General features: G+C 41.3%; 18 protein-coding genes and 1 long non-coding RNA gene across 22 annotated transcripts; 15 read left to right on the forward strand and 4 right to left on the reverse strand.

Moving 5' to 3' along the window:
- The first annotated feature begins 1,888 nt into the window (after window positions 1-1,888).
- On the forward strand, window positions 1,889-2,829 carry LOC147304140 (lactose-binding lectin l-2-like). Its single transcript, XM_086279355.1, has 2 exons — window positions 1,889-2,005; window positions 2,347-2,829. The coding sequence occupies exons 1-2, from the start codon at window positions 1,918-1,920 to the stop codon at window positions 2,778-2,780; spliced, it is 522 nt and encodes a 173-aa protein (XP_086135481.1). The 5' UTR covers window positions 1,889-1,917; the 3' UTR covers window positions 2,781-2,829.
- Window positions 2,830-19,451: 16,622 nt separating this feature from the next.
- On the forward strand, window positions 19,452-20,679 carry LOC147304141 (lactose-binding lectin l-2-like). The gene is made up of 2 exons (XM_086279700.1): window positions 19,452-19,854; window positions 20,193-20,679. Exons 1-2 carry the CDS (start codon window positions 19,767-19,769, stop codon window positions 20,624-20,626), a joined length of 522 nt encoding a protein of 173 aa, XP_086135826.1. The 5' UTR covers window positions 19,452-19,766; the 3' UTR covers window positions 20,627-20,679.
- A 1,098-nt stretch (window positions 20,680-21,777) lies between these two features.
- LOC147304142 (lactose-binding lectin l-2-like) lies at window positions 21,778-35,373 on the forward strand. The gene is made up of 2 exons (XM_086279496.1): window positions 21,778-21,810; window positions 34,885-35,373. The coding sequence occupies exons 1-2, from the start codon at window positions 21,778-21,780 to the stop codon at window positions 35,371-35,373; spliced, it is 522 nt and encodes a 173-aa protein (XP_086135622.1).
- Window positions 35,374-60,459: 25,086 nt separating this feature from the next.
- LOC147304143 (lactose-binding lectin l-2-like) lies at window positions 60,460-62,229 on the forward strand. The gene has a single exon (XM_086280320.1). It carries the CDS (start codon window positions 61,426-61,428, stop codon window positions 61,888-61,890), a length of 465 nt encoding a protein of 154 aa, XP_086136446.1. The 5' UTR covers window positions 60,460-61,425; the 3' UTR covers window positions 61,891-62,229.
- A 14,818-nt stretch (window positions 62,230-77,047) lies between these two features.
- LOC147304144 (lactose-binding lectin l-2-like) lies at window positions 77,048-79,548 on the forward strand. Of its 2 annotated transcripts, none has more exons than XM_086280407.1 (2): window positions 77,048-77,250; window positions 77,631-79,548. In XM_086280407.1, the coding sequence occupies exons 1-2, from the start codon at window positions 77,163-77,165 to the stop codon at window positions 78,077-78,079; spliced, it is 537 nt and encodes a 178-aa protein (XP_086136533.1). In that variant the 5' UTR covers window positions 77,048-77,162; the 3' UTR covers window positions 78,080-79,548. The 2 variants fall into 2 exon arrangements, with proteins under 2 accessions (XP_086136533.1, XP_086136534.1); XM_086280408.1 differs by having other exon boundaries at window positions 77,646-79,548.
- Window positions 79,250-86,163, forward strand: LOC147304145 (uncharacterized). Its single transcript, XM_086279497.1, has 3 exons — window positions 79,250-79,294; window positions 84,827-85,264; window positions 85,501-86,163. The coding sequence occupies exons 1-3, from the start codon at window positions 79,250-79,252 to the stop codon at window positions 86,161-86,163; spliced, it is 1,146 nt and encodes a 381-aa protein (XP_086135623.1).
- A 101-nt stretch (window positions 86,164-86,264) lies between these two features.
- LOC147304146 (uncharacterized) lies at window positions 86,265-88,452 on the reverse strand. Of its 2 annotated transcripts, XM_086280601.1 has the most exons (3): window positions 88,135-88,452; window positions 87,850-87,977; window positions 86,265-87,600 (listed from the first exon to the last, which is right to left on the reverse strand). In XM_086280601.1, the coding sequence occupies exons 1-3, from the start codon at window positions 88,367-88,369 to the stop codon at window positions 86,425-86,427; spliced, it is 1,539 nt and encodes a 512-aa protein (XP_086136727.1). In that variant the 5' UTR covers window positions 88,370-88,452; the 3' UTR covers window positions 86,265-86,424. The 2 variants fall into 2 exon arrangements, with proteins under 2 accessions (XP_086136727.1, XP_086136726.1); XM_086280600.1 differs by lacking the exon at window positions 88,135-88,452 and having other exon boundaries at window positions 86,265-87,686; window positions 87,837-88,124.
- Window positions 88,453-90,126: 1,674 nt separating this feature from the next.
- LOC147304147 (galactose-specific lectin nattectin-like) lies at window positions 90,127-91,314 on the forward strand. Its single transcript, XM_086279498.1, has 2 exons — window positions 90,127-90,336; window positions 90,998-91,314. The coding sequence occupies exons 1-2, from the start codon at window positions 90,249-90,251 to the stop codon at window positions 91,312-91,314; spliced, it is 405 nt and encodes a 134-aa protein (XP_086135624.1). The 5' UTR covers window positions 90,127-90,248.
- Window positions 91,315-93,781: 2,467 nt separating this feature from the next.
- LOC147304148 (lactose-binding lectin l-2-like) lies at window positions 93,782-95,237 on the forward strand. Its single transcript, XM_086280602.1, has 2 exons — window positions 93,782-93,870; window positions 94,279-95,237. Exons 1-2 carry the CDS (start codon window positions 93,783-93,785, stop codon window positions 94,710-94,712), a joined length of 522 nt encoding a protein of 173 aa, XP_086136728.1. The 5' UTR covers window position 93,782; the 3' UTR covers window positions 94,713-95,237.
- Window positions 95,238-98,907: 3,670 nt separating this feature from the next.
- Window positions 98,908-100,179, forward strand: LOC147304149 (lactose-binding lectin l-2-like). Its single transcript, XM_086280216.1, has 2 exons — window positions 98,908-99,117; window positions 99,752-100,179. Exons 1-2 carry the CDS (start codon window positions 99,030-99,032, stop codon window positions 100,177-100,179), a joined length of 516 nt encoding a protein of 171 aa, XP_086136342.1. The 5' UTR covers window positions 98,908-99,029.
- Window positions 100,180-105,267: 5,088 nt separating this feature from the next.
- On the forward strand, window positions 105,268-112,132 carry cdca7l (cell division cycle associated 7 like). The gene is made up of 10 exons (XM_086281083.1): window positions 105,268-105,513; window positions 107,076-107,219; window positions 107,310-107,410; window positions 107,567-107,792; window positions 107,935-108,000; window positions 108,913-109,095; window positions 109,460-109,615; window positions 109,755-109,904; window positions 110,774-110,910; window positions 111,630-112,132. The coding sequence occupies exons 1-10, from the start codon at window positions 105,466-105,468 to the stop codon at window positions 111,649-111,651; spliced, it is 1,233 nt and encodes a 410-aa protein (XP_086137209.1). The 5' UTR covers window positions 105,268-105,465; the 3' UTR covers window positions 111,652-112,132.
- Window positions 112,133-113,487: 1,355 nt separating this feature from the next.
- On the reverse strand, window positions 113,488-115,095 carry LOC147304151 (uncharacterized). The gene is made up of 3 exons (XR_015127021.1): window positions 114,640-115,095; window positions 114,372-114,456; window positions 113,488-114,278 (listed from the first exon to the last, which is right to left on the reverse strand). It is a non-coding gene; the product is annotated as an uncharacterized LOC147304151 (long non-coding RNA).
- A 1,537-nt stretch (window positions 115,096-116,632) lies between these two features.
- On the reverse strand, window positions 116,633-125,329 carry sp4 (sp4 transcription factor). Its single transcript, XM_086280416.1, has 7 exons — window positions 124,577-125,329; window positions 124,223-124,293; window positions 122,876-123,226; window positions 121,590-122,784; window positions 120,704-120,902; window positions 119,427-119,626; window positions 116,633-119,131 (listed from the first exon to the last, which is right to left on the reverse strand). Exons 1-7 carry the CDS (start codon window positions 124,581-124,583, stop codon window positions 118,860-118,862), a joined length of 2,295 nt encoding a protein of 764 aa, XP_086136542.1. The 5' UTR covers window positions 124,584-125,329; the 3' UTR covers window positions 116,633-118,859.
- Window positions 125,330-130,864: 5,535 nt separating this feature from the next.
- On the forward strand, window positions 130,865-152,184 carry sp8a (sp8 transcription factor a). 2 transcript variants are annotated; one of them, XM_086279572.1, is made up of 5 exons: window positions 130,865-131,020; window positions 140,741-140,846; window positions 145,609-146,123; window positions 148,320-149,209; window positions 149,719-152,184. In XM_086279572.1, the coding sequence occupies exons 4-5, from the start codon at window positions 149,189-149,191 to the stop codon at window positions 150,916-150,918; spliced, it is 1,221 nt and encodes a 406-aa protein (XP_086135698.1). In that variant the 5' UTR covers window positions 130,865-131,020; window positions 140,741-140,846; window positions 145,609-146,123; window positions 148,320-149,188; the 3' UTR covers window positions 150,919-152,184. The 2 variants fall into 2 exon arrangements, with proteins under 2 accessions (XP_086135698.1, XP_086135699.1); XM_086279573.1 differs by lacking the exon at window positions 130,865-131,020 and having other exon boundaries at window positions 140,750-140,846; window positions 145,612-146,123.
- itgb8 (integrin, beta 8) lies at window positions 152,047-171,625 on the reverse strand. The gene is made up of 16 exons (XM_086279571.1): window positions 171,022-171,625; window positions 170,012-170,097; window positions 166,053-166,224; window positions 165,175-165,281; window positions 164,600-164,739; window positions 164,196-164,361; window positions 161,658-161,816; window positions 161,443-161,538; window positions 161,176-161,268; window positions 160,001-160,141; window positions 158,287-158,701; window positions 157,939-158,161; window positions 157,713-157,816; window positions 155,935-156,057; window positions 154,778-154,944; window positions 152,047-153,685 (listed from the first exon to the last, which is right to left on the reverse strand). The coding sequence occupies exons 1-16, from the start codon at window positions 171,113-171,115 to the stop codon at window positions 153,560-153,562; spliced, it is 2,412 nt and encodes an 803-aa protein (XP_086135697.1). The 5' UTR covers window positions 171,116-171,625; the 3' UTR covers window positions 152,047-153,559.
- Window positions 171,626-196,505: 24,880 nt separating this feature from the next.
- tmem196 (transmembrane protein 196) lies at window positions 196,506-202,843 on the forward strand. Its single transcript, XM_086280136.1, has 5 exons — window positions 196,506-196,982; window positions 199,151-199,207; window positions 200,828-200,963; window positions 201,936-202,054; window positions 202,136-202,843. The coding sequence occupies exons 1-5, from the start codon at window positions 196,818-196,820 to the stop codon at window positions 202,205-202,207; spliced, it is 549 nt and encodes a 182-aa protein (XP_086136262.1). The 5' UTR covers window positions 196,506-196,817; the 3' UTR covers window positions 202,208-202,843.
- A 3,283-nt stretch (window positions 202,844-206,126) lies between these two features.
- polr1f (RNA polymerase I subunit F) lies at window positions 206,127-209,932 on the forward strand. Its single transcript, XM_086280950.1, has 4 exons — window positions 206,127-206,455; window positions 207,778-207,919; window positions 208,154-208,362; window positions 208,576-209,932. Exons 1-4 carry the CDS (start codon window positions 206,154-206,156, stop codon window positions 209,063-209,065), a joined length of 1,143 nt encoding a protein of 380 aa, XP_086137076.1. The 5' UTR covers window positions 206,127-206,153; the 3' UTR covers window positions 209,066-209,932.
- An 11,990-nt stretch (window positions 209,933-221,922) lies between these two features.
- Window positions 221,923-223,093, forward strand: LOC147304157 (protein Fer3-like). The gene has a single exon (XM_086280720.1). It carries the CDS (start codon window positions 222,391-222,393, stop codon window positions 222,838-222,840), a length of 450 nt encoding a protein of 149 aa, XP_086136846.1. The 5' UTR covers window positions 221,923-222,390; the 3' UTR covers window positions 222,841-223,093.
- Window positions 223,094-224,940: 1,847 nt separating this feature from the next.
- twist1a (twist family bHLH transcription factor 1a) lies at window positions 224,941-226,644 on the forward strand. Its single transcript, XM_086279713.1, has 2 exons — window positions 224,941-225,741; window positions 226,175-226,644. Exon 1 carries the CDS (start codon window positions 225,166-225,168, stop codon window positions 225,712-225,714), a length of 549 nt encoding a protein of 182 aa, XP_086135839.1. The 5' UTR covers window positions 224,941-225,165; the 3' UTR covers window positions 225,715-225,741; window positions 226,175-226,644.
- Window positions 226,645-241,871: the final 15,227 nt, after the last annotated feature.

Genomic DNA, 241,871 nt, shown 5'->3' on the forward strand with positions numbered 1-241,871 from the left:
AGGTGTTCCAATCACTTCCATGGCCACAGGTGTATAAAATCAAGCACCTCGGCATGCAGACTGCTTCTACAAACATTTGTGGAAAAAAATATCTCACTCTCAGAAGCTCAGTGAATTCCAGTGTGATACCGTAACAGGATGCAACCCGTGCAACAAGTCCAGTCATCAAGTTATCTTGCTGCCAAATGTTCCACAGTCAGCTATTAGTGGTATTATAAAAAAGTGGACGTGATTGGGAATGACAGCAACTCAGCCACAAAGTGGTAACAGTCCCGGTCTCCCTTCAGGGTTTCCACAGATTCCAAATAATTACCAAACGTTCATGTGAAATAAAGGCTGCTCACCACTCCATATCCACAGGTCCTCCAAGCAAAACCTGAGCACAGGGAGAAGCAGGTTAGACAATGGATTATGGCGCGAAACAAAAACTGCAAATCTCATAATTCAAAAGAGGACATATTGAAGGATTTGTAATGATGTAGTATTATTGATGCCTATACTGTCAGCAGCCAAGATCTATTGCAAACTATCAAAAGATGGATTCAGGGTTACCTGATCCAGCGCTAACTATAAACTTTATCAAAAATGAAAATTTAAGCCTAATTTTAAAAGTAGAGTGGGTGTCTGTCTCCCAAATCCAAACCGGAAGCTGGTTTCACAGAAGAGGGGCCTGCCTCCCTTTCTATTTTATACATCCTAGAAACCACAAGTAAACCAGCAGCCTGACTGCAACATGCTCTCTTGGGGTGATACTACAGTACTATGGTAATAAGCATACAACAATAAAAATGTAAAAAAACCCAAAAAACTTCACAGTTCAATTTGCTGTGAACTTAATGAGTTTAAAAAAATAAACTGTGGCATGTGTGAAAGCTTGTGCAAATGTTTAGATAAAATCTCAGAATTCTGTAAGTTCCTTAATGTGGTATTTGACAACTATTTAAGACTTGTAGCTAATAAATCTCATGGCTTTTGCCAGCTAGAATGACATCTTTTGCTTTTGCTTTCTGTGGAGTTATGTGTGCAGGTCCAAATACTATTCATCCTTATCTGATGAAATAAGATAATTTCATCAGATAAGTCGAGGTGGATATCTGTAAATACCAGGACTTTGTTCTTAGTCTATTTTTATGTTTTGTTTTTTAGTTTATGATAGACTGCTTTTATTGTATCATGAAAGTTCTAGTAACTTTAGCATGTATTTTTGATGGTCAGTGTGAGCAGCTAGGGAAATGGCCTGACTGAGATATGAAAATGTGTGTGTGTGTGTGTGTGTGTGTGTGTGTGCGTGCGTGCGTGTGTGTGTGTGTGTACGTTGCCCTCACCGTTGTCAGTGTCTGCATTTGGGTCCTCATGTTGTAATTCTTCATAGAAACTAAAAAGCATAATGACATAATAGTGCTGACATTAAAACCAAAGTGAGAAAACAACACATTTATTAATAAATATGTCTTAATAGTTTGTTATTTTCTTATTTACTTTAAATTGTCCTGCCAAAATGAAAGCGATGATCCTTCTGTGTGGAAGGACTTTGTTCTCTTTATGTTAGATTAACTCATCTGTTTTACTTTACTGTTTCCTTTCGTAGCTCTCACCTGTCCTGTTTAATTGTTCATGACCTTGATAAGGCTTTTTACCATGCAATAAATATATAACTACATAAAATAAAGAGTCACATTCTCCTGAATGTGCCAAGAGGAAACTGTTCAACAGTTAAACAATCATGAATTTCTTTGGAATTAGATTTTTTCAGGCTTATATTTAATGTTATTGTTTATGGTGGAGAGTTTTGGTCTATCTGACCAATGATATCACACCAGCAGTAAAAACACCCACTCAGGCAGCTATAAAAGAAACCATCCTGTACAAAGAAGCTGCAGCAGCTCCTCATCATACTGTGAGACTTAAAGCTTCAACATGATCTTGCTCCTCTTCTTGTTTGGTCTGGCTCTGGGTGCTCCTTCTGAGTCTCCCTCTGATGACAATGAAGTGAAGCAACAACCTGGTAACCGTCTCATTTTCTAGCTCTTATTTTCCCTTATTTACTTTTACCTTTATTTGTGGTTATTATGTTAACAAAAGATCATTTTATGTGGATATTTGTTATCTCATGCTCCTCTTCTTTGGAACTGTGAATGAGGGAAAAGCTTTTGCTGAATGCATTTGACCAGTGGCATTATTTCAACTGTGCAGCCATGATTCTCTGCAGCGCTTAAATTAAAGCAGTTACTTGTTTCAATACCAGCAGAGCATTTTCACCTCTGTTTCTGTGACTCTGAGAAAAAAATCTCCTTTTCTCAACTTTTTAACAGTTTCATCCAGCCCTGAATTCTGTTTTCCTTTCAGGTGAACGGAAATTTAAACTGCAACGTGGAGCCTGTCCCATGTTCTGGTGGAGCTTCAATGACCGCTGCTACAAATATGTCGCCACCCGCATGACCTGGGCTGATGCAGAGGTCTACTGTTTGTCACAGGGAGCCAACCTGGTGTCCATCCGCAATACAGAGGAACAGAGTTTTGTGAAAAACCTGATCCAGAACTTTGACCACGCAGAGGGACTCACCTGGATTGGACTCAGTGACAAGCATAAAGAAGGCACCTGGATGTGGTCCGATGGTTGTCCACTGCGTTTTGTCTACTGGAGTCCAGCACAACCAGATAATGAGGGAGGAAATGAACACTGTGTTCACACCAATGTAGTATCAGATAAGAAATGGAATGACTACACGTGTGCTACCAATTTACCTTATGTTTGTGCAACACGCATTACCTGTCCTTAGAAGCACCGAACCTTCTGTTCCTGCTAGTACAATGCTACAATAAAGATGTGAATGCACACTGTAATCTGTCTTTTGTGTGTCTGTGCAAAAGTCATTAAATTTCACTCACCTTGATTTTCATGAATACAGAATCATCCACTGGTAGCTCTGATGGTGGATCACAGGGAATATTTACTCATTGTTTTAATCTCACAGCCAGTGTTGGGGACTAACGGAATACATGTACCGCCGTTACACATTTAAAATACAAAATATGAGTAACTGTATTCCGCTACAGTTACCGTTTATATGGGTTGGTACTTTACTTTGTTGAAATAAATGGATTACATAGCGGTCTTTTCCTGTTTCATATGTTAGGCTATGCCCTCTCTATTTTTGGTAATTCCACGCTGGTGTAAAACCAGACAAAACACACATTAAGAGGTAGTAATACCTGTGTCTCAATCTAACGGTCCACGTCACCCCTATTTGCAGCCCATATAATGACGCGAAGAAGTGTTTTAAAAAATTATTTAGTTGGGACTAACGCGTTATTAAGTAACGTGTTACAGTAACTACGTTATTATTGTGGTAACGAGCACGGTAACTAGTTATTATGCCAAAACCAGGAACGCGTTACTCGTTACTGGGATTTAAATATGCTCGTTATTCGTTACTTCGTGTGGTGGCTATCGCGGAGCTTCCACAGATTCAATAACATTAGCAAGTGGTGGAAGCCAGCAGGTGGAGGATGGAAAAGGGAGGCAAGAGGAGAGACCCGAAGCAGCCGCCGGTCTGAGTATCAGGTGAACTGAACTTCAGGTAAGAAGTTATGACCTGCAGTGTATCTGAGTCACATATAAACCAAGTTTAGGTGGAGTTTATTTTCGTTATGCTGACTTTTTCGTACTGAGTACTAGCTAGCATGACGGGGTTTCTATTAGTGATGGGTCGTTCGCGAACGAAATGGCTCTTAGAGCCGGCTCTTTGACGTGAACGACGCGAGCCGGCTCCTTATCGCGAGCCGTCAGGTGGGGTTTTTTTTTTTTTTTCTTTCTCTCAGCCTCTCTCTCTCGCACTTTTTTCCCGCTTCACTCTGCACGCGAGCCTTGTGCTTTACGCTGGGCAGAGAGGGGAGGGGCGGTAGTTACACTCAGTAGCACAGGAACAGAGCCAGAGAGAGAGAAAGAGAGGCAGGGACAACAACATTAGAAAGGTATAGTAATCATCCACAACTATTTTCGGTTGCAGATGATAAAGGATTGAGAAAGTTTATTCATGCAGGTCCATATGACAGAGAATATGCATGTTCTTTTAGTTTTCATATTATAATTTATATTTAATTGTGTTGTGGTTTGCAGTGTTTTGTGTTCTTTTCACTTTAAATTTGTGAAAGGAAAAAGCTGAAAATTTAAATAGTTAAAACTTGAAATGTGAATAGTTGATTTTTGTATTATATGATTTATTTATTAAATTTTATGTGGAGTGAATAAATAAAAGTATATTTACGGTGGCCCCTAGAGACAAAGCACATACAAACTTCAAATCACGTACGAACTCTGAAGCATGTACAAACTCCAAAACACGTAAAAACACGTACAAACTCCAAAACACGTAAAAACTCCAAAACACGTAAAAACACGTACAAACTCCGAAGCACGTAAAAACTCAGAAGCATATAAAAACTCAGAAGCACATAAAAACTCAAAACACGTACAAAAGACAACAGAAGTGCTCCAGGATGCTGGGCACAGTGTTGAGCCTTTGTTATCTTGTGGCTACACAAGCCAGCAAGTACCAACGACCGGATTTGGTGTGTGGTAATAACAGGTAAATGAACTTTTTTTTAAAATTATTTGAATATATATATATGAGTGCCTGTGTATAAATACACAAACAATACACGCATGCTTTCAATTGTGTGATTTAAGTGATCTAGTAGCTCTGCTTTGGAAGTTCAGTTCATGCTAGAAATGTGTTTTGGAGTTTATACGTGTTTTGTCTCTAGGGGCCACCGCATATATTTATATATAAACATATATAAATAAAACCACTTGTTTTTACGTTAGTAATTCCTTTTGTGCATAATTTTATATTATTGTTAATAATAAATTAATTAAAGCAACAAAACAACCTGAAGAGCCGGTTCGGAGCCGAAAGAGCCGGCTCTTTTTAGTGAGCCGAACCGAAAGAGCCGGATCTCTAAAAAGAGCCGGAAATCCCATCACTAGTTTCTATACAGCTGGGTGGGTGCTATGTTACTGATGTTGAACTTTATATTGTTCATAGGTTAATTATTAGAGTTTACAACCGTCCCGTAAAAAACAGAATCGTCTCGTATTCAGAGAAAATATTACGGGTTTCGTATTGAGGTGAAAAGGAACATTTTGTCCCGGACTTCAGCTACAATGAAAAAGACACAACGCTGGAGTTATTCTGTCTTTGCTGCACAGCTGCCTCTTCTTCTCTCATTCTCTCCCCCTCCCTCTCCTGTTTCTACTTCAATCATGAAACTGATCAATGATCAGCTGATCGGCTCTCTTGTTTGTTTATCGTCCACTTTGCGCCAGAAAGAGGAAACCAGCGGATGTCGTGCTAAACAACAGCAGCACGTTTAAGCTTAATCAGCTGTTGTTAGAATTTATTTAATATTACTTTCTACTATCAGCTGATGTTTGCTGGAGCCACAGCTGTAAAGCTGCTGGTCATGATATGGTTTGGTTATCTGGTGAGAGGGAAACATGAAGATGAAACCAGGAGATGTCCTTACTGAATCATCAGAGCTGAACAGGTGATGGAGAAACAGGTTTACCTTTTAGGTGACATGAACGAGTTGAAGGGAAGTTATGAACTGTTTCTGAGAGACAAATAACACCAGGATCCTTTTTTTTACTTAGCTGACAGCTGGTAACTGTGCAGGGGCGGGTCTAGCAAAGTGTTGCCAGGGGGCCAGGTAGGACATTAACAGGGAAAGGGGGGCACAAAGAAATACTTTTCTTTCTTATTCTCATTTAAAATGTCTAGCTTTTAAAAAAATAATTATCTGAGTCTTACAACAAACGATTGATAGATTGATGCATATATACCATCAGAACAGTGTACATCACTGTCACAACAGCGTTTGTTTTCATTCAAAGGCTTTATGATTTTTCCTATAATGGTGGGCCAGTTTCTAGTCAAAATGCCCGGGACGATTTTTTTTTTTTTGTCCCAGTCCAGCCCTGTAAGCAGCTCATCTGCAGTCTGGTGTTACCTACATCTTCCTATTCGGAAGGCAGAATTTCCGAGTTCTGAGTACAATCGAAAGCACCACGACTGCAGTTTTTGTGTTGGATGTAAAAAGCAGGCTAGAATCATGTGGCGGTCAACGACGGTCCAGGCGTGGGATTTGTCTTGTGGAAATGTGCACATTATTTTTTTCCTTTCTATTGGTAGGTGGCACAGTGCACTTGTGGCAAGTAAGCAAGCTAGAAGACTGGCAAACTTGCTGGGTATCCAGGAAGCAACACATTAACAAGAGAATTCTGAGTAAAACCAAAGTTACTTTCCCTAGTAACTAGTTACTCTGAAAGTAATGAGTAACTTGAAGTAACTGAGTTACTTTTGATAGAAGTAACTAGTAATGTAACTAAGTTACTAATTTAAAGTAACTTACCCAACACTGTCAGCTACGAGCGCGACACAGAACCCGACTATTAGCCAGAGGTCCCTTTACTACGGTTCAGTGCCGCAGACTTGTTTTATATACGTGCAGAATAGTTTTTTTTACAAGATCGCTGCAAAAAGTGCAGCCTTACCTAATGTCCACCCTACTGTGACTCATTTTATATTAAGATTTAAAAATCTAGTTGGTGTTGGTATGGCGAGTAGCCTTTAGTAATAGTAATAAATCACACAGCAATAGTACATTCATGTAGTTGTAAAAAGCATCCAAAGTATTCAGAATACGTTACTCTCGTTGAGTAACGTGACAAAATACGTTACAAACTACATTTTGGGGCATGTATTCTGTAATCTGTAGTGGAATACATTTTAAAAGTAACCCAACACTGCTCACAACTAACGTTAATATATTTTTAAATGACCTACAGCAGACCAGACGAAGTTTGCATGAACATGCTTTTCAGCATCACCTTTATTAACTGCTTTTCTTCCACACGTGGCTGCAGCTCTGCAGCTTCCAGCCACTCACATCATCATCAACAACAACAGCAGACAGAGCACAGATTTTAAGCCGGCGAAGCGTGATTGCAGATGCCGTGCAGGTGCTTCCATCATCCCTGCAGCGCCACCACAGACCACACCCTGCCACAATATTGAAGCAGGAGTAAAAAACACCCAACATCTATACTGAACTTTTTTTGTTTAATTGTTTTGCTGAAAAAGCCTTTTTAAAATAAAATACAATCAAATAAATTACCAAAGAAACCAGCTCCTGGTACAGCTACAGCGACTGCTGCTATATGCACAATGCCATAGCTATGACCTGGGCTGATGCAGAGCCACACCGTGTGTCAGAGGGAACCAACCTTGTGTCAACCCACAGTCTTGGAGAGGCATAATTTTATCAAAACCTTGAGTAAGACCTGAAAGTGGTTAAAATGTCTTCACCAGGATCGGACTCAGTGACATCATCATCATCATCATTGTTTATTTATATAGCACTTTAGAAACACACAAGGCTGACCAAAGTGCTGAACAATAGAAACATAATAGATACCATAAGAATAATAAATACGATAAAATAATAAACATAGCGAAAACAATAAAATACAAGTCAGTCAACCACTGAGTCAAAAGCCAGTGAATAAAAATGCGTTTTCAATCTGGATTTAAAAACCAGAACTGATGTCGATTGCCTAATGTGAAGAGGAAGATTATTCCAAAGCTTAGGACATTCACAAAGAAGGCAGATGGATGTGGTCTGATGTGGGTCTCAAATCAGCTTTGAATTTTGGGGTTAAGGAGAGCCAAACAACGCTGAAGGAAAGGAGAACTGTGCACGTGGAATGAGCTTGAGTGTTCAAAAACAATTTCCTTTTTATGTGCAACTCGCACTGTTTGTCGTTAGGAATTTAGAAGAAAAGATGTCTGATATAACTTACTAACTATGAACTATATACTATATATAAACTGGTTAAAGCACATTAAGACTGCACAGTAAAGATTCATGTTGTTATGATATCATGATCCATGATCAGATGTCATTTTTGTTTACATGTGTGGCTCCTTCCATTAGAGCAGGTGTGTGCAGCTCTCTCCTCTCTGCTCCAGCTGAAAGCCACCTCGGCCCTCGCGCTGCCTCCTCTCAAAGTTCTTATTATTAGGAATGTAAGAAATTTCAATTTTTATAGGTAACTGGAAAAATACCTTTGACTTTCCTCTGTGAAGCACAGAAAAAATTTAGATTCGATAGACTTGGAGGAAAGGTCATTTGAAGATTGAAGTGCTAATATTTAACACCCACGAATACTGAGTCTGTTTGATGATATTGTTGTCGTGTCTTGACTTGCAACACCCTTTTGAATATCAGATGCACGATTTACATTGCGTAATATGTTAGATATTGTTCAATATTGTAAATCTTCCTTGACCCATTAAGACATTTCATTCTGATGTCATCTAACTCCTGGGCTTATGTTGTGTTGATTTTATATCAGGTGAAGCACTTTGTGATTTGTATCTTGAAAAACAATAAATAAATTTATTTTACTTGCATATTTGCTTAACATTGCTGTGCTGAGGACTGAGAACAGTGCCTTTATGGTGAAATGCTGTCCGCTATTTCCACAACTTAAAGCTGCATAGTTTAGTCTTTGATTCCAAGCCTCCCCCACCCCATCAAATAGTAAACTGCACTTTGTTCACTGCTGTGATGCAATACAACATATTTACGCAGTAAAACAAACACAGCTTTCTGGAACATGTTGAAATTTAACAAATGTCAAAAGAACAAGGAAAAGTCCTATTGTTAGTTATGTGAGATTTTTGTGGAAATATTGGTGTATGGGTGAGTTCAAAGGGGTTTTGTTGTTTTCTCAACAGCCCCCAGAATGGATATATCTGTATGCCGAACAGTTAGTTTGCTAACTGGTGACTTGTCTGTAGCAGCATTTTAGCTTGTATTTAAATCAATAATTAGCTAAATGTTAAACAGTAAATTAAAATTTCTACATCAAAAGCGTATAGTCTAGGATATTTAAAGCTTTCTTTTAATCTGAATGTTCATTTATGTTCAATTAAAGTAAAGAATACACTGTAAAAAACAATCGATAGATCTAACCAGTAAATTTGTAACAATTTGCATTGATTTTGTTTAGGCAAATTTTATTACATAGTTTTAGTAAATAGTCCCTTATATTAGAGGCTATAAAATACTAAAATAAATAAGGTGAAGTCTACCCAATACTTCTCAGTACATTACATAACTAATTACTGATAGAAACTGAATCATTCTAACTTCCAAGATTCCAAGATGGCGGCGCGTGAACAACGTGAGGCTCAGTGTCTCTCCAGAATCTGCTATTTAGCGTTTTTTTTTATCTACTTTTAACCGGATTATTCGTCCAGAATTGCTGTGCGTTGCTGACCTACAGCAGACAAGACCTTCTGGACATCTGGACTCACAACTCCAACAGTTTTATCGCCGATCTCCGACTCATCCCAGAGATCTCCAGAACACCGGAGGCTGCCCACTCTCCCCGGCTGGGCGGAAGTGCACGCAGACGGCGCCGAGATCGTAAACAAAGGCGAGGTAGGCGCGGAGGGCTACGGGCTAAGCTAAAGCTAACACCACACCGGCTGCCTTTACCCAGTATTTTTCTCGCCAATGTCCGTTCTCTGGCAAACAAAATGGATGAGATACGGCTCTCCATCACTAACAACAGACGGATTATGGACTCAAATGTCATGTTTTTCACCGAAACATGGTTGAACAACAGCTGCCCGGACAATGCTATCGAGTTAGCAGGACGCCACACACACCGAGCCGACAGGCTAGCAGATGACTCCGGCAAGACCAGAGGTGGAGGTTTGTGCATTTATATGAACAATGCTTGGTGCATGAACTCCACTACTACTGAGAGTCACTGCTCACCTAATGCGGAGTTTTTAATGGTCAAATGCAGACCTTATTATCTCCCCAGAGAACTCACTTCGATCATACTCACTGCCGTGTATATACCCCCCGACGTTAATGCTCGGTTGGCCATGAAAGAACTTTCTGCAGCCATTAACAAACACCAGAATAAACACCCCGAGGCTGCTTTTATTGTTGCTGGCGACTTCAACCACACCAACTTAAAGACAGTCCTCCCCAGATTCCACCAACATGTCTCCTGCCACACCAGAGGAGACAAGACTTTAGACCATGTGTATTCCAACCTGGCTGGAGCCTACAAAGCCACACCCCTCCCCCACATTGGACAATCGGACCATCTCTCCCTGTTCCTCACACCTAGGTATTCACCACTCATCCAACGTGTGAAACCTGCTGTGAGGACAATTAAAGTGTGGCCAGAGGGGACAGACGCAGTGCTCCAGGACAGATTTAAAAACACAGACTGGAATATGTTCACCCACACAGACCTGGACCAGTACGCCTCATCTGTACTGGATTACATCTCCGAAACCACAGACAGTGTCACCACCCAGAAACGGATCACCATGTACCCCAACCAGAAGCCTTGGATGAACCGGGATGTTCGTCTCCTCCTGAAGGCCCGCAACACCGCCTTTAGGTCAGGAGATGCACACGCCTACAGTACAGCCAGGGCTAATCTAAAGAAGGGCATCAAAAAAGCCAAACACCATTACAAAAAGAAGGTAGAAGAACACTTCTCCAACTCCAACCCCTGACGCATGTGGCAAGGACTCCAGACCATTACAGACTACAGGACCACCAAACCCTCCCCCGCATCCTCTGATGTCTCCTTCCTCAACGAGCTCAACAACTTTTATGCTCGTTTTGAGCGAGGGAACCCCACAACCACAACCAAAGCAGACGTGACGCCAGACCACCAACCTCTGCCTCTCTCCCCCACCGATGTAGGAGCGGTGCTGAGCAGGATCAATGTCCACAAGGCTGCAGGCCCTGATGGCATCCCCGGGCGTGTTCTCAGAGCGTGTTCTGGGGAGCTTGCAGGAGTGCTCACAGACATATTCAATCTGTCCTTGGCCCACGCTGTGGTACCGGCCTGCTTCAAATCCACCTCCATCGTCCCGATACCCAAAAACTCCAACCCATCTTGCCTCAGTAATTACCGCCCAGTAGCACTCACCCCCATCATCACTAAGTGCTTAGAGCAGCTGGTCCTAGCACACTTCAAATCCTGTCTCCCCCCCACCCTGGACCCCCACCAATTCGCATACCGCCAGAACAGGCCAACATGTCCGGCTGGATAACCGCTGCTCATCTACAATCACGATGAACACTGGTGTACCACAAGGCTGTGTGATGAGCCCTTTCCTCTACTCCCTCTTCACCCACGACTGCAGACCTGCTGATGGTTCCAACACCATCATTAAGTTTGCAGATGACACCACGGTGATTGGCCTCATCAGTGACAACGATGAGGCCGCCTACAGGGAGGAGGTGGATCGTCTGGCTGAGTGGTGCGACAGAAACAACCTGCTGCTTAACACCGAGAAGACCAAGGAGCTCATCGTGGACTACAGGAGGAATGCTGACCCACATCCACCCATCCACATTAAGGGGATGGCTGTGGAGCGTGTGAGCAGCTTCAAGTTCCTGGGAATCCACATCTCCGAGGATCTCACCTGGACGACCAACTGCTCCAAGCTGGTCAAGAAGGCTCACCAGCGCCTCTTCTTCTTGAGGACTCTGAGGAAGAACCACCTGTCCTCAGACATCCTGGTGAACTTCTATTTCACCATCGAGAGCATCCTGACCAACTGTAAAACAGTCTGGTACGGGAACTGCTCTGCCTCGGACTAGAGTAAAAAGTACTCATAGCCATCTCATAGACATTTATTTATTATTATATTATATTATATTATATTATATTATATTATATTATTTAGACTCTTTTCTTCAGTTACAAAGTTGTTGCTTCGCTTCATTGTCATCAGCTGGAGACTCGAGAGGAACACCCAGAGACGGGCCGAATAAAAAGAGGAGCAAGATCATGTTGAAGTTTTTTGAAGCCAGACTGACCAACATGGGCACCACATGGATTTACTACAAGAAAGACCACGACTCATTGCCCCGCACATGGATCCTGGAATGCCTAGAACTATACAAGATCAACAGGACCCTAAGAGCCTTCATCAGGAATCTGATATTCAGTTTCAAGTAAATAATAAATATAGCAATTTCCTTATGTGTTAACAGTATTTGAAAATTAGTCTACAAGCCTTAACACACACACAACTGTAACAATGGCTACTGAAAGTACACAGCAAATCCAGCATGTCCAAATTAACACTGTCGGATTTGATTTCAACACTATTAAAGTGTCTATATGGGTCCACACCAGAGAGTATTAATTTAACTCTTTTTGGAGAGTTGGTACGTTAACTCTGATTCAGTGTTAAACACCAAATCTGTCTGGAGTTGATAATTTAACACTTGGTGTTAAGAGTTTATATATTAACTCTCAAAGAGTATTTTAGTTTAACTACGTAAGAGTTATCTTCTAATTCATTCTAAAAAGCGGGAATTTTACTGTTCTTAACTTCTAGAAATTTCTTTTGGAAATAAACATTTACTAAAAAGACGCAATGGTTTTTGAAAAACATTTATTCTGAACTGTGCACCACAATTTCAAAACATTTTCTGAAAGATGTATACATGTTCTCACTTTCATTAGAATTTTGTTTATCAAAAGGTCTGACATGGTAAATGCAAATAACAGCATTCTCATCACTTATTTCTTCAATACAATATGCATGTCCTTCATTCATCCCTTTGTGGAACTTCAACGCACTTCTGCTCTCCCCCATATTCCATCTTCACAAGCATATCCTGTGCGGAGATTGAATAGAAATTAGTTGACACTAATTAATGGCACAAATAATCCAGTAAACAATTGCAGCACAGTTAAAAAAAAAAAAAAAAAAAAAAAAAGAATCCTCTTTGAGCCATTACTTGTGTAAAGTATTTTCCCAAAAGACAAGGACACAGGCAACAGGTAATACTGAACTAAATGTAAAACCTCAACCTTTTTCATTTTTACCTAAACCGTGTGCACAAAACTCTGGAGGGATCTATGCTAACGTAGAATCGAGTCAGGACGTCAGCTACTGCTGTTTGCTCGTTTGTTTTTTTTTTTTTATGGGCGATCGTTTTCAGGCTTCAAGTAGCACCATTATACCAACATTTCACATTCTAGACATTGTTTTAGGTGTGTTTGACTGAAAATTCACATGCAAGCTTTTTTTTAAGGCTGCGGTATTTGCCCGCAAACAATACCTTTCAGCTAGCTAAAACAGAATGTTATGCTATCACCGAGCAACATGGCTAATGCCTTTCACACAGCTTTGTCTCAACTCCAAAGAGCCACAGAAGTAAAAGCTCATAATAATAATTGAAACAATCTTTGAAAAAACGACTTACCAAGCATGGCAAACAACTCAAATATGTAGAGCAAAATGTTCTGAAACGGCTTCACTTCAGCTTCGATTGGAGCCGTGCTGGGGGCGGAGTCTGTGAATTTACTCTATTGGTGTCATAGCCCCTGTAGGAGTTCAGAGTTAAGAGGTCAAGAGTTAATGTTTCCATTTTAACGCCTCCAGATTTGACAGAGAAACACTCATTTTTAACACTCGATTTTAACTACTATCATTTTACACCTCAGAGTTACATTAAAAGAATGTGATTCTGCTTAGAGTAAAATTAACTCTACTTTTGCAAGAAGACTATTAACACCAAAACATTTAACACTTTTGAATTTGCTGTGTAGCTGCTGAAACTGGCTTGTGTTGATTTACTCCATTACAGAATTGGAGTTTAGGTTGATCCTCATCACGTCAACTGGCTAAAAAACATGGCTACATCTTAATTGTGCGTATGTGTGTTTTAATGTCTGTGTCATGCACGAGTTGATATTTAAAATCACAACTGATATGTACACAGCCTTGTCTCGTCTTGGTGAACCAGCTAATGTTAGCCGTCTTTAGTTAAATATATCTGTATGCCGAACAGTCACTTTGCTAACTGGTGACTTGTCTGTAGCAGCATTTTAGCTTGGATTGAAATCAATAATTAGCTAAATGTTAAACAGTAAATTAAAATTACATCAAAAGCATGTAGTCTCTGAGGAGACCCTGAGGAGTAATTACAATTTATATCCTGTTAATCTGATCATCCTGTGCTCTAAACACATTCTTACTTCAAACTGGGAAGTATAAATGACAACAAAGAGTAAGTGTGTTTTTAGAAGTGAGTGATTTCATGCACAGATGATAACTGTGTGCTCCTTTTTATTTTTATGTGCAGCTCTTTATCATAACTCTACAGCAGATCTAACAGAACTCAGCTGGAACATCTGAAAAAGTGCATTTTAATGCAAACGTTAGAAACATGTGCACTTGGAGTGTTTAGACTTCAAACATCAACATTAATACAAATCCATTATTTATAAAAAGGCTTCAGCATGTAACAAAAACACAACTGCTCTGCTTTGAACAGAGTGAGCAGAGACATGTGCTTCGCTGGTGTTTCCATCTTGTACACGTAACACCTATAATTATACCTTCAGTTACACTCAATACATCTTTTTCCTATGACTGTCTCACTCAGGTGAAAATTAAAGTAAACAAATTGTGAAAACGTGAGATAGAAAATAACATGGAATCAAATCTGCTCTGGTTCTGAGTGAATTATGTACTTTAAATGCATTTATTGTGTGTGTAATACAGCTCCTACTTTACATGTAAAACACAAAAGGGAAATTCAGTAATTGGCCTCCAATTAGTTATTAATTATTATTACATTAGTTATTAATTTAATTGATAACATTTTGGAAAGAGTAATAAGAGTAATATAATATTACAACTAAGTAGCAGCCGCCATTGTTCGAAACTGGAATTGGCTGGGCTGCGCTCTGAATTCTGGGATATGGTGGGCCATGAAGGACACACCTGACCTATCCTTCAAATTTGGGGAAATAAAGGCCGCATTTATTGGCCGCATTTGGAGCAGCCTTTAAATTGGGACAACCGTGACAGAAGCCACATCTCTTATTTAGACTGGCTGAAGTCTTTGGTGCTTTCTGGTTAGAGTCACTGCATAAATACTTTATTGTTAGTTTGATTGTATTTTATTTTAAAACAACTTTATCACCAAAACAATGACAAAGAAAATTTAGCACCGATGTTCAATGTTTCTTTCCTCCTTCCTCATTATATTAACATTAGCTGTGAGATTAAAACAATGAGTAAATATTCCCTGTGATCCACCATCAGAGCTACCAGTGGATGATTCTGTATTCATGAAAATCAAGGTGAGTGAAATTTAATGACTTTTGCACAGACACACAAAAGACAGGTTACAGTGTGCATTCACATCTTTATTGTAGCATTGTACTAGCAGGAACAGAAGGTTCAGTGCTTCTAAGGACAGGTAATGCGTGTTGCACAAACATAAGGTAAATTGGTAGCACACGTGTAGTCATTCCATTTCTTATCTGATACTACATTGGTGTGAACACAGTGTTCATTTCCTCCCTGATTATTAGGTTGTGTTGGACTCCAATAGACAAAACGCAGTGGACAACCATTGGACCACATCCAGGTGCCTTCTTTATGTTTGTCACTGAGTCCAATCCAGGTGAGTCCCTCTGCGTGGTCAAAGTTCTGGATCAGGTTTTTCACAAAACTCTGTTCCTCTGTATTGTGGATGGACACCAGGTTGGCTCCCTGTGACAAACAGTAGACCTCTGCATCAGCCCAGGCCATGCGGGTGGCGACATATTTGTAGCAGCGGTCATTGAAGCTCCACCAGAACATGGGACAGGCTCCACGTTGCAGTTTAAATTTCCGTTCACCTGAAAGGAAAACAGAGTTCAGGGCTGGATGAAACTGTTAAAAAGTTGAAGAGATTTTTTTTCTCAGAGTCACAGAAACAGAGGTGAAAATGCTCTGCACATTTGAAATAATGCCACTGGTCAAATGCATTTGGCAAAAGCTTTTCCCTCATTCACAGTTCCAAAGAAGAGGAGCATAAGTCTTTGTGACTCTTTATTTTATGTAGTTATATATTTATTGCATGGTAAAAAGCCTTATCAAGGTCATGAGTAATTAAACAGGACAGGTCAGAGCTACGAAAGGAAAAGTAAAACAGATGAGTTAATCTAACATAAAGAGAACAACTTTCCTCCACACAAAAGGATCATCTCTTTCATGTTGGCAGGACAAATAAGTAAATAAACTATTAGGACATTAAAACGTGTTTGTTTTTTGTTGGCTTGCATATTTTTCATTATTTTATATTCATAGTTTGAGCACCCTAGATTATTACGATTTATTTCTTTTCTTTTAAAATTAACTTCTTTGTAACTCAACTGAGGAAAATTTGTTCTCTTTTCTGCTTGCTGTCCTCGGTTTTAGGGCTTCTCCACTACTAATTATTACATTGTCAAACTCAGTTTTGTCCTTATCATGTGATCCGGTCATTTATCTTATCCATTTTTTCTCACTGTGCTTTAAATATCAGCATTATTCTGTCATTATGCTTTTCAGTCTCTGTGAAGAATTACAACATGAGGACCCAAATGCAGACACCGAGCAAGAATGAGCAACAAAACAAGAGGCCTTATTATGGCTGATTTATAAAAACATACAAAACTCAGCAGACAGAAAGCACCAGAATCCAAAGTAGGCTGGTAATACACACACACACACACACACACACACACACACACACACACACACACACACACACACACACACACACACAGCAAAATCTCCAGTGTTAAATTAACACTTTTGACAGTGTTATATGTTTAAAAGTAACCTAGTCAGTTTTGAAGATTAACAATGGCTAACACTGAGCAGTGCTGATTTTCTAACACTGGAATATTTCTAACATTTTGAGTTATTTTCCAGTGTTAGAAAATCAGCACTGCTCAGTGTTAGCCATTGTTAATCTTCAAAACTGACTAGGTTACTTTTAAACATATAACACTGTCAAAAGTGTTAATTTAACACTCAACAGTGTTGTATTTAACACTCAGAGGTGTGGACCCATATAGACACTCTCCAGTGTGAACACTTAACACTAGATATTTTGCTGCACACACACACACACACACACACACACACACACACACACACACACACACACAGCTGAGAAAACAGGTAAAACTGATCAGTGAGACAGAAGAACATAAAACCAATAAAATATAATTGCACAAGTTAAAACTTGCTGAACTCTGGCACTTTCACATTTTAGTGTTTTCTTTGTCTGAGCAATTGCCACTTTATCATGTCATTAAAACATCTTATCAACAAGAAGATAATAAAAATTATACCAGGAAATCAAACTCTGTGTTTCTGTAAACAACGATTAAAAAACTCCTCTAAAGTCTACACTCACTGTTATAAAAAAAACATTTATGTTGGGATTTTCAGATTCTTTTATGTTGTATCATTTGGGATATTTACAGTGTATTTCCCTTCCTGCCCTAAAATATAACAGTTTTTTAATTGCATTTCTGACAGTGAGAAAGGATATTTAGAAGTGCATTTTTGTCCTTTAATAACCTCCCAGTGGTTTGGATAGACAGAGGTCTTTAGTGACTCTAAGAAGACCTTCTATTATTGATTGATTCATTCACTAAATACCCCAAAATATTTGCTTGTCTTACACATATGACATCCCATTCTTAAGCTAAAGGGTTTAATATAATAAAAGCCCGACTTACAGTCTCTGCTCTAATTCATCCCAAAGGTATTCTGTCTGATTGAGGTCAGGAGTTTGTGCAGGCCAAATAAATTCTTCAACAAATTTGCTCATCAGTGCCTTTATGGGCCTTTCTTTGTGCAGCGGTGCAAAGTCATATTGGAACAAGAAGAGGCTGTTCCCAAACAGTTCACACAAAGTTGGAAACATGAAATTGTCCAAAATATCTTGGTATGCTGAAGCATTAAAAGTTCCTTTCACTGGAACTAAGGGGCCAAGCTTAGCTCCTAAAAAACAACCCCACACCATAATCCTCCCTCCACCAAACTTTACACCTGATTGCAGCTGCTCAATTCCATGACACTCTCTATGTACTGTCCTTGAGCTAATGTGAATTACTGTAGGTCATAACTTCTTACCTGAATGATGAATAATGACTCCAAGCAGGCCTGCTACAATTTCTTTTTTTTTGTTTCTTTTTTTATTTTCTTCTTTATAACAGTGAGCATAGAGTTGAGGGGTTTTTTTTCTCACAAAGTCTGATTTCCTGGTATCATTTTGATTATCATAATGTTGATAAGATGTTTTAATGACATGATAAAGGGACAATTGCTCCGACAAAGAAAAATAAAGAAGAAGAAAATCCCAACATAAAGTCTATAAATTTTACACCTGTGAATATAGTCTTGGATTTTAATGACCCCAAACAGGCCTGCCACAGTTCATTGTGTTTTGTGTTCACTGTTATAAAAAAACAGTTGAAAGGTTTTTTTTTTTTATCTTTGTTTACAGAAACGCTCACAAAGTTTGATTTCCTGGTACCATTTTCATTATCATCTTGTTGATAATATGTTTTAATGACATGATAAAGCAAAAATTGCTCAGACAAAGAAAGCGCTAACATGTGAAAGTGCCAGAGTTTAACAAGTTTTAAGTTCTGGGATTATTTTTTATTATTGCCACGTGACCAAGTGAGACTGTCACAGCCAGTGTGCCCATGTGCGCTATATGAAAGCATTTGTTTAGTATCTCTTGTAAATGAAACTAGCAACCACCCTTTAGAACCCCTGAGACATATATTTTAGTTTTATTTAGTTTTATGTTCTTCTGTCTTACTGATCAGTTTTACCTGTTTTCTCAGCTCTGTGTGTGTGTGTGTGTGTGTGTGTGTGTGTGTGTGTGTGTGTGTGTGTGTGTGTGTGTGTGTGTGTGTGTATTACCCGCCTACTTTGGATTCTGGTGCTTTCTGTCTGCTAAGTTTTGTATGTTTTTATAAATCAGCCATAATAAGGCCTCTTGTTTTGTCGCTCATTCTTGCTCGGTGTCTGCATTTGGGTCCTCATGTTGTAATTCTTCACAGAGACTGAAAAGCATAATGACAGAATAATGCTGATATTTAATTAAAGCACAGTGAGAAAAAATGGATAAGATAAATGACCGGATCACATGATAAGGAAGAAAAACTAAGTTTGGCAATGTAATAATTAGTAGTGGAGAAGCCCTAAAACCGAGGACAGCAAGCAGAAAAGAGAACAAATTTTCCTCAGTTGAGTTACAAAGAAGTTAATTTTAAAAGAAAAGAAATAAATCGTAATAATCTAGGGTGCTCAAACTATGAACATAAAAGAATGAAAAATATGCAAGCCAACAAAAAACAAACACATTTACTAATAAACAAGTTTTAATGTCTTAATAGTTTATTTACTTATTTGTCCTGCCAAAATGAAAGAGATGATCCTTCTGTGTGGAAGGACTTTGTTCTCTTTATGTTAGATTAACTCATCTGTTTTACTTTACTGTTTCCTTTCGTAGCTCTCACCTGTCCTGTTTAATTGTTCATGACCTTGATAAGGCTTTTTACCATGCAATAAATATATAACTACATAAAATAAAGAGTCACATTCTCCTGAATGTGCCAAGAGGAAATGACTGTTCAACAGTTAAACAATCATGAATTTCTTTGGAATTTGATTTTTTCAGGCTTATATTTAATGTTATAGTTTATGGTGGAGAGTTTTGGTCTATTTGACCAATGATATCACACCAGCAGTAAAAACACCCACTCAGGCAGCTATAAAAGAAACCATCCTGTACAAAGAAGCTGCAGCAGCTCCTCATCATACTGTGAGACTTAAAGCTTCAACATGATCTTGCTCCTCTTCTTGTTTGGTCTGGCTCTGGGTGCTCCTTCTGAGTCTCCCTCTGATGACAATGAAGTGAAGCAACAACCTGGTAACCGTCTCATTTTCTAGCTCTTATTTTCCCTTATTTACTTTTACCTTTATTTGTGGTTATTATGTTAGCAAAAGATCATTTTATGTGGATATTTGTTACCTTATGCTCCTCTTCTTTGGAACTGTGAATGAGGGAAAAGCTTTTGCTGAATGCATTTGACCAGTGGCATTATTTCAACTGTGCAGCCATGATTCTCTGCAGCGCTTAAATTAAAGCAGTTACTTGTTTCAATACCAGCAGAGCATTTTCACCTCTGTTTCTGTGACTCTGAGAAAAAAAAATCTCTTCAACTTTTTAACAGTTTCATCCAGCCCTGAATTCTGTTTTCCTTTCAGGTGAACGGAAATTTAAACTGCAACGTGGAGCCTGTCCCATGTTCTGGTGGAGCTTCAATGACCGCTGCTACAAATATGTCGCCACCCACATGACCTGGGCTGATGCAGAGGTCTACTGTTTGTCACAGGGAGCCAACCTGGTGTCCATCCGCAATACAGAGGAACAGAGTTTTGTGAAAAACCTGATCCAGAACTTTGACCACGCAGAGGGACTCACCTGGATTGGACTCAGTGACAAACATAAAGAAGGCACCTGGATGTGGTCCGATGGTTGTCCACTGCGTTTTGTCTACTGGAGTCCAACACAACCTAATAATCAGGGAGGAAATGAACACTGTGTTCACACCAATGTAGTATCAGATAAGAAATGGAATGACTACACGTGTGCTACCAATTTACCTTATGTTTGTGCAACACGCATTACCTGTCCTTAGAAGCACTGAACCTTCTGTTCCTGCTAGTACAATGCTACAATAAAGATGTGAATGCACACTGTAACCTGTCTTTTGTGTGTCTGTGCAAAAGTCATTAAATTTCACTCACCTTGATTTTCATGAATACAGAATCATCCACTGGTAGCTCTGATGGTGGATCACAGGGAATATTTACTCATTGTTTTAATCTCACAGCTAATGTTAATATAATGAGGAAGGAGGAAAGAAACACCCAATATCTATATTAAACTTTTTTTTAAATTGTTTTGCTGATAAAGCCTTATTAAAATAAAATACAGTCAAACTAACAATAAATTACTTATACAGTGACTCTAACCAGAAAACACCAAAGAAAGAGTTCAGCCAGTCTAAATAAGAGATGTTGCTTTTGTCACAGTCCTGGGTCAGTGGCCCAATGTTACTACTATTATCATTAAGTGTCATCTTGGTTTATTACTACCAGTGCTTTGGCTTCAGTTTTGTATTTTGAGCTCTCCAGTTCTTCTTGGGTTGTGACTTATAGGTCTTAGGTTTTGGTTCACATGCTTCCTCTGTTCCTTGTCTAGTCTGTGGCTGTGTCTCAGTTCAGGGGCTGCATTCTTCGGAGGCCGCATTTGAAGGCTGATTACATCACAGTGACGTGACAGAGGTTGTCCAAATTCGAAGGCTGCTCCAAATGCGGCCAACAAATGCATCCCCCTTTTCCCCAGATTTGAAGGATAGGTCAGGTGTATCCTTCATGGCCCAACCTATCCCAGAATTCATAGCGCAGCCCAGCCAATTCCAGTTTCCAACAATGGAAGCAACAACTTAGTTGTCTTATTACTTGTATTACTCTTTTCAATACTTAATGAAATTAAGTAATTAAATTATAATAAATTATTATTATTATTATTATTATTATTATTATTGGAGTTTAAAATATTACTCTTTCTGGGTCACAAAATAAAATTTTAACATGTTTTCAGGAAAAATGTAGCCTATCTGCTCGGTTTATCCAGACATCACATATTTGCAAAAGTGGTCTGACGTTTGGCTTTTTTCAGTGTTTTACATAGATGGTTTTGGTATACTCTCATCTTTTCCCTTTCACCTCTCCTTCCTTTCCCTCCTTTCCCTTCATTTCCATCTTGCCCTTTTTCCTTACCACAATGGCTGACTGTTTTGTGACCCAGTTGTTCATGGTAGCACATTGGATTATTGATTAAAAGTATTGACATAATCATCACCTCTTGTTTCTGAAACGAAGTTCTGGGATAAAACTAAACTTCCCTGAATAAGTGAGGGTTAACAAATTAAATCAATCAGTATTATTAAGTAGATTAACAATTATCTACTCACAAACACAAGTTAGAATGATTCAGTTTCTATCAGTAATTAGTTATGTAATGTACTGAGAAGTATTGGGTAGACTTCACCTTATTTATTTTAGTATTTTATAGCCTCTAATATCGAACCTCTAGCAGCAGCATTTAGACAGGCTACAACAATTAAGGGCATAAAATGTAAGAACATAGAACATAAAATCAGTCTCTATGCGGATGATGTGTTGCTTTTTCTGCAAAACACACAAACCAACCTCTCTGAGGTAATTACTTTAATAAACTGGTTTTCAAGAGTTTCAGATTATTCAATTAACTGGCCAAAATCTACAGTTCTCCCCATTAACTGCTCCTTCCATAATTCTTCCTCTGCCCCACTGCAATCCGGAAATATTAAATATTTAGGTATTAATGTCTCTCCTAAGCTTTCAGACTTAACTAAACTAAACCACATCCCACTTCTAAAGAAAGTAGAAGGCGATCTGACTAGATGGAAATCTTTACCCATATCACTCATGGGAAGGGTCGCCACTATAAAAATGATGATCTTGCCAAAAATAAATTACTTATTTTTGATGATCCCTAACAAACCATCACAAGATTGGTTCAGATCTCTGGATTCATATATTTCCAAATTCCTTTGGAAAGATAAACCCCCGCGTATTAGCTTAAAAACGCTACAAAGAACCAAGGATAGAGGAGGATTAGATCTGCCTAATTTTCACCAATACTTCTTAGCCAACAGGCTTCAGTTCATCTCAGAATGGTTAAAACATACCTTCTTAGTTGAGCCCTGGCTAGATGTTGAACAGGCACTATGCAAGGATCTAGAGATTTCAGACCTACCATTTATTAGCTCAAACATCAAAAGACATGAATGCTTTAAAAGTATCAACATCAGCTTTTCTCTAACAGCATGGTGGGAGTTTCTAAAAATAACGGAGTCTTCATTAATCCCATGCAAACGTACACCTATCTGGAATAACCCTGACATATTACAAAACAATAATATGATTAATTTCCCAGAATGGAGTTGTAAAGGAATTAAATACTTAGAACATATATTAGAGGGAACAGAATTTATTCCATTTGACAGACTAGTTGAACAATATGGGATCAACAAGACAAGGTTTTTAGAATATCAACAAATTAAATCCATAGTAAAAAAGAAATTTAACCTCAGTCAAGTTGAATTACAAACACCACTAAGTGCGGCACATTTTCTTACTCTTAAATCCCCCAAATTATTATCTAAAATATACAGAACACTTTCTAAATTAGATGAATCAATATCCCTTCCTACTGCAAAGTGGGAAGCAGATTTATCAGTCAACCTAGACCAAAACTTCTGGTCTCAGATTTGCTTAAAAACTTTTAAATTAATTAAAAATCCCAGTCTGCAATTAATACAATACAAAATACTTCATAGAGTGCACTATACAGGTCATCGGATGTTTAAGATGGGCTTTACATCTTCCAACAACTGCTCACACTGTCAAGGCAATACACCAGACAATTACATCCACGCTCTTTGGTTCTGTCCACCAGTGCAAAAGTTTTGGCGCGAGATATGTGAAGACTTATCAAAATGTCTGAAATGTAACATTCCAACTTCCCCCTTAGTGTGTTTGTTGGGCAGCTTAGATAATGTCACTTCAGAAAACAATATAGCCCATATGATCTTCACTGCCCTATGCATAGCCAAGAAAACAGTCCTCATGAACTGGAAAAATAAAAATAATCTTAATTCTAACCAATATAGAAATTATCTATTAGATTACATTAGTCTTGACACAGCCTCTGCCACCACATCAGATCAATTGCTCTGGGCCCCTTTTATCAGCTCCATCACCTAGTGGGGGTGGGGGGTCATAGTTTGGTCCCGCCTTCACTGTTGTGATTGGTGAGGGGGTAGGGACAGGCTTAGGGCGTCGGGGGGTTCCCCGGAGGCATCTTCCTTGGGGGGCTCAACCCGGGGTAGCGGTCACGTCCGGTTGAGGGCTCTGTTGGCTCTCAGGTGACTGTTTCCTCGCGGCTGCGTGCAGCGGGGCTAGGGGAGGGTCTGTGCTGACGGACGTGGGTTACTGACCTGGCAACCTGGCTGCCCCTGGGTGGGTCCGGGATGGGCGTGAGGTTCTGGGGGTGCTCCATCTCTGGGCGGGGGCCCGGGCCGGGCCTCGGGGGCTCGGGTCCTGGTTGGTGTGTTGCCGGGGTTGTGGGCGGGTGGGTGCATGGGGGCCCGGCCCTGGAGCAGGGTGCCGCCGGTGCATCGAGCCGCCTGGGGGGCTCTTCAACTGGTGGGGGGGATGGTCACATCTGGCAGGAGCTTTCTTCTCTCAGGAACTCTCTGCAGGAGGGGGAGATACAGGAGAGGTGGAGGAAGATCTCAGCCTGGGCGTTTACCGTCTTATGTAGTCTGGAAGATGTGTGGTTGGTGGGGTGGGTGCAGTTTTCTCTGTGGTGGGGTTGGGTGGACTGTCCAGGGCTCTGTGGAGCCGGGGGGCGCTACTGCACTGGGCCCCGGTCTGATGGGCCTGGGCCCCCCTTCCCTGGCGGGTCGCGGAGGGTGGGAGTGCCTACTGGGGTCAGCGGGGGAGCTGGCCCCAGGGAGGGGTTACCTGCCCCTCCCTTCCTTCCCTCCCCATCTCCAGCTGCCTCCCTCTTCCCGCTCCTCCACAACCACCCACACATGCAGGGCCTTGGAGTGGGGGTATGTCACCAGGGTGCAGAGGAGGCTACCCCCCCCCCTGTCCCCTTCTGGCTGCCTCTGCCTCAATTTTATCCCACAACTTAGACATTCACATTATTCACACTCTCATTACACATACATATAGGATCTTGGGGGTGGGCACAATCACGGAGTCCAAATCACCATCAGGGTGTATACCTCACCCCTGACGTCGTTGCCCACCTCTCAATTTTAAATACACTTAGTCATTGAGGGCTAGCAGGAGGGACCATGCGCTTACCTGCTGCTCCTTGGCAGGTAGCTCCATGCCCTCCTGGGTTTTAATTGCACCTTAGAACACATATGCATCAACACTACAATGAGCGGGTGGAGGGAGGTTTGGAGTCTTCTCCCACCCCCATTCTCTGCGGCCTGCTGGAGCGGGGGGGCTAGTAGGAGGAGTTGGCCGTCCGACTGCGGTCTGGGGTGTGGGGCCTCCCTGCTGCTGCGGAGTCGGGGTGGTCTGCCTCTCCCCACCGCAGGGAAAAGGGTAACACCACCTGGGTCTGGGTGCAATTCCCCCCTCCAGGGGCAAGGGTACCTAGACCCGGTTTGTAGAGTACGCTTGGGGAGTGTGATTGTGTGTACAGCGTCTCTTTATGTCTGTCTCCACGTTGGTTGAGTGTGGAGTGAGTGCATATGAGAGCATGAGGGTGGGAATGGATGTTTGTGTCTGTGTGTGCCTGTATGTCTGTGTCTATATGTCAGGTTGGGTATCAGACGCCACCTCTCTGGGGACACCTCAGGCCCTCCAAGGTTTGGAGGCCTATCTCCACCCACCACCACTTCCCCTGCCGGTGGCGGACTCCCTCAGGTGTCGGTGTGTTGGTGGTTCTTTGTGTCTGGGGGTGGGCGTCCGGGTACACACCGGCTCACTCCTTGGCGGCCGCTTGTCGGGGCCTGGGGCCTGGGGCTCGCTCGGGCCCCTTTGGAGGTGGGGTGCCCCCGGCCTCTCGGCCTAGGGCTCGGTCACTCAGGCGCAGCTGGGGGCCGGCGGAGCTCACGGGCGCGTCACTGCAACCCCCCCTGGCTTCTGCTCCGCGGCTGCTGAGTGAGCCCTCATCTGGGACTCTCCTCAGCTCTTACTGGAACAGTGGCGCGGCTGCCCCTCTGTTGGTCTTCCATGGTCTCTTGTGTTCTGGGGGCCTCTGGATGTCTGGAGTTTTGATCTCCTCCATACCCGCTTCACACCCTGGAGGATGGGGCTGTGGCCCCCCCACACTCCCTAGCAGATCATTACATGGAGAAACCTTTGGAATGCAAGCATGCTGATCCACACAGGTATGCACACATGGGTATTCACAGACGCGGACTAAAGCTTTCTTGGCTGCTGCCTCAAAGCACACTGTGCGCTGTCTATCTTGCGTGCTGCACAATATCGTTTATTACTTAGTAAATACTGATATCTATGACTAGCTAGTTTATTGTGATGGTGCTTTGTTTTCTCTATTATTATGTTGCTCTTTGTTGTTTGCTGTCTCCTCTGTTTGTTTGTTTGTTTGTTTGTTTGTTTTTTCTCCATACAGGTGACCCAGGAGTTTTTTTTTTTTTTGTCTCTCTTCCCCCCCCTTCTCACCGTCTCTTCTCCCCTTGGGTTTTCTTTCTTTCTCTCCCCCTCTCTCTCTCATTCATTCCCCCTGTCCTATTTATTAAAAAAAAAAAAAAAAAAAAAAAAAAAAAAAAAAAAAAAAAATGACAAAGGATGAACTGAAGCTCTGCCATCACGTAATGTCGCATACTGCTGTTTCTGATGTCATTTAAAAAAAAAAAAAAAAAAAAAAAAAAAAAAAAAAAAAAAAGAGAAGTATTGGGTAGACTTCACCTTATTTGTTTTAGTATTTCATAGCTTTTAATATAAGGAACTATTTACTAAAACTATGTAATAAAATTTGCCTAAACAAAATCTATGCAAATTGTTAAAAATTTACTGGTTAGATTCTATCGATTGTTTTTCACAGTGTATTCTTTACTTTAATTGAACATAAATGAACATTCAGATTAGAAGAAAGCTTTAAATATCCTAACTTTAAAAAAAGTGACAAAAGGAAGAAAAAAACATTACAACTTCATATGTATTAATCTTACAACTATGATGACAGCCTTGATTTTTATTGTCTCTAAACAGGTCTGCCACAATCAGGGCATTCATATTCTCATGTTCTTTGTTACATAACACATTGTTTCACATTGTTGCACATTGTTTCATATTGTTTCACGTTGTTGCACATTGTTTCGTATTCATTTACTGGAAAGGATTGTAAACTTCTATATCATCTTCCTGACATTTGATGATGTGTGTGGTTTTTTTTTTTTTATAATATAATCAAACCATTTCTGATAAACCATGAAGTTCTGCTGAAACGGCCAGAGCTCAACAAGTATCAGTAAACAGCAAAATAATTTTGCTTTGCGATGTCTTTGAGTTGTTTATGGTCTTTAATAAAAAAAATCATGTGTCCTGAATGGATTTTGTATAAAAGACTTTAAACGCAAACGTGATTTGGTCCCTTTATTTTATGTTTATTCAATTCAGTGCTTCTCTGTCTGTTTTCCACTCACTCGTGTTTAGTTATGATTTTCAGTCTGTGTCATCCATGCTGTGTTTTTCTGGTTTTACTCTTTAGCTTGAGCTCTGTCTCTCTGTGTTAATCCTTTAAAAGACCGGCAAGGTACCCAGCGTCTCTCTCTCTCTCTCTTTGTTCTACCCCCAATGCGAGGGAGTAACAGCTCAAGCTGACTTAATTTAGGTGATTCATGGCCAAGGTCACAACAAATAGACCTTGGGGGACATGAGTGCCTAGGTTGGCTGAGCATTTGACCTTGACCTTCATTGTTAACACCCATGCTTCCAAAAGTTGACCTTGAAGGAAATGTCAAGATGTTAGACTAAAATTCAAATTCAAATTCAAATTTTTATTTGTCACGTACACAGTCATACACAGTACGATATGTAGTGAAATGCTTGGACAACTGCTCGTGACCTAAAGAAACCAAAAAAGGAAAAGGCTATGAATAAGATAGGAAATAAATATGAAAAATTAAAAAGGGTAAATTTAACTAGGAAGGAATAAAATATAAATTAAGGTTAAAAATGAAATAACTGTACAACACAAATTAGAATGAAGGGTAAATTTAACTGGGAAGAATAAGATAAAATATATAAATTAAAGTTGAAAATAAAATAACTGTACAACAAAATACACAATATAGAACTATATAAGAATGTATGAAGAAATCTAAATCTAAATAAATATATACACAATAACAGCAGCTGTACAAGTATTAACCGGAAATGAAGAATATAGTCAGAATCAGAATCAGAATCAGAATGGGTTTATTGCCAGATGTTGAGGTTTACAACATTAGGAATTTGCTGCGGTGCTTCAGTGCAAACAATAAGAATTAAAGTGCTATGTAGAAAGAAAGATATGTGCATGAGATATACATTAGATATATACATGAGAATAAGAATTAAGAGTGCTACGTAGAAGGATATATACATGAGTGCAGGTGGTGATCAGTGCCAGACATGAAATGATGCAGTGACACAGCGTAGGGTCATGTGTGAGTGGCGGGGACAGTCATGTGGTTATTGTTCATGTGTCCAACAGCAGAGGGGAAGAAACTGTTCTTATGGCGAGAGGTTCTGGTGCGAATGGACCGGAGCCTCCTGCCTGAGGGGAGCAGGTCAAACAGACTGTGTCCAGGGTGGGAAGGGTCAGCTGAGATCCGGGCTGCACGCCGCAGTGTCCTGGAGGTGTACAGGTCCTGCAGAGATGGGAGTCTGCAGCCAATCACCTTCTCAGCAGAGCGCACAACACGCTGCAGTCTCTGTTTGTCCCTGACAGTGGCTCCAGCGTACCACACGGTGATGGAGGAGGTGAGGATGGACTCGATGATTGCGGTGTAGAATTGCATCATCGTCCGTGTTGGCAGGTTGAATTTCTTCAGCTGCCTCAGGAAGTACATCCTCTGCTGGGCTTTCTTGATGACGGAGGTGATGGTGGGCTCCCACTTCAGGTCCTGGGTGATGGTGGTACCCAGGAAGCGGAATGAGTCCACAGAGGTGATGGGGGTGTCAGTCAGGATGATGGGGGGGAGTGGGGCTGTGTGCTTCCTGAAGTCCACAATAATCTCCACTGTCTTCTGGGCATTCAGCACCAGGTTGTTGTGGCTGCACCAGGACACCAGACGTTCAACCTCTCTCCTGTAGGCAGACTCGTCCCCGTCCGAGATGAGTCCAATAACGGTGGTGTCATCTGCAAACTTGATTAGCTTGACAGACTGGTGGGTGGAGGTGCAGCAGTTGGTGTACAGGGAGAAGAGCAGAGGAGAAAGAACACAGCCCTGAGGGGAGCCGGTGCTGATGGTCCGGGAGTCCGAGACATTCTTCCCCAGCCTCACGTGCTGCTTCCTGTCCGTCAGGAAGTCAGTGATCCACCGGCAGATGGGATCAGGCACATTCATCTGGGAAAGCTTGTCTCGGAGATGGTCTGGAAGGATGGTGTTGAAGGCAGAGCTGAAGTCCACAAACAGGATCCTGGCGTAGGTTCCTGGGGAGTCCAGATGCTGCAGGATGAAGTGTAGGGCCATGTTGATGGCGTCGTCTACAGACCTGTTGGCTCTATATGCAAACTGCAGGGGGTCCAGGAGGGGGGCCGTGAGGGTCTTGAGATGGGAGAGAACTAGGCGCTCAAATGACTTCATGACCACAGATGTCAGAGCCACGGGTCTGTAGTCATTTAGTCCAGTGATCCTAGGTTTCTTGGGGACAGGGATTATGGTAGAGGACTTGAAGCAGGCAGGCACATGACATGCCTGCAGTGAGGAGTTGAAGATGCCAGAAAACACTGGGGCCAGCTCGTTTGCACAGTGTCTGAGGGTGGCAGGAGACACACCGTCTGGGCCGGGAGCTTTCCGAGCATTCAGATTCTTAAACTGCTTCCTCACATCTGCTTCATGAATATGAAGAGTTGTGGTCGGAGGAGGTGGTGTGAAATCCTCTTTTGTGTGGGGTGAGGGGGCGGGTGTTGTAGGTGGACAGTTTGAAGGTGGTGATGGCTCTATGGAGGGGGGAGAGGTGGGGGAATGAGTGTCCAAAGTGCCTCTATTGTTGGGGTCGTTGGAGGTGTGAAGGCTGCCTGATGGCTCGTCAAAACGACAGTAGAAGTCGTTAAGGGTGTTGGCCAAGAGCAAGTCGTCAGTGGAGTGGGGGGTTTTAGGCTTGTAGTTTGTAATATTCCTAAAACCTTTCCACACAGAGGCCGAGTCATTCTCTGATATCTGCTGCTGCATCTTCTCAGAGTGCTGATGTTTGGCAATGTCCACTTCCTTAGTGAACTTGTACTTGGCCTCTCTGTAGCAGTCCCTGTCTCCGCTTCTGAACGCCTTACTCTTTTCCAGCCACAGCTTTTTGAGTTTAGGGGTAAACCAGGGTTTGTCATTGTTATAACTCACCCTGGTGCGTGATGGCACGATGCTGTCCTCACAGAAGTGGATATAGGAGGTGACAGTGTCCGTAAACTCGTCCAAGCTGTTAGAAGCAGCCTTCAAAGTGTCCCAGTCTGTGGTCTCCAAACACGTGCGAAGCTCCTCCACAGCCTCGTTGCTCCACAGTTTTTTGGTCCTCACGACAGGTTTGGAGAGCTTCAGCCTCTGTCTGTACGCGGGGATTAGGTGGATCATGACGTGATCAGAAAGTCCGAGTGAAGCGCGCGGCACCGCGCGATAGGCCCCGCTGATCGTGCTGTAGCAGTGATCCAATGTCCTCTCCTCTCTGGTCGGGCATTTAATATACTGTTTGTATTTCGGAAGCTCATGGCTCAGATTGGCTTTGTTAAAGTCCCCAAGAGCAATGATGAGAGAGTCCGGGTATGTCCGCTCCGTGTGGAGAATCTGCTCTGCGAGTGCGCACTGAGCTGCTCGCGCATCCGCGTCTGGCGGGATGTAAACAGCGGCCAGGATGAATGAAGCAAACTCCCGCGGAGAATAAAACGGTTTGCAGTGAATGAAAAGATATTCCAGAGAGGGAGAGCAGTGCTGAGCAATCACTGTTACATCTGTGCACCAGCCACTGTTGATGTAGAAGCAGACGCCTCCACCTTTGGTTTTACCGGAGAGAGCGGCCTGCCGGTCCGCGCGCAGCAGATGGAAGCCCTCCAGCTTGAGCGCGCAGTCCGGGATGTCCTCACTGAGCCACGACTCCGTAAAACATAAGACACAGGAGGAGGCAAAGTCTCTGTTCATGCTTCTCATCAGGGCCAGTTCGTCTATCTTGTTCCAGAGTGAGCGTACATTAGAGAGGAAGATCCCAGGAAGGGCCGTTCTCAGTCCGCGTTTCCTCAAACGCACGAGTACGCCGGCTCGCTTACCTCTCTTTCGACGTCTCACTTTCCTGATCAGAGTCAGCAGTAAATCTGCCGCAGATGCGACAAATATTGGAAATAAATCCACAGGCGTTGTAGTCCTGCAGTTAAGGAGCTCTACTCTGGTGTAAGAATATCCAGAGGAGTTCCCAGACACAGAAGAAATGCACAAAAACAAGACAAAAGTAACGCACTGAAGCACCAGGGCATCCATACGCGGCGCCATCTTGGTAACGATCGCTGGTAAAGTGACCAGTGTTGTGCAAAACCAAAGTCCAGAAAGTCCAGTGTGTGTGTAAGAACCATATGTGTGGGTCAGTACTGTGTGGTGGTGTGATTGAGAGACCGTATCGCCTGCGGGAAGAAGCTCCTCCTCAGTCTCTCTGTGTTGGTCTTCAGGGAGCAGAATCGCTTTCCTGACCTCAGCAGAGAGAACAGTCTGTTGTTGGGATGGCTGAGGTCCTTCACGATCTTCCTGGCCTTGGTCCAGCACCGCCTGCTGTAGATTGAGTGCAGGTCAGGGAGCTCGGAGCGGATGGTGCGCTCAGCTGACCGCACAACCCTCTCTAGAGCTCGTCTGTCCTGCATGGTGCTGTTCCCGAACCAGGTTAAGATGTTTCCCGCCAGGATGCTCTCTATGGTGCACGAGTAAAAGTTCCTGAGCACCTTGGAGGGCAGTTGGAAGTCTCTCAAGCGTCTGAGGTGGTAGAGACGCTGTCGGGCCTTTTTCACCACAGTGTTGATGTGACAGGACCATGACAGGTCCTGCGTGATGTGAACTCCGAGGTATTTGAAGCTGTCCACTCTCTCCACTGGGCACTCGTTGATGACGGGGGTCTGGTAGTTCCTCTCCTGCTTAGTGCTGAAGTCCACTATCAGCTCCTTTGTCTTACTGACGTTTAGAAGGAGGTTGTTCCTCTGGCACCAGTTCTCCAGATTCCTAATCTCCTTCAGGTAGGCCGTCTCGTTGTTATCAGAGATCAGGCCCACCACGACGGTGTCGTCAGCAAACTTGAAGATGGTGGTGGAGCTGGTAGTGACTAATGCCACTCTCCAGTGACATGCGGCGAGTGCTACGCTGTGGGCTCTTGCTGAATGAAGCTAGGACAGCCACTGATGTTTCTTCATTAGTAACATGTCTGTGAAGGTTTTCAGTCATCCAGGTCATCGTAGTCAAAGGAGCTTGCAAAGAAAAGCGTCTGGACTTCTTTAAGTTGCTTGAAGACGTTTCACCTCTCATCCGAGAAGCTTCTTCAGTTCTAAGGTCAAATGGTGGAGAGTCCCAGATATAACCTAGTGGGAGTGTCCCCTCACAGAGGGACAAAAGGACCCCCTGATGATCCTCTAATCGCCTGAGCCAAGGTGTGAAACTGGGTGTGGGTCCCAATCAGCCAGAGTTTCGGGTGTGTTCATTGTGAAACCTGGCCAAGGTGTGAAACTGGGTGTGGGTCCCAATCAGCCAGAGTTTCGGGTGTGTTCATTGTGAAACCTGGCCCCACCTTATCATGCGAATTCCTGAGATCAGATGGCCCAGGATGTGAGTGGGCGTTAAGGCGTCTGGGAAGGGATCTCAAAACTGGATTATAGATGGCAGAGAGTTGGTGTCGTAAACCCCCGCATCTGTTCAAAGATGGTCGCTCACAGTGGACATAGATGGCTTCTTTCACTCCTCTTTCAAACCATCTGTCCTCTCTGTCCAAAATGTGAACATTGGCATCCTCGAAAGATCCTTCACTGCACACATTAACGCTGTGGATAAAAACATCAAGTTCACCAGGGAAGACACAAAGGACAACTGTTTGCCTTTCCTGGACTGAGCTGTGCACATTGAAGAGAACGGCAAACTCAACATCGAAGTTTACCGGAAGCCCACACACACGGACCAGTACCTCCTCTTTGACTCCCATCACCCTTTGGAACACAAACTTGGAGTAATTAGGACCCTACACCACCGGGCAGAACATGTTCCCTCTAAGCCTGAAGGAAAAAAGAAGGAACACACACATGTAAAGGAAGCACTCAAAACGTGCGGCTATCCTAAATGGGCGTTCTTAAAGTCAGCAAAGAGGCACAGAAAAGAAGACCAGACACCAGCGAGGGAGGATAAGAAGGACAGACGCAACAACATTGTCATCCCCTATGTAGCCGGTGTATCAGAAAAACTCAGGAGAGTTTTCTCCAAGCATGACATCCCGGTGCATTTCAGACCCAGCAACACGCTCAGACAAAAACTGGTTCACCCGAAAGACAAAACGCCAAAACACAAACTTAACAACGTGGTGTATGCTGTACAGTGCAGCGAGGAATGCTCAGACCTCTACATTGGAGAGACCAAACAGCCACTTCACAAGCACATGGCACAACACAGAAGAGCCACCTCCACAGGACAAGACTCAGCAGTCCATCTGCATCTTAAGGATAAAGGACACTCTTTCGAGGATGCCAATGTTCACATTTTGGACAGAGAGGACAGATGGTTTGAAAGAGGAGTGAAAGAAGCCATCTATGTCCACTGTGAGCGACCATCTTTGAACAGAGGCGGGGGTTTACGACACCAACTCTCTGCCATCTATAATCCAGTTTTGAGATCCCTTCCCAGACGCCTTAACGCCCACTCACATCCTGGGCCATCTGACCTCAGGAATTCGCATGATAAGGTGGGGCCAGGTTTCACAATGAACTCACCCGAAACTCTGGCTGATTGGGACCCACACCCCGTTTCACACCTTGGCTCAGGTGATTAGAGGATCATCAGGGGGTCCTTTTGTCCCTCTGTGGGGGGTTACTGCCACTAGGTTATATCTGGGACTCTCCACCATTTGACCTTAGAACTGAAGAAGCTTCTCGGATGAGAGGTGAAACGTCTTCATTAGTAACAGTTTTCTTGCGTCCACATTTTGGCAAATCCAACACTGAACCAGTTTCACGAAACTTAGCAAGCAGTTTGCTGACTGTAGCATGGGAGATGGGTGGTCTCGTAGGGTGTCTTGCATTGAAATCTGCTGCAATGACCCGGTTACTGCGTTCACCAGATATCAACATGTTATGGGGAAATGTTTTTATGCTTTGCTTCATAATAATAGTGTTCATATTTTACACTGTGCAGCCCAGCTTCTAAACAGTAAACTGTAAGCCATATAAGCCATATGATAAGACCACATGAGATTAACACACAAAGCTGAGTTTTGCAGAAGTTGACTCACAAACAGCACCCACACACGAACATGAAAAACAGGAACTGCTATGCTTGTTAAATAAAGGAAACGCCTGCGACTCAGTGTGAGTCTCTCTGAGTCTTCACCCGTGCACGTTAACTGTCAAAGTGTCTGAGTGTCATTTCTTCACCTGAGCGTTTGATAATTGTTTAATCCCGAACACAACACAAATTCGATCCGCTCCTCACGTGTTAACCTCTTCGACATGTCAATGGCTGTGAACAAAGAGAAACTTGTAAATAACTCATGAAATAATAAAGTTACGTTGAAACCAAGCACACCATTGTTTTTCTTGTGACATTACCAATAAGTTTGATGTGTCACATGGCCCTCTTCCTATTGAAAAAACAAAAGTTGTATCCAAGATGGCCGACTTCTAAATGGCCACCATGGTCACCACCCATCTTGAGGAGTTTGCCCCCTCACATATACTAATGTGCCACAAACAGGACTTTAATATCACCAACCATTCCCATTTTATTACGGTGTATCCATATAAATGGCCCACCCATGTATTTTAATACCCAATATTATGAGCATGCTTTTTGAACATGAATTTCACAATTCATCAAAGGACATTATGATTTTTGTAATTCTAATATTTTTGAAGGTGCCTATTAACATTTAGTTTGTTCTGGATTTAAAAAAAAATCATAATCCTGTTCCTCGTCTTCTTTCTGTGTTTCCTTCAGCTGACCATGGAGCTAAACTACTACGTGGAAACTGTCCTACATTCTGGTACAGCTTCAATGGCCGCTGCTACAAATATGTTTCTGCAAGCATGGCCTGGGCTGATGCAGAGCTCCACTGTGTGTCACAGGGAGCCAACCTGGCATCTATCCACAGTTTGGAGGAACATCAGTTTGTGAAAGTCCTGATCAGCAACTTTGACCCCACTGAAGGATACACCTGGATTGGACTCACAGATCTCCATAAAGAAGGAGGCTGGATGTGGTCTGATGGTACTCCAGTGGATTTCACCTATTGGACTTCAAATCAGCCAGAGAACATGGGAGGAAATGAACACTGTGTTCATAAAAACTTTGGTATGAAGTGGATTGACAGTCGATGTTCTGAAAGTTTTCCCTTTGTCTGTGCAACTCGCTGTTCTCAGTAACTGAGATTCTTACATATTAAAGAACTAGTAACAGATCATGATCAATTAGAATGGTTACACATTTTGTGATTACTTACATATTCAGTAACTAGGTGTGTTGAAATTAATGAAATTAACAGTAACTCTGGGTGTACATAGCCTGTCATGTAACATGCAAACAAATTTGTATGTGTAAAAAATTACACCTGTTCTAACCTACATCTGTACTAGAGATGGACCGATCCGATATTACGTATCGGTATCGGTCCGATACTGACCTAAATTACTGGATCGGATATCGGAGAAAAATAAAAAATGTAATCCGATCCATTAAATATCACGAAAGCACCTCACAAAACTTGCAACACTCCGTAACTCACCTCAGAACGTTAGCACGTCGGAGCAGTATGCATCACGTGATAGAGCGGCTGTGGCATGCGGGACCTGTCGGTGGTCTGGATAGCATGTGGAGCTTCGCTAGCAACCCGGCATTTCATCTCCGCTAAAGTTATCCCCGAGAGAAGTAAAGCAAGTGTGTAAGTCCATCTCTGAATGTTTGTAAAGCATTCCTGCGTTAAGCTTAACAAGCGACTGCCTCTCGCTCTCCGACTGCTACTTCAATCGTGAAACTGCTTAAATGATCAGCTGATCGGCTTTTCTGTCGCGAGTCCGTCTCTCTTGTTTGTTTTTGGTCCACTTTGCGCCAGAAAGAGGAAACCAGCGGTTGAACAACACCAGCGTGTTTAAGTTTGATAAGCTGTTGTTAGAATTTATTTAATATTACTTTCTACTCCAGGATCTTTTTCTACGTAGCTGATGGCTGGTAACTGTGCAGGGGCGGATCTAGCAAAGTTTAGCCAGGGGGGCCGATAGGGCATTAACTGGAAAAGGGGGCACAAAGACATACTTTTCTTTCTTATTCTCATTTAAAACGTCTAGCTTTTAATAAATAATTATCTGACACCCAAAGTTTTAATTTGATGTAAAATGAATAGAAGTCAATTACTGTATATAGTGACTATTAAGTCTAATATATATACCCTAGTAAGCTATAGTACTTTTTCCTTTGGGAAGGTACCATCTGTGCAGTCTGCAATTTTGTTGAAGAAAGATGTTGAATCTATTTAATATTTCTTGAAAAATAATTGATTTCTGTGCATTTTTTTTCACACTGCATCAAATTAAGGTTGATTACGTCGATTAAGCATCATGAGGTGGAGTGTGAGGGGTGGTTCCCTATTTTTTATTTATTTATTTTTGTTGTTGCTGGGAGTTGGAACCCTATTAGTTAGGTTGCTTAATATTTATGCTAAGTACTCTTTAAAATACCAGAATAGGGAGGATGGTGTAGGTCTAAGTTTATTAGATTGATCAGTATTGCTGAACTATGAAATATTTTTTTTGTATACAGGTATAACAGAATAGCTTTAGTGTAGTTGTTGTTTTAAACTTGAGTATGAACTTATACAAAATGCAGCAAGATATTTAAAAAAAACAGTTTTGTTGATTAAAAGAAACGATATCGGATTCATATCGGTATCGGCAGATATCCAAATTTATGATATCGGTATCGGTATCGGACATAAAAAAGTGGTATCGTGCCATCTCTATTCTGTACAAAGATGACCAAGGCTGCTCTTGGTTAACTTAAAAAGGAAGAGTATGAAGATATTTCAGTTGAGCTGATTCCAATAAAATGAACTCTGTTAACAAGTGGATCTTTGTGTGTTTGTGTAAGGGAGTGATCAGTGGTTGTTTTGACAGGGGTGCAGCAATATGATATCCTGATAAGTGCTATTAATAACTACTGATCAGTACTACTACAATTTGTAGTCATGATAATTAATCCTTTAAAATAGCAGAGAACATTTATTGTCTCACTTCCAGGGATGTTAAACACGCAGAAAGGGTAAACAGTCAAAATCAACATTTTAAGCCATATGATAATGATAATGCTATTGAGAAAACTCTACTTATTGGCAGCTCTAGAGGTCACTTATTATTATCCACATTATAAAAAAATCTGAGCTATAAACTCTAGTTTAGTTGTCTAGTTGTGGCTGCGTTGTGGTCACTAAGGACAGGGCTGAGCTTGATGAACCTGCTTCTAGGAAAAGGAACCAAAAAAGAGCTGGTTGATGTGATGATGCCCATCTCCTCTTTTTGATGTCAAATTCTGTAATGGAGAGGAAACTAAAAGGAGCCTAGAAGCCTACATGGTTGCAACAGTGTTTTGTCACTGTTATAAAAGTATTGTTCTTAAAGCTTAAAGCAAGTGCATTTGGCCAATGATATCACAGCAGCAATGCAAGCAGCCTTTCTGAAAGCTATAGAGCCTACACTGAAAAAAAGGCCATGTTGGATTTACTTGATTCAATAATGGACATTTGTTGCACACAAATGTTTTGCTTTGGCAGAAAATTAAACAACCGAGTTAAATCAACACAACTTTTTCATATTCAATAATCCTGTGCATTTTGTGTTTCTAAAACGCGATTGAAACATGTTCAGATGAAGTAAGTTGAGCTCTTGGAATGTTTTAATCCTTCACAATTTTGTCATTTTATTTCAACACTATTTAATAACTTTTACCCCAATAATACTTGGTCACTTAAATACTACATGTTGTCTTCATATTACATAATGTTCAACAAAGTCTAGATCCTGGTTACCATAAAAGTTGAATGGATTTACAATGACTACCATCCTCCGGGTTGCAGGAGGGCTGGGAAATAACCCTGAAATGATAGGTTACAAGGCAGGGTACACCCTGGACACCTCACCAGTCTATCACATAGAAACAAACAACCATTTACACTCACAGGTAATTTAGAATCAGTTAACCCTAACTCTAATAACTGCATGATGTTTAACTGTGGGAGGAAACCAGAATACCCAGAGAGAAGCCACTGCAAACTAGCCAGAATGTGGATTTGAACCCAGGACCTTCTTACTGTGAAGCAACAGCACTAACCACCATGCCAACAATCTAGGAAACACAGGAAAGCTATGATTTCCTGTGTTTGATGCAGAATTTTTTTGTTTTTGTCCTTAACAGGTTAATCCACAATAAATAGCAATAGCATGCACGTGGTGTGTGTGTAGTTCTCTGCCTCTTATAACTCCACTGATTTTCCTGCAGTTTGAAATCTTGTGCGATCTTGTGAATTTCATGAGTTCAGCAACTAACCACTCTTACTAGATTGTATCAGGTCGTCTCAACAAGAACAAATTAAGTTTTTGAATTCCATGCAAATCCTACATGATTTAATTACGTTCATAGAAACATGAAATTGTTGTGTTCAAATTACAAGTTAGACTTTTTTAATGTAACAACCACCCAATTTACTTTTTTTGGTATACCAAAAAAAGTAGAGGTGGCTGCTCGACTTGACAGAGATGGATGCCTTCCTGAAACCACGATCTAAAGAGCGCGAGTCTGAAACCCGTGCAGTGTCACGGGATTTAACATTGCTATATTATTGACTTACTTCACTTGAACATGATATGAACAATTTAATCTAGCCTCTCTGCATATCATGTAGTTTCTACACTATATAGTTACACTTAACTTTAAAGCATGAGGCAATTGTGTTAAATACACGCAAGATGCTTATGTAAATCCAAGAGCTGGCCAATCCCTTTTTTTCAGTGTAAAGAACTCAAATATAATCTTCTTTCAGTGTTTGGTTTGGCTTCTTGAGATGAACTTGAACTTTCCCTGTTTCTTCAAATGCACTTAAGAAACAAGCTGAGTCAATGAAAGAGAGTCAAATAAGGCAGAGTAAATAATTTGTTTATTTATTTATTTATTCCTCAATAACTCAATCATGATGTCATGAGTCACTTGGACATTGTGGACATCCACGGTGACCACTTCATGCATAATGCACCTTATATGTGCATGTATATGTGTATACTGTATATATGTATTTTTAGTAAGTATAGTGTATGTGTGTTTGTACATCTGTGTGTGCATGTACATGTATATACTTGTTGATACTTATAGATAGCTATTTCTCATATAGTAATAGTAGTAGTAGAATAGTTTTATTTATTACTTGCATATTTCCACAAACCTATATCCATAACTCACTCTGGGGTTATGTGTGTACATAGAATCTCAGCTACTGTTGAATACATTATATTGTCTTATTTATTTTGTATTTCTTGACCTTATATTCTGGTATACTCTTTGTATTCTTCTGTTATCTGTACCTGAGCGCTGGCAAAGCACAAATTTATGATCAATAAAGTTTTCTTTTCTTTTCTTATCTTATTTAATGTCTTAATTGCTTATACAATAGGAACTGACATAATAAATAAAACAATGTGTGGGGCAACAGGAAGAGACCTACATTATCTTATTTGAAAATATTAACGAAGAAAAATTTTACACTCTGTTTTCTTTTCGTGAATCATTATAGGATATTACAAAAAAATAATCTAATTCTATTCCTTTAGCATTTTAGGTGTAAATTATTATAATATTTAATACAATTATTATTAAAGAATTATATTATACATGTATTCAATGTGCTTAAAGCATACAATCTGCAAAGACCAAAGGCATAACGTCCTGCAGGCCCACAGGTTAAGGTGGTTCCATCAATTATGGCAGGTTGTTCAGCAAAGCAGGCCCAGACTACCAACACCATGTTGGACTGTGGGTATAATGTTCTTTCTATGAAATGCTGGGTTAGTTTTATCCCAGTTTTATTTGCTTTTTCTGGAGGCTCAGTGGTTTATAAAACAAAATCCTCCCTTCTAGTTTCTCTTCATTGTTTCGAGTTGATCAGTCCCTTTAAAACATTACAAAAATTGTGATGTACTTTTTAGAAGTGCTGGATTTTAATGTATATGGTGCAAGTTCCATTACAGAGGCTACATGCATGTCTTACACACACCCTTCAACATACACCACTGGATATATTCGCTATCTGAGTTTGCAGTAACAAAATCTTTTTTGTTGAAGCTTCTTGAAGTCTCACAGGAGATCGTAGAGAGGTGTTTGTAAACGGTTTTGTAAGCACGACCTGAGACAATTCTATGTAATCAGGACAAGTGTCATAATTTCTGGCTATAATAAAAACTACAGTTGTTCTTGAACTGATATTCAGATGCAGACACAAAGGTCACACTCGTGAAACTTCAGTCATTGCACACAATAACTCATTTTTATATAGCATTTCCCACACAAAGGCAATTCAAAGCATTTTACAGAATACAATAAAACAATTAAAGGTAACATCAAAGGAGCCCTTTTAAGTCAATCTGTAATTTGACAGAACGTAATTGTAAAAAACACATTATGTTGTGACTTCCATCCACACATAAAGCCGCTGCCAGTTGAGTTGTTTTTTGTTTGTTTGAAAATTTTGCAAAAGAAACCCATTCACCCAACCTCCCTGTCATATACGCCAGTGTCAGGTAAATAACATGCGACCACACCCCCATGCAACCACCTGAGGTGCCGGAAAATCTGAACACCTGTGTCACCATAACAAATACAAAAAAACATACATATTCACTTTGGCTCTTACATAGTACAAGCTGTTTTTTTTTTAATAATAATGATAATAATAATAATGATAAATGTTATTTATAAAGTGCCTTTCAGGACACCGAAGGACACTTTACAATAGGATAAAACACATGACAAACACATTGAGGGCGATTGTGGCTCAAGAGTTGGGAGTTTGTCTTGTAACTCGGAAGGTTGCCGGTTTGAGCCCCGGCTTGGACACTCTCGGTCGTTGTGTCCTTGGGCAAGACACTTCACCTACTGGTGATGGCCAGGGCTGATGGCTAAATATGGCAGCCTTGCTTCTTGCACAGGGCAGCTGTGGCTACAACTGTAGCTTGTCTCCAGTGTGTGAATTTGAGAGTGAATGAATAGTGGAGTTGTAAAGCGCTTTATAAATGCAATCCATTATTATTATAGAAAAATGACAAAACGAAGAACAATTAAACAAAAGAACAAGATAAAATGAGTGTTTCTAAGTTTTTCTAAATGTAGTTGTTTTAGTCTCTTTGCACTGGCTCCCAGTCTGTTTTACAAGAGCTTTATTGGCATTTCTCCATTTGGGATCTGCCCAAAGAAACACAATCACCATACTCAGTAACTACTTTCAAGATGTAATTTTATGGGAGAACCTTTCCTCAGTTTCCCTTTGAATGTCCTCATCACTTTTTTGTACACTCATTTGTTTTTATCTGTTTTTATTGCCTTTGACAACATTTTATCTGTCTTCCTTTAAACTTGATGATTTTATGACATGATTAACGGTTGGGTTTGCTGCCCTTGTGAATTACTTTTTAGCACTGACCTGGAAAAGTGCTTAATAAACATTATTTAGACTATTTTATGTTCACTTACAAAAACACACAGTGGCCAGCTTTTGTATGTCTATCTATAAAACATGCCTGTTTTATTAGAAATAGCATAGGACTACAGAGGAGTCGAAAGTTTCTACTAATATTTGAAAGGAATTTATATTTATGGATCGTGAAGCTGACAGTGTGTCTCAAAATCTCAAGTGTACATGTGATGTGATCTGTTTAGCAGTTGATATGTACACTGCGATTAATGATCTGAGAACAAATAGGCCTTGAAGTTTCTCAAAATTTTCAGGTTCAGGAACTGTGGAATTGAACTTCAAAACTTGTGTGTAACTCCACAGTTTTTGATATAGACACTCATACAGAGGCCATGTTGTCTTTTTTATTGTTAACCATGAAATTAGTTTACTAATTGTCATCACTAAAGAAATACTTCCTCCTTTTAATTGCCAGTTGCCGTTTATTTTTATCCAAACACACATAATGCACCTTTCTGATTAACTACGATGTGTTTATACAAACAGATAAAAACATATTATTACACTTTAACATGTACAAGCCAGAAGGCTTAAATATTTGTTGCTGAAGGCAGAAAAGCAGCAGGTCGGGGAGATGATGGTCACAAGTTTTATTTGCTGTTAAATTCTGAAATGAAGGGAAACCATTCGGATGCTCTATTGAGCGTCTCATAGGCCTTTATTGCCTAAGTCTATTTAAATGGTGAAACACAAAAGTCACAATTCATGTTTGATATTTTATTTATCAGTTGTTCCATAGAAAGTGTTTTTCTCTTTCACTAAAATTGAATTTTGACAGATTCTTACTGCAGCACAAACCTCTTATAGCATGTTTAAAAACAACAAATTAAACAAAATGAATATATTTGAAATACAATATTACTACCTTAAAGTAAATCCTGCCCATAGAGTGAGATGCCTTGATGGGGGTTTGCTATCTCAGAGTTTGCACTTGGTGACCTCCAAGTCAACCATCAACAGTCATCTCTGTGTCAGGGTTCCTGGGTCGGTGACCCAGTATTTTCAGTTCACGTTCACTGTTTATCTTCTGCCTGTTCCACTTCCTGTTTTATTGTGTTAGCCTTGGTCCATGTGCATTATGTTCCGTCCTCTTCCCGTTTATCATTAGTTCATTATGTTCAGCTGTGTACTCACCAGGTTCTAATCTCTCATCACTCAGCCTGTGTATTTATGTCCCTCAGTTCAACCAGTCCAATGTCTTGTCATTGATGTTATTGTGGTGTTGTCTCTCCGTCTGTATGTTCAGTTAGTCAGTGCTTCAGTCAGTCGTCCAGCCAGCCATTTTCTCCCTTTGTTCTGTTCATCCACTCCTTATAATAAATCGTCACCTACCTGCGAGTCCTGCGTTTGGGTTCCTTCTTCCTCGCCTCCACCCAACCGCTGACAGAATGACAAGACCCGTGCCACGAAGACACGTTTGGAACCCAGCGGACTCGGACCTCTACGAGCGGCAGGAGGTAGCGCTCTCCTTGTGGGCGGAAAAGCTCAAGGAGAGACAGCGGCTCTTCGCGGAGCGAGAGCACGTCTTCGAGGGCACTCGCTTGGCTCTGGGCGGGCCTCGGAGACGCCGCGTTCCCCCACCTGCTGCCTCACCTGTACCGGAGCATTTGCCGTGGAGAGTGGACGTTCCACGCCGCGCTTCGGCCACTCCCTCTCTCGCCACTCCGCTCCTCGCTCCCACACCCGCCGCCTCATCCGCCGGACCTCCACCATCGCCGCGGCACAACGGCTACGCCTCCCACCTCGGCTCAACGGAGGCTACCGCGCCAGAGGCTCTGCTGTTTTCCCCGGCCGCTTCCGCTTCCCAGAGAAAGCGGCGCACACGCCGCCATAGAACAGACTACTTTCAGCCACTCCCGATGGTGAGCTCCAGTGACTGTTTTTCGCACTCACCATCTGATTATTCACTTAAAACGCACAATAAACCCATCTCTCATTCATGGGATGTTTCCCTCCTGGAGGATTCTGTGGACTGGGAAGATTTGTTCTGCTCTGCTCCCCCAAAGACTGTAAATAGTGGTGGCAGAGAAATCAGAACAATCTCCAATAAACCTGCCAGTAACACACACACCGTCACTATTTCCACACCCAGTATTCAGCCATTTCCCACCAGCACAGGGGCCCAGTCTACGCCCACACCAGTGCCAGCTCCCAGGAGGAGGGCAGCTGCGACCCGGTCTACCTCCACACCTGCTTCTGTTTCTCAGGTGGGGGTGACTGGTGTCCAGCCACCTTCCGTGCCCGTCCCAGCGCCCAGGTTGAGGGCAACCAGAACCCAGCTTGACCTCCCTGGAGGCTTGGAGGAGCTAACCGGTCCACCTGCTACTTCACCACTTCATCCACCTCCTGACCCAGCCTTTCACGCCCTCGCACTATCCCTAGTTAGATTAGCTGAACTGTCCCCTGCCCAGGCACCAGCCTTACGAGCCCAAGCCGTAATTTTATCTCCGTCACTAGCTCAATCTGTAGCTCAGCCAGCAGCCACGCCTGCCTCCGTTCCTCCCTTAGCATCTCCACTCCAGTCAGTTCCCTCACCTGCTGTTCAGCTTTCCCCCCAGTCAGTTCCCTCACCTCCTGTAGCTCAGTCCCCTCCTGTCCTCCAGTCACCTCCTGTAGCTCAGTCTCCACCTGTCCTCCACTCTTCTGTAGTCCAGTCTGCCGCCCAGTGCCCTGTAGTCCAGTCGCCTCCTGTTTCCCAGTCACCTGTCCACCATCCCGTCCAGTTCCCGGACCTGCAGCCACAGCACCCAGAGCCAGCTGTGAGCCTTCCTGCTTCTCAGCCAGGGGTTTCTGCACCCGCTGGCCCGGCCGCTCCTCAGCCAGGGGTTTCTGCACCCGCTGGCCCGGCCGCTCCTCAGCCAGGGGTTTCTGCACCCGCTGGCCCGGCCGCTCCTCAGCCAGGGGTTTCTGCACCCGCTGGCCCGGCCGCTCCTCAGCCAGGGGTTTCTGCACCCGCTGGCCCGGCCGCTCCTCAGCCAGGGGTTTCCGCACCCGCTGGCCCTGCCTGTCTCCAGCCAGAGGCCTCCGCGCCTACTGGCCCTGCCTGTCTCCAGCCAGAGGCCTCCGCGCCTACTGGCCCTGCCTGTCTCCAGCCAGAGGCCTCCGCGCCTACTGGCCCTGCCTGTCTCCAGCCTCCGCGCCTACTGGCCCTGCCTGTCTCCAGCCTCCGCGCCTACTGGCCCTGCCTGTCTCCAGCCTCCGCGCCTACTGGCCCTGCCTGTCTCCAGCCTCCGCGCCTACTGGCCCTGCCTGTCTCCAGCCTCCGCGCCTACTGGCCCTGCCTGTCTCCAGCCTCCGCGCCTACTGGCCCTGCCTGTCTCCAGCCTCCGCGCCTACTGGCCCTGCCTGTCTCCAGCCTCCGCGCCTACTGGCCCTGCCTGTCTCCAGCCTCCGCGCCTACTGGCCCTGCCTGTCTCCAGCCTCCGCGCCTACTGGCCCTGCCTGTCTCCAGCCTCGTTTGGGTCTGGAGCTGAACGGCCATTTTCTAGACCGCTGGCTAGGCCACTGGCCGGGCGCCATCGCCGTCGTGGGCGGCCCACAGACCCTCTTCGCCTGAGTGGCCGCCGTCGCCTTCCGCACGGCCGGCCCCCGGACCAGTGCTGTCGCCGTTGCCGTCCGCACGGTCGGCCCCCTGAACTGTCTCGTCTCGGCCACGGGCCGCGTGGACGCCCACCTGAACTGTCTCGTCTCGGCCACGGGGGCGCCCACCTGAACTGTCTTGGTGTGGACTCCGTCCCTCCGTCCTGGGCCCCCTCCGCCCACCCTGTTCTGGTTTTTTTTTCTTTCTCTTTTGGCCGTCGGGTGCCGGCCTTTGGAGGGGGGGTACTGTCAGGGTTCCTGGGTCGGTGACCCAGTATTTTCAGTTCACGTTCACTGTTTATCTTCTGCCTGTTCCACTTCCTGTTTTATTGTGTTAGCCTTGGTCCATGTGCATTATGTTCCGTCCTCTTCCCGTTTATCATTAGTTCATTATGTTCAGCTGTGTACTCACCAGGTTCTAATCTCTCATCACTCAGCCTGTGTATTTATGTCCCTCAGTTCAACCAGTCCAATGTCTTGTCATTGATGTTATTGTGGTGTTGTCTCTCCGTCTGTATGTTCAGTTAGTCAGTGCTTCAGTCAGTCGTCCAGCCAGCCATTTTCTCCCTTTGTTCTGTTCATCCACTCCTTATAATAAATCGTCACCTACCTGCGAGTCCTGCGTTTGGGTTCCTTCTTCCTCGCCTCCACCCAACCGCTGACACTCTGCTACGTTTCTTTTCAGTTTTTTTTTTAATTGACACTAAGCTGGCCTGCTATAATCAGTTTATTTCTGTGCTGTTATAAAAACGAAAACAGTGTAGAGAGTTTTTTGCCTCATGTACTGGAAAAGCTCAGATACTTTTATTTCCCCTTACTGGTATACATGTTCGATGTTTTTCTGATAAGAAATTATATTTTTATAATATAATAAAAATATAATTGTCTGACTTTTATTGAGCATCAAGCAAATTTATTTGGCCTCCTATGATGTTCTCTGACCTTTATCTAGACAATGACCAATGATATCTCAGTGATCAGTGAAAACAACCTCTCAGGCAGCTATAAAAGAAAGCAGCCCAAATCTCTGCAGAGACCTGAACATCCTGTAGGAAGAAGCTTCAGCAGTGTAGTTTAGCACTAAGCTCTGTGAGCCCTTAATTTAGTAAGGCATATATATATATATATATATATATATATATATGAACTGTCATATAAAAGCAATACAATAGTCATTTTTAGTGACACAGACATGTAAACACAAATCTGAATTATTCACAGTTGTAACTATTTAGTTTTTGTCAGAAGGGCTGGTCAGTTTGAATTGTGCTAGTGGAAAAAGGGGTAAAAGTGAAAGTTTTTGACAAACGCATTTGACTGATTCCATCATGCTCACTGTTCAGAAACACTTTCAGAGGCATAGAAAAGAAGGAAACCTGCCATTTGGTCTCAAATTTAGGATCTCGGCAGTACAGATCAGTTTAGTTTCTATCACTGATAAAATTCATGATCTTGTTCCTCTTCTTGTTCCTGTCTTCTTCATAAAACCAGCGATTCAAGTAACTGTCCCCCATTCTGGTGGTACTTCAACAACCGTTGCTATAAGTATGTAGCTGCACCAATGAGCTGGGCTAATGCAGAGTTCCAACCTGGTGTCCATCCAACCTGGTGTCCATCCACACCAGCGATGAAGAGAGTTTTGTCAGATCCCTGATCGGGAACTCTGACCCTACTCAGGCACCCACCTGGATTGGACTCAGTGACATCCACATGGAGGGCAGATGGATGTGGTCTGATGGCTCTGTGGTACGCTTTTTTAACTGGCTTGCAGGCGAGCCAAACAACCTGGAAAAAAACGAACACTGTGTGCAAAACAACTTTGGTCCTGTTAAGAAGTGGAATGACGAACCATGCTCTCGTGGTTATCCCTCTGTTTGTGTAAAACGCAATGCTTGTGCTTAGAAACTAAGACACTAATTCAACATTAGACAGTTAACCTGATGTTATGTTGGCATGTAGCGTCCCTCCACAATAAAATTTAGCAATGTTAATATTGATATATCCTAATGAATATGTTTGTTAATTAAACATATTAAAAGTACAGAATTGCAAGGCTGGAGTAATGAAATTTAAGGACTCTGTAATACTATATTAAACAGGTGTTTTCATAATGCATTTGTTTGTTTGTTTGTTTTTCTGGATAACTTTAAATCAATAAAATGAAAGTGTTGCACAGCAATAGCCAGTTACCATCTCCTTTATTTCATGATTATTATCTTGGTTTCTTTCTTATTTAAATGCAAGAAGAATTCTTTCAAATAAGGAGCTCTAGGACTTCCTGGTGTTTTAAGGGGCCAGAGTAGAACAGAACAGCAAATCAGTGCAAAGAGGATATAAGAGCCAGTGTCTCTAACACAGCCTGCTGTCAAAATATGATCAAAGTAACCAGTGCATGACAGAGTGGTCAGAATCCAAACACACATCTTTGTCTGCACAATCAGCTCAATGAGACTTTAATGGACTGGACTGGTACTTTTTTAACACCTTTCTACTCAGTTGAGCTCTCAAAGTACTTTCTACTCCAAAGCTTCAAATACAGCAGCAACTTTGTAATGTGATTTATTTTTGCTGTGACAGCAGAATACTACTACAAGTGTGCTGCGTATGTTTTTTAGGGTTCAGCCATGTAGAAGAGCACTCCTGAGAGGAAAAGATGTTTGTGGTTTGAATTTTCACAGCTGGAATGTAAGTACCTGTTATTTACTTTGTGGCCACTTGAGGGCAGCAGAAAAAAAGTCAGTGTGATGCTGCTGATGTCAGATGATTGATTAACAGGTGACTTATCAATACTTTAAGATGCATTATGATGAGTTGTTTTAAGCATGTGTGCATGACAAATAACATGTTAGATACTCTGTACTAGTCATAAATCTGTTAAATAGTAGTGGCATATTATCTTGGAATAATTTATATGTTGAAATTAAAAAAAAAAAAATCTAACTTCACATGTTACAATTTATGTGATACAGGTGATTGAAAGGCTGTGTGTTCATCTTTAAGATCCTGATCCCACCTGGGCAGTGCAGATCAGTCCTGTCAGTGACAGAAAGCATGATCTTGTTCATCTTCTGTTTAGTCTGGCTCTAGCTGCTTTGTCTATGTGAGAGACAGGAAGTGAGATACAGCTTGGTGAAGGTTCTGGTTCTGATACAACTTCAGTGTCTGCTCGGCACTCTGGTGCTTGTCTAACCACAGCCATGACCAGGGCTAATTCAGATGTTGTTAAGGATAACAATATTGAGAAGAAATGAAATGAAGCCATGTGTTCTGATGTTTCCTTTTATTTGTGGACCCAACATAGTGCTAGAAACAAAGATACCTGCATATTCAATAATCTGTTTTCTTGTGACATGCTCACATCCATGGCCCTCCACATTAGATCCCAGTGTACATTTTTATGTTTCTGTGAACTGTTTCTGTTACTTCTTATTTACACCACCAAGTCTGTGTCCTCTTTCCTCCGTCCATAAGATACACCTAACACCTTTTTGACATGTTTTCTTTCCACTGAAGTCTCTCCAATAGGGGGCACACAATCACTGCATTCAACTAAATAATGATTCTAGACATCTGAGATTTATGTAACCAGATGTAAACTTGAATGTTTGACTTTTAAAATATTAAACAATTTGATAATATATGTTTAAATCTGTTTGTGTTTAGGTGTAAAAATAAAACTGAAACTTTTTTGGGGGAATATTCTTTTATAAATTTTAGTATCTTGCTTGTCAAATAAGTGCAAAGAGTAATTGAAAAAGTCTTAAAGTTTTATTTTGTCATATACAGGTAACAATGGCACATTATTACTGGCAATGAAATTTTTAGGTTCAGAGCCCTCTCAAACTTGCACATAAGGCAGCATTTATAAAGTAAACTATAAAAATAAGGAAACATATATCAATAAGAAAGAGTAGAATAAATACATGTACAGTGTGTACAGTAATTGTGCCTTCCTCATAAAATGGTGTCTGTAGAGGTCCTGGATGGCTGGCATTTCAAATATTTACTCCTTATGCTTTTGAAGTAGAATTTTTAATTTATTATTTAACATTTAGGTAAACAGTGATTTACATTTGAGCTAAAATGCAGCTACAGGTCACAAGTTAGCAAAACTAACTGTTTGCAAATATCATATCAATTGTCATACAAAGGCCCTGTATTAGTCCTTTTAAATATTAACTTGTACATGACCGAGACATGAAAACACACACCTCAGTGAATTTTTCAGGGATTTAACAATTAAGATGTAACCATGTTTTGTAGCCAGTTGAGGGCAGCAGCAGATTAAGTGAGTGTGACGACGATCAACCTGCTCTTAAACGCTGTAATGGAGGAAATCAACACAAGCATATTTTGCTTTACGAACCATCGTTAAAGTTCTGGATTTTTTTAACAAAACACACAGTGTGTGTGTGTGTTTTTTTGTAGACTGTTCTTCTAACTCTTAACAGACTGCTAACATGTAAGCAAAAGGCTATATTTGTTATTTATTTGTAGTAAACTGAAATAAAAACACATTACTAAAAAAATCTATTCTAAGATTCACGTGACACATGACTGTTAAGTTAGGTAGAACTTCAAGGGACATGAAGTTCTTTGCTGACCTGTTTATTATCTTTGTAGCTGTGCAAAAGCAAAAGCTTTATTCAATTTCATATTATGACAACTACGACAACCACTCTGAAGTTTATAAACAAAAACAAGACACTGGGTGTCAATTTAGGGATCTACAGTTCTCAGCTAACACTCTTTGACTCTGAAAGTGAGTCAAAGGAGTGAGTCTGACTCATGAAGTTCAAGTACACTTCTAGTTTAACATTTGCGAACAGCAGCGCAGCACTGACCTGTTCTTCTGCTGACTGTGTCAATGTGACTCGTAAACTGAGACAAATTATCTCCAGGAACAGCTGAACAATAGAAGACAATAAATAATCACTACAAGCACATCTGTTCAGCTGTTTGCAGACACCAGAGAGTGACTTGTATTAGCATGTGTACATCATGAAATCTGTTGCTTTAGTACTTATAGTTAGTCAGCTTGTTTGGCCAACCAGTTAATGTTAGGTAGCTATATCTGAGTTTATGATTCCACTGGCTGTAGCTCAGGCAGTAGAGCAGGTCATCCAGTGATCAGAAGGTTGGTGGTTCGATCCCTGGCTCCTCCAGTATGTCAAGTATCCTTAGGTAAGACACTAACCCCGAGTTGCTCTCTGATGCATCCATCAGAATATGAATGTGTGTGAATGTAGTTAGAAAGCACTATGTGCATGTTGTATAGAGTGCTTTGAGTACTCCGGACAGTAGAAAAGCACTATATAAGAATCAGTCTTTTTACCATTCACTACTACTACTTTCACACTTCCAAACTAATGACTGGCTACATGCTTGAACATTATCGGTCTTTAATGTGGCTGCTATTTTATCAAATTAAGTAAACTGGCCTGTCTGAGCTACCATAGGACGAGATGCAGGGTACACCCTGGACAGATTGCCAGTCTGACAAAGGACATGTTATTAGCAGTACAAGAATAAAGATTTTACCATTAATAGAAAATTTAGCATTAGCTGCACTAGGTAGTTAGTTATAGGTGCAAAAACTCCATGTGCTGAGAGGTAGGAGGGAATTAACATGTTATTAACATTCAGCCTGGTCTTATTGAGCAACAATGCAAACAGCTCTCCCAGTCCCCACAGACTATGAAGTTTTTAAAGTGTGGAAGCAAGAGATTATTAACAACCAGGTCAAATTTATGGGAAACTGCATGAGCTGGCAGGGACCATCTGAATGCCCTCCCCGGCTTTCTTAAGACTGACAATGAGTAAATAAATAAACAATAAATAATAAACAAACGATTTGTGAAATTTGTTACGTAGATTTCTTACCAGGAATTTTACTAATAACATATGGATTGCAAAATTTTAAAATGCAGTAAATTATCTGCTGTGAACCACTTGTTGTTGTGGATTAAACAAACAAACAAAAACCCCCAATATAAATACTGGACATTTCTTGTAAATCACTGCAGTAATTTTAAGACCAAAAGGAACTTTTACACACAGGTAAGAGAGTCCAGAGCATCACAGCAGATTCTTTAAATCCATTCGAACAGCTCCAACTCCCCACAGAAAGCCATCCACTTCCACACCTCGGCCCAAATATCACTGTCTGTGCCCTGCTATGATTTAAACACTTTTGCAAGAAATTGACAGAAGGTCATGACACTGTTATGAAAAAAAAAATCTTCTTTGTACTTTAGGACTAGAGATGGACCGATCCGATATTACGTATCGGTATCGGTCCGATACTGACCTAAATTACTGGATCGGATATCGGAGAAAAATAAAAAATGTAATCCGATCCATTAAATATCACGAAAGCACCTCACAAAACTTGCAACACGCCGTAACTCACCTCAGAACGTTAGCACGTCGGAGCAGTATGCATCACGTGATAGAGCGGCTGTGGCATGCGGGACCTGTCGGTGGTCTGGATAGCATGTGGAGCTTCGCTAGCAACCCGGCATTTCATCTCCGACAAAGTTATCCCCGAGAGAAGTAAAGCAAGTGTGTAAGTCCATCTCTGAATGTTTGTAAAGCATGCCTGCGTTAAGCTTAACGAGCGACTGCCTCTCGCTCTCCGGCTGCTACTTCAATCATGAAACTGCTTAATGATCAGCTGATCGGCTTTTCTGTCGCGAGTCCGTGTCTCTTGTTTGCTTTTGGCCCACTTTGCACCAGAAAGAGGAAACCAGCGGCTGAACAACAGCAGCACGTTTAAGCTTGATAAGCTGTTGTTAGAATTTATTTAATATTACTTTCTACTCGAGGATCTTTTTCTACGTAGCTGACGCTGGTAACTGTGCAGGGGCGGATCTAGCAAAGTTTAGCCAGGGGGGCCGATAGGGCATTAACTGGAAAAGGGGGCACAAAGACATACTTTTCTTTCTTATTCTCATTTAAAATGTCTAGCTTTTAATAAATAATTATCTGACACCCAAAGTTTTAATTTGATGTAAAATGAATAGAAGTCAATTACTGTATATAGTGACTATTAAGTCTAATATATATACCCTAGTAAGCTATAGTACTTTTTCCTTTGGGAAGGTACCATCTGTGCAGTCTGCAATTTTGATGAAGAAAGATGTTGAATCTATTTAATATTTCTTGAAAAATAATTGATTTCTGTGCATTTTTTTTCACACTGCATCAAATTAAGGTTGATTACGTCGATTAAGCATCATGAGGTGGAGGGTGAGGGGTGGTTCCCTATTTTTTATTTATTTATTTTTGTTGTTGCTGGGAGTTGGAACCCTATTAGTTAGGTTGCTTAATATTTACGCTAAGTACTCTTTAAAATACCAGAATAGGGAGGAAGGTGTAGGTTTAAGTTTATTAGATTGATCAGTATTGCTGAACTATGAAATATTTTTTTTTGCATACAGGTATAACAGAATAGCTTTAGTGTAGTTGTTGTTTTAAACTTGAGTATGAACTTATACAAAATGCAGCAAGATATTTTAAAAAAAACAGTTTTGTTGATTAAAACACACTATATCGGATTCATATCGGTATCAGCAGATATCCAAATTTATGATATCGGTATCGGTATCGGACATAAAAAAGTGGTATCGTGCCATCTCTATTTAGGACAACATTACATTTTTTCAGTGCTTTATCATTTTAGTGCTTGTTGTTCAGCTAACGCCATCATTTCCATTACATTTAAACTATCTTCACAGCTAGTGACAAAATAAAGACCTTCACTCTACATATAGGAAGCAACTGCCATCTCTACCTGTCTGTGAAACTTTCTCAGTAAATGGCATTGGTGTGTTTTGTCCTTTAATAAAATTAATAAAAGAAGATTTATTTCTGATTGCAATCCAGAGTATACTAATAAAACTGGTCTTAAGATATCGGCAAACTTTGTGACATCATGTTGAATTTATAATAAAGTGTAACTTAAAAATAAGGATTAGGGTTAGGGCAGCCCTGGCATCGATTCTGTTGATAATTTTTATGGACAGAATTTCTGGGCACAGCCAAGTGGCCGACACTTTCACTTGGGTCTCAGACTCTCATCTCTGCTTTTCATGGATGATGTGCTTTTGTTGGATTCATCAGGTGATGGCCTCCAACTCGCACTGGAACGGTTTGCAGCCAAGTGTGAACCAGTGGAAATGAGAATCAGCACCTCCAAATCTTAGGCCATGGTTCTCAATCGGAAAAGGGTAGAGTGCTGTTGTCCTCTAGCCCTGTAAACCCTGTGTTAGAGAATAAAATTAGTATTAATGTCATGTTAAGTGGGTCCAACTCTTGGCTCCGCCTGGAGCCTGCATCCACACCACAATTACCTAGAAACCAAAATCAGTGAGTAAATACAAACTTCAGACTTGCAAACAACTGTAGGGTCACAGGAGTAATAAGGCATCCAACACCACAGACACAAGTGTGCCATGTGCAGTTTATTACAAATCATTAAAAACACTACTGTTGCCATAATTTCCCCAAATCATGGATCATCCCATCTGTTTAATCAAAACTACTGTAACCAGTGACTTTTCTTAAGTAATGTCACTCACTTGTTTTCACACTATGAGCTCAACAGTGATATGATAATGAGCCCAACACTAAGATGTTCTGTAATCACTACACAACTTGCTTCATTTCACTCATGTCTGCCTGTGTGATGCTGAATCCTCCACAAAGACCCTCAGAAAAAAAAACACATTAGCAGCGAAGCGTCCGGAGGTCAGGTCTGGATCAACAGATTCCAGAGGTGCTGCTGTAAATCATGTGGTCAGCCCTCCTTTTCTGTGAAAGGAGTGATACTGATTTTAACACAGTATGTGTTAAAATGTGTATTCAATGTACATTGAATACACATTTTCCCACTGTACTGTGTTACTATAACCAACAAGCAGCCAGTAAAACACAGTTTCCTCCACACAAAATCAGTAACACAGAAAAGTGGCAGCTAAAGGGTCAAGTCGGCAAGGCCCGCCCACACTCATGTGGACTTCCAGTCTCTGCCGTCCTCCTGCTCCTGCAAAACAAGCAAACAAAAACACATACATCCACATTTTTTTCACTGTTTGGGGTGGATTAGGCATTAGAAGTGACTTTAATCACACTTGCTCCACATCATCAGTCCAGTCACAGTCCATTCATATGCATTAATACCAATGACATGCATTTGTACCAATCATTGCTGACAGTGGAAAACCGCGCACTAATTTAAGTATCTACTGACAGCAATATTACGTCATTCCAAAAATAAAAACAATTCTTATTGCTTTTGAAATGGATTGAATCGCTACAATCCTTTTAAACACAGGACTTACCATCTATTATGGTAGATGTACTTCTCCTAAGCCATTGTAATCTGGAGAAGCTCACCTTGTATTTGCTCTCAGTAAAGTATTTTATAGCACTTTTACTCCCAATCTTGCAGGCCTGCTTTTAAATCATCAACACACAAAATATCACCCCCAGAGGGGCAGGTTTTTTCCTAAGTGCACTGTTGCAAAAAAACAAAACATATTAGGCGTTGTTCAGGACATTTCTAAATATATATGAAAAAATAAACCTGTGTTTCTCTTACAAAAAGAAAACAACCCTAACCTAACTGGCAGAATCAGCCTGGTACTAAAACAAAAAAACCCAAAATCTGCCAGAAATCACAGGAAAAGTTTTGCTTTCTGGTGACACAACATGCTGCAGGGATTAGAGCCTGCCATGCAGTGCTGCAGTCACTGCTTCTGTTCATGTTCCCCACATCATATTTACTGGTTGCCCACAAGTGCTCCAGAATATCACACAATTCTGGAAAGTCTGGGGCCAACCAACATAGATCCACCTGCTAAATACACCGAGAAAACTTCATGGCAGTGTTTCATCACTGGAATGTGAATTTCCTGTGCTTTTTACACTCATTTTTCATTTTCACAGACCCAATCATTTCATTTAGCTTTTCACCCTTTGTTTGTTTTTTTCTCCAAAAGTAAACGTGCAACATGTCATCATGTATTTCACAAAACAAGTTTGTTTTTATGTAATCAGAGGTGTTTATCTGGGTGCAAGCTTCACCCATACATCAGAAACAGGAAACTCATTTCAACCCTCTGCTACATCTTATTCACTTGTTTTATAATCCAGTCATCTTTCCCTGATCTAGTAACAATCAACTAATTTGCATATCAGCTGATAACCCACTAAGCTGGCAGGACCACAGAAATGCATGTTCAAAATATTATCACAAAAGAGAATTTCCTTCATACAGTAAATTACTTATGCTGCACCAATCAAGCAGAAAGCATCTCACAATTCACTGTTAACAACCAAATTTGTTGTCTGATCACTGGTTGGTCATACCAAATCTCTCTTTTTTTCCCCTTTCACAAAAGTTAAACTGTTGTCCTGCAATCTTGAGACACTCAACATTTGATAACAAGTGTCTGTTAAATTTACACTGTTTTAACACTGATGAGAGATGACAAGCTGATCTTCATTGCATGTGTGTGTGTGTTAGTAGGCAGGTTCAATGGAGGTGTGTGCAGTGGAGCTGCATATTCAGCAGGGCATGTCCTTAAAGCTGCACTTCCTTCACATTTCTCTGTTTATGTGTGTTTGTGTGCGTTTCATTTTTACCTTTGTTGCGACTCTTTCTCAACCTCCACAAGACAGACGGCCACAGTTTTCCAACCCAATTTTCACATTAACAACAACAGATTTCATTTTTCCTCCATGCTCTCTTCCCACTTCTCACAGCTTCTGTCTCTCTGCCACATCTGTAGCAGTTCACGGTTGTGGCGTGTCAGGGGCCCAGTGGGCTGTTCTTCTTCAGCTTTTCCTTATGTCTTTCACTCTTTTCAGTCTCTTCCTTTGCCATTTCAACTCCCAGTATGGCAAATATGAAACTCAGACAGTCTTCTCAAGTCCATTCATACACTGTGATGTCGCTGGTGAACCTCTCGGCTTGTGATTGGGAGCACATGCTTCCATCGACGATTGCATTTGTACATGCTGCTGAACCCTTCAAGGTTTAAGGTAGTGACCGAAAGAACAAGATTGTGGAAACAAGCGGCGGAAAAAAGCTTCGTCTGAAGGGTGGCTGGCCTCTCCCTTAGAGATAGAGTGAGAAGTTAAGCCATCCGAGAGGGGCTCAGAGTAGAGCCGCCAGTTGAGGTGATTCGGGCATCTGACAAGGATGCCTCCTGGGTGCCTCCTGGGTGAGGTGTTCCAGGCATGCGCAACCAGGAGGAAGCTCCGGGGCAGACCCAGAACACGCTGGAGAGATTATATCTCTTGGCTGGCCTGGGAACGCCTTGGTGTTCCCCCGGATAAGCTGGAGGTGGCTGGTGTTGTGAAATCAGTTTTACCCCGGTTCTTTTTATTCCTCGAGCATCCAGAGATGGCACCGGACTCAGTAGTCATTTTCACAAAATCTTTATTCATCTTCATTTACTCTTCTTCATTTATCTTTACTCTTCTTCATTTATCTTTACTCTTCTTCATTTATCCTTACTCTTCTTCATTTATCCTCATTTATGCATGCACTTCTAGAAGGGAAGACGAGGCCGGTGTCCCTCTCCAAAATCTTCACTCCTTTGTCTGTGAAACACAGTTTTATAGAAGGACCCCATCATAAAACCCCCTACGGTGTGCTGCAAACTCTGTGTCTGTGTCTATGTGCACGAGCACATGAATGCCTACATGTGCGCGTTCCCGCATGCCTATATGAGTGCTCGTGTGTGACTGTGTGCACATGAGTGAGTGTGCGTGTGGATGTGTGTGCGTGACAGTTAAAACACTGTGGGTGTAGGTAACTCCCTAGAGGTCATAAAAACCCCTCTCACTACCAGACCACAGGTATCCAGTTACAATATTGAGACACCCCCACCCCCATCCTCTGGGGAATTTCCACTCAGCATTAACTCTTCTCTGTTTTACTTTCACAGCTCAAGTGGGGGAGGGGTACAATCTACTCCTAAGTTCACGACAGAGTCAGCCTTTATTATATTGAGGGCAGTGTCAGTGTCTCTACAACAGTTCTACATTCTATGATAACACATTTCTAAACTCTAAATCAGCTAAATATTCTACACTGGGGAGAGGGAGGTCTGGGGTTCTCTTCTTAGGCTTCCCCATGCCTGGCCCCACATAAGAGGATGGATAGTAAAAAAAAAATGTAATTCTCTATTAACACCAGTGACTGTGGTGTTTGTAAAAGCATGTTTGTTTTTTGTTTTTAAATCTAAAAACTTCATGAACTCGTTAAAATGGAATTAAAAGATCCTTTAACACTTGAAGCTACTGTAGGTCATGCTCTCCTTCTGCACTCCCGAGCTGCCAGCCTCTCTCACCTTTTCTCTTTGTTCATGTTTGATTGTAGGAATGGAGTCCGCTGTGCAGGTCACCAAATACTGACACAAGTACCTGCACTTTGCTGTACTGTAATTTATTGTATCATAAAAGTCCTTCTTGGCAAAATGAAACATTTAGATTAGATGTTAAAACGTGAGCTCTCCACTCCCTTTTTTCATAACAGGAAACCTGCATAAAATTGGATCAATTATGGAAGGCCTACTTAGAGTAACTAAAGAACTCTCTATACAGTAGTTTCTACAAACCACTTGAAGGCTGTAAAAAGATAGATGTGCACTTACAGTTGTCAGTTTCCACTGTTAGAAATGTTATCAGGAAACTTCAGTAAAGAGATATGGTGGAAGCTCAGATGAACAAAGCTTTAAGACGATCACACAAACCTCTCACGAGTGCCAAATATCTGCAGGACAGTGTAGCTGACACAGCAGTGGTAATGATCTGCTTTCAGATTAGTCTGGTTACTGCAGGGGTTTTATTTTGGATGCTTTACAATTGTAATAGACACAAGGGTGAAGTGAAGTAAATCTACTAAACCAAAGGTGTTAATAGTTTATCTATTTTGTCATTTACTCCAATCAGACCTGCCACAGCAGTCACATAGCTCAAGAGAGGATCCTCTTGATTGTGTGGAGTTCATTCTGTCTTTGTGTAATGGAGCAACTCAGGAGTTTTTACCTGTTAGAGCACTGACCTGTCCTGTTTGATTAGTCATTCTGCTGATAACGCCTTTATGGTGCAATACATACAAATCACACAGCAAAAAAAACAAACAACATTTGTTCCTGTTTTTGGAATTTGATCTTTTTTTCTGGTTTGTGTTTAGTTTGAAAACTCCCTCTCAGACAGCTATAGAAGAAAGCAGCTCCAACTCTGTGCAGGAATCCCGTACAAAGAAGCTTCAGCAGCTCTTCATCAAAGGTTGAGACTTAAAGCTCCAACATGATCTTGCTCCTCTTCTTGTTCAGTCTGGCTCTGGGTGCTTCTTCTGAGTCTCCTTCTAATGCAAGTGAATTGGAGCTACAACTTGGTAACCGTCCTGTATTCTGACTCTTCCCTCCCTTCTTGTATTTTAACTTTATTTTGTGTGTGTGTGTGTGTGTGTGTGTGTGTGTGTGTGTGTGTGTGTGTGTGTGTGTGTGTGTGTGTGTGTGTGTGTGTGTGTTTTAATTATTTTAATCAAATTTTAATCAAACACTCCAAGATTTTCTGCTTGTTGTGTTTCAGCAGTCAGTGATATGAAATTCTTCGTGTTGGGTTGTAACATAGAATTTTTTCCCCATGTCAGATGGGTTCTACCGTAGAGTTATGATAAAGACTGCTTATAAACACAATAAGAGCAGCTTACTTCTCTGCATGTTTTAACTCTCACAGTGTCAACTGTGCAGACATGCTTATCTGATATTCTTCAGTGTCACGGTTCACTGAGGACTTTCACGCAGGACCCTTCAACTTGAGATAAACACAGTGGTATTTATTACACATTTCACCAGGTTTACGTACAGACAGTGCGGGGAATAGTGCTATATACAAGGTGACAGGGGTATGGGCTCCAGGGGATCCAAGGTCGGGATGAAAGGGGGAAAACACTCGCTCCTCTTCGGTCACTCACAATAAGGAATCCTCTCAGGGTAAACAGGGACGGATCCAGGCAATCCGAGCCACACAACGGGTGCGTGGGCTGAGGGTGTGAATCCACAGTGAGTTCCGCACCAGCAAGAGAGAGAGATAAAGAAGAACTAGAGACAATAATGCTACTGATCAGCTACCTGCTGATCCACCAGGCCGTGACATTCAGAGGGTACATCAAAGAAAGAATGTCAGTCACACAGTCAGTCAAACAGTTATTATTTGTATTTCATCAAGTTTTGACTGCTGTGTCTTCTTCAGATGACCACAGAGCAAAACTACTGCGTGGAAGCTGTCCCCTGTTCTGGTACAGCTTCAATGGCCGCTGCTACAAATATGTGGCCACACACATGAGCTGGGCTGATGCAGAGCTCTACTGTGTGTCACAGCGAGCCAACCTGGTGTCTATCCACAGCCAGGAGGAAGAGGAGTTTGTTAAATCATTAATTAAGAACTTTGGCCATGCTGAGGGATGGACCTGGATTGGACTGAGTGACATCCATAAAGAAAGCAGCATGGGTGTGCAGTGAGTTTTTTATACTGGCATGCTGGGCAACCAGACAACGGTGGAACAAATGAACACTGTGTTCACACTAAAGTGTTTGATGCAATTTAGCCTCTGTTTCTGCAACACAGATAACCTACCCTTAGATACTTAAATGTACATTAAACCTCCACTGTTTATGCTATTTCTTTTTTTTGTGTGTTGTGTGAAATTTTCAAAACTCCACTAATCTTGATTTTCATAAAGCACTGGCAGCAAATTTATGGAAGGGAAGACTGGAGTTCCATCAGTTCCTTCTTTGCTGTTTCACATTTCATATCTTTACCTTTTCCATTTCCTTTCTGCCCACTGCCCTCTTTCCTGGAAAACTCCCTACCTCCACAGTTATGTATTCTGGACCAGCTGCCTTTCCACTAGCTGCCCTCACTCCCTCCTTACTAACCCTCTGCATTTCCTGATGTCTTCATGTCTCTCTCATTTTCTTCATTCACAAGCTCCTCAAAGTATTCCTCCCATCACTCTCTTAACTTGTTAGTAACTGCAAAGAAGTTTAGTACAAAGAAGCTTCAGCAGCTCCTCATCACACTTTGAGACTTGAAGCTTCAACATGATCTTGCTCCTCTTCTTGTTCGGTCTGACTCTGGATGCTCCTTCTGAGTCTCCTTCTGATGACACTGAAGTGATGCTATGATGGTGTCTGTCCCATACTCTGGCCACTCTACTTTTTCTTTATTTCTGTGTTTTTTGTCTAAAAATGATTTAGTTAAACACTCCAAGAACCCTTCTCTCCCATGTCTCTGATGTTTTTGTTGGATTTTGAAATGCAGCAAAAACATTTCAAAGTCATGCCAGATGGGTTCTGCTACACCACAGAGTTATGATGAAGACCTGCTCACTAATGAAAGAGCAGTTTACTCTTTGCATGTTAACATTCATCTTTATGGACAGACTGATCTTTTGTTATCAATAAAACATCCCAGATTGACAGAACAGGGTTTTCAGAGGACATGTTGATACTTCAGATTAAGTGGATGTAATGTGATAACTAATACATAACTTCTCACAAAATGAGACTGTACAGATAGTACCTGTTATATCAAGGCCCTGTGCTATTCACACAGTGACACAGAATAACAAACACATGTATAAATTTTTCAGAGTACTAACAGTGAACCTTTGTATTGGTTAGCTGAGTTCAGCAGAAGATGGAGACATTGTTACGATGAGCCTTTTCTGTCTAAACCACCACATGACAGTTTCAGTATTTTAATGAAAGTTATGTTGTTGTTGTTGTTTCAAAAGAAATCGCGAATTTCACAAGCAGACATTATGAAGGTCTTGTACTTCTAATATTGTTATTATATAATCACGTTCCTCAAAGGCCATCTCCAGGTGGACCTGGTTTCCTGTTTTCACTTATGTCCATCTTCTATGTAGTTCTGTATGAGTAAAGGGGTTTTTTGATTGTTTTTTGCCAAATTGATATGAAGAATCCCTTTTTGAAGCATATACGAAAAGGCAGACTGTTACTTTGTGGCACGTTCAGGATCTCAGAGCTACTTCGAGCAGCTAAACTTTGTGACTCTGACAAAAAGCATGATCCTGTTTCTCTTCTTGTTTCTGTTTTCTTTAGATAACCAGACAGTGAAACTACTGCGTGGAAACTGTCCCATGTTCTGGTACAGTTTCAATGGCCGCTGCTACAAATATGTGGCCACACAAATGACCTGGGCTGATGCAGAGCTCTACTGTGTGTCTGAGAAAGCCAACCTGGTGTCCATCTACAGTGAGGAGGAAGAGGAGTTTGTTAAATCTTTGATTAAGAACTTTGACCATGCTGAGGGACGCACCTGGATTGGACTGAGTGACCTCCATAAAGAAGGCAGATGGATGTGGTCTGATGGTTCTGCAGTGAGTTTTGTCCACTGGCATGCAATACAACCAGACAACGAAGGAGGAGCTGAACACTGTGGTCACATGAACTATGATACAAAGTGGAATGATGTACCGTGTTCTAGAAATCATACCTCTGTTTGTGCTACTCGTGTAGCTTGCCCATAGCAACTGAGAACCTTACATATTCAAAGTGTCATGGTCTGGCTGGCAGACCGTGGGGGGTGTGGGGAAGGAGGACCCAGGCGCGGTGGTCTATGTACAAGCAGTGCGTTTATTTACAGTGTATGAAACTAAACAACAATAAATCCCCGTGCTTTCCCCATATCGGTATCGGCAGATATCCAAATTTATGATATCGGTATCGGTATCGGACATAAAAAAGTGGTATCGTGCCATCTCTAATCTGTACAAAGATGACCAAGGCTGCTCTTGGTTAACTTAAAAAGGAAGAGTATGAAGATATTTCAGTTGAGCTGATTCCAATAAAATGAACTCTGTTAACAAGTGGATCTTTGTGTGTTTGTGTAAGGGAGTGATCAGTGGTTGTTTTGACAGGGGTGCAGCAATATGATATCCTGATAAGTGCTATTAATAACTACTGATCAGTACTACTACAATTTGTAGTCATGATAATTAATCCTTTTAAATAGCAGAGAACTTTTATTGTCTCACTTCCAGGGATGTTAAACACGCAGAAAGGGTAAACAGTCAAAATCAACATTTTAAGCCATATGATAATGATAATGCTATTGAGAAAACTCTACTTATTGGCAGCTCTAGAGGTCACTTATTATTATCCACATTATAAAAAAATCTGAGCTATAAACTCTAGTTTAGTTGTCTAGTTGTGGCTGCGTTGTGGTCACTAAGGACAGGGCTGAGCTTGATGAACCTGCTTCTAGGAAAAGGAACCAAAAAAGAGCTGGTTGATGTGATGACGCCCATCTCCTCTTTTTGATGTCAAATTCTGTAATGGAGAGGAAACTAAAAGGAGCCTAGAAGCCTACATGGTTGCAACAGTGTTTTGTCACTGTTATAAAAGTATTGTTCTTAAAGCAACATAGTTAAAAACCTGTATATAAAAAGTTTACAGTGTAAGATGATGATTATGATTCTTATTACTTCCCATTCTGATGCTGGGTTTAAATTCACCAAGTTATCTTGACAATGTCTACATGGCTAAATATACACAGGTGCCGCCATATGATTGGCTGATTATTTGTCTTAATGAGAAGTTGAACAGCTGACCCTAATACAATCCAATACAATCTAAAATGTCAAAAAAGAGCAATAACTTCCCCCTCCCATCCAATCAGATTTTACTTTGTCACTTCTTGATTCAAAAGGAACATTTTATTCTGTCAAAATATTACAGAAAATAAATTTGCTTATAGTTTTATCACATGTCACAGGAAGCTTATATTTCTGATACTGAATGCAGGTGGTAGATTCAGGGACACAACAAGTGCATTTGGCCAATGATATCACAGCAGCAATGCAAGCAGCCTTTCTGAAAGCTATAGAGCCTACACTGAAAAAAAGGCCATGTTGGATTTACTTGATTCAATAATGGACATTTGTTGCACACAAATGTTTTGCTTTGGCAGAAAATTAAACAACCGAGTTAAATCAACACAACTTTTTCATATTCAATAATCCTGTGCATTTTGTGTTTCTAAAACGCGATTGAAACATGTTCAGATGAAGTAAGTTGAGCTCTTGGAATGTTTTAATCCTTCACAATTTTGTCATTTTATTTCAACACTATTTAATAACTTTTACCCCAATAATACTTGGTCACTTAAATACTACATGTTGTCTTCATATTACATAATGTTCAACAAAGTCTAGATCCTGGTTACCATAAAAGTTGAATGGATTTACAATGACTACCATCCTCCGGGTTGCAGGAGGGCTGGGAAATAACCCTGAAATGATAGGTTACAGGTACACCCTGGACACCTCACCAGTCTATCACATAGAAACAAACAACCATTTACACTTACATTCACGGGTAATTTAGAATCAGTTAACCCTAACTCTAATAACTGCATGATGTTTAACTGTGGGAGGAAACCAGAATACCCAGAGAGAAGCCACTGCAAACTAGCCAGAATGTGGATTTGAACCCAGGACCTTCTTACTGTGAAGCAACAGCACTAACCACCATGCCAACAATCTAGGAAACACAGGAAAGCTATGATTTCCTGTGTTTGATGCAGAATTTTTTTGTTTTTGTCCTTAACAGGTTAATCCACAATAAATAGCAATAGCATGCACGTGGTGTGTGTGTAGTTCTCTGCCTCTTATAACTCCACTGATTTTCCTGCAGTTTGAAATCTTGTGCGATCTTGTGAATTTCATGAGTTCAGCAACTAACCACTCTTACTAGATTGTATCAGGTCGTCTCAACAAGAACAAATTAAGTTTTTGAATTCCATGCAAATCCTACATGATTTAATTACGTTCATAGAAACATGAAATTGTTGTGTTCAAATTACAAGTTAGACTTTTTTAATGTAACAACCACCCAATTTACTTTTTTTGGTATACCAAAAAAAGTAGAGGTGGCTGCTCGACTTGACAGAGATGGATGCCTTCCTGAAACCACGATCTAAAGAGCGCGAGTCTGAAACCCGTGCAGTGTCACGGGATTTAACATTGCTATATTATTGACTTACTTCACTTGAACATGATATGAACAATTTAATCTAGCCTCTCTGCATATCATGTAGTTTCTACACTATATAGTTACACTTAACTTTAAAGCATGAGGCAATTGTGTTAAATACACGCAAGATGCTTATGTAAATCCAAGAGCTGGCCAATCCCTTTTTTTCAGTGTAAAGAACTCAAATATAATCTTCTTTCAGTGTTTGGTTTGGCTTCTTGAGATGAACTTGAACTTTCCCTGTTTCTTCAAATGCACTTAAGAAACAAGCTGAGTCAATGAAAGAGAGTCAAATAAGGCAGAGTAAATAATTTGTTTATTTATTTATTTATTCCTCAATAACTCAATCATGATGTCATGAGTCACTTGGACATTGTGGACATCCACGGTGACCACTTCATGCATAATGCACCTTATATGTGCATGTATATGTGTATACTGTATATATGTATTTTTAGTAAGTATAGTGTATGTGTGTTTGTACATCTGTGTGTGCATGTACATGTATATACTTGTTGATACTTATAGATAGCTATTTCTCATATAGTAATAGTAGTAGTAGAATAGTTTTATTTATTACTTGCATATTTCCACAAACCTATATCCATAACTCACTCTGGGGTTATGTGTGTACATAGAATCTCAGCTACTGTTGAATACATTATATTGTCTTATTTATTTTGTATTTCTTGACCTGCAGGCCCACAGGTTAAGGTGGTTCCATCAATTATGGCAGGTTGTTCAGCAAAGCAGGCCCAGACTACCAACACCATGTTGGACTGTGGGTATAATGTTCTTTCTATGAAATGCTGGGTTAGTTTTATCCCAGTTTTATTTGCTTTTTCTGGAGGCTCAGTGGTTTATAAAACAAAATCCTCCCTTCTAGTTTCTCTTCATTGTTTCGAGTTGATCAGTCCCTTTAAAACATTACAAAAATTGTGATGTACTTTTTAGAAGTGCTGGATTTTAATGTATATGGTGCAAGTTCCATTACAGAGGCTACATGCATGTCTTACACACACCCTTCAACATACACCACTGGATATATTCGCTATCTGAGTTTGCAGTAACAAAATCTTTTTTGTTGAAGCTTCTTGAAGTCTCACAGGAGATCGTAGAGAGGTGTTTGTAAAAGGTTTTGTAAGCACGACCTGAGACAATTCTATGTAATCAGGACAAGTGTCATAATTTCTGGCTATAATAAAAACTACAGTTGTTCTTGAACTGATATTCAGATGCAGACACAAAGGTCACACTCGTGAAACTTCAGTCATTGCACACAATAACTCATTTTTATATAGCATTTCCCACACAAAGGCAATTCAAAGCATTTTACAGAATACAATAAAACAATTAAAGGTAACATCAAAGGAGCCCTTTTAAGTCAATCTGTAATTTGACAGAACGTAATTGTAAAAAACACATTATGTTGTGACTTCCATCCACACATAAAGCCGCTGCCAGTTGAGTTGTTTTTTGTTTGTTTGAAAATTTTGCAAAAGAAACCCATTCACCCAACCTCCCTGTCATATACGCCAGTGTCAGGTAAATAACATGTGACCACACCCCCATGCAACCACCTGAGGTGCAGGAAAATCTGAACACCTGTGTCACCATAACAAATACAAAAAAACATACATATTCACTTTGGCTCTTACATAGTACAAGCTGGTTTTTTTTAAATAATAATGATAATAATAATAATGATAAATGTTATTTATAAAGTGCCTTTCAGGACACCGAAGGACACTTTACAATAGGATAAAACACATGACAAACACATTGAGGGCGATTGTGGCTCAAGAGTTGGGAGTTTGTCTTGTAACTCGGAAGGTTGCCGGTTTGAGCCCCGGCTTGGACACTCTCGGTCGTTGTGTCCTTGGGCAAGACACTTCACCTACTGGTGATGGCCAGGGCTGATGGCTAAATATGGCAGCCTTGCTTCTTGCACAGGGCAGCTGTGGCTACAACTGTAGCTTGTCTCCAGTGTGTGAATTTGAGAGTGAATGAATAGTGGAGTTGTAAAGCGCTTTATAAATGCAATCCATTATTATTATAGAAAAATGACAAAACGAAGAACAATTAAACAAAAGAACAAGATAAAATGAGTGTTTCTAAGTTTTTCTAAATGTAGTTGTTTTAGTCTCTTTGCACTGGCTCCCAGTCTGTTTTACAAGAGCTTTATTGGCATTTCTCCATTTGGGATCTGCCCAAAGAAACACAATCACCATACTCAGTAACTACTTTCAAGATGTAATTTTATGGGAGAACCTTTCCTCAGTTTCCCTTTGAATGTCCTCATCACTTTTTTGTACACTCATTTGTTTTTATCTGTTTTTATTGCCTTTGACAACATTTTATCTGTCTTCCTTTAAACTTGATGATTTTATGACATGATTAACGGTTGGGTTTGCTGCCCTTGTGAATTACGTTTTAGCACTGACCTGGAAAAGTGCTTAATAAACATTATTTAGACTATTTTATGTTCACTTACAAAAACACACAGTGGCCAGCTTTTGTATGTCTATCTATAAAACATGCCTGTTTTATTAGAAATAGCATAGGACTACAGAGGAGTCGAAAGTTTCTACTAATATTTGAAAGGAATTTATATTTATGGATCGTGAAGCTGACAGTGTGTCTCAAAATCTCAAGTGTACATGTGATGTGATCTGTTTAGCAGTTGATATGTACACTGCGATTAATGATCTGAGAACAAATAGGCCTTGAAGTTTCTCAAAATTTTCAGGTTCAGGAACTGTGGAATTGAACTTCAAAACTTGTGTGTAACTCCACAGTTTTTGATATAGACACTCATACAGAGGCCATGTTGTCTTTTTTATTGTTAACCATGAAATTAGTTTACTAATTGTCATCACTAAAGAAATACTTCCTCCTTTTAATTGCCAGTTGCCGTTTATTTTTATCCAAACACACATAATGCACCTTTCTGATTAACTACGATGTGTTTATACAAACAGATAAAAACATATTATTACACTTTAACATGTACAAGCCAGAAGGCTTAAATATTTGTTGCTGAAGGCAGAAAAGCAGCAGGTCGGGGAGATGATGGTCACAAGTTTTATTTGCTGTTAAATTCTGAAATGAAGGGAAACCATTCGGATGCTCTATTGAGCGTCTCATAGGCCTTTATTGCCTAAGTCTATTTAAATTTATGTGATACTCATGGGTGATTGAAAGGCTGTGTGTTCATCTTTAAGATCCAGACCCCACCTGGGCAGTGCAGATCAGTCCTGTCAGTGACAGAAAGCATGATCTTGTTCATCTTCTGTTTAGTCTGGCTCTAGCTGCTTTGTCTATGTGAGAGACAGGAAGTGAGATACAGCTTGGTGAAGGTTCTGGTTCTGATACAGCTTCAGTGTCTGCTCAGCACTCTGGTGCTTGTCTAACCACAGCCATGACCAGGGCTAATTCAGATGTTGTTAAGGATAACAATATTGAGAAGAAATGAAATGAAGCCATGTGTTCTGATGTTTCCTTTTATTTGTGGACCCAACATAGTGCTAGAAACAAAGATACCTGCATATGCAATAATCTGTTCACCTGTGACATGCTCACATCCATGGTCCTCCACATTAGATCCCAGTGTACATTTTTATGTTTCTGTGAACTGTTTCTGTTACTTCCTATTTACACCACCAAGTCTGTGTCCTCTTTCCTCTGTCCATAAGATACACCAAACACCTTTTTGACATGTTTTCTTTCCACTGAAGTCTCTCCAATAGGGGGCACACAATCGCTGCATTCAACTAAATAATGATTCTAGACATCTGAGATTTATGTAACCAGATGTAAACTTGAATGTTTGATTTTTAAAATATTAAACAATTTGATACTATATGTTTAAATCTGTTTGTGTTTAGGTGTAAAATGCGTGTATAGTAATTGTGCATTCCTCATACAATAGTGTCTGTAGAGGTCCTGGATGGCTGGCATTTCAAATATTTACTCCTTATACTTTTGAAGTAGAATTTTTAATTTATTATTCAAAATTATGTAAACAGTGATTTAAATTTGAGCTAAAGTGCAGCTACACACAGGTCACAAGTTAGCAAAACTAACTGTTTGCAAATATCATATCAATTGTCATACAAAGGCCCTGTATTAGTCATTTTAAATATTAACTTGTACATGACCGAGACATAAAAAACACACACCTCAGTGAATTTTTCAGGGATTTAACAATTAAGGCGTAACCATGTTTTGTAGCCAGTTGAGGGCAGCAGTAGATTAAGTGAGTGTGACGACGATCAACCTGCTCTTAAACGCTGTAATGGAGGAAATCAACACAAGCATATTTTGCTTTACGAGCCACTGTTAAACTTTTGGATTTTTTTTAACAAAACACACAGCGTGTGTGTGTGTGTGTGTGTTTTTTGTAGACTATTCTTCTAACTCTTAACAGACTGCTAACATGTATTCAAAAGGCTATATTTGTTATTTATTTGTAGTAAACTGAAATTGTTACATCCCCCAGGAGGATGTCTCTTCTCCCTATTAACCCTTTGTTTTGTCCAGGCTCCACCTCCTCTGTCCTGATTGGATGTTGCGCAGAGTCCGGCTAATTGGTAATTAGCAGAGCACTATTTAAGGCCTGTGGAGCTGTGCTTCTGGGCCCTCTGGCCATTTTGGTTGCCATACTTGTGCAGGCTTGCATGCCTTTGTATTTTGTGTGAGCATTGTTGTTTCATGTTCAGACTGCTTGTAGGGGAGAGCTGCCTTTTGTTTTGACACCCTGTTTTCTCCTGTTTATGTGTTGTTAGGTAGGTTATGGTTATAGGTTGTATATTTTGTTTCTTTGGAGTTAGGTAAGTTTCTTTTATTTCAACATCAGGGATGTTTTGTTTGTTATGTTGGCCTTGGCTCTCCCTGACGTTATACCTCAGTCTGATCCCAGCACCAGTATTAAATAAAACTTCTAAAATTACCATCTTGGCTCCTCCTTCTCCATCCACCTTTATGTTTGTCCCTTCAACCCCCTAGACTAGCCAGGGGACGTAACAGAAATAAAAACACATTACTAAAAAAATCTATTCTAAGATTCACGTGACACATGACTGTTAAGTTAGGTAGAACTTCAAGGGACATGAAGTTCTTTGCTGACCTGTTTATCATCTTTGTAGCTGTGCAAAAGCAAAAGCTTTATTCAATTTCATATTATAACAACTACGACAACCACTCTGAAGTTTATAAACAAAAACAAGACACTGGGTGTCAATTTAGGGATCTACAGTTCTCAGCTAACACTCTTTGACTCTGAAAGTGAGTCAAAGGAGTGAGTCTGACTCATGAAGTTCAAGTACACTTCTAGTTTAACATTTGAGAACAGCAGCGGAGCACTGACCTGCTCTTCTGCTGACTGTGTCAATATGACTCATAAACTGAGACAAATTATCTCCAGGAACAGCTGAACAATAGAAGACAACAATAGAAGACAATAAATAATCACTACAAGCACATCTGTTCAGCTGTTTGCAGACACCAGAGAGTGACTTGTATTAGCATGTGTACATCATGAAATCTGTTGCTTTAGTACTTATAGTTAGTCAGCTTGTTTGGCCAACCAGTTAATGTTAGGTAGCTATATCTGAGTTTATGATTCCACTGGCTGTAGCTCAGGCGGTAGAGCAGGTCATCCAGTGATTGGAAGGTTGGTGGTTCGATCCCTGGCTCCTCCAGTATGCCAAGTATCCTTAGGTAAGACACTAACCCCGAGTTGCTCTCTGATGCATTCATCAGAATGTGAATGTAGTTAGAAAGCACTATGTGCATGTTGTATAGAGTGCTTTGAGTACTCCGGTAGAGTAGAAAGGCACTATATAAGAATCAGTCTATTTACTACTACTACTCTCACACTTCCAAACTAATGACTGGCTACATGCTTGAACATTATCGGTCTTTAATGTGGCTGCTATTTTATCAAATTAAGTAAACTGGCCTGTCTGAGCTACCATAGGGTGAGATGCAGGGTACACCCTGGACAGATTGCCAGTCTGACAAAGGACATGTTATTAGCAGTACAAGAATAAAGATTTTACTATTAATAGAAAATTTAACATTAGCTGCACTAGGTAGTTAGTTATAGGTGCAAAAACTCCATGTGCTGAGAAGTAGGAGGGAATTAACATTTTATTAACATTCAGCCTGGTCTTATTGAGCAACAATGCAAACAGCTCTCCCAGTCCCCACAGACTATGAAGTTTTTAAAGTGTGGAAGCAAGAGATTATTAACAACCAGGTCAAATTTATGGGAAACTGCATGAGCTGGCAGGGACCATCTGAATGCCCTCCCCGGCTTTCTTAAGACTGACAATGAGTAAATAAATAAACAATAAATAATAAACAAACGATTTGTGAAATTTGTTACGTAGATTTCTTACCAGGAATTTTACTAATAACATATGGATTGCAAAATTTTAAAATGCAGTAAATTATCTGCTGTGAACCACTTGTTGTTGTGGATTAAACAAACAAACAAAAACCCCCAATATAAATACTGGACATTTCTTGTAAATCACTGCAGTAATTTTAAGACCAAAAGGAACTTTTACACACAGGTAAGAGAGTCCAGAGCATCACAGCAGATTCTTTCAATCCATTCAAACAGCTCCAACTCCCCACAGAAAGCCATCCACTTCCACACCTCGGCCCAAATATCACTATCTGTGCCCTGCTATGATTTAAACAGCTTTTGGAAGAAATTGACAGAAGGTATTTACATGACACTGTTATGAAAAAAAATCTTCTTTGTACTTTAGAACAACATTACATTTTTTCAGTGCTTTATCATTTTAGTGCTTGTTGTTCAGCTAACGCCATCATTTCCATTACATTTAAACTATCATCACAGCTAGTGACAAAATAAAGACCCTCTACATTTAGGAAGCAACTGCCATCTCTACCTGTCTGTGAAACTTTCTCAGTAAATGGCATTGGTGTGTTTTGTCCTTTAATAAAATTAATAAAAGAAGATTTATTTCTGATTGCAATCCAGAGTATACTAATAAAACTGGTCTTAAGATATCTGCAAACTTTGTGACATCATGTTGAATTTATAATAAAGTGTAACTTAAAAATAAGGATTAGGGTTAGGGCAGCACTGGCATCCATTCTGTTCATAATTTTTATGGACAGAATTTCTGGGCACAGCCAAGTGGCCGACACTTTCACTTGGGTCTCAGACTCTCATCTCTGCTTTTCATGGATGATGTGCTTTTGTTGGATTCATCAGGTGATGGCCTCCAACTCCCACTGGAACGGTTTGCAGCCAAGTGTGAACCAGTGGAAATGAGAATCAGCACCTCCAAATCTTAGGCCATGGTCCTCAACCGGAAAAGGGTAGAGTGCTGTTGTCCTCTAGCCCTGTAAACCCTGTGTTAGAGAATAAAATTAGTATTAATGTCATGTTAAGTGGGTCCAACTCTTGGCTCCGCCTGGAGCCTGCATCCACACCACAATTACCTAGAAACCAAAATCAGTGAGTAAATACAAACTTCAGACTTGCAAACAACTGTAGGGTCATAGGAGTAATAAGGCATCCAACACCACAGACACAAGTGTGCCATGTGCAGTTTATTACAAATCATTAAAAACACTACTGTTGCCATAATTTCCCCAAATCATGGATCATCCCATCTGTTTAATCAAAACTACTGTAACCAGTGACTTTTCTTAAGTAATGTCACTCACTTGTTTTCACACTATGAGCTCAACAGTGATATGATAATGAGCCCAACACTAAGATGTTCTGTAATCACTACACAACTTGCTTCATTTCACTCATGTCTGCCTGTGTGATGCCGAATCCTCCACAAAGACCCTCAGAAAAAAAAAATTAGCAGCGGAGCGTCCGGAGGTCAGGTCTGGATCAACAGATTCCAGAGGTGCTGCTGTAAATCATGTGGTCAGCCCTCCTTTTCTGTGAAAGGAGTGATACTGATTTTAACACAGTATGTGTTAAAATGTGTATTCAATGTACATTGAATACACATTTTCCCACTGTACTGTGTTACTATAACCAACAAGCAGCCAGTAAAACACAGTTTCCTCCACACAAAATCAGTAACACAGAAAAGTGGCAGCTAAAGGGTCAAGTCGGCAAGGCCCGCCCACACTCATGTGGACTTCCAGTCTCTGCCGTCCTCCTGCTCCTGCAAAACAAGCAAACAAAAACACATACATCCACATTTTTTTCACTGTTTGGGGTGGATTAGGCATTAGAAGTGACTTTAATCACACTTGCTCCACATCATCAGTCCAGTCACAGTCCATTCATATGCATTAATACCAATGACATGCATTTGTACCAATCATTGCTGACAGTGGAAAACCGCGCACTAATTTAAGTATCTACTGACAGCAATATTACGTCATTCCAAAAATAAAAACAATTCTTATTGCTTTTGAAATGGATTGAATCGCTACAATCCTTTTAAACACAGGACTTACCATCTATTATGGTAGATGTACTTCTCCTAAGCCATTGTAATCTGGAGAAGCTCACCTTGTATTTGCTCTCAGTAAAGTATTTTATAGCACTTTTACTCCCAATCTTGCAGGCCTGCTTTTAAATCATCAACACACAAAATATCACCCCCAGAGGGGCAGGTTTTTTCCTAAGTGCACTGTTGCAAAAAAACAAAACATATTAGGCGTTGTTCAGGACATGTCTAAATATATATGAAAAAATAAACCTGTGTTTCTCTTACAAAAAGAAAACAACCCTAACCTAACTGGCAGAATCAGCCTGGTACTAAAACAAAAAAACCCAAAATCTGCCAGAAATCACAGGAAAAGTTTTGCTTTCTGGTGACACAACATGCTGCAGGGATTAGAGCCTGCTATGCAGTGCTGCAGTCACTGCTTCTGTTCATGTTCCCCACATCATATTTACTGGTTGCCCACAAGTGCTCCAGAATATCACACAATTCTGGAAAGTCTGGGGCCAACCAACATAGATCCACCTGCTAAATACACCGAGAAAACTTCATGGCAGTGTTTCATCACTGGAATGTGAATTTCTTCCCCAGGCCTGTGCTTTTTACACTCATTTTTCATTTTCACAGACCCAATCATTTCATTTAGCTTTTCACCCTTTGTTTGTTTTTTTCTCCAAAAGTAAACGTGCAACATGTCATCATGTATTTCACAAAACAAGTTTGTTTTTATGTAATCACAGGTGTTTATCTGGGTGCAAGCTTCACCCATACATCAGAAACAGGAAACTCATTTCAACCCTCTGCTACATCTTATTCACTTGTTTTATAATCCAGTCATCTTTCCCTGATCTAGTAACAATCAACTAATTTGCATATCAGCTGATAACCCACTAAGCTGACAGGACAACAGAAATGCATGTTCAAAATATTATCACAAAAGAGAATTTCCTTCATACAGTAAATTACTTATGCTGCACCAATCAAGCAGAAAGCATCTCACAATTCACTGTTAACAACCAAATTTATTGTCTGATCACTGGTTGGTCATACCAAATCTCTCTTTTTTTTCCCCTTTCACAAAAGTTAAACTGTTGTCCTGCAATCTTGAGACACTCAACATTTGATAACAAGTGTCTGTTAAATTTACACTGTTTTAACACTGATGAGAGATGACAAGCTGATCTTCATTGCATGTGTGTGTGTGTTAGCAGGCAGGTTGAATGGATGTGTGTGCAGTGGAGCTGCATATTCAGCAGGGCATGTCCTTAAAGCTGCACTTCCTTCACATTTCTCTGTTTATGTGTGTTTGTGTGCGTTTCATTTTTACCTTTGTTGCGACTCTTTCTCAACCTCCACAAGACAGACGGCCACAGTTTTCCAACCCAATTTTCACATTAACAACAACAGATTTCATTTTTCCTCCATGCTCTCTTCCCACTTCTCACAGCTTCTGTCTCTCTGCCACATCTGTAGCAGTTCACGGTTGTGGCGTGTCAGGGGCCCAGTGGGCTGTTCTTCTTCAGCTTTGCCTTATGTCTTTCACTCTTTTCAGTCTCTTCCTTTGCCATTTCAACTCCCAGTATGGCAAATATGAAACTCAGACAGTCTTCTCAAGTCCATTCATACACAGTGATGTCGCTGGTGAACCTCTCGGCTTGTGATTGGGAGCACATCCTTCCATCGACGATTGCATTTGTACATGCTGCTGAACCCTTCAAGGTTTAGGGCAGTGGTGCTGTCTGTTCACCTTGTTGACTCTTGAAGTTGACGCCGTTGCTCTTGAACTGCATTTTGTCTTCAGGGACAGATTGATCGTCCTCGAAGCTTGTTCTTCAGGCTAAAATGTACAAATCAAAACAGCTCACCATTGCAGATCCTTTGCAGTGCCTCTCTTGGTTCTTTTAAAAATTCCTGCATGTGTGAGTCGCTGAAGCACACCCCGCGGTTCCCCTTTTTGAAAACAACGGTGGGACTGAGGCAATTTTACATCAAGATGGCCAGTCACCGCGTGTCCATGATTCAGCAAAACTCACCGGAGGAATCCTGCCCGACAACGCCAAATTGTTGTGGAAAATTTAACAATAATCTGCAACAGACCCAGTGAGCTTGATTTGAAGTGGGTTTAATGAACACATTGCAATGTGGAAAGAGCATCCCAGTGAAACACTAGGACCATCTCTGAATTGTGGCCACCGCCCCTACATCTTATATACAGACACACAGACAAAGATCATTCCACAAACTCTTACATGTTGGCCCCTCTCACGGGGGGCTATACCTACCACAGAGAGAATTATGACCTTGTTTTCTGCTTGGCCGTCACCTAAGGATTTACATCCCTGATAAGCAGAAGGAGCCTCACTATCTGTTTAACGTCTCCCATTACAATGGCCTCACTGTGTTAACATTCCACATGCATGTAAACTAGTGACAGGAGTGTTCTTACTATAGTAAAGTGAGAAAGTGATACTACTATAACTAATGTGATATGATTAAATATGTGATTAATACATGAGAAAAGAAATCTGCCACCACAGTGCCCACTCCGGACGAGTTCCTGCCCCAAGTGGAAGAGTTTTAGTATCTCAGCTTCTTGTTCACGAGTGATGGGAGCAGGGAGTGCGAGATCGACAGGCGGATTGGTGCTGAGGCTGCAGTGATGTGAATGCTATACCGGTTCCTCGTGGTAAAGAGAGAGCTGAGTGTAAAACCGAAGCTTTCAATTTACCGGTCGATCAATGTCCCTCCCCTCACCTATGTTCACGAGCTGTGAGTAGTGACCGAAAGAACTAGATTGTGGAAACAAGTGGTGGAAAAAAGCTTTGTCTGAAGGGTGGCTGGCCTCTCCCTTAGAGATAGAGTGAGAAGTTAAGCCATCCGAGAGGGGCTCAGAGTAGAGCCGCCAGTTGAGGTGGTTTGGGCATCTGACAAGGATGCCTCCTGGGTGAGGTGTTCCAGGCATGCGCAACCAGGAGGAAGCTCCGGGCAGACCCAGGACACGCTGGAGAGATTATATCTCTTGGCTGGCCTGGGAACGCCATGCTGTTCCCCCAGATAAGCTGGAGGTGGCTGGGGAGAGGGAGGTCTGGGGTTCTCTTCTTAGGCTTCCCCATGCCTGGCCCCACATAAGAGGAAAAAGATGGATGGATAGTAAAAAAAAAATGTAATTCTCTATTAACGCCAGTGACTGTGGTGTTTGTAAAAGCATGTTTGTTTTTTTGTTTTTAAATCTAAAAACTTCATGAACTCGTTAAAATGGAATTAAAAGATCCTTTAACACTTGAAGCTACTGTAGGTCATGCTCTCCTTCTGCACTCCCGAGCTGCCAGCCTCTCTCACCTTTTCTCTTTGTTCATGTTTGATTGTAGGAATGGAGTCCGCTGTGCAGGTCACCAAATACTGACACAAGTACCTGCACTTTGCTGTACTGTAATTTATTGTATCATAAAAGCCCTTCTTGGCAAAATGAAACATTTAGATTAGATGTTAAAACGTGAGCTCTCCACTCCCTTTTTTCATAACAGGTAACCTGCATAAAATTGGATCAATTATGGAAGGCCTACTTAGAGTAACTAAATACCTCTCTATACAGTAGTTTCTACAAACCACTTGAAGGCTGTAAAAAGATAGATGTGCACTTACAGTTGTCAGTTTCCACTGTTAGAAATGTTATCAGGAAACTTCAGTAAAGGGATATGGTGGAAGCTCAGATGAACAAAGCTTTAAGACGATCACACAAACCTCTCACGAGTGCCAAATATCTGCAGGACAGTGTAGCTGACACAGCAGTGGTAATGATCTGCTTTTAGATTAGTCTGGTTACTGCAGGGGTTTTATTTTGGATGCTTTACAACTGTAATAGACACAAGGGTGAAGTGAAGTAAATCTACTAAACCAAAGGTGCTAATAGTTGATCTATTTTGTCATTTACTGCCATAGGAGAGTCACATATCTCTGGGTCCAGTACTAAGAGAGGATCCTCTTGATTGTGTGGAGTTCATTCTGTCTTTGTGTAATGGAGCAACTCAGGAGTTTTTACCTGTTAGAGCACTGACCTGTCCTGTTTGATTAGTCATTCTGCTGATAACGCCTTTATGGTGCAATACATACAAATCACACAGCAAAAAAACAAACAACATTTGTTCCTGTTTTTGGAATTTGATCTTTTTTTTTCTGGTTTGTGTTTAGTTTGAAAACACCCTCTCAGACAGCTATAGAAGAAAGCAGCTCCAACTCTGTGCAGGAATCCCGTACAAAGAAGCTTCAGCAGCTCTTCATCAAAGGTTGAGACTTAAAGCTCCAACATGATCTTGCTCCTCTTCTTGTTCAGTCTGGCTCTGGGTGCTCCTTCTGAGACTCATTCTGATGGAAGTGAATTGGAGCTACAACTTGGTAACCATCCCATATTCTGACTCTTCCCTCCCCTCCTTTATTTCAGCTTTGTGTGTGTGTGTGTGTGTGTGTGTGTGTGTGTGTGTGTGTGTGTGTGTGTGTGTGTGTGTTTTTATTATCTTAATTACATTTTAGTCAAACACATAGATTTTTTTCTGCATGTCAGCTGGGTTCTACTATACTGTATAATTATGATAAAGTCCTGCCTGTAAACATAATAAGAGCAGCTTACTTCACTGCATGTTTTAACTTTCACCATGTCAGCTGTGCAGACATGCTTTTCTGATATTCTTCAGAGGTTAGATCAAAGAAAAATGTCAGTCACACTGACAAAAACAGTTATTGTTTGTTTTTCATTTCATTTATTGTTGTTCTGACAGCTGTGTCTTCTTCAGATGACCACAGAGTTCAACTAGTGCAAGGAAGCTGTCCCCTGTTCTGGTACAGTTTCAATGGCCGCTGCTACAAATATGTGGCCACACACATGAGCTGGGCTGATGCAGAGCTCTACTGTGTGTCACAGCGAGCCAACCTGGTGTCTATCCACAGCCAGGAGGAAGAGGAGTTTGTTAAATCTTTGATTAAGAACTTTGACCATGCTGAGGGATGGACCTGGATTGGACTGAGTGACCTCCATAAAGAAGGCAGATGGATGTGGTCTGATGGTTGTGCAGTGAGTTTCGTCTACTGGCATGCAGGACAACCAGACAACGCAGGAACAAATGAACACTGTGGTCAGACTAACGTGTTTGAAGCAAAGAAGTGGAATGATCACCAGTGTTCTCTCAATTTAGCTTCTGTTTGTGCAACACGGATAAACTGCCCTTAGAAACTGAAAAATACTTTTAATCTGCACTATTTGGGTTGGAACGATGCAGAACTGTGTTCTGGTTCCTTCAGTTAATGAGCAACTCAGTCTGATAGACAGATGAACGTGTATTACTGGGAATGAGTTAATTTGTTGTGTACTGCAGCCTGGTGTTGAGTCCACTGACAGAGACACTTTATAAGTAACAAGAAAATAAGACATCTGACGGCTCGCTTATCTGAACATGATATGCTGCTGAACTATGTTCTTCTGAAGTGTCTTGAAAAACAAACTGTAGAAACGTGTTATTTTTAGTGATGAACTGTGCTGGGCTGCTCCACTGCAGGCTGTGGTGTTCATGGTCAATGTTAGGATATACATCAAGGATAAGAGACATGAATTTATATTTAGAGTGATGAAACTGATTAGTTCAACTCACCAATTTACTTTTTATACCAGCTTTAGGCTCTCAAGGAAATTAGTTTGTAAAGCATCTGCTCATATCTTGTTGAATTCAGACCTTCTCTGCAGGTCACCAAATTATCAAATCAAATCAAATCACTTTTATTGTCACATCACATGTGCAGGTACACTGGTACAGCACATGTGAGTGAAATTCTTGTGTGCGAGCTTCACAAGCAACAGAGTTGTGCAAAATACAATAATGTAAACAAGCAAAATACAAGAATGGCTACATCTGAAACTAATAAATATATGTACAATATATAATAGTATATGCATTTCTGGATGTGTATACTAAATATTTTTCTACACGTGTGTGTGTGTGTGTGTGTGTGTGTGTGTGTGTGTGTGTGTGTGTGTGTGTGTGTGTGTACATATTTTACAAATTAAATAGAGTACCCTTATACTACCCTAAGTATCTGGACTTTGCTGTAGTTTTATTGTATCATAAAGGTCCTTCATTGGCAAAGTGGAACATTTAGATCAGATCTTAAAACGTGAGCTCTTCACTCCTTTTTTGTTACAGAAGGCCAACGTAGAGTCACTAGAAAAACATAGTCATGCGCTTTCAACTATCAGCTTTCATTGTCAGAAATGTCATTTTAAAAATCTTAAGTAAACTTTTATGGTGGGAGTTAAGATGAGAGCTGTAGAAAGCTGATGAAGCTGATGAAGAAAGCTTTAAGGCTGGACTTCACATTTTAGGATAGAAAGCGACAAACTCCCAACATGAGTGTCGGATATCTGCAGGACAGCCTAGCTGGCACAGCAGTGGTAATGATCTGCTTTAGTTTAAAAGTCTATGGTTTTGTTTAGTTTGGCTTATTTAAAAAATGTAATAGACACAAGAGCATTTAAACATTTGTACACACTGCAAATAAAGTGGCAAAGTACAAGCAAAAATTAAAGATTAAGTGTATAACTCTTACAGTTACATAGACAGTCTTTCTTTTTATTGACTCTGAACAGGCCGGCCACAATCACTTCATTTATATGTGTTCACTGCAATAAAAAGTGTGCACAAGGTTTGTTTTGGATTTGTTTACTGAGAATGATCGCACACTTCTATTTCCTCTTCCTGGTATAGTAACCTATTCTGTTAAGCATTTTGCTGATGATGTGATTTTATAATATAATAAATCAATAAATACTCAGTCAAACAAACAGTGAAGTTCTCTGGAAAAGGCCAGAGCTCAACACGTGTCAATAAGTAGTTAAGTGATGTCTTTGAGTTGTGGATAATTTTACCAAAACACACTTAAATCAGTTTTGCAAAAAAAGACTAAAAGTTCAACGATGATCTCATAAATAAATAATATGTCTGTCCTGAGGCTTTTGTTAGAAATGAAGTAAGCTAACAAACACTAGGAAAGACAAGCAGTTTCATTCATATGGACTTCACTATGAGTTTAATTTCCAGCTGTTTTGCTTTTCTTTTTTGAAAAACAGAGCTTACTTATACTGGACCCATCCTACTGTCTCTTTCTCCTGCTGAGGTCCAGTTCTAGGCTCAGCATCAGCTGGGAGCACGTGCACGTGCACCTGGACCAAACCAAAACATGAAATAAGGAGGGGGGAGGCTGACTGGATATTATTGTTGTTGCCAAAAACAAAGCTACATTAATCATCCTCTCTGTTGTAGCTCAGGTCTGTTTTTTGATACTGCAATTATTTGGATTAATATTAATAAGATGTGACCAAAAATACTTTTATAAACTGCTCAATGTCATGATGCCAGAGTTTTCTAATGACATGTAGCTTTTGTGACAAGGATTTAACTGTCACGGTTCTGGGTCCGTTGGACCCAGTATTTTGAGTTTATTATGTTTTGGTTTATTTTTGCATTATGGATTGTTTTCTGATGTTCTGGTGCTTTGTTTATTATTATCATTATAGATCTGTTTCTGTTATTCTTGGTGAGGGATCAGTTCTTAGGTTTTGGGTTCTCATGTGTGTTGCAGTTTCTGTTCAGTGTCTAGTCTGTCTCTCAGTGTCATGTCTGCATCTGGTTTAGTAATTCTTGTTTCCTGTCTTATTGTGAAAGTCTTTGTCTTATGTTAGTGTGTGCAGCTTAGCTCCCCCGTCTCGTTAGCCCTGATCTCCCCCAGCTGTGTCTCCCTTCTGTTGCCCATTCCCTCATTACTACCCTGTGTATTTAAGCCCTGTGTTTTCCCATGCTCGGTGTCGTGTCGTACCATCAGATTATGCCTGTGTGTTTCTGTTCTCCATATTCCATGTTCACTTCATGTTTTGCTTTCGTACCAGCAATAAAGCTGAGGTCTTTGAGTTTCAAGTTAGTGTCTGAGTCCTGCGTTTGGATCCTCCTCTCCGCCTGCCCGCACACAGAGCCCTGACATACTGCATGATACTGCAATTATTTGGATTAATATTAATAAGATGTGACCAAAAATACTTTTATAAACTGCTCAATGTCATGATGCCAGAGTTTTCTAATGACATGTAGCTTTTGTGACAGCTGGTTTGATATCATGATAAATATCACACATATCCAACAGGTGTGTATCAATCTGAATGCATGAAAACATTATTAGTGTACTTACTACTATTACTATAATTACTGCATAGAGTAAAAAGTAAGTATTTCTGTCTCTCTCCTTTTGCATACTTGCACAGAGGCAGTCAGGCGATATTCAATATGCAATCAAATAATAAATGAGTTTATTGATATCCATTGATGTCTATATAAAGCATTGTGAGATCACAAAAAGCTTGATAAAGACTAAATGTATTCAAAAATCATGCAGTTTGTGGGGATAGGTTAAGTGACTAATCTAAATTGCCCATAAGTGTGAATGCAGGAGGGAAAGTGGTTGTCTCTCTCTCTGTGTGTTAGCCCTGCGACAGACTGGCGACCTGTCCAGGGTGTACCCCGCCTCTCGCCGTATGACACCTGGGATAGGTTCCAGCCCCCCCCCCCCCCCCCCCCCCCCCCCCAACCCTGAAAAGAATAAGCAGAAGCGAATGGATGGATGGATGGATGGATGGTATTCAAAAATCCATCTATAAACCAAAGGTCCGCATTATGTTATTTAATTCATTTTAAAATTTGTATTTACTTCAACTTTACTGGCTGCCATAGCAGAGTCACATATCTCTGTCTGGGCTGAGAGGATCCTTCTGAGAGGGGAGAGTTCAATCTGTCTTTGTTTACTGGAGCAGCTCAGGAGTTTCTATTTGGTCCTTCCTGTTAGAGATCTGATTCACCCTGTTTGATTAATCATTATGCTGATATAGCTTTGTGGTACCATAAACATACAGTGGGGCAAAAAAGTATTTAGTCAGCCACCGATTGTCCAAGTTCCCCCACTTAAAATGATGACAGAGGTCAGTAATTTGCACCAGAGGTACACTTCAACTGTGAGAGACAGAATGTGAAAAAAAAAATCCATGAATCCACATGGTAGGATTTGTAAAGAATTTATTCGTAAATCAGGGTGGAAAATAAGTATTTAGTCAATAACAAAAATACAACTCAATACTTTGTAACATAACCTTTGTTGGCAATAACAGAGGTCAAACGTTTACTATAGGTCTTTACCAGGTTTGCACACACAGTAGCTGGTATTTTGGCCCATTCCTCCATGCAGATCTTCTCGAGAGCAGTGATGTTTTGGGGCTGTCGCCGAGCAACACGGACTTTCGACTCCCGCCACAGATTTTCTATGGGGTTGAGGTCTGGAGACTGGCTAGGCCACTCCAGGACTTTCAAATGCTTCTTACGGAGACACTCCTTTGTTGCCCGGGCAACAAATGGATCATTGTCATGTTGGAAGACCCAGCCTTGTTTCATCTTCAAAGTTCTCACTGATGGAAGGAGGTTTTGGCTCAAAATCTCACGATACATGGCCCCATTCATTCTGTCCTTAACACGGATCAGTCGTCCTGTCTCCTTGGCAGAAAAACAGCCCCATAGCATGATGTTTCCACCCCCATGCTTCACAGTAGGTATGGTGTTCTTGGGATGCAACTCAGTATTCTTCTTCCTCCAAACACGACGAGTTGAGTTTATACCAAAAAGTTCTACTTTGGTTTCATCTGACCACATGACGTTCTCCCAATCCTCTGCTGTATCATCCATGTGCTCTCTGGCAAACTTCAGACGGGCCTGGACATGCACTGGCTTCAGCAGCGGAACACGTCTGGCACTGCGGGATTTGATTCCCTGCCGTTGTAGTGTGTTACTGATGGTGACCTTTGTTACTTTGGTCCCAGCTCTCTGCAGGTCATTCACCAGGTCCCCCCGTGTGGTTCTGGGATCCTTGCTCACCGTTCTCATGATCATTTTGACCCCACGGGATGAGATCTTGCGTGGAGCCCCAGATCGAGGGAGATTATCAGTGGTCTTGTATGTCTTCCATTTTCTGATGATTGCTCCCACAGTTGATTTTTTCACACCAAGCTGCTTGCCTATTGTAGATTCACTCTTCCCAGTCTGGTGCAGGTCTACAATACTTTTCCTGGTGTCCTTCGAAAGCTCTTTGGTCTTGGCCATGGCGGAGTTTGGAGTCTGACTGTTTGAGGCTGTGGACAGGTGTCTTTTATACAGATGAGGAGTTCAAACAGGTGCCATTCATACAGGTAACAAGTGGGGGACAGAAAAGCTTCTTACAGAAGACGTTACAGGTCTGTGAGAGCCAGAGATTTTCCTTGTTTGAGGTGACCAAATACTTATTTTCCACCCTGATTTACGAATAAATTCTTTACAAATCCTACCATGTGGATTCATGGATTTTTTTTTTCACATTCTGTCTCTCACAGTTGAAGTGTACCTCTGGTGCAAATTACTGACCTCTGTCATCATTTTAAGTGGGGGAACTTGCACAATCGGTGGCTGACTAAATACTTTTTTGCCCCACTGTAAATTACACATCAGCTCAGTTCATTGGACTGCTACAGAGAGGCCAAGTACAGGTTCACTAAAGAAGTGGACATTGCTAAACATCAGCACTCTGAGAAGATGCAGCAGCAGATCTCAGAGAATGACTCGGCCTCTGTGTGGAAAGGTTTTAGGAATATCACCAACTACAAGCCTAAAACCCCCCACTCCACTGATGACTTGCTCTTGGCCAACACCCTCAACGACTTTTACTGCCGTTTTGACGAGCCATCAGGCAGCCTTCACACCTCCAACGGCCCCAACAAAAGAGACACTTTGGACACTCATTCCCCCACCTCTCCCCCCTCCAGGGCTTTGGAGTTGACGTCACGCCACAATGCATTGTGGGAGCGCAGCTCCATTTTCGGGGTCTACGAATCAAAACAAACACACTGTGTTGGAACGACGACGACAAGAAACACGCTTAAAAACAGCTAAAAAAGAAAACGGACGGTATAGAGACCGATTGCGTCCAGAGGTGAAGCAGCGGTACTTGAAAAAAATAGAGTGCATCGCAAATCTGGACCCATATGAAATACGGCAGTGGAGTAAAGACCCAGACGACTTACCGCCACTGTCCTACCCCGATATCTTCACGTATCTTGTTTGTGGAGTAAGCGCTTACACAGCGAACCAGTTTCATAATTACAAGTCACTGGAGGCGCACATCCAATTTACAAATGGCTGGGCGCAAGATTTGGCTATTTTCAAGCCGCCAAACTCTGAGTACGTCGTCATTCATACCAAAGTAAGTCAGCTGGAGTGCATCGAGTGAAATAGCCATTTTCCACCCCCCACCATAATTAATGTTATACATTTATCATTGAACTGCTAAAATATCGTTATCATATTATATGCCCGTAATTGTAAAGTACATGCAAATTAACACATTGATAATCGGGCAAATTATTAACGCCAATTTGTGTCCTTCCTGTCTCATTTCATTTATTGTCTTTACATCAACCAATCAAGTCACTCCATTCGATGTTTGATCGCAATTTCTATAACTTCCGAGACCACCAACGATGATATTATTCAGCTATAAAGTGTGATGTGAACATATTTAGAACTTACCGGAATGAAAATGTCTTGAGCACACCAACTGATATCTGGAGACGGAACAGAACTTGATATCAGCTCGTCTCACGGCTGCTATCCAGGCTAGACGCCTTCGTTTGGTAATATCCGATACATGAGCTCCTTCATGTTGCTTCCAGGTTGGGAAAGCATAAAAAGACAATCGAAACTTATTCCCGTGCCGGTCGTAAGATCGAACATTGCAGCCGACCGCACAGCAAGTACGAACCATGGCTATGCTTTCGCTCCTTACTTAGACCCCCAAAATGGCGGATCGGGCCAAATTCCTTTCCACGCCCACCCCCGTGACATCACGCTCCAAAGCCCTATAGGGCTTCGGAGTTGACGTCACGCCGCAATGCATTGTGGGAGCGCAGCTCCATTTTCGGGGTCTACGATCCAAACAAATACACTGTATTGGAACGGCGACTACGACAAGAAACATGCTTAAAAACAGCTCGAAAGAAAACGGACGGTATAGAGATCGATTGCGTCCAGAGGCGAAGCAGCGGTATTTGAAAAAAATAGAGTGCATCGCAAATCTGGACCCATACGACATACGGCAGTGGAGTAAAGACCCAGACGACTTACCGCCACTGTCCTACCCCGATATCTTCACCTATCTTGTTTGTGGAGTAAGTGCTTACACTGCGAACCAGTTTCGTAATTACAAGTCACTGGAGGCGCACATCCAATTTACAAATGGCTGGGTGCAAGATTTGGCTATTTTCAAGCCGCCAAAATCTGAGTACGTCGTCATTCATACCAAGGTAAGTCAGCTGGAGTGCATCGAGTGACATAGCCATTTTCCACCCCCCACCATAATTAATGTTAACTCTTTATCATTGAACTGTTAAAATATCGTTATCATATTATGTGCCCATAATTGTATAGTAGATGCAAATTAACACATTGATAATCGGGCAAATTATTAACGCCAATCAGTGTCCTCCCTGTCTCATTTCATTTATTGTCTTTACATCAACCTTGTCCTTGCATGTTACAGGTACTGCACTCCCAAAGATTGAATGAACCTGCATTACGACCATGGGTAATTGTAAGCACCACAGGGAAGGTCGAAACTGCACACTGCACCTGTATGGCCGGAGTTGCTGAGACCTGCACCCATGTCGCTGCACTTCTGTTTAAAGTGGAGGCAACAGTGAGGATACGTGGCACAAAGACAGTCACAGATGAACCAGCCTACTGGGTTTTGCCGGGGAACACAACCAAGATACAGCCAGAGGTTGGCCATAACATTGACTTTACATCTTCAGCAGCACAAAAAAAGACTCTTGATGAAAATATAAACGGACCGTCTGTGGTGAAAGGCAGAAGAAGCCGTCCTTCAAAAAGAAAGATTCCCTCTGCTACGTTTGAGGAGTTGTCACCAGTGTTAGACACACTTCAAAAACACAATAAAGCAGTGTGTTTGTCTGGATTGGAGAAATACTACACATCACACACTGTACAGTCATCCACATTACCACTGTCTCTGGCGTGTTTGCACAGCACAGGTGCACAGTCCCTTGGCCTTACCGAGCTACAACTGCACTGCGTAAAGTACATAAACACAGCTAAAGTAACTGAAGAACAGGCAGAAGCTATTGAGGAACGCACAAGACTGCAACACAAGAGCCCAGAATGTTTTTTGTCAGAAGTGCATTGAAATATGTATAACTTGATTTCAAACGTGCAGCACTTACCATGTACCAATTGTCAAAGTGTGAAATAAAGAGTGCAAAGCAGTTATTTGTTATCTTGCTTTTATTATAACGTAATTTTAGTGAAACAAAGAGTCCAAAGTGATGATAAACTTTCGCTTATAGTATACAGGTACAGAAATGGTTACATAACGCAATGTCAATGTGTTCATACAGTCACACATACAAAAAACTAAAAAGGTTTTCCTTTTTTAAACAATTATTAATTAACAAGTACAAGTCTCATGTGTGCCTGGTTTCACTACCACACTGGGGCACATGTTAACCAAAACACAACACACCCTCACAATTTTATCAAGGAAGGTAACGTCTTCACCCTCACATGGAAGAAGAGAACGGATTGGCATGGTAGTATGTAGCATTTTGAATTTGTTGCGCAAACTGCCAATTACTCGTTCAACATGGATTCTTAGGTGTGCAATGGCTCGTGTATTTTCTATGTCCTTGGCATCTAGTTGACAGAAGCCCCTTGTAAATGCTGGGATCTTTACCTCCGCACACATCATTCCCACCGCATCTCTGATGTCAAAGCCTCTGTCAGCCAAAACTACATCCCCTGGTAACAGCTTGTTAAGTATGCCACATTGCTCTGTGATGTGTTTATCTGATGCACGGCCCCCCCACCCCTTAGAAATGAATGAAATTGCACCTTGTGGAGTAATCCCGATCAGATATTTCATGGTGTGTGTACCCTTGTAGTGTGAGTACGTTTGAGCACGAGCCTTTAAATTAGATGGTCGTTCTGTACGAATTTCAAAACAGTCTACAATGATGGCTACACGATTTCCAAAAGTGTCCGTAAATTGTGGTGGCATTGTTGCTTGCAAACAGTGCCTCTCTGGCCAGTGTACAAGTATTCCAAAGCGAGCATGCAACACGTCAATTGTATCAGAAAAGACAGAAGAAAGAGTTTTGTAGGAGACATTGAATAGATAACTAAGATGCTGGACAGGAAGATCAAGTCTAAGTCGCATAAGTGTGAGTAAAAGCATTTGGAAATGCGACAGTTTCTTTGATGCTGGTAGGAAAGCTTTTACATTCTCGAGCATGGACATAAAAATAGCAAAACAAGTAAAACCGGTGTAATATTTCACTTTTTCCGTGTCACCCTTTAAAAAGTTTTCATTCAGCTCTGTCTTGTCCAACTTTGATTTAAGCTTTCTGTTCTCCTCCAGCAGCCGGTTTATTTCTGCTCTGCTCTGTACACAGTGCACACAATCATTTGTCAGTTGTTGATCTTCTGTCTGTTTCTCTCTGATATCAATGTTTTCTGCATCAGCACCCGTTACCTCTGCTTCTACTTGTCCAGCACAAATTTGTCCCTCAGCCAAAATAACAAGGTTGTTATGGTGTTGCTCTTCGGTGGTGTCCATCTCTGGCTGCTCTTCTGTGGTAACTTCTGCTGAGGCTTCACCTTGACATTCTGCTGAGGCTTCACCTTCACACTCTGCTGCTCCATTGTCAAAGCCTGTCCAATAAAAAGAGTGCAAATACACAAGGGAACTTTTAAATGGTTTATACATTAAGGCCGTATGAATACTCAAAAATGTTTGTGTTAATTGACTAAGATCAACTTTTAAAATAAGAGACTGTGGCTGGGGGTGCGGTTGTCGTTTACCTCCAAATAGTACTTTATTTTGTTGACGTTGTGTTCGCCTCCTGTGACGGTCTGAATGTGATGTTCGGATTTCGGAGTGCCCCATGTGTAGCGTTGGTACCCAGTCTGGATTTGTTTGATCCATTTCATAGGCAGGCTTCCCTACAGTTGTGCGAAACAATTAGCGAATCGTTACATAGCACATATGTCTGCAAAGTCACTCCATTCGATGTTTGATCGCAATTTCTATAACTTCCGAGACCATCAACGGTAATATTATTCAGCTATAAAGTGTGATAAGAACATATTTAGAACTTACCGGAATGAAAATGTCGTGAGCACACCAGCTGATATCTGGAGACGTAACAGAACTTGATATCAGCTCGTCTCACGGCTGCTATCCAGGCTAGACGCCTTCGTTTGGTAACATCCGATACATGAGCTCCTTCACGTTGCTTCCAGGTTGGGAAAGCATAAAAAGACAATCCAACCTTATTCCCATGCCGGTCGTAAGATCGAACATTGCAGCCGAGCACACAGCAAGTACGAACCATGGCTATGCTATCGCTCCTAGCTTAGACCCCCAAAATGGTGAATCGGGCCAAAATCCTTTCCACGCCCACCCCCGTGACATCACGCTCCGAAGCCCTATAGCCATCACCACCATCAAACACTTCACCTACAACACCCCCCTCCTCACCCCACACAAAGGAGGATTTCACACCACCTCACCACCTCCTCCCACCACAACTCTTCATATTCATGAAGCAGGTGTGAGGAAGCATGTCATGTGCCTGCCTGCTTCAAGTCCGCTACCATAATCCCTGTCCCCAAGAAACCTAGGATCACTGGACTAAATGACTAAAGACCTGTGGCTCCGACATCTGTGGTCATGAAGTCATTTGAGCGCCTGGTTCTCTCCTACCTCAAGACCCTCACGGCCCCCCTCCTGGACCCCCTGCAGTTTGCATACAGAGCCAACAGGTCTGTAGATGACGCCATCAACATGGCTCTACACTTCATCCTGCAGCATCTGGACTCCCCAGGAACCTACGCCAGGATCCTGTTTGTGGACTTCAGCTCTGCCTTCAACACCATCCTTCCAGACCATCTCCGAGGCAAGCTTTCCCAGATGAATGTGCCTGATCCCATCTGCCGGTGGATCACCGACTTCCTGACGGACAGGAAGCAGCATGTGAGGCTGGGAAAGAATGTCTCGGACTCTCGGACCATCAGCACCGGCTCCCCTCAGGGCTGTGTTCTTTCTCCTCTGCTCTTCTCTCTGTACACCAACTGCTGCACCTCCACCCACCAGTCTGTCAAGCTAATCAAGTTTGCAGATGACACCACCGTTATTGGACTCATCTCGGACGGGGATGAGTCTGCCTACAGGTGGGAGGTTGAACGTCTGGTGTCCTGGTGCAGCCACAACAACCTGGTGCTGAATGCCCAGAAGACAGTGGAGATTATTGTGGACTTCAGGAAGCACACAGCCCCACTCCCCCCCATCATCCTGACTGACACCCTCATCACCTCTGTGGACTCATTCCGCTTCCTGGGTACCACCATCACCCAGGACCTGAAGTGGGAGCCCACCATCACCTCCGTCATTAAGAAAGCCCAGCAGAGGATGTACTTCCTGAGGCAGCTGAAGAAATTCAACCTGCCAACACGGACGATGATGCAATTCTACACCGCAATCATCGAGTCCATCCTCACCTCCTCCATCACCGTGTGGTACGCTGGAGCCACTATCAGGGACAAACAGAGACTGCAGCGTGTTGTGCGCTCTGCTGAGAAGGTGATTGGCTGCAGACTCCCATCTCTGCAGGACCTGTACACCTCCAGGACACTGAGGCGTGCAGCTCGGATCTCAGCTGACCCTTCTCACCCCGGACACAGTCTGTTTGACCTGCTCCCCTCAGGCAGGAGGCTCCGGTCCATTCGCACCAGGACCTCTCGCCATAAGAACAGTTTCTTCCCCTCTGCTGTTGGACACATGAACAATAACCGTATGACTGTTCCCACCACTAACACATGACCCTACGCTGTGTTCACTGCATCATTCCATGTTTGGCACTGATCACCACCTGCACTCATGTATATATCTATCTACTTAGCACTTTTAATTCTTATTCTTATTTTTATTTTCATGTCTATTTAAGCGTTATATGACAGTATGTTTGCACTAAGCACCGCAGCAATTTCCTAATGTTGTAAACCTGCTCAACATTTGGCAATAAAACCCTTTCTGATTCTGATTCTGATGTATTTTTCTGGCTCATTTTTAGTGTTATTGTTTAGAGTGGGGTGAAAACACCCTCTCAGGCAGCTATAAAAGAAAGCAGCTCCAACTCTCTGCAGAAATCTGAGCATCTTGTACAAAGAAGCTTCAGCAGCTCCTCATCACACTTTGAGACTTAAAGCTCCAACATGATCTTGCTCCTCTTCCTGCTCGGTCTGGCTCTGGGTGCTCCTTCTGAGTCTCCTTCTGATGAAAATGAAGTAAAGCTCCAACTTGGTAACTTTTTTTGTGCATTTTTTTTTGTCTTTTTAATATTATTTAGCAAATAATAGATTTTAAATGCACCTTTATCATGTTTCTTGTTTTGTTTTGCTCAGGATAAATATGTGTTAGTGTAATTGGGGATACATGCATTAATTTGGTTCCACGTTTCAAACCTCCAGCAGAACCAGGCTCAGACAGGAGCAGCCATTTGCTGTGACTGGTGGAACTTTAGGCCTCATCAAAAAGAAAAGCTTAATATTAAAAGTAGATTATTGATTATCTGTGTCCTTAATCCAAACTGGCTGATTACACATTAGAGGAGGCTTAAAGCGGAAGGCTCTGCCTCCCATTCTACTTTTAATTAACCTCAAAACCACAAGTAAACCAGCAGTCTGAGAGCAAAGTACTCCATTGCTCTTAAAATAAGACGTAGCCTGAGTATTTAATACCTTGTATGTGAGGAGAAGGATTTTAAATTTTAATCTGGATTTAGCAGGGAGCTGATGCAGAGAAGCTAATATGTAATGTTTCTTTCTATTCCCTGAAGTACATACAGAAAAGCAGCCTGACACCAGGTCTCACCTTTAGGATATTAGCAGTACAGATCAGGTTTCTTCTGTTACTAAAAAACAAATCATGATCTTTTTCCTCTTCTTGTTTCTGTCTTTTTCAGATGACCGAGCAGTGAAGCTGCAGCATGGAAACTGTCCCCCGTTCTGGTGGAGCTTCAACGGCCGCTGCTATACGTATGTAGCTACACTGATGAGCTGGTCTGATGCAGAGTTCCACTGTTTGTCACAGGGAGCCAACCTGGTGTCCATCCACAACATGGAGGAAGAGAACTTTGTCAGATCCTTGATCAGGAACTTTGATCGTGCTCAGAGAGCCTCTTGGATTGGACTCAGTGATGTTCACAGAGAGGGCAGATGGATGTGGTCTGATGGCTCTGTGGTAGGTTTTGTTAACTGGAATGCAGGCGAGCTGCTGTAAAACTGTGTCAGTTTTACACAGTGTGTATGTGGGGTTTTTTTTTGTAGACTATTCTTCTAACTCTTAACAGCTTAACAGACTGCTAACATGTATTCAAAAGGCTATATTTGTTATTTATTTGTAGTAAACTGAAACACATTACTAAAAAAATCTATTCTAAGATTCATGTGACACATGACTGTTAAGTTAGGTAGAACTTCAAGGGACATGAAGTTCTTTGCTGACCTGTTCATCATCTTTGTAGCTGTGCAAAAGCAAAAGCTTTATTCAATTTCATATTATGACAACTACGACAACCACTCTGAAGTTTATAAACAAAAACAAGACACTGGGTGTCAATTTAGGGATCTACAGTTCTCAGCTAACACTCTGACTCTGAAAGTGAGTCAAAGGAGTGAGTCTGACTCATGAAGTTCAAGTACACTTCTAGTTTAACATTTGAGAACAGCAGCGGAGCACTGACCTGTTCTTCTGCTGACTGTGTCAATATGGCTCGTAAACTGAGACAAATTATCTCCAGGAACAGCTGTTCAATAGAAGACAATAAATAATCACTACAAGCACATCTGTTCAGCTGTTTGCAGACACTAGAGAGTGACTTGTATTAACATGTGTACATCATGAAATCTGTTGCTTTAGTATTTATGGTTGGCCAACCGGTTAATGCTAGGTAGCTATATCTGATTTTATGATTCACACACAGCTTAATGACAAAAAGGGCCTTCCCTCTACTGCCATCTCTACCTGTCTGTGAAACTTTCTCAGTAAATGGCATTGGTGTGTTTTGTCCTTTAATAAAATTAATAATAGAAGATTCATTTCTGATGCAATCCAGAGTATATTAATGAAACTGGTCTTAAATTATATGCAAAGTTTGTGACATCATGTTGAATTTATAAAAGTGTACCTTTAAAATAAGTGTTAGGGTTAGGGTTAACCCCCACACACCCCACTTTTCAGTTATTTATTTGTAAAAAATATTTGTACACCACTTTGTGTTGGTCTTTCATGTGGAATTCCAATAAAATTGATTCATGTTTGTGGCTGTAATGTGACAAAATGTGGAAAAGTTCAAGGGGGCCGAATACTTTTACAAGCCACTGTACAAACCACTTGAAGGCTATAAAAAGATAGAGGTTCACTTCCAAATGTCAGTTTCCACTGTTAGAAATGTTATCAGGAAACTTCAGTAAAGAGATATGGTGGAAGCTCAGATGAACAAAGCTTTAAGACGATCACACAAACCTCTCACATGAGTGCCAAATATCTGCAGGACAGTGTAGCTGACACAGCAGTGGTAATGATCTGCTTTTAGATTAGTCTGGTTACTGCAGGGGTTTTATTTTGGCTGCTTTACAATTGTAACAGACACAAGAGTGCTTAGACATTTTTATACAAGGTAAATATCTCAAAGTGGAAAAGTAAAAAAAGAATTAACACACAGTCTTTTTTAAATGAAAAAAAAAAAACTAAACAGGGTTTGTTTTGTATTTTTAACTGGAAAGATCACAATCTTCTGTTTCCTCTTCCTGGTACAGTCATTTATCTGTTTTCTTTTTGCTGATAATGTGATTTTATAATATAGTAAAACCATAATTATTCAGACAAACAAACAGTGAAGTAATTCTACTAAACCAAAGGTGCTAATAGTTGATCTATTTTGTCATTTACTGCCATAGGAGAGTCACATATCTCTGGGTCCAGTACTAAGAGAGGATCCTCTTGATTGTGTGGAGTTCATTCTGTCTTTGTTTAATGGAGCAACTCAGGAGTTTTTACCTGTTAGAGCTCTGAACTGTCCTGTTTGATTAGTCATTGTGCTGATAACGCCTTTATGACACAATAAATATAAATAACACATCAAAAAACAAACAACATTTCTTCATGTGTTGGAAATTTGATGTTTTTTTTCTGGCTTATGTTAAATATTGTGTATAGTTTAGAGTTTTGAGCCATTTGCCCAGTGATGTCACACCAGCAGTGAAAAGACCCTCTCACTCAGCTATAAAAGAAAGCAGCTCCAACTCTGCAGGAATCTGAACATCCTGTACAAAGAAGCTTCAGCAGCTCCTCATCATCTTTGAGACTTAAAGCTCCAACATGATCTTGCTCCTCTTCTTGTTTGGGTGGCTCTGGATGCTCAGTCCTCTTTAATGTTGAGAATTTGTTCTGCCTTTGTATATTATTATCCTATTACTACAAAAACAGTCACGTTCTTCTGAGTCTGCCAGGAGGACGTGGCTGTTCAGCAATTATTAATTTCTTTAGAATCTGATGGTGTTTACTGGCCGGTGTTAGTGATGTTTACTGTGGAGAGTTTTGTTCCATTTGGTCAATGATATCACAGTGATCGGTGAAAACACCCTCTCAGGCAGCTATAAAAGAAAGCAGCTCCACCTCTCTGCAGAAATCCTGTACAAAGAAGCTTCAGCAGCTCCTCATCAAAGGTTGAGACTTAAAGCTTCAACATGATCTTGCTCCTCTTCCTGTTCAGTCTGGCTCTGGGTGCTCCTTCTGAGTCTCCTTCTGACGGCAGTGAAGTGAAGCTACAACATGGTAACCATCCTATATTCTGACTCTTCTTTCCCCTCCTTTATTTAACTTTATGTTTGTGGGGGGGTTTTATTATCTTAATCACAATTTAGTCAAATACTCCAAGATTTTCTGTTGTCTGTTTCAGCAGTCAGTGATACAAAATTCTTGGTGTTTCATTGTAACATAGATTTTTTTTTTCCCCCCGTGTCAGATAAGTTCTACTATTCTGTAGAGTTATGATAAAGACCTGCTAATAAACATAATAAGAGCAGCTTATTTCTCTGCATTTTTTTAACTTTCACCATGTCAGCTGTGCAGACGTGCTTTTCTGATATTCTTCAGAGGTTACATCAAAGAAAAAATGTCAGTCACACTGGCAAAAACAGTTATTTGTTTTTCATCGAGTTCTGACTGCTGTGTCTTCTTCAGATGACCACAGAGTTCAACTACTGCATGGAAACTGTCCCCCGTTCTGGTACAGCTTCAATGGCCGCTGCTACAAATATGTGGCCACACACATGAGCTGGGCTGATGCAGAGCTCTACTGTGTGTCACAGCGAGCCAACCTGGTGTCTATCCACAGCAGGGAGGAAGAAGAGTTTGTTAAATCATTAATTAAGAACTTTGACCATGCTGAGCGATGGACCTGGATTGGACTGAGTGACATCCATAAAGAAGGCAGATGGATGTGGTCTGATGGTTGTGCAGTGAGTTTTGTCTACTGGGATACTAGCGAGCCAAACAACAGTGGAACAAAAGAGCACTGTGTTCACACTAACGTGCGTGAAGTAAAGAAATGGAATGATCACCAGTGTTCTCTCAATTTAGCTTCTGTTTGTGCAACACAAATAACCTGCCCTTAGAAATTGAAATGTATCTTTTCGCTGCATTGTACAGAAGCAAATCGTTTTTGGCCCATTAATAGATGTTTAAAACTGCTCCAAATAAAAAGGAAAAAACAATTAAACATGAAAATTCATCATCAGTGCCACCACTGTTTAACTCTGGGGTTACAGGTCCTATGAGAAAACATGCAAGCGTGTAACTGGTGTCACAGACATGCGCTTGCATGTTTCATTAGCACGCAGTTAGTATTTCAAATAAGGATGAATGTAGAAAATGCACCTCCTCATTGATCTTCCCAGAATAACTTCAAGTCTAATTACAGTTTTTATCAATCGATTTGGCTCAATTATCACAGGAGAAAAGTTTTCATGCAGTTCTCAAACAGTGAGGGCATTTTTTAATCACACAGGCTCAACTGCACAAAACACATTGATTTTAACAATCATGTTTCCACATTTGGCAGCGTTTTGGTGGCTGTAGCTCAGGTGGGAGAGCAGGCCATCTACTAACCAGAATGTTAGTTGATTGATCCCACTCTGCTCCAGTCTGCATACCAAATATTCTTGGGCAAATTACTAACCCATGTTGCTCTCTGATGCATCCATCAGACTGTGAATGCTGTGTTAATGTCTGTTAGGAAGCGCTTAGGAAAAAGTGCTTGTGTGATTGGGTGAATAAACAAGTTGTGTAAAGCACTCTGTAAGAACCAGTCCATTTACATGAACAGTCAATCACTTCAACTCTGAGATGAAGAAATAAAATCCTTTAAAGACTGTGCTATAAAAATGTTTATTTTTTTCCTCAAAACCTTACTGACCTCCATAAAGAAGGCAGCTGGATGTGGTCTGATGGTTGTGCAGTAGATTTTGTCTACTGGGATGCAGGACAACCACACAACTGACACAAAGAAGTGGAATGACTGCCCATGTTCTGTCATTTTACCTTCTGTTTGTGCAGTATGGATAAACTGCACTCAGAAACTAAAATTTACATTTTCCCTGCACTGTTGATGCTGTCTGTCTTTAGTGTGTTTGTGCAAAAGTCACAAAATTCCACGAACCTTGATTTTCATAAATGTGGAAACAACCACTGGCAGCTGCACTCAAAGGGAATATTTACTCATCGTTTCAATGTCAAAATTATGAAAGCAAAGACTGTTTTAGGTGAACAAATAAATAGTTAAAACTGCTCTAAAGTAAAAGAACTGAAAAGCTATAAATAAAAACTCATGATCAGTGCCTCCATTGTGTATCTCTGGGGTTACGAGACACATGTCTGCAACATCAGTAATCACATTTCATGAGTAGTATTTAATAAACACTAAGTATTACAAAAGGAGACAAATGGAGATTATTCACATCTACCTTTATCGTTACCAGAAAAAACTCTAATGTAGTTAAGATCTATAGTTTGGCTTCATCCTAAAAAACACACACAGAATAATATCACTGAGGAGGTGAGGAGAGAGGTACAGCAGTGAGTGTCTACAGCCACAGCCTGTAAAGGTAACATCCAAAGAAGAAGTTTGACTGTTTTTCAAGCTTATGTTAAATATGACCAGCGGTTAAAGTGGGCTGGAAGGATCCTGAACTGTATTCTGGTTCCCTCGGTTAATGAGCAGTTAAATCTTATAGGCAGATGAATGTGTGTTACTACAATCTAAAATTTGATTGTAGGAATGTTTTCAGGTAACTAAATACTACTGCCCTAGTACCTGCACTTTGTTGTAGTTTTATTGTATCATAAAGGTCCTTCTTGGCAAAGTGGAACCTTTAGATCAGATCTTAAAATGTGAGCTCTCCACTCTCCTTTTTTTATAACAGTAAAGCCTCATCAAAATGAGTAGGAGGCCAACATAGAGTCACTAAAGACCTCTGTCTATACAAACCACGGTCAGACATGTCATTTTAAAAATAATTTAAATAAAACCACTGAAAGGCTATAAAAAGATAGAAATGCACCTCCAACTGTCAATTTTCATTGTCAGAAATGTTATTTTAAAAAACTTAAACCAATAAGGTGGGAGTTAAGATGAAAGCTGGAAGATGAAGAAAGTTTTAAGGCTGAACTTCACATTTTAGGGTAGAAAGCGACACAAACCCCCCACATGAGTGTCAAATATCTGCAGGACAGCCTAGCTGGCACAGCAGTGGTTATGATCTGCTTTAGTTTAAAAGTCTATTTACTGCAATCTTTTTGTTTTGTTTGGTTTATTTAAAAATTGTAACAGACACAAGGGCATTTAAACATTTGTACAAGCTGTAAATAAAGTGGCAAAGTAAAAACAAAAATTAAAGATTAATTGTACTTTTTTTTCTCCTCTATTTTTAAAATGTGCTTCTTTTACTTTATTTTTATGTAAAAAGAGGGGCCTTTGCTTTTTCTTTTTTTGTCTGTGCATCACATTTTCTTTTTTGTAGTTGCTCGTGCCTTGCATGCCTTAGTTGCAGTGTTTCTTCTTCATTGTTCACTTGTTTATTTAGACATGTATAGAGTGATTAAGTGTATAACTCTTACAGTTACATAGACAGTCTTTCTTTTTTATTGACTCTGAACAGGCCGGCCACAATCACTTCATTTATATGTGTTCACTGCAATAAAAAGTGTGCACAAGGTTTGTTTTGGATTTGTTTACTGAGAATGATCGCACACTTCTATTTCCTCTTCCTGGTATAGTAACCTATTCTGTTAAGCATTTTGCTGATGATGTGATTTTATAATATAATAAATCAATAAATACTCAGTCAAACAAACAGTGAAGTTCTCTGGAAAAGGCCAGAGCTCAACACGTGTCAATAAGTAGTTAAGTGATGTCTTTGAGTTGTGGATAATTTTACCAAAACACACTTAAATCAGTTTTGCAAAAAAAGACTAAAAGTTCAACGATGATCTCATAAATAAATAATATGTCTGTCCTGAGGCTTTTGTTAGAAATGAGGTAAGCTAACTAACACTAGGAAAGACAAGCCGTTTCATTCATATGGACTTCACTATGAGTTTAATTTCCAGCTGTTTTGCTTTTCTTTTTTGAAAAGCAGAGCTTACTTATACTGGACCCATCCTACTGTCTCTTTCTCCTGCTGAGGTCCAGTTCTAGGCTCAGCATCAGCTGGGAGCACGTGCACCTGGACCAAACCAAAACATGAAATAAGGAGGGGGGAGGCTGACTGGATATTATTGTTGTTGCCAAAAACAAAGCTACATTAATCATCCTCTCTGTTGTAGCTCAGGTCTGTTTTTTGGTACTGCAATTATTTGGATTAATATTAATAAGATGTGACCAAAAATACTTTTATAAACTGCTCAATGTCATGATGCCAGAGTTTTCTAATGACATGTAGCTTTTGTGACAGCTGGTTTGATATCATGATAAATATCACACATATCCAACAGGTGTGTATCAATCTGAATGCATGAAAACATTATTAGTGTACTTACTACTATTACTATAATTACTGCGTAGAGTAAAAAGTAAGTATTTCTGTCTCTCTCCTTTTGCATACTTGCACAGAGGCAGTCAGGCGATATTCAATATGCAATCAAATAATAAATGAGTTTATTGATATCCATTGATGTCTATATAAAGCATTGTGAGATCACAAAAAGCTTGATAAAGACTAAATGTATTCAAAAATCATGCAGTTTGTGGGGATAGGTTAAGTGACTAATCTAAATTGCCCATAAGTGTGAATGCAGGAGGGAAAGTGGTTGTCTCTCTCTCTGTGTGTTAGCCCTGCGACAGACTGGCGACCTGTCCAGGGTGTACCCCGCCTCTCGCCCTATGACAGCTGGGATAGGCTCCAGCGCCCCCCACAACCCTGAAAAGGATGAGCAGAAGCGAATGGATGGATGGATGGTATTCAAAAATCCATCTATATACCAAAGGTCCGAATTATGTTATTTAATTTATTTTAAAATGTGTATTTACTTCAACTTTACTGGCTGCTATAGCAGAGTCACATATCTCTGTCTGGGTTGACTACATAGAGAGGATCCTTCTGAGAGGGAGAGTTCAATCTGTCTTTGTTTACTGGAGCAGCTCAGGAGTTTCTATTTGGTCCTTCCTGTTAGAGATCTGATTCACCCTGTTTGATTAATCATTATGCTGATATAGCTTTGTGGTACCATAAACATAAATTACACATCAGCTCAGTTCATTGGAATTTGATGTATTTTTCTGGCTCATTTTTAGTGTTATTGTTTACAGTGGGGTGAAAACACCCTCTCAGGCAGCTATAAAAGAAAGCAGCTCCAACTCTCTGCAGAAATCTGAACATCCTGTACAAAGAAGCTTCAGCAGCTCCTCATCACACTTTGAGACTTAAAGCTCCAACATGATCTTGCTCCCCTTCCTGCTCGGTCTGGCTCTGGGTGCTCCTTCTGAGTCTCCTTCTGATGACAATGAAGTGAAGCTACAACTTGGTAACTGTCCCACATTCTGGCTCCTCTTTTCCTTCATTTACTCATTGTAGTTTATTTTTTGTTTTTGTCTTTTTAATATTATTTAGCAAATAATAGATTTTAAATGCACTTTTATCATGTTTCTTGTTTTGTTTTGCTCAGGATAAATATGTGTTAGTATAATTGGGGATACATGCATTAATTTGGTTCCACATTTCAAACCTCCAGCAGAACCAGGCTCAGACAGGAGCAGCCATTTGCTGTGACTGGTGGAACTTTAGGCCTCATCAAAAAGAAAAGCTTAATATTAAAAGTAAGATTAGTGTCCTGAATCCAAACTGGAGCTGGTTCCACAGTAGAGGAGGCTTAAAGTAGAAGGCTCTGCCTCCCAGTACACTTTACCTCAAAACCACAAGTAAACCAGCAGTCTGAGAGCAGAACAGAGTATTTAATACCTTGTATGTGAGGAGAAAGATTTTATATTTTAATCTGGATTTAGCAGGGAGCTGATGCAGAGAAGCTAATATGTAATGTTTCTTTCTATTCCCTGAAGTACATACAGAAAAGCAGCCTGACACCAGGTCTCTTCAGGTTTCTTCTGTTACTAAAAAACAAATCATGATCTTTTTCCTCTTCTTGTTTCTGTCTTTTTCAGATGACCGAGCAGTGAAGCTGCAGCATGGAAACTGTCCCCCGTTCTGGTGGAGCTTCAACGGCCGCTGCTATAAGTATGTAGCTACACCGATGAGCTGGTCTGATGCAGAGTTCCACTGTTTGTCACAGGGAGCCAACCTGGTGTCCATCCACAACATGGAGGAAGAGAACTTTGTCAGATCCCTGATCAGGAACTTCGATCCTGCTCAGAGACCCACCTGGATTGGACTCAGTGATGTTCACAGAGAGGGCAGATGGATGTGGTCTGATGGCTCTGTGGTACGCTTTTTTAACTGGAATGCAGGCGAGCCAAACAACTTGGCAGGAAAAGAGCACTGTGCTACAAACAACTTTAGCTCACATAAGAAGTGGAATGACTGCCCATGTTCTCTCAGTTTTTCATCTGTTTGTTTAAAACGCAAAGACTAATCCAAGTTACTAATTCAGCAATGGCATGGTATGTTGACATGTATGGGGATTCCACAAAAAAGATAACAATGTAAACTTTTATGTCAGTTTTGTTGATCTGTGCTTTAAATTGATAAAGTATTCCTACTGTTTCTGTATGTATGTAACCATTGAATGACAGAATGTAAAGAATCCACACACGCAGACCTGTCTGTACAACGCTGTTGGCCTAATGACACTTATCAACTTTCACAAAACAGTAACAGGGACTTTTTCATAGTTTTCAGTGCATATCTTATCTTCACTGGGTTAAATACACCATAACTTATTTATGTGATTTGTTTTTGCTTTGACATCAGAACACTCATACAGAGGCCACGTTGTCATCTTTGTTATGGTTAACCATGAAATTAGTTCACTAATTGTCACCACTAAAGAAATACTTCCTCCTTTTGTTGTCCAGTTGTAGTTTATTTTATCCAAACACACATTAATGCACTTTTTTAACTACGATGTGTACAAACAGATGATAACATTTTATTACACTTTGATGCTTTGCAAAGCCGATTTATGTGGTGAAACACAAATCAGTTCCTTTTGGAACAACAACTGTAAATAACAACTGATAAGACTGATAAAATTGAATATATCAAAAAAATGTTCAATTAAGGTTTTCTCACATCTCTGGGAGAACTGACAGTCTTTCGAGCTTGAGATAATAATGAACATTAGCTGTTGTCCAATGACATGAACCCCTTCTCTGAAAGCCATAAAAGAGTCTGTTAACATGTCTCTGCAATATTCTCAGTAATGTTCAAGCTCCAGGAAAACATCAAGGCCTAAATCATCAATAAAAATGTCTTCCTCTTCTCACTGGTTGTGGCTCTGTGTGCTCAGTCTGGTCCTGATGAATGTGAAGGAAAGCTACACTGTGGAAAAACACAGCCACACCTGTGGCTCGATTAGATTGGCTGACAGAAAAGGAATACCATGGCATTATCCTAAATCACTTATCCCAGCTTTTCCACACAGAGGCTAATTATCAAACATTAACCATAAATTATGTGTAAAAATGTCAAGTGACACAGGGGGAAACTGAGCAGACGAGGACATCTGGTGACAATTTCATGTCAATAACACCTTTACAAATATAATTACTTAGAGAATTGGTGACGTGTTCAAATATGTATTTTACCCACTGTATATCTGATCAGTTATGATGGAAAGTGTAAATAAATCAAATATCTCAGTGTCATACTAAGGTGTCATATTAAAAGGAATAGAGAGAAATTGTTCTTCAGGTCCCTTTGCTCCCCTTATGAAGTACTGTTTGTCCGTGATGTGGACTGGGGTACAAATTGTGGCAGGATCAGCCTGATGTTATTTGTATCCCACTTTAACTTTGCAGTTTAAAGAGCTAACATCTCCAAAATTTCAGGTGAGTTAATCATTATAAGAAGTGTTTGTGAACAAAAAATCAAAAATGTGGGACACTGTTTATCCGTGATTTGGACAGCCCAGCGTGTGCTCCCGACGCAGGGGAAACTAATTCTGTCGTGGAAACCTAACTTAGCACCACCATTGTGCAGGTGAAGCCAAAGGCAAGATATGCTTCATCATTTTTCCTTAATGTCCTTTGTACCCCTTTTGTAAAAACATAGAGAAATGCACCACATAAAATATTGCAAAAGGAAAAGGTTGTCTTGCATGAATATAGTGTACAAACTCAAAACACACATTTCTCCTAAAAATTAAGTTGTGCAAATGTGAACAAATCAACTTGTTACAGATATTCATCTCCGCTCGAGAAAAAAAAACAATCCCACAGAACAAAACTCCACCAAACACCACAATAATACACAGTAAGGCCAAATTAATAAGTCTTCTCATCAGACATTGATGCTTCTTTACTATGTGACTCAAAAAATAGGAGACAGATGTTTGTTTGTTTTTTTAAAGTTCATTCATAATAAAAACTAACTGTAAGATGTTTAACTATAATGCTGTCTGTATTATTGTTGAAGTCCTAAATTATCACCTTTAAAGTGTTTATGCTAATAACACTGTGTACAGTAAGACAGGCATGGAGAACAGCACTGACTGGGAGAGGCTTTGAACAGATCACATACTCGTTTCAGTTAAACATATAAGACTTACACAATTATCTACCTAAAATCTATTTATTTGAAATATCATCTTATGTACAATTATAATGTATTGTTCATCTCCCTTAAATAAACAGGCAGCCTTAAAGTATGAAATATTCATATATGAAAACACATAGATTTGTCTATTGCCTCAATGGTGGATGGAGCCCCACAGGCCTCAATGTGAGCTTGAAGCCATTTATAATGTTTAAGTTGTTTAATGTGTAGGCACTCATGATAAACAGATTTTGAATGAAATTATAGGCATTGAAGCCATTGAACCCAGTCAAAGAGGTGGTAATATTAATTTTATCAGATAAAAAGAGAAGCATTCTGGATATTTTGTTTAAAGACTTCACACCCGAGAGGCATGAATGAGGATTTTTCTATCAATGAGTTTCTGTGAAATGTACCTTTTGTGTTTGTATGTTTTTGACTAGATTTTGGCATTGTCTCCCTCTTTTAATGTTCTTGTACTCATATTAACTTTTTATTTTTATCTTTTTTATTTTTTATATTAACTTATTTGCATTTTTTGTGTCCAGAATCTATTTGTACTGTGACTTAACCAATTAGCCAATACCACCTCTTAAATGTCAATTGTTCAGGTGGTTTATCTGTGAAGGTGTGATTGGTCCATTTGAAAAAATTTCAGTTTCTTGTCTTTTATTTAAACACAAACGGTTTCACATTTTACAATGACCCTGATGAAGGCCACAAGCCGGAACGAGCTGGTCACGTAATAAAGTTGTTTCTCATTACTTTAAAGTGTTGCTGGAATCTCCGCGTTGTCAACTCATTTTATTTCTCTTTCTGATAAGAAAACTATTCAATCAGATAGTTATTTGTGGTGAATTAAATAAAGTTACAGTTTCAAACACCTTTTAGCACCACACACTGAAATTCAAGCACTTAACAAACCTTGAAAATATAGTATTAATATTAAAGCATTTTCAAGGATTTCAAGCACCCGTACGAAGCCTAATAGATTGATCTGGAGGTCAAAGTGGAAATAATTCTATATAGACCTTTTTATTAAAACTATGTTTCATACTGCCATTGTTTGTATTGACAGGATAGAGACAGTGAGAAAATGATATGTGGGGATTCTAAATACCACGTTACTTTGGACCTCTGACCTTTTCTATAAGGTCAGACTTTCCTAAAATGTATTTTAGCTTTAAAATGTGCTTAAAACTCTACTGCCTTTGTTTCTAAAAGTACATTTATAGTTTACATTTGAATATCATGTCACATTTCACACACGTCACAGTTAATCTCTGATTTTAACTGCAATACAAACGTCTCATAGCATGTTTAAAATCAACAAAGAAAACAAAATGTTTCATTTTGTTTTGGTGGTTCAGTTTTTTTTTATTGACAGTAAGATGGCCTGCCATAATCAATTTATTTCTGTGCATTTACTGTTATTAAAAAATATATTCATGTACTGTAAAACCTCACAAACTTCTATTACCCCTGTTTAATTTATTTATTGAGTCCTGGGTTGTTTAAGTGGGTAGAACAGAACAGCAAATCAGTGCATGGGGGACATTAGAGCCAGTGTCTCTAACACACCCTGCTATAGAAAATATGATCAAAGTTACCAGTGCATAACAGAGTGGCCAGAATCCAAACACACATTTGTCTGTACAATCAGCCTAATGAGACTTAAATGAACTGGACTGATACTTTTTTAGCACCTTTCTATTCAGTTGAACTCTCAAAGTACTTTCTACTCCAAAGCTTCATACAGCAGCATTCTTGTAATGTGATTTATTTTTGGGGTTAAGCCATGTAGAAGAGTTTCCTCACTCCTGAGAGGAAAAGATGTTTGTGGTTTGAATCTTCACAGCTGGAATGTAAGTACCTGTTATTTACTTTGTGGCCACTTGAGGGCAGCAGAAGAAAAAGTCAATGTGATGCTGCTGATGTCAGATGCTTTAATTAACAGGTCTTATCAATACTTTAAGATCCATTGTGAAAGGTGTTGTTTGAACCATTCCTGCATGACAAATAACATGTTAGATACTCTGTACTTGTCATATGGTATTATGATGTTATCATATATATCATGAAAATTAAATAAACAACAACAAGACAATCGACAAGTCCACATTTTTACATTACAGGTTTTATGTTATTGGAAGGTCTTGTGCTGCACAAGTGTGGACTCCTGGAGTGCTATATACGGACAAAGATTGCTAATTCAAAGTCTTCTATGAACTCAGTCTCTGAATCATTATAAAATAGGTAGCAACAAGACAATATGAGTGAAGGTTACATGAGTAACAATTAGTTTAACTGTCTAACTAAGAAGCTGGCAGCTTCTTTAGCTGAGAACCTGACAGATCTTAGAGCTTCTTCACAACATCATCATCCTCTCTGTGATGAAGAAAGCCCTCTCAGCGCCCGATTTGTTCGTGGTCCTCTTCGAGACCCCCTCATCAGTCTCCACCAGTCCATGAGTCCATGAATTTTGACGAGAGCGAAGTCAACCTCAGTGGGTTCCTGATCTTCTGACCTTTTTTCCACATCATTTTCAGATTTTGGTCTCCTTGTCCTCTTTCCGTGTCCAAAGTTTACATCAAACACCATCCTTTTAGTTTTCCTCAGTAATGCAAAAAAAAGTTAATAATTCTAGAAAACTGAAGTATTATAAGAGTCAAGAAGAAAAGCACCTCAACATTGTATTTCCCTGTTGTCTTTAAGTTATTGTTATTCATTTATATTCCACCACTTCAGAAAATAGAACTGCGTTAAATATATAGTCAGCAAGAAACTCCTATCATAACGACAAGAAACTTGCCTTCAGGCAAAGGTTTCCCTGGCTCTAAACATAGACACGCCCACATGTCGTTTTTCGCGCGAAAAGCGGGACTAGACCATTTTGAGTAATGGGGGAAAGTAGAAATACTACTACTTCAAAACATAGATAAACCTTTTTACCAAAACCTACAAATGAGTGAGACCGTTGTGTTTTGTTATAAAGACCGTGAGTGGAGTCTTAAAGTTTAAGCAGTTGGACTTAACTATAAATTAAGCAAAAGATCAGCAAATACAAAACCCCCATGTTTGCATTCGCCGGGCTTTTCTAGCGGTTAGTTTTTAAATACACCTCTATCGCCGAGTCTCATGTAACAAGATAAAAGTTATTGTTATGCCACAGTCTGGTTATAAACAGAGTAAAATGACCCTCACGTCAAAGGTAAGTCGTAGAGCAAATCTCGTGTAAGCGTGGCTTTCTTTTGCCTGTTGGATTTTAGGGTAAAGAAAAGTCCTGCCGAGTCACTAAACGAGATCCAAAGCCGCTAACATTGGTGGCATGGTCGGCCTGAATCACTAAAGTTACGATTCGTTTTCTGAATTATATACAGGCTAGTTCAAAGGTTTCTTTTGTACATGTCATCTGGCGAACCAGCAACTTGATACGTACTCAGCTTCGGATTAGTGTTCAGGTACATTCTGAGTTTAAGGTTGTGGTAAAAATGAGCTGATGCTGGGTTTAGTTTTGTTTTTATGGGGGGGGCTTCATGGGTGGGTTCCGGTTTGTTTTTCTGCGAGGTCAAAGGTCAGTTTTGCTGAAGCTGAAAGGGGTGGTTTAGCCAAACAACTGGGACATCAGCTGCTTTCCTGAGACAACGTTTTACACAGCTCATTAGATGACAGATTCATTTACAGCAAGTAAAATCTGAACCTCTTCCCTACACAAATGCCTGTAAACAGACTTTACATTTGATAAGCTGCCTATAAAATTGATCTTGAAGCAGTGATGCTACTATAACATCTGATTTAAGCTGGCGGATTCTTTTATATTTACTTTATCAGTAATGGTGGAGAGATGTTTTTTCTATTGTAAAGCCCACTTCTCCATTTAAAATTTGGAAATCATAAATATCATATGTAATTTAAAAATACTGATTCCTTTTTTTTGCACAATCAGTGCTTTGGTGTCTTCTCTCTATTTGACCTACACTGGCAAAATGTAGGCACCCAAAGTATGTGAAAAGTAGGGCGTTAAAGAGTCATTCACCTTGCCTAGAGCCAGCTTACTCTGATTGGCTACCCCTCACAAACAGAAGGTGGGTGGTACTTCTACGCTCAGCCACAGATGTGTGCCAGAAACTATCACAGATTTTTCCTTTTTGACATTATACAGAGTCAAGTGTGAAGAAAAAAATATTTGTGATAGGCTTGTATCGAATTATTTTAAATTTTTTACCATGTTAAATATGAGCATCTAGAATACAATAGAATTGAATAGCCCTTTATTGTCATTGTACATGGAGGAGTGCATGTGCAGGAGGAGTAGGATATAAATCGTAAGACGACAGGAATAAATGGCAAATAGAAGAAATGTGTACAATCAAGAGGAAGACAAAACAAAAGAATAGCACAACAGGTCACCGTTAGATCTCTCAGAAGAAAAGAAAAACATCATATGAAGAAAAGGCATATTAATATCAATATTATTATTATTAGCCACAGAAAATTAAGGGACTGGAGAATCAAACCGCAATGCACTGTGTGGAGGACCACACATAGGAGTCTGTCAGGATTGACGTGCTTTTGGAGTCAGCCTCAAGTGGCAATGAAAGGAACTGACATGTGCATTTTGGCCTCATTTCACAGCTCTGGAAGTTGCCTCTTGTTTTCACCACACCTTTCACATAGTGGAGAAGCTTGTCCACTAATAGCGAAGTAGCTCCCTCTGGTGAAAAATGTTGACTGCAACTTGTTTAATATGGTGCTTTACATATCTGCCAACAGGCTCCATGCTTCAAATCCAAGTATATAACTGCCGAGCTGGCTCATCTGTTCACCCAGTCAGACAGTGAGGAGGACTTTGAAGGTTTCAGTGATGATGAGGAAGAAGAGGATAGAGGACGCTTTAACAAGCAACTAAGGACCAAAGTATGAAACTGCTAACGCTGTGTTGTTTCACAAAAATGTTACAGCCAAAGCAGAAGCCTGCATGCTTTCTTTTTCTCTGGTTTTCTGCAGGTGGTGGATTCAGAAGAGGACAGTGACATAGACACAGGCTTCCACTCCGATGAGGAGGAGGCCCCACCAGCAAAGAGAAGGAGTCTTTTAGTAGCTCTGAGGTAGGTGCATGTGTAAAACTGGTTTAAGTAAGTTTTGGGTTGTTTTTTAGTTGTTGTTTTTAAGTAACTTGATTAGAGTGAAACTGGGCTCCTTGTCACTGTCCCTAAATCTGTGATTGCTGAATAGAGACTTTTTTTTGAAAACTTTCTCCTCAGGTTTCCTGTCAAAAGAGTGTCTTCACCCAAGAAGGAAACACAAGAGAAAAGTGTTAAAAAGCCGGTCAAAGGAAAATCTCCCTCACAAATATCCAGAGGAAGGCAGAAGGTGAAGCAGAAACAGGATGAAGAAAAGGAGGAGGAGGAGGATGAAGACAAAGAGGAGGAGGAACTCTCTCATAGCCTAAAGAAACGAGACAAGAACATCCAAGAAAACAAGGCCATGGTATTGAACCCTTCCTGCCCTTTCATATTCTGACATCTCAACACATTTACAATAATACAACAGCTTTTTCTTTGTCAGTAGTTCTTAACTTGATTATGTGGTGGTGTTTTTTGTTTGCTTGTTTTGTTTTGTTTTTTGTTAGCTGGCCAAGTTGTTTGCTGATCTGAGTACAACGATGGCTGACCTGACAGCACCCACCACTCCTCAGGTGAGTATATGTGGCAGTTTCATGTGATGGGAACATAAATAGACAAAAAAAATAAAAATAGTGAAGCAATCTGGAAGCCCATCGAATGTTGTATTGAGGTCAAGACTTCCTGACAGTGTCCTTATGCAATAATGACATTATACTGGTCATTGTTACAAATATAGATAAATTTTAAAAAGCTAATAGCTAATATTACAAGGCTGACTTGCAGTCTGATGATAACCAGCGGTTGTAAAACTGTATTTCAGTAAATAAAATCTCTCACTCGCTGTTTACGTGGAGCTTTTTACCCTCAGCCATAAAAGGCTGATTGGGAATTGCTGTCACCCTGCTGGGCGGCGTAGAAACCTGCTTATTTTGAATGGATACCATAGATGTGTGTAGTAGGAGGCTGAGGGGTAGCACTGGCAGCCACCAGTAATTTTTCTTTTTTAACCTATACTACATGCAACCAAAGCACTGTCAAATTTAATGGGTCCATACTACTCAGACTACAATCAAAAAGCAGAAAATGTCCAGCATCAGTTGGTTAAAATTCTACACATTCTTATAAAGATATAGTCTCATAGAAATAGATGGAAGTATCGGAAGAGTTTATATTTGGTGCATTCAAACTAGGTAGAAATAAGACTATACTTGCTAAGTATATGTCTGTACCGAAGTATGAACCGTTCTTGTAAGTAGGCTTTAAAAACACACACATAATACTAAACAAGAAAACAAATGCAAAACTGGACACTGGTGTGTATGTTTGAGTAAGAGGCATGAACCTCTTAAAAATGTAAAAATATTTTTATAGGTGTTTTTTTTTTTGTTTTTTTTTTTCATGCTTTTGTGTTTATTTTGTTTATTTATTTTACAGACTCTACTGTGTTTTTACTGACAAACATTGTCTTTGCTCTATTTCCGCAGAAGAAGAAACGGCTGTCAGAGAGAGCAACGCCAAAGAAACGCAAGTCTGAAACGGACGTGGTGTCAGAAAGGAGGAACCCGTCGCGTAAGGCTCGTCCTCCCGAGAACTTTGCAGTGGAGGAAAAGAGCGAGCCAGTTCATGTCCGAAGCCCCCGTACTGTAGACATCAAGAGACTGGTGGAGGTACAACACCCAGCACACTGTCTGCTGACATATAGCAACACAAACGCATGGATGAACTCAACAGGAAACAAAGGGCTTTTTGATCAAGCAGGTTATTGAAAATGTCCTTGTCTTTAATCTGGACTTGGTACAATTTATAGTTAGTGTGATAGCACAGACGTGCATATCATAGTAAATTATCATAATGACACTCTGTTGGATGTTTAGTTTTGAGAGCTCTGTAGTGGAGTACTGTGTGCACATTTTCCCCCAAACCAATTACTCCTAAAACATCTGCTATGGATTTGATGTATAAAACTGATATTTAGTCAGTAAGGATGAATAAAATTTGTTTGTGGCATTTCACTTTTATGTAACCTGGCAGGTGGACGAGGACCATGTTGGTGAGAAACACAAAAAGAGAAGGAGCCAGTCTTCCAAGAGGAGTCAATATTGCGTGAAGTCGGTCGACGAGATCACCAAAGAAGACCTGGACAACATAGCGTACCGCAGCAAAGACAAGATCTGGGACAAGGAGAATGTGAGTCTCATCAGGCCGTCCTCAGATTTAGGCTAACGGTAGTCTGCAGCAGTGTGTTGTATTCTCAGGTTTCCTGAGTTGGAGCAATTTTTTTTCACACTGTATGTGTGTGTGTGTCTGTGTGTGTGTTCTCTCCCAGGGAAGCTCATGTCACCAGTGCAGACAGAAGACTCTGGACACTAAGACAGTGTGTCGCAGTGGTTTCTGTGTGGGGGCCAAAGGTCAGTTCTGTGGACCGTGCCTCAAGAACCGCTATGGAGAGGACGTATGCACCGTGCTGCTAGACCCGGTTAGTCCTAATCCACATGTTTCTCACTGTGGGTTTAGTCTACCCCAGGCAATCGTGGTTTCTTTTGTCTTTCGAATAAGTAATAATCTTTTGGTTGTTGTGATTACATTCTTAAATTTTCTTTTTAAAATTTATTTTTACAAAAAGTCGCTGCACAGCGATGTGATGCTCGAGGAAGTCTTACATAGTGGACAATGTTCTGAATCTCTTTAAAATCCTCTGTCATCAGGAATTTTTAAATAAAACTAAACTTAGAAGTGAACAGCAGTTGGTACATGCATAGCTCAATGTACAAGGCAGAGAGCGCCCCCTGCTGAAACTTTAATGTAATTACTGGAAAGTCTGAGCACAAAAGGTACAGAATGTTGTAAATTCGACTAAAATATATTAAGGAAAAAATGCTGCTTTGCACATGTATAGGCTTTTTTTTTTTTAACATCAAGTTTTCTTTTAGCTGATGATCATTGCTGATCATCAGCAATGGGAGGGAATGGAGATGAGGAATATCTGTGTTAGCGCATAGTGTCCAGCCTGAGATGTTTCTATGGCAGCTGTGCTTCATATTGATCTTGGTTCTTACACTAAAGAGCTCACATGTGGCTCAGATCTGAGTGAGAGCTGTGATTTAAGTTGAGGAGGAGTTCAGTAAACCGAGGAAGCTTCAACAAACAAAAATCTAACAAAGAGATGAAAGGTTATAGATTTTTCACCAACAATTTGTTACTTATTCTTTATTACTGAGATCAAAGCAGAGACCATTTATATGAATTATTTAATCATTTCCAGTAGAGTGTGCTGAAGCACAGAGCCTGAAGAACAGACAATTAGTGACCAACTGAACAACCAGAGTTGGGATCTTTTCTTTGTAGACGTGGTCGTGTCCCATCTGCAGAGGGATGTGCAACTGCAGCCTGTGTCGTAAGAAAGAGGGCCGCTGTGCCACCGGTATTCTGGTCGGTTTGGCTCGCTACAACGGCCACGACAACGTGCACGAGTATTTGGAGAGGTGAGTCTGTGGTTTGGGATTTTTTTGTTTTGAATATCACAAACTGGATTTCCCAAGAAACTGATATGATGTAAAATTATTTTTCTAAATTTATTGACGATCAAGGGCACGAATTACTAAACAGCAAAAGTAAATGGCGTGTGAGCGCAATCCCCAAATAGCACTCATAGGTGTGGTTAGTTTTACAGCTGATTTACAAAAGTTACACTGTTTTATTAAGTACAGATGGAGTCGGTTCATTTTGTTGTCAACCACAGAATAATGTCTTTTTTTTAATGTCTTTAAATAAAACTGCATGTTGCAAATATTATTATCAGTTTGGATACTTGATGTTGGTATTTTATATTATAAAAGCGAACATTTCCTAAAATACCTCATTTTGATGCTTACTAATTGAGTCTGAATGTGAGCGATTACTGAAACAATTACAATGATTAGCCGACACATGAGCTGGATAGATCGTAAATATAAGTGTCGGGTCTTGTTTGCTTTGTATTTGTTGTCTCATTGATTTTTGGGTGTCTTTGGTTGAAGGCCAGTATGCAGGCAGTGATCGATTCGGTCTTGAGCTCTGAGCACCGTGTGTTCAGACTGAAATTGTTGACGGATCAGTGATGATCATAACCACTGGTTGCAGCCTTTATTCAGCCAGCAGCTAAAACCTAGAGCTGTCATGTCTGATTGTGTTTTTTTGTTTTTTTTTTCTTTCTCCAATGCAGTATTCGAAAAGAGCTGCAGTGAAAACAAGAGACACGATCAGAGGAGAGAACTTGCAAAAACAGATGATATCCAGGGGAGGAGGATCTGATGCTGCACAGTACATGTACTGTAGAAATCATTTTAAATGCACATTTTTAGGTTTAGAGCAAACTTTACTAGACATACTAAATCTAAAGTTTGTTGTTGTTGTTTTTTTAAGCTGAAGCACCTATGCTGTTCTATGTTTTATATATGCTGATTTTTTAAAATTTTTTTAAGACTGCATAAGATGCAGGGATGCTTTTTCTTTGTTTTAAAGCCAGTACTCACTTTTTACTTGGAGGTTTGTTTTCTTTTGGGTCGTTTTTAATCGTGATGTTGCTTGGACAGCTGTAATGTTTTAATTTTTGTGATTCGGGTACAAACAGAGCCTTTAACACAAACTACTGTTTTAAAACTGAGTTACTTTGCAGCTTTCCTCTCAGTCTACTGTTTATCCTAATAAAGGACATTACTATCTGAACAGTTTGTTGTTTTTTATGCAGTACTATAATAATCATCATAATAATAATAATAATAATAATAATAATAATAATAATCATCTAAGTGTTAGAACAGTTCAACCCTTTTTTGGAATTTGTTTGACATAAAGTTGTGAATAATTAATTTCTGAACCAAGGCTCAGCTTCAGTTTGAGGAGGTTTGCTGTATTTAGACTCTTTGTATTTGTAAAAAAAAATTAAAAATGCAGGGCATCCTCAGGTTCTGGTCATGAATTTATGTCACACCAAAACAAATGTCTAATCAGCCAATCACGTCGACTGAAACTCAAAGCGTTTAGACACGCAGACATGGAGGAGAGGACATGCTTGAATTCAAACTGAACATTAAAGGAAAAAGTAACTTTTGTTGGTGTCCAGTTAGTTTTGGACCCTTTCTGAACTGTGTAGATGCAAGTGAAGTGAGTACCTTCTAACTGACCCATAAAGATCCTCGTGGTTCAAACAGTATTTTGATAGGAGTTAAGATTAGTTGAGTTAAAACTTTTCATCAAGTGCACCGAGAGAAATTTGACCGTGATTTCCCACAGAGTAACACCATGTCAGTATTTACTGCAGTCGAGCTCAAAGCTGTTGGCTTTCATCTTCAGATGGTGAATTTAAGTGTATGGGAATTAAAGAGCATTCTGATCGGTACATTAATTTCAGGCTTATTTTTCATTGGTGGATTTGTCTTCAGCAGGCAGCTGGTTCAAATCAGGGCAGTTGATGACTTGTAGAATCATTTTTTCCGACTGGATGATTAGAACTGAAAGCATTTGTCTGTAGTTGATTCGCCCACATTTCAACTCATCTAACCTATTTTAATGTCTCTGCTTTTAGTGTGTAAAGGTGATCTCCTAATTAACACACAGTGAGTCTTAAAGTGAAATCCACAAAACAGTTCAAGATTAAGAACTATTTTACCTGTACATTTGATGCCAGTTCCCCTCTTTCTCTATATGTCACTCACTCGCTGATACTCAAACACAGAAGATATTCTGCAAATATTACGGTGTTTCCTGCTTGAACTTCAGCTTTGAACAGCTCTGCACTTTGGCTTTCGTGTGAATCATTCATTGTATTTGTTATTCAACATTTTTTTCACCAAAGATTCAGCAGTTATAAAAATATAAATCAAACCATTTTTTAAGGAAATGTATTCTGCGGTTTTATATACCAGTTTCAGTTACTGTTGTTAATATGTTAACAGTAAAAATAAGTTTTCTTAAAAATAATAACACTACTGAGGAACCCTAAGAGACTCTTATAGACATCTAAAGGAAAAATATTTTTTAAATATAGATGCAGATTCATGCAGGAATATTCATGAGTTTTTTATTTGATTTGATTTGATTTTGTAGTGTGAGAACAGACAGATGGGAGTCTCATAGTCAGTCAGTTTCTCTGGCTCTGAAACAGCAACAGACCTTTGAGTTTTTGGAAGACGCCCCGTTCTTTCTTCTTTGTCTTCCTGATTTTAAGGTCTTCAGACTTCTCTGGAATATTGATAACAGATACAGCTGACTGAGACATGGATGGAGTTTTAGAAAGAGGTTCCTCACAGGGAACTTTCAAAAGGAGGTTCTTCACTGAGGGGAACAGCAGGCATTGGCCGACTTTCAGACTTTTTGGCAGGGTCTTTCAGAAGGACATTCTTCATTGGAAAGAACATCAGAAATTGGTGGAGTTTCAGAAGGGGGCTTAAAGATCTTGGATATATCGTTCTTTTCTACATCTGCAATTGAAATGAGCAGCACTGGCGCAAAGTTTGCACTGTTGGTGAGTAGAATTTCTTGAGGATATTTGTCTCTGATTTTCGTCAGTATGCTGTGGACCATGTCATCTCTAATGGAGCAGGAGAAGATTGCCTGGCTTTCCACCGCTGTGAGAGTTTTGTTGACATGATCCAAAGTGGCCTTTGTGACACTGAAGGAGATTATGCTCAGATTCTGGGAGGCCCTGTTCAACAGGGGGCGAGGAGGAAGCTCCAAGAAGCCCTGCAGGACGCAGGGAACTACCTGTATAACCAGTTCATGTGCGGTGAGCAGTTTGGTGCTTTGTGCTTCCTGATGCTTCTCTTTCAGGATCTGAATGTAATTTCTCACCATGCTGAGGACTTTAGGTGTTCTGTAGAGTAATGTTATAAGAATGATCTTTTAAACATATTTAAAGAATCACAGAAATATTGAAACACTGTAGCTGGACTATTAAGAATCTCACTGATATTTAGGTCGTACGGCCTAAGGAGCATCCACGCTTGAAACTTTATATCCCTCATTTTGTTAATGACATTCACGGCCCAAACCTAAGATGAAAAACACATTTACAGGGCATTTTATTCTAGAGGTTATGTGAACATAATGAAAAAAATAAATCTCCAAAAGTTTCAGAAGAGGTTTGGCTTCTTCTTCATCGAAACCATCTAATTCAAACTCTCAAAGCCTTCAAAAGAAAACAAAAGAGAGGTTTTCTCACAGCATTAACTCACTGCTATCTGAGTCTCCACCAAAAGATCTCTTAGATCTTCATGTTTGATGGGATTTTGTTTTCCTTCTGAAGCCTAAGAAACTCCATCATCATTGCAATCTAGAAATAAAAGGAGACATTTGAACACCACCAAACTCAGGTCCTCGGAAATTACCTGTTTTATGTTCGTTTTGGTTTGCATGGATCTGGGTCTTACCTGAGCCCTGTAGCCTGGAAGATATCAGCAGGTCTTCACAGCCATGTCGTAAATGCATGTGTTGAACAAAACCTGTCAAAGAAATAACGAGTTACTCATTGTCATTTAAACTGATCGTCAGTTTGTCAGCTTTTAAAACTACATCAAATTCTTTAAACTGAAATGCAGTAAAAACAAATACTGTCACATACCCTGATGGGTTTGTAGATTCCTCTACTTGCTTCCATTGAAATGTTGTAGTTGTATCACAGTCGGGAACAAAAAATGTCAAAAAATTGTGTAATGTACAATGTAGACCTTACTCTTTATGTCACTCACTTGCTGACACACACACAGACACACACACAGACACACACACAGAAGACGTTTTGCAAAAATTCTGTTGTTTTTTTTTTAGATGATTGAGTTTAGGCTTTTAAAATACATCATTCCACTCTTAAAGTAATTTAATGAATATGAGATTTCAATATTCATTCAGATTTTTCCTAAATCTAAATTTTCTTTGATCATTGTACATGTACAACTTTAAAACTTTGTCTGTGTGAACTTTATCTTATCATAGGTGAATGATTCGATGTATTTCCGTTAAATTTAACAAGCTTCCCAAAAATGTCAGCAATTAGAGGATTTCAGAAAGAAAAAGAAAAACCCTATGAAATGCTAAACTAATGGTGCCAAAGCCATACATATACAGGCTACATGCTAAATGACTTCAGCTCTCACAGTGGTCGGTATTACATCAGAGTATCTTCAACAAGAGGTAAGGGGGGAATCAAGCTCACGTGTTTAAACTACAACACAGTAACCTAACAGGCTGCACCAGCCGAGCCTGAATAAGCAGTTATTTTGTGTGTATCTGGTGTTATTTAGCCCCGGCGAGTGGGGTCAGGTGCAGGTCATCTGCTGGTCCCTCTGGTTACCAGCTTGTGTCATGTGAAAGCATGGTCAGAGGTTATCCTGAGGTCACCGGCTCTCTATGCATCTCATTATTGTGCAGCATGAGTGAGAAAATGATTACAGCTATCATTTGAAGCTCTAATCTTACCCATGATGATCAGTGTGGGTCTCCTGGTTCTCACTTAACATTACTGGGATTTTTAAGCACTGAAGAGCCACAGAGAGGCTTTATTGTAGAAAAATTCCCCCCCTCATGCTTCAGTGTGTGATAGGAGAATAAGAAAGTCTGCCTTTGTTCTGATACTTCTATAGCTTATTAGATTAAAATAATTGATACCTACAAAACTTGACAGAAGCACCTGAGGGTGCAGAGAGAAGAGCTGCGAACTGTTTTTGAAGTGCTTCAAAGGAGTGACGCGCCAAAGGTACACGTGAGGTGCCAACTACGTGACACGCTTTGTAAACCCGACAGAGTGACTTGTGGGTGAACCCTCACAGGCTTGGCGCTTGCCGTTGCAATTAAGATGTTGTTTTTGTTGATTATTTTTATTTCTGGAGTTTCCATCATCTAAGAAAAACCTCCAGAAATATACAAGAAGAAATTCATTCAAGCAGGTTTGACAAATTTCTTATTGAGTGTCAAACGATTGTCCTGCGACTCAGGTCGGATCTTCACAGCGCCATTCCGAAGGCCACAAGTGGCACAAAGAGAAACCCGGGAGCAGAAATTGTTCCCACAGGGAGGGCGGCTACTTCATCATCACCGCTGTCAAAACACAGCTGAGAGAATACCCAGTAATAAGGAGGCGGCACGAGTTATAGCTGTGTGTCTGTGCAAAGAGCACCATATGTAAAAATAAAATAAATTCGCAGTGACTCACTCCCCACTCAGAATCATCAGAGATGAAATGTGAGCCTCACTTTAAGAATCACTTTATTGTCAAGTGTTATGCAGGCAAAGCATCTTTTCTGCTTGTAATTTTTCTTCCCTTTTTTTTTGTTTTTTGTTGACATAACACATTTGTACAAACCAGTTTTAAAAATATCAATAAACTGGAGCCTTTGAGGCTGTCCTGCCAAAAAACCCATTATCAAATGTCATGGAGACGAACAAACATCTTTAGAAAAAGATTTACAAATGAGATGTCACTACAAAATATCAAAGAAAGAAAAAAAAGAGAAGTCGTCACACAAAATATTACCAAAAAACATCTAAATTTGTTTGGTATCAACCTTTTTCAGCTTTAAACAATAGTAACTTTTTTTCTCCTTTTTTTCTTTTTCTTTTTTTTTTTTTTGTTTTTTTGCTTTCTTCTTCTTTTGTTTGTTGATTTTTTTTTCTCCAAAAACACGTTATGGCGCAGAGAGAAAAGAAAACAGAAGAAGAAATGAACAGCGATGGTCAGACATAGGAAGACAAAAAAAGAAAAAGAAAAAAAACAGAAGCACAGAGAATAAAGAAGAGAGAAGCAGCACTACGGCAAAGAACTGAAACATGCTGTACACAACCTCAGAGTCAACGCGCACAAATACAAGTCCAGCAAAAAGGCAAATATTACAAATCAAGGATAAATAATAAATTAGCCATACACAGTGGGGGTCCTGTGTGTTAACATACTTAAGGAGGGGTGGGGGAGTTAAAAGAATTGATAAATTTTATAAAATAAAAGCATCTTATTATTATTTTTTTTAATTTCAAATGAATATACGCACTGAACTAACACAGAGAAACACCACCAGAAAACATTTCGTAATATCCACGTAGCTAAACGGCCTGACCGACTCCCACCCAACAGCTCCGTCTTATATATATACCTGCCTGTGCTTTGGTTTGCACTCCGCGTCACCCTCTTACAAGTCCGGAGAGCTCCCCTCTGACTCCGTCCGGCTCACTCCGGAGATCCCTCTGTACGACAGCTTGTGTTAAGGCAATTGTGGTACATCGGTCATGTAGCGGGGTGGGGGGTTTAGAGGGGCGGTCATTAGAGCACAGAAAGCAAAAAAAATTTGAAAAGAAAGAAAAGAAAGCAACGCTGTCACCACAGTTACGCCGACCGTGCCGTGTTGTTTTGTTTTATGTAAAACTGTCAAACACGTGGCGGCGTGAAGTGTGCAGCCGTGATGTCAAAGCCACCCTGTGGTACCAGGTCATCCGGACTACGGCGCTGCCTTCCTTAATCTTAGAGCGAACTGGCTTGTTGTATTAACAAGAGAAAACTTCCCCTGACAATGTAAACATGGTTTCACTAGGATTGTCATTATTACAGTATTGCTTTCACTACACAAACAAAGTTGTAGAAAGCTAGATTGTTTTTCTCTATAGAAACCCTTTTTTTTCTAATGGCCACTGCGCCTCAATAGGAATGCATTTTATAAATCTTTTTCTATATGTGCTTTTTTTCCTCCCCTACTCTTCTTTTTTCTTCTCTTTTCTTAGAATTATCCCCCTATATTTGTCATCTGATCGCAAAAGAATCAAACACCTGAATCTTATCTGAGGACTTAAACCTGAACCATGAATAAAAACTCAAATTAGGTAGATCCTCTGCAGGACAGCATGGGAGTACACACTCATTCACACAGCTCACATTTACACCCACCCCCCTCCCAATACTGCCCCTGTTCTGTCACTGATCTGCAACAGCTCTGTACCTTGATTGACCCTCAGCACTGCCTGACAGGTGTGAAGCAGGAACACAACTTTTGTGCATAGAGTTCTGTTGTGATTAGGAAAATGTCTCTCAGTGTCGGGTGGTTTCAAATTCAGCAGGTCCCCTGTCTTGTGCTAATCTGCGTACATCCCTTCCCCGCCACACCTGAAATTCTTAATAGATTAAATTTTTATAAATGCCAAACTAATCTTTGATACACTCTAAATTTCTCTATTTTGTTATTATACGCGTTAGTTTTGTTTTAGACTGTTTATATTTTTCAGGTTTCCCTTCATCGCATGGATCCCTGCCCGTCCCTTTAGAGTCTCTTCGTGAGCGAACCCTTTCAAAATAAGGTCAAATTTTAGAAAAAAAAGGAAGAAAAAAAAAAGAGAAAAGTAACCCCTTACAGTCTATGCAAAGACCTCCAAAAAAACAGGAAGCCAGCCTTCCAGCGAAGAGACGGGAGGCAGGCGCCTACTCAAACTCCTCCTCTTCCTCCTCCTCTTCCTCCAGGTGATTGGAAGTGGTCGGCGTAGCGGGGTCAGAGTCACGCGACAGTGTTGCTACGGCGACAATCTGCGGGGAGGCGCCGAGGTCCTCGGGAGTGTCTTCCTCCATGTCGTCAGTGGTGATGATTGCCACCGCGGCGCTGCTCTTCTTGTTCTGGTGGGTCTTGATGTGCTTCGAGAGGTGGTCGCTGCGCATGAAGCGCTTGGAGCATTCGGGACACTCAAAGCGCTTTTCTCCTGCAACAGTGTGGAGAACAAAAAAGTCAGACTAATGTTTTAAGGAAGACTTTAAAAGAAAGAAAGTAAAGAAAAATTGTGATTCCACCTATTTTTGCAGCTTTTCTCTGCACTATAGATTATTTGGGTGGTGGGAAAAAACAAAAACCTTTAAAGGTGCCACTTTGGCTTCTGCTGGACATTTCTCAAGAACTGAGGGTAAAATTAAAACATTGCAGCTCTAGTTTGTATTCAGCAGTGAATTCAAATTCAATTCAAAATCACCCTGCATGTCTGTGTCTATGCTTTCTCCCACCTGTGTGTGTTCTCCGGTGTCTCTGCAGCTCGTCGCTCCGGGTGAACCTCTTGCCACAGAAGATCCAGTTACAGACAAACGGCCTCTCACCGGTGTGCCAGCGCAGGTGGGCCCGTAGGTGGGATGTCTTTCCATAGACCTTCCCGCAGCCCTCCATGTGGCAGATGTGCTGCTTTTTCTTTGTGGGATCCCCGCTGTTCCTACAACACAAACTTCTGTTATGAGTGAGGACCAGGAGGTTTGTGTGTGTGTGCTACAGATCAAACTCAAAATACTCCTATAATAATTACATGTTTATATTTGTAATTCCATAATTTTTATATTACAAAGCCTTTTGCTTATCCCCCCCCCCCATATACTCTGTAACCCTAAAGCTTTAGCATTACCTGAAAGAAACGCATGCAGGAAAACAAACGTTCTCAGGCAAAGTCCCTCCCCTAAACCAAATAGAGCATTTCCTGTAGTGAGAATATGGCTGTCATGCACTCCTGTTGCTGCGTGTTGTGTTTAAGAAGCCAATTCTCATGACATTTTCAGTGCTTCATGTGTGAAAACAGTTTTAGATATAGTTTTGTGCTTTTGTCTCATTTAGTATGTGCAGATGCATGAATTGTCAAGTTGGACCCCGCCTTCTCTTTCAGTCGTTTGCCTGCACCCCACCCCCACTTCTCCTCTGCATTTGCAAGCCTCAGAAGTTATCTCACGAGCACTGGGCCCAACTGCCAACGCGTCTGTGTATGTTAAGCAGCGTAGCAGAACAAGGTACAAATTTTTTATGAATCAGGAAGTAAACTTTATGTCTCATTAGCATATATACATATATATATTTTTTTTTTAAAAACATCATATGGACATGGTAACCAATATATGAGTATGTAAAATTTCAGCTTAGGAATCCTAATCTTTTATTCAAAAGCAATTAAAATTCAATTGCATCTTTTTTTAAACCACTGTTGGTGCATGATATTGAAAATTCTGGAAACAATAATTTTTTTTCTCAATGTTCTCAAAATTGAGAACATGTAATTTATGGATTTATGGAGAATGAACTGTGTCAGTCTTGTCAGTTTTGTTAATTTGTTAGTAGTAATCAGTACAGAGAGAAAACTGCTGTGAGGTGATGAAAAAAAATCCACTACGGAAAGACTTTTAAGTCCAAAAACAAAAAACTGCTTCCTTTGAGATTGTATAGTTTGGATTCACTATAACTTCTGAGCCTTCAAAGTCCCTTCAAAGACTAGAAATAATCATGAGTATCTTATGCATGCTTTGCATACCTTCCCTCTCCATCCCTGCAGTTTGGACAAGAGCAGGCAACACGTCGAAGCCTCTTGCTGGGCGGTCCCTCCTGGTCTGAAGAACTTTGCACAGAGCTCAGCTGGTCTGGACTCATTGACGAGCCTGATGCAACATTGCCCACAGTGACAGTCACTGGAGACGACTGAACTTTGACCCCATCTTGACCCTGTGGTTGACCTGGAGGATGATTGAAAGTGTGTAAACACATGATCAAAAACAAGAACAGTTTCTATATTACAACAGAGAAAGTTAAAAAACAAGAACACCTTTGACTACAGGCTGTACATACAATATGGAGCCACCATTATATCTCCCATTGGTTTGAGGTGATCTGCTTTGAAACTTTAGGCCTAAAGCATATGCTGCATTGTCTGTTCTATTCTAAATGTACTAAATGAGCATATGAATTTCACTCAAGAAGACTTGAAACTAACACTTAAAGCCTTTAACTCTTTAGGAAAATAATTGCTGAGGTATTAAGACAAGTGAGATGTAGTATCATTTTTCATAGACTTTTCTACAAACTGATACCAAGAGAGTCACCCTCTGCTGATCACTAGAAAGAATGTAGTTCAATGACTTGGTCTTCACTTTAAAGACAGAGAGGCAACATGCACTTTTATTACAGACTATGTGTCATACACACAGTCTAACTGAGCAAGCAGGAGAGCAGGACATCCTTTAATTCAAGCTTTATAGATTAGTTTGTCATGATATGAGGGATTAGCGCACTGGACTAATATGATATTTTCTCAAGAAATAAAGACTCTCTGTCTCCACAACCCCATTGCATTCACGGTTTATGAAAGTGAGCAGATTGGTGCTGAATACGCATTTAGACAGTTACTCTCATAATGCCCTTACCCTGTAGACCAGTAATAGTGAGTGGTACGCCCTGCACCTGGACCCCAGCTGTGCTCAGTCCTGCAATGCTGACCGTCTGCACCCCTGACCCAGGGTTTATCTGGGCTGCACTTAGCGTCAAGGGAGCTCCACTAAGAGAGACTAGTCCCCCACTTCCAACTGCAGTCCCACCAGCTACCGGAGCCAGCGTCAGCTGCTGTGGCACAGCTGTCCCGAGACCACCCTGCAGGGAGACTCCACCGGGTAGCTGCAGCGTTTGCCAGGTGAGCTGCCCAGAGGGTGATAGGGTTGGGGTACGAATAAGGACCTGGGCAGAGTTCGGGAAGGCCTGGATGGGCTGCAAGGTCTGTCCTGGAGCCAGCTGCAGGGTCTGAATGTGCTGAGGTTGCTGTTGGCCCTGTGCCTGACCCTGACTCTGAGCCTGGGGCTGCAGCTGGATCTGCTGCACCAACTGGTGCCCCACCTGGCCCACAATCACCTGCTGAATGGCTCCAGGTGTGTCTGTCTGGTTCTGTAGCCCGTTGGTCTGATTCTGGCTTTGAGAGTCTGCCTCGCTGCTCTGCACTTGGGCGTCAGCTGATCCACCCTCTGATCCAGCTGAAACCACTTGAGCCCCATCAGGCACGCTGTCGCCTTCAGCTACTGCCATTGTTGATCCAGCTGCAGCTGTGGTAGGAGCCACCCCTGACACAGCTGTTGTCACCAGCTGGTTGCCATTAGCAACAGAGAATGTGCCATCTGCTGATTGGATAAGCTGCACAGCTCCACCCCCTCCGACATTATTGATCACAGGCAAAGCCAGGGTCATGCCACCAAGGTTTATAGGTACTGTGGTCATGACAGGAGTTTGGGAGCCTTGCAGAGTCTGCAGCTGAAGTGGGAATGACTGCGCAGGACGGATCTGCAGTGGAACCGTCTGATTGGCTGTACTCGTCAGGATGGCCTGCTGGTTGGTGGGTTGAATGATAGCTTGGGTCTGGCCCGAACTCTGGATGAGCTGAACCTGCTCGGGAACGGCCCCGATGGACGCTGTTTGAGGGCTGATGTGGATCTGCTGTCCATCTGCAGTCTGCAAGTGCGGGATGACCTGATACTGGACTCCTGCTCCGGCATTGGGCAGGTTCTGAACCTGGATGATCTGAAATTGCTGCTGCTGATTGGCTGCGACACTGTTGGTCCCACCTACTGCCTTTACCTGCCCAACAGGAAAGGAGCAGTAAATCAGTTATGTGGACAAGGATTAAAAATTGATAAAAACATTTGCACAAACACACCACTCCCCTCACCTTACGTCCACCAGGTGAGCTGTCATTAGTCAAGGTGGTGGCCACGGTCACAGCAACAGGTTGACTGGTGTTCTCCTTGGCCATAGTAGGCGCTGCTGTAATGATCTGCCAGCCGTTCCCTGTGAACTGTGCCGGGACCAGTTCTAGCTGCTGGGGCACTAAGGCCTGACCCCCAGCTGTGTCCACCACTATTTGACCCTGGATCTGTCCCGCCTGCAACTGGATCTGACCAGCCTGGACCTGGAACTGCTGGGCCCCTGCTTGGCCCTGTGCCCCCTCTGCTCCCCCCTGCCCTCCGATCTTACTGCAGGTGGCTGCTAGCAGAGCCAATGGAGAGGGCTGAGAGGAATCCTAGAGGAGACGGTGGAGGAAAGGGGATGGAGGAGTAATGGATGGATGGATGGGAGGGGTGAGAAGGGTGATAGGGAAAACAGGAGTGACAGGTGAAGGAAGGACAAGAAGGGAGTCAGGGTTAGAAACATACATTAACAGCTTGTACGCATACACAAACAAAGCCAAAGAGTACATGTGCAAAGATAAAAACGCTTAAGGCTGGGGATGATAGCAGGTATCATTGCAAACGCTCACGCAATGATTAATTTTAAATGAATAAGAGAAAAAGAGCGAGGGGTGGGAAATAACATGGTGCAGAAAAAAGAAACACAAAAAGCTGAGTGAAAGCGAGAGAGAGAGCTGTCAGTGGAAGTGGGCGGTATTACAGGAAGCGAGTGGGTGGGCGTGTGAGAACCACATTTCTGTTTTCTGAGAACACTGGAAGAAAATGCCGCCTTCTCTCTCCTCCCTTTTCAAAGGAACTAGGTCGCAGGCAAATTTTTAATGCTCAACACCTCACAACAGTGCACGGGGAAACAGCCTAGATTTTGTAACAACTACAACAGCAGGAAAATTAACACAGCAGCGATGCTCGTCATGCACATTTAATGACAATAAGATGCGCTCAAGAACAGCTGCCTGGCTCAAAAATAATCTCAAAGATATATATGTATACAACCTGCTGCAGAGAGAAGTTTCACAGTCTTGGGGCCACTTAACCAAAGCTGCAGGTCTTTCAATAATATCCACGTGCAGAATTAAATCATTCTGACCATAATTCAAACAGACAGTTCAAAAAGTATAGCGGCTGAAGTGTGACAGCCGTGTAAGCCTATTCATGAGGCTCTGGGTTGGCTCACTGTAGGGCTGCACAGAAGCAGGAAGTGGAATTCACCAGAGAAACGCCCCCAGAGGTGTCTGGCTGGCTAGGCTGGGAGGGAGGGAGTACATTTTTGGCCTACAGGCAAGGGAAAAGTAACGAACTATAATAAACTCCTGTCTCCTTGCTTTTACCTGTGATCCAGAACTTTTCCCCCTTTTAGATGCTTTCCCTCCTTCAGTTCCAGATGATTCCTTCTTCGAGTCTGTGAGGAAGAGGCAGAAATGTTAGAATATTTTCAATTACAATATTATCACATGGGGATTACTGAGTACTACAAAGTCCCGAGCAGTATACGGGGCACTGCATGCTGCAAATAAAATCCAAGCAAAAAAATAGCATATATGGCATCACAGAGGTGATCAATATAGACAGAAGAGAAACCAGTAACCTTATCATCAATATCAAAGGGGCATTGAGCTTCCTATCTGTCAAACGGCTATAAAGAGGGAAGGAGGGGTGGAGACGGGGAGGGGGAGGGTACCTACCACTCATAACGCATTAATATACCGAGAGGGAGAGGGTGTAGTTCACGGTAGAAGGCCGGCCGGGTACACAGGCGGAGGACGGCCTATATGTTCGGCTCTGAGCCGTGGCGGATCTGCCCGTTTGACGAAACCACCCACCGGCCAGGAAGGGCGGTGCCAAGCGCAGGAACAATCAAACAGCCCCAAATAACGGAAATAACAGAGAGAGCGGTGACCGTCCCCGGTCCGCCGGACACCTCACAGATCCGTCGTATGACTCCTTTACCGGATAGACAGTCCATAAACGAACAAATTGGCGGTTGTCAGAGTGATATCCACAGAGAAGTTGGCAGTGTGTGACCGTAGAGGCCCACCCACTTCCATTTAAGCATCAGGACAACACCCTCCTCGCAGCTCCTGCCTGTCACCGCTGTTTCTCACGCCGCACGACGCGGGGACGCCTCGTCGCTGTCCGTCGCGCGCCGAAAACAAACCGTCACCTGTGTTGGTATTTTAAGCGTGTTCCCCTTTTTTTCGTGCACAATTGATTTTTTAAAGGGGGGGGATACAGGGAGATAGCTGTGGCTTTTGTGGGCGGATGCGCTCCTCCCACATATTCAGATTGGACGACGGGGCTCGGCGTGCGAGGGTCGAGATGGGAGTTGTATTTTGGTGAGGCCTCGCCTTCTCGAACTGGCTAGCGCGAGCGGGACTACAACTTCCGTGATGCTCCGGCTTGTCGGTTGGGTTTGGAGCGGCGGTGTCGGTAGTCATGTTGGTGTGAGAGCGAAAGGAAGGGCGGTGACTTCTGTGTTGTGGGGGTTGGGCAAACGGGAAAGGAGGTGTGTGCGCGCGCCCGTGTGTTTTGTGCACGCGTGTCAGTTTCAGAATGTCAGTAAGGGTTAAAAAATTAAAATAATCAGGGAAACAAACGATTTAATTATTTTGAAATCATTTAAAAGGTGAAAATGCAACAGTGTTGCTTCTAAGCTGATGTACGTCTATTTATTTACCTCATCTATTTCCCCCCTTGTTGTCAACTTTAGATCCTATGTAGTAGAAAATTACGTCATTGCATTGCCAGAGGCTTTAGGAAATTCACACTAGTACAAGATTTGTGTGTGTGTGTGTGTGTTTGTGTTGTTATGCAATTGTGAATTGAATATGTGGGTTCTGATTGGCTAGTTCAACAAAAAAGGTTCTTCAGACAAATTGAACTTTTGGGATATGCATTATAGCTTCATTCTGCCAATCAACAGTAATTTTTACAGTGGGGGAAACGATTATTTGATCCTTTTGAACAACTTGTATTTGAATTTAGTTGCAAAGAAATAAACTGTCTCTAATTGTTATGAAAGTTTTATCATGGAGAGAGACTACTTGGATACTAACCCCGAGTTGCTCTCCAATCCATCGGAGTATGTGTGTGAATTTTAGGTAGGAAGCACTTAAAAGCATAGAAAAAAGTGCTTGTGTGAACTGAGTGTGAATGTGGCATGTTGTATAAAGCGCTTTGGGTGCTCTAGGAGAGTAGAAAAGTGCTATATGTGACTTCAGCTTGGGTACCTTGATGGATTTGGTAAACAGGCTAACATCCCAGACTGCCATAAACCACAGATGTTTAAAAGAATGCTAAGAATCTGAATAACTGATGCATTTAAAAAAGATCATCTACTAACTAAATCACAGTAAATATAGTAATTATTTATTTGTTCATTAAGTGACTTTCTAGAAGCTGGTTGCTTATATAATCCAGCTACAATACACACTGTTTTCTGTTTAGACCAATAATACATAAGCAGTCCATCTGTTTAAGCATTCAGGAGCTGTCCACGAAATAAGAATCAGCCTGGCATGATAACTTTAGCCCATAAAGTGACACTGTTACTACTGTTCTGTAAATGCATCTGGGGTGGTTTCAGGCCGAGGAACAACAGCTGTACTTAAGTGTCTAAATAGAAACAGAAGTCATGTCTGTCATTCTAGTGACAAAACCTCTTTCAGACTTCTAAACAGTGTGTTTTTGATGCATCTGAGAAGTAGGGGTTTGTGATGAAGCAGAAGGCCTGTATGAGGGCCTTTAGGCCTGTATTGGTTTCTCCGTGGCTTTAGCCAGTCACAGCCCTGGTTCTCCAAGCAGAAAACATCATTAGCAAGAGGCCAACTGAGGTTATGGCTCCGGCTCACAGGGGAAATATTTAGGCTTATAGACTGGCAGCCAAGGCAATGCAGTTGTCTCAGTGTCTCACCCCAACATAACATCATAAACACTCAGACAGGATGGTATAGAAGTTCCAAATCTAGTATTAATTAAAAATGCGACAGCTCATCTCTTTTAGTCTAATTGACGTGTTAATAAGTTGTTCATGTTCCCTGAACATGATCCTTTTATGCCTTCGTGTGCCTAAATGAGGAAACAGTGCATAGGTAGCCCTAAACCTTTGCATCATCTTAGTATGCACAGACCTCTAAATGTGTGAATAAGTGTCTCACGTGTCTTCACCTATCTGCTGTGTGCCTGTAAGTTAAACAAACCTGCTCAAACTCTGAAAACTATTGCAATATATGTAACAATCAGAAGTCATTGTTGAGAAAGAAGAGAAAAGTGAAAAAATAACAAATGTACAGTAGGATTAAGCATCGTGCTTGGCTTTTTGTCTGTCGCCATCTTAGTTATAAAATAAGTTTATCACTAGTTGGGTAGCCTGTTTAGCAGGGTGCATGAATGATCCAATGGGACATTAAAGGGGTTGTTAACTTTGGCTAGCATAAAACAAAATGACCTGAAGGAAACAGCTGTTTATTAGCACAGCTGAATTCTCAGCAAAAGGTTGCCAGTTGCTTTATGTGTCAGAATGTGTTCAATATATCTCATTTTAAAATATTAAATGGTAAAAGATATCATAAGCCTTCAGCTTTGTTCCTCATTGCTCACACACAGCCACTAAGAGGTTACTGCTTCCCTAACTTTGAAACCCTGATGGTATAAACCAACGTATCTGAGACTGTCTACCATGCTGCAGTCCTCAGGAGGAACTGTTCAGCTGTAATATCAGCTGCTTAGTTTCCTTGTGGCTTTCACACGTTAACGCTGTTAAAAACACAATTTTCACTGGAGCAAGTCTTTCATCCTTGTCCATGCACGTAGCTTGCATGTGATAAAGCCTAATTTAGTCCCTGTGTGTCTCATAGACATTCTTAACATGGCCTTTCACATTTGAGTATCATAATGCTGAGACATATCTCATGAACGAGACTTTTCACACTTAGAGACCTACAGAAATTTTGAGAACTTTATTCTTGTAACATGCTCATACACTTTATGCTTATGTGGTTTCGTTTCCCCTTTTCAAAGGTTTTTATTCTGTTTGTGTGTGTGTGTGTGTGTGTGTGTGTGTGTTTGGGGGAACGCTGCAGTCTAAACATATTTTCATAATGAAACTATGTTCACAGGAAAACACACCTGGGCTGGCCTAGAAACATACATGCACATGCACTGTAATTACTGCGGAAGCCACGGCCCTTGTTCCCGCCTCCTGGGCCACTCGGCAGGGCGTTGCTAGGCAACGAGGTCTGCTCGGAAGAAGGGGTGTTGTTATATATGTATGTAAGGTGGTGGTGATGGAAGGGGGTGTGGTAGAAAGAAGGCTGTTCTCTGGCACAGATAAATATCCTGCGAACAGAAAAACTAATATCCACTGCAGTAAAACTCTATGATACAATAAGGCTTTAATTTACAGCAGGTTCAATCCTCGTTAAAGTTGTATTTATCATATTTGTCTGACAAGTCATTGAGTTTCCTGCAAAATTTAGCAGTCCTTTATGCTCACCAAAAGACAAATAAATAAATAAACAAATAAATAAATAAAATATCAGCATATAAATAATAAACATTAAAGCTAAAGGAATCCACGATGGGAACAGGTTATAAATGATAGTTCCATTTGTGAACAGCTGCAACCACTAGATGGCGCCATGCACCAATCAGGACGACAGATTGTGTACTCATCCTTGCAGCTGTTATCACGAAAGACGTTTTCAGATTTCTTACAATGAAAAAAAGTTGTTTAAAAAGAATCCGTCTCAAGTCAAACTGCTACATTGCAGGTAGAGTCAAAGGTTTTCTGAAGGGTCCTTTTATTTATTTTCTGTTGTTATTCAGAGCCACGAACAAAGTGTTTGCCACCTTGTTGATTTCTTAGTTTTTTGCTTACTTGTCACACAGACTAGTTTTAAATCATCAAACAAATGTTCATATTAGACAGAGATAACCAGAGTAATCACAAAATTCAGGATGAAATAATAATTTTATTTATTAAGGAGAAAACATATCTAAACCCATCTGGCTCTGTGTGGAAAAGTAATTGCCCCCTCCCTTTTTTTTCACATCACGAATTGACTGTGAATAAGCAAAGTTTTGGAAAGCTGAGTTCAATTTCACTGGTCACACCCAGGCCTGATTAAGTAGAACCTGTCTGACAAAGTGACGTAAGATAAAAGATCTCAAACAGCAACACATTGTGCCATGAGCTAAAGAAACAGATGAGAAACCAAGTCACTGACATCTATCTATTGGGGCGATTGTGGCTCAAAGAGTTGGTAGTTCGTCTTGTAACCGGAAGGTCGCCGGTTTGAGTCCCGGTCATTGTGTCCTTGGGCACAATCACCTACCGCCTACTGGTGATGGCCAGAGGGGCCGATGGCGCGATATGGCAACCTCGCTTCTGTCAGTCTGCCCCAGGGCAGCTGTGGCTACAACTGTAGCTTGCCTCCACCAGTGTGTGAATGTGAGAGTGAATGAATAGTGGAATTGTACAGCGCTTTGAGGGCCCCAAAAAGCGCTATATAAATGCAATCCATTATTATTATTCATTATTATCAGTCTCACAACAGTTACAAAGCCATCTCTAAGACTTTAAGACTCCAGTGAACCACGGTGAGAGCCATTATCCATAAATGAAGAAAATACGGAACAGTGGTGAACCTTCTAAGCCAGCCTATCAAAATGACGCCAAGTGCAATATCAACGACTCATCCAGGAGGTTAAAAAAGAGCCCAGAAGATAATTTAAAGAAGTGCAGGCCTCACTTGCCTCAGCTAAGCTCAGAGTGCATGATTCAACAATAAGAAAGAGACTGGGCAAAAATGGCATTTATGGAAGAGTTCTAATGTAAAAATCACTGCTGACCAAAAACAACAAAAACACTTATCTCATATTTAACAAAGAAACATCTGGTTCATAACACATTAACATTTATTTACACTATAGTTGAATTGCGCTATAGTTTAACAGCACATAGCTTTGTTGAATTTGTGTCTATAAAATTTGTTGCTACTGTTGTCATTTCCTAGCATCATAGAAAATACTCAAGAGCCTATTCTTGTGTGCTTTAATGTAATTATTGTAGTTCAGCTTGACTTTCTTTCTGATGAAAGGCAGACTTCATAACCAAACACATAAAGTGTGCGGACACAGTGTAACTGATGCGACTTCATTTTGGACAGTGCAGAATGATTTCAATTTCTTCCTCTGAATTTAATGCACTGTGTTTGTTTGTGTGCGTTTGTACGTATGGGAATGGAATGTTAATATAGTGCATCAGCACACAAGCACGTTTGCAGGTATGAGTCAGTACAGGCTTGTGTACTGATGTGTGTTGTTTTGCGTGAGATCCGTGAGTTTGTTGCACACGCATGCAAGCGTAAGTGTGCATTTGTCACATGCAGGCTTGGCGTCAAGATGTCTCTGTTTCCTAAAGGTTAGGCTGTAAAGATGGAGAGATTTATGACTTCTAGCATGAGTTAATGTTTTGGCAGTGGCCTCTGTTGCTCATCTCATTGCGTGTGTGTGCGTGTGTGTGTGTGTGTGTCTTTGTGTAGGCCTAGAATTTGTTGACAAGTGATAACAGATACGCTTCGCATAACTCTCCTATAATGAAATACATGATAGATAGATAGATAGATAGATAGATAGATAGATAGATAGATAGATAGATAGATAGATAGATAGATAGATAGATAGATAGATAGATAGATAGATAGTCATTCTTTAGTCACTCTATGTTCCAGTAAATGTGAACAGGAACAGGTGATTTCACTGCTTTGCTATTGCTCATCATCATCACTCATACTTGTAGTTTTACCCTGTGATGGATGATGACGATGGTGAAGCCATAGACTTAAATATTTCTGTATTTGCTGTTTGTTGAGGAAATGTATCCGGCCGTGATGACATTTTATTGTTTTACTGCTAACACCATGGAGCATCACATAAGACTGACCCGGACTTGCATTGAGCTCCCTGGAAGTTGGCTTTGTTTTAGTTTAAATGTTAGCTAAATGATTGATGCTTCCTGGTGTCTGGCTTGAGTGGAAGACAGCCGGTATGTCTCATTGGGTATTGTGCCAGTTCAGGGTGTGGGTGGAATATGCTCCTAACCCGCGAAGAGAAAAACCTTTGTCAAGGTGAGTTTTTTCTATGTGACTGGATGTTTCATAGATGTTTTTTAGACCAGTGCTGTTTGAGTTTACCACCCACTCCTTGTTTGTCACTCTTTAAAAAGAAGCAGCTAACAATGCTCATCATCTCTTCAACCTTCATCACAGGCTGAATTTCCTGCGTATGATCTGCTGAAGTTCAAACCACAGAATAGAATAGTGAAGAAAGGGGATTCATGTGACTTTAGATGTGTCATAGTTGTTGTTTCATTTTAGTATTTCAAATCTACTGGTTTTTACCTGCACAGTTATCACTAGAGTTTGCAGTGGATGTTCAAAAAAAGAGAAAATATTCGGTGAGCAGCAGTGGTGAGAATACCTTGTTAATGTCAAATGTCAGAGCTGAATGGCCAAACTGCTTCAGGCTGATAGGAAAGCTACAAAGATTCAAATAGCCTCTCATTACAACCAAGGCAAGTAGAAGAGCATCTCTGAATGTACAGCAGGTTGAACCTTGAAGCAGATGGGCTACAGCAGCAGAAGACCAGGACAGGAAACTGAGGCTGCAGTTAAGACATGCTTACCAAAATTAGCTGGTTTAAATAGTGTGGGGGACTTTCTTGGTCCACTTTGTTCTTTTTTATACCAACTGAACATCATTTAAAAACAGTCTACTGGGTGTTGTTGCTCACCATGCCCACCCTTTTATAAACAGAGTCCATTAGTCTTGTGACAGATTCTGTCAGCAAGATGTCACAAAGCTCAACTGATCTCAGATACGAATGTGCCAATAAACTCACTGATTAAGTCACCAGATCTCAATCCAATACGGCACCTATGGAATGTGCAGGAACAGGACATTCACATCATCGATGTGCAGTGGAAAAATCTCCATCATGTTAGTGTGGACCAAAGTCTCTGAATGTTTCCAGAACATTGTTGGATCTATGCCATCTATGCTAAGAATTAACCCTTTCAAACATGAATTATTACAACCTTTTTTCTTAAGTATTTTTATTCATCTTTAGGCATGAAAAAACATATTTGAACTACTTTTCAAAGAGTTTTTTTACATGTCCACTTAGGTGGACAACATACGTTTTGACAAACTAATAAATGATATGCACTGTGTGTTGTGTTTATGTGCAAGTATACCATCAACACTGACACAAATACAAGAAAACAGCCTTTTAATAGCTGTCCGCTGCAGTGACCACTATGAGTTAAAGGGTTAAGGCAGTTCTGAAAGTAAAAACTGGGTCCAACCTGGTGCAAGGTGTGCCTAATAAAATGACAGTTGAGTGCATATCTCAATTGTTCCTCTCTATTGTCATACGCTATTCTGCAGGTCCATAATTATTTGTGTCTGCAGGGGGGAGTTAAGAATTCAATAATGTCTTTACTGTCTGCTTAACACAGTAACACAGTATAATGTAGAAAAAAACCCTTTTCTCAACCAACTACTGCTGAGTGATTCTAAATATGGGAATTAAAACAAAATGTTTTCCGTTTTTGCAAAAAACATATGTTTTATATATTCCTTTAATCATCTTTCGATATCTCAGGTTCTGCATTTTTATTGAAAAATGCTGAAAAGGTATTTCATTTTGTTTCCAGTACATCAGACTTCAATAAAAAACTGATAAATAGGATTTTTTTATGTTCATTTTAAGTGAGTAGCTGCATCAAACTGAATTACAACCTAGTTTTGTTTTTTGTTTGTTAGTTTTTAATCCCTTTTGAAATATACATTTGAACAGCTCGTAAAAATATAAGTACAGTGTTTGTCAGAAATGAGGAAGTGCTCTGGTTCTTTTAAATAAAGAATGAATGACAGACATAATCCGGATACAGAAAGAATTTTTGTGACATCAGATACTGGTTGTCACACCCTGCTAGAAGACTCTGATAAGCCTGACAACAGTCTTTGACTGTAAAACTAATAACAAATTACCTTGTGACAGGCTGGATTACTTTGTGTGCATGTGTGTGTGTGTGTGTGTGTGTGAGAGTGTCTAAATGTGTGTCAGTGGGATACAAGTTTGACAGATTCTGTCTGTGCCCAGAACATTCTTCACATATGGTTTAATTGACTGGAATAATAAGGTTTTATTGCTTAAAAGAAAAAGAAAAAAAACAAAATAAACATCTCTACTCTAAAGTATGCGTGCATGTGTGAGTGTATGTGTGTGATTGTATGTGACTGAGAGAGGTGTGTCCAAAAACAGGTGAAGTGTTTCCAAAGAAATACTTCTGCAGTGACCTGGAACACAAGAAAACAGAGCATTGTGCTAATACTTGAGAAGCATCTAATCAGACTTTTAGTATCCTTCTCTCCTGTTCTTGTCCATATCTTGCTGTTAAGTGCTTGTGTTAGGTGTTCTCTTGTTGAGAACAAATCTAATGCAGGACTGCCTTACTTAAAATCTTTTAAGCAATTTTTCGGTGTTTTTTTTTCAGTTATTTTATGGACATATTGTGTAATTCAGTCAAAGCTGCAGTTATAATAATTAACTTTGTTTTTCCCCCCTTTTTTTCTTCAAAGTGAACAGTTGCCTCACACGTTTTCTCCCCACAATCCAAAACATTCTCCTTTGATTGCTTCATGATTTCAAACTGGACATACTGTATGAATGTGAGAGTGGGAAGCTGGGTCTCTCTTTGTCTTAGCTCTGGATTGGCTTGGATAGTTTTCATACATACATCATATGGCATGATTTTGCATTCATGGTTTAAATGTGACCTTACTGTCTCAAAAATCACTAGAAGGTATTAGTTATAGTGAAATTCTAATCATCAAAAGAGAATATCTTTGAGTTTTACTGCAGCCTCGACTGTTACACAAACTGTTTACTTTTCTGTCTTCAGCTCTTTGCCCCAACTTCAACCATGATACTTAAAGCCAAACCTACAGTAATTAACACTTCTGTGACTCAGAAGACATCCTCAAAGACCAAATCTGAGTGGCATATGCAGGAGTTTACTATTATATGTACACATTTGCAAAGGTGATAGAGACATAAAAGATGCACAAAGAGAAGGGAAAAGTCAACCTGCGGTCAGGCTCCAAAACTATATGACCCTGAGAGATCACAGGTCAAAGACCTCCTGAGGAGATGAGATGCTCAAAGATATAACATCATTACAGGAGAGGTAGGAGCAAGACCTTGAACTGAGAGTAAACTCTGAGATGAACTTTGCCCCCGTAAATCATGCAGTACAGCCTAAATTTAGTTCAAATTATGGGCAGATTAAAGCACAAACTCAGAATTCCTTGTTATTATTGTTTTTAGTTCAAAGCACTGAAATTGTTTGGCTTTGTTTATGAGATGCATACACAAACGGGAAGTTTTTTCAGCATCGCCACTTGACAGGAAAAATGTATAACCGAATTCAAAGACACAGAATTAAGCTGCACTGAAAGACTATTAAAGAGGACAGGTCTCATGCTGTGCTTTCAGACAGTGAGCAAGTATGTGTTTAAACAGTCTCTTTGAAGCTAAATGTGAAATGATTAAGTCCACTTAGAAGTCTGCGTGGCTCTTCAGTGTGCGTTCATGTGTGCGTGCATGGAGCTCTTTGAAGATGGCACTCTTGTGAGCTCAGGAAAACCTTTACAGCAGTGCTAAGTGGAGGGTGCAGCTCACTATAAAGATCCAAGATAAGTGTGTAATGTGTGTATTCATGAGTTGTGTGTTTGTGTAGTTGAGGCAGGACCTGACATGACTTGAGGGCCCGGTAGAGCTGACGCCAGCCCCTTGTTTCTGGCTGTCTGTATGCGTCCTGAATGACAGCCCAGAGGCAGTGCGTATGTGTGTGGTTAGGTGGGAAAAGAAAGGTTTCATGTTCGACAGGAACCATCAATAAAACAGCAACCGTCAAATCGCCTCAAAACCACCTGAACCTGCTCTGAGAAAGTGTGGAGGAATGTGTCTGAGTGTGTTTGAGAGGGAGAGAGAGAAGAAGAGCAAGACGGAGAGTGAAAGATAGTAGAGGATGTGTGTCGACATGTATTCTCTCTTCTTTAACTTGTTCAGTGACTTCAGCAGCTCTAATTGGTGACCATGTAAAGCATGGTTTGCGCGAGGCTGTGCCTCTGCAGAGATTTGTCAGATGCACAGATGATATTTAAGCTTGCCCACATTTCCAGGCAAATCTTGGGGGGCGGGGTCTGCATTTATGTGTGGAATAAATTAACAATTTGTTGCACGGAAATTAGCATGAAAAAGCAAGCGGCTGTTTTCCAGTCAATTTAACATCAGCCATCTCTTAGTGCTTTTCTTAGCGCCTCCCTTCTTCTGCTCTCTCTAGCCTCGGAATTTTATGGCAGGCATTGTGGCGAGTTGAAGCGCAATGATGGGGAGGAGGATGAGCTAGCCATGAGCGTAGCATTGATTGTGTGGGTTTGTTAGTATGTGTCTGTTTCTGTGCATATGTATGTGAGTGCTATTGCATTAAGTTGCACTGAAAAGTGCTTTGGTCTGCAAATCTGCAAGAAGTAATTGACATTTCACAGCAGCAGAGGTAAAAAAAACAAAAAAACAAAACAAAACAGATTCATGCTTTAAAGAATATAATAGTACTTGTAATACAATACTACTACAGCACTGTGTGCACATTATACACTACCTTATGACTTACAAAGTAAGTTAAAGCACTTAAGTAATTTAGACTTTTAGGATTAGTTGAAGAGAAACCACTCAGAGGACTGCTGCAGTCCCAGTGTGGTGTCATTTTCCATAACTTTTCATAATGAGGTTGTGGGAATTTAACCCATGCAGAGACTACAGAGATGCACTTGTACACAGTTCTCCAAAAAGTCAGCACATAGTCCAAAACCCACGACACTGCATGTAGGTGCTTATTGAAGCTAACTTGAACAAGACATTCACTGCAAATAAGTTCTGTATCCATTATGACTTATGGTTATAGTCAGTTTACATACACTCAACATATATATGTGTGTCATGGTCACTTTGGGTTTTTACTGATTTCTTCAATTGTTCTTTTCCAGAGTGGAATTATTTTACAGCATATATCTTTAATGACTTTAAAAAACAAGAACTGTATGCAGAACTTTGGCTTTATTTAGGATGTTCTCTAATCCACACAGCATGAATACATTACTCCTAATATTTGGATAAATCTCCCTTAGCAACTTTCATCAAAACCAGATGCTTTGGGTAGCCATCATCAAGCTTCTGTCTGGTTATTTGACCACAGTTCTTGGCATAACTGCTGCAGTTCATTTAAACTGGTTAGTTTCCTGGCACAGACCAAGCGTCATCCATCAAACCAATAATTTGTTATGAAGTTGAATAAGTGGAAGAATTTCTCCTCCTTGTTATCACATCTACTTTGTGCAGTGTACCAGTACCTGTTAAAGCAAAACAGTCCCACAGAATGATGCTACCACTACCCTGCTTGGTAGCTGATACAGTGTTTTTAGGTTTGAAGGCCTCTCTGTGTGAGGATCTAAACGTATTCTACGCTAGATTCGACACAGCGAACACCATGAGACCGGACAGTGTGCGCACCGCGGATGACGTCAGTGCGCACACTGTGTCTGAGGAGGATGTGCGGAAGTGCTTCAGGAAGGTGAACGCACGCAAAGCTACTGGTCCGGACGGGATTCCCGGCCGCGTCCTCAAGTCATGCGCGGCTCAGCTGGCTGGAGTGTTCACGCACATCTTCAACCTTTCCCTCTCTCTGTCTGTAGTCCCAGCCTGCTTCAAAATGGCCACCATCGTCCCTGTACCCAAATCCTCCACCATCTCCTCATTGAACGACTGGCGACCTGTAGCCCTGACCCCCATCGTAAGCAAATGCTTCGAGAAGCTGGTCAGGGACTTCATCTGCTCTGCACTACCCAACTCACTGGACCCTCTACAGTTTGCATACCGCCACAACAGGTCCACTGATGATGCCATAGCCCTGACACTACACACTGCCCTGTCACACCTGGAGAAGAGAGACACGTATGTGAGGATGCTGTTTGTAGATTACAGCTCAGCATTCAATACCATCGTTCCCTCGAAGCTGGACAGGAAACTGCAGGATCTAGGACTGAGCAGCTCCCTCTGCAGCTGGATCCTTAGCTTCCTGTCTGACAGACGCCAGGTGGTCAGACTGGGCAGCATCACCTCATCCCCCATCACACTGAACACTGGTGCTCCACAGGGGTGTGTACTGAGCCCTCTCCTGTACTCACTCTACACCTACGACTGCACAGCCACTAACAGCTCCAACATCATTGTGAAGTTTGCGGACGACACTACAGTGGTGGGTCTTATCACCAACGGTGATGAGACGGCTTACAGGGAGGAGGTCAGCGCCCTGACCCACTGGTGTCAAGACAACCATCTCACCCTCAACGTTGCAAAGACAAAGGAGTTGATAGTGGACTTCCGGAGGTGCAGAGAAGTACACACCCCCATCACCATCAACGGCGCTGCTGTGGAGAGAGTGAGCAGCTTCCGGTTCCTTGGCGTACACCTGGCTGAGGATCTTACGTGGTCAGTACACACAAACAAAACAGTGAAGAAGGCCCAGCAGCGCCTCTTCTTTCTCAGGAGACTGAAAAGATTCGGCATGAGCCCCCGCATCCTCAGGACCTTCTATCGCTGTGCCATTGAGAGCATCCTCACTGGATGCATCACCACCTGGTATGGCAACAGCACCGCCTACAACTGCAAAGCTCTCCAGCGAGTAGTGCGGTGCTCTGAACGGATAATTGGAGGTGAGCTTCCCTCCCTCCAAGACATCTACAGGAAGCGGTGCCTGAGGAAAGCGGGGAGGATCATCAAGGACTCCAGTCACCCCAGCCATAAACTGTTCAGACTGCTTCCATCAGGAAGGAGGTTCTGCAGCATCCGGTCCCGTACCAGCAGACTGAGAGACAGCTTTTTCCATCAGGCCATCAGACTGCTGAACACGTCATAGACACCTCATCTTCACTACTGGAACTTCAACATTATGCACTCCACACTGTATATAAATGCCACTTGTTTTGCACATATTCAACTCTGTATATTTTATATATTTTATTATTATTATTATTATTATTATTATTATTTTATTTTATTTTTTTACTATTTAATTTGTAAAAATGTGTATACACACACACACACACACACACACACACACACACGTAGGAAAATATTTAGTATACACATCCAGAAATGCATACACTATTATATATTGTACATATATTTATTAGTTTCAGGTTGGCCATTCTTGTATTTTGCTCGTTTGTGTTGTTGTGTTTGCACATCTCTGTTGCTTGTGGGGCTCGCACACAAGAATTTCACTCGCATGTGCTGTGCCAGTGTGCCTGCACATGTGATGTGACAATAAAAAGTAATTTGATTTGATTTGATTTGATTTGAAGGCCTCACCTTTACGCCTCCAAATGTAGCTCTTGACAGTTGTTTTTGACACTGCCCCCTGGAAACAGTACACAGCTACACCTTTGCAGAGCAGCTTTGACCAGCACAGCACACATTCACAATTCACCTATTATCATTCATTAATTAAACTGATAGTGTCTCTTAAGAAAATTTCTACCTATTTAACTTACAGCTCGGTGCTTTGCACTTTTCTGACGGCAAATTCTACTCTTTATGAAGGATCTGGTTTGTACCTTCGGCAATGTTATTTATATAGCACATTTCATAACATGTGAACATAATGTGCTTAACATAAAAGTAATAATTTCAAAACACACACAAAAATAACAGTTATCTTTCAAGCCCTTTTGATCAAATTTTGGATTTGTGATCTGAGCTTAACAGACAGGTTACTAAACCATGTAGTATTGCCATAATGGATGAAAAATTCAGTAGTTGCCCTATAGAGTAATTTTCCAATGCTTTCATCCATCACATGGGTCCCAAAGTGATCATCTTAAAGTTGTCCCTTGCTTAACCTTCTCTCCGCAACTTAAAACCAAGCTGTGATCTAAAACTAATCTCTGATGGATCTTGGCTTGCTTACCTTTTTGTATTGATTTCTGCAATGTTTGTGTATACTGTGAAAAAAGGAGAGAGCTCAAGCAGCTCTTGGGGACTCTCACACTCATACCTGTATGTACTACCGAAACCATAAAGTTCACCTGCCACTTCTTTTAATTAAAAAAGCAAGGAGAAAAACAATGCCTTTTTACTCTAAACAAAAGAGCGATCAAGCACAAGGCTAGGTAGAAAAGGAGAGGGGGCAGGGCTAAGGAGGCGGACACTTATACGGCCATACCCCATATACCTTGCAGGTGTCCTGCGTTTAGCATCATTGGGTGACACCTGTAAACTCAGAAGCAGAAGAAAACAACAACAGTAACAGTGATCTGTAACACCAGGTACATTTAAAGTGAGCACATAACTGAAAAAAGTTTAAGAACTGTGTAATTAGGGATATAATATGCAGATATATAATTCTATCTAAGCACTGAAATCTTAATTAAACTGAAAACTTAAAAGAGTCAAACTTTTAAATGTCCAAAATATCACTTCACATGAAGAAGTGCTAGAGAAACATATGAATGCTTAGAGGAGTCAGAGTGCTTATAAGCATCAGTAGCAGCAGATGTCCATATCCTAGAGTTTTCCATGAGACTTCCTTTTGCTTTTTTGATGACACTTGATCAAAATAATTTAGGATGCCTTGTATTAAGCTCATTGAGTCATTGATTAAGACTAAGAAGAAGACTAAGATAGGTGCCGTAAACTCGTAAATGTATTTAATTAAGGTTTCCAGATTTATAGAGCTCAGATCTGCACTGATTATACAAGAAGACACAATAACAAAATATATATATCATGTTCAAAAGCTAAAAAAATTATAAATCACAATAAACCTGGCTGATGGTCTTCGCTTTAGCAAACATGCAAACTTAAATTCTCCGAAAGTTAGCTGCTGCGAGCGGTAGTCGTCCAGGTGAGGATGGGAGGAAAAAACCTCACAAACAAGCCTTCTAATGCTGATGTGGGTGTCTACTCAATCACCACTTCCATCAGACAGACAGATGGACTGCTAGCCAACAGGACACACTCACACAAGATGACCTAGACCCCCCACGCTGAGGTAGCAGCGATCAGACGCATCAAGTCCATCCATCAAGACTGAAAGTGAAAAATGACGTCTGGAAGTGTATGATTATGCTCCTGGGCTTCAGCTCATCAATCAATGGACGCACATACATTAAACACAGAGAAGACACAAAAACCTGAAAAATGAACATGAGTAAATTAATCTTCTTGTCTGAGGAGTGTCTGTGCGGTGGTGAAGAGCAAGAAGAGGAATGAACAGAGTTATTGGTGAAGAGAACCAAGATCACGGTCAGAGCGGGATTTAATCAAGGAGAACGAGTTTGTCCGAGTGCTCCTCAGTGGTTGAGTTTGGAGAACAAGGCTGGCTTCAGGAGAAACACTGCGGCAATAAAGACAAAATCTTGTTTGCTGATTGTTTTAGGTTTTTGCTACCTTATCACTACATGCTGATAAAAAAAAAACTTCAACACCATTTGCAGAATGGTGATACACGTGTTTGAAGCTTAGCCATGATATCAAACACTTCAGGGTAGTGTTTGGGAGATATGCTTCCTGTTAGTTCTGAAGTCAGATTTCGGAGCTGGGTGTCACATCTAATTAAAGTTGACTTCGTTCCAGCAGTAGTAGTCGTAAAATAACTTTTTCCCAATAAGACAATGTCAATATGAAGTTGGTAAAACTCAATCTGCCAATGTTTTGACAGACAAATCCTCCTTCCTCCTCTGTTGCTAACACAAAGCTAGCCAAGAACTCTTTAAGCTGAGTGAATGCTGACCCCAGCCCAGCAGCCAGACCCTGAACTTCAACAGGTAACAAACTTATGAGCAGTCAGCCTGCAGCCTCTGTTTTTATCTGTTTATGGTTCTAAGGTAGAATCACTGTGGCAATTTTGGCTGTTTTTCATCTTTGCTTTGTCCTGTTGGTTTTTTGTGCTTTTTACTAAATGAAAAATTTACTTACCAAACAAACTCAGCAGGTGACTGCTTTGATGGTCTTTTAGTACAATACAGCACTTGTACTGCATCTTAGCTGTCTCATACAGATGAGGAGGGAGAGGCTATAGAAGATATAGAGTTATCTGCTAATGCTAGCACTGGTTAGCAATGTGCATCGTTTTTGTAGTTATTTCCCTGTCAAAATGTGATTTCATGTACACCACACACTGAACAAAAACTTAACTCTGCATAACTTTAAGCCATTGTAGGATTTAAATAAGTTATGCAAACCCTATTAAACCCGCTTGTATTTGCTATGAAGGGGAAATTATCTGTAGAAACAATCAGTGTTTTTATATCAAACTGTAAACATATTTATTTCTGCTATAGATTTTGGGCATTTAAACATACAGTGGGGCAAAAAAGTATTTAGTCAGCCACTGATTGTGCAAGTTCCCCCACTTAAAATGATGACAGAGGTCAGTAATTTGCACCAGAGGTACACTTCAACTGTGAGAGACAGAATGTGAAAAAAAAATCCATGAATTCCCATGGTAGGATTTGTAAAGAATTTATTTGTAAATCAGGGTGGAAAATAAGTATTTGGTCACCTCAAACAAGGAAAATCTCTGGCTCTCACAGACCTGTAACGTCCTCTGTAAGAAGCTTTTCTGTCCCCCACTCGTTACCTGTATGAATGGCACCTGTTTGAACTCATCATCTGTATAAAAGACACCTGTCCACAGCCTCAAACAGTCAGACTCCAAACTCCGCCATGGCCAAGACCAAAGAGCTTTCGAAGGACACCAGGAAAAGTATTGTAGACCTGCACCAGACTGGGAAGAGTGAATCTACAATAGGCAAGCAGCTTGGTGTGAAAAAATCAACTGTGGGAGCAATCATCAGAAAATGGAAGACATACAAGACCACTGATAATCTCCCTCGATCTGGGGCTCCACGCAAGATCTCATCCCGTGGGGTCAAAATGATCATGAGAACGGTGAGCAAAGATCCCAGAACCACACGGGGGGACCTGGTGAATGACCTGCAGAGAGCTGGGACCAAAGTAACAAAGGTCACCATCAGTAACACACTACAACGGCAGGGAATCAAATCCCGCAGTGCCAGACGTGTTCCGCTGCTGAAGCCAGTGCATGTCCAGGCCCGTCTGAAGTTTGCCAGAGAGCACATGGATGATACAGCAGAGGATTGGGAGAATGTCATGTGGTCAGATGAAACCAAAGTAGAACTTTTTGGTATAAACTCAACTCGTCGTGTTTGGAGGAAGAAGAATACTGAGTTGCATCCCAAGAACACCATACCTACTGTGAAGCATGGGGGTGGAAACATCATGCTATGGGGCTGTTTTTCTGCCAAGGGGACAGGACGACTGATCCGTGTTAAGGACAGAATGAATGGGGCCATGTATCGTGAGATTTTGAGCCAAAACCTCCTTCCATCAGTGAGAACTTTGAAGATGAAACGAGGCTGGGTCTTCCAACATGACAATGATCCAAAACACACCGCCCGGGCAACAAAGGAGTGGCTCCGTAAGAAGCATTTGAAAGTCCTGGAGTGGCCTAGCCAGTCTCCAGACCTCAACCCCATAGAAAATCTGTGGCGGGAGTTGAAAGTCCGTGTTGCTCGGCGACAGCCCCAAAACATCACTGCTCTTGAGAAGATCTGCATGGAGGAATGGGCCAAAATACCAGCTACTGTGTGTGCAAACCTGGTAAAGACCTATAGTAAACGTTTGACCTCTGTTATTGCCAACAAAGGTTATGTTACAAAGTGTTGAGTTGTATTTTTGTTATTGACCAAATACTTATTTTCCACCCTGATTTACGAATAAATTCTTTACAAATCCTACCATGTGGATTCATGGATTTTTTTTTCACATTCTGTCTCTCACAGTTGAAGTGTACCTCTGGTGCAAATTACTGACCTCTGTCATCATTTTAAGTGGGGGAACTTGCACAATCGGTGGCTGACTAAATACTTTTTTGCCCCACTGTAAGAGTCTATGGAGACTGAATCACGTTTAGAGCCAGTTAAAGCAGTCATTTGACAAACTGCAGTTGGATCCATTTTCTTAGCCCCAGAGGTTGACCCTTCACTGTGGCCCACAGTTCCATGTTATTGTTGAGAATCCGCTGATAGTCACACGAGACAACAAAATCTGTCCATAAAATAAAGTGAAGCTCAGTGTAGATGATAACTTGAGCCATGACAATAAAACTATTTATTTTAAGTCAGATCTTTACTATCTTAAGAACTAAAGGGGAAATTATGGTACAGCTGTTTGTCAGATGGCGACAGTGTCAAAAACATGTGGTACCACCACTTTGTGGGCTTGATGGTGCTGTAGTTGGTCCATCAGCCAGCCATACAAAAGAGCTGAAGTGAAACCTAGTGTTACAAACAATGAAAAGTGTCCACTGTACTCACTGTTTTATGTTTTCATGCTTTTCCCATTCCTTGTGAGCTCCACTATCGCTCCCTACCCGGTTCCGGTCACTGTCAACCAATCAGCATTTGACCGACAGATGTCGAGCAACATGCAGCTGGGATCTTAAAGGAGTGGTTGACAGCACTAATCTGTGGGCTTGCTGTAGACACAATTGCAGTACCGTAAAGTTAGCCTTTCCAAACCTTTAAAAACTGTCATTTAATTAGCAGCAGTGGTAAAAGATGGCCTGAGAAAAAACAAAGAAAGTAAAATATGAAACAATTACTTCTACTTACTATTTACTTTCTAGAAATCGCTGCATCACCATTCAAAATATTTATAAAAATCTATTTATTTATAGTCAATTCCTAGCACAGTTAATTGGTAGACCAGTAGTTGGGTTTTTTTTAATACTTTAATATTAAAAGTTGCAAACCTGAGGTGACACTTGGGTTATGTACACTGAGATGATGTGAAGACAAGGCGGAGGTCTCTCCATGAGGTTTAAGCTACGTTAACAGAGCGCAGCAAGAGTGTATACAAGCAGTGACCTGCAATCAGCGTACACACTCCCTTTCATCACAAACATCAACGACTTCTGAGAAAAATCAATGAAGACTCCTCCTCCAGAAGCATCTCATTAATATCTCGGTGCGCAGAACAGCTCCTCGGCATAAATCAGCAGCTTTACTGGGAGTAGTTAACAGAAACGTGACGAAAGTTGATGGAGGAGCAGAGAAACTCATAACGCAAGCAGCTTTAGTGAAGACGCTTGTTGAAAAGATACCACTTTCAGCACAACATGCATGTGTGTGCGTTTGTGTGTGTGTGTGTGTGTGTGTGTGTGTGTGTGTATGAGTGAAACTCCGAGTGAGACTGAATGAGAGCTTTTCATCCACTCCAGTTACTAATCACAGTCTCATTCTCTCACACCCTGCATAATTCTCCTCCCCACCTTTATAAATCTTTCTTCTCACTCCACCTCTTCCTGTCTTTCTGAGGGCAGAGACAGCAGATGTGTTGGCAGGTTAAATGACCTCTGTGATGTACGACTTAACAAACCCCGAGCATCCATCAACACTAACCCTCAGCGTGTGTGTGTGTGTGTGTGTCTGTGTGTGTGCGGAATAAAGAGAGGAAAGAGAGTGCTCATAAAGTGCAATTTCAATTCACCTTCATCCCAAAACTTGAGCCAAACAAACTCGGCAGAGGTGTCTACACACTCATCCTCCCAACCTTTCTCTCCTCACTGACAAATCCTCCCTCCTCCTCTTTTTTTTTTCTAATTTCATGAATGGGTTTGTCTGCTGGTGTATGTATATGCGCTGTATACATGAATGCGAATGAAGCCGTTCAACAGTGTAATTACATTGGCCTGGATTCCCTCAATCTGCTGCACGGGCTGATGAGAGATGTCCTCTCTGACCCCTGTATGTGCGTGAGAGCGACAGAAAAATGAGGGTAAACTTCTACAGATTTCAGGGCAGCTTATTGTCACTGTATCCACTAACCAAAGGGATAATCTATGAAACCAATGGAAATCAGTCCTCTCTACGCTTGCTTTCCATTACTCTAAAGCACTGGACTTTTTAAGATGTCCTCCTCTGATGACCTTATATTTATCTTTTCTTGCTATTGTATCATTTATAAGCGTTAGAATTTCAATAAGCTGCTATACGCTATGTGAGAGATTAAAAGCATACAAAGGGTAAATGAGTCGAAGAGATTTCACTATGTACTGATTCTTTATGGGATGGTTTTTTCTTAAAAAAAAAAAAAAAGAGGGGTGAATCTTATGATGTCATCACAACAACTCAAACTAATTTCCCTGACTCTGCTGCTACAGTCGTCCATCAGCTCCGTGCTGACAGACAGGCTGCGGACGTGCCCTCTCAGTGGAGTAATTACAGGAAGCCAAGGAGGAGCTGCTTCAGGCACATCCTGGCGCACAGCTCACCTGGATGACTTTTCCTGCACTTTAGAAAAGAAAGTTTATTTTATTTTAACGTCTTAACGTGCGTCTTCACATTGATTGTCGCAAGGTCTGGAACCTATCCTTCTTTTTTCTTTTTTTTCTTTTTTTTTAACTAAAATTGAGTGGCTACCCCCTGGTTACAATAAATATTTTTTTGTCATGTTTAGCAGCTTTGTCGTTTGACTCTGTGATTCTCCCGCTAATTGTCTCAGCAGGGCAGCTGACCAAGATGGCTGGCCTGCCCTCTGGATCACTCCTGACTATGCTCCAACCTACAAAAGGAGGAGATGGGGAAGAAAAAGCAAGGAGAAATAAAATACTTCACCCACCCCTCTCCCGGAGAAGTGCCAGATCTTTATTTCACTCTTTTCTCCCAGCTCTTTCTGTCTCAGTGCCCACAAAGTGATTGGAAAGCACACGACAATCTTTTTTTGTTGACGTTCGATGGCGCGTGATAATGCGGTCATTATCGTGGCTAAAGGAGCAGGTTGAGGCTCAGACAGGGTTTCACTGGGGGCCTTTAAAGCACACACATACAAAAACACGCACACACTCTCAGTGTGGGAAAAGAATGCTTCGAAAAGAGGGACAGCTGTTTGGGTGGCTTGTGAAGATGGCGATTAGGTTTAGGGGAAGATGGCCCACTGTAAACTCCACCTGTGCATACGGCCTTGCCCGAGGCTGTGGGGGAAAGCAGAGCCTCTCATTTCATCCAGTCTGCTGAGAGGTGTGTGTTTTTGTGATTTCGCTGTAATAACTAAAATACCCAAATCCAAAATTTTACAGCTATGAAGCCCAACTTCTAAATTATTTTCTGGGTTTCATTTCAAAGTAGAGTAAGCAAATATTCATTTGAAGCTAATCCAGCATATCAAGTTTATGAAGTCAATTTTAAGTTGAAAGCTGTGACATTGTCCACCACAGCACAGTGGATTTAGCAATAGCTGCAAAACAAACTGAACTAAGAAATTGTAGAAACAACTCAGTGTAAAGTGTAGACGGTATGAAAGAGAACCAAAGACATCATGGTGGCACCCACTGCTTTTAGATTTTGCATTTTGAAGCTTCAACATGGCAGTCACTGTTTTGTTTTTGGTTTCCTGGATTGAGAAGTTGCATTAGATGAATGAAAGTGTGGAATTCCCCTTTAACAACTAATGCTAGCTAGCTTGTTTAGCACGTTACATTCTCAAACTGTATGGGTGCAGCTCACAAACACACATATCGGCTAATTAGTGCTAATAAAGAGCTACAGTTTCACTCAAAACTAAAGCATATATATATTTTTGAGATGACAGATATAAAGCTCAAAAAGACAGCAGCAGCACAAACAAAGGTTGGTCGGCCTAGTGCACACTGAGCCAGCTGCCTGTACTGGGACACCTGTCAGTCAACATAGCCACGCCCCTTAAACCGTACATACTGAATGCTTTTTGTTTGTTACATATTTCTCTCTGAAACTGACAGCTGGTCATTTGGACTGGCAGGTTATAGTTTCCTAGGTAACCCTATAGGTGGTTTTATGTCAGTCAACGGCATTCTTCAGTCTCATTGGTAGTCACTTCAGTCGCCTGCCCAAAAGTTTATTACAGGTCCCGCCCACTTCACATCGTCAGCAGTTATTTCGTTCATGGTTGCTTCACGAAATCATTCACTATCTTTGGTCTCTGTGAATTATCTCCAGTGTTTATGCAGCTCTTCCAGGGAGATAAGATCTAAAAACATTGACCTCACTCAAATTTATTTTAAATACAACAAAGAAAATGTATGCAAGAAAGAAAAAACAAAAAACAAAACAAAACAACATTCTGGGTTATTATGTCAAAAATTTAATTTGGGATATGAAATTGTTAAATTACTTGAAATTTTTAGTTTCTGCTGGACAAGTCAAAATTTTAAGATATTAAATTGAAATTTTGAAATTCAATTTCTTCACTTTTTTTCTCTTTTTTGGTGGCACAAAAATTCTTCCATACAAAAGCCACCTGGTTCAATTTACAGAAGAACTAAATTGACTGTAGGAAGTATCATTATTTAATTTAATTTTAAATTAAATTTAAATTACATTTTAATTTGGTTTTGGGGTAAAGTACCCCTCTAATCTAAGCTGATGCACCATGCCATCCTTACTTACTTAAAATGAAAAAGGCTTTGCAGCTGCTTGTCTAGCTTCTCTACATTTTACAAAAAGGTGCAAGTACAGCAGACCAACAATGTATTTGTTATTTTCCTGGAGAATAGTTGTTAGGCCTATAAACTACTAATCTAGCCACTGGTCAAGTAAGTCAATCCATTGTACATCATATGTTTGAGATATTAGTATCTTGGTGTGTTTAAACCATCAAGGATATGCTGAATAATTTCCTTCAAGAAACAAACAACAAACATCTGCCTTAACATTTTGAAGTGTACATGAAATCTAAGCTAAAATGATATATCGGACTTTGCATTGCAACACCAAAAATAATTATGCACACTAGCAGCCACTTGATTTAAACTGTGAGATGTGATTAACTTTTCTGTGAGTGTGGAGCTGACTTCATTTAGGATAGTCAAAGCGATGAGGTAAGGGCAGGAAAGCAGTATATCAAGCAAATGAAGAAAGTAGCTTGAATCCTGCTGTTTTATTACATTTGAAATTCAAATGAAATATAAGTGCCTTTGCTCTTACATTAGGTTATTTCTAGGGTGCTTGTGTCATCACAAAGGTTAAACATGCCTGATTTAAGTGTAGGACTATCTATTCAAATAATAAAAGTTACTTCCTCCCACTGTTAGTCTGAGCTTAGCCAAGTGTCTAAATGAGTTATAAAATTAGGGAAAAGAACAGAAAGAGGTGCTTTATTTTAAAAAGTAATTTGTTTTGTGTTGAATAAGATGAAATTGTAGAGGCAGTGATGGTATCCTCCTTTCCCTCCCCCAGGGCTGACTGGATACGCCCCAGGGACAGGATGGGACGGACCTGACCAGCCTCCCATTCATCAGCCTTTCCCTCTGAGTGAACTCACAACATAAGTAAAACAAAACTGCGCTTTGCTGTTTTACATGCACAGAAAGCTTCCCTTGTGTATTTTATTGTGTTTACTAGCACGCATTATCTTTCTTGGCCGATGGCACAAAATCCCCTTATGCCATCATAGTTGCTTTTTAGTTTATTAAATGTTGCCTTTTTATTGCTAAATTAAGGGGTAACTTCACCTTAACACAGCTTTAAATTCAACTGGCAGTGAATAGGTTTGGGGGATTTTAGCTGCAATTTGCCTACTTTGCCTTATCATGGAGCCTTGCGCTGTTCGAAGTCCAGTAACGAAATACATGGAGCATCAAATATAAATACACGTGAAACTAAATGGCATTACTGCTGCTACATTTTTATTAACCTAATGAGGAAATGCCTTAAATCAGTCACGGAACTATTCACTGCCACTTTTTGTGGCGTTATGACGTGTATTTTGACCAAGTGGTGAGAAGGAAGAACGTTTCTGCGCACTCATCTGTTGCTTCAGTGTCTCCTTTTGAATTTCATGCCTTAAACTTTAAACTATTCTCTCACTCCTACTTTGAAACTATACTTGCTTACAACGTTTGAAACTTATGACGACCCCGAGCACGAATGTTTGGAGAAGATGACAGCTGATGTCTGATTGGCCAGCGGATGCTTAGCGCCACTTCAAAGCCACGGGGAAGATACAACTACTACCAAAGCAGTCAGAGAGGAAAACAGACCGATCACGCAAGCTACCGAGAGCACACACAGACACTGACAGCAGAAGATATCACTGCACGGAGTCCATGGCTGCCACACTGCTTGGGGTGAGTTTGCATTTCGACGCAACTTTTGTTTTTCTCTGAATATTTTTTTATTTTAATTTTAATTTTTTGGCAAAAGCAAATTCTTAAAAGGGTCTGTCCATTTGCTTATTCGGTTAATATTTATTTTATTCCCTTTATCTCGTTTAAATGCCGCTGTTTATAATAAAAGTATCGTTATTTAAATTAACCGAGCTTTAGTTCTTTTCCCATCTACATTTTTAGCTTTCACAGCTTGCGCTATTGATGGCGAGTTGCTACGTCTAATGGAAAAGTTAAGCGATTTTTTAAAGATTATTTGCCCACCATAGTTAAAGTTTTATAAGTTACTAAGTTATCCCACCTGCTGTGATTTTGCTGGTTAAGTTAAAAAACAACAACAATGTAAGCTTCATTTGTGTTTTGCAGACTGTGTCCAACTCATTTGATTTACATGCTGCATTTTACGCGTGTTTTGCGCACATGGTTTCAGTGGCGTGCTGGCTCTAAGTGCGTGCTTTGTGTTCCCGCAGGAGGAGCCACGGTTGGGCAGCACCCCGCTGGCCATGCTGGCCGAAACCTGCAGCAGGATTGGGGAGCCCAGCCCCTCGTGCTCCCCTACTGTTTCCGAGGGAGCCCCCGGACCCGTCAAAGGGTTCCATCCGTGGAGAAGGAGCTCGCAAGTCACCAGCAACTTGGGTACCTGCCTCACATCGTTTGGGGTTTCTTCTGGGACCTCCAGGAGTAGCAGGACCGGACTGAATGACGCCTCTAGCGCTTTCACTGTGACGGCTGCTACTTCTTCTTTAGGGAATGATTTTTCGATGTACCAGCCCGCTGTGCCACCGGACAACTGCGTTCCCAATTCCGCACACGCACAGCGGCCCGTGCTTCTGACCAAATTTCCCTCCTCGGTAGAAAGCATAGCCGGGATATATCCAAGGATGCATGCACATCCCTATGATCCATGGTTCAAACCCGTGGGGGATACTGGTAACGGGCCTCCTGCCTGGTGGGATATGGGCAGCAGCTGGGTGGACGCACAGAACACAGTCGGGTTACCCTCTCCTTTGAGCAGCTACACCAGTGACTACAGCTCTAACTTCAGCCCTGGTGCCTCTCAGCACCTGCTCCCCGCGGCGCAACATCTCTTCGACGGCTTCAGACCACCTGTTCCCGCAGCCTACACAGAGCCTCCGGTCACGGCGGCACCTCCTCTCACAGGTTCCCCAGTCGTTTCTTTGCCCCCATCCTCCCGCTCCTCCTCACGGCGCTACTCCGGTAGAACCACTTGTGACTGTCCAAACTGCCAAGAGGCGGAGAGCCTCGGCCAAGGGCGCACGAGTCCCCGGCGGAGAGGCTTGCACAGCTGCCACATCCCAGGTTGTGGTAAAGTTTACGGCAAAACTTCGCACCTGAAGGCCCACCTGCGCTGGCACACCGGGGAGAGGCCGTTTGTCTGCAACTGGCTTTTCTGCGGGAAACGCTTTACGCGCTCTGACGAGCTCCAGCGGCACCTGCGCACACACACCGGGGAGAAGCGATTCGAGTGCCCCCTCTGCCACAAACGATTCATGCGCTCTGACCATCTCAGCAAGCACGCAAGGACACACAGCCCGGAGGACGGCGGGGAGCCGGGGCTCACGAAGGGCACCAGCGACACGGACAATAGCGGCAGCCCGAGCCCTGGACTGAGACTGCACAGCACCGAGGGACAGAGAGCGGTGCAATAATCCACAGAGCTGAACCCGATGAATCCACACGTGGGTTGTTTGCTTTACAGCGTGCCGTGGACTCTAAAGAACTGAAACAGCACTTTATGGATCACTCTGCTTATACCTCATCTGTTATTTGTACCTTTCTATGAAAAATCTTTTACTCATCTGTCGTTTAGTTTTTGTTTTCTTTTTTAATTTCTCTATTGCCTAATTTATTCTCTTTTTTTAATATAAAAAAGGAAGAAAAACGAGCCTTTCATGATCCCCTTTTACTTCATTATTATAGTAATTAAATATATAAATTATAAAAAAGTTTGAGTGACTGCATTTCTATAATTTACTCGTGTTTGAAAGTCTGTGTTGCACTGGGATTAATAAATGGGGCAATTTTCAATTAAAAACAAACAAAACAACTATTCACATGCAATAATCTAAGTTTTGTTGTATATTACAATTTGCCTCAGAAACAAAGTCTTAGTTTTCAGTTTGCAGTGATTATATATAAAACCATAAAAAAATACATACATAACAATTCTATTTTTTTTAATTTAACAATTTTATTCTATTTAAGTAGGCACATCTGCACATCTGCACCTTTAGATACAAAGAGTTCTGTAGTCAGTGACGTCAGCTGCTGCTTTATGGGGGGGAAAATCTGCTTTAAGTTTTTTGTTTCAATGATGAAAAGACGTTGCTATTAAAAAATGCTGTAAAGAGTAGGAGACTTGGAGTGAATACTCACAGTGAGCTTTAAACACAGTTGTGTAGGTGGAGATCTCCACCTAGTGTTCAGTTTATGCAGTCAGCAGCTGCTTGGATCACATGGGCTTGGACTGTAATATTGAATGCAGGTCCTGGTTATGCAGCAATCTTTTGTTGCACCAATAAAATAAATTAAAATGTAAAAATCTTTGGCACATCTACACAAATATATTTAAACAAACAGATATTAAAAACGTGTAGTGAGTTGTATACATGCTTCAATTCTGGTGTTGGTCTTCAGGGACTGTCATGGTTGAATATTAAAAAAGTTTTTGCCTATTTTTCATTAAAAAAAAATGTACATGAAATTTTGGGCCACAGGGCCTAAATAAATACAACTAAATAGAATAACTATAAATTAATAAAACACAGTTCAAGAAACAGTTTAAAAACTCTTGCACATTTTTATTGGAATGAAAACAGTCATGCTACACATTAATCGACAGCAAAACTACAGAGAAAGTGCTGTTGTCACTCCGAACATAATGCCCGGTAAGATGAGATGATTAATACCTTATTGCTGAATTCATTTCAGTTTTAGAAACAGAGACAGCTCACAGTATTCACTACCTATTTACCGCTACTCAAATATAGCATAACAAATCAAATAAACATAAAAAATATAATAGAATCATAATAAATATTCATTAGTGTTCCGAGGTTACAGTAAAACAGAGCAGCTAATGCTGTAAACAACATGTAAAAAAAAAAAGAGGAACAGGAGTGGGCAAGCAAAGTCTCTCAACAAGTCACGAAACTGGCACTCTGGTTTCAGAGGATCTAATCCTTTAAATTTGCTGAAGAGTGAAGTTCCACCTCTGATCTCAGTACCTTTGGAGCAGATTTGTGTATTAGTCTATACTTGTGAAACAGCAGGTAAATGCAGACATTATTCTGATACAGAGTTCACATTCTCAGGCTTTTGATGATACAACTGCCATTATGTCAGTATGTAAAATATAAATCTATATCCATTGTCATTCCAGTGTTCCAGTGGAGCTAATCCACTCCTCCAGTGAATTAGCTTTAAACACACTTAGGTACCTTTAATGCCTAGAGATCCCACACTTTTCAGTAGTAAAATGCAATTGTTCTAGTGCAAGTCTAACCAGATTATTAACAAAAGACAATCAAATGAAAGTATTCTTGCTTGTCATTACACAATGCCATGATATAACACTAATTTGCAATGCAGCCGATGTTAACAGAAATAAAAACATTAAACGACAAGATTCGCCATGCGTGACTAAAATGTAATCGCAATAAAATAAAAGCAAGCTGCTTAGTCACTTGGTGTATGCAAGGCAACACAGCTGAGGTCAGTAATGTGTGTTATTTGAAAGAAAATGTCGTACATTACACTGACCACATGGGGGCAGACTAAGACAGGGAGACAGTACTGTCGGATTATTGTAGTCTGGCACAGTCACATGATTTTTTTTTTTTTATTAATATGTAGTGTTGTCACTATCAAATAAATAGAAAGCATATGTGCACCTGCACCACACACACTCACACATGCACACTCACACATGCACACTTACTCATGCTAGAGTAGTGCATGGCTAAAAAGCGCGGAGTGATCAACTTTCACCCTGTAAAGGTGAAGTAGCTTCCCTGCTCCTACAAAAGGAGGAGAAGAGGTGGGGAATTTGTGCTCTTCGTCTTCATCTCCAGGATTCCCAGGATACTGGCCGCGTCAGTCACACAGTCAATAAAAGTTTGGTCAGTTCGATTAACAAATAAAATCCCGTGGAGGTTTCATAGTTTACTTCGCTTGAGTCTCTACGTACTACGTACCGCTGGTTAAAGTTTTATGAAGGTTAGGAGGCAGAAAAGAAGCCTTGAGTCCAGCTTTGCTTCTATATGTCTCTACTGCCTTTGTTATGACCTTTTATTGCCAGGGGTCACCCAGGGGCATCTTAGGAACCTGAATGTGCATTTCCACAGGGCGATCAGGTGGATGGTCCCTCCTGTAGGTGACAGTCTTCTCATTGGTTGTAGGAATGTATGACAGATCCTGGTGGGGAAGGGGAGGGGGCAACAGAAATATGCAGTCAGTAATATTGGAGTCTGAGATGAACACAGATGCTCACTTCAGAAGACTTCTTCACTATTAGTCCAAAATACTACATACTACGGTTCCCATAATGCTTTACAAGTTGCCTTTTCCCCCCACATGACTCCTACATGTCATGTGTGACAGATGTTTCCGTGGTTACAGCTTGTGAGTGTTCATATTAGTGGAGAACTCAAAGTGTTAGTCTGTTTAATTGTGATTTATTTCTGGTAAAGATTTGTTGGTAAAGCCAAGATTATGAGTTAAGGGTCATTTTCACAGTCCTTCTGGAGCCTTTACAGGTACACAGAGGATCTTAACCTCTTAACAGCCACCAGGTCACTGGGTTTGGTTAATGTCCTCCCCTTTTTATAGCATTTTCACCTGCTTCAAACACCCACGTGGAAAAGCTTTTAACAGAAACTCTGTGGCTTTATTTGAAATCTAAATGCGTCCCCTATTTACTGAAAGTTCAGCATGTGGCTAAACATGCTAAACTTAACCCTTGGTGGATATTAGGCAGGTAAACTCAAAGTCTATGTGGCCTTTCCCATGACTGAGAAGTGAAGAGTAAGTCTTTGTTACTCAAAAGCAAAACTTCCCCCTGACAGTAAAATGTCATAAAAAAAAAATCAGCAAAGAACTGTAAATGTTAACCAGACAGATGGTCCTGATTCTTAAACACAGTCCACAATCGTCAGTATCATTAAGATGATCTGCAGCAGTGCCATAAACAGGAACCCCCCTCGCCACCCCTAACCAGTAACCATTGCTAAGAAATTCCCATCTTCCTCTTCTCCAAAGTGCTGTATGTCATTATAAGGTCAGAAAGCTGGAAACTGTAGCTGCTGAGCTGGGAGTTGGGAGGAAATGTAAAACACAGCTGTACCTCTAAGAGCACACTCACATTCCTCACTGCTGGTTTCAGCTGCCGGTACTACTTCACATAAATATCCTAATGAACCTTTGCTGCTCAGGGCTCCAGGGACACTTTGGCTCTCATTTAAAATCAGACAGCACTGAGAAATTCCTCAAGGATATCAGAGAGCTAACCTTTCCAGTGCAATGGTACCCTGCATCTTCAACAGTGCCCCCTGGTGACCACCGCCTCTTCTGCAGCAACAGCCGGGACACGGCCACAACCACCAGCCCGCACAACACGGTCAGGGCGCACACGCTCAAGAAAGTTCTCACCAGCCGAAGGCTGCTGCTGACACAGTCTGTAGACACATACACATAAACGCACTCAGTTTTACTGTGCAGAGCTATAACATTGTATTGTTCACTGATGGGGACAAAAGTTTGGAGTATTTTTGATCAAAATCATCTTTGAGCAACATGAAAGTACAGATTAAATAAAACTAAAAGTACAGATTCAGCAATATGAAACTGTGAAGAGCTAATCAGGTATATTTCAGTGGCTCTAAACCCAGGTGTAGGCTGGGTATGGTATGTTTTGGATGTAAACGTTGGACTTGCATGAATGAATTTGAATAAAAGTTACTAAAAGAGGAAAGAGACTGTCCACTGAAAAACAGGGGAGACAAAAAGGCAGTACAAAGCAGAGCTACTCATTTAAATGACATATGACACACACACACACAGAGCTCGCTCGGCGGCAGCTGTACCACTATTGCGGTACTGAACAGTCAGCTGGCTGTGTATCTGCTGGGGAGCATGTGTGGATGACGGGCTGATTGCTCGACACAAAGAGCCCAAAGATTGCTCTGACATTTTGTAACAGAGTTACCATAGAGACCTGGCTCCTGCTGCACCCGGGAGGAGTGGGTGTGAGCAGGAAGAGTGTCCCGTTGGGTGTGGGGGGTGGGGGGGTGGTTGGAGGGAAGCTTGAGGGGATAGGGGGAGATGGGGGGGAGATGCACAATAAGCAGTGCTGTTCCAAAAATTGGAAAAGGGTGGGGTGTAAGGGTGGCGGGGTGATCTGTAACACTTAGATGTGCAATAATAATGTGTGCGAGACTGAGGGCAAATGTGAACTGTGAGGAGGTGTGTGTGTGTGTGTGTTTGTGGATGATTGAAAAGAAAAAATCCATAAAGTGAGATGGAAACTGAGGGGAAATCTAAATTACAGCTGTAACACTGACAGCAGGCTTGCTGACTCAAATACACCAGGGTGCACTAGTGCAGCAGAGGTATCAACGGATATCACCCCAAGTTAAAGCGTGTGTGTGTGAGTTTTGACTTCATACCTGGTCTTGTGCTAATAAGAAGCTGAGCCTGACCAGACTTCGAGCTGGTCTGAAAGCGATAGCTGTTGCGACAGCTGTCGTTACTGATGTACATGCAGTGAATCCACGTCTCCCCTGCTTGACCTGAAAATACAGCCAGAGAGAGAGAGGGAGCAGTGAGACCCAGACATAGATCCAAGATCCAGAACAAATCCTGGAGGGTTAGTTTAAACAAAAAAATTGATCAGAGTGGTGCTGCTGCAGAGCTGCACTGTTTTAAAGCTTCTCTTGTTTCAATCAAATTGAATTCAGGTTTGTTTATATAGTGCCAAATCACACAACAACAGTCGCCTCAAGGTGCTTTACACGGTACCCTACAGAATTCTGCAGAAAACCCCAGCAATCAAGTAACCTGCCTGTGAGCGAGCACTTTGTGGTAGGAAGGAAAAACTCCCTTTTAACAGGAAGAAACCTCCAGCAGAATCAGGCATAGGGAGGGGCAGCCATCTGCCTTGATGGGTGGGGGTTGTGAAGGGAAAGAGAAGAGAAGAAACAGAAGCAAAAAGAAAAAGAGAGCATAGGGAGACAAAACACAGACTAAGGGAGAGAGAAGACACAAATGTGATGAATTTAATGCTGCTGCAGCGGTATATAAACACATGGGGAGTGAAAAGAAGAGAGTGGAGAAGAAGTGCTCAGTGCATAACAATGTATGACATGAAGGCAACCTTATTTTAGTAAAACCAAATTAAGTAATTGAAGATCTGTGTGCAATGAGAATCTGACTATACAAATCCTCTCAGTAATCTGGGGTCTTGATTCTCGAATAGTGACCAACTGTTAGACAAAGCATTTTGAAGCTAAAGAAACAGATTTTTTAGGAGTCAGTGGAGAACAAAACTGAGCTAAAAGGTCAATGAATAGTAGGCTTACACTCATCAGGTGGTCAGAAATGCAACTCTAACTGTATATGAAAAAGAATGTGATGTAGAGGCAGTCTTTTTAGTGGCCAGCAGGGGGTGGCATCTCTGGTTGCAAAACGAGGTCAGGATACATAGTTATCTATGGGAAACCCAACTTTCCACTTCTTTTATGACTTCAGCAAATGCTTGCCTTGTGAGTTTATGGCCCCTGAAGACAGTTTTAAGTCATACTTAATAAAACATGGTGTTCTTTTTTCATTTCATTCATTTTCAATGATTGTATTATTTAAGGTATAATAGGTGTTAAAACAGGATGTGGTTTAGTTCGGGGCTACCTTGTGATTGACATGTTGCTATCATGCAGTATGCTCAGCTCTCAGTGAAATCCATCTGTCACTCTGCTTCTAAATAACCAAATGGCTTTGGCTCAAAAATGCAGGCAATAAACTGCCAACATGTGCAACAGCACTTCGTGTAACTTGTCAATGTTGCTTTTATAGATTGCCAAACTTAGCAAAAAAAGATGAATACAAGCAGCTCTAAGGGTTGCTTGTTAAATAGTAAATACATAGTAATATATTTCAAACCCAAGAGCAAATTCAAACTGAGCCAAGGCTTTTATTAAAAACAGCTAAATCTGTCGTAGCTTCAATTAAAGAAAAAAACCTTTTTAGTGTCCACAAAACTACAAATATGTAAACCTGAACCTGGAGGTTTGTTCCTGTTAAAGGGGAGTTTTTCTTTCCCGCTGTCGCCAAGTGTTCGCTCATATGGGGTCATATGATGGGGTTTTCTCTCTATTATTTACTTCGAGGCAACAGTCGTTGTGATTTGGTGCGATATAAATAAAATTGAATTGAATCACACCAGCTCTACCTGACATGTCATCCATGTAGCCGACCAGCGGTGCACAGGTGTGGTTGCACTGTCCCGCCTCTTCTTGGGTCAGACCATGAGAAAGGTGGCAGCCCACACACGTCCTAAGAGGCAAAGCAACGCAAACAGAAATAACAAATCACTACAGTTTCAACTTCAAGCATACAGCTCGATCTGTCGGAGCTCCCATCGTGCTTTGCGGTACTAAATATAAGTCGCTAATTACCAGTATGATTGGCAGGTGCTTTGGCACGCAGGGCAACGCTCGCAGAAGTCTCCGGAGTGTTGGGGGTCGTCGCACACGCACTTACCACACACACACTTCCCTCTCCCGCTGCAAAGCAAGCCATTTGATGACTGGCAGGTTGCTGTGGAGACGGGACAGTTGCAGCTATCGCCTGTCCATCCATCCTCACACACACATTCACCTAGCACACACACACCCCGACCTGAGAGACAGGAGAGAGATGAGAGGAAAAGGCATTAGAGAAGTTAACGAAGAAAAATCGTGCACTAGTCATCTTGACATTAGCAGTATCACTATGAACTAATTTTCAGAGTGTGCCCCTCTTACTTCCACACAGCAGCCCTCCTTCGTAAGGGCAGGAGAAGTCGTCTAATTCGCAGTATTTCCCGTACACTGCACCGAGCCTGCTCTGCTCACAAACACACTTCCCACATTCGCACACTCCGCGGCCACTGCAGACCACATCAGACCCATCTGCTTTGCAGTTCTTGTTTGAATCCGAGTCCTTCATCATCCCGTAGTTCGGCCTCTCCTCCTGATTGTTGCCATTTTGGGTCTGTTTGCATGGTGACGCGTTGGCATCACGGCACTGTCCCGCCGGTCCACATGTGCACTGACATTTAGAGCGGATCCTCACAACAGTGGATTCGTTGTAACCCACGGGACGGACCATGACTGTCACATCTTCATCTTTACCGTCATCAGGACAGGAGTGCTGGCCAATTGTGATATTGAAGTAGACCTGCGTAAAACAAATATGTTTATAAAGAGCAGCAGGGGATGTTGAAAGAGGGATAGAGCTGTGTTCTAGTTGTATATTTATGTGGGCGGCAAGGTCAGTTGGTCATCTGGTGCACCACCATGGCCCAGTTCAAAAAGAACTACCGTAATATTTTATGCTATGAACCTCATCGATTTAGTGATAGAGTGTCTTGTTTGCCTAGCAACAGCAGGTAGAAATTCCAGTTTCTTCACTACTTTTGTTCACGACTAAATGACCACATCTCATGCCATCCTCATTAGTTAACATGCTAAACTCAGGCCCTCAGTATTGTTGTAAGCATGCTGACATAGACATTTACATCAGAGAGACTATCTTAAACATCCTCTACACTTACACAGCGATGTGGATTATACAGAAATCATTTTTCTGCACCAAACTGAGGCTGTAAATCTAAATAATCTAATAATAATCTAATCTAATAAGCCAAATCTGGCTGCATGATTACAGAAATCCCTAACAGCTCAAACAGTTGGACAGGAAAATGGATTCTTAGGCTGAATTTGAACAATTATTCTGTTGGCTGATGTGGAAAGTTGCGCATGCCAAAGCTTTGAGTTCACAGTCAGCCTTTCTATTGATTTTTATCTCCATTCTGGTAATTGTTTCCATAATTCGTCTCTAATCCACCCACAGATTAAAAGGCCTGAGTTTCTTTGTACAGTGGAGTAACTCTGTAGAGCAGTGATTTAGTATGCCGAGGTTCAATAAAAGTTTAGAACCCCAAAATGTGATGAAAGAAGTCTCGCAGGAAGCTAAGGGGAGTAAAATCATTCCCAAATGCACTGAAGATGCTATAATTAGTGCCAAAGCAAAGGTCTCTTTGGCTGCTACAGCTACAGTAACCTCTGATAAAGTCATGCTGCTTAAGTAGAAAAACTACCGTGCACAGCTGAGAAATATCAAAAAGTGCTCTCGGCACTGGTGAAGGTTTCTTTTTCTCTGCTGGATAACAGAACAGGTATTAAGGAGTACAAGTCCAATGACCTCATTCTAAATATAAATGTCCTATTTGTCTGTATCGAGGCTCTCGTGTTAGGTGAGGTAGGGATTTCTGGAGGAAAAGGTCGCGAAATCACATGGAAATGTTTTCCTCTTAAATACAGTCCGTGTAATCCGCTCAGCTCGGATTATTTACCAAATCTTCTCTGTCACGTAAAGCTCTCAGTGCGAGGGCGTTTGTGTATGTCAGGGTAATCTGATACAACTAATATATGCCTTGTGACATCTCTGGTGGCTCTGACGCTGCTGGGTGTTTACCGTCTGGTTGGGCTGCACCCCCGTGCAACTGTGCTCTGCAGCAGTGGATCCATCGGGGCAGAGAGGAGTTACAGACACCCAGTACCTGCTGACCGCCTTGTCCTCCACCGACACGGACACCACCACCTCTGATAACAACCTCTGGGCACATCGAAAACAGAGAGACAAGCAGCATTACACTGAGAGCCTGATATAAAGAAACTTATCATAGCTTACTGTGCTGACTACAAAGCAATGTAGGTTAAGATAAAAGGGAATGCTAGGAACAGCTTGAAATTTTAATGAACGTAATCTGTGTGAGTGAACAGCAATGACGAAAGAAAGGGGGGGAAAAGAGGCTCATTAATCAAAGTTGTCACATGTTGCCTGAAAGCCCTTACTGTCGCCCTCTCTTTCTTCCTGAAATACAGGGATTTATGGGAACAAGGAGGTGGGGCCGAAAATAGCATCTTTGTGTCCCTCTCTGATTAGGACACATGGTTTCTGTGGGGATCTGATAGCCATTATAATGCCAGCTTCTGTTCAGGCGGCGCTGTTTGTGTATGTGTGTGTGTTTCGGCACGTATGCGTGGCTGCGCACCCGATTCTGTGGATTCGGCAGATTCTCGAAGCAAACAATGGAGCGCTGTGCCTGAGGCAAGATTATACTCTGCCAACAGAATTAACCCCGTGGTGAGTCTCACTCACCCACACACACACATACAAAACCTAACCTTCCGTAACCTCAAGTTCTCGTCCGTGTTGTTTCCTGTTGTTGTTTTTCTTTCTTCAGGCTTTAGGTCTCTCCCCATCATCAATTTTCCCCAAACTTAAGCACTTTAAGTTTGAGATCATTTAAGATTTTTCTTGCATTCCCCGTTTTCAAACTTCAACTTCTGGGGTACACATAAACAGGACGCACTTTTCAAACAGGACATGCGCTATTACTCAGTCCGCATGATTCAACAAGTCAAGGAGAACAACAAAAGTTTGTGTTGCTTCAGCAGACCGGCAGCAAACTTTGTCTCAACATTTCTGAGCCAGGAATGTGTGGGGTTGTGATTCCAGCTCTCACAGTGCTGCTCTTCTCGTCTCTCCCACCTTTCACTTGTTCCCGTCTTTGTCCAAAGAATGAATAAGACGCTACAAAGAGGACAAAGAGCCTACGAGGGGAGGTGTAGCTGAGTGCTTTGTACCTTGTATGCATCCACCACCAGGTCAATGAGATTCGGAGCCTGGAAGAGGCCTAATTTTCCCAGGTAGGAGCCAGGTAGCAGATGTATCAGCTCCTGGAAAAGGAAAGGGAGACGAGAGTAGAAAAAAACGTAATGCTTTTAAAAATCTTCCCCTCTCAAATGTGCTCCTGAAATGAGCAAGATATGTATGAGTCAAAACTTGAGAATCTGTGGCTGATTGTATGCCTTCTCAGTATATTACTAAGTGCACGTGTAGGGGCACATTACCTCATACCACTGGTATTGCTGCTTTTCCACAGCAAAGATGGAGTAGATATGGTTTTCAAGGAGCTTATCAGACAACTGACCCAAACTGGGATGATCCTGAAAAGCAAAGTAAACCTCCTGTCACCTCAAAGCCTGTAGTAATTCATCTGGTCCACATTAAAGTGAGATTATGTGAGCTTAAAGTTTGATGCTTTAGCTTTTGCAAGTTTCCTCACCATCCTGGTGCTGCCTTTGTAGACGTTGTCCTCCAGGTGACACAGACCATCGTGTGGCACGACGATCCCTGCCAGCCGGCTATCCAGGGCGAGGTGAGAAGGCTGGTCGGTCATCAGGAGCAACAGACGCTTTGCCTCTGGTCTCCAACCAACAGCCCTCTAAAATGCAGAAGGAAGGCAACGTGCAATGTTATTTTTGGCCATTAATTTAGCAAAACTTACATATTTTCATCCTAATACCAAAAAAATTCAAACACAAGCAGAGATCTATTGAACGTCTCTACAGCCTGTTTTTGCAGAGTGGTTTTTGTTATTCCTTTAAATCATGACGGAGTGATGTGGAAAAATGTGCATGCATCACATTTTAAGGATTTACAAGTGTGGGAAAAAATGCAAGGCGAAACATTTTACACATGTGAACTGGATTATTTTCGGTGATGATCAGGCTTTTCTGTAATGTCCAATTAAATAAAGAACCGGGAGTCTCGATTTTTATGTCTGTGACTCATACAGTGACTCCTTTCTCTCAGCGTGAGAAAATGGGCCAGTGTGCACGTGTGTGTGTATTTAGGGAAACCTAGTGAGTAGGCCTGGCATAATGGAGTCTATTTCTAGACTGATGACCACTGTGGTGTTTCTCTCCGACATGGCTACTCAGGGGCCCCCTGCATGGTGTGACACATAACCCCCACAGAAGCTATAATGTAAGCAACTGTGAATCTCAGTGTGTGTGTCTGCCATACCCCACATGTGGAGTTAATACTTAGTGGGATTCCTGTGGCAATATGCATTGCTTTCAGGGTGCCACTATTTTTCCAGAAAAGAGTAAACGCTTCTTTTACATTTGCAGATTTAACACCTACTTACAATTAGAAAACACCCCTTAGATTTACATATACAGCGTCTACTCTACCACTTGGCTGGGATGGAATCAGGGTCAATATAATTTGGCTTTTTAAGAATTCACTAAAGAAACTGTGTAAAGTAGAGGAAATTAATCATCCATTCTCTTCTGTTTATTCTTATCAGAGTCGTGGTGGTGGATAGACTATCTATCTAGTCTATCTACCATAGGGCGAGAGGCGGGATACACCAAGTCGCCAATTCGACACAGGGCTAAATTAATCAACATTAATCAAAAATATATAAATATATAATAAATAAGTCACTGCATAAATATTCAAACCCTTTAAAGTAACTGAACTAATTCAACAGAGCTCCAGCCAATTGTAGTTTCACAGTTAATGAAGTGCAGATTACCAAAGTGCAGTGAATGTGTCTCAAGTGACTGTAGTATAAAGACACCTGTGTGTGAAAGATTCAGTCAAGGTTAATCGGTATTCCTGGCAACAATTACACCATGAGGACAGAAGAACGCTCCAAGCAAGTCGGGGAAAAGATTAGGAAAACTATAGGTCAGCGTACAAGTCACTGAAAATCCCCTGGAGTTCAGTTAAATTCGTCATCACTGGAAGAAAAAACACATGTGTAAATCTGCCTAAAGCAGGCCGTCCTCACAAACAGTGACTGTGTGAGAAGGACACCAGTAAGGTGGGGGCCACGAAGACACCTATGACTACTCTGAAGGAGTTAAAAGCTTCAGCACCTGAGATGTTGCTCAGGCTTTATGGAAGAGAGGGGATAAGTTCATCTAAAAGCATGTGGGAGTCTGGGGTCTCTAGTCTGATGAGACCAAAATCAACTTTTTAAGTCATCACACTAGACACTTTGTTAAGGTAGCAACAGACATTCTATATATTTTGGCAAACACACCATCTCTGGCAAAACATAAAATGAATACAGCAATGATAGATAAATCCTGAAAGACCATCTGATTCAGTCTCCAAGAGAATTCCAACCTAATACGCGAACCTAAGACGCAAAGCATTCAGGCACGAGCTAGACGGAAATGGTTTAAAGTCAACAAGGTGAGTGTTTTGGAGTGGTTGAATCGAAGCCCAGAGCTCAAGCCAATGGAGAATTTGTTGTTGGACTTGAAAAGCACTGTTCATGCCTGACCCTGTGCAACCTGACAGAGCTTGAGGAGTTTTGCAAAGAGGAGTGGTGTACAATTGCAGTGTCCAGATGTGCCACCATGACTCAGACCTGTCCACACAGACTCAGTGCTGTGACAGCATCCAAAGGTGAATTTACCAAATAATGACTTGAATTAAGAGGAGCTTGTTATTAAAACACATTTCAAAAGCCAGAAGTCTCAGTGGTATGTAGTGAGCATTAGGGTAACTTGCACTGTGGAGGCAATATAGACAGGCTATGGAGTGACACATGTTGCCATGTAGATGATATTGTTTTAGGGAAGCCTTTGATTATTTCTGCAACCTAAACTAATACATCTGATGGATTATAGCAACAACAATTATGAGAATGCAGGGTTGAGCCGGCACAATCGAGTAAGGGTGGAAAAACTACATTAATTGGTCCTGTGCTGTTAAAACACATCACTATACGTCACTAACAGCCTCTGAGGGAGTTTTATATGCATTCATGTACGCAAACTACATATGAACAAATGCCCACCTGGCAGACCGCAGCTTGCAGCATGGCATCTAGTCCTCCTTCAGGTGTGTCCATGTTTCCAGAGATGCGCTGGCGCTTGATCACCCGCGTAAACTCGCTCATATTGCTTGTCATGCTAAGGACATGGTGGAAGCCGTGGGCTGGTCGACAGCGTATTTCAAAATCACTTGTGAGACACAAAAAATAAATAAATTAATTAAAAAATGAGGTCCTGTTTGCAAGATTTGGAACTGCAGAGCTATTTGTTATATGCTCAGCTTATCCTGATGACAATGTTCCCCCAAGCAACTAAAAAGCTAAATTATGCATCTTTGTATATATTTTTTACATGATCACTGAAATGATGACATCCCTCTTCGAGTGTATCATTGTATCTGCCGACTCTAGCTAACAAATGATCTTACCTGCAGGGATTGTGGATCTTCGAAGGATGAACGTTGATGTAAGGAGAAACAGGCTTGTCCACAAATGAGCCAAAACCCAGCCAAAGGTCTGAGGAGTGCTCCGTCATACGAAGGGACAGAGCTACACCCACCGTCTTCAGCTGTGCAGCACGCAGAAAGCAGGTTGGAGAGGTAGAACAAGGACAGATAAAGAGCAGCAGGCGAGAAGGGAAGAGCAAAAGAAGGAGGCGTGCAAGAGGATATAAAATAAGAAGATTTGGAAGATGATCCAGAATAAATCAGGCACAATAGACAAAAAAAGAAGCTGATTTACTTCCCATTTCCTCTGCTTCATTTAAAAAAAAGTTTAATCTGTAGTAGTTATAAAGTCAGTGTCCATCTCACTGGGCCTACTTACTGTTTATAGATCCTGGTGAGACTTCTCATTTATGCAAGCCTTGACTTAATTATGTTTTTACACAGCAAATAGTCCTTGCAGCTATATTTATATATAGAACCTTCAAGAAGAAGGCGTGGAACAAATCCTCACTGACTCACTGAGCAGCAGAGTGACAGACAAGCATTTTCAAACCTACTTGATCAAGGTTTTCCTGCATAGAAGCCGATACATCCACCAGGTAGTACAGGTCCACGGGATAACGCTCCAGCTGCTTCACCGACACTATGAAACTGGCCGCTGAACCTAGAAACAAACACACACGCACAACATAAACTGCAATGAGCAAAAGTTCAAAAATACTGCATGGTGCACTGCAGCACCAGCATCTACGTGAAGCAGAGATGCAGTGAAACATTTGTTAGGTAGAGGTTGGCTGAACTGTCCGGACTGCAAGGCATCTTCCCTTTACTCTCACTTTGCTGCTCATCTATATATATATGTGTGTAATTACGAGGAAGGACAGCGATTTCAGTGGAAGGGGACTAACCGCACTGCTATTCGCAGCAGCCGAACCAGCTACCAAAAGCTCAGAATACAACACACACACTCACACTGGGACTGTGACTTCATTTAGTGCTTAGGGCACCATTTCTCCACAATGATGCCTTTATTATAGTTTTTTTTCCTGAAGGCTTAAACACTAACAGTGATTCTTGAAGCACCCATCTCGGAAACTGTTAACACTTTTAGTCAGTGGAAATTTGAACACCCACCGCTTGGTGCTGTATGCTCCCATACGGCGCTGCAGGCAGTACTCGCTGTGCTGCTGAGCTACTAAATACAGCACCGCATGTGATGTGGATGAGGTCTTATGGCCTGATCCTTAAAGAAGGTGAGATTTTTCACATTCTTATTTTCTGATATTGCACTGGTGTTCAGCACATTCACAAACTGCCCTGCTGGGCACACAAAATAATACACTATCGCTGCAATGGTGTGTTTTCTGCATACTGAACACATTATTAAGAGAGTCTGATCGTTTTTACGCCCAACCCAAGTTATCACGTCATCTACCTGGTCTGAGGGTGATGCTGATGTCTCTTGGGGAAACTTGTGTGCTGCTGATGGTGGCGTTGACCTCCACCTTAACCTCTGACTGCTCCATGAACTCCAGTGCACAGCCCCTCCTGAGCAGGTTAACTGGCAAGTCACAGCGCTGACTTAGCCCCGCCCCATCTAGAAAGCCCTACAGGTGAAAACATAAAGTTCAAAATGGTCAGTTTGCCCTTCATTCAAAATATGCTGGTTTTAAAATCCAACCCTGTATCTAAAACGAGTTAGGATGATGTAAGGAAGAGGGCTTCCTTACTAGTATAATTTGTATTGTGGTAACTTGCACACTTTAGAAGCACCTTTGCACTTTATTAAAAGCACTTTATTGAGCACTGCACTTTAAGGATAGACTTGCACATCAATAACCATTTGCACACAAGAGGTTTAATTATTTATTGAATATTTATTGAGTTATTTAATAATTAGCAGGTGGCCTTTTGCTCCAGGTCCTGCACAGCTGCTCCTCACTGAGAAGTGTGGTGGTTGTCTGTGAGGAAAGGTTGTTACTGGGAGCAAATAAGGTCTACTGCCAAGTAAAACTTAAGCAAGTGTGTGTGTTTAAAGTCTACAGGTAAAAGTGTTGGTGCAAAGACCTTTTCTGTGTCCTCTCCAGGGTGTTTGGGCAAATATTTCCCCAGTGGTCCGGACATTTAAAGGTTCCAGGAGAGGCCATGGGTTAAGGAGGTGTGAGAAATCTCTATACATGGGTTTTTGGTGTTTTTTTAATAGGGTTAAGGTATAAGGTTAAAATATAACATATTTAATTATCAGAGAATGATAAAATGTATTTATTTATTAATTCAGATTGTGTATTGTATATAGAAGGTGGAATGCTACAATTTGGTAAACTCACCTGGGAGTAAATAATGGTTTAGTCCTAAACAGCTGAGAGTATTTAAAGCTGCCATTTGTCATTAGACAAGAGATTGTTGTTGCTGTTGGAAAGCTTGATCTACCACTAACTGTCATGGCGTTAGATACATGTGGGCAAATAAACACCTCTTGCTTCCACCATACTTTGTCTCAGTCTTCACCTTCACTGTAAATTCATCTGCAAAAGCTTCGTCACAGGTGATGTGGGAATGGACGGATGAGCAAATAATTTAAACGTGTCGTTGAAAACAGCAAAAACATAATACAACCTGAAACGTCATTGTTTTTGTTCCAAAAAGCAAATTCACTTCCAACAAAACGCTAACAACACTTTAGGTAAAAATGTCTCCAAAAGGTGACAGAGGACTCATTTTGCATTATCTTGACGAATTAAGCAAAGCCTTCTTTTATTAAACAACAATGAGAGCACATGTGACTTCAAAGCCTGTAATATTGAATATTAACGGTGCCTTTGCACATGTAAGTCACTCACGCCATGTGCGCTAATGAATACAAATAACAGATGGCGGGGGTTGAGATGGTCTGTCTCTTCTTCAGCCCACAGGAGGCGGCGTCCTTGATTTCCAAAAGGACTTTTGTTTGGTCAATTTTGCACCCTCCTAAATGAGCTTGGGCCCACCCATTGTAACTGTATTTCTGCATCTTGTATAAATCCTTTTTTCTCCTCTTCATTGTGGATAAGTGTGCATACATTGACGGTCTGTTTGTTGGCTGACGTTGGTTTTAAAAGTGCTCCAAAAGCCATTCAGTGATTTCCACTGTGTAATTGAGTGCTGCCTGAGGGCAACAAATCAAGGCCGTTCAATGTTGGATTTCAGCCTTTCTTTCCCCTTTGCTTTCACAGATTTCTCTGGGTTCTACACTATTTTATATACTGCAAATAATAAAAGGTAATAATGGCTTCAGAGTGCTGTTAAAGACGTACTGCCCTTTATCAAAATTACGTAGGATATGTTCCCCAGTTAGTTGGTTACAAGTTCAAATGAAGTGTATGTTTCAAAAAACAACATGTTTGAATTTCATCAATTTTATTTAACATTATAAATTTTAATATAGGAGAGCATTTTTTGCACATGCACAATATCACAAAAGTCTGTAGGGTATAGCTCACTTGCAATTTTAAACTCTATAAACAGAGCATACAAGGAAGCCATGTTTTCGCTGTAATCTCATCTGTATGATGAGCACATCTCCTTCAGCCCGTCTGGAGCAAGAGCGAGAGTAAACAATTTCAAGGTCAGAAGAAAAATTATAGATTTTCTCTACACTTGTGCCGATGTCTCCATCGTCTCCATCAATTCAAAAATGTATGCCTAACACTCTGCGTTTAAAGGCTGTAATCTAGTTAATGTTTAACCCATTAGTTAATTTTTTAACCTTTGCTCACTGTGAAGTATGTAGTGAAAGACTCACACATGCTGCAGACTCCTGCACACTGACAAACATTCAAAAAAAAGGATTTACTTGCAACACTTCTGGAGCCGTTGGGCAACTTTTGACCCGTTTCTCTTTCTCCTGCGCACCTGCCTGATGTCACAGACGTGCAAAGTCTTCCCTCGTTTATTCCACTCAGGGAAACATGCTATACTGAAACCAGTTTCACAATTAATCAGTGGTTTCATTTTTCATTCTGATTGCTTTCAGTGTGCTTGTATTGATTTTTGATGGAGTTACCCCGACATGAGAGCCATGACTGTTTTTTGCTATCGGACCCTTGAAATTACTCATCAGTTTCAAGCACCAGGTGGAGGTGCCTGTTTGGATTTACTCCGGATTTATTCTCCGTGTATTCCAACACGGTGGAAATTTGCTCAGTGTTAGTTTGGACAGTTCAAAATGTGATTAGGCGCCCTTATTGTCTTCAGATTCTTGATTAAGTTCTCCTAATAGTCAGCTGCCACAACGGCAGAATGTAACAGTGTCATGCCTTATAGCTTTGGAGAGGCTTAGTGACCTTTGGTACTGTAGCAAAAAAACTCACAAATACAAAGAAGTGGCACAAACACCCCCCCCCCCCCCCCGTAAAATTACACCCCTAAATATGTGTATTTACACTGTAATTAATCTGTCATGGGCCAGACTGAGATCAGTCATTTTTTAAAAAGCATGAGGGGGAAACAGATAAGGGATGAAAGAGTGAAATTTTTTTTAAAAAACACACGGTTGAGGAAAACCGTGGTCTACAATAGAACCTGAAACTGTAGCAAACTATGTGACCAGGACCTGAACCTGAAACCTGGACTGGATTGTGTGTATTTATGGTGTTCCCTGTGGCTATAATATGCCCTGTAACAACTCTGAATGCCAAAAAGTTTCAGACTGACTTTCTGGGACTTTCCTTACACAGTCTGTCTTTTCACTGGACTCTGAATATTAACAGCCAAATGTGAACATGCATATTAACAAGACCGGCACTGTTTAATACTTATCCAAGCATGGCTCTGTGAGTTTATATGACCTTGTATGTGTGTGTGTGTCTCTGTGTGTGTAGGAGGTAATGTTTGAGGGCTCACACACACACCAGTGAACCCAGCCCCACTTGATGATGTCAAGAAGTGTAGGACTTACAGGGTGGGAAAGCACCTGAAGTCTGTAAATGCACACATGCTGACAGTTTGGTTTGGTATTTTTTATCTGTGTGTTGTTACTGGTGTGGCACCAGAAAGCTTTACAGCTCCTCACGTCTGTTTCGGGGTGGGCTCTTTACGAGACAGACCGACACACAGACAGATAGAGGCATGGGCGGAAGCAGCAATATGTGTAAGTGTGTGGAGACTAAACACATGGATGGAAAAGTGGCTCTGTCTCTGCTTTCTGCCTGAGAAAACGTGCATGGAAACATTCACACGAGCGGCCGGCGCAACTCACATGAGTCATAACGCAGGCCGCCGAGCTCTAACGTTCATATTATATTCATATTTGTGGACTGGATCAAAGCTTTGGTTCGTGTCATCTGAGGAATGCTGTCCAATGCCTGCCACGTTTGTCTCTGACACACACAAACACACGTTCGTACGCATTCCTACCTCTTCGAAACACCAGGCGCACTGTGGCCCACGGCTGAGGCAGTCTGTACAAGAGGTGATGCCAGGAGACCGACACACGCTGTCACCTGCTCAAGGAAGGGAGGACGAAAGGTGGAGGAGGCAGAGAGAGAAAAATGATTGCAGGGAAGAAGAAAAAAGATCGGCAAGAGGAGGAGGGAAGAATCTGAGATTAGCATATGAAAGAATGTGTGTGTCAACACTTATTAGCCATGCAGCTGAACCCCTGTGGACATTAGACACTTCTGATGATAGGAGCACCACTTAGCATCTCATAAGAGGCTGTTCAGCACAAATCAGCCACCATCTGGAAGCAGGTACTGGATTTGCTGGAGTAGTAACCCCTCGCCCAACACCAATACACACATCCATACCACATCTAATTAGTCAATCATTTAGTGAGAATGTGCATATGTAGGGAGTCCATAACTAGGCACTCAAACAGGATATGTCTATGCAAGGTTTGCAGAAAAAAATACAGTAAGGATTCAGACTTTACTGAGTGACAAAGAAAGGCTTTTTGTAGTGGAATTAGTGTAGTGATTTATCTGCTGGAATCTAATTTTCCAGAGTTATTCTCCAGGGAGCTTCAGTGAGGTTGTAATGTAGGACAAAAGGAGAAAAGCTGCAGGTCTGAGCATCACTAACAGCGCACTCTCACCCAGTTAAAAATCTTGGCCTCTGGCAAAAAAGACTGTGAAGGTTAATCGCCTAACTTCTAATTTTAAATGTTCGGTAATGTGCTCAACAAAGAGGGCTGGAGTGTTACCTGCTACTGCAGTGAGGCTGTCATTACTTCTCATCAATAACTAGTTTGTAACTCCTCCACATGAAACAAATGCTCATTACGAGTCTTTTGCGTGACCTCCTGCAGAGACTACAGAGAATGTGGGATGTGGGGGACGCTAATGATCGCTTGACAGTGATAGCTACAAGATGCAGTCTAATTGCTGAGATGGGATGTAATTAGCCCCCAATGAGCCTCCACTCACCGGCACTGAAGGATTCTCCGCTGAAAGCGACCACCAAACAGCAGAGCAGGAGGCACAGACAGGCGCTGTCGTATGTGCGTAGCCAGGAAGTCATATTATTCTGTCCACACCGGGTAGGAGACCGGAGCCAAGCAGCGAGGAGACACGGGAAGCGGAGCTGTACGGCTACTGGAGATGAACCGGGGGAGACCGGACACCGTGCGTTCGCCGGCGCATGAACAATAACCGTGAGTGCTGGCCCAAGCCGCGGGACATCGTGGTTCACCCAAATAGCCCTCTAATCCCGGAGAGGCATTCACATCGACCGGTCAAATCAGCTTACAAGCGCGCTCCCCCGTGGGCCACGAGAGGAGGTGAAGCAATCGGCGGAGTGCGAGTCACCTCCATCTATTTCCACCCAGCCGCAGGTGTGCGACGCGTCTCCGAGAGCTTCTCACAGCTTCGCCTCACAGCTGATGGTAAAAGTCTCATCCCGGGACAGAGCACACGCAGGAGTTACACACGGGAGAGCCAATCAGAGCTCAGCCGGCGCGCAACCAACATCATGCTGAGTGAACATCATACGCCGAGAGCAGGAGAATAACCGTGTTTTAACCACTGCCATGGTAACCACGCCGCTGTACGTATGAGAGAGAGAGAGAGAGAGAGAGAGAGAGAGAGAGAGCTCAGAAGGGGAGGGGGCGTGCGTGTGTGTGTGTGTGTGTGTGTGGGGGGGGGGGGGGGTGGCTGACAAATAAGGAGAGGAGGAAGAGAGGTGAACAAGGAGGAGTTGCGGTGGATTCCGAGTGTAGCGCTGGTGTTTTTGTTGTTTCTTAAGGGAGCCGTAAGGGGGACCGCTGAGCGCGAGGACCTGCGTGGATGGATGATAGTGTGGGGTAGTTGGGGGGGGGTCAGTAAAAACCAGAGCTCTCGCAGAGGGGTTCACAGGCTGGTGCTACAGGGGGAGGTGACGGGGTGCGGGGGTCTGACTCCATTGTGCGCAGATTCCAGTGACATAGAGTAACCTCCTCGCCGGCTGCTTCGCTGAAGAGAGCCAAAAGTACTTAGTAAATAACTGAACGTTTTATCCACGAGGAAAACAGCCACGGAGCAAGAAAACACTAGCAACCCAGACCATCTTTGGCCTGCTCGTATCTGGTGGGGGTCTTCAAGGTAAAAGAAAGAAAGAAAGAAAGAAAGAAAGAAAGAAAGAAAGAAAGAAAGAGATTCCAGTCTTGTCTTGGCTCCTGGCCTCAACAGCGACGGTGAATGCGCCAACGCGCAGCAATAAGATCGCGCTTATCTGCTCTTCTTTGGCCTCCATCTGTTGCTCAGGAGCCTGGAGCAGACCCAGCCGGCCTCTCCTCTCATTCATTCATCCATTCATTCACATAATTTGTCCAATGGGAATTTTTGGAGTGCTGACACCTCCCCGTCCACACTCCAAGCAGTCACCCCCAATTATGATAATGATGCAAACACACACCCCACTGTTTTCTAAGTGTGTGAAACATCCCTGAAAAGCAGCTTCCACGCAGTCTCTTTCTTTCTCTCTCTCTCTGCCCAGGCTCAAGTCTCTCCTCTCTGCAGGCTGAAGGTGACAGCGACGGTTTCGTGGTGACCAGAGGGCATAAAAAATAGAGGTATTCACTGCTGAGCAAACTTGATAATGGACTCCAGTGTAAACAGGTCCTCTGCCCTGGTCATCAGCACTGGCCTACATCACTATCTTAATGACAGCTGTCATTGTTGTTAACCCGACACAAGCCACTCTTCTTCTGAGTCATTCCTCCCCCAACTTTTCCCACCTCCACACCCTCCTCCCCCTTCTCTTCCCTTTCTTCTCCCCCTGCTATGTTTGTGTTAGCAGTCGGCTGGGCTTTCCATCACGCTGGTCTGGCCTCATCGTTCTCCAAACACACACACACACACACACACACACACACACACACACACACACACACACACACACACACACACATGCATGTGTGCACAAACACATACATACCATACTCTATTTTGAAGCATCTCAAACACCTGCCCAACTTTCTTTCTTTCTTTCTTTCTTTCTTTCTTTCTTTCTTTCTTTCTTTCTTTCTTTCTTTCTTTCTTTCTTTCTTTCTTTCTAAGTGGTCATTCAGAGAGTTCTCAGTGATTTTCTCTCTGAAGCCTCGCCCTCACTCTCCATTCAGCCTCCCATTCTTTGGATAAGCTGATGCGAGGACAAAGTAAGGGGTCAAATGTGAGAGGGGAGCAGAATGGGGATTCTCATGCATGGATCCAAACCAACCACCACAAGTGCACAGACTGACTGACGTTTGGGGAGATTTGGCACAAATTTTTCTTTGTGTTTCTAAATGTCAGCATTTTTGAGCCTTTTGTTATCGAGTGGAACCGAACAGCCACACAGTCATAACAAATTTGCATTTCATCATGATTTAACACTCGACAGTCTAATCTGAAATCCCCTCTCACATTTATATGTCAGCATTTGGCCTTTGGTGAAATGAATTCCCCCTCAAAAATCAGAATCACCTATCATCGCCTTCCTACTCATTTTTTTTCTTCTGATGCTGAATTGTTTTTTTGTTTTGTTCAATTTTATGTTAAGGAGGTGGAGGAGGAGTTGAATCTCAAATTTCCGCTTCTATCAAAATGTCAGTCTAAATAAGGTATTATGTAAAGCAGAATCAAATGTGCCTACTGCTATTATTCACACGCTGACAGCAGCCACGTTTCAGTTTACGTCTGGGAGGTCTAAAAATAGGAAGACCTACTTCTGTTCCTGTTTTGAGTGAATCAGGAAATTTGACATAGAACTGAAATTTTTTGAAGTCATAAAAAAACGGTGTTTTTATTTCACTGTCACACTCTGATCTAGTCTTTTGTTGTGGGTAACCACTAGATTATTTTTAATATGAACAGGAAGCTGCTATGTGAACTGATCCATATTTGGTCAATGTGAGAAGGTAGTGATCAGGTGGTCTAATTTTCTTTTGCGTAAGGTTCAGATGATGTAAAGTTCAGAGTATTTTAATATTTTTAACGATAACATCGGAAAAGTCATTTTGACTCAGAGAAATGTCAACATGGGGGGAAAAAACAGCATCGCCATGGATACAATAAATTTAGCTGTGAAATCATTTTTTCTAAAGAAATTATAAGAATAGATTTTTTTTTATATGAAAACCTGGGCTTTTAGGAAATAGTACTCTTATAGTAAATAAATGATAGTAAATAAATAGCAGACGTATTTGGCATGTTCACCTGAATATCTGGTGCTCAGTGAGTGGATGTAGTGCTGAATGGCATAACAAAAAAAATAACTATGAAACAGTGTGACTTTATAAGTTTGAGTTGTTGTTGAAGTGAAAACTTAAACATATCAGTCACAGTGTCATACAGCACTGACTGGCAACGTGAGTAACACTGACCTCGTTGTTACAATGTTACTTTGATTCACCCACCCCTTGCCACAATCTTGCCTCTCTCCATCAAGACCAAGAAGAGCCCACGAGTCCAAATGACCCCCAGGTTTCAATTTCAAATCCCCAAAGGATTTGGTGGACTCCCAGATTTCCACTCAGAATTATTTTAGTGGCACAATGGAAATCTACACTGCATTAAGGAGCTGGTTTTGTTCCTGACTGTTATGATTTCAAGGAAAGATCTATTGAGTATTAGGCTGCTAGCAAGATAAAATCTGTCCTCAGTTCATTGTTGATTTTGGCCTTTAATTTCTTGTTTCTTCAGCTGATAGCCTCGAACTCAAAAACCATTCTACCGCTTACATCCGGCTGTGACTTTTATGCTTACGTGGTGGAGACAGCAACACTGATATCAAAGTTGCTTTTCAATATAAAAAGAAATCTGTCTTTGAAAAAAAAAACCCCAAAACACATCATGTGGTTGACGTGTGGAGGACATGATGAGTCTTCAGGAAACATAAATGAGAACAAACATTCAAAATAAAGTAGGATGCTGCTTTAACAAAGACATCCTGAAGAAACGAGGCAGCATTTGTTACATAAACAGTAAAATCATTCAGCATAATTTAAACACCTAAAACACAGAGTAATTATCCAAATGTTTTTATTCAGATTAAGATGTCTCTGCTACGCAGTAATCATTTTATCATATTCAGTCTTCTGGTTCGTTAGCGCGTGTGACAGTAATACCCTCACTGGCCACTTTATTAGGCACACCTGTCCAACGGGTTGTTAATTACAAATGTCTAATCAAAAACCATATAGTAGCAACTGGATGCATTTAGGCACATAGACGTGTTCAAGGCGACGTGCTGATTTTCAAACTGAGCATCAGATAATGAAGTGACCTTAAATGTAGCAGGGATGCTGGTGCCAGATGGGCTGGTCTGAATACTTCAGAAACTGCTGATCTGTTGGGTTTTTCCCACACAATCATCTCCAGAGTTTACAGAAAATGTTGCAAGAAAAGAAAAAATGTCCAGTGAGGGACAGTTCTCTGAGTGAAAATGACTTGTTGATGCCAGAGGTCAGAGGAATAGCCAGACGGCTTGGAGCAGATGGGAAGGCGACAGCAACTCAAACAGCCAGTCATTACCTCTGAGTTACGCAGAAAAGCATCTCTAAAAGTAAAATATGCTGAACCTTGTGTACCCATCTACTGATGGCTGCTTCTAACAGGAAAACTTCCCATGTCACAAAGCTCAGATCACCTCAAACTGGTTTCTTGAACATGACAATGAGTTCACTGTACTCTGATGTCCTCCAGAGATCTCAACTGTTTGGGTAGAAAACAAGAGTCACGTCATGCATGTATAGCTGACCAATCTGTAGCAGCTGTGTTATGCTATTGCACCAACATGGACCAAAATCTCCAAAGAATGTTTCCAGGACCTTGTTGAATCTGTGCCATGATAAATTAAAGCAGTTCTGAAGGCAAATGGGATCCAACTGCAACGTGTGTACGTTTAACTCAATTTAAACTCTGAATTGTGTTTATAAAGGTGAAAATTCAGAACACTTAATTTTTTATGTCACTAGCAGTGTGGGCAGTGGGCCCACACAAAGACTTTGTTCCCCTACAGCAGACCAGCTTCTGTGTAAGTAGTGTCTATACATATCAATACAGCCTGTCAGATACCATTTGAAGTAACTGTAATAGAAGCAACATGAAACATCTTTAACCCGTGGTATAGTTTGCGTGAGAGTTTTTCCATATTAAAACCACAGTACCCATAAACCCCATCGCAGCTGTTTCAAAAACGATGCAGCTACCAGACAAAGTTCCTCCTCGATCTTTCACTTTCATGAAGACTTCAAGCCTGATGCTCTAGACGGGAATTTCAACGGAAGCACTTCGCCTTTATCAGTAGCATTGAATTTCCTCCTTTGAAGCAACTTATTTAGCATTCGTATACAATAACACCAAGAAGGTTTTGCATGTATTTCTTCGAATTGAGTCTGAATTCCTGTGAGGTTTCACGGTTGGAATGATGGCATGTGCTAAGATTTCAGAAAACATCCGTTTACTGGACATACCCAAGGAAAACCCGTGGTCACTGCGATGTCACAGCTGATATTTATGGTGACTATCAGTGGCCTTGTGGCTGAATGCAGACGCAGACAATAGTACAGAAACATGCAGACACCTCCACTTCACTCAACCACGAGCATGACTGTCAGCACATACAAGAACTTCCACAGCAACCCATGTTTTTTTGTCATTGTTTTTTCAAAGAAACTGTGGTTTCAGTAAACGATTACAAAAGAAATGATCCCAAATGACTCACTGCTGCTTTCTTGGGCTACATTATCATGATCTGGGATCAGAACTGGTAGTTCTTACCAGTCTCTAAAACAGCAGTGTGAACATTTAATCTGTGTATCTTAGCGTCATTTCATAGAATCAGTTTCTAAGGTCAGATGGAGAGTTTACTTGGGTGGCCTAAAACTCTACTATTGCATTTGTGGGGTTTTAGATTATCCAACTAGAGCAATCAAATCGAACGGAGGCAGCTGCTTCTGGCAAACTATTTGTAGGCAAGACTAGAGCGAAAGACCTGTAATCAGCAAGGATCCTGTAACCAAATGGATGCTGTTTAGTGGTTGTAGAGTAGACAAGGAATAGGTCAGATGACTAAGCAGTCCTCAAACTACACATGAAACGAGAAGCAGTCAGAGTGCACAAACATCCGCCAAGACATACTTTTAAGGGAATACTGTTGTATTTTCTATATATTCCTTTTTATTTTTTTGGTCCTTTGAAATTCACTTTAAGGAGTGTGTAGCACAGTTGTTTGTCTCTCTGTGTTAGTCCTGCGACAGACTGCTTCACGGTGTACCTCTCACCCTATGGAAGCTGGAATAGGCTCCAGTGCCCCCGCAACCCTGATAAGGATAAATGGAAGAGAATGATAAATGGATGAATGATTAGCAAGAAATAGGAAGTGAAAAACAGTTTAGAAAACATGTTTTAAAAAAAAAAAAAAAAGCATTAAATTCAATAATAATAATGGATTGGATTTATATAGCGCTTTTCAAGGTACCCAAAGCGCTTTACAATGCCACTATTCATTCACTCTCACATTCACACCCTGGTTGTAGCCACAGCTGCCCTGGGGCAGACTGACAGAAGCGAGGCTGCCATATCGCGCCATCGGCTCCTCTGGCCAACACCAGTAGGTGGTAGGGTAAAGTGTCTTGCCCAAGGACACAACGACCAGGACAGAGAGCCCGGGGATCGAACCGGCGACCTTCCGGTTACAGATACGCTTCCCAACTCCCCGAGCCACGGTCTGTTTGTAATGTCCCCTATACAAACAGAGGCAGTAGAATTTTAAGCATAGTTTGAAACTTTTAAAGATAAAAGACAATAAAAGACATTTTAAGACAGTTTGACATTAAAGATGAGGTCAGAGGTCCAAACTATGATAGTTAGATTTCCCATATGTTATTCCCTATATGTGCTGTCATACAACTAATGGCATTATAGGAAACACCATTTTAAATAGGTCTTTATACAGTAGCATTATTATCATTTTAACCTTCAGATCAGGTTAATGAGCAGGAAAGGTTAGAGGTCAAATGTGTTAGGATATTTTAAACCTTTATATGGTGCTTAAAAATCATCACCACACTTATTGGAGATTAAGTATCAGAATTTCAGGAGCAGGACCACGCCTCCAAACACGCTCCTTCCTGTTCTCATCTATATATGTTCCCCGAGTCCTACAAGCTGTTCATTCTCATTTACGTGCCCCACCCTCCCGCCCCTTTTCAATTCTTTAACTTCTTCACTTCTATTTAGTACATGGCGATCTGCCAGGCCCGGGAGCCGCCGCCAGTCCCCTTTGAGGCCTTTCCCAAACCGCAGCTCAATTCATGTCCAAGCCAACCTTTACCTGCTAAAATGCTGTCAAACATAAATGAGGACGTGGGCCCCGCTAGTGAAAGACTCATAGTTTCTTAAGTTACAAGCCTTTTTGGCCTTCTTTCATCCAATAAATCATCAAGTTGACCTTGAAGATCTTGATGGATGTGAGCCTAATTTTAAGGGATGACCTCATTCTACATTCCTACAAAGTTTTATCATCATACATTCAAATTTTTCAATGAAAACTTTACAGACAGGACGACATGCACACAAGCAAACCCTACACTGGCAGAGGGAGAAAAGCTATGAAGACTGTGAGATACAAACAACAGCTCGGCCAAAAAAATTATTTCAGGCTCGCAATATAAAGTTGTTTTTCTGTATAATTAAGGACAAAATCTGCATAGCTGAGACAGACATCCTGAATTTCCCATGATTGGGTCAAACACATAAACACTCCCTTTATTACAGGCTCTTGAGTCGGCAATAAAAATTACCTATAATCTAACTCAGTTTGTCCTCTCCCAGGTCTCCTGTCTGGTAAATGCCCACATCCATCCTTGTAATTTATTTGCAGAAATAATAGTATCAGGTGCTCAGGGCACCTGTCAGACATGCACACTCACTGTCCCCTGAATGTGAAAGTGAAACCCAATAATAGGGAGAGCTTGGTTATCTATGCTCCTCATTGTGCCCACTTCCACTTAACAAGGAGCTGGAATGCCCCTGATTTTCACACACACATCATGGGTGCCGGCTGCACTTTGCACTTTGTTACTGTATTTCTATGAAGGCCAGCAGAGCAGGAGCTCTCTGGCTCAGCGCCATGAGAAAGAAAGGGAGCGTCAGGGAAAGCGAGGAGGGAGGGAAGGAGGGAGGGAATGAGCGAGGTCACAGCTCTGAAGGACTTTCAGTTATATTCAGGGGAATAACACAATCTGGCCTGCAGGGCTGCAACATGAAGGCGTAATGGTGATATGCCACTCTGTGGTTTACGCATACACATCCAGACTCACCGCCTGTTCCTCTAAATCTCCACCCAGGTTGTATTTCCCTGACACAACTGCACTGCTGTGTAATGTGAAGTCACCCAGGAGTCATGTGGGAATCAGATCCGATTCCCAGATGAATGTCCGGTGATTCAAGGCCAACACAAACACAGATCAAATCTGCAAAATTACATGGCAAAATCAGTGAAAACTAATGAAAGAGACAAAAGGAAAAAAGCTTTTGATCTGTGTGTTCTGCTTATTAATGTTACTACAAGGTCAGAGGAAATGAGGAATCACTTTTCACTATTTGACTGAGAAGTCAAGTGTAGAAAGGAAATCTACTTTGTACCAGCGGCAGACTGAGCTAAAGGAGAGGAGAAAATAGGATGGGCAGTGATGCTCAAAGATAAGGAAGAAAAGCTCAAACAAGCCGACACAAAAGAATCGTTTGTTTTCATCACCCACAGAGAGACGTTTAAAACAGTGTCACCACCGGGGACAGTTCTGGTAAAATCCACCAAATCACATGAAGCATGTCAGTTTTCTGCTTCACCTCCCAGTATTTTTCCTCCTTCTTTCCAAGTAAGTCATAACAGCTAAGACACATTGTAGCCAGCAGATACCAAGGACAGCCAGTACTGTAAACAATAAGTAGAGAAAGATAAGCAGCTTCACACAGTCTCACATCTTTACCAAAGAACTCATGAATCCATTGCCAGGATGTTCTAGAATGAAACAGATAGTAAGATCAAATGCATTCGTTAAATAAATGATTACAGTAAATGTCATGTCAGAGCGTGGCTCATAGAGCAGGAATGCTAAAAAGAGACGGCAGGCTCTTTTTGTCCTCAAACTGCATGGAAAAGAAAAATAATTCAATGATAAATTATTAAGATCTGAAAGTCATTGTTATCTTTTAATTATTCAGGAACTGAATATCCATTAGCTAGTCTAACCCCACTAACTGCATGTCTTTGGGAGGCTGGAGTACATGAGGAGAACATGCAAGCTCTACACAGAAAGGCCTCAGCCAGATGGAGGATTCAAACCCTGGTCCTTCTTGTTGTGAGGCAATTGCCCTAACCACTGTGCCACCATGCCAGCTATGCCACCATGAGACTGTTGTCTCACATTGACCACATTGACCACCATTGTGGTTAATGGCTCAGTCATGTTAAACACGAATAATCAATTACATCACTGCAGTTCTTACAATGACTACAGAGCCTATATTTAGAACATGGGTAAACTATTCCACTAATTCAAAGAGGAAAATGTGCTCAAACAAAATCTTCAAGATCTGCTGAAAACTTCTGCGTAGCTTTAAGGTTTTTTTTCCCCCGATTCAACAGAAGGCTACGGTGCAGGAGATCTCAGAAGCACGCTGCTCCTGTTCTGGTACAAACAAAACCGAATGAGTAAAGAGAAAGAAAGGAGCCTTTTTATGTCAGGGTTGTGGAAAACAACTCGCAGCAGTGATTTCTAGACAGAGGCCAAGCTTTTGCATTGTTATTTTTGTTTAAGCGTAATATAACACAGACATACAGGTTAGGAAGGTGAATCCGATAACCCAGAGTGCTTGGAGCATACTGGAAGTCTTTTTAATGCATCCATTGTAAGTACTGTCTTACAGTTGGCTGAGGCCTGAAGAGGTTTTTCGCCAGTAACTCCAGGAAGCTATTACATCACCTCTACAACTGTGTGGGTGTGCGTGTGTGTGTTTCGTCGGTTAATTATTTCTCCAAGCATGGCCAGTGTCCCATGTCCCTCCTCCTCCCAAAGCGTGATTCATGAATTTGTCATAATACAATAGAACTTATTATCCATAGTTTACATTTCACTGTGCTCTGATCTCCTTCATACTGGCAGCGGATATTAAAGAGGACTAAAGTGCTTTGAGAACATATGAGGTGGGATGGGATTGTTTTTACAAGTTAAAACAAGCTGCGAGTATCAGTATGAGGCTCTCCGATGGTTTACGGTACACTTGAATGAACTGGCTATTGACACAGCTCGCCCCCCTTTCCTCTTTCTGTTTCAGAAACACAAACAAACACACACACTCACACACAGCTGTAAATCCTGTGCTGACGTCCTTTGGGAAAACAGGGAGTTTCCTTCCTGGGTGAACAAGCTTCGTCGTCATTCAGTGCACTGCTGCCTCTGTGGCCAGGAGTGAGGTGGAGAATGAAAGCATCAAAGCGGCACTTTTCACCCTCAGGGTGGATGTGAACTCCACTCCTGCCTTATACAGAACAAATGTAAGCCTTCCTTTACTTGCTTTCTTTGGAATATAATCCCACTTCCTTTCAACTTGGCATATAAATAAAACCACTGGTTTGGTCACAAAGTAGGCTTGTTTACAAAAATGTGTTTTATATAATTGCGTTAATTGTAATTTACATAATTTCAAATTAAATCTGGTTGAATGTGATGAGGTTTATGACTCTTGAACAAAGAAACATATTTGAGGAAGCTGGACACTGTTATTACTTACTTATTAGAAGTACAAGGATTAAATCAAGCAGTGTAATGGCTGATTTCAGGAACATCAGTCCCACAGTACATAATGATCTTCACTAACTTGCTGTGATGTTGCTGTATTTAAGTAACCAGTCATTTTTGGGCTTTAACTGTGTGACAGAGCCCCCTAGTGGTGAAACCTTGCAATCATAAATAACGATATGAGATATGCAGCTGAGAGAAATATCCAAGATCTTACATTTTTGTCTCCTTCTAGCATTCCTAGTTCAACCTTACTGCTCAGAAACAAGCATAAAGAGGTGAGTGTCGTGTGAGTGTGAGAGTAATCTCCAGAGTTTCAGGGCACATCTGTCCTTAATTTAACTTCAGGATGGTATCTGGTGGTTACTCACATGGCGTACTCGCTAGGGAGAAAGAGAGAGAGCGTGTTTCAATCTCCCAGGAGTGAATGGTAGAGCTGAATCAGACTGGCAAGCACTCTGCTTACTAAGTCATTCATGCCTCTCGCCCAATAGAGGGCGAGAGGGGACGTGGACAGCCTGACGTTAGAGCGTACAACCTCCTCAAAGAGGATGGAGAGAGACGGAGCGATCTAATTTCACTGTGACTGAAGGAAAAAAAAGAAGCTACTGACTCTGCACATTTACCTACTCTTCAAACGTACTTGCATTTGTGCAACTTTGTGTTAATGTGCAAAGCTGTATGTGTGTGCGTGGCTGCTTTGCGGTCCCTGCTGTGAAGTGTTTAATAGTTAATAAGAGCCTTGTTTACTTGGCAGGGCTGCGGCCCACACAGCAGATGCTGCTCAAATGCTGAGAGACACAACTTACGCAATACGGGAAACAGATCCAGAATGTAGTTTGGATATTTTAACAGTTTGAAAACAAAGCGATGCTCATTGTTTGAGAGTTTGTTCCAGTCTTCAGATTTATGTGGTGTTGTTTTTTGTGTTTTTAAAGAGGAAAATGTTGGGAAGCCTAACAGAAAGCACCGTGTATTTCTTCTTCTGCGTAAACATTTTAACAAAATGAAATGTTGTCAGCATTTGAAATTGAGTGTAATTCAAACCCCCACGACCAAAGACGCACTCCACCGTTTCTCATCTGCGCTGTTTTATTTTTCTGTAAACAAAAATCACGTGAAATATTTATGAACCACAATTAAAACACGCTCACACACACTCACAGCCTGGCTCCAGACACTACACAAAGGACACACAATAAATCACCCTTCATCGCTTGTTACACAAACACATATTTGCTTCATTTCACTCTGGTACAAACACACTCTTGTGATGATAAATCCTACCACGTTTCAAGTACTGTCAACTTTCCCCTCTTTACAATAAGAGAAGGAAAAAACAACACAAATAAGAGAGATTTGTATCTCAGGACCTTGAACAACCACCAGAGGTGGGAGGGAGAACCTTATGGTACCCTGTGCGGCTGTTTGTGTGTGTACTCTATAGTGATGGATAATGCATGAACCGTAGTTTAAAATTTAAGGGTGATAATGTAACCGTGGCAAAACAAATAACCTTACTGACAGGTGAGCCAGGCCACATCGGGACAGAGAACGAAGGAACACTTAAAAGGCCAAAAAGTGCCTGAAGAACAAAAGCACTGAGGCAGACCTGCAGAGAGAGTCAGCAGCAGGCGTTCATATATAAGCAGGTGAGGAGTTTCTCTCCGTGCTTGTGGTCTTTTTTTTATTACACTGTCTGTCTGTGAGTAATGACAGTGGATATCATGTCATCTTCTGCAGGAAGGAATCATTTATTTTACATGCACTGATGGTTTTAAGAGGCTTCTATATTTTATTGTCTGCTATTTTTTGGTCTATTTCAAACAGCTGCAATAAAGAAACACAAGTTTATAGTCAGCTGACAGCTGATAAGTTACTGCTGCTGCAGTAAATAATATCTCTCTGCAGCTGGATGAAGATTTTTTCTTATCATAGATCTCTGTTTATCTTTTTTTCCCGCGCCAGTGGAAGTCATTTCCAAGTTTTTTGCACAGCTTTCCACATTATTTGCAGAGCGTTGGGGGGGGCTGAGTGAAAATGTATTTTTTGCAAACCTGAATACATGATGTTTCTTGGTGACATCACTTCTGACATTATGTCTATCCATCTGCACCTTCCCTCGTTTCAGCAAAAAAATGGAATTTGATCCACGTGATATGGGATATCACACATCGGCCTGGGAGTTGTGGACATGTTTATAGGGCACATCATCCTTTCCTTCCCCCTGAAGCAACAGTCTGTTGAGACCTGGTATTTCCAGCTTTTGATAAATGAAGAGTTGATTAGATGAAAATCTTCGATTGCAGGCAGAGACCGCAGAGACTGAACGTGTCATTATCCAAGATTTCCATTGGCTGTGCCAAATCATACGCACATACAGCTCACTGACAGTAAACGACCCAAACCCCCTTTGCTCTTAGAGAAACTGTGCTTAGTGTCTTAGTGTGTGGGCATGCTTTATTTAGTCTGTCTGAATTATAATAGTTCGAATGGTCTGACATGGGATGATTCACTCTCATATACTACCCAAAACTACAGCCGGCCAATGACAAGGCTAAGGAATTACACTGTACAAAGCAACAACTTTGTCCTTATAATCAGTGTTGTAACTATAACTAATTTTAATATCTTATTTTGAGGCAACGTCAGCAGCGATTTTAAGTAACATGCAGTTTTTATACTCTGGTGACCACTGAAATCAAACTTAATTCTGTTGCAAGCTTTAAAATTCCTAAATATTTTAATTCCCATAATATCTGAAGAGTGACTTTTTCTATAAGGCTGTGGCTATAGTCATTATTTTCTGGGTCACATATTTTTAAGGCTCAGCATGAACGTTTTTGGCTTCCATCAAGTTGTGTTTTTGGGTCCATAAGTGACAATAATTGGAGAAGAGGTCTGAGTACGTTATCCTAAGTTATCCTAAACACTAGCATGTTGGGTTATCATCATGCATCATCTTGGTTATCAGCTGTATGAATGCATGGCACAGACACAGATACCTGCTAATTAATGCTAATTATAAGCCCAGAATGTCACTCACCATACTGGAGCACAGTCTTCTTGGCTGGGCTGTGCCAAACAGCAGGTCTGGCAGTTCCTATGCTATTAGCTGATCTTCTCATTAAAATAACAAAAAATCCTTTGGACCACATTAAGATAAAATAGAGCACTCCACTTCTGTGACATCAGTTACCTGAGGTAAGCTGCCATGTTAGCACCTGTTAGTCAAAGTGTCCCCCTCACTTTGATCCTCTTTAGAAATCCAACAGCATCTGTACATGCTGTGCATCTGTACAGTTCTTATGATTGGAGAAACAGATCATATCGATAGGAACCTGTTTAGTTTGCACAAGAATATAAAATCATAGCTTTTTAAAAATATTTTTAACCTGGAGGAGTTTGGGTCTGATTCACATTTTGCGTTAACCTCAGGTGGAGGTTATGACACCTCCTGTATTATTTATTTTAGCTAACCTGATGTCGTGCTGGTTGTAGCTTACGTCTGAGAGAAGTAATGTGAAAATGCCTGTTGAATTAGCGAGCTCTAGAAGTGCTTTCATGAATTAGTTTAACTGCTTGACAAAGACCCTAAATGTTTTAATTACTTGTGCTATGTGCTATGCTAGGTGCTGCTCAGACATCAGCCTAATGGGGAAGTTATGGTTCAAAGGTGGCAGCTCTTCAGCAGTCCGCAGGCAACTTAAGACTGCCTGTAGACAGCGTCTGCTGTCAGAGATGGAGCACTCTGCGGGCTACTCTTGCTTGTGTTGTTGTAAGTACATCACCTAGCCATGGAGAAGAGCCCAGTTATAACACAAGAGCAGCCATTGTCTGTGCTTTTCATGCTGTATTTTTCATCCTTATTAAAGTCTTTTCTTTTTTTCCTGGTGAGCTCTGTTGTTGCTTCGTTCCCTTTTTTGCCCACGGAAAATCAGCTTTGACCCAGCTTTGCACAACGTCATTCACGTCAACAGGAAACAAGAAAAGACAAAAACAGAAATCTCATATGTGGTAGGAGTCTCTGTGAGTGGCAATTAGAGGTTTTCTTGCTCTCTTTCTTTTTTTGGGGGGGACACCAAAACAATAGCCAACTCCCGTGTCTCTCTCTGTCTCTCTGTGTGTATGTGTGTGTGAGTGTGTCTGTCCTGTGTTCAAGGGCATACCCCACCAGTCTCCTGGCTCTGACTACAGTAACATGCCCTGAAGTTGGAAGAAATGCACATTTTCACGCTGCATGCTGTTATGGTTCAAAAATATTGGAGATGGACACCAGAGGAAAAACCCACAATAACAACACTGGTCCGGTCGGGTTGAGTCAAACGATGATTTAATGATCACACACGTGGGAGATGGACACTGTATGCAGACAGTCTCAGATCTCATCTCAAAAAACACATCTCCATAGTTTTATGAAATCAGGGTATTAGAACGCCCCCTCATGCGTAGTGACAGGTGTAATACAATCAATGTTGACAATTTTATTTAACACAAAGAATAACATTGTCTCCTTCCCGAGGGCAGACGCTAACTGCCCCCCTTCTCCTGGAACCGTCTGTACCCTGCTGAGACACAACATGGCAACTACAAGGACTCTTTCATTTATTAAGACCATCAGTGTGTATTGCTCTAAATCAAGTATATAATATTAAATGAATATTGCTGGATCAGCTACTTCTACTTAAAACATATTAAAACATGACTAAGCACAAAATCACCAAGAATGACATCTTATAAGTGCTGTGTAAGCGCGTGCGGCCTTCCAAGCTCAAAGCCTTTGCCCTCCATAGATCAGCCAGACTCGCGCTGGCTGTAGCTTTTAACCTTTAATTACCTTGAGCACAACTCTAAAATGAGCAACAAACTGCAATGTGTATGGAATGATCATGGTTACATCTGCAATGGAAAATCATGTTATTATTCTGATACCTGTAAGAAAGATCAAATTAAAGTTATCACCATCACTGTAATGCAAAGAATAATATAAGATCAAAAACTTCAATTCATGCTTAATGCAAAGCTGGTTATATACTTCTAATGAACTAATAATGGCATATTAAAATATTAAATGATAATGAGAAAAACATCCCCTCCTTATTCTACAATGCCCATCACTCGAAGCCAGCACGCATATGCAGAATGAAAAAGCACTTTGCTTGTGTTATGAAACAGGAAATGGGTACTTTGCTTCATGGTTTTTGACCTGATGTGACAGGTGATTTGAAGCCTACGTCCCCTCAGGATGAAGGAGCAAAATGACTTAGTGACTTCACATGCTTGCTAACAGACACACAGAAGTTACTTTACACTCAGGGTGGTGTCACCTTTTCATGTGAGCAAGCTGACCCTTTTTTATTGACCTTTCCCACTGCAAAGGCATTCATTAAGCAAGCCATCGATGTGACCTTTGATCTCCAGTGGCTGGTGCTATCTCGTTGTCAGGAGCTGATGGAGGCGAGGGTGGATATTTGAGCACTGCTAATGTATATAGATTCAACAGCGTACATTGAAAAAGTCATTAGAAGAGCAAAATCGAGAGGCAGTAAGGGAGAAAGGGAGAGCGTTACCTCTTTGCTATGAGCCTCAGAGAGGGAATTGATTTTAGAATTGGTTGTTCTGGTCAGAGCACACACAGTAAGAATCTATTGATTGATTGCACAATCTCTCTTCATCTCTTCCTCCTCCCTCGGCTTACATCCTCAGTTCCTCTCTCCTTCATTCCCCTGTACCCATGTCCTCACTTATCCATTTATTCATTTACCACAGTTTCTGGATGGCTTTTTTATTCTCCTTTCATTTCTCCTTTTCCTAACAGTCCCACTCCAGACACATTCAGACGCACACACAGAGGCTGACGTTAATCTCTCAGGTAGATTCTTGTATGTAAAACACTGACCTTCTCATATCTTACTCCTTAAGAGAAAGAATGAATGAATTGCAAAGCTCCAGTTTGAATGGAGTTGTGTGTCTGAACGTGTGGGTGGTTGGCAGCAACTGCAGAATAGGATAGTGACAGCTGACCAGCTCTCCATATCTGCTCGAATTAATTAGAGTGGAACAGAATGAGACGTTTCTGCACATTATGGAGCTCACCAGCGGGTCCAACCTGGCCCACAGCATGGTTTTAAAAAGAGTGAAACTTGAAGAAAAGGAATGACGTCAAGCGCAGTGTTGGGTTTAACTTGCTACAAAGTAATGGATTACTGTAACGTAATGCATTGCTGTACTAAACAGGGATCGTATCACAGTTAAAATTATTTCATTACTAGCGTTACAAAGATTCCTCAGTTATCTGTGCGTTAGGTGGATGGAAAGAAGAAGGGAGGAGAATGGTGAAGCAGTACAGCGATGAAGCTTTTAAGGAGCGGAGATGGGCATTACTTTTACTTTTATTGCGCAAAAGGACGAAAGCGCAATGGGGAAGCAGAAAATGCATTACATTGCTAACAGGAATACTGCTCTCTGCAAGCATTTGCACAAACAGCATGCTAACACTAAGCTAGCAAAGAACCTAAGGTGATGTTAAAGCTGAGTGAATGCTGACCCCAGCCCAGCAGCCAGACGCTGAACCTCAACAGGTAACCAAAGCAGTGATGAGCAGTCAGCCTGCAGTTTCTACCTGTTCATGTCTCTAAAGTAGAATCTACGTGCTGCGAAGTCGCTTTTGGCTGGTTTTCATCTTTGCTTCATGTTGTCGGCTTTGTGTTCAAACGTAAAAACTAAAAGAACGACAGTACGTGTGTCCTCATTACACCGTGTGCACAATTATTAGGCAAGTTGTATTTTTGAGGATTAATTTCATTATGGATCAAGGACAGTGCTCTCGGTCAATCCAAAATGTTAATGAGCCTAAACCTAAATGTTTAAGAATGTAAAAGTGAGGTTTTGTCTTTAAGAGAATATATATATTTATGTGCAGAATTACTACGCAACTAATTGAAAAAACAAACATTTCCCCATCTCACTAGTTTATTTGCAAATATTAAACTGGGAATAATAAAACAACTCAAAATGTACATATAAACATTTCTGACATGTCAAAATAAAAAATAAATAAAAATCAGTGACCAGTATAGCCTGGTCACAAGCCTTCCATTCATAGGGTCTGTCAGTTTCTTGATCTGATGACGATCAACTTTTTGTGCAGCAGCAACCACAGCCTCCCACACACTGTTCAGAGAGGTGTACTGTTTCCCTACACTGTAAATCTCCCATTTAAGCAAGGCCCACAGGTTCTCAATAGGGTTTAGGTCAGGGGAGGAAGGGGGCCATGTCATTATCTTTTCATCCTTAAGGCCGTTCCTGGCTAGCCATGCAGTGGAGTACTTCGATGCATGCGAGGGAGCATTGTCCTGCATAAAAATCATGGTCTTCTTAAAAGATGCAGACTTTATCCTGTACCACTGCTTGAAGAAAGTGTCTTCTAAAAACTGGCAGTAGCTTTTGGAGTTGATTTTCAGGCCATCTTCAACCCGAAAAGGTCCAACCAGCTCATCTTTAATAATCCCAGCCCATACCAGTACCCCACCTCCACCTTGCTGCCGTCTGAGTCGAAGTGGGGCTCTGTGTCCATTACTGATCCAGCGACTGGCCCATCCATCTGGTCCATCAAGAGTCACTCTCATCTCATCAGTCCATCAAACCTTTGAAAAATCTGTCTTCAGATATTTCTTGGCCCAGTCTTGTCGTTTCAACTAGTGTGCTTTGCTCAGTGGTGGTCGGGTTTCAGCCTTCCTTACCTTGGCCATGTCTCTAAGCACTGAACACCTTGTACTTCTGGACACTCCGGGTAGGTTGCAGTTCAGGAATATGGCAGCACTGGAGGATAATGGGTTCCTGGTAGCTTCACATTTGATTCTTCTCAAATCTTTGGCAGTTAACTTGCGTCTTTTTTCTCAACACGTTTCTTGCAACCCTGTTGGCTATTTGCAACAAAACGTTTGATGGTTCTGTGGTCAAGCGCCATATCTTCGTAATTTTAAGAGTGCTGCATCTTTGTGAAAGACTTTTTACAATTTTTGACTTTTCAGAGTCCATTAAATCTCTTTTTTTGCCCATTTTGCTTGAGGGAGAGAAGCTGCCTAATTATAATGCACACCTTTATATAGAGTGTTGATCTCCTTAAGCCACACCCTCACTCGTTATTCAAATACAGATCACCTGATATACTTAAATCCAATAAGCACTAAAGTTTATACAGCTTGAAGTTGAAAAATATGCGTAAAAATTATGATATGGCCAAAATACCCACTTGCCTAATAATTGTGCACACAGTGTAGGACAGAAATTTGTATTGTTGTGTGGGACTGTAGCCTCAGGTTTTTGTTGTTAACTCGTAATTATCAGACAATACGTTTCATTTTATAGTGTAACAAGAGAGTAATTTAGTGTCACACATTACTTTCTACAGTGAGTAATTAAGTAACATACTGCATTACCTTTAAGAGAAGTAATGAGTATACGTAATACATTATGCTGATGTCAAGAAGCTGTACTGACGCGTTTCTTTGATTTACAGAGCTAACGTTTCTTTGTAATGACAGCAGGTTGAGTGTAGCACATCTTTTTTTATTGTTTTTATGGAGTCGGTTAACTGGTCCTGCTTGAGATCGAATTACAAATGACTTTGACACCCTTTGTGTGTTTGGAGTGATATAATCGATGCAGTCGGATTACTTGGTAATGCTTGGCAGTGTGTTTTTTTTTTCTTGTACTGCATATATAATACAATGCTCTTTAAAAATATTTATGCCTGAAACTGTGAAGGTGAGTCTTTGTGTATTTGACATTTGAGTTAATGATGCCTGGTCGTCTCATTTCTCTCATATTAACACTTTTTTTCCAAATTGAGAGAAGCGGATGTTTAAGCAGCTTGAATAAACAGCACAGAAAGACGTCCCTGAGGGGAAAGACCTTTAAAACCAGGTTTCTCTGCCAGGTTGAGCACAGCTGCAGACTTTAAGTACAGTTGCTCTTTAATCAGTGTCTCTCAACTGTAGAGCAAACAAATCAGTGTAACCTACTGCCAGATGTGACAGCCCAGTACCAAAAAAAGGTGGTCTTACAGTGATTCATTATTCCTCGTTGCTATCAGTATATCTCAACAGCTCTTGAAATCTGCAGGAGGCAATAAAACAGTAAATTTGCTGTCACAGCTACGGTGAAGCATCTGGGGTACAAAGGCAGTCTCCAAGTGGCCTGTGGTATCTTCGATTTCCTTCACTTATCTCGTATCCTGGGAGCAATGACAGATAGACATTTGCCCACTGCTACACTAATTATGTGCCGGCAGCCATATATCTCCTAGTGATTCTTAGTCACCCAGAGAAGCAGTATAATGGGCCTCTGGGGACGCCGTACTTCCAGGCTCTTCAGGAGATCTCGCATCTTTATCCACTTAGCTGGATAGGAGTACATATGTCTTCTATATCTGCACTCTGCTGCTGCATTGGTTCACTAAAATGGAAGAGTTTGCGGAAAAGCAGGATTTTATGATTGTTTTACTGGAGTTTCAGCTTCGTTCAGTGTAGCAATTCAGTACTACGAGGCTAAATGTTTTTTCAGAACTGAAAAGAACACCTTAAACATCTTCAAACTCGTAGAAGGCAGTTATTGTATTTGTTGTTTGTAACGAGTTGTTATTTGACTTGCTGTTGCTTTCCTACTGGCTTGAAGCACTCTGGCTATTTTCCCTGTTTAAGATTATTCTGTGTGAACCTTGTTGGAAAATCACAGCAGATCAACAGTTTCTGAAATATTCAGACCGGCCTGTGTGGCTCACAACCATGCCACGTTTAAAGTTACATAAATCACCTTTCTTCATATTAACTCAACCTTGCTTTTCTCCATGTTTCTTCCCCTGCAGTGGCTCCCGCCCCACAGTTTGAGAACCACTGCTGTAGATCACCACACAGAAATTTACATGCACTCTTAAAATGCACACGGGAACACAAATAAATCCACAAGTGTTTTGACTTTTGGCTGAGAACACGGGAAAAGAACAAAGAAAGGGAAAGAAAGAAAGGACGATACAATGAGATATTAAATTCTGCTGAGATGGTGGAGACAAAATAATTAATTGGGTGGTGTCTGTTGGTTTGAAAACCAAAGCAATAAGAGAGAAATCTAGAGTGTCATCAAGTCTGCCATTGATCAGAAGTTTATTGGTTCACAGGCAGCAGGCCAAAAGCAGCATCTTATCCCAAACTAATAGCAGCCTGCTGGACCAAGATAACAGCAATTCACTACTGTGAAACATTCTTACATAACCAAAGGTTTCACAAACATGGCAGAAAGTATTCCACTAATGTTTATTTAATCGTTTTTATTTTATTCTGAAAAAGTGAAAGTTTGTGGTTTAGCATGTCTACATTATGAGACTCACTCAGACAGACAGCTAACAGAGGGAGAGACAAGACTATACTCACACTGAGCTGAATGGACACAGGCGGAAGTAAAGAGGGAAATGCAAAGACAGCAAAGACCCAAACACAGAAAGTTATCATCACAATAAAACAGGAAGTGAATATTTCTGAGAAGCACGTAGGCAACACCAGGGAAGAGAAATTCACAGAAACAAAGATGTGAGAAAGGGAAACAAAAACAAAACAGGAACCAAAAATCCATTTGTAAAAATTCATTATTAACGATGGACAAAAAAAAAAACAGAACAATCTCACGTGAGGGACTTTATGAGCTATATATAGTGTGTGGCCAGGGTTTTAAACATAAGGCACGTGGACCAGAATTAGCCCAGCAAAAACTCCAATCTGGCCCACTAGATTTCTTTGGAAAATGTGAAGGAAGCCATACATTTGTGGACTTTTAAATGTATTTTAGTAAGTTTTGGATCTTTTCCTTCTGATAAAGACTCTCCCCATCGCTAGTCATACTACAGTAATAGATTACATTAAATAACAGAAAATTTCCCTTTTTTCACTACAGACTTTTTTCTTCTGTTTTTTCTACAGTGGGCCACCAAAAAGCACATTTGCTATTCGGCTTTGTAATTACAGCACCATCTGTGTGAGTGCAATGAGGTATTTTACACATTTATTTCTTACAATTTAAACCCAAAGATTAATTCTGAAAGATGTTTTTCCATTTATTACAGCAGCATTTCTGTGCTGCTGATATTGCACTTATTTTCTAATATTAATATATCTATATGTTATGTGTCTTTATGTGGCCCACGATGTAAAATTTGTTTCACATCCCTGGTGTATCGTCTCCTATAGCCTTTCATAACACAGTAACATAGTTACAAAAAATAATTTCCAATAATTCAAGCAATCATAGCATATATGGATTTCCAGCTTTATAGCTGGCTGTCCAACACATTTCAACTGGTCTCCCCCCTGGTTCAGTACATCTACAACTTCTGCATCTATCAACTCAGCTTCATCAAGAATTCAATCAACAGCTTGACAAATTTGTAAGGAACACTCAGTGCTTAGTCCATATCTGTCTCTGTGACCTTTTCAAAACAAAGCACCTCACTGAAAGATTCTGCTAAATTAGTCCTTTTGATAATCTGTCTTAACCCAGCTGTCACTAGAGTCTTAGTCTAACATGTTGTCATCAACAAAGTACATTTCTGCCTGTCCCATGTCAGAGCACCTAACATTTACACATGGCTCTTCATCTGCAACAAAAGCATCTACACACACAAACCAAGACAAAAAACCTTTGTCAACACATGACACATGACATGTTAGTACTCAACAAATACTAAACCAAAAAGCAGAAGCAGTGTGTGAAACGCTAAGTACATGCTAGCTGCCTCTATAGGAATCAACAGGGTAGGTATCAGTGAGCTGCTACTAATCGAATGCACTTAATTAACTGGTCATCAGCAAGTGTGAGCAACTCTGTAAAAGTAGAAGGTTTGGCATTCAGGTGTGTGTTCACACAATGCCAAGGAGGAAAAACACCAGCAATGATCTCAGTATATATTTTGCTCTGTATCTCTAGTAATACAGAGCAAAGGCTCTTCTATAGAATCTCTATTTAAATATTTCCCAGACTTACTTCACTTGTTCTTTGTTTTCTGTGTCTGCTCGAAGCATTCACTTTGAACTCACTCACCTGTCCCTAGAGTCCCCTCTGGCTTGTGAGGACACTCACCTCACTTATGCTGCTCTGTGAATAAAGTCTGCAAAGCTAGTGTCACACTGTCACGGTGTCTGTGTTCAGGTCCACAGTTCTTGTGAAGCCATGACAGTGTTGTTGAGAAAACAGTTCCCCAACAAAGTCTACTGAGAGCCGAATAATCGTGATAAGCAGGCACATTATGATATATTAGCAAACCAAATGTCCAATTTTCTTCTCAAGCAGAAAATAATCATCGAAGACAAAAGCTGAGTTTTGGCCCCTGTTTCCTCGGATCTGTGGTATTCTAAAATAAGAAGATAAAAAATTGGCCAAACTGGATGTGCAGCAACGGGGAAGAAAGGCAGCAAAAAAAACTTTTTAGCCTTGTAATAATCAGAACTTGATTACATGCACACTACAGGCTAAAGTAAACTCAAGGACTGTGTGTGTTCACCATGTAGTTCATCTGCAGCAGCTGATACTGAAAGTGAACTCATGTTGAGCTCCGAGTAAACACTCCCCTGAAACAGCACAGCGTACAGTAACACAGCTCGATGATGCTGTATCCCACAGCAGCTGCTTAGCCTCTGTCAATCCATCATCGATCAGTTAGAAACCTTTACGTGCAGAAAACACATTTAAAAAGCCAGAATCAGTTAATTATCTTCATGCTTCTTGGCTAGCTCTACCATCTCCTGGAGGTGAGTTCAAATGTTTTGATTTTATGTAGTGGGAAAGGCGGTATGTGGGATTACTGAATATTTAGGCAATGTTGAAAAGGCTGGGAGCAGATCAATAACCAACAAGTCCAAAGGTGTTTTTCTGTTTTCTGCCTGTGTCTGGCACTTTTAAATCGCAGATCACTGATGTTCTGAATGCATCCACCCTGAATATTAACCCTTTATCTCAGAATTTTATCTCTGATAAAGCATTAGCGTGACTAATGAGTAGGCGGGGCATTGGCCAAATGTAAAAGAAAAACCCCAAAACATGGTGTCTTGAAACCTCTACTTTGATTTTCACTCAAATCTGTGCAGTTCTATGGTGGCTCACAAAGAAAGTACCGGTATCAGGTTGTCTCTGTAAGTTTTATTTACCTTTGCAAAGGCGTCAAACAACAATAAACAGAACGACAGCAGTATCTTTGACCAAAGAGCGATTGTAAACCTACAATATTTATACACACAAGTCATCAATCTGCCACGGTCACAGGATGCTGTTAGAACACCGTGTGATAAACATTAACTCGTACATCAGCATGTGGTGTAGCTGAAATATGACATGTAGACACAATAAGGCAATGCGGAGCTTGTTGTTCAGTTAGGACAGTTTGACACAGAGAAGTAGTTTAGTTATAAAATCTTCCACAGCACTTTGAAATCGTCACCAGTTGTCTTTCACCGAAAGGTATTATGAGAATTTTCCCCAGCGTTGCCCCTGAGTCCCTCCTCGGTTTGAATAAGGTAAATGAGGCTTATATGAGTTATTTTAATTGGTGTGGATTCTGCACTGAATGACTGATGGAGTTCACATCTGTAACCCTTGTTTCATAACAGTGTGAACTGTGCTTAAAATAAATCAATAAATTACAGTGGTTAAGTTTTTATTTAGAGAACAGCTCTGACATGAATTTCTACCCAACGTCCATTATTAGCATCATGATTGCAAAGCTTTGCTGTCCTTCAGCTTAAACAATCTATTTAATTCAATATAGCACACACGAAACAACTAATACACCACTGGATTGGTTCTTTCTTGACCCAGAAGCTGTAATTTTTAGTTTGCAGAACTAACACATGCTCAATTTCATGATAAGTACATATTATTTAAAAAAAAATTTGTCACATTTTCACAAATAACAGCGAGTCACCTGCCTCTAGAGTCTTGTTTTCCACATCAGCTTCAGATTACGTCACTCAAAATGTCCCATGTTGCTTAAATATTTATGAGTTGATAGAGAGCAGAGATCACAGCAGATGCTCACGATCTAAACTAACATTCACTGTTATTGAGTTAACTATATTAAATGCAACTTCCTTCAGGTGAAACTCTCAGAAAAGCGAATTAAATCCAGGAATAGAAGAGCGCAGAAGTGTGAAAACATGGTTAATCATTTCTGGTTGTAGACATGCACATGCTGGAAAAGCAGAGTCACGAGCTGTCACCTTCTTAATCAAAGACTGTAAATATCACTAAAGAATAAATAAATCTACTACCCAAAGCTGGAACTAATATATAAAGAGAACAAACACCGAGTTCCAGAATGTTTGAAGAAAACAAAAAAACCCCAAAAAACCCCAAAAAACCAAGAACTAAACAAGTTTTTTCAGTTTTTGATAAAATAATCGCTGTTCTGTTTTATCTATTTATAAAACGTACATATCAGTGTAGCTTTTATATTTATATTTAAGTGACAGGTGTTTCCTGTCTGTGGTTCCGTTTAACGAACGTTACGCTTCATCGCTGTGGGCGGAGGCTGAGACTCACGAACTCCTAGTAACGGCCCTGGATGTGCGCGCGTGCACTGTTTGTGTGTGTATATGGGTGCATGCTTGCGCGCGCGCCATGGCGTTTAAGTACCCTGGACAGCGCCGTGCGTTGTGCACAGAGGAACTTCAGCCGAACGCTCCTTTACCACAATAATCTCCAACCAGAGAGCCAACGCTTCCCCCACCTCCTTGTTTAAATAGTTTGTTAGCCGCTTCTGTAAGTTCGCTCCTCTTCTCTTTACGCTTGGATACACTTTTTTCGCCTCTTCCAGTCGGATATGAAGCAGTAGAGCAGCGCCGCCCTCGGAGCATCGAGAAGCGGACTCCCGCCTCAGCGCCTCCCTCCTGCTGGAGCTGGAGAGATGCCCGGGGCAGGATGTGCTCCAGCCGCAAGATTCTGTGGAGCCTGCTCCTGCTGTCCTTGGTGGAGGTGGGCCTGGGTGTGGCGAGCATCGTCCTGGGAGCGGTGGGCATCAGCTGGGTCCGGGGCGATCATAAACCGCAGCAGGGAGACGCTTCTCCGGTCTGGAGTGGACTCTGTGTACGTCCTTGGAGCAACTCTTGTCGCTACTTTTTGTCTTTGTCTCACTTTCCCAGAGGATAAGTATCCAGGGATCGTGCTGAAAGATGAGACCGTTAAAACTCGAGGGAATTACCTTGCTCTTTATAGAGCCTGCTAGAGACAGCATGCGCTGCATGTCTGTAAGCATTAGAATATCAAAATAAGGGAAACATATTCTGGTCATATAAGGGCTAAAGGACTAGACTAGAACTTTAATATATTTATACACCATAAATTACAGCACCTAGGTTAACACTGATATTTAAAATGTGCAGAAAATCAAAGAAAAATCTGAAAGACTTTTGTATTTTTCCCTCTAAAACTTCTCAAAAAACTAATTGACTTCAAATATTTTTGTCTTATTTAAGCTCCTATCAAATAAATCCATTCTGCTTACAGAAATTCTTTGTTTGAAAAAGTGGAATTTCTGTTCATATTTGTGGTTGTTTTCAAACTTTCAATACCTGGTGTGGTTTTGCTGACACAGCTTCATATGGTATTTGCCTATAAAAGCCTGGCAGACACACAGCCATTTGGCCTGGCGCACTGGAGCTAAAGATTGGCTTTATTAATTGATGCTTGATTTACTGCTCATTGCTTGGAAGGGTCGGAGCTTTTAGACCCATCTACATCCTCTCAGTCTATTGAATGTGTCTGCTCCTGTTTCTGTGCTGCTCTGAGCCTCATTGTCTCGATTTTGCCACAGAACATTTAAAAAGTTTGTTCCTGGCATCTTAAGCAGCCACATACCTTGAATCATCTACTTTACTGTGACAGTCGCTCCAGCGGGGGATATATAGTCTATCTGTCAGCAGTTATAGCTGAGAATTACTATAAATGCCAGGAGCTGAAGCACTATGAGTCATACAGAGTCATCTATAACATTATCATCGGTGTGAGACGGCTGCTTTGAAAGACTGCTTAAGTGTAAATATGTGGGTGTGCATCAGACAGAGGGGAAAAAAAGCATTTACTGATATATCACAGTATATAGGTTCCATATCTGGGCGTGAGTGCACTTAAAGTGCGCGTGATTCCAGCAGTGTAGATGAAGTTCCTGCAAAGATGTTATGCAACGGGTCGTCTGTGAGTTCAACCACGCAGCTGTTGAGCTCTGTCTGCTGAGTCAGCCACCCAGCTGTCCAAGAGTTTCAGTCTTCTTTCGGGACCTGGAAATTATTGTAACCCACTGACCAGTGACTTTAGAGGACACTGACTCTCCAACCTTTGGTGCCTTATTGTGTTGAAACATTGTGATTAATAATTTATCATTTCTGCAACTTTGGATTAAGTTTCAGAACAGTGGAGCAGTTTGGGTTTTGGTTTGTTTTCTTTGCAATGAACAGCAAACCTGAATCGTGAGAGTTTTTGTGAAACAGGAGAATTGTCTATTTAAAAGATCTCCAGTTTTGAAAGCAGGCAGAGCCCTAAAATGATAAAATCATATATTCTAATCTATCTACTGTCTAATTACCTGATTAGGTGAATAGGGCAGTATAGTTATAAAATTGTAAGAATGTTTTTACAGTGAAACAATTTAATGACCTAAAGTACACATGAAGATTTGTGTGTGTGTGTGTGTGTGTGTGTGTGTGTGTGTGTGTGTGTGTGTGTGTGTGTGTGTGTGTGTGTGTGTGTGTGTGTGTGTGTGTGTCAGCTCAACAACTTGATCCATAGGTAGGAGACTTTATAAAGAGCTGAAAGCTCTTGAGGGACTCTAATAAGTGCACCTGGCTCTTAGAAATATTTATCCATCCATTTTCTTCTCCTTATCCAATTATCTAAGGTTGGGGTGGGGCTGGTGTTTATCCCAGCTGCCATAGGGCGAGAGGCGAGGCTAACACGGAGAGGCTGTCTAGAAACATTTATATATTAAATAATAATAACCAGACAGTGTAAATTATCCTGAAATAAAAAATAAGAGGACGTGTCTCCTTTTTCCACCAACATCCTTCTGGAAATGTTATTTTTAGAGGGAGAAAACCACACGTGGATAACTGATTTCAATGACTGTTATTTTCAGCATTTCCCATTGTTGCATCAGGGACGGGTGCCATAAAAAAAAGAAACATCTAAAAATTTCTCATGACAAACTAACTTGAACTCACAGAGGTGTTAATTTACTTGCTGTCTTTCTTTGTTTCCAGTTTCTGGTCTGCGGGATGTGCGGCGTGCTGTGTGCTCGAAAGAGGACTGGCCTTATTGTAAGTACATACATACTGAATGAGCTCAGTTTATTTCTCCAAGTAATTTCCTTTTAGTTTAGTTAGTGATTCACATTTCAGCAGTTTGTACTGAGCTATTTCCAGGATGGTACCAGTTTCTAGGAATTAGGCAGAGACACCAGGAAATAGTTCAAGAAGGCCTGTAGCCTTTGCTAGAGGTAGAAGGTAGATTTTGTTTTTTTTAGCTTTGAACTGAGCCAGGTTGTTTTCTTGTTTCTACCTTTTATGCTGAGCTCAGTCAAGCTAACTGTCACGTGCCTGGGAGCCTTTTTCATTCAGTATTTGCTGGAATTATGATGCAGATGTCTTCTGTTGTGGATGTCAGATGCAAAGTCATCTGTATCAGGAATACTGAACGCAAAGCATACACAGAGTCTGCATATTCGACAACGAAAGAACACCTAAAGGTGTGTGTGTGTGTGTGTGTGTGTGCGTGTGCGTGTGCGTGTGTGTGCGTGTGTGTGTGTGTGTGTTGCAGCAGGTGCAGTCAGTATGCTCTGAGAGAGACATCTGAGGAAATAAGAGGAGACAAGCAGTCACCTCTCTTCCCTTTCTGTCACTCTTTCTGTCTTTTTTACAGTCTCTCAGTGTCTCCCAGTCCTGGTGTTTCTTTCTGACTCCCTGTCTCCTGCAGGGAGGAGACTAATGATGGATCAATGTCAGCGCAATCTGCTGTAACAGAGACATCCCTCAACCTTTCTTTCCCCCCATCTCACCCTGTCCAACTTTTGTCTCCCTGTCTATCTCCTCCTACTCATGCTTTTCCTTTTTTTCATCACTATATCTATCCATCTGCCTCTTCCATTCACTCTGTCCCAGCCGTTATGTCGACGCTGCGACGCTCTCCATTTTTCTCTCCATCTTCCTCCAGCGCCCTCCCCATGTCTGCCTGTGGGGTGATGATTGCATTAGGTTGGTTTGGCTCCGGACCCCTGCCAGCCACTTTCCACACTTCCCTGGGTAACGACTGAAATACGAGATGCCGTTTTCCATGTGGTTAAAGGCACTAACGGCATCTGCACAGGGAGCAGTGAAAGAGGGCTTGCACTCCAGATGGAATACAAACACATTCACAATTAGTGGGAAGTATATGAATCATCTGGATTTTATTATCTTGATAAGAAGGTGATGGAAGTCTAACTGTTTTCTCATCAGATTCTACCCAGAAACAAATAAATAAAAAGATGAAAAAATCAAATTCTGAAACTGGGATTTAGTTTTCCTGGTCCCGATCACAATTTCCGGAGAAGTAATCTGTAAAATGCGATTCATTAAACACACAAATCAGACACACACTTTAACACAGACACGCACACACAAATACAGCAAGTGAGTGATGCAAGCATATTTACAAGCCGCACATCGCTCCTGGAACAGGCAGTCGGCTTTGAGAGTGATCCTATTTTATAATGGCGAATGAGATTTATTTTGACTGATAGGCATTACTCATCGCCGCAGCCTCGTTCCAAAACAGCAGAATGATGGAGATGGAAGCTCAGTAGTAATTTGTATATCTCCGGTCTCATCGCATTTTGTCACTTGGTTTACAGATTGGTTGATAAGGTCTCAATTTTGCGGCTCACCCCCCTTGTCTTTCAGATGATCCTCTTTTCAGCGTGCTGCATCTGTGGTCTCATTGCCGGGATCTTAAACGTCCAGTTTGTTCGGGCACTGAACAAACGGCCGGACAAGATGCAAACAATTCACCTGGCTGCAATGACTCTGGCTTGTCTAGGTAAAGATAATAACAAGGACGCAAGACGTAACACAATCTGATGTGACGCAATTGAAAACAACTCATGTCTTTGTCTATTTTTCATCGTAAGATAAGAACGTTATTAGTCTCTGTTCAAGTATTTGAAAGGGACTAAATGTGGGGGTAAAGATAAAGCATTTCTTTATTAGTCACCTGTCAATACTAACAGTATACCAAGCATTTCTTATTACTGCTAATCACTTTTATCTCAACACTATCTCAACAACTCTCCAGTGCTCCTCCACCCTCCCCAAAAAAGCTTTGTCAGTTTTATTCAGAGAAGAAGTGCCTCTTCATTTCTTTTCTGAAGGTCTGCCGGCGTACTAGTCGCTCCATGAGGTTGTGCTTGTGGCTAAATGTTGATGCCAGTGTTAAAATGGATCCTTTAGTAGGTATGTAACAGTTTTAGCATGCAAACCACATTAGGGACATAATATTTGCTAGTTAGCGATACATCAAAGTCATTTTGGCTTAAAGAAATTGTCAGGGATTAAATGCCCTAGAAGTCTCTGAATGGGGCCATAATTTCAAAAGTAATCAACCAGCAACTGAGTCCATAAGCCCATTAGGAGAGAATTTACCGAGGACATAAATCAAGAGCGAGGTAGTTTAATTTTCTCATAGATATTATTACACACACACACACACACACACTCACAACTCTGAATTGGATAAGTGGAAGAAAATGGATGGCTTGATAACTAAATAACTGAAATCAAACGAGGCATTGCAGCGTCGGCTTTACTTGTACCCGAAGGCTACGTCCATCTTTTATGCAGTCCATATACAGACTTTGGCTGAGACATAGGACTTCATAAGTGAAACTCTTTCCATACTAGCACTAAAAAATAGAAATCAGACGATCATCCAGTACAGTATGTTTTATCCTCTGGGGACTGAGTGTTTTTCTGTTCACTTCTGTGTAAAATTTCCTTTTCCGGTCTTATCCAGGGATCTCGACCTGTACCTTATCCACGTGGCTGACTTGTCGTCTGGCAAGCTCGGAGCAGCAAAGGATGTTCTTGGAGAGGGAACACTCGCTACATCATTCCCATGAGATGACAGAGAAGGTAGTAAACTGCATGACTCATCTTTAGCTGCTGTCGGAAGTTTTTTTCCTAAGCAGGTTTGTGTTTGTGTGTCTCTAACAGGAGGTCCTGGACAACTCCAGTAATGGTATTCCTCAGATCTCCTATAATGGACACACCGCGGCATCTCCTTGAGGAAGTTTCAGCAGGAGGTGACTTGCAGACTTAAACAGAAGCAGTTACTAAAACTCGTGCTGTCACGCAGCTAATGCAGCTTGTAGTAGACTGCATTTAACTGTATCCTGACTGCAGGAACTGAACCAAATTTGTCGCCTTGGAACCCGTTTACCTGCTGCCTGATGAAACGGAGAGCATGAAGGAGCCGTTTGTGCTTCTGAATATTATGCAAACATGGGTTCAAATACCTTCGGTTTAAATCTCACCAAAGCCGGGATGGTGAGCTGCGGTTTGGATGACAAATGAAGCGACAGACATCTGCGTGAAATCCTCCAATTTGTGAGCGTGAAGGATACATTTCATCCAGTCAGATCAAAGCGATGAGCACAAACCAAGCATGCAACTGATTCACTTGTTTAGAAGAGCTATTTCAGTCTCATCGTCCTTATTCTCTCTCTCTCTCTGTCATGTTATTGGTTTATGGAAGCCAGATCTTGAGATAGCCTTTGGTAAACTGTATGTATCATCTGATAATGGAATGCTTTGAGAGAAAAGTTACAGTGATGCACAATGTACTGTATGTATCCATGCTTGTAAATCAAACGTATTTTTATAATGCTTCTTATAAAGTTCATTCAATTAAAGTACGACTAATAAAAGAATTGCACAGTCTTGCATGTTGTTTTACTGTTGCTGTGTTAAATACGTGTTGAGATGAATCTGGTTTTATGATCACAGTTTATGCAGATTAGCCTTTTTTTAATTATACAGTTGCCAATTTGTGTGTTTATAGTACATGAACACACATGTTTGTGGAAGTGTGTTTGTGTTTGTGAAGTATGTGAGGTTTGAGTAAAAATGTGATGGGAGTGACTTTTCAGTTTGTAAGCCAGATTACAGCATTTTAATCAATACACTACATCATTGTAGGTGATAGTAAGACCCAAAGGTTAAAATAACACACTGAAAAATCGCACACTATGAAGAACCGTATTTAAATGACTTAGTCATATTAACGAGATCCAGGTGTTTTTTAAAAACAAAAAAAAAACAAAAACACACACAGAGCAACCATCTCACACCTTGCGGGCTGTCTTCAAGCTCAGGTCCTCTTGAGCTTGAGGGTCCTGCGCAGTATCTTTGCTGTTTCTAGGACTGTGCTCTTCTGTACACAGATCTCGGGTGTTGTTCCTGGGATCTGCTGGAGCTACTTGCCCTGTTCAGAGAGTCACTGCACAGAGTAATCCGATTACCACTGGGACCACTGTTACCTTCACCCTCCACACCCTCCGAGTTCCTCTCTCAGCCAGTGGTACTTCTCAAGCTTCTCATGATCCTTCTTCCTAATTGCTATCGGTATACAGCCGTCTTCCTCTGTTTGTCCACTACTACTGGTTGGTTAGCCGTCACCAGTTTGTCTGTCTGTATCTGGAAGTCCCACAGGATCTTAGCTTGGTCATTCTCGACAACCCAGGGGGTGGGTCCCATTTTGATCTTGGGACTTCAAGGTGATACTCAGCACGGATGTTTCTGTATCCTATGTCGGCCACTTGGTTATGGCATTCCACGTGTGCCATGCCTGTTAGCATCTTGCATCCTGCTGTTATGTGTTGGATTGTCTCAGGGGCATCTTTATACAGCCTGCACCTGTGGTCTTACCTGGTGTGGTAGACCCCCTCTATGGATCTTGTACTTAGAGCTTGTTCCTGTGCTGCCATTGTTGGTGCCTCTGTGCTGTTGCGGTCTTTCAGTCCAGCTTTGTCTACCACTTGTATGATTTCTGGATTTCAGCCACTTCCTCTATCTGTGCATATGCAGTGCCTGTCCTTCCATGATGGTCCTTATTTTTTGTGTTATACCTCATCAGTCACTTATTGCAATAGTAGTTGTATCTTGTGGATGTTGGAGCACTGAAGTTCAAGTTTTGATGTTAGTCTAAATGCTGGGTGTCAAAGAACCCATAGGTCCCACATCTTCATGTAATCCCTGTGTAATACCATCCACCAGTTATCTATTTTCTCTTGTAAACACATGCCTTATACTTGTTCTTCTTTCATTTTATGTGCCATTTTATTTATTGAGTTATTTACAAACTATGTACTTATGCACTATTTCCTCTACCATATTTGTCCCCAATATATTTAACATTTTTAATTTCTTTATCCAGTATGGTTCTTTTATAACTAAGCTATTAAATAATGATACAATCAGTAAATAACAAGGGAAGTTATATTGAAAAATACATAACAGGGGAATTTATAGAGATTGAATTAAATACAAAGAAAATCACAATATCCATGTTGATATCCATGGATATAATGACAATAATATATTTGTTGGGTTGAATTTTAGATTTTAGCAGTTTCAGTCCTTCATAGCATCATCAATTCAGAAAGCCACTGCATTCTTATGAGACCACAGTTTAAGGCAATGATGATGCTGTTCAGGGTTCCCACACTTGTCGTAAAGTTAAGTAACAAAGTAAATCAGTTTCATAGCACCCGTCAGACCTGCAAGCTTAAAATGCTTCACAGAGGAGGAAGAGCAATAAAAACCTGTTTCCTCCACACACACATGCTTGCACACAAACACAGCTGTGACCTGTTATGAAGATAAGCTCTGACAACATCATTGCTGCTCAGCACCTCATTACAGTGTTTGCCAACTCCTGAGAGAAGCTCCAAACAGAGATGTGTGTGCATCTGCGTGCATTTATGCATGTTTGTGTGTTGACTGGGGCCCACAGCAGCAGAAGCCACAGGGAGCTAAGAAACCATGCACTATTTATCACCGTGACAACAGACAGGAAAGGGCCATGGCTCCTAACAGAGCACCGGGTCTGCGATTCCTGTGAGAGTGTGTGTGATAAAGAGAGAAACGCTGAATCATGTGACCTCCTGCGGTGCTGCCCTGTCAGAAAACAGTAACACTAGATTCATCTGTGCATGTGTCAGGATATTTTCAGTGCATGCCTGTGTGTATGGCTGGACACGCTGCACTAGTTGCACTAATTGACACCTCAGGTCACCCTAATGATCTTAATGTGGCTCTGCAGGTGAGAATGGGATACAGAATCAATGATCATCTCCTACCCCACGAGCTCCCTAACAGCATCCCTGCTAGGACTATCAGGGCCGAACTTGTAGATTACATAACAAAGGGCATCAGGTAACTTACGTAAGCATCATAACAGCTATATACAACAGCAAAGCTGCATGGTGTTCATTTTAATTTGCTAAAATTTTGTCATTTTGTCTAAAGTTAAAAGTGATGCTGGCAAATGTCTGAGCCTACTTCTGCAGGAGGTTTCTTCCTGTTAAAGAGGAGTTCTTCCTTCCCACTGCCGCCAGGTGTTTGCTCAAATGAAACACATTTATCTGTGGCTGCAGTTACTTTGCAGGGCTAAATTTTATTTATAAATTTAAAATGTGAAAATGAAATAGCCACTCAGAATAAGTTCACCATGTTACACAGGACATTCATTATTTAAACTAACAGACAGTTTGGCCACATGCAACATTTAAATCCATCAACATGTTATGCCAGGAAACATTAAAGCATTACTGCACGCAGACTAGCCATGTACAGCCATTAAGTCTGCAGTCGCTCATTTATAATCGTTAAAGAGTGTAAAAGTGTTTTGATGATGATTCAGTCTGTGCTCTGCAGACAAAAGGGGCAGTGAGTCATACAATTCTTCATATCTTCTAATGCTTTCAAGGATTTTACAATATTTCTGTGTCTAAAAAAACAATTAAACACAATACTTTTTGACAACCATTACTTAAAGATAGTGAATGGGACCTAAAATAAACTATTAAATAAGCTTGCAGTATGAAGTTTGTGGAGGGCGCTTCTCTTCTTCACCAGCAGGGGGCAACAATAACAAATGTTTTTAACAGCAGTTCAACAATCCGCAAAGCGGAAGTCACCTCTTGTTTGTCTTCCGGTCTTTCTACGCAGCATGGCGAATTTGGAGCATGGTGAGGACAATCCAAAACATGTGAGAATGTCCGGTGAAACTCCCGACGTGTCCGTCCCGGACCAGGCGGCCCAAGAGACCCCAGCACCGGTAAACACTGCTGCCGCTCTCCCGTTATCGATCCCGTCGTTCGCCGCTGCCTCCGAGCTGTTGTCAGCGCCTTACTCGTGTCTGGTCGTGAACACCCACCGGAGACACATCGCCCTGCCGCCCGTGTATCTAAACAAGAAGAAGACGGGGATTAAGGAGGAGCTGGAGGCCGAGCTGCTCAAGTTCTCTCAAAGGTGCTTCTTTTTTTTTCCCCCGCCGACGTTTTTATCCAGTCAATGAAGCATTTTGAGCCGGACAGTCCACTTTCCTACGAACACAAACACGCACACGAGCTGTGATGTCCTCTAGCCGCTGAGTTTTCGTGTTGCTGTCTCCTGTGTTGTGAAAGAACCTAGTAGCTACTCATGAAACATCCTGTTAGGTCCTTTATCGGACACACACCTGCTGACGAGGTGGTGCTTTTAGGGGTTTTGGGAGGCTGTCACTGAAATGCAGACTTTTAGCTTTAATTCAGGGCATTGATTGTCCGGAAAATACAGCCAATGTGTTTTTAAATCCTTTACAGTCAATGAGTGCCTAAAGTCTAAAAGTCATGAACGTCACATCACCAACTGCTGTTTCTTCCTTTGAGAAGCTCTACCAGGTCTCTACTGCAGCCACCAGTTGCTGCTTATTTGTGGGCAATAACTGCATTCAGTTGTTTGTTCAGTAACTGAAAACTTGCTGTATTTAGTAGAGCTCAGGTGACTGACTTGGCCATTGACGATTATCTCTGCTCTTTGCCTCGGGAAACCCTTGGGTTTGTGTGCTTCGGGCCATTGTCCATTTGCACTGTGAAATCAGTTTTGCAGCATTTGTCTGAATCTGAGCAGAGACTATCGCCAGGTCGTCCTGCTGTCACATCATCTATAAACACCAGTGATCCGGCTCCACTGGCAGCCATGCATGCTCATGCTTTAACACTTCCTCCACCGGGATGACGGATGATTTTGCTCTCTCTTATAGCTTTACTTTGGTTTTTCAGCCTGATGAAGATCATCTTTGTATGCACTGATATCTCTATGGGCCACATAATGATAGTTCCAGTGAACAGCTACAAAATACAAGTTTAAAATTCTTTATCTGCTTAATTTATTGTTTAACACAGAGAGAGCAGGCCTCTCCTGGCTAAAAACAAACACCTGTTACTGTCCTGTTACTTGTGAGCCTCTGAAACTTGGATTAAACAGTTAATGTAATTATTTTGTTAAACCCCTTGAGTTAAAGTTTATAATCTGAACTTGAATCACATCTTAATTGTTTGTTTTAGAATCCACTGTGGTGCTCTGCGGAGGTAAAAGTACCAACAACGTGTGATTGCCTGCAAAATGTATTTTATGCATGAATCACTGCGTGCGGCCTTTTTAAATCCTTTCATACACCAGTCAGCTTTTAAAAGCATTAAAACCAGTAATGGTAACGCAAAAAGGTTTGGTCTTCTCCTTTAAGTAAAGCATTGTCAGTTTAAATAAACTGTTAATGGACGAGATGACCCTGTTACTGTTGTCTCTTTCAGTCTGAACGGAGTCCCCTTGGCCTACGACAACATCAGGATAGTGAGACACCTCGGAGACATTTACGACGACAGCGGCTACGTCCACGTGGACGTGGAAGCCAGCTTTATTGTTTTTCAGCCACAAAAAGGACAAAAACTACGGGTGAGATTTACATTCACATTATTTAGTAGAAGCAGAGAAGCTGACGGGACCTTACCTGACATAGTGTCTGTTAAGAGAGACCTGCACTTTTCAGTGTTTACTATTGTTATAATATACAAGTGACATATTAAAACCTGGGGCTTTGAGGCGTACCTGTACTTTGTGGGAGTGATAAATTGCCTCTGATAAAATACAATAACTAACAGCGTGTATCACGTATTCGTCTGTTTGTAGGGTAAGGTAAATAAACTGGGAATAAGCCACGTGGGCTGCTTGGTGCACGGCTGCTTCAACGCCAGCATTCCCAGACCGAATCTGGTTACTGTGGAAACATGGAGAGACGCGGGGCCGAGGATCGGATCGGAGGTGGAGTTTGATGTGACGGCGCTCGACGCCGACACTGCTGGGGTGCTGCTGATCAGAGGACGACTGGACAAGACCAGGCAAGTGTGCAGTATCAGTGATGATGATTTTAGTAGCTTCGGGGCAAAGCTAAAGGCCTCAGTATGCTCGCCGCTTTGTGGCTGCCGGTAGCATCATCACACCAGTAGTCACTGCAGTTTTTTCCTGAACAATAGGCGAGCAACTCAGACCTTCACATCAGCGCTGGTATGGCGCTGGCCTATATTGATTGTTTTTGTCTTTGTGTGCCTCAGGGTGCAGGAGCTGCTGGCCATGTGTGAGGGCACAGAAACCAGTGTGCCTGCAGGCGAGGAGGACCCAGAACCCACCCAGGATGCTTCTGAAGAAACCCCGAAGAAGAAAAAGAAAAAGAAGAAAGTCAAAGAAGAGGAGATAGAAGAAGAGATACCAACCATATCTGCATGCCAGCTGGACAACGGTGTAACACCAGAGCCGAATGGGATGAGGGATGAGGTAAACGGCAATGAAGCCGCAGAGAACAAAAAGAAGAAGAAAAAGAAGAAGAAAAAGAAGAAGGAAAAACGTATAAAAGAAGAGGAGGAGGAGATGGATGTCTCTCAGGTGGCGGTCCACGGGAGCGACTCCAACGGTTACATTAGTGACAAGCCAAGCAAGAAAAGGAAACGTGAATCAGGAAACGATGTGACATCATCTTTTAGTGAAGATCCCGACCCGGTGAAACCAAAGAAAAAGAGAAAAGTCAAAATAGAGCAGCATGCCTAAAAAATGGTATCTTTACAAATTAAGTGAAACATTTGGAATAATCAAGGACATACTGAGTGTGTTAGTGACAGCGACGGCCCTGGAGGAATATCCTGACGTGCCTTAATCATTAAAGAGCCTGGCTGTCATCCCAAAGTTGGCTCCTCGCCTCATAAACATAATGTCGGACATGCAAGAGAACATGGAAATGAGAGATCAGGAGTGGGCTTGACAGATTTTCCTCACTTGTAGTTCCAGCCTTCGCCACATGGTGGAGCCAAACTGCTTCTTACAATCAGTCTGGCAGACAAAAATCCAGAGGCAAAAACTCACCAGCAGAGACAGTTTGATCATCTTTTGCTTTGCTGCTGTTTATATGTTTTCTCCTGTTCAGCATTTAAGAAACAAAAGCCAAACGACTAATGCTGCCCAGCTGACTTCTAGACTTTGGCTCATGCTTCCATACAGGTCTTTAACAAATTGTTCTGATTGTGACTGCAAAGCAAGGAGAACGTTTTACTTAAATCCACAGTATTCAGTGAAAGGCCTGGAAATGAATCAGGCACAGTGACAGTGAAGCCATGGAATATTACTTTCGTGTCGCTCACTTCCTTTTGTCTTTAAATGGATTTTCTTTGACCGAGAGCAGAAATTAGCTGACAATAAAAAAATATATTATTCTCACCCTTTTAAAGAGTTCTTTATTTTGATATTTTGTCATGATGTCTACTTTTCAGTGATGATTTGACACACCTGTGCTTTGTAAACACACTCCTGAACAGCGCTTCGATTTCAGAGAGACAGAAATTCCTGTATTTTTGCAGTGTGCCGTGAAAAGGTTTGCAGCAAGCTCTTTTGCTTTGACCGATGGGAGTCGAGTGATAAAAAGCTGAGAGATAAGACTAAAGATCTAAGTGTTTTCTTTACTCTCTCTCTCGCTCTCTCTCTCTCTCTCACACACACACACACACACACAGAGTGAGGGAGAGAAATCCTCCTGCTTTTCAGTGGGGAGTCTAATTAGCTGCTAGGTGCTAAGAGTTGGAGAGCTTATCGGAAGCTGCCTAAGAGGAGAGATAAGGGGATGCGATTAACTTGGCTCATTTTCATCAGTCACACCTGATCTTACTTTTCTGTCATCTGCATGAGCTGCACCATCTGTGTGTGCATCTTTTTTGGGTGGACAGATCGGAGAACACTGCAGAGAGCCATTCAAATAGGTCTTAAAAAAAAGGGCTGCTTGTATCCAAAGCATCCAGTCTGACAAGAAACAACAGCAAAACTTCATCGTGAACTTTTTTTAAACTGTTTATCAATCATACACTAACAGGAAAAAAAAACATTAATAAGAAAAACTTGCGAAATATTTCCATTCCATTTTTCTTTTAAATCTTCAGCTGTCTGTACACAGTGTTGCTTAATTTTATTGAGGCTTGCAGAGATGTTTTTAAGCACAGCTCTCTCACAGCATTTCAGTCAGGTTCGGGTTGGAGCTTTAGTTGGAGGAGGAGAATCAAGGGTTTGCAATGACCGGGTCCTTTCGTTGTAGATTCACTGCTGTGCTTGGGAACATTGTCCTGTTGCATGAATCAGACCGGCTCAAGTTTTAGCTGTCGGACAGATGGTCTCGCATTTGACTCTAGAATGTCCTGTCTCTGCAAAACAAGCCCAAATCAACACGTCTCCACCTCCGTGCTTGACAGCTGCTACTGTATTCGGCTTTTGGTGTTCACCAAATGTGGCGCTGTGCATTATGGCCAAACAGCTCCAAATGGAGATATCTCAAAATCTCAAACGTTTTGTTGTAGGCTCTGGACTTTTACTTTTACCTTGATTCTTTTCTTTTTCAGCCATTGCTGTACTTTTAATCATCGTCCTGTTGCTTTACTAGTCAGACAGATGGTCTCAAGTTTGCTTCTTGAATACTTTGGTCCACAGAGGAGTTCATGGTCGACTGAGTGACTGCCAGGTTTATTTGGTCTTGTCTGACCAAAAGGACTGCTCCACTATTCCTGTAGTTTGTTCAGATCCAACTTTATAAACCCAAACCATGATGTCATGTTCTTCTTATAGAGAAGTTTCTTCTGGCAAGCCTTCCAAACAAACTGTGCTGTCATAAACTTTAAATTTTAATTTGCAAACTGAGATTTGTAGAGTCTGAGATGTAGCTCTACCTTTTGGTTTTTTGTAATTTTTCTGAGCATTGCATGGTCTGATGCTGGGATGAATTTGCTGGGATTAGCAATTGTCTTCAATGTTTTCCACTTGCTAGTGATCAGTAAACTAGGTGCACTTGATTAGCTGCACTCGCTGCTTCTTACCTTCTTAATTCCTATGCTAGCAGTAAGGACAGACCTACTTGTTGACAGAACTGCACAAAGTCACGTGAAAACTTTCTGTCTCACAAGACTGTACCTCACTAATGGTTAACAAGAAAAAAGAAAAACAAACATTTCAGCATAAAAATGTCAGTTACCAACATAAACCATCATCTCCTCAACAGACACAATAAAAACATTAACTCAAACTGTTTGAGGTGTATATGTTGGCTTCCTAAACTGGCACTCAGTCATTAAAACTGTGAGAAACCCTGCAGGTTAAGATAGCATGTCTAAAAGTTACAGATAAAGACATTATATCATCTTTGTTTAACCTGTGCAAGAACCAAAGTGTAGGAGAAAAGGAAAAAAAAAACTGGCATTTTACAGAGAATTATGAGTATCAGACTATTTCTTGGCTGGGATCAGCTACTTCCTGGAGTCTCTGCTGGTTCCCTAGCATTTAATGTAAGCCCAGAAATAGTTCACATTTTTAAATACTTAATCGGGGCATTAACCCTTTACATCCAAACCTCAGCGAAAGGGTAAAGGGGGATATTTCACAACATTTCAAGCTGTTCCTTGAACGAATTGTCAGAATTCCTATTTTTTATGACTTGGCTTGAAAAGAAAATCTTTGATAAAGACATTTTTTACAACTTATCAAGTGTGAGTAAGTAGATAGCGTTGACCCAAAATAACCCGAGTGTTTCGTATATTGAAACACGGGCACACAAAATGCACACATATAAATGCTCGCATTACACATATTTCATTCCTCTGCAGAAAAAAAAAAACAACTACTCCATTTAAGTTTTCACCATCTTGCGTTCTTGTAATCACACAGTCATTACAGCGTTCCCAGAATGCCGTGGATGACCTCAAATTGCACAACTGTGAAAATACGCAAAACACTTGTAATCTTAAAGACATTTAGAAACAATTATGTGAGAAGTTCAAGTGATTGTTCGCTGCAATCCGTCCCCCCGTGACCTCCTTCGTGCGTCTTCACTTTCATTCGCCCAGTTCCAACCCCAGCCCGGGTGCACTTCTTTTGCACCTGTACCCTCCCCTCCCTCCATCTTCGCTCATTCCTCTTGTCATTCCTCCTATCACTCCCTAAAGCTGACTGCCCCCCTTTCCTGCTTTACCTCTCCTTCTTGGCCTCCTCCTCCTTCTCCTACTTGTCTCCCTGATTTATACGAGGCAGTGTGCAGTTCACACACATTCCACTTCTGACACCCCTCAGCCCACCACCTCCCCCTCCTGCAACTGGACTCTCATATCTGTGCACGGTCATTTATCTTTGTGATCCTCGGATGGGAAGAAGAAGAGGGAGGGTGGGAGAGATGAGACAATAGGAGGAGTGTTGTTTTTGCTGAGGAGGCCAGACTGTCTTTTCATATACTTCATAGACTTCTGTCAGCCTTGATAGGAGTACTATCTGAGTATGTGTGTGTGCTTGTGTGTAAGTGTTAATGAGTGTGTAGGCTGGCTGCCGGCCTCTATCTCCTGTGTCAAAGTTTCCAGGCCTGGCGGCTCCTCACCTACATGAAAGGCCCAGTAGAGTCTTTATGGAGAACAAACGGCGCTCTGACGCAATTCTCCAGGTTCGGGACATATGCACACACGCGTGCATGCATGCACACACACACACAACCTGTGCCATACATTCACTGGCTCGCTCGCTAATTCAGTCATGCAGACACACCACATCCACAACCCACAATCCACAAATCCCCATCCTTACACACCTCTGTTGGCCAAGTCTAATTAGTTATGTGGTCGGCACTCTGCTCTATCCCAGAGCCCCAAATGGCAGCAGGTCATAAAACCTTAAGTGTTCCACCAGTCAGAGCCGTGCAACTGTGGTCATATATCCTCCCAACACGACTCAGGCAGGGCCGACTTGTATCAAAGCCCATCTCTCACAGGCCTACTGACATCCATGAAATCTCTTTATGGCATTTTCAAAGGCATTTCTGGGAGATTTTTTGTGGCACTTCTGCTTTGCGTCTCTGCTTTTCGTGCTCGCTCAGGTAGGCGAATAGCCCGCGCTCGCGCCACAGTCGCACCGGATCAAGTGTTCAGATCTTCCTCGAGGGATCTGCACACAAACATATTCAAGCATACGCGCACACACTACTAACACCCAAAGTAAACATCACATATGGTTGGTGACCAGTTTCACTGCCATGCTTAGTTTGTTTTCTTTGGCGCAATCCTGTCCTTAGTAACCTTCACAACTACAGATGTCTACAACTACATTTTGCTCAAGGGAGTGGTTTTGTGTGAGAAGCTGTCTAAAATGAAAATTTAAAAAAAACCAATGTATTTTATTTTACAATAAAACAGAAAACAAAATATTTAAACTGAGAAAATGTGCCAATTTAATAAAAAAAAAAATAAGCTAATTTGATGGCAGCAACATGAGGGGGTAACAAGAGGCTGAAAAAGTACTAAAAAAGGAACAGCTGGAGGAAATCGTATTATGTTTATTGGCACCTGATCAGTAACAAGATTAAGTATAAAAAGAGCATCTTAGAGAGGCAATTATAGAATAATGTTACCCTGGTGTCTCATTGTGTACCATTCATAATATCATACCAAGGTTATGAGAATCTGGAGAAATCTCTGTGCTCAAGGGACAAGCCCAAAAATCAGTATTGGAAGCCTTTGATTTTTGGGTCCTCACACTGCACTGTGTTAAAAATGAAAAACACTGCGCGGGCTCAGAAACACTTCCAAAAATGACTGTCATGGAAAAAATGGACACCACATCCTCTGGATTAAAGAAAACAGGGACCATCCCGCTTCTTATCAGGGCTAACTTTCGTAACTTTTGGTAACTAACTTTGACTAACTTTGGTCTTTCTGATGGTATTGGGGTTCATTACTGCCTTTGGATTTGGCAGCTTGCACATCTGGAAAGGAACCATCAATGCTCAAAGGTTTTAGAGAAACATATAGTCACATACAGATGCTGTCTTTTTCAGTCAAGGCCTTGCAAACATTTAGAGCATCATTAAATAAAAATAGGATAAAGAAGACTCAGGACTGCTGAGCGTTAGCTGATTTTCTTGCTTCAGTGTTTAATGAAGGATGTTCAGTTTTAGAATTCACAGAAAGTATAAAAATGTGTAAGCTTGTTTCTTTTAACCCAAAAAGAACGCAATGACTTGCAAATGATTTGAAGCCATATTTAACTGAAAATGGTTGAGACGCATCACATGTTGCAACCTATATGAACTGAATTTTATGCAACACCTTCCAAAAAGGGTTGGAAAGGGCAAGAAAAGATTTTATTTGAGTGTCTTAGAGCCTGCACAGGGCTCAGTATAATCAGGAGGTAATGGGAGGCTCATAGGCGTCTAGACAGTGTCCAGAGCAGACAGACTATAACTCCTACACCCAAAACAGTGAGAAAAAAAAGCAGGGAAAGGACAACGGGTACATACTGGGAGTTACAGTTAAGATTAAAATGAAGTATGCTGCTATTATGGTGATCTGCAGATACAAAGATAATTAAAAGAAAGAGGCTATAACATATGAGCAGATGAGAATTACAAAACAAGCTGAATTTTAAAATAAATCTTTATCACTCCTTATACCTTTTGTATATAGATTTAAAGAAAAGCAAACATGGAGAGGAGTTATAAGGGGAGGGGTAAGGAGAGGAACACACACAGCATATCATCAGACATTCAGCCCAACCTCCCGAAACCACAGAAAAATAAATAAGCCAAGAGGGGGAAAAAAATTTAGGACTGGAAAAAATGATCTCATGTTTAGTCACATAGCTTTTCAGGACAATACCCAGGACGCAACTAAATGTTTTATTATTGTATTTTAATGACGACCTTGTCAAACTGCAGATGAGACTGAAGGCACTGCTGGGCAACACTGAGATGGGAGTAAGATGAAAAGAAAGTGAAACCTGGGTGGCCTGTACTGCTGGTGATGCGTGCATTTAGAGCCGGATTCTGGAAAAGCACTTACAGGAAAAGTATGTCCCCTGATCAGTGAGCCATCTTCTGACTCTAATGTGCAAACAAATTTTGATTACAGAAAACTAAAAAATACTGCAGAAAGATAATATAGCTATTAAATCATTGCCACTATGATTATGGTGCGAAAAGAGCAAGGATCAACGCATGCGACAGGTGCAACAGCAACTACCGAACATCTCTTTAATAACAGGATGAAGTCGTGTACATACAGGCTGGAGAGGAGTTTTTCTTTTTTCCCCAAAAACAACAACATAATTATTTGTCTTCTTTCACTTTTATTTTAAGTCTGCATCATGGTGCAAGCACATTTTCAGAAGATGATGTATATTCCCAAGAACTGAGGTAAAACTGGAAATTACCAGCCTTTCCAGTGTGTGTTCTCTCAACTTCCAAGAAATCCCAGGCACTCATATTATTCATACTGAGTAAAAGCATTTCCATCTTTTGAATTTTGCCCAGAGCAGCAAAGTGGTGCATCAGGACCATTCTGTTCAGAGTTTGAATGTTCTCCCTGTGTCTGCCTGGGCTCTCTCTGAGTCCCTCGGCTCCTTCCTGCAGTCCAAAGACAGGCGTGTTAGCTTAATGGGTGATTGTAAACCGGCTCTAGGTGTGAATTTAGTGTGAATGGTTGTCTGTCTTTCTGTGTTAGCACTGTGATAGACTGTCCAGGGCGTATCCTGGAAGAGGCTCCAATCCCTGCCACCCAGATGGATGGATGGATGGATGGATGGATGGATGGACAGATGGAGGGATGGATGATGGATGGATGGACGGACGGACGGATAGACGGATGGATGGATGAATGGACGGACGGATGGATGGATGGACAGACGGACAGATGGATGATGGATGGATGGACAGATGGATGGATGGATGGATAGACGGATGGATGGACGGATGGACGGACGGACGGACGGACGGACGGACAGACGGACGGACGGACGGACGGACGGACGGATGGATGGATGGACGGACGGATGGATGGATGGATGATATATACTTGCACAAACACATCTTTTAGTGAACTGTCATCATTTGTGATAGACTAGTGACACTGAAAACTTTCCATGCTTTCTTTTATATGCATACATATACTCTTGTAGCAGATGTTCCTTTGAAACACAGACAACATTTCCACTAATGAGGTCAGTGCATGTGCAAATAATCCCCGCGAGTCAAAAGCTCCGGCTAAGTTTCAGACAGTTTTTGTTATTTTTGTACCCACGTGATGGCTTAGAGAGGGGATATCCTTAATATGGTCATTTCAGACACACAGCTTTGCCTGTGAGAACAGCAGTCCCACCAACTCACTGTTCAAACCTTCTGTTTGCTAGGAGCAGCAAATCCACGTGAAGCTGTGCTTCTCAAACGTCTCATCTAATCACTAATAGAAACACTTCAGATAGGATGCAGATGACCAGGAAAACAAATATGGAGTAAAAAACAGTTTAGTGAATATAATATTTTTGAATGGAAAACAAAGAAAAACAAATCTGCAGATATTTTTGTGTTGAGCAAAAGTGCACTTAGAGATAAGCAAAAGGTGGCCTGAACCCCTGCTCCTCCAGTCCACGTGCTGGAAGACCGAACCCCAAATTGGATACATCTCTGTGTGAAAGTTATGTAATGCATCAACAACACAGGAAAAGTAGAGCAGTATCAGAGATGAGCTATCTGACACTGCATAAAAACACTGAAAAGACTGATGCTGTGTTCCTTGCTAAATGTTAAGGTAGAGTCCTGTGGAAAAAGAAATCACAGGACTGGTCTGCAAACCTCAATGGTGTGAAGTAATGTTGTAAAAAAGAGTGGGCAACAATTCCTTTACAACAATGTGAGAGACTGATAGTCCTACAGAAAATGATTACTTCAAGTTATTGCTTGACATTTTTTCTGCATGATTGTATCTGATGAAACTGGCTGGAAGCCCAGAGGTGCTCATGCAGGTCTGCCTATTATCAATAGTTCCCCTGGGAGATTAAAAATGTTATTTATTTGTGTGAGAGTTACTGGCATTTCTCTTTGGTGCTGTGCATATTTTCAAGCTTGTTCGTCCTACAAAAAAAATCCTAATCTGTGAAACACTCAGAAGTTTTTCCACTAACCTGTTCCACATAAATAATCTTGGTGTAAAGAGGAGAAAACAATGTCTCGAGCTACATACAAACAAACCCAGACAAGGGCAAACCCAGAGTGCCGAAGCACATACTCGTTCTGCTACTATCTACGTTGTCATCATCATCATCATCATCATCAAAGAATAACATCTGTTGCCTAGGAAACTCAGACATCTGAGCACACGGGCTGAAGGTTGAGAATATGACTCTTAAAACAAATGAAACACGGCACCCTAAAAATACACAGTAAAGAGTGGGTGAGAGTAAACACAGACATTACTCAGACAGAACGGGTGTGGGGAGGGCTGGGGAGGGCGAGGGGGGGAGGGGAAAGGTGCTGACATGGGTGAGGGTGGATAGAGGAGTCACGTGGTGAGTGAGCTTGGATTAAAAGAAGGAGGGTTTTTCAGAACAGAGTAACTGAAGGCATGCAGCGGTTTGGCGAATGGAAGGTGTAGATCTGGAGGAGGAGGGGGAGATATGGGAGGGTGGGGTTAAGAAGATATATTATGTGGTATCAGGGTTTGTCCAAGGCATGAGCCCTATCTTTCACATGGCCACCCAGCTGTCTAAACAGCCCGTGACTGGTTGCTGGCTAAAGGGTCCGGCCAATGGGAGGGGGGAGATGTAGCAGAAGGTGGAGCGAGTGAACAGTTGAGTCAGCTTCAGGATGTGCAGAGAGCCAGAGTGACACAATGAAGACTAGGCACACAGGTCAAGAGTTAAACTCATCTTCCTCACTCCCTCCCTTTCACTTTGACTCTCCTCCCTCTCAGATTTTCAAATTTGAAAATTTGCTTTATTAGTATGTTATGAAATGTTTGGCAGAAACACGATTTGCAGGGTGGGTGAAATTATTCTTTCACACACATGAGTGTAATCCGCACACAAACTGAATAACAACTTTGTGCCTCTGTAAGTAAGAAACGGTGAGTGTCTCAGCATGGATGTGTATTAAATCACCGTTGTGAAAACAAGCAATGAAACAGTTCAGCACAAAAAAACCTGAGAAAGAGACACGGAGAGAGACAGAAAGAAACAGAGCGAGAGAGAGAGAGGTGTCTAGTTTCAGATTTACAGTGGTGGTGGTGGGCGAGATTTGGCCATGCTCTTACAGCACACAGAGGACACAGCCAGAGGAGGAGGAGGACAGATTTACATGGTGAGAACAGCTATGGCTGCTCTGGAGCGGCCATAGCTCCAGAGCAGCTCCAGAGCAGCTTAAAAACTAATATATGGAAGCCATCACCGTGTAAAAATACAACCAAGAAATGTCACCCTCAGAAGTGTGACTTGATGAAATGTGTGATTTCTTAACTGACATGAAACAAAGTATGTTCCTTTCAGGGTTCCCTCTTACATTTACTGCAGTATTATGTTGATTTGCGGACCCCTAATCCGTTAGGATTAAGTGTCGAGATGCTCTTTCTGTGGGGGCCGAGCGACTGTTCATTTACTCAGCACAAACTCCGCATTGATTTCACAAATACTTCAAAATGCGTTAATGAAATTCACGGCACAGTTATACAATCGCTGAAAAACCACCTTCTTCGACTGAGCATCCAGACTTTGTGGAAAGGATTTGGTTTAACACTCAGTTTGTATCTACTAAAACGCCGACTATTTACTTCCATAAACATTTAGTCACACCACAAACTATCATTAATTTCACCCTGTGTAACCAGTAATAACAGAGCAGAGCAGGAAATGAACCATTATGAGTGTCTGTGTGAAGGTCTGTCCTGTCTCACACAAAGTTGGGATAAACCCTTGTAGGTGTGTGTGTGTGTGTGTGTGTGTGTGTGTGTGTGTGTGTGTGTGCCTCTTTTGGGGTTTTACTCCTTATTTAAGACCAATATTTACAAAGTAGCCCCAGGGTGAGATTACCTCATATTCTCCCGCCCAGCTGTGCTTTCTCAGCGTTTCCACCACAACCAGAGGAATGTCCCATCATGTTTATCTGCGTGCCAGGAAAACACAGAAAGAGAGGAAGAAGAGGCAGCAGAGGGAGATGGAGAAGTATGCTTAGGTTGGAGTGTGTATACATGACAGACACTTGTACATTCACACTCTTGGGTATGGAATAATCACACAAGAATGCATAAAAAACTTTAAATAAAAAAAAAACTTGTGAGCATGCTCTTGATGTCAGTGTTAACTCAACCAGGAGGACATTCAACATCCTACTGGAGGATTAGCTGTGTTAATCACACTCTTGGTGTTCTACTTTCATGAGAAAAGTCTAAATGCCCACTATGGATTCAAGGTGGGTAAGGTTAAAGTGAACTTAAAATCTATGACAAATATTTATTTTTTATATTCTGCTAGTAAGATGGGAAATATGTGTAGCAATTTTTTTATAAACATTTTATAAATTTTATAAACAAAATTGGAGTTGCTACAATTCTAACAAGCTTAGAAGTCCATATTTGATACGAACACCTTTATTCTTCAACACAGTCTGAACTCTCTTAGGAAAGCGTCCCTTTAAGTAGTCTTCAGGAATAGTTTTCCAGGCTCCTTGAAGGACCTTCAAAGCTCTTCTTTGGATGTTTGATGCCTTTTTTTATGTTCTCTGTCAAGATGATTGCACACCATCAGTAATGTTGAGGTCTGAGCTGTGGGGAGCCTAATCCATGACTAATAGTTTTCCAGTGGGTGTTTTTATTTCCAGGTATGCTTTTACTGTACTGTCAGTGTGTTTAGGATCATTGTCATGATGAAAAATGAAACTATAGCTAGTCAGATGCTTTTGATATGGTATTGCATGGTGGATCAAACCTGATCTCTAAGTGCAACCCCAAACCATGACAGAGCCTCCACTGTGGTTTACAGATGGCTGTAGACACTCCCGTTTGTACCTCTCTCACGACCTCCTCCTGACTTACTGACAAGGATTTGTATAAATAATTTCAAGTTTGTAATCATCACTCCATGAGACCTGTTGTCACTGATTGATAACGTGTCTAATGAGGCTTCAGCAAACAATACTTTCTTAACTGTATGAATTTCAGAAACTGTTCATCTGCTGCTGAAGAAGTTTTAAGCCTGCCACATCTTCTTGTGTTCTTCTTTTGCTCTTTGGGAATCAACTTGTTGCTCAAAAAATACAAATTGTGTTATCTTTGGCATTTCTATGTAGATTCAACTAACGAAATTGGAACAAAGTATGTGTTTTTGCAAGAGACTGCTAGTGACAAAGGATACAATTTAAAATTGGCTCTCTGCTATGTTGTCTGTTATGTACAGACACAACACGGATTCTTCCTTGAGTTAGATGCCTTTTATGCTTCAGTGACTCTTAAATCAGTGTTAAATAGTTAAAACAATAAAACACGCAAACAAACATTCATCAGAAAAAGTGGACAGAAGAGAAAATTAGTGGGAATAAAATAGTGAATGTCCAAAGAAAAACTTTGAAAGTCCACTTTAAGAAATCAGAAGAAAGTCTGGCTTCTTGGAAGAAAAATATATGAGTTTGCTGCAAAAACACCGGCAAAGCTGAATTCAGCAACTTTCAGACCAGCGCATTCACTTCCCGACACCACAATAATTCCTGTTGCTAAATATGCACATGCAGGTGACCCTTTCTGCTGGCAATTCATTTATGAGGTAAAAGGTAAAACAGCAAATGGACTGTACTTATATAGCACTTTTCTACTCAGCTGGATCTGAATTTATGCTCTTGGTCTTTGTGGCTGGTTAAGGTAATATCACATTAAGCTGGAAAATTTTAAATGATCAAGAAAAATAAAATAAGGGATTGATGCGCCGTTCAAGTGAACGCTCAGATAATGTCAGTGAAAAACACTCTAAACTCACAGAAGTAGGAGTAGAGTAAAATAATGATTTTTACTCTTGGAATTTGGGTTATTGCTGTGAATTTATTTAGGTTAGCTGAATACAGTCTGACAAAAATCATTATTTTTAGATCATAAACACAGCAAGGAGCCTCTGGCTTTAAAGCCTCCATCCTTTTGTCCACCCTTATACCTCCATATCTCCAGGGTTTCTCCTATAACCCTGAGATATTCAAGATATGCTAAGGTAACGTGAATGAGTAAATATAAAACTGATCTGCAACTTTTAAAATGCCAAAAATGCTGTGATTAAATCAAAGTCATAATGTTATCAATACAGGCATAAAAGGTGTCTGTATAAGTTACAAACCACAAGTGTGCAGTGCAGTAACCTGATGAGTTTATTGGAATTACCTTGCCTTAAAGTGCATTATTTTCTGAGAGTGCAGTGTTTTAGGCTGAGCAGTGGCTCTCTTGTTGGTCCCTGCAGTGTGGACACTGTCCTGCCATGGGAACGGACAGTTATTTGCTTTAATTTGCAACAGAAAAGCTTGTGGTGTGTAGTGACTGTTAGAGAATGTTCTGTTTGGCCTTCTCCTGGCTGGTTTAAGTGATAAAAGTGTCATTATTTAGCCTCTGAGGCAGAGGAGAGAGTGCAAACAAGACTGCATGACCCTCTGTTAAGAGCCCTCGTTCTTCAGATGCTCATTAAAGGCCTCCAGGAGGACAGTGCATCAACTGGCAGGGCCGTCGAGCTTGCCTTTTTAAAAAAAAATAAAAGTCTTTCTCATCCCAGTCACCGGTCGACTGACGGCAAAAATGGGCTCAATTAAGAGCAAGAGGGACATGAAAGATGTCGCGCTGTGAGGTGGTATAGGCGACTTATTAAAACAGCAGGAAGAAGCTCTTGGACTTGGGCCCAATAGGATCTAACCCCGTAGCGCACTGACCGGATTTGGAGAAAGTTGGATTTATCTGATTGGGCGCTTTGGATTCTGTGTCTGGTGAACGACTTTAGTCCGTCTGAGCGCTCTGATTGGAGTCAGTTTCTTAACAGAAAAACAAAAGAGAGACTTTCTCTCAAACTGCAGCGCATTGAAGATGGAAATGCAGGGCCGATTTATTGACTCCACGGTGATGAACATTAATGTTATGGAGTATCCCCACAAATATGCTTTAGCACCAAAGCAGCAGGTGGATGCTGCTCCATCCTGTCCAATCAGCCAAAGGCAGTTAAACGAGCCTTCCTGGAGCCGGGAAGCGGAGGACGGTGTGCGCACTGCTCAGGTGGCGATGTGCTCGCCGAGATACTACAGCCGCGGGGCCCGGGGGAACACGAAGGCCAAGCGGAGGAGGATCATCACGGTGGTCCAGCGGCAGGCGGCCAATGTGCGGGAGAGAAAGCGAATGTTCAGTCTGAATGAGGCGTTTGACGAACTAAGGAGAAAAGTTCCTACATTCGCATACGAGAAGAGGCTGTCCCGTATCGAGACGCTGCGTCTGGCCATCGTCTACATCTCCTTCATGATGGACCTGCTGGAGAACACCTGAGACACAACAGCTCAGCTTTATCTATGGCAGACTGAACTAGACTGAAGGCGCCACTCAACCCACCAATGACACGGACATAAATGAGCAGCTGACTTTCCGTGTATGGACCAACAAGAGGGATTCTATTAAGAAATGTCAGATTTTTTGTGGCTGTAAAAACACATACATCGCTGGAGAAAGCTCACTAGGTCAGTGAGAACCGAGATTTCATTAGTTGCATGTGAATCGATGTTGCTTGAAAATAAAAGTACCGCTATGGTCATGTTTGTGTTCTTTGCCTGGACTGCCACGACAAAGAAAGCAAAGTGAAATTTAATTTTGACTAACCTTACTAAAGTTAATAAGACCATAATGTCCGCTTAAATGGACAGTTTACAGCCAGTGTTGGATCAAAACATATTTACACTGTCGCATTTAATAAATCCGTTAAGAGGAGATACACATGAATGTCAGCATCTTATGGTTGTTGTTATACAGCTCTGAAGCGGTGTGGTTTTCAGCACCGTGGAGAGCTACAGAGGCACGCGCCTCACCTGGCCACTTGAAGGGTGTGGCAAGAAAAAAAAAAAAGCAACTCGAGGTTTTCCTCACTCAGAAAGCGAGAGCACATGAATCATGATTGTTTTCTCCTTGATGGCCAAATATCCTCAAAAGAGTTTAAAAGTGGATCTAAATCACAAATCAAGGGCTCACGGCATGAAGCTGCAGATTATCTTTGTCACTAAGGTGTAAATTGAGTTATTCACGGAGGTGAGATGACGGTAAACTGAGTGACAAAAACACCACCCACACCAGATGCCCTCTTTCAGTCCTGGATTGATGGTAGAGGCAAAGCTGTTTAGCGCTGGGGGACCGTGTCTCCACAAGAGAGCGGGGCTGGGCCCTCTGTGGTCCTCTTGTGTCATCCTTCCTCATCAGAAGTGAGGCTTCTCGGTGGGCCATTCACACCACAGACTACCTCCAAGAAGTTGCCAGGTCTAGTTTCAACCACATGAAGACGTATTTTTAGTTTTTTGACTAGGATATTAGATCACAGCAGAGCAGGCCACGGAGCTGGGTGGTCATGTGTAGGTGTTTCGACTCTGTGTGAGCCAGTGAAGTGCTTTTTTCCTCTCTCCTCGGTCCATCTTTATCACGTCCGGTATTTGCGTTGTGCTCCAGCCGAACACCGCCTTTCAGCGTCCCTGCTGTGAGCACGGATCCGCCCTGAGAGCTCCCTGTGACGGGCCGTCTTTTAAACCTGAGCCGCGGTGCCGAGATCCCTGCGGGAGTCAAACCCTTTAAGTGCATACCTCAACCGCGAGGCCGTTGACGGCAAAATAAACACACAGGTCTACTAGAGCAGCGACCTCCTGCTGTGACAGCCTCATGTGTTTTTCAGTGGGCCTGATCGCTGCTCCCTTGTCAAACGCCTGCACAGAAACACTTTAATGTTTAAAACTAGAGGAAGAGTTCTGTTCTGTGTCATTGGCTTTGAATTGTTTTCAGCAAGAGGGGGAAAGCATGAAATTTCCACACACGATGACACAGCGGTAAAACTGCTGGGCGATTTCCATTTGTAAGTTTTATTGTCAGTGACGCAAACAGTGGATAGTCTGTGCAGCAAATTTGGAAAAACAACAAAACCTGCTATTCACACTTTAAAAAAACGAGCCTGAAACTAAATAATAAATAACACAAGAAAACAACAACAACAGGTCTTTATTTAACACTGAGCAAAAAAAAAGAGCCTGGACATTTAATGAGGTCTGCTCTAATTCAATGTAAAAAATAAAAAATAAAAAGTAAATAAAAATAAAAAAAATAATTATTATTATTATTATAACTCCGCATCTGTAATAAATGCGGTGTGTGTGTGTGTGTGTGTGGGGGGGGGGCATTGTGCTTTTGGGGAAGAAATAATTTGGGGTGGAGCAGAGACAAATAATTTATCTCTATGACAGGTCTTACAGTGCTTGCACAATGATCCAATAGCAAACACTGCCCCCACTACATCCTTCCAGTCTCGAATAAAAAACACTCCATCTCTTAATTCCTAATATTATAGCAAGAACTCTCTTTTTCTGCGGTATTATGTTACAGCCCTCCCCACCCAATCACAGCAAGCCCCAAAATCCTCCTGCCTGCTCCCCGTTATAAGAACTCGGGTCGTCCCAGTCTGGCAGACACCTCTCCCATTCTGTGGCGCACGAGATTTACCGTAATACCAGCTCACACACGCTCCTGTTACCTCTCGTGTTTGTTGATGTTGTGACCGCTTCAGTGGATTTGAGTCAGGGATTCGTGACTCTCTGACAGGACACAGAAAACCTTTCTGAAAAGACAATGCGGGAAGACGACTCCTCCCCAATGGATAGCGCTGGTAACAGTGAGGAGGAGACCGACCGACAGCTGCCGCGGAGAGGCGCGAGGAAGAGGCGGACGGCGCGGAGGAGCACGGACGAAGAGGAGGAAGCGGACGTGGAGAGCCCCGGTCCGGTGAAAAAGAAATGCAGGAAGAGCGGAGACGGAGGAGGAGGCAGCACCGGGAGCGGCGGCAGCGAGGCCAGCAGTAGCCCAGCGCGCTCATTTGACGACCTGCAGACGCAGCGCGTGATGGCCAACATCCGCGAGCGCCAAAGGACGCAGTCCCTCAACGAGGCATTCACGTCGTTACGTAAGATCATTCCCACCCTGCCGTCGGACAAACTCAGCAAGATCCAGACCCTGAAGCTGGCAGCGCGGTACATCGACTTCCTTTGCCAAGTTCTACAAAGCGACGAGCTGGACGCGCGAGGGACCAGCTGCAACTACGTGGCGCACGAGCGCCTGAGCTATGCGTTCTCAGTCTGGAGGATGGGGGGCGCGTGGTCCTTGTCGACTACGTCCCACTAGAAGGGCTGCTCTTGGTGGCACAGTACGGTAGGTTGAGCTCCTTTCACTTTTCATCCAGCAGGAACTCGAGCCGTGCCAAAATGTTCCGGTTATGCGCATTTTACGCACAGGCCCAAGATAAACAAACTAATGTATAATCCTCCAGTAGGTCGCTGCAGTTTTTCTGTCTCACTCTTTTAAACTTCCTCTAATATTAATTAGGCTTGATTAATTTCATTATGAAAGAGATGTCAACTACAACTTTATGCGCCAACAGACCAGAGTTATCGCTGTAAACATGGCGTTCTCATATCATATTATAGCTACAAAGAAATAGACATAGCATTTCTTCCACGAAATCCAAGCTTCATGTTTATTTTCTTCACCTAAGCCCACAACCAGGTTTTGTCATTTACATACATGGCCAACACGCACCAACATCTTGTTTTCACTTGTTTTAACCAGAGTATTTCTTTCACAGATTACTCAGACTGAGGAACCAGTGGATCAGACAGACTAAAATAGGCCAAACACACCTGGGCCCCAGTCTCGGCTGCTGTGCTTCAGGCCTCAGAGGAAAGCAGCTTTTTTCATATTTCCCTTTGAAATGTTTGCAAGGGAGCACTTAGGACAGACAGGACGGATATGAAGAAAGAAAGACCACTGCGACTATGAATGTTGTAAAGAAAAAAAACTGACAAACGGCTCCGTTTTGAAACACGAGAGAAAGATGACAGACCATTCCACATTCCCTGTGACACCGCATCACAGAAAATGAAGTATTTTGTATTTATTTTTCTACACAGGTCGGAAACTTCTTCCTCCCCCTATTTCAAATAACGGTTATTTATTTTTGCAGTATCACAGAATTCCAAATGGATCTAGAGTCTTTGCATTTTGAGTGTTGTAAATATTTGGTAATATCTTAAATAAAATTATGAAAGTATTGTACATTCTTCTGGTCTGGATATTCCTTGAAGGTCTAACTAGAGGCTGCGTCAAATAAATTTCATGCCCATCAGCTGAATTTAGAAGCCTCTGTTTTTACACAGAAGAATAAATGTCACTTTTTTAAAGAAATGTTTTTTATTTATTTATTTTTTTGTTAGGGGAAACATATTCAATTTTCATGGTCTTTGTACTTTGAGTCTTTGTAGAGAGCTTATTTTCTTGCTTGATGTTGAATCCCCATGTAACCAAACTACAGTGGAGCGGGGCAAAAGAAAACATCTCATTCCAGTGGCTTATTTCGTAGTGATTTCTTGAGCTTGGGGATCTGGGAAAGCCATAATTAGCCAATGGTCTGTTTGAACAAGGTGAATCTGGAGCTGTGGGGGGCATGCATGATATTCCCAGATGTCCACTGAGCTGCAGGTCAGCATGGGAGTCTCCTGCAGGTGCTGCAGCAGTTATACCCAGAGAGGCTTGACAGATTGATGGGGTGGAGAGAAGTGAAAATGCAAACAGAATAGGCTGGATGGAATTTACAAATACCAACAAGTTATAGTCCACATAAAACACATTGGATTATCAGAGTATTTCTTCTTAACAACAAAACAGCTGATAAAATTGGCCCAAACTGTAAACGGGATTAATTAATAAAACTCCATGTAGCTGTTAAATAACAAAAGCCAAAAAACAAACAAACAAATTGCAAATTATGTGAAAAGGAATAATCGTGGGTTTTTTAAATTATTTTTATTATATTTTTTGGATGGTTTACCACAAGTTTGGACAGAAATAATCTTTCCACCTAAATGCTGAATGTGATATGTCCAAATACCAAATCAGCATCTGGGCTGTTACACACCATTAAAGTCAAGAAGGGAAGGACTAGATTATATTAAGACAAGAAGACTACATGGGAAGTATCTCATTGGCTGATGCTATATCTACCAAATATAAGTCCTGACTGAATGCTTCAAGGCTACAATTTCCCATAAAATAAAGTAGGATTAGGCTATTTTATGAGTGCAACAGGAATATCACTTTGAGATGAAACACACCGATGTCATTCATGACTCACTTAAGGGAGTTCTCTATCTCTCTGTAGGGTTGTTAAGAGATGATGATGGGAGCATCGCTGTGTTTTTGTATCACGGGTTGCGTGCGGAAGGTAAAGCCATCTGCGCTGACCCAAAGCCCTCGCCAGCCACCGGGGGGAATCGATTCCCACCCTTAGATCACCGTGGACGTGTTATCTTAAACTTGAGGCTGTTGCTCTGACACAGAGGAATGTCACCTCTGAGGCTTCAAAACACACACGTGCACACAAACACATATAGGTTAATACACACACACAGGGAGATTTCTCACGCCTACCAAACAGGGAAATACATTTCACACAGAGAAGGAGAGAGAGGGAGAAACTAATCGGGAGGGGGGGGGGGGGGCTCCTGAACCTCAGCTCCTGCTCGACTTTGATGTTTGAAAGTAATGGGATGACCGCTTGTTATCAGTGTGAAGGCATCTGGCTCTCTAGTTTTAAGTGTGCTATGATTTATAAGCTCTTTGAATACTGACACACACACGCACTCGCTCTCTCTCTCTCTCATTAATCACCGTTTATATCTCCTCGCTTTGAGCTTGCAGTCCTTAAACTGATCTAAAAGCCAAAGGTGCAGGCCTGTGTGTATTTTAGTAACGCCAGGAGCTGTAAATCTTTCCAAACATGGATTTCTCACTGCTATACATGGAAAGCAAGACCAGGTAGTTTAACAGTGGTTTACTTGTCTCCTTTACTTCTTTTAGTGTTGTGTCTCCTTCACTTCCCATCTCTCTGTGAAGTTCCCCATTATGGGGTAACAAGCCCTGGTTTACATTAACCCTCAACACCACAAAAAGACAAGGTGGAGGGGGAGGAAGTTGGGTGAGACAGACGGAGGGGGGGCGACTCAATTTCTAAGTCTGGTTTCCATTAGAGCTAATTATCTGTGTTTCATCGCAACCTGAGGCAGTTAGCATGTGTGTGTGTGTGTGTGTGTGTGTGGGTGTATATATGTATTTGTGTGTATGCTGGAGTTTCTTTTTTACTTGTGCTCTGTTGCGTTTTCGTCATATATCTCAAATTAAGATCTGCATAGCATTCTCTGACTCTCTGAAGTGAAATTAAACAAATGGTGCTTTGCGTATCACTCCAACCCTCCATGTCTGCTGGTCAGTGATGTAATATATCAGTAAACTGGACAAAAATAGAGTCCATACACTTCTTTGGTTTTTTCTATATAAGAGTAGTAATGAGCATTTTTAGATTTATTATTGCTTTAGAGTTGCCCTCCTCCTCTGTGCCAGACTTTGTTGTAATCTTTAAAGTGGTCTTGAGCAGTAGGTCTTCAGGCTTTCTGAAGGTCTTTCAAAGTTTGTCTGTGGACATTGGCTGCTTTTTCACTCATTTTTAGTCCAGTTCCTGCATCTTACCATTTTCAGAGTAATGTTTATTTGTTTGTTAAGCCACTTAACACTAACTGATGAATCATTCAGACATGAAAAAAGCACCTAACTCAAGGGATGAGCCAGCGTTTTGTCTTCACACAACACACAGCTTAGCAAAGAAGCCTCATCAGAAATGGAGGACGTCCGCACAGAGGAACGACAGTGAGTGTCAGTCATCTGCAAAAAATGGCGGAGGCTGTGGCATGGTTTGTGGCTGCAATTCAGCTAGTGGTTTTGGAGATTTTGCCAAACTGATAGAATTATGATCACAGAAAAGTATTGACAGATTTCCACCATGCAAAATCATTTGGAAAGTGTTTGATTGGCTGGAAATTTTTCTGTTTGTGAATGATCCCAAACACAGATGCTAATGCAATAAAAGCATATAAAGCGTATAGATGTATTGGTATTCCCAGATCCTGGACCTCTACATTTTTAGAGCAGTGTGAGATCATCTTGACAAAGAACAGAACTAAAGGCAGAAACATCAAAAGAGAGAGCCTAGAGAAGTATTCCTGAAGACTATGACAAGAAACGACAAGAAAGGCTTCCTAAGAGAAGTCAGACTGTGTTGAAAAATAAAGGTGGTCATACCGATTATTGCCTTTCAAACTGTTTTTGCCTTATAAACTGTGTAGCTTCTATTCATGTTTTCACATATTTTAATAAACTGTTGCGTCTATTTTCCATTTTCATGGTAAAATATAAAGAAATAAAGGGTGGATCAAGAGTTTTGCACAATACTGTGCATCTTGTCGAGGAGCGCAGTCTGAAATTTACCAAAGAATAATAAAACCTTCTTAATATTTTAAACTTCCCATGTGTTTGTTATTAAAACAATGTATTCATCTAAGTCAAATAAGAATGCATTAAGTCAAAAATGGTACTCAGTTTTCTTCTGTTTATTTATTTATTTTGCAAAAGAATTTAAGTTTCCTTGTCATGACGTGACAATGTCTCTGAAGTCAGAAAAGAGAAAAATAACCAAATCCTATCTGGCAGGAGGACGAGATGATGTTGAGGTATATAATAAAATGGTTTGTTGTTTTAATGGTACAGGAACAGAGAGTGGCAGGAAGTCCGGGTAGAAACCGTTAATAGAATGAGCTCTAATTTGCACACGTTCCCTGAGGTCGGTGCCAACTGCACCCATCAGTGCTGACCTGTGACCTCTCAAACTGACCCTGTCCCCAGAATGCTGTGACCCCCAAGCTGGACCACGGGCCACCAATTCACCTCCACAAAATGCCCCACTCAGTTCTCTAATACTTGTCAAATGCAGCACAGAGTATGAGAACAGCAAGAAAGATGGAGTCTGGATTACAGTGGGAGGTGAAAAATGAACACGCTGATAAAGCAGTGAGAAAAAGCAAAAGAAGAAGAAAACTCAAGAGGGAAAAAAAAGTATACGCATCCTCTCAGCTCTCTTGCCTAAGGCTGTTTATCTTTCAGACTGAGTTAAACATAAGCCTCTTATAACTCTCCACATACCAGTATAAACATAGGCTCTTTATCAAAGGGCAGCACGACTCATTCAAACATATAGGCTCTTTGTCCTAACTTAATTTACTGCACCCTATACAAAGATCCTTTATTGGATTTAAGCTTTCCAAATGTTTAATGGGGAACTTTGGTGGTGGTGGCGGGGGGTGTCTGTTGATGAAGGTTAAAGGGGCTTCATATGTTTACGTTAGAAAACACAGTGGTTTCTTATCATGCACAGATCTGTGGACTATCAGTACTGAAAAGGCCCAGTTCAAGCACAACACGTTGTGTGTTATTTCCACAGAGAGAGGGAATTGTCTGACACCACATAGGGCCATTCACACAGATGGGATTGTGGCTTTCTGCAGGGGAAATGCATGTTTCCTGGCTGCGTTAATAGCAGAGATGATAGTTTCAACTCTGTTCACAGTAACCAAGGCTTTTCTGATGCGCAACAGAGTGTTGCATCATCCCGTCTTATATAAAGTTTTCGAGCTTTTCCTCGTTGCAGGCAATAAGCAGAGCGCAGCCGTGGTTTACTAGCGTTCTGGGGGCCCTGTCATGAGTCAGTATGTGCGTGCACACATGCAGAAGGGCAGAGTGAGGGATGGCTTGGCAGTAAGATCGACTCCTGCTTCGGGTGTTGGTTTAAGGAGAGCTGTGCTGGGAGAGAAATAAGATTTTAAAATCTGCACGGCGTTCCCACTGGTGTTCACTGTGGGGTGGTCTCTCTTGGTTTCTTTCCCCACTTTTCAATATTTCTATCTCCTCGGTCCCTCTCTCATTACTTTGAGGTGGTCTGTTTCTGTCTTTCCAGCTCTCTCCAGTTCCCTCTTTCCTAGCCCAAATCCCCTCCACCCACCCCACTCCTCCCTCCTCTTGGTCATATTTGCTCCTTTGCTTACTCCTTTTATCATCAAATCATCTCTCTCTCTCTCTCTCTCTCTGTGCTCTCATTTCCTCGTCTTTCTCAAACTCCTTCCTTTTCTCCTGATTTTGTTTACTGGCATGCACAAAGACAAAAACATCCATCAGGCCTCTATATTTGCTGGCTAAAAATTTGCGTGTGTGTGAGTGTGTGCGCACAAAGCTGGAGAATGTAGGTGAAAGGAATAAAACCACAGCGAGATAAAGAGAACGATTCAGGGACTGCATGAAAACAAAGTCTTGCTGATGCAATGATTATTGTGGGCCAGCATTTTTTAGCCAATTGTGCTCTGAATCTGTGTGTGTGTGCTTTACTCTGTTCAGTATTAGTTTAGTATTGTAATTTTGCTCTTCTGACTGTTGTTTTTCTGTCTCTGCCTCTTCTCCCCCCCCCCCCCTTCTGTGATTTTATAAGCCTGGAGGTTGGTGTCATATGACCTATTTGCATGTTTTTTCAAGTCCAGTAAAACTGGCCTGAATGCCCCATAATTCTGTTCCCCCGGCTGCCTGGTAAAGGTAAGTGCCAACTTTCAAACCCTCCCCACCCACCCACACTCTTTCTCCACACACACACACACACGCTTAGACACACATGGGTAAACTCTAGACATGGCATACCAACAGGAAAAGTGTAAAGTAACACCGCCTCTTAAAAAGGGGTGGCAAAAGGTCCTGAGACTAAAAGTAGAGTAAAATGCGAAGACAGACATATTAGAGAAACCGTGTGTGTGTGTTTGTATGTGCGTGTGTTTCGAACAAACTCATCTCAAGAAATGATGGCATAGTAAAAATCCAGGCAGTGGGATTACAACAGGCGAGAGTAGTAAAGTTGTGTGTGTGTGTGTGTGTGTGTGTGTGTGTGTGTGTGTGTGTGTGTGTGTGTGTGTGTGTGTGTGTGTGTGAGTTATAAATAGTTGGATCATCTGGAGTACATTAGAGGTACAGTGTTTAAGTGAACAGGTCCGCTACCTGCAGCCACAGAAACCTCAGAGGAGACGCTGCCAAGCCCTAAGCTGGACACACACGTGCACACAGCAAAGCATAAAGAGAAGAAGAGAGAAAAAGAAGGAAATTAATGAAGAGAGGCAAATTAATTTAACAAAATTAAAGGGATAAAGCAAAGAACTGATCAAAATAAAAAGGTGGGACATCTGAGAGGGAGAGTCTTACGCAATAACAGACCGTGACTGTTGTTAAATCTCGGCTCTGTAGCTTTAAGGTAAACACGGGTTATTAGGAAAGGCACCGCTGGGATATCAACTCTCCTATTAAAAGGTGGGCTGGTGTGAATGTACAGAGGGAGGAAAAACATCATGTCTGAACAAGGTTGTTTAGCTTAGAAGTGGCTAACACTTCCCAAGGCCACACACATGTAATCAGCACCTGCATGGACTAAGGTATACATCCTCATTTTTATCCCATACTTAATAAAATTGCAGGTAAAGAAGCTTAAATACTGATATAATATAGATCCACACTGTTAAAACTTTTTAATTTTTCATATGGTCTATATTTGGTATATGAAATGTAAATGTTTCCATTTGCACTTTATAACCTCTTTTTAAAAATAAATAAATAAATGCTGTCTCTCCAAAGCGTTTTTGGAAAGGGGGTGTAACTTCTCAGTTTATCCCCATTGCACTCCATTATAAATCTACAATAAAGTTTTTTTTGATCTTTAAGAAAATCCTCAACTTGCTGCATATTGTTCCCAACTTTTTCCATAACCCCTGCAAAAAGCTCAGGAAGCAGACCCTCCCCCCATAGCACATTTACACACTGAAACCTGAGCCACAGGAAGTGGTCCTGCACAGCATCATGTCAGGGCGTACAAATTATTCACCATTTAAAAAATGCACTTTTTCTCATCTCCTGTATTTTCCCTACCCTGCACCCAATACTCCTGCCTTGTCTCCTTCTCTCCGTTTACTGGATTTAATTTCTGGTCCTCTAGAGAGTCACAGTCAGGGAGACAAACAAGCTTTGCTACCTGTGATATCTCAAAATGAGCTGTGCTCTGACTCAAAACGAACCGCCGTTGCTGCTGTTGCTGTGGGTGTACAGGCCCCCAAAATTCCGGGAAATATTCTGCTCTGGTGTTCCCTGAAGACTTGTGGTATTCCTGCCCACAACGCTTTTGTGGAATTTCCTAAATGGATATAAAGCAGGTTTATTTGAACTCTTCTGAACAGTGAAACATTCACAGATCTACCTTATCGCCACAGACGTATTATTTTACTGTATAAACCAAACTGCAAAAAGGGTGAGGGGGAGACTAAAAAGAACTTTTTTGTACTGGTAGGATGAAAATAGAGTTGAAAAGACAATAAAACCACCCGGCTGAACACAAAGTGTGGGCGAATGACATTGTAAAAAATAAGCTCCTTTTAGTGACCTCACCGCTTTTCTTAGCACGTCCAGTCAAAACAGGATGAAAAATACCTTTTTTTCTTTCTTCCTTTTAAAAAAAATATTATTAAAATTAGATACAGAGAGTTTTTACACAAGCCTGATTTTGACTATAAACTGATGTGGGATGAAAATGGTAAAACTGAAACTAGCAAAAATGCTTGGTGGTTTAAATGCTGGTTTAAACTCTCCTGTTATTAAAAGGTGCTAACTACATTTTTGTGGTAAAAAAAGGGACCTTTTATTCTTATTTTCAGATGCATATAATCCTTGGACTCTGCTGCAGTCTGATTCACTCTTTACGTTAAACCTTATTTATCTGTCCCTCGCAGCCACTACTCACTGTTTGAAAAAAAGGTAACTTTCATGTGATATGCTGCCTTTTTGCAAACAGGAGGTTTGAATAGCAGGTGAGTGGGACTTGTACCCACATAGCAAAATCGGTATGGCCCCGATTTGGCCCACACAATGTGCTTACACATGGCCCACATACCACAAAGAATGACGGCCCTTTGGTGGCCCAGATCTGGTTTGCCAGAGGTGGCCCACACATGGGCCATCACAAGGTCAGTTGCAGACACACTGGTGGTCCTGTGCTGGCCCATGTGTGGATTACATCTGGCAAATCTGGGCCACCAAAGGGCTATCATTGTTTGCAGTATGTGGGCCATGCGTAAGTTGTGTGCAGCCACGGGCCAGTTGCAGACACACTGCTGGCCCTGTGCTGGGCCAGATGTCAGTCTGATGTGTACTTTAATCAAGTCATGTAATAAAAACATGTGCTGGAACATAATAGCAATAACATCATGAAACTCTGTTCAGACAGTGAATGGGACTGATTCTTTTATAGCATTTTTCTACCCTCCTGGATTATTTAAAGTGCTCTATACAATATGCCATATTCACCCAATCTCTCTAAACTGAGTGCTTCCTAACTACATTCATACTCTTGACATGCAGACAGGAGGAACCAGGGATTGAACCACTAACCTTCCGATTAATAGGGGACCTGCGCTACTGCCTGAGCTACAGCCACCCAGCGGTAAACATGAGTAAACCCTCACTAGGTTTGGATAAAGTGTACACTCACAAACCTGCTTTTGAAACATTGGCTACCATAGCAGTATAGTATTGCAATATGACATTTGGATCTTCTAACTAAAATAGGAAAATAGGAACATAAATAGTGCCATCCAGACCTGGCCCACATCTGGTTGACATACACTCTGCCATGACACCAGTCAGTCAGAAGTGCCAGCTTGATGCCAGATCTGGGCCAGACCTGTTTTCTATTAGCCTGGGCCACATAAACCAAACCACAATTGAGCCAGATGTGGCATACCATTACATAGACAGTGCTGTCTATGCCAGGCCTGGCCCATATCTGGATGACACACATCTTATCATGCCAGAAGTCAGCCAACAGTGCCAGCTTGATACCAGATCGGGGCTATACCTGCTTGCTATATGGGTAATTGCGTTTTAACATATCTGCAAAGTGCCTGTTACTAGACATCTTTAAAAAATGCTCAATACATGTTAGCAAGAGTAATTTTTAAATGTGACCTCCTCCCAACCTGTAATGCCTTTTGGTGAGTATGTGGCATTCTCAAGACCTCTGTGCAGCTCTGTGATGTAATTTTGGAGCCTGCTCTCTGCGCTGAGGTGGCATGTGGCTTGTTATTCTGTCTTTGTGCAATATCAAACCAAATGTTATTCAGTGAGAAGTATATTTCCCACGAGGACAGTGAACTAGCCAGCTTATGTTGTGTATGCCTGCCATGGCTACTACTGGACCACGGGAATGTGCACACAGCATTAAAATGAATGCGTTGTTGGCCATTAGGAAGTCTCCACTCACCTCATCCTGCCAAGACTATGACAGTGTGGATTATTATGCTGAGGTTAGGGGGGAGGAGGTCGTGTTAAGTGAAGTTTAGAAGAGCACTGACCAAGCACACTTTTCCCTCAGGCATGTGGTCAAGGGACAATTGAGGGCATACACACGTACGCAAGTGTGCGCGCACACACAAACAGCTTCCTCATGCACACATTCATACCCACAATCTGATTCTGAAATAAACATCTTGCCCCATAATACCCCTGGGCTAGTTGGCCCATTGGCCCATCCTGGTGACCCTTGTTACCATGGTGATTAAATATTGGGAGCCCTCATCTGCAAACATTTAGCCAGTGTCACCCCTAATCTTCCTCATGTCACCCTGCCACTATAACCTACAGGAGATAGCAACACACTACCAAACCAACCAAAACATGCAACCAAAGATCAGCATTGTGCCGCAAAGTTCATCTTCCCCCATCACTATAGACAAGTGCAAAACATTTAAGAACAATATATGTAAAATGTATTTGGAGAGACAAAGTTAATATCAAATGTATGGAGGGCCAGGACTGCCAAATTAATTCAATTAAATACATTACTAAATGGTTAAATGTGGCCTTGATTAATTAAAACTGGAAATCAATTATTTATAAAATGTTTTAAATGCAACTCTTTGAGCTTCAATTCATTATTTATAGATTTAATTAATTAATTACATATTTATTTAAATAGTTAATGATATATTTAGTTCGTTCATTTTGGCACTTGTGACCCTCCATACAAGGGTGTCTATGGACATTTTATAGTGTCATTTTTGACAGAAACAGTAATTAACAGTAATGTTTTTATTCAGCAACAAAGACATATATCACATATCTATATCAGATTATTTTTTTTAGTCATTACATTACCATTGGCTGTCACATTCCACCTCCTAACCTTTGAACTATGACTTCCTCTAGGCCAAACCATCATGAGTGCCATGGCTCGGGTCACTTGATGGCTTACAAAAAAGAGCAGGAGTGTACTATACTTATTAAGAAGTTAGCAAATCTTTTTTTTTTAAGTAATAATTGTCAAGTTGTATGTGACTACACAATAAGGTTAAATGATAAATGGTCCTTGGTCCTTTCTGCTCTTTTGTAGCTTTAGTGCAATTTTTTCCCTCAACCTGGAAAATCTAGTCTCTCAGAGTCAAAAGTATCTGAGCTATAGCAAGCTTTAGCTTTAGCTTTAGCTCATTTGGGTGTTGGTGATTCAGCTGTCTCATTAGCTTTTTAGTTATGAACATTTTTAGTGTGGTTCTTCTACACTTTAGTTTAGTGAACTTTGTATCTTCCTCACTCACAGTGAAAAACTGACTGATACCCACAGCCAAACGTAAGTGTGTGAGGCGCTGTTTATCTGCACCACTGTGCATGTGTATGTAAAGTACCAATTCATAATCTAACATATGTAAGAATGCCTGACTGGTGGATTTGTGCGTCTCTATTAGTGACACTGTGTATCATGTTTAAAGATGTAAACATAAAAAGGTTTAGATTAGTGTTACAGATTTGGGATAACCTCAGCACAGCTAGCAGCACCAGCTTTGATTTCTTCCATGTTTGTGTCCACATCCTGTTACAGAAACATGCTTGCAGGTGGCAGTTGCTTGCTTATATTCTAGCTTATTCAGACAAATCTGACCTACAGCCAATTCTTTTTTCTACATCAAAGTACCTCAGAACAGTGCTGGTGAGGATAGCTGTCATCTGTTTGCTTTCCCCCTTGCTGGTTTACAGCTTCCATTTACAGATAGAGCAGTGGCACAGCCATCTGTCAGGGCAACAGCCCCGGGTACTGGGGTGGTGTTAGAACATCTTTGAATCACTAAATGCTGCATTATCATTAATCCAATAATAATAATTAGAAAAGAAGATTAATTTGAATAATAAAAACTATGAATAATACCTTGACTGACTAATATTTCTGTTGCAAACTAACACAGTTTCTCGCCTGTCTAGAAAAGATTGAACAAAACCACTGGAGGGAGGAGGACATAATGAAAATATTAAGGTATATTACACCTGATGCTACCCTTGCAAACAGTGCCACATGCCAAAAGCAACGTCACATCTGCTAGTGTGCTGTAGTGTTGTTTCAGCCAGACCTCTTGAATGGGCGATCATGAACATATACAGTAAAAGATGATCACTGTGATTCAGTGTAATCATATACTAGAACTCACTAGTCCATGATATGCCTGAATTCAGTGAGTCAAATGCTTTTGTTCAAATGCAGAGGAGATTTAAAAGGAAAGAGAATAACTAGGAAGAAGTATGTTGACTGTTAATGACAATAACTACCTTTTCATGGTATCTATTTATGGGATTGATTACCATTTTATTAAATGCGTCAATGTTGTTTTCTACAAACGATCAGCAGGTGATTTTTTTCCTGCAGTTTTCATTTGTTGTTCAAATTTTACAATGTGAATGAAATGATTTGTGTAGGTAACTCATGTGTACGGCAGAGGTGTTCCATCGGGGCAAGCAAGGAAAGCAGTGCTTGCCTGACACTTATAAACAGACGCCAACTAAAGATACCAAAGTAAAGTGACTGCTCTCCTTTTCTCTCAGTCTTCTGCCATGCCTGTTCCCATGCATCCTTTACATTACTCCCATCTTTTGGCTGGAGTTGGCTGTTGTCTCTGGAAGCAGGATTAACTCCTCTTGCATATAGAGTGACTAAAATCAGTGTGGGTAAGTGGTCTCAAAGTTAACAGCGGCTGGTGTTTGTCAAGCTAAAAGGCAGCAGCTTCTTCTATTTTTTGTAAATGCATATTGTGAATAAACCTCTGGTCTTTGATGGGAAACTGATGGTAGATTAACATGCTAGACAAGGTGCTGTTGACTGCTTCCACGTCTCTGAGATCAGTTACCATCTGCTTTGTGTGGAAACAGAAGAAGCATTAGCAAGAAAATAAGCACTCACATTTATCATTTTAACAGATAACTATTCTCTTAATAACCACCTTGGCCAACATTTGTGACTTTTAAAAGCTTGTTTAGCCTGTTAGTAATGAAACCTTTAATGACAGAGAGATGAGCTCCTAACATGTCGAGTTTAAAAAAAACAAGAAGTTAAAGAGATGCAGGCTCCACAAACAATTTCAAATTACCAGAAAAATTACTCAATTTCCCAAATGTACAATGCTGTTTTGATACAGCTAGTTATACGCCAACTTAATTTTCCAAAAATATTTGAAGCCTGCTGTTGATATAAACAGTTAACAACATCACACAGTCTATATTAAATATTTTTAATATACTTCTCAAAGATATTTCTGTGTTTCTGACCCAGTTAAAAGCTGTATTTGTTTATGGGTTTGTTTGTTTTTTAGAAACATGTGACTCTCACATTACAGCTACATGGTTTGGGACAGCTACATTACAAACATGTGATGTACTACTGTGGAATAAACAGAATAAAAGGTGTCTACAGCAGTAATAGAAATTATCCATATAACACTGATGTTCTGACTCTGTAGAATAAATACTTTTACTTTTGATACTTTATGTAAAATTTGCCAATAATACATATTTATGCATAGTGAGGTGTTTTCTTTATGCTTTATTGACACTTTTGCTAAAGTAAATGTTGTTCTTGTTCTTGTTCTTGTTTGTTTTTTAAATTTCACCACTCATCATTGTCAACTAATAGTAGATTTTTAGATTATAAACACATAAGTACATAAGCAATTCTTCCTCAGAAGTACAGAAAGGAGTAGACATCCTGAAAATGCGCAGCAAGAGGCTGTCAGAATTGTATGTTTTAATGAGGTCCAGAGTGGAAGATTGAAGGAAAGTTTGTTTGCTTGTCTGCTTGTTTATATTGGAGGTGGGGGTCCTCACGGTTTGCCTTCGTGTAGAAGTCACGGCACACCCCTGGTGTACAGGATGATTTATTTGACACTGGAGTTTCCCCCATTGGAGTTTAACTTGGGTTGACGGTGACATCTAGTGGTAAAGATGCAACAACGTCAATTAGACGCTGCACATGCTGTAGTTTCTGAAGATGCCTCGGTTTTTATGTTTTTTGAGCAAGTGGATTTCATGTGTTTGATGCAAAATCATGAAACAAAGTTACTTTTTGTATTGGCCTTATTATTATTATTTTTTTAAAAGCCAAGCCCTATGATGCAAACATGAGCATACCTCCCAAACAGGTTGATCAACAAGTGATTGTTATTTTTGTTACTGCATATGATAAATAGCCTAATATTAACCTAGGTGTATCTACACCTTGCAAAGGCACCATTTAGTTCATTACCTGTTTTGATTACAACAGCGGTGTAACTCATAAACCAAGGGTATAAAGTCTACTGTTATTAACTTTCACTGTGCCCGTGTGAGACTGAGAGCAAGCAATCAGCTGACAGAAACAAGAAACAGTAAAGGGATTTAGAGACATAAGAAACATGAAAGGCTTAAGGAGCTCTCTCTTATGTGTTGCTGTGTATTAAAGAATGGATAGTCCGACGTGTGCTCTCTGCTCTCGTGGACCTGCAGGCACCTGTTTTGTCTTCTTTCACCCTTACCTGCTGTGTGACTCAGATGTGGCTGTCACTTCGGAGACAGGTACTGTGACCTAGAACAAAACATAGATCTCTGTTGCATCCATCTTTTTTATTCACTCTGAGATCCTTTGTCTCTGCCCCTTTGTACAACCTCCTCCAATGTCCTCTCTTTGCCAGGCAATGTAAGGTAGAGCACAGGTTAATGAAGATCGCAGTTGGGCAATGAATTATGCATTGGTACCATGTTTGCAGGTAGCCACTGCCAAACACGTGATCAAACTGCACACTGATCTTTCTTTGTTATCATGTATTTGATGAGGTTGACTGCCAGGCATATTATTAAACCATACATTTATTAGGGTTAACATACTGCAGTAAAAAATTCTTCTATTTATTAGAGCACTGGAGAATCAAATCAAAACTACTAAATACCACTGAGTGAAAGAAAGTCATGCTAGCATTTAATTATTGACGTTTCTTTAAAATTGTAGCTATTTTGACATGAAATATTATGTAAAACTTGTTACAAATAACATTAAGGAAGGTTTGGCTGTTTCAGGTGCATTATTAGTGGCACCTCTGTTTACCTACCATTTTCATGTAGTGAAAGAGGTCTGTTTATGTAGGTGGAGCCATTGTTAACTGCTTTGTGTTTTACTGGGTGGTGCAAGCTATGACCTCTGTACAGAATCTTTTGCAGTAAATGAACTAATGCAGTGCCAAGAAACAGTATTTGCCAGCTTCCTGATGTTTTCCTGTTTTTTGCACATTTTTCACACTTACATTTTTCACGTTATTAAACAAATGTTTATACTGATAAAAAATAATCTTAGTAAACCAAACAAAATGCAGTTTTTCAACCAAGATTCTATTTATTAAGGGAAAAGCTATCTAAGCCATGAACTGACTGTGATAAACTAGATTTTCTGGAAAGCTGAGTTCAGTTTAAGTAGCCACATCCAGGCTTGATTACTGCCAGACCTGTTGGGTCAAGAAATCACTTAAATAGAGCAAGTCAAAGTGGAGTAGGCTAAAAGATTTAGAAATACAGCACTTACTGCCACAATCTTAAGAAGCAGGTGAGAAACAAATTCATTGACGTCCCTCAGTCTAGAAAGGTTTACAAAGCCGTTTTTAAAGCTTTGAGACTCCAGTGAACCACGACGAGAGCCATTATTTAAAAATGGTAAAAACTTGGAACAGTAGTGAACCTTCCCAGGAGTGGTCAACCTACCAAAATTACCCCAAGAGTGCATCGATGACTCATCCAGATCACAAAGAACCCAGAAAAACATCTAAAGAGTTTATGATTCAACAATAAGAAAGAGCGTGGGAAAAAATGGCAACCATGGGAGAGATCCAAAGAGAAAACCACTGCTGACCAAAAAGAAGTCAAAGGCTTGACTCACATTAGCAAAAATCATCTTCATGACTTTTGGGAAAATATTCTGTGGCATTACAAGAAAAAGAGCTGAACTTTTTGGAAGGTTTAGATTTGGTTTCATTTGGTGTAAAACTAAC

This window comes from Aulonocara sp. 'chitande type north' Nkhata Bay, linkage group LG22, assembly GCF_057382095.1.
Source record: "Aulonocara sp. 'chitande type north' Nkhata Bay isolate Kocher_YH1m ecotype deep benthic linkage group LG22, A_spYH_male_GT1.1, whole genome shotgun sequence".
In the NCBI taxonomy this organism is placed as follows: domain Eukaryota; kingdom Metazoa; phylum Chordata; class Actinopteri; order Cichliformes; family Cichlidae; genus Aulonocara; species Aulonocara sp. 'chitande type north' Nkhata Bay.

Excerpts from the sequence above, each read along its gene's own strand:
- LOC147304140 (XM_086279355.1), top strand. The coding sequence starts at position 1,918 with ATGATCTTGCTCCTCTTCTTGTTTGGTCTGGCTCTGGGTGCTCCTTCT. Across the intron at positions 2,006-2,346 it reads TGAAGTGAAGCAACAACCTG|GTGAACGGAAATTTAAACTG; the intron begins GTAACCGTCTCA and ends TTTTCCTTTCAG.
- LOC147304141 (XM_086279700.1), top strand. The coding sequence starts at position 19,767 with ATGATCTTGCTCCTCTTCTTGTTTGGTCTGGCTCTGGGTGCTCCTTCT. Across the intron at positions 19,855-20,192 it reads TGAAGTGAAGCAACAACCTG|GTGAACGGAAATTTAAACTG; the intron begins GTAACCGTCTCA and ends TTTTCCTTTCAG.
- LOC147304142 (XM_086279496.1), top strand. The coding sequence starts at position 21,778 with ATGGCTGACTGTTTTGTGACCCAGTTGTTCATG. Across the intron at positions 21,811-34,884 it reads TTGTGACCCAGTTGTTCATG|TTTGTTCTGGATTTAAAAAA; the intron begins GTAGCACATTGG and ends ATTAACATTTAG.
- LOC147304143 (XM_086280320.1), top strand. The coding sequence starts at position 61,426 with ATGATCCTGTTTCTCTTCTTGTTTCTGTTTTCTTTAGATAACCAGACA.
- LOC147304144 (XM_086280407.1), top strand. The coding sequence starts at position 77,163 with ATGATCTTGCTCCTCTTCTTGTTCAGTCTGGCTCTGGGTGCTCCTTCT. Across the intron at positions 77,251-77,630 it reads TGAATTGGAGCTACAACTTG|CTGTGTCTTCTTCAGATGAC; the intron begins GTAACCATCCCA and ends TTGTTCTGACAG.
- LOC147304145 (XM_086279497.1), top strand. The coding sequence starts at position 79,250 with ATGAGTGTCGGATATCTGCAGGACAGCCTAGCTGGCACAGCAGTG. Across the intron at positions 79,295-84,826 it reads GCCTAGCTGGCACAGCAGTG|GGCTTCGGAGTTGACGTCAC; the intron begins GTAATGATCTGC and ends AAAGCCCTATAG. Across the intron at positions 85,265-85,500 it reads ACGTCGTCATTCATACCAAG|GTACTGCACTCCCAAAGATT; the intron begins GTAAGTCAGCTG and ends TGCATGTTACAG.
- LOC147304146 (XM_086280601.1), bottom strand. The coding sequence starts at position 88,369 with ATGGTTCGTACTTGCTGTGTGCTCGGCTGCAATGTTCGATCTTACGAC. Across the intron at positions 87,978-88,134 it reads CTCACGACATTTTCATTCCG|GGAAGCCTGCCTATGAAATG; the intron begins GTAAGTTCTAAA and ends GCACAACTGTAG. Across the intron at positions 87,601-87,849 it reads CACAACGTCAACAAAATAAA|CAGCCAGAGATGGACACCAC; the intron begins GTACTATTTGGA and ends ACCACAGAAGAG.
- LOC147304147 (XM_086279498.1), top strand. The coding sequence starts at position 90,249 with ATGATCTTGCTCCTCTTCCTGCTCGGTCTGGCTCTGGGTGCTCCTTCT. Across the intron at positions 90,337-90,997 it reads TGAAGTAAAGCTCCAACTTG|ATGACCGAGCAGTGAAGCTG; the intron begins GTAACTTTTTTT and ends TGTCTTTTTCAG.
- LOC147304148 (XM_086280602.1), top strand. The coding sequence starts at position 93,783 with ATGATCTTGCTCCTCTTCCTGTTCAGTCTGGCTCTGGGTGCTCCTTCT. Across the intron at positions 93,871-94,278 it reads TGAAGTGAAGCTACAACATG|ATGACCACAGAGTTCAACTA; the intron begins GTAACCATCCTA and ends TGTCTTCTTCAG.
- LOC147304149 (XM_086280216.1), top strand. The coding sequence starts at position 99,030 with ATGATCTTGCTCCCCTTCCTGCTCGGTCTGGCTCTGGGTGCTCCTTCT. Across the intron at positions 99,118-99,751 it reads TGAAGTGAAGCTACAACTTG|ATGACCGAGCAGTGAAGCTG; the intron begins GTAACTGTCCCA and ends TGTCTTTTTCAG.
- cdca7l (XM_086281083.1), top strand. The coding sequence starts at position 105,466 with ATGCCACAGTCTGGTTATAAACAGAGTAAAATGACCCTCACGTCAAAG. Across the intron at positions 107,220-107,309 it reads ACAAGCAACTAAGGACCAAA|GTGGTGGATTCAGAAGAGGA; the intron begins GTATGAAACTGC and ends GGTTTTCTGCAG. Across the intron at positions 109,616-109,754 it reads AGATCTGGGACAAGGAGAAT|GGAAGCTCATGTCACCAGTG; the intron begins GTGAGTCTCATC and ends GTTCTCTCCCAG.
- sp4 (XM_086280416.1), bottom strand. Across the intron at positions 123,227-124,222 it reads GGAAAAGTTCTGGATCACAG|GATTCCTCTCAGCCCTCTCC; the intron begins GTAAAAGCAAGG and ends CGTCTCCTCTAG. Across the intron at positions 119,627-120,703 it reads TGCAGGGATGGAGAGGGAAG|GAACAGCGGGGATCCCACAA; the intron begins GTATGCAAAGCA and ends TTTGTGTTGTAG.
- sp8a (XM_086279572.1), top strand. The coding sequence starts at position 149,189 with ATGGCTGCCACACTGCTTGGG. Across the intron at positions 149,210-149,718 it reads TGGCTGCCACACTGCTTGGG|GAGGAGCCACGGTTGGGCAG; the intron begins GTGAGTTTGCAT and ends GTGTTCCCGCAG.
- itgb8 (XM_086279571.1), bottom strand. The coding sequence starts at position 171,115 with ATGACTTCCTGGCTACGCACATACGACAGCGCCTGTCTGTGCCTCCTG. Across the intron at positions 158,162-158,286 it reads AGGAGGGCTGCTGTGTGGAA|GTCGGGGTGTGTGTGTGCTA; the intron begins GTAAGAGGGGCA and ends CCTGTCTCTCAG. Across the intron at positions 154,945-155,934 it reads TCTTATTAGCACAAGACCAG|ACTGTGTCAGCAGCAGCCTT; the intron begins GTATGAAGTCAA and ends ATGTGTCTACAG.
- tmem196 (XM_086280136.1), top strand. The coding sequence starts at position 196,818 with ATGTGCTCCAGCCGCAAGATTCTGTGGAGCCTGCTCCTGCTGTCCTTG. Across the intron at positions 196,983-199,150 it reads CGGTCTGGAGTGGACTCTGT|TTTCTGGTCTGCGGGATGTG; the intron begins GTACGTCCTTGG and ends CTTTGTTTCCAG. Across the intron at positions 200,964-201,935 it reads AATGACTCTGGCTTGTCTAG|GGATCTCGACCTGTACCTTA; the intron begins GTAAAGATAATA and ends GGTCTTATCCAG.
- polr1f (XM_086280950.1), top strand. The coding sequence starts at position 206,154 with ATGGCGAATTTGGAGCATGGTGAGGACAATCCAAAACATGTGAGAATG. Across the intron at positions 206,456-207,777 it reads CTGCTCAAGTTCTCTCAAAG|TCTGAACGGAGTCCCCTTGG; the intron begins GTGCTTCTTTTT and ends TGTCTCTTTCAG. Across the intron at positions 208,363-208,575 it reads GGACGACTGGACAAGACCAG|GGTGCAGGAGCTGCTGGCCA; the intron begins GCAAGTGTGCAG and ends TGTGTGCCTCAG.
- LOC147304157 (XM_086280720.1), top strand. The coding sequence starts at position 222,391 with ATGGAAATGCAGGGCCGATTTATTGACTCCACGGTGATGAACATTAAT.
- twist1a (XM_086279713.1), top strand. The coding sequence starts at position 225,166 with ATGCGGGAAGACGACTCCTCCCCAATGGATAGCGCTGGTAACAGTGAG.